At 39.5% G+C, this 288358-nt stretch overlaps 2 protein-coding genes and 5 long non-coding RNA genes across 7 annotated transcripts; 3 read left to right on the top strand and 4 right to left on the bottom strand.

The window, feature by feature from the left end:
- Positions 1-79357: 79357 nt before the first annotated feature.
- LOC138893526 (uncharacterized) lies at positions 79358-80642 on the bottom strand. Its single transcript, XM_070178140.1, has 2 exons — positions 80364-80642; positions 79358-79471 (listed from the first exon to the last, which is right to left on the bottom strand). The coding sequence occupies exons 1-2, from the start codon at positions 80640-80642 to the stop codon at positions 79358-79360; spliced, it is 393 nt and encodes a 130-aa protein (XP_070034241.1).
- A 9713-nt stretch (positions 80643-90355) lies between these two features.
- LOC138893499 (uncharacterized) lies at positions 90356-220485 on the top strand. The gene is made up of 2 exons (XR_011409025.1): positions 90356-90454; positions 220248-220485. It is a non-coding gene; the product is annotated as an uncharacterized lncRNA (long non-coding RNA).
- Positions 95582-99983, top strand: LOC104104445 (uncharacterized). Its single transcript, XR_688145.4, has 2 exons — positions 95582-96039; positions 99669-99983. It is a non-coding gene; the product is annotated as an uncharacterized lncRNA (long non-coding RNA).
- Positions 104790-106792, top strand: LOC138893498 (uncharacterized). The gene is made up of 2 exons (XR_011409024.1): positions 104790-104918; positions 106037-106792. It is a non-coding gene; the product is annotated as an uncharacterized lncRNA (long non-coding RNA).
- Positions 129573-131746, bottom strand: LOC104104443 (uncharacterized). Its single transcript, XR_011408319.1, has 2 exons — positions 130052-131746; positions 129573-129974 (listed from the first exon to the last, which is right to left on the bottom strand). It is a non-coding gene; the product is annotated as an uncharacterized lncRNA (long non-coding RNA).
- LOC138893265 (uncharacterized) lies at positions 210710-213099 on the bottom strand. Its single transcript, XR_011408318.1, has 2 exons — positions 212613-213099; positions 210710-211001 (listed from the first exon to the last, which is right to left on the bottom strand). It is a non-coding gene; the product is annotated as an uncharacterized lncRNA (long non-coding RNA).
- An 18679-nt stretch (positions 220486-239164) lies between the features above and the next one.
- On the bottom strand, positions 239165-239613 carry LOC108943840 (secreted RxLR effector protein 161-like). Its single transcript, XM_018768322.1, has 2 exons — positions 239357-239613; positions 239165-239285 (listed from the first exon to the last, which is right to left on the bottom strand). The coding sequence occupies exons 1-2, from the start codon at positions 239611-239613 to the stop codon at positions 239165-239167; spliced, it is 378 nt and encodes a 125-aa protein (XP_018623838.1).
- Positions 239614-288358: the final 48745 nt, after the last annotated feature.

Genomic DNA, 288358 nt, shown 5'->3' with positions numbered 1-288358 from the left:
ATGAAGTTTGTTTAAGAGGTGGAGAATGTGATGAACCGATATGTCATTTATAGTTTTGCCATTCATTTCAATGGTTCGAGACCTCGAATAGATCCGTTTATCCTTCCTCAATTTACGTGCTTAGTTTATGTCCTTTTTTCGGAAGGTTTTTATGAGAAAATTGATGAAAATATGAAATCGTGCCTTAAAACTTATTTGAGTTGACTACGGTCAACGTTTTGGGTAAACAGACCCAGATTAGTATTTCGACGGTCCCGGTGGATCCGTATTGTGATTTAGGATTTGGGCGTATGCCCGGAATCGAATTTGGAAGTTCCTAGCTTGATCTAACGTAGTTTGTTAAAAACTAGAAGTTTAAAAGTTTAAAGAATTCCTTAGTTTGACCGTGAGTTGACTTTTTTTGCTACCAGGTTCAGATTTGGATTCCTAAACTTGGTATAGGTTCGTTGCAGTATTTATAATTTGTATGCAAAATTTGGTGCAAAACGGAGTTGATTTGACGTGATTCGAACGTCCGGTTGAAGAATTGCATTTTCTTAAGTTTCATTGAAAATTTCATTCGTTTTGGTGTCCGATTCGTAGTTCTAGGTGTTATTTTGGTGTTTTGATCACGCGAGCGAGTTTGTATGCTGTTTTTGAACTTGTGTGCTTGTTTGGTTTGGAGCCCCGAGGGCTCTGGTGAGTTTCGGGCGCATGGCAGAGTGTTTGATAGAGTTAGGAGTTGCTGGTTTTTTAACCCAGGCCTCAGACCTCGCAATTGCGAGGTCAGGATCACATTTGCGATAGTAGAGGGGCCTTGTCAGGTTCCTATTTACGAACAGATTCTTCGCATTTGTGAAAGGGTGCTGGGGTGGGCTAGTTCGCATTTGCGATCAAATGGTCGCATTTTCGGTTGTCTAGTATTCGCAAATGCGAACAATTCATCGCAATTGAGATGAAAGCAGAGATGAAGTGTCTTCACATTTTCGAAGGGTTTCTCGCATTTGCGAACCCCAGGTCGCATTTGCGACATCTGCGCCTTGACAAAAAGAAGGAAAAACCGGGATTTAGCTCATTTCTTTCAAACTCTCACCCCTAAACACCCTAGAGGCAATTTTTCCAATATATTTTCTTCCTAAATTCATTGGTAAGTGACTTTAATCAACTTCTTTTTAATTACCCATTACATTTCATAAGTTTTCAACATCAAATCTAGGATTTTCATGATAGAAAATTAGGGATTTGGGAAGAATTGAGGTTTTTTTTATTTATAAATTTGGGATTTAGACCTCAAATTGAGGTTGGATTTCAAAACTAATTACATACTCGGGCTCGGGGGTGAATGAATAATCGGGTTTTGATCCGAATCTTGGGCTTTGACCAAGCGGGCATATGGTTGACTTTTGTTGACTTTTTGAAAAAAAATGTAAAGATCTTAACTTTATGTATTGTAATTTATTTTCCTAGCATTATTTGATGTTATTGAGTCGATTTTGGTTAGATTCGATTGGTTTGGATATGCATTTTAGAGGAAAGGTCCCGGTAGAGCTTTAATTTGCTTGCAGATCGAGGTAAGTGTTGGGTCTAACCTTGATTTGAGGGAATAGGAACCCTTGAGCTATGTGTTATGTGAATTACATGTGTAGCAGTGTATATGCAAGGTGACGAGTGTATATACGCCGCCAAAGTAATTATTTCCATATTTTTCCGTATTTCATTAATTTTTTCCATGTCTTAATTGTTACATGCTTTAATTGCCTCTTATGCCTTAACTTGCTACTTGTCATATATTATTCTCGTATTAAAATGTTAGTTTCTTCCATACTTCCATGATTAATTGCTACTTGCCTTAATTGTCTTACTTGTACACTTTAACTGTGATATTTGGCTTGTCTTGTTGCTTAGTATTGATTGTAGCATTTCTTGATTTGGTACAAGATTCCTTTATGGTTTTGCTTTCATATTCGTTAATTGTATAGATTCTTGTGATTTGAGTTCCCGAGTTGATTACATTTATTGAATTTTTGTTTATGAATCGGGTTGCACTCCGCAACGAATTTTATATGTGATTTGATATGGTGAAATAAAGGAGGAATATAATATTGATTCTGATTATATGGTGGGATCGGGTTGTACGCCGCAATAGATTTTACATGTTATTATTGATATGTTGAAATATAGGAGGATTGCATTTGTATGGCGTGATCGGGTTGCACGTTGTAATGGGTGAAATAAAGGAGGATTGTTTTTGCATAGTGGGATCGGGTTGCGCGCCGCAACGGATTGTGTGGTTTGTATTCGTTGTTGTATTGTGTTACCTTTTGGTGCTTTCACACAAGATTCTGAGTACTGGTGTTTCACACTCTATTTAAGTTATATTTCAGTTATTACAGTTTAATTGGTATCAGTTAAATTGATTTGTTAAAAATGGCTAAGAAGCTATTCTAACGTTGGCTTGCCTAGCAAGTGAAATGTTAGGCCCCATCACGGTCCCGAGAGTGGGAATTCCGGGTCGTGACTTGGAGAAATGATGACTATTGTTCCTTAAGTTGTTTTTGGTGAGCTGGCATAATATTAGGCTATTCGAGTCCGGTCGCCCGGATGCATGCAGATGGTGTGGGCTATAGCACAGGAAAATCTGAGAATCAGGCAAAATTCTTATTTTGTGTTCCTAAAAGGCTAAAAGACAATGAACTGTCGTGGCAAAGCGATGACTGTTGTACCTTAGGTCATTTTTTTATGGGCCGGTTAAAATTTAGGCAATTCGGGTCTGGTCTTGCGGATGCATGCAGATGGCGTGGGCTGTAGCACACGAAAATATGGGAATCAGGTACAATTTCCTGTTTTATGGCCCTAAAATGCTAAAAAACGAGGAAAGATCATGGAGAAGCGATGACTATTGTTACTTAGGTCATTTTTGATGGGTTGAATAAATTTTAAGCTATTCAAGTCCAGTATTCCTGATGCATGCAGATGGCATGAGCTATAGTACACGAAAATTTGGGAATTGGGTGGAATTTCTGTTTTATGACCCTAAAACGCCAAAACGCGAGGAACGGTCATGATGAAGCGATGAATATTGTTCCATAGGTCGTTTTGTATGGGCCAAAAAAGTTTTAGGTGATTCGTGTCTTGTCACCCAAATTCATGCAGATGGCGTGGGGTTTAACACATGAAAATCTGGGAATCAGACTGAATTCTTGTTTATGGCCCTAAAATTCCAAATAAATGAGTAACGGTCATGGCGAAGCGATGACTCTTGTTCCTTAGATCATTATTTATGGGCCGGCAAAATTATAGGCGATTCGGGTTTGGTAGCCCGGATGTATATAGATGGCGTGGGCTATAATATACGAAATCTGCGAATCAGGCAGAATTCCAATTTTATGGCGCTACAACACCAAAAAACGAGGAGCGGTCATGGCGAAGGGATGACTCTTGTTCCTTAGGTCATTTTTTATAGGCCGACAAAATATTAGGTGATTCGGTTCGGTCGCCCGTATGCATGCAGATGGCGTGGCTATGGCACACGAAAATCTAAAAATCAGTCGAAATTCCTGTTTTATTGCCCTAAATAGAGGAACAAACATGGCGTAGCGTTGGTTATTTTTCCTTAGGCCATTGTGGATGGGCCGGAAAAATATTAGGTGATTCGTCGGTCGCCCAGATGCATGCAGATGGCGTGGGCTTATAGCACAAGAATATCTTAAAATCGGGGCGAAATTCCTGTTATATGGCCTTATTATGCCAAAAATGACGAACGGCCATGGCGAAGCGATGACTATTGTTTCTTAGGTCGTTTTAGATAGGCTGACTTAATTTTAGGCGATTCGGGTCTGGTTTCCCAGATGCATGCAGGGCACACCAAAATCTGAGAATTAGGAGGAATTCCTATTTTATGGCCCTAAAATACCAAAAGACGAGGAATAGTCATGGAGAAGCGATGGATATAGTTCCTTAGGCCGTTGTGGATGGGCCAACAAAATTTTAGGCGATTTAGGTCCAGTCGCCCAGATGCTTGCAGATGGCGTGGACTGCACATGAAAATCTGGGAATCGGGAGAAATTCCTGTTTTATGGCTCTAAAGCGCAAAAAATGACGAACGGTCATGGAGAAGTGATGACTATTTTTCCTTAGGTTGTTTTAGATGGACAGACAAAATTTAATGCGATTCGGGTCCGGTCCCCCGATTGCATGCAGATGGCATGGGTTATTACAAACGAAAATCTAGGGATCGAGCGAAATTCCTTTTGTATGGCCCTAAAACGCCAAAAGTCGGGGAATGGTCATGGCGAAGCGATTGCTATTGTTCCTTAGGTCGTTGTTTATGGGTGGAAAACTGTTAGGCAGTTCGGGTCCGGACGCCCAGAGTTTTACGAAAATCAGGGAATCGTGCGAAATTTCTGTTTTATGATCCTAAAATGCCAAAAATGAGGAACGATTATGGAAAAGCGATGACTATTGTTACTTAGGAAGTTTTTTTATGGGCTAGCAACACTTTAGGAGATTCGGGTCCAGTTGCCCGTATGCTTGCAGATGGCGTGGGCTATATAGCACATGAAAAATTGGGAATCAGGTGGAATTACTATTTTATGGCCCCAAAACGACAAAAAATGAGGAACGGTCATGGCGAAGTGATGACTATTGTTCCTTAAGTTGTTTTTGATGGGCCAGCAAAATTTTAGGCGATTCAGATCTGGTCGCCCGTATGCATGCAGATGTCGCGGGCTATAGCACACGGAAATCTGGGAATCGGGTAGAATTCCTATTTTATGGCCCTAAAACGCCAAAAAATGAGGAACATTCATGGAAAATAGATGGCTATTGTTCCTTAGTTCGTTATGGATGGGCTGATACAATTTTAGGCAGTTCAGGTTAGGTCGCCAGGATGTACTCATATGGCGTGGGCTATAGTACACGAAAATCTAGAATTAGGCGGAATTCCTGTATTATGGCCCTAAAATGTCAAAAAACGACGAATGGCCATGGTGAAGTGATGACTATTATTTCTTAGGTCATTTTAGATGAGCCAATATAATTTAGGCGATTTGGGTTCGGTCGCTCAGATGCATGTAGGTGGCGTGGGCTATAGAGCACCAAAATCTGGGAATCGGGCAGAATTCCTGTTTTATGGCCATAAAACGCCAAAAGATGAGGAACGGTCATGGAAAAGTGATGGCTATTGTTTCTTAGGTCGCTGTGGATGGGCCGGCTAAATTTTAGGCTATTCAGGTCCGGCCGCCCGGATGCATGCAGATGGCGTGGACCATAGCATAAAAAATCAGGGAATAGAATGAAATTCCTATTTTATGGTTCTAAAAAACCAAAAAATGACGAACAGTCATGGCGAAGCGATGACTATTTTCCCTTAGGATGTTTTTAACATACCGAAAAAATTTAATGTGATTCATGTCCGGTCGCCCAGATGCTTGCAGTAAGCGTGGGCTATACAAAAATCTAGGAAACGAGTGGAATTCCTATTTTATGGCCATAAATGCCAAAAAATGAGTAACGATCATGGAGAAACAATGACTATTGTTCCTTAGGTCATTTTTGATGGGCTGGCAAGACTTTAGGCGATTTGGGTCCGGTCGCCCGGAAGCATACAGATGGCGTGTGCTATAACATAAGAAAATTTGGAATCGAGTGAAAATTTAGTTTTATGGCCTTAAAACGCCAAAACACTAGGAACGGTCATGGAGAAGCTATGACTATTGTTCCATAGGTCATTTTTATTAGCCGACAAAATTTTAGGCTATTTAGGATCGGACGCCTAGAAGCATGTAGCTAGCATGGGCTATAGCACTCGAAAATCTAGAGCGGAAATCCTGTATTATTGCCCTAAAATGCCTAAAGTTAAGGAACGGTCATGGAAAAGCTATTGCTATTGTTACTTAGGTCAGTTTTGATGGGCCGACAAAATTTTAGGTGGTTCAGGTCCGGACGCCTAGATGTATGCAGATGGTGCGGGCATAGCATACGAAAATTTGGAAATCGTGCGGCATCCCTCTTTTATGGCGCTAAAATGCCAAAAAATGAGGAACATTCATGGAGAAGCGATGACTATTGATACTTAGGTCATTTTTTATAGGCTGGAGAAATTTAAGGAGATTCGGATCCGGTCGCTTGGATATTTGCAGCTGGCGTAGCCTATAGCACACGAAAATTTGGGAATCAGACAGAATTCCTATTTTATGGTCCTAAAACGTCAAAAAATGAGGAACGGTAATGGCGAAATGATTATTATTGTTCCCTAGGTCATTTTTGATAGGCCGAAAATTTTAAGAGATTCAGGCCCGATAACCTAGAAGCATACAAATGGCGTGGGGTATAACATACAAAAATTTACAATTAGGTGGAATTCCTGTTTCATGGCCCAATAAAGCCAAAATATGAGGAACGGTCATGGCGAATCGATAACTATTGTTCCTTAGATGGGATGACAAAATTTTAGGCGGTTCGGGTCCGGTCGCCCGGATGTATACAAATGGCGTGGGCTATAGCTAGACAAAAATCAGAGAATCGGACGAAATTCCTATTTTATGACCTTAAAATGCCAAAAAATAATGAATTGTCATGGCGAAGCGATGACTATTGCTCCTTAGAGCGTTTTTATGGGCATGGAAAAATTTAAGGCGATTCGGGTCCGTTCGCCTGGATGCATGCATATGGCGTGGGCTATATCACACTAAAAGTTGGAAATAGGGCGAAATTCTTAATTTAAGGCCCTATAATGCCAAAAGATGAGGAGTGATGATGAATATTGTTCCTTAGGTTATTTTTGATGGGCCAAAAAAATTTAAGACGATTTAGGTCCAGTTGCCCGGACGCAAGTAGATGACATGGGCTATGGCATATGAAAATCTAGAAATCGAGCGAAATTCCTTTTTTATGGCCCTAAAACACCAAAAACGAGGAAATATCATGGTGAAACTATGACTATTGTTTCTTAAGTTATTTTTGATGGGTTAACGAAATTTTAGGCGATTCAGGTCTGGTCGCCCGGATGCATGCAAATGGCATGGGCAGTACACAAAAATCTGGGAATCGGGCGGAATTCCCGTTTTATGGCCCTAAAATATCAAAAATGAGGAACGATCATGGCGAAGAGATGGCTAATATTCCTTAGATCGTATTAGATTGATCAGAAATATTTTAGGCGATTCGGGTGCAGTCGCCCGGACGCATGCAAATAGCGTGAGCTATAGCACACGAAAATCAAGGAATCAGGTGAAATTCCTATTTTATGTCCCTAAAACGCCAAAAAATGAGAAACAATCATAGAGAGGCGATGGCTATTGTTCCTTAGGTTGTTTTGGATGGATCGACATATTTTTAGGCGATTCGGGACCGATCGAGACATGGCCTATATCACACGAAAATATGGGAATCTGGTGAAATTCCTATTTTATGTCCCTAAAATACCAAAAAATAAGGAATGGTCATGGTGAAGCGATGATAATCATTTCTTAGGTTAGTTTTGATGGGCCGAAAATTTTTTAGGTGATTAGGGTCCGATCTAGCAATCGGGTGGAATTCTAGTTGTATGGCTCTAAAACACCAAAACACGAGGAACGCTCATGGCGAGCTAGTGACTATTATTTCTTAGGTCATTGTTTATGGTATGGAAAATTTTTAGGCGGTCCGTGTCCAGTGGCCCGGGCCCATACATAAAGCGTGGGCTATAGCACATGAAAAACGGGGAATCGGGCGGAATTTCAGTTTAATGATCCAAAAATGCCAAAAAATGAGGACAATATTTTTCTTTAAGCCGTTTTGATGGGCCGACAATATTTTAGGTGATCCAAGTCCGATCGCACGGATGCATGCAGATGGCGTGGACTACACCACAAGCAAATTTAGAAATCGAGCGGAATTCCTATTTTATGGCCCTAAAACGCCAAAAACCGAGGAACGATCATGGCAAAATGATGAATATTGTTTCTTAGATCATTTTTGATGGGCCGATAAAATTTTAGGAGATTCGAGTCCAGTAGCCTGGCGTGGGCTATAATACACGAAAACTTGGGAATCAGGCGGAATTCCTGTTTTGCGGCCCTAAAATGCCCAACAATGAGGAACAGTCATAGTGAAGCGATGACTATTGTTCCTTAGGTTATTTTTTATTGGCCGACAAAATTTTAGGCGATTCAGGTCTGGTCGCCCGGATGCATGTAGATAGCGTGGGCTATAGCACATAAAAATCTAGGAATCGGGTGTAATTCCTGTTTTAAAGTCCTAAAACGCTAAAAAATGAGAAATGATCTTGGCGAAGCGATGAAATTTATTCCTTAGGTCCTTATTGATGGGCTGACGAAATTTTAGGCGATTCAGGTCCGATCGCCCGGATGCATGCAGATGGGCACACGAAAATGTGGATTAGGGCAAAATTCAATGGAGAAGTGATGACTATTGTTCCTTAGTTCATTTTTGATTGGCAAGCAAAATTTTAAGCGATTCGGGTCCGGTCGCCCGGATGCATGCAGATGGCGTGGGCACAAAGAATATGTATGTAGATGGCATTGGCTTAGCGTATGAAAATCTAGGAATCAGGCGGAATTCCTTTTTTAGACCCTATAATGCCAAAAACGAGGAACGGTCATGGTGAAGCGGTAATTATTTTTCTTAGGTCATTTTTATGGGCCGGAAAATTTTTAGACGATTCGCATCAGGTCGCCCGAATGCATGCAGATGGAATGGACTATAACACACAACAATCTGCGAATCGGGCAAACTTTTTGTTTTATGGTCCTAAAATGCCAAAAAACGAATAACAGTCATGGCATAATGATGTCTATTTTTTCATAGGTCGTTTTTGCGGGGCTGAAAATATTTTAAGTGGTTCCGGTCTGGTTGCCCGGATGCATGCAGATGGCGTGGGCTATAACACACGAAAATTTGGATTCAGGCGGAATTCTTATTTCATGGCTCTAAAATGCCAAAAAATGAGGAACAATTATGGCGAAGCGATGACAATTGTTCCTTAGATCGTTTTTGATAGGCTATCAAAATTTTAGGCGATTCAGGTCCGGTTGCCCGTAAGCATACAGATGGCATGGGCTATAACACACGAAAATTTAGATTCGGGCAAAATTCCTATTTCACGGCCCAAAAATGCCAAAAATGAGAAACGGTCATGGTGAAGCAGTGACTATTCTTCCGTAGATCGTTTTTGATGGTCCGACAAAATTTTAGGCAATCCGAGTCCGATTGCCTAGGCCCGTGCAGAAAGCGTGGGCTATAACACACGAAGATCTGGGAATCGAGTAGAATTTTAATTTTATGGCCCTAAAACACCAAACAATGAGTAACGATCATGGCGAGTCAATAATTATTGTTCCTTAGGTCGTTGTTGACGGTCCGGCAAAATGTTAGACGATCCGAGGGATGGTCTATAGCACCCAAAGATTTAGGAATCAGGCAGAATTCTAGTTTTATGGTCCTCTGACGCCAACAAATGAGTAATGGTCATGGCGAGGTAATGACTATTGTTCCTTAGGTTGTTTTAGATGGCCAGGCAATATTTTAGGCAATCCGGGTCCGACATCCCGAGCCCATGCAGAAGGTGTGGGCAATAGCACATGAAAATATGGGAATCGGCAGAATTCCAGTTTTATGGCCCTAAAATACCAATAAACGATGAACGGTCAAGGTGAGACAGTGAAAATTGTTCCTTAGATCATTTTTGATGGCCTGCCAAAAGTTTAGGCAATTCGGGTACGGCCGCCCGGATGCATGCAGCTAGGGGTGACAATGGTTCGTTTCGGCCTGCTATTTTATAAATTTAGTACCATACCAATTTTTCGGTTATTCTATTTTGTATAACCAAAATTAGACTTTTCAAAATCATCCTAATCATGTCGGTTTGTCCTTGGCATCGGTACAAGTTGATTAATATTTGATATTTCTTTAAATGTCACGTAAAAGTCACTAGTAGAAGTAGAATACAATAACATACATACTTTTGTAAGATTTGGAAAAACTCTCTATACATTTTTACTATTTAAAGGCTGATGAATTAAGAACAGGAAAGATGGTCAGAGTACAGATCCATTAACCATTCTAGAACAACGTAAAAGAAACTAAGCAAAGACAAAGAAAATATAAATCACAGGAGTGAAAACATATTAACCAAGATGGGACTCAAGAATAAAATCTATAGAAGATTACATATTCAAAAAGAAAAATCAAAATCAATCAATACATTATAGTTTGCTACTCATAATCGCTAGAAAACCATGTGTCTTGCTAGTTAATATACTGGAAATAATTTAGTTTTAAAATGAGTAGCATAATAGGTTCGGAACTAGGATTTTGAGTTTAATTACTTGTTAACTTGTAACCATGTTCATAATTGCAAGGCCCACGAAAAAAATTTAATGCTTTATTATTTTTAAACTTAATATATAAATATATTTTTAAAATGTAAAGTTATTCGGTGCGGTTCAGTATTTTTTCGGTTTATTTTGATAAAATAAAGAATCTACCCTAATTATCGGTACGTTTATAGATTTATATAAAACCTACGTACGATATGATTAGGTCGGTTTAGTCGGTTTTTAAATATCCATTGCCACCCCTAAATGTAGTTGGCATGGGTTATAACATATGAAAATCTAGGAATCAGACGAAATTCCAGTTTTATGGCCCTAAACCGCCATAAAACAAGTAACAGTCATGGTGAGGCGGTGACTATTGTTCGTTAGGTCATTTTTTATGGTCCTGCAAAATTTTAGACGATCATGGTCCGGTGGCCCAGGCCCATGCAGAAGGCGTGGGCTATATAGTACACGAAAACCTAGCAATCAGGTGGAATTCCAGTTATATGGCTCTAAAACACCAAAACACGAGGAATGCTCATGGCGAGCTAGTGACTATTGTTTCTTAGGTCATTATTTATAGTATGGAAAAATTTTAGGCGGTCTGTGTCCAGTAGCCCAGGCCCATACAGAAAGCGTGGGCTATAACACACAAAAATCTGGGAATCGGGCGAAAATCCTGTTTAATGGCCCTAAAACGCCAAAAATGAGGAACAATCATGGAGAAGCGATGGCTAATATTCCTTAGGTCGTATTAGATAGATCAGAAAATTTTTAGGCGATTCGGGTGCGGTCGCCCGGATGCATGCAAATGGCGTGGGCTATAGCACACGGAAATCAAGGAATTGGGTCAAATTCCTATTTTATGGCCCTAAAACGCCAAAAAATGAGAAACAATCATGGAGAGGCGATGGCTATTGTTCCTTAAGTTGTTTTGGATGGATCGGAAAATTTTTAGGTAATTCGGGACCGATCGCGGTATGGGCTATATCATACGAAAATGTGGAAATCGGGAGAAATTCCTATTTTATGTCCCTGAAACGCCAATAAATAAGGAACGGTCATGGTGAAGCGATGATTATCGTTTCGTAGGTTAGTTTTGATGGGCCGGACAAATTTTAGGCGATTAGGGTCCGGTCGCCCGGATGCATGCAGATGGTATAGGATATAACATACGAAAATTTGGAATCCGGTGAAATTCCTATTTTTTGGCCCTAAAATTCCAAAAAAGGAGGAACGGTCATGGCGAAACAATGACTATTGTTCATTCGGTCATTTTTTATTGTCTTGCAAAATTTTAGGCTATTCGGGTCCGGTCGCCCCGATGCATGCAGATGGCGTGGGCTATAACACACGAAAATCTAGAAATCGGGCATAATCCCTATTTTATTGCCCTAAAATACGAAAATGAGGAATGGTCATGGCAAAGCAATGACTATTGTCCCTTAGGTCATTTTTGATGGGCCAACAAAATTTTAAGAGAATCGGGTCCGGTCCCCTGGATGCATATAGATGGCATGGGCTTAGTACATGAAATTGGGAATTGGGCGGAATTATCTTTTGAAGACCCTAAAATGCCCAAAATGAGGAACAGCCATGGAGAAGTCTTAGGTGTTTTTTGATGGCCAACAAAATTTTATGCGATTCAGGTCTTGTCGCCCGGATGCATGCATATGATATAGGCTATAGCACACGAAAATCTCGGAATCGGGAAAAATTCCTGCTTTATGGCCCTAAAATGCGAATAAATGAGGAACGGTCAGGGGGAAGCGATAACTATTATTCTTTGTTTGTTTTTATGGGCCGGCAAAATTTTAGGCGATTCGGATCCGGTTACCCAGATGCATGCAGATGGCGTGGGCTACAACACACGAAAAACTAAGAGTTGGACAGAATCCTGTTTTATGGCCCTAAAACGTAAAAACAATGAGGAACGACCATGGAGAAGATATTAGTATTGTTTCTTAGTTCATTTTTTTATGGTCCAGCAAAATTTTAGACGGTTCGGGTCCAGTCTCCCGGAATCATGTAGATGTCATTGGCTATAGCACATGAAAATCTGGGAATCGGGCGTAATTCCTATTTTATGGCCCTAAAGTTCCAAAAAATGAGAAACGGTCATGGAGAAGCGATTGCTATTGTTCCTTAGGTCGTTTTTGATAAACCCAAAATTTTTTATGTGGTTCAGGTTCGGTCGCACGGATGCATGCATATGGCTAAGCTGTAGCTTATGAAAATTTGGGAATTGGGCGAAATTCCTGTTTTATGGCCCTAAAGGCAAAAAAAAAAAAAAAGAAACGAACATGGAGAAGCGATCACTATTTTTCTTTAAGCTGTTTTGATGGGCCGACAATATTTTAGGTGATCCAAGTCCGGTCGCACGGATGCATGCAGATGGCGTGGACTACACCACAAGCAAATTTAAGAATCGAGCGGAATTCCTATTTTATGGCCCTAAAATGCCAAAAACCGAGGAAAGATCATGGCAAACTGATGAATATTGTTTCTTAGGTCATTTTTGATGGGCCAATAAAATTTTAGGCAATTCGAGTCCGGTAGCCTAGCGTGGGCTATAATACACGAAAACTTGGGAATCAGGCAGAATTCCTGTTTTGCGGCCCTAAAATGCCCAACAATGAGGAACGGTCATAGTGAAGCAATGACTATTATTCCTTAGGTAATTTTTTATTGGGCGGCAAAATTTTAGGCGATTCGGGTCTAGTCGCCGGGATGCATGTAGATAGCGTGGGCTATAGCACATGAAAAATCTAGGAATCGGGTGTAATTCCTGTTTTAAAGTGCTAAAATGCTAAAAAATGAGGAACGATCTTGGCGAAGCGATGAACTTTATTCCTTAGGTCCTTATTGATGGGCTGACAAAATTTTAGGCGATTCAAGTCCGATCACCCGGATGCATGCAGATGGGCACACGAAAATGTGGATTCGGGCAAAATTCATGTTTTATGGCCCTACAACGCCAAAAAACGAGGCGGTCGATGGAGAAGTGATGACTATTGTTCCTTAGGTCATTTTTGATTGGCAAGCAAAATTTTAAGCGATTCGGGCCCGGTCGCCCGAATGCATGCAGATGGCATGGGCACATACGAATATGTACGTAGATGGCGTGGGCTTAGCACATGAAAATCTAGGAATCAGGCAGAATTCCTTTTTTAGACCCTAGAACGCCAAAAACGAGGAACGGTCATGGTGAAGCGATGATTATTTTTCTTAGGTCCTTTTTTATGGGCCGGAAAATTTTTAGACGATTCGCATCAGGTCGCTCGAATGCATGCAGATGGAATGGATTATAACACACGACAATCTGGGAATCAGGCAAACTTTTTGTTTTATGGTCCTAAAATGCCAAAAAACGAATAACGGTCATGGCATAATGATGACTATTTTTCCATAGGTCATTTTTGCTGGGCTGGAAATATTTTAAGCGGTTCCGGTATGGTCACCCGGATGCATGCAGATGGCATGGGCTATAACACACGAAAATTTGGATTCAGGCGGAATTCCTATTTCATGGCTCTAAAATGCTAAAAAACGAGGAACAATCATGGCGAAGCGATGACAATTGTTCCTTAGATCATTTTTTATAGGCTATCAAAATTTTAGGCGATTCAGGTCCGTTTGCCCGTAAGCATACAGATGGCATGGGCTATAACACACGAAAATTTGGATTCGGGCAAAATTCCTATTTCACGGCCCTAAAATGCCAAAAATGAGAAACGGTCATGGTGAGGCGGTGACAATTATTCCGTAGATCGTTTTTGATGGTCCGGCAAAATTTTAGGCATTCCGGGTCCGATTGCCCAGGCCCGTGCAGAAGGCGTGGGCTATAACACACGAAAATCTGGGAATCGAGCGGAATTTTAGTTTTATAGCCCTAAAACGCCAAACAATGAGTAACGATCATGGCGAGTCGATAATTATTGTTCCTTAGGTCATTGTTGATGGTCCGGCAAAATGATAGACGATCCGAGGCGTGGTCTATAGCACACAAAGATTTAGGAATCAGTCAGAATTCTAGTTTTATGGCCCTCTGACGCCAACAAATGAGTAATGGTCATGGCGAGGCGATGACTATTGTTCCTTAGGTTGTTTTAGATGGCCAGGCAATATTTTAGGCGATCCGGGTCCGACATCCCGAGCCCATGCAGAAGGTGTGGGCAATAGCACATGAAAATTTGAGAATCGGCAAAATTCCAGTTTTATGGCCCTAAAATGCCAATAAACGATGAACAGTCATGGTGAGGCGGTGACAATTATTCCGTAGATCGTTTTTGATGGCCTGCCAAAAGTTTAGGCAATTCGGGTACGACCGCCTGGATGCATGCAGCTAGGGGTGTCAATGGTTCGTTTCGGCCTGCTATTTTATAAAATTAGTACCATACCAATTTTTCGGTTATTCTATTTTGTATAACCAAAATTAGACTTTTCAAAACCATCCTAATCATGTCGGTTTGTCCTTGGCATCGATACAATTCGATTAATATTTGATATTTCTTTAAATGTCACGTAAAAGTCACTAGTAGAAGTAGAATGCAATAACATACGTACTTTTGTAAGATTTGGAAAAACTCTCTATACATTTTTACTATTTAAAGGCTGATGAATTAAGAACAGGAAAGATGGTCAGAGTATAGATCCATTAACAATTATAGAACAACGTAAAAGAAACTAAGCAAAGACAAAGAAATTATAAATCACAGAAGTGAAAACATATTAACCAAGCTGGGACTCAAGAATAAAGTCTATAGAAGATTACATATTCAAAAAGAAAAATCAAAATCAATCAATTCATTGTAGTTTACTACTCATAATCGCTAGAAAACCTTGTGTCTTGCTAGTTAATATACTAAAAATAATTTAGTTTTAATATGAGTAGCATAATAGGTTTGGAACTAGGATTTTGAGTTTAATTACTTGTTGACTTGTAACCATGTTCATAATTCCAAGGCCCACAAAAAAAATTTAATACTTTATTATTTTTAAACTTAATATATAAATATATTTTTAAAATGTAAAGTTATTCGGTGCGGTTCAGTATTTTTTCGGTTTATTTTGATAAAATAAAGAATCTACTCTAATTATCGGTACGTTTATAGATTTATATAAAACCTACATACGGTATGATTAGGTCGGTTTAGTCAGTTTTTAAATATCCATTGACACCCCTAAATGTAGTTGGCGTGAGTTATAACATATGAAAATCTAGTAATCAGATGGAATTCTTGTTTTATAACCCTAAAACGCCATAAAACAAGTAACGGTCATGGTGAGGCGGTGACTATTGTTCGTTAGGTCATTTTTTATGGTCCTGAAAATTTTTAGACGATCATGGTTCGGTGGCCCAGGCCCATGCAAAAGGCGTTGGCTATATAGTACACGAAAATCTAGCAATCGTTTTAGGGCCATAAAATAGGAATTTCACCCAATTCCTTGATTTCCGTGTGCTATAGCCCACGCCATTTGCATGCGTCCGGGCGACCGCACCCGAATCGCCTAAAATATTTCTGATCTATCTAATACGACCTAAGGAATATTAGCCATCGCTTCGCCATGATCGTTCCTCATTTTTGGCGTTTTAGGGCCATAAAACGGGAATTTCGCCCGATTCCCAGATTTTTGTATGTTATAGCCCCACGCTTTCTGTATGGGCCCGGGCCACTGGTCACGGACCGCCTAAAATTTTTCCATACCATAAACAATGACCTAAGAAACAATAGTCACTAGCTCGCCATGAGCGTTCCTCGTGTTTTGGTATTTTAGAGCCATACAACTGGAATTCCACCCGCAAAAAATGAGGAACAATCATGGAGAGGCGATGGATATTGTTCCTTAGGTTGTTATGGATGGATCGGAAAAGTTTTAGGCGATTCGGGACCGATCGCGGCATGGGCTATATCACACGAAAATATGGGAATCGGGAGAAATTTCTATTTTATGTCCCTGAAACGCCAAAAAATAAGGAACGGTCATGGTGAAGCGATGATTATCGTTTCTTAGGTTAGTTTTGATGGGCCGGCAAAATTTTAGGCGATTAGGATCCGGTCGCCCGGATGCATGCAGATGGTATAGGATATAACATACGAAAATTTGGAATCCGGTGAAATTCCTATTTTTTGGCCCTAAAATTCCAAAAAAGGAGGAACGGTCATGGGAAACAATGACTATTGTTCATTCGGTCATTTTTTATTGTCTTGCAAAATTTTAGGCTATTCGGGTCCGGTCGCCCCGATGCATGCAGATGGCGTGGGCTATAACACACAAAAATCTAGAAATCGGGCATAATCCCTATTTTATTGCCCTAAAATACAAAAATGAGGAATGGTCATGGCGAAGCAATGACTATTGTCCCTTAGGTCATTTTTGATGGGCCAACAAAATTTTAAGAGAATCGGGTCCGGTCCCCTGGATGCATATAGATGGCATGAGCTTAGTACATGAAATTGGGAATTGGGCGGAATTATCTTTTGAAGACCCTAAAACGCCCAAAATGAGGAACAACCATGGCGAAGTTATGACTAATGTTCCTTAGGTGTTTTTTGATGGCCAATAAAATTTTAGGCGATTTGGGTCTTGTCACCCGGATGCATGTATATGATGTGGGCTATAACACACGAAAATCTCGGAATCGGGCGAAATTCCTGCTTTATGGCCCTAAAATGCCAATAAATGAGGAACGGTCATGGAGAAGCGATAATTATTATTCTTTGTTTGTTTTTATGGGTCGGCAAAATTATAGGCGATTCGGATCCGGTTACCCGGATGCATGCAGATGGCGTGGGCTACAATACACGAAAAACTAAGAGTTGGGCAGAATCCTGTTTTATGGCCCTAAAACGTAAAAACAATGAGCAACGACCATGGCGAAGATATTAGTATTGTTTCTTATTTTGTTTTTTTATGGTCCAGCAAAAGTTTAGACGGTTCGGGTCCGGTCTCTCGGAATCATGTAGATGTCGTTGGACTATAGCACACGAAAATCTGGGAATCAGGCATAATTCCTATTTTATGGCCCTAAAGTTCCAAAAAATGAGGAACGGTCATGGAGAAGCGATTGCTGTTGTTCCTTAGGTCGTTTTTGATAAACCCAAAATTTTTTATGTGGTTCAGGTTCGGTCGCACGGATGCATGCATATGGCTAAGCTGTAGCTTATGAAAATTTGAGAATTGGGCAGAATTCCTGTTTTATGGCCCTAAAGGCAAAGAAAGGAACGAACATGGAGAAGCGATCACTATTTTTCTTTAAGCCGTTTTGATGGGCCGACAATATTTTAGGTGATCCAAGTCCGGTCGCACGGATGCATGCAGATGACGTGGACCCACAAGCAAATTTAGGAATCGAGCGGAATTCCTATTTTATGGCCCTAAAACACCAAAAACCGAGGAACGGTCATGGCAAAGTGATGAATATTGTTTCTTAGGTCATTTTTGATGGGCCGATAAAAAGTTTGGCGATTCGAGTCCGGTAGCCTGCCGTAGGCTATAGTACACGAAAACATGGGAATGAGGTGGAATTCTTGTTTTGCGGCCCTAAAATGCCCAACAATGAGGAACGGTCATAGTGAAGCGATGACTATTGTTCCTTAGGTCATTTTTTATTGGCCGGCAAAATTTTAGGCGATTCGGGTCTGGTCGCCCGGATGCATGTAGATAGCATGGGCTATAGCACATGAAAATCTAGGAATCAGGTGTAATTCCTGTTTTAAAGTCCTAAAACGCTAAAAAATGAGGAACGATCTTGGCGAAGCGATAAACTTTATTGCTTAGGTCCTTATTGATGGGCTGAAAATATTTTAGACGATTCAGGTCCGATCACCCGGATGCATGCAGATGGGCACACGAAAATGTGAATTCGGGCAAAATTTATGTTTTATGGCCCTAAGACGCCCAAAACGAGGCGGTCAATGGAGAAGTGATGAATATTGTTCCTTAGGTTATTTTTGATTGGCAAGCAAAATTTTAAGTGATTCGGGTCTGGTTGCCCGGATGCATGCAGATGGCGTGGGCACACACGAATATGTACGTAGATGGCATGGGCTTAGCACATGAAAATCTAGGAATCAGGCAGAATTCCTTTTTTAGACCCTAAAACGCCAAAAACGAGGAACGATTATGGTAAAGCGATGATTATTTTTCTTAGGTAATTTTTTATGGGCCGGAAAACTTTTAGACGATTTGCATCAGGTTGCCCGAATGCATACAGATGGAATGGACTATAACACATGACAATTTGGGAATCGGGAAAACCTTTTGTTTTATGGTCCTAAAATGCCAAAAAATGAATAATGGTCATGGCATAATGATGACTATTTTTTCATAGGTCATTTTTGATGGGCTGAAAATATTTTAAGCAGTTCCGGTCTGGTCGCCCGGATGCATGCAGATGGCGTGGGCTATAACACACAAAAATTTGGATTCAGGTGGAATTCCTATTTCATGGCTCTAAAATGCCAAAAAACGAGGAACAATCATGGCGAAGCAGGTCTGGTTGCCCGTAAGCATACAGATGGCATGGGCTATAACATACAGATGGCAGGTCGGTTATTCTATTATGTATAACCAAAATTAGACTTTTCAAAACTATCCTAATCATGTCGGTTTGTCCTTTGCATCAGTACAATTCGATTAATATTTGATATTTCTTTAAATGTCACGTAAAAGTCACTAGTAGAAGTAGAATGCAATAACATACATACTTTTATAAGATTTGGCAAAACTCTCTATACATTTTTACTATTTAAAGGCTGATGAATTAAGAACAGGAAAGATGGTTAGAGTATAGATCCATAACCATTCTAGAACAACGTAAAAGAAACTAAGCAAATACAAAGAAAATATAAATCACATGAGTGAAAACATATTAACCAAGTTGGGACTCAAGAATAAAGTCTATAGAAGATTACATATTCAAAAAGAAAAATCTAAATCAATCAATACATTGTAGTTTTCTACTCATAATCGCTAGAAAACCTTGTGTCTTTCTAGTTAATAAACTAGAAATAATTTAGTTTTAATATGAGTAGCATAATAGGTTCGGAACTAGGATTTTGAGTTTAATTACTTGTTGACTTGTAACCATGTTCATAATTCCAAGGCCCACGAAAATTTTTTAATGCTTTATTATTTTTAAACTTAATATATAAATATATTTTTAAAATGTAAAGTTATTCGGTGCGGTTCAGTATTTTTTCGGTTTATTTTGATAAAATAAAGAATCTACCCTAATTATTGGTACGTTTATAGATTTATATAAAACCTACGTACGGTATGATTAGGTCGGTTTTTAAATATCCATTGACACACCTAAATGTAGTTGGCGTGGGTTATAACATATGAAAATCTAGGAATCAGACGGAATTCCAGTTTTATGGCCTTAAAACGCCATAAAACGAGTAACGGTCATGGTGAGGTGGTGTCTATTGTTAGTTAGGTCATTTTTTATGGTCTTGCAAAATTTTAGACGATCAGGGTCCGGTGGCCCAGGCCCAGGCCCATGCAGAAGGCGTGGGCTATATAGTACATGAAAATCTAGCAATCGGGTGGAATTCCAGTTGTATGGTTCTAAAACACCAAAACACGAGGAACGCTCATGGAGAGCTAGTGAATATTGTTTCTTAGGTCATTGTTTATGGTATGGAAAAATTTTAGGCGGTCCGTGTCCAGTGGCCCGTGCCCATACAGAAAGCGTGGGCACATGAAAAATGGGGAATCAGGCGAAATTTCAGTTTAATGATCCAAAAATGCCAAAACACGAGGAACGGTCATGGAAAAGCGGTGACTATTATTTCTTAGGTTGTTTTAAATAAAGTCGCAAAATTTTAGGCGGTCCGGGTCCGATGGCCCGGGCCCATGCAGAAGACGTGGGCTATCACACATGAAAATTTGGGAATCGAGCGAAATTCCCGTTTTATGGCCCTAAAACGCTGAAAATGAGGAATAGTCATGGCGATGCGGTAACTATTATTCCTTAGGTCATTTTTTATTGTGCGACAAAAAATTTAGGTGGTCCAGGTCCAGTGGCCCGGGCCCATGCAGATAACACACGAAAATCTGGATATAGGACGAAATTCTAGTTTTATGGCCCTAAAATACTAAACAATGATAACGATCATGGCGAAGCAGTGACTATTGTTCCTTAGGTCTTTTTTTATGGTCCGCAGAAATTTTAGTGGTCAGGGTCCTGGTCCGGATTTGATGGCCTGAATCTATACAGAAGGAGTGGGCTATAACACACGAAAATCTAAGAATCGGGCGAAACCCGATTTTATGGCCCTAAAATGCCAAAATACGAGGAACGGTCCTGGTGAGGTGGTGACTATTGTTCCTTAGGGAGTTTATTATGGCCCGACAAACTTTTAGGCAGTTCAGGTCCGGTGGCCTGGGACCATGCAGAATGCGTGGGCTATAACACACGAAAATTTGAGAATCTGGCGGAATTCCAGTTTTATGGCCCCAAAATGCCAAAACATGAGTAAATGTCATGGAAAGGCGGTGATTATTGTTACTTAGGTCATTTTTGATAGTCCGACAAAATTTTAGGCGGTCCAGGTCCGAAGGCCCCGGCCATAACACACGAAAATCTGGAAATCAGATGGAATTCTTGTTCTATTTCCCTAAAACACCAAAAAATGATTAATGGTCATGGTGAGGCGGTGATTATTGTTCCTTAGGTCATTTCTTATGGTCCGAAAAAATTTTAGGCGGCCCGAGTCTGATGGCCCTGGCCCTTGTAGAAGGCCTGGGTTATAGTACACTAAAATCTGGGAATTTGGCGGAATTCAAGTTTTATGGCCGTAAAATACCATAAAACAAGGAAGGGTGATGGATAGGTAGTGACTATTGTTAGATCATTTTTTATGGTCCTAAAAATTTTTAGGTGATCCGGGTTCGGTGGCCTAGGCCCATGCAGAAGGCTTGGGCTATAACATACTAAAATCTATGAATCGGGTGGAATTCTAGTTTTATGTTCTTAAAATGACCAAAAACGGGTAACGGGCATGGCGAGACAGTGACTATTGTTTCATAGGTCGTTTTCATGGTCTGGGAAAATTTTAGGCGGTCTGGGTCCGGTGTCCCGGTGGCCCAGGCTCATGCAGAAGACATGGGCTATAGCATACGAAAATCTGGGAATCGAGCAGAATTTCAATTTTATGGCCTTAAAAGGCCAAACAATGAGGAGCGGTCATGGTGAGGCAGTGAATATTGTTACTTAGGTCATTTTTGTGGTTCGACAAAAATTTAGACGATTCGGGTCTGGTGCCCTGGGCCCATGCAGAAGACGAGGGTGATAGGACACAAAAATCTGGAAATCGGGTGGAATTCCACTTTTATGACCGTAAAATGTTGACTATTGTTCCTTAGGTCATTTTTTATATTCCGACACAATTTTAGGCGGTCCGGGTCCGGTGATCCGGCCCTATCCAGAAGGTGTGGGCTATAAAGTATACGAAAATCTGGGAATTAGAAAATTCTAATTTTATGGCCCTAAACGCCAAAAATGAGGAAAGGCCATGGCGAGGTGATGACTATTGTTCCTTAGGTCATTTTTGATGATCCAAAAAAATTTTGGGCTGTCCGGGTCCGGTGGCCCTAGCCCATGCTGAAGGGGTAGGTATAGCACACGAAAATTTGGGAAACGGGTAGAATTCTAATTTTATGGCCCTAAAACGCCATAAAATGAGTAACGTTCATGGCGACACGGTGACTATTATTTTTAGGTCATTTTTGAGTGGTCTGGAAAACTTTTAGGCGGACCGGGTCCAATTGTCCGGGCTCATGTAGAAGGCGTGGGCTATAAGCACACGAAAATCTGCGAATCAGACGGAATCCAAGTGTTAGGGCCCTAAGGCGGCAAAAAGGAGGAACAGTCATAGAAAGGAGGTGACTATTATTTGTTAGGTCATTTTTGATGGTCCGACACAATTTTAGTTGGTCCAGGTTCGGTGGACCGAGCCCATATAGAAGGCGTGGGCTATAGAGACGTAAATCTAAGAATTGTGCGAAATTTTAGTTTTATGGCCCTAAAATGCCAAAAAATGAGTAATAGTCATGGAGAGGCAGTGACTATTGTTCCTTAGGTCGTATTATATGGTTATGCAAAATGTTAAGCGGTCTGGGTCCGATGGCACGTGCCCATGCAGAAGGCGTGGGCTATAGCATACGAAAATCGGGGAATCGGGAGGAATTTCAGGTTAATAATCCAAAAATGCCAAAAACGAGGATTGGTCAAAGCTAAGCGGTGACTATTATTCCTTAGGTTGTTTCAAATGGTGTCGCAAAATTTTAGGTGGTCCGGGTCTGATGGCCCCGGTCCATGCAGAAGGCGTGGGCTATAGAACATAAAAATCTGAGAATCGGGCAACATTCCCGTTTTATAGCCCTAAAATGCCAAAAACGAGGAGTAGTCATGGCGAGGGGGTAACTATTGTTCCTTAGGTCATTTTTGATTATGCGGCAAAACCTTTAGGTGGTCCTGGTCTGGTGACCCGGGCCCATGCAAATAATACATGAAAATCCGGATATAGGACAGAATTCTAGTTTTATGGCCCTAAAATTCTAAAAATGAGGAACAATCATGGCGAGGCAGTGACTATTGTTCCTTAGGTCGTTCTTATGGTACGACAAAATTTTAGTGGTCAGGGTCCTAGTACGGTGGCCCTAGTCCAAATCCGATCGCCCTGACCCATGTAGAAGGCGTGGGCTATTACACACGAATATTTGGGAACACAAATATTTGGGAATCGTACGGAATTCTAGTTTTATGGCCCTAAAATGCCAAAAAATGAGTAGCGGTCATGGAGAGGCGGTGACTATTGTTCCTTAGGTTATTTATTATGGCCCGGAAAAAGTTTAGACGGTCCGGGCCCATGCAGAAGGCGTGGGCTATAACACACAAAAATCTTGAAATAGGACGGAATTCTAGTTTTTATGGCCCTTTAACGCCAAAAAATGAGTAACAATGAGGTGGTGACTATTGTTCCTTAGGTCGTTTCTGATGGTCCATCAAAATTTTAGGCGGTCTGGGTCCGGTGGTCTGGGCCCATGCAAAAGGCATGGGCTATAGCACACGAAAATATGGGAATCCGGCTGAATTCCAGTTATGTGGCCCTAAAATGCCAAAAACAGAGGAACGATCATGGCGAGGCAGTGACTGTTGTTCCTTAGATCATTTTTGATAGTCCAGCAAAATTTTAGGCTGTCCGGATCCGGTGGCCTGGGCCCATGTAGAAGGCATGGGCTATAACACAAAAAAATTTGGAAATCGGGCGGAATTCCAGTTTTATGGCCCTAAAATGCCAAAAAATGAGGAATGGTCATAGCGAAGCGGTGACTATTGTTCTTTAGGTCTATTTTGATGGTCCGGCTAGATATATTTGGTGGTCGGGGTCCGGTGGTCCAGGCCCATGTAGAAGGCGTGGTTCACACGAAAATCTAGGAATGGGGTGCATTTCCTGTTTTATGGCCCTAAAACGGCAAAAAGCGAAATAGTCAGGATGAAGCGATGACTATTGTTCCTTAGCGCATTTTCGATGGGCCATCAAAATTTTAGTCGATTCAGGTCTGGTTTCCCGGATACATGCAGATGGCGTGGGCTAACACACGTAAATCTGATAATCAGGCTGAATTCCTCTTTTATTGCCCTAACATGCAAAAACGATGAACGGTCATGGAGAAGCGATGACTATTGTTCCTTAGGTCATTTTTGATGGGCTGCCAAAGTTTTTGGCAATTGGGGTCCGATCTCCTGGATGCATGCAAATGGCGTGGGTTGTAGAATTCAAAAATTTGGGAATCGTGTGGAATTCATGTTTTATGGCCCTAAAATAAGAGAATACGCGTAACGGTCAAGGCGAAGCACTTACTATTGTTCCTTAGGTCTTTTTGATGGGCCGACAAAAGTTTAGGTGATTCGGGTCCAGTTGTCTGGATGCATGCAAATGGTGTGGGCTATAGCACACAAAAATCTGGAAGTCGGGCGAAATTCTTGTTTTATGGCCCTAAAACGCCAAAAAATAAGGAATAAGGAATTCGGATTCTGCCCGATTCGTAGATTTTCGCGTGCTATTATAGCCACTATTGTAGAAGGCATTTTCGAGGTGAGCCCTAGGGTGAAGCGCACCAAAAATGCCCCGAGGCGATGGCGTGGGGCAAAAGTTTCAAGAGGCATACGCCCAGTAATTTGTGGCATACGCCAGGGCGTTTGACGCGCGTTATTGCAGTTAGTCGTAAGCCTTAGAGACTATTTCAAATTAAAATAAAATTTTCTGAATAAGTCCTTCATATAATACCCAAATTCTCAAAAGTCAGCTTGTAATTACTCAAAAGTTGTAAAAAAGAACTGAAATATTAAATTTAAAAGTCCCTACTTTTTTTATTGATAGAAGTCCTAATTTATGGTCTTTCCCAATTCTTTATCTTGTCAGCTAGTCTGCTACTATCTCCCAAAAGAAACGACTAGCCAATTGTTTTTTATTTTTTTTGCAAATAGAAAGAAAACTCCATTCTCCTTCGTAGTAGCAAGTTCAAAGTTCAAATTGCGGCCTAGTCAACCTTTTCGTTCCTCCATTTAGAAAACATTATTCTTTTCAACTTAAGTTGTTTGTGCTTTTAAGTAGCATATAATGAATTATTTTGATTTATTTTTTGTGGGAATGGAGCGCATATATATATTTCACATATTTATAGTTTTCTTAAACTTTTATGCAATATTACCTATTTATAAGTATTTACCATAATTAAATTATTTTATAAAATATTAAAAATTAAATACCCATGGGGCTTACGCCCCATGCCTACGGGCTTACGCCTCACTGAGGCATATATGAAATACCTCGCCTTATGCCCACGCCATTTAAAATACTGGTTATAGCCCACGCTATCTGCATGCATCCGGGAGACTTGACCTAAATCGCCTAAAATTTTGACGGCCCATAAAAAACAACCTAAGGAACAAAATTCATCACTTCTCTATAAGCGTTCCTCGATTTTAGCATTTTAGGGCCATAAAGCAGGAATTCCACCCGATTCCAAATTTTCGTGTGCTATAGCCCATGTCGTCTGCATGCATCTGGGCGACCGAACCCGAATCGCCTAAAATTTTGCCGGCGCATCAAAAACAACCTAAGGAACAATAATCAGCACTTCTCCATGACCATTCCTCATTTTTGACATTTTAGGACCATAAAAAAAGAATTCCACCTGATTCTCAGATTTTCGTGTGCTATAGCCTACGTCATCTGCATGCATTCGGGCAACCGAACCCAAATCGCCTAAAATATTGTCGGCCCGTCAAAAATGACCTAAGGAACAATAGTCACCGCTTCTTCATAACCGTTCCTGGTTATTTGGCATTTTAGGACCATAAAAGAAGAATTTCACCCGTTTCCTAGATTTTCGTGTGCTATAGCCCATGACATCTGCATGTATCCGGGTGAATGGACCCGTATCACCTAAAAGTTTACCGTCCCACAAAAAATACCTAAGAAACAATAGTCATTGCTTCGCCATAATTTTTTTCTCGTTTTTTGGCGTGTTAGGGCCATAAAACAGGAATTTTGCCTGACTCCCAGATTTTTGTATGCTAGCCCACGGCATCTGCATGTATCGGCTATATGAATCCGAATCACCTAAAACTTTTCCGGCCCTTAAAAATGACTTAAGGAATAATAGTCATCGCTCAGCCATGAACGTTTCTCATTTTTGACGTCTTAGGCCCAAAAAACAAGAATTTTGCCCGATTCCCTGATTTTCATGTGCCCACTCCATCTAGCCATCTACATGCATACGGGCGATCGAACCCGAATGACTTAAAATTCTGTCGGCCCACCAAAAAATACCTAAGGAACAATTATCATCGTTTCGGCATAACCGTTCCTCATTTTTGGCGTTTTAGGGCCTTAAAATAGGAATTATCCCCGACTCCCAAATTTTCACGTGCTATAACCCACGTCATCTGTGTGAATCTAGGAAACCAGACCTGAATCTCTTAAAATATTTCCATCCCATCAAAAAAGACCCAAGGAACAATATTCATCGCTTCGCCATGATTGTTCCTCCTTTTTTAGCATTTAGGCCATAAAACAAGAACTCTGCCCGATTTCTAAATTTTCGAGTGCTATAGCCCACACCATCTGCTTTCATCAGGGTGACCGGCCACGAACCGACTAAAATTTTGCCAACCCATAAAAAATGACCTAAGGAAAAATAATCATCGCTTCGCCATGACTGTTCCTCATTTTTTGGCATTTTATGGCTATAGCCTACGCCATGACCGTTCCTCATTTTCGTGTGCTAGCCTATGCCATCTGCATGTATTCGGTCGACCGGACCCGAATCATATAAACTTTAGCCCGCCCATAAACAAATGACCTATGGAACAATGGTCAACGTTTCTCCATGACCGTTCCTCGTTTTTTGATATTTTAGGGCCATAAAACAGGAATTCCGCTCGATTCCCTAATTTTCGTGTATTATATAACACATGCCATCTGTATGTATTCGGGAGACCGAACCTGAATTGCCTAAAATTTGGCTGGACCATAAAAACTGACCTAAGGAATAATGGTCTATAATGGTCAATGATTCCTAGTTTTTCGTGTTAGAACTCACGCCATCTGCATGTATCCGGGCGACACAACCTGAATCGCCTAAAACTTTTCCGGCCCATTAAAAATGACCTAAGGAACAATAGTCATCACTTCGCCGTCACTTTTCCTCGTTGTTTGGCATTTTTGTGTTTTAGGGCCATAAAACTAGAATTTTGTCCGATTCCCAGATTTTCGTGTGCTATCGCCCCCGCCTCCTGTATGGGTCTGGGCGCAGTACCCGGACAACCTAAAATTTTTCCAACCCATCAAACATTACCGAATGAACAATAGTCATCTCTTCGCCATGACCGTTCCTCGATTTTTGGCATTTTAGGGCCAAGAATTTCGGTTGATTCTCAAATTTTCGTATATAGCCCACGCCATCTGCATGCATCTGGATGACCGGACCCGAATCGCATAAAATTTTACCGGCCCATTAAATACGACCTATGAAATAATAGTCATCGCTTCACCATGATCGTTCCTCGTTTAATGTCCATCAAATACGATTTTCGCCGGATTCCCATATTTTCGTGCCATTTGTATGCATCCGTACGACCGGACCTGAATTACCTAAAGTTTTACTGGTCGATCAAAAACGACCTAAAGAAAAGTAGTCATTACTTCATTATGACCGTTCCTCGATTTTTGACGTTTTAGGGCCATAAAATCATAATTTCGAGCGACTCCCAGATTTTCTTGTGCTATAGCCTACTCCATCTGAATGCATTCGGTCGATCGGACCCGAATCACATAAACATTTTCTCACCCATAAAAAATGACCTAAGGAACAATGGTCAACGTTTCTCCATGATCGTTCCTCATTTTTTGATGTTTTAGGGCCATAAAACAGAAATTCCGCCCGATTCCCTAATTGTCGTGTGTTATAACCCATGCCATTTGTATGTATCCGGGAGATCGAACCTGAATCGCCTAACATTTTTCCGCCCTATAAAAAATGACCTAAGGAATAATGGTCAACGCTTCTCCATAACCATTCCTCGTGTTTTGGTATTTTGGGGCCATGAAATAGGAATTCTGCCCGATTCCCTAATTTTTGTGTTATAACTCATGCCATCTGCATGTATCCGGGCGACCGAACCTGAATCGCTTAAAATTTTTCCGGCCCATTAAAAATGACCTAGGAACAATAGTCATCGCTTCTCCATGACCTTTCCTTGTTTTTGGGCATTTTAGGGTCATAAAATAGGAGTTTAACCCGATTCCCTGATTTTCATGTGTTATAGCCCACGCCATCTACATGCATTCGGGCGACCAGACCTGAGTTGCCTAAAATTTTGTCGGCCCATCAAAAACAACCTAAGGAACAGTAGCCACTGCCTTTCCATGACCGTTACTCATTTTTTGGTATTTTAGGGCCATAAGACTGAAATTTCGCTTTATTCCCAGACTTTTGTATGCTAGCGCCCACGCCTCCTGCATGGGCCCGGGCGCCCGTACCCAGACAGCCTAAAAGTTTTCCGGCCCATCAAAAATGACCTAAGGAACAATAGTCATCTCTTCTCCATGACCGTTCCTCGTCTTTTAACATTTTAGGGCCATAAGTTAGGAATTCCGCCTGATTCTCAGATTTTCGTATGTTATAAAGCCTACGCCATCTACATGCATCCGGGCAACCGGAACCGAATCGCCTAAAACTTTTCTGGCCCATCAAATACGACCTATGAAATAATAGTCATCGCTTCACCATGATCGTTCCTCGTTTAATGGTCATAAAACAGGAATTTCGCCCGATTCCCATATTTTCGTGTGTTATAGCCATCTGCATGCATCCAAACGACCGGACCTTAATCGCCTAAAATTTTACCGGCGCATCAAAAACGACCTAAGGAAAAGTAGTTATCGTTTTACCATGACTGTTCCTTGTTTTTTGGCGTTTTAAGGCAATAAAATAGGAATTTTGCCTTATTCCCATATTTTTGTGTGTTATAGCCTACGCCATCTTCACCATCCGAGCGACCGGACCCGAATCACATAAAAAAATTTTGGCCCATCAAAAATGATCTAAGTAATAATAGTCGTCGCTTCGCCATGATCGTTCCTCAATTTTTGGCATTTTAGGGCCATAAAAAGGAATTTCGCTCGACTCCCAAATGTTCGTGTGCTATAGCGCACTCCATCTACATGCATTCAGGCGACTGAACCTGAATCACCTAAAATTTTACCCATCCATCAAAAACGACCCAAGAAATAATAGTCATCACTTCGCCATGATCGTTCCTCGTTATGTGGCGTTTTATGTCAAGTTTTGACATCAGCAACTACCGTAGACGTTTCCTTTTACTCTTTTTAGTAGTTTTTGCCATTTTGAGCTTTTTGAACATTGATTTCATCATTTTAATTATTAATATGGGTTTAATTATCACTTTTTCTTTGTCTTCCAATTTAAGCATGAGTAGCTAGATTCTCACTAGGGTTGTGACCCAACCTTAGTGTGTGAACTTAATGAGTGTCTGATTTATTGCTTGTTTATGGTTGGGTGTTGATTATCTAGCCTAGTTCTTGCTTTAATTTGAAGAATTAATGGTTGCAAACATTATTTTATGCCTATTTGACTTGGTATCTACTTGAGAAAGAGAGATTTAGTCTAGGAAAACTTGGCTAGCAAGAAATTGGGTCAATCGAGAGATTGATAAGGCCAATTAAAGGGTTGAACCTAGATATAGTAAAACCCGACTTGAGCTTATTATCAACTGCTTTGTTCAATACCCATTTGGACTTAAGAAAGACAAATTGTGCAAAATCACTCTTTGACCGAGAGGTATCGTGTGAGTACTTGAGTGTTGATAGCTATAATATACCCCGACCAATAAAACAAGCTTTAAGGCTTACAACCCATTAAGCGAACACCTAGGTGAAGATCATAGCCCTAGGCCTTTTATATCATTTGAAAAATAACCAAAAACAATTTCCTAGTTTAAATTCTTAGTTTGTAATCTTAGTTTAAATTAGACCTAGAAACAACCCAAGTTTGTGGAAGTGCAATTTGAGATAGTTAATACTCATACACTACAATTTATACTCCTAAATCCCACGTATAGCTCCCTGTGGAATTCGACCCCAACTCCTTGTTGGGTATTATTATTGCAATCAACCGTTTCATAACCTTGAATTGACATGTGAACTTGGAGGAGATCATTTTTTGGCGCTGTTGCCGGGGAGCATAAAAACGGATTTAGCTATATATTTGGTTTTGTGTGTGAAGTGTATTCATTTCCTTCCTTGTTACTTGTTTGTGTGAATAAATTTTAGGTACCATAATGGCAAACAACAACTATCAACTCGGAAACATTCCTTTGAGGGATGTGGACGTTGAAGATGACCAAGTTGAAGAGGTTCCTCTTGAACCTCAAGAAAATAGAAGAGGTCGGGCACCTCAAGACAACGTCCCAGTTCCACCTCCACCTCCACCTCCAGCAAGAGCGGCGGTGTTTCCGAATGAAGGGTATGCAAGTGCCATTGTCCCGTGCCGCATTAGGGTGGGCAACTTTCAAATCACGAATGTAATGCTCACATTGTTAGATCAACGGGGATTCTTCATTGGGGCTTCGAGTCAAAATGCATACAAACACTTGAAGGGTTTTGTGGACACTTGTTGGGGGAGTAAACAGACAAACGTCTCCGAGGATGCTTTAAGGTTGAGGCTATTTCCTTTCTCTCTATGGGGGCAAGCCTTGGATTGGTTAGAAAGATTATTAAATCACTCCATCCATACATAGGATGAACTAGCGGAGAAATTTTATTTCAAAGTACTTCTCTCTCGGGCACATGGCCATTCTTCGGGATGAAATTCTAGTATTCAAGTAAGAGCCTAATGAACCACTACACGAGATATGGGAAATATATAGGACAATGGTGAAAGAGTGCCCCAAAAATGATATGACGATGAACATGGTTCAACAAACTTTCTATCGGGGGATCAATACTACCAACCAATGTGTAGTTAATTAATTTGCCGGTGGGAACTTCATGACTACGCTGTATGCAGAGGCGTGTGATATTTTGGATGAAATGGCGGATACTTCATCGTCATGGAAATATTTAGCCAATGTCCCTCAAGGTGATCCAAATATGATTCTTCTTCATAAAGAGTTACATGACCATGTGCAAGTAATAGCCGAGTTGACAACCACTATGAACCAATTGGCAAAGGCTCAAATTCAACAAGCACAAAACCTAGGCAAGTCAATGCTATGGAGGGAGTCAATATGATGGTAAACAAGAGAAGAACTAGAAGTCCACAAGTGCAACAAAGAGTGGACAATTTTGAGCAAGATGATAGTGGGTTTGATCAAGGAGATTCTTACAATGATCAAGATGAATAGGTCCAATATGTGAACAACTTTCAAGGGCAAAGAAGTAACTACCAAGGCCCTAGTCAACAACAATGGAGACCTTCGAATAATCAAGACAATTGGAATTCTAGCAACCAAGGTAATTGGAATAATGGAAACAATTAAGGCAATTGGAGTGGAAGGAATAACCAAGGGAATTGGCAAAACAATAATAATCAAGGCAACTGGGGAGGCAACAACCAAGGCGGGTGGAACAACAACCAAGGAAATTGGGGGACGGGTTTTTAAAGGCCCCCGATGTATGAACAACCGAGCAACCTACCTCCTTATACTTCTCAAGGTCCTAGTTCCTACAACAATGAAATGATTTGTATTGAGAACCTGTTCAAGCAAATGATGGATAAGAATGTTGATTCCGATGCCAAACTTGCTTCACACAACACATCAATCCGTAACTTAGAAGTGCAAATGGGTCAAATCTCTCAAGGTTTAAATTCTCATCCTAAAAAGGCACTACCAAGTGATACGGTAGTGAACCCGAAGGGTGGGAATACTACGGGACATGCCATGGCCATCACTTCAAGAAGTGGAAAAGGTGAGAATGCACCTACCTTAAGCCAAAGGCAACTTGTGGATGATGAGCAAGTGGTAGAAGAATAGGAGATCCCGAACAATATGGTGCAAGCAAATGATGAAGTGTGTATTGATATTGATGACACGATGGAAGAGACTCAAGAGGCTGTGAACCTGTCTAGGGATCATGTGATTGACATACCGGGAACGGTAGTGCAAAAAGCTAAGGCACCATCACCTAAGCCACCTCCTCCCTATCCTCAAAGGCTTGCCAAGAAAAATGGCGAGAATCAATTCAAGAAGTTCATTGATATGATGAAGAGTCTTTCTATAAATGTGCCATTAGTTGAAGCTTTGGAGAAAATGCCCGGATATGCTAAGTTTATGAAAGATTTTGTGACAAAGAAGAGATGGATGAATTTTTAAACTATTAAAGTCACTCACCAAGTGAGTGTAATTGTGCATTTGATGGCTCCAAAGTTGGAAGATCCCGGTGCTTTCACAATTCCTTGTACCATTTGAAGTATCGAATTTGCAAAAGCTCTCCGTAACCTTAGGGCGAGTATCGACTTGATGCCCTATTCGGTTTTCAAAATATTGGGAATTGGGCAACCAAGACCCACATCTATGATATTACAAATGGCCGACCGTACAATGAAGATGCCGTTGGGGGTGATTTAGGATGTATTGGTTCGGGTTGACAAGTTTATTCTCCCGGCAAATTTTTTGATTCTTGATTGTGAAGTGGACTATAAGGTGCCGATTATTATTGATAGACCTTTCCTTGCTATAGTAAAGGCTCTTGTTGATGTGGAAGTCGGTGAACTCACTTTCCGGGTGGGTGATGAAAAGGTAGTGTTCCACGTATGCAAATCTATGAGGAAACCGAATAGCAATGAAGTGTGTTCGTTTGTGGACTTGGTGACCGATGTGATTATTGATGATACAAGTGCCATGATTAATGTGGGTGACATATTGGAGGCCGTTTTGCAAAACTTTGATGATGATGAAATGGATGGCTTCATGGAAAGTGTCAATTCTTTGCAAGGGATGGGGTCATACAATTATGCACCTCGAAAAATTTCCTTGGATCTCGAAAATAGGAAAGCTCCTCCAACAAAGCCTTCAATTGAAGCGCCTCCTATCTTGGAGTTGAAGCCATTGCCTCCACATCTCAGGTATGCATTCCTTGTCCTTTGCTCTACTTTACCGATTATTCTTTCCTCTTGTTTGACTACCGTGCATGTTGACTCTACATTGGCGATGCTTCACAAGAGGAAGAAAGCTATTGGGTGGACTTTGACGGATATTCGGGGAATAAGCCCCACATTTTGCATGCACAAGATTAACTTGGAGGAGGATGACAAACCCTCCATTAAACATAAAAGGATACTCAATAAAGCCATGCAAGACGTGGTCAAAAAGGATATCATAAAGTGGTTAGATGCCGGGGTTGTCTACCCCATTTCTGACAGTTCATGGACTTCTCCGGTTCAATGTGTTTCAAAGAAGGGGGCATAACTGTGGTCACCAATGATAAGAACGAGTTGATTCCAACAAGAACGGTGACCGGGTGGAGAGTGTGTATGGACTATCGGAAGCTAAACAAAGTCACAAGGAAAGATCATTTCCCACTACCCATTCTGACCAAATGCTTGATAGGTTGGCCGGCCGGGCATTTTATTGCTTTCTAGATGGATATTCAGGCTACAATCAAATCCTTATTGCCCTAGAAGATCAAGAGAAAACAACTTCACTTGTCCCTATGGCACTTTCTCTTTCAAGCGGATGCCATCTGGCTTATGCAATACACCGACAACTTTTCAACGGTGTATGATGGCGATCTTTATGGATATGGTACAGGACTGCCTTGAAGTCTTGATGGATGACTTTTTGGTAGGCGGGGATTCCTTTTATGATTGCTTGGCAAATTTGGATAAGGTTTTTGCAAGGTGTGAAGAAATGAACTTGGTGTTGAATTGGGAGAAATGCCATTTCATGGTAGGGTATTGTCCTTGGCAAACAAATTTCAAAGAAGGGAATAGATGTCAACAAGGCGAGAATAGAGGTGATTTCTAAACTTCCACCTCCAACATCCGTGAAGGGCGTGAGAAGTTTCTTGGGTCACGTGGGGGTTCTACCAGCATTTCATAAAGGATTCTTCCAAGGTGGTGAACCCCTTGTGCAAGCTTTTGGAGAAAGATGCTAAATGTCACTTCAATGATGATTTCATGAGAGCATTTGAATTGCTCAAGTTCATGTTGACAACTACTCCCATTATCATCGCCCCAAATTGGAGCATTCCTTTTGAGCTCATGTGTGATGCTAGTGATGTGGCGGTTGGAGCAGTTTTGGGGCAACGTATCAATAAGATCTTTCATCCGGTCTACTATGCTAGTAAAACCATGAATGATGCCCAAGGCAATTACACTGTGACCGAAAAAGAGCTCTTTGCCATTATATTTGCTATTGAGAAGTTCCGCCTGTATTTGATGGGTACAAAAGTGATTGTCCACACGGATCATGCAGAACTTCGTTACCTTATGAGCAAGAAAGATTCCAAAGTCCGGTTGATGAGATGGGTGCTTTTGTTGCGAGAGTTTGACATAGACATCCAAGACCGAAAAGGAAGTGAAAACCAAGTGGCGGACCACTTGTCTCATTTGGAGGAGGAGGGGAGGACGCATGATGGCCTTGAAATCAATGACTCCTTCCCCGATGAGCAACTCTTAGCCATTTCAAGGAAAGAGGTGCATGGTTCGTGGATCTAGCAAATCTTCTTGTAAGTGGGATCACCCCGGATGAGTTCTATTCAAACCAAAGGAAGAAGCTCAAACGGGTTTGTCAGGACTATTATTGGGATGAATTGTATCTTTTCCGGATTTGTACGGATGAAGTGATTAGAAGATGTGTACCGGATGAGGAACAAGTTGAAATTCTTGGGGCTTGTCATTCTTCACCGTATGGTGGTTACCATGGTGGAGCAAGAACGGCGGCCAAAGTGCTAAGTTGTGGTTTCTATTGGCCCACTCTTTACAAGGATGCAAGTAATCTAGTCAAGCGTTGTGATGAATGTTAAAGGGCTAGTGGAAGCTAAAAGAAAAATGAAATGCCCCTCACCACCATTTTGTAGATTGATATTTTCGATGTGTGGGGTATTAACTTCATGGGACCTTTTGTGAGTTCCTGTGAAAACACCTACATCTTGGTCGTGGTTGATTATATGTCTAAATGGGATGAGGCCGTTGCTCTACCCAACAATGAAGCAAGAAGTGTGGTGGCATTTTTGAAGAAGAACATCTTCATAAGATTTGATACTCCGCAAACTATCATAAGCGATGGGGGGGGGGGTCGCATTTTTGCAACAAATATTTTGACACCTTGCTTAGCAAGTATGGTGTCACTCATAAAGTTATGACTCCCTATCATCCTCAAGCTAGCGGTCAAGTGGAAGTCTCCAACTGGAAGATAAAGAGTATTTTATCCAAAACTGTAAATGCTAATCGGATGGATTGATCCAAGAAACATGATGATGCTTTATGGGCTTATAGGACGGCTTACAAAATACCTATCGGAATGTCTCCATACCTGCCGGTGTTCGGAAATGCATGTCATCTTCCGGTGGAACTTGAGCACAAAGCCATGTGGACTTTAAAGAAGTTGAATCTTGGGTGGGATGTCGCCACCAACTTAAGGGTGGCACATTTGAACGAGTTGGATGAGTTCTGGTATCATGCATACACAAGTTCGTCCTTATACAAATAGAAGATGAAATATCTTCATGACAAGTGCATTTGGAAAAAAGAGTTTAAAGAGGGTGATCTTGTGTTGTTGTTCAACTCGCGGTTACGGATGTTTCCCGGAAAGTTAAAGTCTTTGGTTCTTTGGACTTGAAGAATAAAAATGATGAGGTGTTTAGAGTCAATGGTCACCGGGTAAAGCATTATCTGGGAAAAGTTGGTGATGGCCACGTCATGGCGGTAGTTCATTTCAAATGATGGTAATCTGCGTTGTGTCGCGACGTTAAATCAGGCACTTCTTAGGAGGCAACCAATGTTTCTTTTTCTTTAGATAGGTCTTATTTTGTGTTAACTGGTTTTGAAGTGTGTTGTAGGAATGAGTGTGCTATGTAGGACTATGCTAAAAAAATTGGCTAAGTATAGAAAAAGTGCGGACCTCACATGTATTATGCGGACTGCACAATTTGAGATGGGAAAATGCAAACTCTCTGAAGTTTGTTTGTTAGAGAAATGGCCAAAGTGCGGTCGTACAAGGAAATCTGTGGACCGCACCAACATCTGTGGTCGCACAGCTAATTATGCGGACTGCAGATCAATGAAGGGAACTTGAACAACAGGTAACAGACTCCGGACCGCAGAAGGAATTTTGCGGCCGCACTCTTCTCTTGAACCCTTAGCCAAAATCGGTTGGTATAAATAGTAGCCCTAATGCTACTGTCACGGCCCAATTTTCCCTCCGTTTGGGTATCATGATAGCACCTAGTCTTAGGGACTAGGTAAGCCTAACAATAATTGAAACAACAACATTATTTAAATAGAATCTCTTACAATTCCCAAAACCGGTAGTACAAGTCATAAGCTCTACAGAGTTTGCTACTAATTTTTAAATACAACTGTTCAGAAATAAGAATAAACAGTGCAAAACGAAAACTTGAAGGTGACTCTGAAGCCTGCGAATGCAGCAGCAGGTTTACCTTGAGTCTCCACAGCAACGACCTGCACAACTGCTAATGAACAAATACCTGGATCTGTACAAAAATGTGTATAAGTGTAGAATGAGCACACCACAGCGGTGCCCAGTACATATCAAGACTAACCTTGGTAGAGTAGTGACGAGGAACAGTGAAGACACCCACTGGTCTAATAAACTGAACAAGTATAAGTATATGAACAATAGAAATATGATATCTACATAAAGACTATGCAATATGGCTGACAATATAATAATGGCAATAAGAAAGGAAAACAACAAGTATCAGCGGAATACCATAAAAATGTCACAGAAAAGTGAATGGACACAACCTAAATCCGGAATCACAAATACAGCAAGGACAAGTAATAACTCAACAACTACAACCGCTTTTTCATTAGGTTTTGTTCAACAACTCCACGAGGTACCGAACCTCAGACAAATCACAACTCATGGGTCTCAATACATGAACCCTAACATTTGGCATCTTGTGCCCTCATGACACCTCATATCCGCACTGACGACTCACATGTCAATAAAGTTATTCGCATATAGAAGGCAAGTAAACAAGGGTGATCATCTATGCTCAACAATATCAAGAACACCTCTTATCCGATAAGAGTGCTTAACTATGTGTATGCTTGTGCAAGTGTACTACTATAGTCCATATCAGCAATTAAGCTTTCACAAGATAAAGCTCATACATGTACATATACCACTACACAAATATCAACAACAAGAATGCCCCCATGCCACAAATCATCACAAATCAATCCCTGACACATCCTACCTTATCTCACCACGTGTGCAATGGTAACATAAATGCCCGCCTTGTCTCGCCACATGTGCATAATAATGCTCCCACCTTGTCTCGCCACATGCGCAACCCACATATATATACATATCCTGCCTTGTCACGCCGCATGTGCAAATATCAATAGTAACAATAGCACGGCAGAAACCTCGTGCATCACAATAACCCCAACCTCACAACAGAAACCTCGTGCATCACAATAATAACAACCGCACGGCAGAAACCTCGTGCATCACCACAACAAGTACAACAGCAACAATGGCAATAATACAAAGTACAATAAGTAAATAAACTCAAGAATTTTAAATCACAAGAAAAGGTAGAATCCAATTCACAAGGAATAACCACAGTAAAGAATGTTAGGCGTAAAGAGAACAACTCACCAAGGGAAAACTAGTATGTAGCAATGATCCCACAATATACGTTTCAACAACAGGAAATATAACACGAGTCAAATAATTCCAAATAGAACAAGTCGACTAAGATACATGATATCTAAACTCCTTTTAAGGTTGAGAAATTACAAAGGATATTCAACAATTCAATTAAGGATAAACAACGAAAAGATAATCATAGCCTCAATTAAGACTGGACAATTATAGGATGAGATAATAATAATTCCAAATAAAGATAAACAGTTATGAAAAGATAGCATGACAATAGAGGAGGTAAAATCTTCAGTTAAGTCAAATAGGCCATAAGAGTGAATCTTGAAGCAATTAATTCTAATTAAAGCATGTAGAGGTGAAACTAGTAAATAAGAACTTAAATCATATCCAGAACAACTTCATACTCGATGAATATAAGGACCTAAGAATCCTAAAAGGCCAATTTTCAAAAATAAGTCTGAGCACGCACTCGTCACCTCGCGTACATGGACTACAATCAACATAGAAGACTCAAATCCTAAGAGGGAAATCCCCCACACAAGGTTAGGCAAGATACTTACCTCATACCAAGCTCAATCAGTCCGTAAGAATGCCCTTTTCTCAATTATCCGACTCTGAATGGTCCAAATCTAGCCAAACACAATTGCATATCATAAATATAACCATAATAGACTCATCTAATTAATGAAATTAATATTTTAACAAAAATTCCGAAATTCGCCTTAAAATGTCGACCCGGGTCCACATCTCGGAATCGGGTAAAAATCATAAAATATGAACACACATTCACTCACGAGTCCAACCATATAAGAATTACTCAAATCCGACCACAAATCCTCTTTCAAAACTCGAAATCTTTATTGAAGAAGTTCTTCCAATGTTTCTCAATTTCAACCCCAAAAATCCAAAATTAAATGGAGAAAACAACTATAGATTAATGGAATACAACCAAAAAAAAGTTAGGAATCATTACCCCAAAGCTTCATATGAAAATCCCTCGAAATATCGCCAAATTCCGAGCTCTAAAGTCCAAAAACGAAGAATGAAATCAAACCCTCGAATTTCTCTTTTCTTCCCAGGCGTGACCACACCTAAGACATAATTAGCCGCATCTGCGCAACCGCGGGTGCGCATGTCCAACCGCACCTGTGCTTCCTCTCACTTCTGCGTCCCAGAATCTGCTTTTGCGGAGCCGCTGCTGCGCACAAATTCTCCGCACTTGCGGAGACTGCCAAGTCCAGCTCTTCTCGCACCTACGGCTCCATCTTCGCACCTGCGACCATCGCACTTGCGCCCAAGGTTCGCAGGTGTGATTACACCAGAGCGCAGACCTCTTCACAACCACGAAAAACCATCTGATGCCTGTTCGAAACACACCTCGGGACCCCCGGGCCCCTCGAGGTCTCAAATCACATCAAATAACACTAAAATCACGAATCATCCTCCAATTCAAACTTAATGAACTTGAAACTTCAAATTTTCACAACCGATGCCGAAATCTATAAAACCACGTCCGATTGACCCCAAATTTTTCACACAAGTCAATTTCAACATTTTGGACCTCCTCCAACTTACGGAATCAGATTCGGACTCCGATATCAAAAGTTCCACTACCGGTCCAAAAATTCGACTTTCGCCAATTCAAGCCTAAATAAGCTACGGACCTCCAAAACACAATCCAGATACGATCCTAAGTCTAAAATCACCCAAAAGGGCTAACAGAACTGACGGGACTCCATTCTGGAGTCGTCTTCACTTAGTTCCGACTACGGTCAAAATTATAAGACTTAAGCTTTAATTTTAGGGACTAAGTGTCCCAAATCACTCAGAAATATCTGGTAACTGAATTCAACCATGAACGCAAATCAATACACATAACACGAAGCTCCTCAGGGCCTTATGCCACCGATCGGGACTTAAACTTTCAAAACGACCGCCCGGGTCATTATAGCTACTGTTGAAACTTTCCAATCTCTAAGAAATTAAAACAAAGGTTAAAATCTTGCACACAGCTGATTCAATCATCTGCCACTTAATTAAGCATCCGTGATCACTCCTTAACACCACTTCATCACTGGTATGTTCAAATTATTTCTAGGATTCTTCAATTTTGTTATTTTAGTTCACAATTTGTTAGTTATTTTAGACCATTTGTCAATTTCATATCTATGTGGGGTGTGAATTGTGTTGGGTAAACTCATAGTTACTATTTTGGGAATGGGTATTTGGTTTTTCATGTTTAAGTGCTACTACAATATCCAATTTGTGCATAAAAGTGAAATCCTAAGAACTCTGCTCTATTATGTTTTGAAATGTGCGGTCGCACAAAAGAATTGTGCGGTTCGCAAAAGTATAGATTAGGGCTTTGGTGAAGCAATATTTTGCAGACCGCACTTGAAATTGTACGGTTCGCAGAAATTCAATCGCGGCCGCAGAAAAGTGTGTTCGGCCGCGGATCAGGACATTCTCTGTCTTCAGAGAGCTGCCATTTTCAGGTTCCCATTATACGGCCTCACTCAGAAAAGTGCGGACTGTACTTCAACTCTGTGGCCGCACTTTAAAATTGGGCAGTCCACACAACCAGACCTGCGGCCGCAATTGCAATTATGCGGACCGCACTTTCATACCCTACAACCTATTTTGTTCTGTGGACTTCTGATTATCTTCACTTGAATTAGAACTGACCCCTGCTACTGTTTGTTAAAAATGGTTAGATCCCGTGGTCGTGGTGATACATCAAAGGGGAGGGATGAACCTTTCAGAGGCAGAGGCAAAAGCAATTTAGCCCTCGCCCTCCAAAGAATAATCAGTAAGAAATCCACAGCAGACCGACGAAGACAACCCGAGCCCTCCGAATCAAGTTCATATGCCCCGACTAGGTAAGCATCGGAGGGCAACTCAGTGCAAGAGCGGCTTGTTGTGCAATCACAACCACAACCGCTTCAGGAAAGATACCAACTGAGAAACGAGCCTTCCTCTTCTGAGAGCACTTTTGAGGGGTCGGAAGGTAAAAGTCAGGCTTCAGAGCCTTCATCTACATATGCCCCCGACGCACCAGCTACTACAATGGATGTGGCTGAGATCCCATATGATGGCCAAAGGGGTGATACAAGAGTTGCCGGCCTTGAGAGGTCGAAGAAGAAAGAAATTTGGGAAGATATGTTCGTCAGTCTAACTACATTCAATGGTTTTCGAGAGTGGTGGTCGTCGAGATCGCTCACTCTTGAGCGTTAGTTCTTGTTGAAAGAACTTGCTAAATTCAACCCAGCGATGTTGAGACAATTTTGGGAGCGGAAGGGGTGGACATGATTCACTCAAAGTGTGGTAGATGCCAAAAAGTACCTGGTCTGGGAATTTTACGCCAATGTGACGCACATAAAGAATGGGACCAAAGTGACGAAAGTGAGGAATTTGAAAGTGAGGTTTGACCAGAGCACCTTGAACACATATTTAAGGTTGGAGGATGTTGAACCGGTGCAATATTTGGAAAATCTAGCTATGGGTGATGCAGCTCGCCCATGGCTAGCTGAGATTCTGGCAGTTCCGGGACCACCACCACCATAGATCACAATAGGGGTTCCTATTCAGCAGAACACCCTAAATTTTGAGGCAAAGGGATGGAAGACATTTGTGGGTAGTAGAATAGACCCATGCCGAAATGAAATAATCTCCCAATCCCGCGGGCAGTGCTAGTCGCCTCTATCATGGTCGGGTACCCAATCAATATGGGTGCCGTGATGTTGGCCAATATGTATTCGGTTGCCAGGAAAGGTGACACCTCCTACCCGTATCCCAACACTATCACTGAATACCTTACGGATGCGGGGGTAGAGCCGATGGAATTTGTTACCAAGGAGTGGGGGAAGAAGCCCTTCTCATGGTATTATTTTACGGGTGGTGGAAACCCAAAGAAAAAGGGTCGGCCGACTACTACCGTAGGCCAGCCTGATAAGCCTTCCATGGTAGCTGCAGAGTCAGCCGACGTGCCTTCTACTTCAGCAGTGCCTTCTACCAGTGCAGCTGCCATGCCTTAACCTCCTTCTTTAGAGCCTTCAGCATCAGTTCACTCCACCTAGACTTTAAGGCCGGTGCCTATGCCCACTTGATAACTAGGGGTTTTAGCCTATTATTTACTCTTTTTTCCTTAGGTTTTGGGTTAAAAATGTGGAAAGGTATTCCCGAAAACTAACTTAATGTGCTTGCTTGCAGGGTTTGGTCAAAATGAGGAAAAGAAGACATAATCAACTTATGAAGGAGTCAAACCTGCACGAATCCAAGGCTGAGACTGGAGCGCTGAGAGCGGCAGAAAATTGCGGTCGCGGAAGGCCCACCGGTGAGGCGGCCACTATTACGTGATCCGCAAAATTAGATTTAGAGAAGCTTCTTTGAGTACTAAAATCACTGCTGACCGCGTTGAAAAAATGCGGCCGCGAAATCATTGGCGCGGCCGCGGAGGGATTTCCGCTGAGAGTGCATCATGAGGTTCAAAGACCCTGCAAGTCAGGTTTAACGAAAGAACGTGGTCCGCGTCCAAATTATGCGGTCGCAATGGAAGCACACGCGGACGCGGTTGAAATTATGCGGTCCACAAAATTAAGCCCAATCCAAGCCCAGTATTGAAGAAACACGGACCACGCTCATTATTACGCGGACGCGGTCAGAATTACGCATCCGCAAAACCTCCGCAGGGGCATTTTTGTCCAGAAATTTTAGCCTAGTATAAATAGATCCATTTATCAATTTTAGGTTAAGTTTTGTTGAGTAGAGCACGTGAACAACTGGTTTTTCCCTTTTTGGGCAATTTTAGAGTAGATTTACCTTCAAACTTTAGATTTTCATCTTGTACTTTAATATTATGGCTTATATTTCATCTTTATCTTTGATTTCTGCTGCTATTATGAGTAGCTAGACCTCATAGATAAGTTTGTGACCCAACCCTAGTGTGGGTATTTAATGGGTCTTGAATTTTAGGGCTTAATGGTTTATGGGTTAGTGATATTTAGGCTAATTTATGCTAAAATTGTAGAATTAGTGGTTGCAAACACTGATTCATGCCATTATGACTTAGGCTCTTCTTGAGAAAGAGGGACTAAGTCTAGAAACATTAGGCTAACAAGGAATTAGGGCAAACTCAAGAGATTGATATCCCTAATTAAAGGGTTAAACCTAGAGATAGTAATACCCAACTTGAGAAAATTTCACTTGTATTGTATGAACACCCATTTGGGCTTGAGAAAGCCAAATCGAGAAAAGTCACTCAAACTACCGAGAGGTATAGAGTGAGCATTTATGTATGATGGTTATATCACGACCCCAATCATAACAAGATTGTCCTAGATTCTTGATACCCATTAGATACTCACCTAGGCGGAAGTCACTTCCCTAGTGCCTTTTAACACTTGAAAACTTTCACCAAAAATATTGTACTTAGCTTACACTCAGCATACTATAGTATAAAATTAGAATAGAATCAATCGCAAAAATGTTTGGAAGTGCAATTAGGAATAACATGCACATCTAGATTAGTTAAATACCCAACTCCAAACCAAATTAACTTCCTGTGGAAATCGATCCCGACCACATTGGGTAAAACTGCATCGACCATCCTCGCTACTCTATAGTGGTGTAGGTTTGGACCCGATCACTTTTTGGCGCCGTTGCCGAGGAGTTAGACGGTGTTGGATATCTATCTAACTATTTGTGTGTCTTGTTTTTGTTTCCTTCTGTTTTTCTAACTTTTGTGTATCAATCACTTTAGGTACCAAATGGCTCATAATGATACTCTCGGACATGTTCTTACGGGGGAGGAGGTAGATGACAATGGTGAGGATGAGGTTAATCTAGAACCTCAAGTCCAAAGAAGAGGCCTCCAGGCTAATGATAACATTACAAACCCTCCCCCACCTCATCCACGGGCAGCACACCAGGTGCTACCCAATGAAGGTTACGCAAGTGCAATTGTCCCACCCTGGAATCGGGCGCACAATTTTCAAATTACAAATGTCATGCTGACCCTATTTGAGCAAAGTGGCTTCTTCACTAGAGCTCCTCATCAAAATGCATTCAAGCATCTAAAGAGTTTTGTAGATACATGTTGGGGGAGCAAGCAGACGAACGTGTCGGAAGACGCTCTAAGATTGAGACTTTTCCCATTTTCACTTAGAGGGAAAGCTTTGGACCGGCTCAAGAGGCTACCCAACCACTCCATACACACGTGGGAAGAGTTGGCAGAAAGGTTTATAGCCAAGTTTTTCTCACCGGGTCATATGGCAGCATTGAGGGATGAGATCTTAGCCTTTAAACAAGAACCTAATGAACCCCTACATGAAATCCGGGATCGATACCGGACAATGGTCAAGGAATGCCCAAACAATGATATGGCTGAAGCAATGATTCAGCAGACATTCTATAGGGGCATCAACACGACCAGCCAGTGTGTGGTATTTCAGCTAGCTGGGGGAAATTTTATGAAAATGCCTTATGTCGTTGCTTGTGACATACTTGATGTGATGGCTCGCACATCCTCAGCTTGGCAGAGTCGGGCAAATGTTCCTCAGGGTGACCCTAATGTCATCCATCTTCACAAGGAACTTCATGTTCACGGACAAGCCATAGCCGAGTTGACAACTACTATGAATCAGTTAGCGAAGGCCCAACTTCAGCAAGTTCAAGGGACAAAGAAAGTAAATGCCATGGAAGGGGTAAATGTCATGGTCAACAAGAGGAGACAGCGTGGTCAACAAGTGTAAAACAATCCAGATCAATATGAGCAAAGTGGTAGTGGTTACAATCAAGATTATACTTATGATGATCAAAGTGAGAAAGTGTTATATGCCAATAACTACTAAGGTCAACGGAGTAATGCTCCAACTCAACAATGGAGACCGCAAGGGAACAATCAAAATTGAGGCAACCTAGGCTAAGGGAATTGGAACAATGGCAACAACAACAACTCAAACAATTGGGGGAACAACAAGGAAAATTGGGGGAACAACAATAACAATTGGGGCGGCAATGGAAACCAAGGGGGTTGGAATAATAATAATCAAGGCAACCGGGGGACGGGCTTTCAAAGGCCCCCAATGTATCAACAACCCAACAATTCGCCTTCATATTCGTCTCAAGGGCAAAGTTCCTCAAATAATGAGATGGGGAGGATAAAGAGTATGTTTAAACAAATGATGGAAAGGAATGCTGACTCTGATGCCCAAATAGCCTCCCATACTACCTCTATTCGCAACTTGGAAGTACAAATGGGTCAAATTTCTCAAGCATTGAATACTCACCCTAAAGGGGCACTACCAAGTGATACGGTAGTAAACCCGAAGGGTGGGAACAATACAGGCCATGCTATGGCGGTGACCACAAGAAGCGGTAGAGGTGGAGATGCAAGCACCTCTAATCCAAAGAATATTGTGAGTGATGATGTTGTGTTGCAAGAATATGATGAGATTCAAGCCAATGATGAGAATGTGAATAATGAAGTGAGGATCGATATTGATGACAACATAGAGGAGACTCAAAATGATGTGATCCCGTCTAGGGAACACGTGATAGACATACCGGAAACAGTAGTGCCTAAAGCCAAGGCCCATTTGACAAGGCCTCCTCCACCGTATCCTCAAAGGCTTGCAAAGAAAAATCATGAAAACCAATTCAAGAAATTTATTGATATGATGAAAAGTTTGTTAATCAATGTGCCCTTGGTGGAAGCTCTCGAACAAATGCCGGGATATGCCAAGTTCATGAAGGACTTGGTAACTAAGAAGAGGTCTATGAATTGTGAGACCATCAAAATGATTCATCAAGTGAGTGCCATTGTGTACTCGATGGCTCCAAAGCTTGAAGATCCCAGTGCCTTCACAATTCCATGCACCATTGGTAGCGCCGATTTTGCAAAACCCTTGTGTGATTTGGGAGCAAGTATTAATTTGATGTCATATTCAGTGTTCAAGACACTTGGTATTGGGACACCAAGAGCTACTTCCATGAGATTACAAATGGCGGATCGGACAATGAAAAGGCCGCTTGGTATTATTGATGATGTTCTAGTCAAGGTCGACAAGTTTATTTTGCCTGCTGATTTTGTGATTTTTGACTGCGAAGTCGACTATGAGGTGCTTATAATATTGGGGAGACCTTTCCTAGCAACAGGGAAGGAATTAGTTTATGTGGAAGAAGGGGAGCTTACCTTCTGAGTAGGCGATGAAAAATTTGTATTCCACATGTGCAAATCAATGAGGCAACCAAATAGTTGATGACACGAGTGCCATGATCAATGTGGAAGGAAGTTGTGTTGTTAAACCATGAGGATGATGACAAGGAAGGCTTGGTTGAATGTGCAAATGTATTGCAAGGAATGGGGTCCTACTCATATGGGCCCCGTAAACTTTCCTTGGACTTGGAAAAACAGAAGACTCCACCAACAAAGCCCTCAATCGAGGAGCCACCAACATTAGAGTTGAAGCCTTTGCCTTCATACCTCAGGTATGAATTCTTAGGCCCTTCTTCCACATTACATGTTATTCTTTCTGCTTGCCTAACTAACGTGCAGATAGACTCCACCCTTGAGGTGCTTCAAAGAAGGAAAAGGGCAATTGGATGGACTTTGGCTGACATTCAGGGTATAAGCCCCGCCTTTTACATACATACAATTATACTAGAGGATGATGCCAAACCCTCCGTGGAACATCAAAGGACGTTGAACGAGTCGATGCAAGAGGTTTTCAAGAAGGAAATTATCAAGTGTCTTGATGCAGGAGTTATGTACCCTATCTCAGATAGTTTATGGACTTCACCGATACAATATGTGATGAAGAAGGGGGTATGATTGTGGTCACAAATGAGAAAAATAAGTTGATCCCCACTCGTACTGTCATCGGATGGAGGGTATGTATGGACTACATAAAGCTGAACAAAGTGACCCGCAAAGACCACTTTCCATTGCCCTTTCTTGATCAAATGTTGGACAGACTTGCCGAGCGTGCCTACTATTATTTTTTGGATGGGTATTCAGGGTACAACCAGATTCTCATTGCACCGGAAGACCAAGAGAAAACTGCCTTAACATGTCCGTATGGCACATTTGCATTCTCATGGATGCCGTTTGGTTTGTGTAATGCACCGGCTACCTTTCAGTGGTGTATGATGGAAATATTTACGGATATGGTGGAGGACTTCCTCGAAGTGTTCATGGATGACTTTAGTGTTGTGGGGGACTCATTTGAAGAATTCTTGGATAATCTTGACAAAGTGTTGGCCCGATGTGAAGAGACCAACCTAGTGCTTAATTGGGGAAAATTCTATTTTATGGTTGATGAGGGTATTGACCTCGGCTATAAGATCTCAAAGAACGGTATTGAAGTGGACAAAGTGAAATTGAAGTTATTTCAAATCTCCCTCCTCCTACTACTGTCAAGGGAGTTAGGAGCTTTCCTAGGCACGCGGGGTTCTAACGAAGGTTCATCATGCATTTCTCAAAAGTGGTGAACACCTTGTGCACGCTGCTAGAAAAGGATGCAAAGTTTGTGTTCAATGAAGATTGGATGAAAGCTTTTCAGCTTCTCAAGAATAAATTAACAACCACTCCGATCATTACCGCACCCAATTGGAGCTTACCATTTGAGCTTATATGCGATGCTAGTGACGTTGCGGTAGGAGCGGTTTTGGGGAAAAAGATCAACAAGATATTTCATCCGGTCTATTATGTAAACAAGACGATGAATGACGCCCAAGTCAATTATACGGTGATCGAGAAAGAGTTACTAGCCATTGTCTTCGCCATGGAAAAGTTCAGGCCATATCTCATGGTCTCCAATGTGATTGTCCACACCGATCACGCGGCACTCCGTTACTTGATGACAAAAAGGGACTCGAAGGCTAGGTTGATGAGATGGGTACTTCTGCTTCAAGAGTTTGACCTTGAAATCACTGATAGAAAAGGAAGTGATAATCAAGTGGCAGACCACTTGTCCCGTTAGAAGAGGAGGGGAGGCCCCACGATGGCCTCGAAATTAATGATTCATTCCCGGATGAACAACTCCTCTCTGTGTCTTTGAATGGTATGCCTTGGTTCGCCGATATGGCTAACTTTATTGTGACCGGCATTGTCCCGAGTGAGCTCTCTTCAAACCAATGGAAGAAACTCAAACGGGACAGCTTAGATTATTATTGGGATGAGCCCTATATTTTCAAGATTTGCAATGATGGTGTGATCCGGAGATGTGTTCCGGAAAGGGAGCAAATGAATATTCTTGATGCTTGCCATTCCTCGCCCTACGATGGTCATCATGGTGGGGCGAGAACTACTTCAAAGTTTCTTAGCTGTGGATTTTATTGGCCTATCTTGTATAAAGATGCAAGTGAGCTTGTTAAGAGGTGTGGCGAATGCCAAAGAGCTGGTCGAATTTCCAAGAAGGATGAAATGCCTCTCACCACTATTCTGGAGATCGATATTTTTGACGTGTGGGGCATAGACTTCATGGGGCCTTTTGTTAGTTCGTGTGGTAACACTTACATTCTGGTTGCTGTTGATTATGTTTCCAAGTGGGTTGAAGGTGTAGCTTTGCCCAACAATGAGGCACGGAGTGTGGTGACTTTCTTAAAGAAAAATATCTTCACAAGGTTTGGCACTCCTAGGGCGATCATCAGTGATAGGGGTTCTCATTTCTGCAACAAGGCCTTTGACAATTTACTTTCCAAGTATGGAGTCAATCATAAGGTGTAAACTCCTTATCATCCCCAGACTAGTGGACAAATTGAGGTCTCCAATAGGGAGATAAAGAGCATATTATCAAAAACTGTCAACGCAAACAAGACTAATTGGTCAAGGAAACTTGACGATGCGTTGTGGGCTTATAGAACTGCGTACAAGATTCCAATTGGTATGTCTCCGTACTGGTTAGTATTTGGGAAAAAATGTCATCTTCCGGTTGAGTTAGAACACAAGGCCATGTGGGCGCTCAAGAAGTTAAACCTTGAATAGGATGTAGCAGCCAATCTCGGGGTAGAGCAACTCAATGAACTTGATGAATTTCGGTTTCATGTCTATTCCAGCTCGTCCTTGTATAAGAAAAATATGAAGTACTTATATGACAAATATGCCCGGAACACAGAATTCAAGGAGGGTGACTTGGTTCTTCTATTCAACTCTCGGTTACGACTGTTTCCGGGAAAGATCAAGTCAAAATGGAGTGGCCCTTTTGAGGTAGTGCACGTGACTTCGTTTGGTGCTCTTGACCTGAAAAGCAAAAATGGTGAAATCTTCAGAGTTAATGGGCACCGAGTGAAGCATTATCTCAGCAAGTTTGATGACAGCCATATGGTGGCATTGATCAAATTACAATGATATTGGTAACATGCGTCATGCCGCGACGTTAAATCGGGCGCTTCTTGGGAGGCAACCCATGTGTTTTTCTTTCTCTTTTGATTTTCTTTTTCTTCTTAGATAAAGCTTTATTTTGAACTAACTGGTTGTGAGCTTTGTGTAGGAATTACTTGTGCAGTACAAGATTGTTGCTGAAACAATTTGCCTAAGTGTGGGGAATTACGCGGACCGCACTCAAAATTTCGCCGTCAGCGAGAGTTTTTCGCGAGGGCACAATTTGTCAGCGGATGTGGACTTGAAAAGTCCAGAATATCAACTCTCTGAAGTTGTATTCGCACTCGCATTCGTAATTTCGCAGTCCGCATTGATCTTATGCGGCCGCGCCCGTTAATCCGCTCTCAGCGGGACTATTTTTGAAAAGGCTCTTCAAAAAGTAAAAAGCGCGGACCGCGGTGGAATTTCGCGGACCGCGCTCAGGTAAGTCCGAAATAGACCATTGTTCATCTTCCCCTTCTTACACTTTCAATTTCATATCTCATTAATCAAGAAGCAATTTCCTACTACAAATCCACATCTAGTATGCTCAAATCTTTATATTAATTTCATCTTTTGATTTTCTTTTCTTCTAGTTTTAATTTTTCTTTTTAGTTAAGGTTTAATACATGCCACAATCTCAAAATCATGCTTAATTGATGCTTAAATTCATGTGGGTAATCGCTTTACTTGCCTAATGGGGGATAGGGTTATTAACTATGCATGTTAATTGCATTAATTTTTGCACTTAGTGAAAACCCTATCTTTCAAATGTACCAGTGCCAGCTTTTGTTTGAATTCTGCGGACCGTGGTCAATTTTACGCGGTCCGTATTCTTTAATTTGCGAGAGCTGAGTATGGTTGCATGTTTGCGAATGCGATGATTCTTCCTCGGTCTGCTTTTGAACTTACGCGGCCGCGTCCAAAATACACGGTCCGCGCTCATGAGTTTCAGAGAGTTTGACAAACTAATTTCGCGGCCGCGTTCATTTTTACGCGGTCCGTGCTTTATCTTTCGCGGCCGCGTCGCAAATTACGCGGTCCGTGGAAGACCATGATCATAGAGTTGGTAATCTGAGTCCAACCTCTTTCACGGCCGCGCTCCTTTTTACGTGGACCGCGCTAACCATTCCGCGGACGCGCTCCATTTTATGCTGTCAGCGGATCCCTGCTTTGAGAAATAATGTGATCATATCATCTACTTTCCTTTGCTGATTCATTGAACCACAATACTAATAAGCTTTCACTGATTATGTATGCAGATAATGGTGTGATCTCGTGGCGGTACTGAGAAATCACAAGGGATGGGAGAATCCTCCCGAGGCCTGGGCAGAGGGAAACATACTGCATCCTTAGAACCTAAAAAGGTCATTGTCAAGAAACAAACTATCCAAAGACCCACTCCCGACTCTTCTGAAACTAGTGAGTATGTTCCTTCCCGGGAGATTTCTGAATGGGAAGCTGCACAACCCCCAACAAGAGGATCAATCACATCCCTAACGCCTTGTCGATGAATCTATCTCCCTGTCTTAGTCGTCTGATGGTTCAGGAGGAGGTAGTGTGACTTCCACACCACCTCGCCCACTTGCTGCAACTCTAGCCTCAACAGCGGCTCCAATGAATATTGATGATGAAGAGGATGTCCCGGATGATGGGAGAGGTAGGGATACCCGGGTTGGAGGTTTGATTAGATCAAGGAAGCCGGAAGTGTGGCAAGATAGGTTCGTGAGTGAGAAAGCCTACCACAAATTCTGGGAATGGTGGCCACAAAGGTCGCTCACCCTTGAGCGGCATGTCATAGAAAGATATCTTCTACCCTAGAATCCCAATTTGAAGAAGCAATTTGATGAAAGAGGGGTGGAAATTCTTCACTAACAAGCTGCCGGAGGCCAATGAGTACTTAGTCAAAGAATTCTACACAAATGTCGCCCACATCAAAAAGGGCACTTATGTGACTAAGGTACGGAACCAGAAGATCAGATTTGATGGCAAGACACTCAACACATATGTTGGGTTCGATGATGTGAACAAATCCCTGTACTTGGAGAAGTTGGCATTAGATGAGGCAGCCTGTCTATGGCTTGCAGAGGTGATATCCATCCCTGGGTCAACACCGGCTTGTATTACACCTGGGTTCCATATTGCTAGAAACACTTTGAGCTTTGAAGCAAAAGGGTGGTGCACCTTTGTCTGCAGCCGCCTTGATCCGTGCCTGCATGACAGTGACATTCCACTCTCTCAGTCGATCCTCATAGCATCCATCATGGTGGGGTACCCAATAAATGTGGGGAACCTCATGGCCCAGAACATATCTAAGGCAACCGGGAAGGAAGAAATGTCCTACCCTTACCCCAATTTCATCACTATGTACCTAGAGGACCAAGGGGTTGAGGGGAGACACTTTGACACGAAGGTAAAGCCGAAAAGGCCCTTCTCTTGGTACAGCCTTTGGTCTAGACAATCCCAAGACCAAAGGCAAAGACACTACCTCCACTGGTCAGTATGAAGAGCCAAGGGTAGTGGCTACTGGGTCCGAGCCTTCCACAACCGAAGGTTCATCTGCTGATATGCCACCTCCGTCCTCAGGGCCATTAGTTTCTGCCCCACTATTTATGCCTTCCTCCTCATCTTACCTTCAGACTGCACTGCGGCTTAATCGAACTTTATCCAGCATCAACAACTGGATATAGGTAGCTACATCAAAGCTATCTGCCTTATCCAGTGCAGTCGCAGCACATGTAGCTCTAGCACAGCTTCAGATGCCTCCGTCAGTGGAGGATTCATTGAAGAAGATCCTTGACAACCAAAGCAAATTCTGGAGACTCTGGGTACTCATGCGAAGGTAATCAAGGAGATGGGAAAACAGGTTAAGAAGGTGAAGAAGAATCAAGAGCTGTTAAAGAAAGAGGTGGAGAAGCTTACTTCCACCGGCGATATTCCTCTGGACCTCCTTATGGAGGAGACTGCACCGGCATCACAAATAGCACATGCATCAGAGCAGGAGGCTGACAGAGAGCCGGTGAAAAGATTTGTGATACCCCAAACCGAGGACCTGGAGATCCTGTTAGAGGATCCTGATTGTGTTGAGACAAATACCACATAGGGAGTTTTCTTTACTTTCTATCCCTCCCCTCCCCTGATCTTATTTTTACTTTTAGCATTGAAGACAACGCTAACTTTATTTGGGGGGGGGGGGTCTTATTTTGATTTGATGACTGGCATGTAATAATTATGATACTATTTTTCTTTACTTTTACTTATCGTTATTTTCATTTTCTTTATTTTTCACTTTTGGTATGTATATAACTTTACCATTCCATATATATATATTCATCCCCATTTTGTGTATATTCGTTTCACTTCCCTATTGTACCTATTCATTTTACTTTCCGTATTTTACTTTATAACTTCTTTTGTATTTTTTCTTAATATCTTAGCTTCTTATTTCCTTTAGTAATTTCTTTTTGAGTTTGTAGCCTCTTTTTACATTTCTGCGTGATCAATAAGCCTTTGGTTTTCTTAATTCCACGGTTCTTTCCAAAGGTGTATGTTGTGTGAACCGGGAGGCTCTTCCCAACGATGGATGGCATGACAACCTTCTTAAGGGATTGAGTCTATTTTCTTTTCTATTTTGATATATAGTAGTAATGAATAAAAGTGTCTCAAGCAGGCTTCACTTGGCACTAACACACTTACCTTCGATCTCATGGTTATAGACAAGTTTGTTGACGAGATTAGCTCTAGTTGTGACCTTTAGACTCTTGAGTTGACTAAAACTACCATCAAGTGGTTTCCTTGGGCCATCTGTGATATTCAATCTTAACTAGGGTTGTTGTGGGCCCTCGACTCTATTCTCTTTAACAATCCATTAGCTTGAGAGGGAGGTGGGGTATTGAATTGCAAGTCCAAGTCTCGTGCCAATAAGTCTAGAACTTGCCATGAATGTTTGTCTAGGCAAAATTCTAAGTGTAGCTCGACTTGAGAAGTGATTATAGGCTCTCCTTAGTCCCATTTGAACATTTGAAAACTTCCGTAACCTACCATTATGATATCCTTAGTCAACCCCTTTGAGCCTAAGCCATTTTCATTCAATAACCTCATTAGAATCCCTCATCCATTTTATAATGACCCTCTCTTGGCACCCCATCTTTCCTTAGTATTCATGTTGAACATTTGAAAAAAAATAAGTTTGGGGGAGAGACGAGGAATTACAAAGTGATGAAAGGTTCAAAGAACAAAAAGAATTGATGGAAAGGAAAGGCAAAGAAAGGATGAAAAAAACAAAAAGAAGCATGTCAAAAATAAAGTAAAGGTTGAAAGGATTCAAGAAAACAATGTTTAAAGGCAAGGAATGATGAGAAAGGGAGAAAAATGATTGTCATGAACAAGAAAGAGTAACAATGTGTCTCTCTAGTTCCCCCGAGGAAGAAGAAAATGACTCAAAGAGTCAAGCAAGTATGAACCGAAATGAGAAAATAGAGTGCTTAAGGAAAGATGAAACTATCATAGTTCAATATATCCTAACTTGATCCAAAAAGCCTTCATTACATCCTGCTAAATCCCTATATGATTTCAAGTTGAGTGAGCTTGCATTAGTGGTGATTTACATAAGGGGCAAGCTTATGGTACTTAGAGCCGAACTTGTGGCATTCTTTTGAGAGTGATGAGTGCACTTCTTTACAATCCTTCTTTTGAGTGTCACATTCTATAAAGTGAGATTTGCTCATGGGGAGTAGAGGAGGAGGAGTTCGGGATCCACAATGACCTACGTGAGAGAGCAAACTTCCTTGATGAATTGAGTCAACTCTTGATGCTTTTGTGTCACATTAGAACTATGGAAGTCATAGCATGATGTTGTTGATAATGCATTTGTGTTGAGGGTAATTGTTTGTCCCAATTGATGTTTGATGAAGTCACCTTATGACAGCTGAAATTTTTATTTCTTTTTCTTGTGGAGGTGGGAATTACCTTGTTTGCTTGAGGACAAGCAAAAGCTTAAGTTTGAGGGAGTTTATAACTAGGGGTTTTAGCCTATTATTTACTCTCTTTTGCTTAGGTTTTGAGTCAAAAATGTGTAAAGGTATTCCCGAAAACTAAATTAATGTGCTTGCTTGCAGGGTTTGGTCAAAATGAGGCAAAGAAACCATAATCAACTCATGAAAGAGTCAAACCTACACGAAGCCAAGGCTGAGACTGGATCGCTGAGAGCGGCAGAAAAGCGCGGCCGCGTAAGAACCACCGCTGAGGCGACAACTTTTATGCGGTCCGCGAAAGTAGATTCAAAGAAGCTGCTTTGAATACTAAAATCACCACTGACCGCGTTGGAAAAACGTGGCCTCAAAATCTTTGGCGCGACCACGAAGGGATTTGCGCTAAGAGCGCATCTTGAGGTTTAGAGACCCTACAAGTCAGGCTTAACTGAAGAACACGGTCCGCGTCCAAATTACGCGGCCGCGATGGAACCACACGCGGACGCAGTTGAAACTATGCGGTCCGCGAAATTAAGCCCAATCCAAGCCCAATATTGAAGAAACGTGGACCGCGCTCATTATTACGCGGCCGCGAAAGCTCAAGCGCGGACGCGGTCAGAATTAAGCGTCCGCGAATCCTCCACAGGGGCATTTTTGTCCGAAAATTTTAGCCTAGTATAAATAGATCCTTTTATCAATTTTAGGTTAAGTTTTGTTGAGTAGAGCATGTGAACAACTGGTTTTTCCCTTTTTGGACAATTTTAGAGTAGATTTACCTTCAAACTTAAGATTTTCATCTTGTACTTTAATATTATGGCTTATATTTCATCTTTATCTTTGATTTATGCTGCTATTATGAGTAGATAAACCCCATAGCTAGGGTTGTGACCCAACCCTAGTGTGGGTATTTAATGGATCTTGAATTTTAGGGCTTAATTATTTATGAGTTAGTAATATTTAGTCTAATTTATGCTAAAATTGTAGAATTAGTGGTTGCAAATACTGATTCATGCCTTTATGACTTAGTCTCTTCTTGAGAAAGAGGGACTAAGTCTAGAAAAATTAGGCTAATAAGGAATTGGGGTGAACTCAAGAGATTGATAGCCCCAATTAAAGGGTTAAACCTAGAGATAGTAATACCCGACTTGAGCAAATTTCACTTGTATTGTATGAACACCCATTTGGGCTTGAGAAAGCCAAATCGGGCAAAGTCACTCAAACTACCGAGAGGTATAGAGTGAGCATTTATGTGTGATGTTTATATCACGACCCCAATCATAACAAGCTTGTCCTAGATTCTTGATACCCATTAGATACTCACCTAGGCAGAAGTCACTTCCCTAGTGCCTTTTAACACTTGAAAACTTTCACCAAAAATATTGTACTTAGATTACACGCAGCATACTATAGTATAAAATTAGAATAGACTCAATCGCAACAATGTTTGAAAGTGCAATTAGGAACAACACGCACATCTAGATTAGTTAGATACCCAAATTCAAACCAAAATAACTCCATGTGGAAATCGATCCCGACCTCGTTGGGTAAAACTGCATCGACCATCTTCGCTACTCTATAGTGGTGTAGGTTTGGACCCAATCACCACTCATCCACTATCTGCACTGCGAGTCTCCCAGACACTAGTGAGCTTCAACAACTGGATGCAGACAGCTACTACAAAGCTGTCTGACTTATCCAGTGCAGTTGCAACACAGTCATCCACCCCGGCACCCCTGATTCCTTCAACAATGGAGGACACATTGAAGAAGATCTTGGAAAACCAAACCACCATCATGAACACCTTAGTAGCACATGGATCAGTGATTGGGGAGCTAGGGAAGCAGGTAAAGATAATGAGGAAATCCCAGGCATCCAAAAAATCAGTTGACATGTTGAGGAGAGAGGTGACCAAGATAGCATCAGCTGGTGAGCTTCCATTCGATTTGCTCATAGGGTCAGACCCACCAGCATCATCAGCTCCAGTAGCATCATCTGCTCCAGTGGCACCAGCTGGCCAGTCTGACACTGTTGAGGTGGTGCGACAGATGTTCACCCACCAGTTACTCCCAAAGTCGAGGATGATGAGATCCAGTTAGAGGAGACTGAGGGCGGTTACGCTGCTATGGACACAGTCACATAGGTAGTCCTCTTCACTTTTACCCCTCTTTATTCTTATTTTGTTAAGCATTGGAGACAATGCTTACTTTTATTAAGGGGGAGTGGGAGTTTATTGGATATTTTGGATGATTTGACATTTGGTTTGTAATAACTGTTTAATTCAGTAGCTTCTTTTTAATCTAATAGCTTCTTTTTAATCTAGTAGCTTCTTTTTATGTTTGGATATTTGGATGACTTGACATTTGATTTGTAATAACTGTTTAATCCAGTAGCTTCTTTTTAATCTAATAGCTTCTTTTTAATCTAGTAGCTTCTTTTTATGTTTGAGTGGACAATAAGCCTTTGATTTTATTAATGCCACAGTTCTTTCCAAAGGTAGTTTTTGTGTGAATCGGGTGACTCTTCCCAACAATGGATGGTGTGACAACCTTCTTAAGGGATTGAGTGTGTTTTTGGTGTTTAGGTAAGAATAGTAGTAATAAGGAATAAAAAGACCTAATTGAGTCAAGCTCGAAGAGTCAAATATGCTTCACTTGGTACCAACACACTTAACTACGTGCTTATGGTTAGAAATAAGTTTTTTTGGGGGAAAGAAATAGCTCTAGTTAGTGACCCTGCAACTCTTGTGTTGACTTAGGCAGTCATCGAGTAGTTTAGTCGAGCCATAGTGATTTTCAAATCTTGATTATAGTCGTTGTGGGCCCTCGACTATATCTTTTTTAACAATCCAGTTGTGTGAGAGGTGAGATATTTTTGTTGCAAGTCAAAGTACAGGTACAAATGGTCTAGAACTTGCCTCGAATATATTTCAAGGTGAAATTTTAAGTTTCGCTTGGCTTGAGAAGTGATTGTAGGTTCTCCTTGACCCACTTGAAATTTTTCATGGCCTACCAATGTTGTTATCCCTAGTCAACCCATTTAAGCCTAAAGCCCTTCTCATTTGATCACCATGTTACAAGCCTTTACCAGTTCTGGCATGACCCTCTCTTGGCACCCAAGCTTTCCTTAACACTCTTGTGAAAATATTGGCTGAAAATGTAAGATTGGGGGAGAGACGAGGAGTTTGAAAAAGGTATCAAGGCACAAAAACAGAAAAGAAATGAAGAAAAGAAAATGCAAGAAAAAGAAAGAAGAACAAAAAGAAAAATGCAAAAAGAAAGTGAATAAGTTGAAGAGTTGAAGGGATTTCAAAGAATAGTAATGATGCAAGGCATGGAGAAAACAAATAAGGAATAAAACGAATATCATAACCAAGAAGGAGTGAAGCTAAGTCTCTCCAATCCCCCTATGGAAAAGAAAATGCCTCAAAAAGTTGGCAAAACATGAGCCGATAAGAGAAAATGGAGTGCTTAAAGAAAGAGAAATCGTTCGATCATAGCATATCCAACCTTAGTCCAAAAGTCTTCATTACATTCCGAAAAATCTCTACATGATTTCAAGCCGTGCGACCTTACATTAGTGGTGATTTACATTAGAGACAAGCATATGGTACAGAGAGTCGTACTTGTGACATTCTTTTGAGAGAGATAAGCAAACCTTTCAAAAAATTTTGAATTGAGTGCCACATTCTTTAGTGAGTTAAGCTAACGGAGAGTAGAGGAGAAGGAGTTTGGGATCCACAATGACCTACATGAAAGAGCGAGTTTCCTTGATGAATAAAGTCAACTCTTGATGCTCAAGTGTCACATTAGAACTATTTGCGCTTAAAAGCTCAACTCATCGCCTTGTTGATAATTCATAAGTGTTGTGAGTAATTGTTGGTCCCAATTGATGCATCTTTGATTAGCTGGAATAGCTCTTAACTTGTGGAGGTGAGATTACTTTATTTGCTTAAGGAAAAGCAAAATCTTAAGTTTGGGGGAGTTGATAAGTGAGAATTTTGACTACTTATTAGCGCATTTTAGCTTTTATTTTAGTCTAAAAGCGTTTAATTGTGTCCCCAAAAACTGATAAAATATGCTTAATTACAGGAATATTGGAAAATGAGCCTCTAAGATGAAATCCTACTAAAGAAGGAGTGATCTGAATTCAAAAACAAAAATAGACACAGAAGCTTAAAGTGCGGACTGCAGAATATCATCTACAGCCGCAGATTGTGCAGAAGAACTTATCAGAGATAAGTGAGAAGTGCGGCCGCAGAAGCTAGGCAAGAGCAAAAGTTCAGAGAACCTGTTAACGAAAGTGCGGATCGCACAATTATTGTGCAGCCGCAGAAGATCAGCCACGCGGCCGCAGTTGCATTTGTGCGGTCCGCAAAAAAGCCATGTGTGGCCGCACTCAGAAATGTGAGGACCACAGAAAGAGAGAGATGCGTCTACGATTCAGAATTGTGCAGCCGCAAGATTCTAATCCTATTAGGTTGAAGCAAAAGTGCGTACCGCACATGGAATTGTGCGGCCGCAGAACCTCCGAAAGGGCATTTTTGTCCGAAAATTCCAAATCTGTATAAATAGAAGAGTTTCACTTTTTTAGGTCATGTTTTGACATCAGCAGCTACAGTAGACGTTTCTTTTTACTCTTTTTAGTAGTTTTTGCCATTTTGAGTTTTTTAAACATTGATTTCATCATTTTAATTATCAATATGGGTTTAATTATCACTTCTTCGTTCTCTTCCAATTTAAGCATGAGTAGCTAGATTCTCACGAGGGTTGTCACCCAACCCTAGTGTGTGAACTTAATGGGTGTTTGATTTATTGCTTCTTTATGGTTGGGTGTTGATTATCTAGCCTAGTTCTTGCTTTAATTTGAAGAATTAATGGTTGCAAGCATTATTTCTTGCCTATTTGACTTGGTCTCTACTTGAGAAAGAGATATTTAGTTTAGGAAAACTTGGCTAGCAAGAAATTGGGTCAATCGAGAGATTGATAAGCCCAATTAAAGGATTAAACCTAGAGATAGTAAAACCCGACTTGAGCTTATTATCAACTGCTTTGTTCAATACCCATTTGGACTTGAAAAAGCCAAATTGGGCAAAATCACTCTTTGACCGAGAGGTATCGAGTGAGTACTTGAGTGTTGATAGCTATAATACACCCTGGCCAATAAAATAAGATTTAAGGCTTACAACCCATTAAGCGAACACCTAAGTGAAGGTCATAGCCCTAGGCCTTTTATATCATTTGAAAAACAACCAAAAACAATTTCCTAGTTTGTAATCTTAGTTTAAATTAGACCTAGAAACAACTCAAGTTTGTGGAAGTGCAATTTGAGATAGTTCATACACTGCAATTTATACTCCTAAATCTCATGTATAGCTCCCTGTGGAATTCGACCCCGACTCCTTGTTGGGTATTACTATTACAATTGACTGTTTCATAACCTTGAATTGAAGTGTGAACTTAGACGAGATCATACATAACTAAACAACTAAGGATTTAGGCAAATTCTAGGAAGCACTCACTTTAACGATTGTTCCAGCCCAAAAGGTGTAAAAACTATTACCTAACCATAGAATTTAACTCAACATTATATATGAGATGTGCAGACTCAACCAACATTATAAGAATAAACAGTTTGCATTACCCAAAAGCTCTGCATCTGAAATAAATCTTATGCATATTCCGTTCTAGATCCAATTTCAAAAGAATGTAAAGATGTCTTGACTGATTGAGATGCACCTAAATGTTATCATATATATGCTTGAGAATTCTTGCAAAGGAATAATGTCGACATGTCCACAATATTTCTCGTTAAGGATATGTCTCAACATATTCCTTCTGAAATTGCACCTTAAAACCATAATATATACTACCCTTTCAAGACATGATATCACAAGAGTAGCAACATAGATTGATTTTGATGAAGAGACAGATTTTTAAGACTTATGTAACAGATTTTCATGTGGCCAAGAGACAGGCTACTTATGAAAGCGAAGGCAGCAACAATATGCTGCTGCTTATGATCTTTTCTTTTAATTGATTTTGATGTTTTACTGAAATTCCATGGCATATCACCCCACAAACAAAGTGAGAGAGTGTGCGAGAGAGAGAAAAAGTTATACATTAATTCTCAACTACTAATTAAATTTACAAGACAGAGAATTACGCATCTTACAATGGTATGTGCGAAGTATTACGGCTTAAATTTTCACCGAGAAAAGTCTAAATATAAAGACGTAAACCGTTTAAAAAGTTAAAAATGCATGTGTGTGTATCATCTTGTACTTCCTTCGTCTCATTTGATGTGAAGGACTTCGGAGTTTGCGGGTCAAATTAAAAGGTTAATTTCTGGTGTGAATTCGGCACAAAATTCTCCAAGTTGTTTTTAAATAAAGTTCACAATTTTAAAAAGTTCATGAATACCACTATAAGTTAATATAATTAATAATTTAAATATAATAACGTCACATAAAATAAAACATACTGTTGAATTTCTCTTTGTTGCATGACCTTCTGAGCTCAATGATTTACTTAGAGGTTGAGTTAGAATTTAAATTTGAATTCTGAACTTATAATTTTATTCACAGCTTGTTTTATTAATTGGGTTCACAACTAAGCATGTATACATATATATATAGAGAATTTCCTAATACAAATATAAAATTTAAGCAAAAGTTACTGAGTTCGTCAAAACTCCTACCGAATATTATAGCTCCGCCCTGTGACAATAATGAAGAGAAAGACAACATAGTTTGAGGTCTACTACTAAATATATTATTCGCTTAATTGTGATCCTATTTGCACCAGAATGGAGAATAATCTTTACCACTCGTATATATGATTACATGTAAAGTGAATTTTTGATGTGTGGCCTAATGTAGACAAGCATATGGTTTTGTCACATTCTCATGTATATTACACACTTCCTAACGTGACAACCTCCGTCAAAATGAGTCCTGAGTTGGCTCTTAACCTTATATAGGCAAATGGTTTCCTCACCTATTTAGTCCACAAACACAGTTCTTAGTATCTTATCAAAGAGATATACACAACATCTAATTTCTCATATTTCAATATTTTCATAGTCCAATAATTAAAGATGTATACAATGTCTAACATTTTCGAGAATATTGGGTTCCAAAAGAGAAGGTTGTGTTCAGATGGAGATGATGATAGAGACAATGGGTATGATCATGCCCGAGTAGCATGCTTAGAAGGAGGTGGTGACGATGATGATGCAGACTATGACTATGCTCCTGCAGTATCCCTGGAAGGCGATGATGACGATGATGGAGACTATGATTATGCTCCAGCTGCATGATATTCAATGAAAATTCTTGGCAATGGCAGACTTCTCTTTAGAAATATATAGGTTTATATAATATATTAGTTGAAACATTTTGCGGATTCAGGTCTACACCAAGGTGTTAGGGACTCTGACATCACTTGCTTATTAGATGTATCTTTTTCTTGACAATATTATTTTGAATAATTTATTCAGAAAAGTGACATGGGTTATATAGTTAAATGTAGTCTCACTTGATGATGTGATCGTATTATAATTGGTCACAAGATAATTACGATCAGCAAACGATAGAATAGCTTTACCTATTCCATATGCATTACATGCGCTATTAGTCTATTGTTAAAAACTTGTTTATTGTGATTAATTAAATCAAGTTTGCAGCATTACCAAGTTAATCTTGGACACCCTGTAAGATTTCACACTTCGGGCCTAAATTATCTCACAGATGATTTAATTCTGATTGCTAGAGCAAACAACAAAAATTGCAATACCATCATAAATACACTTGCAATGACTTTAACAATCACGTCATTTAATAAATAATTATAGGTAAATCTTTATACAAACATTAATTGGTTATCTGATAATAATGATAACTTGTACATACTTCACTAACAAACATTGTTTGTGTCAGAAGAATGCTATGCTCTCATAAAGAATAAGACCTAGAAAATTTATCTATTGATCTCGTTGAAATATTTAAAAAAGAAAGTGAAAAGATCCAAATATATCCTTAATTTTTGAGATTTTTCTAATATTTTTCCTTTGTTTGTCTTTCCGTCTATGAAAGTTCCGACCGATATCTTGTGTCAAATATATCCCATTAGTTGTTTTCACCGTGAAAAAAAAATTGGTCTAATTTAGGTGATATGGTGAAAGCCATATTTAAACTAGTTAAATTGTTTAGTTATATAGTTGGACATTTTCAATTGCTTAGAGATATATTTCCAAATTGAAGAATTAACTCAAATAGCCGCCCACTCAATCGTTTAAATCAAAAATAGCCAGTGGATATATAATATATACATCATAATTTGTGTATTATATATGTATATTTGTGTATAATTAATGTATAATCTATGTATATAACTAGAAAAAATAAATAATGATTTTGGCCGGCTACTTTGGTAAAGATCCCTTTCAAATTATTATAGAGGATACAAACCAACTTGATAGTTTAGGGGTACAAGATCATAAGATGTTGTAGAAGAATAGTTTGCTTTCTCTTTTACCTAAAAGTTCTGCATCTGGAATAACTTTTATGAGTATTTTGTTTTATATACAACTTGAGAACTCATGCACAAAAAAGAATGTCGACATTTCACAATATTTCTGGTCAAAAGACCTGTACTCGACATTGTAGTCACATATTCGTTTTTGCAGTGTAACCCTGTCTAGGTGGCATGCCAACTATGCATCCACGTGGATTATACACACGTTTCCACGGGCTAAGATTTGTACATTTGGGTCTTAATTTTGGCCTACACCAGCAAGCTACAACTTTATCTAGAACATGTTCTTAATTCCCTTTCAAGACTTTATTCTATCGTTTTAATTTTTATGTTAAACTTTAAAGGAAATTGTAGCATATGTGGCGAAAAGACTGCGATTTGAAAGTAAAGGCATATTTTTTATTTATTAATAATGTAGGAGTATATATGTTCCTTTTAATGGATTTTACTTAAATCCAATCCATGATCTGCCACCCACAAAAGTTAGAGAGAGGGATCTCTATCTCCACCTCAAAAGTAGCTTATGGATCTGCACATTCTTAAGCTAACTCAACACACTTCCTGACGTGCCGACTGCGTTCAAACGAGCCCTTAGAGTTGGCTCCTCCATTTATATAATCAAATGGTTTCTTCACCAATCATACACACCGCAAAAAACCATTATTCATATCTATTCCAAGATTTCTATAGTCCAATACCTAAGAGATATATACAATGTCTAGCATTTTCAAGATAATTGGGTTCGAGAAGAGAAAATCGTGTTTGGACGGAGACGACGACGGGGATGACGGGTACGATTATTGTTGGCCCAAATGAATGTTTGTTTTGAAGATTGACAAAGGAAGTTCAGCATGAATCAGGTTCATCCCTTGTGTGTATAGACACGGGCAGATTCGAGCATGTGGGATGTACTTGAAGGAGATAAGCTTAACTTGGTATAATTGATATCTCCTGATCGAAAAGGTTGCATAATTGATAAGGAGAAGGACTCCTTAATCAAAGAGAACACTATCCAAGATAATGGAGGAGTTAGAAGTTGAGATCAACTAGAACTCTTCCACCAAGGAAGAGTAGCATTAGAACTCTAGTTATTTCTTCATCTACTAACTCTATATATTGCATGATGTTCTCATTCTACGGGTATGCACAAAAACAAAAGTTAAACGTGAATTGAGAGCAAAATAGCAAGGCATTTTGCAAGCAATTCGTGTGTGAGTCAAGTGTGTAAACCTGAAGCTACATGAACCAGATAGAAGAACCAATTCCAAGTGTCTGTCTTTTATTCTAGTTCAATTGTAGTAGGTGTTTTCATATTGTACCTTTCAGTTTTATCTAAAGGCAATTATAATAGGTACTCAGAGTATTCAAGTTAGAGTTAACTTGAAGTTGTCACAGCAGTTAGAGGTTGGTTGCCACAACGGGATTAGAGTTAATCCTAGGTTTACAAAAGTATTTTGTAAATGCAGTTTTTAGCTCAGTGATTTAGTGAAGAGTTTGGGAAAGTCCTACTGAGAAGTAGGTCGTGGTTTTTTCACCTTTTGAGCCAGGTGTTTTTCACGTAAAATACTTGTGTTCTTTACTTTTCGCATTTACTATTTCAGCAATAGTAGGTTAAGGAACACATAGAAGAACTCGGTCCTTCCATAATGAGTTTAAGCGAAAAATTGGACACCACACAAATAACCCCCCCCCCCCCCCCTATGGTATTGAAGTTAAAACATCAATTAGTAACAGAGCAGGTTATGCTTGAAAAAGCTAACACCTTAGAAGAAGATCAAGATGAGTGCACCACCTGGAAACTAGGAAGGGCAATCCACTACTAGGCCACCACTCTTTAACGACCAGTATTACTCTTGGTGGAAAAACAGGATGAGAGATCACATTATAGGAGAAGACTATGATCTATGGGATATTGTCACAGATGACCCACTGGCTACCATAAAGATAAATACCGAAGGAGAAGAGGTGGCAAAGATAAGAGCCTACTGCATTGCTAACGACTTGAGGAAATAGGAGAAGAATGCTAAAGCCAAGAAATGGCTTGTTTGTGTACTCGTTCCATATGAGTACAATATAATTCAAAGTTGTACCTCTGCTAAGGAAATCTGGGACACTTTGCAAGTGGCCCATGAAGGAACACCTCAATTGAAGAGGTCCATAGGAACACTATTATATTCTCAATATGAGAATTTCACTATGAAGGAAAGGGAAACCATCCAAGATATGTATACAAGATTCACCACACTGACAAATGAACTTAAGTCTCTTGGAAAGATTATTCCTGAAGAAGACAGAGTTGAGAAGATTTTGACAAGGGTTCTACCAGTTACTTGGGAGAGCAAAATCACTACCATTCAGGAATCAAAGAACATTGCCACTCTTAAGTTGGATGAGCTAATTGGAAATCTCACTGCTTATGAACTTAGAAGGCAAACCATGAAGATGGATGTACCCAAGAAAGAAAGGAGTCTGGCACTCAGAAACACTGAAGCTTCTGATCTAGAAGATGATGAAATGGATATGATCACAAAGGACTTCAAGAAGTACCTAAAGAGAGGAAAGGGTCCTTCAAGAAGTGGAAGCTACAGCAAACCAAAGATTCCTAAAAGGCAAACCAATGAGGGATGCTACAAGTGTGGTAAGACTGATCACCACATCAAGAACTGTCCTCAATGAAAAATTGAATGGAAGAAGGAAAGAGCTGAACGAAGAAACAGGAAGAAGGAACATGTTCAACCCAAGAAGAACAAAGGATCAACAAAGGCTATGGTTGCTGCTTGGGGAGAAAGCTCAGATGATGAAGATGGAGATGAACAAGCACTTATAGCCATTGGAGAATTTGATGAGGAATCTGAGGTAAGTGTAATTCATCGCAAAGACAAGATTAAATTTTTATCTAAAAAAGACTATCTGAATTACTTCTAGATTTCATTGATGAATTTGAGGATGTAAACAATGAAAAGGAACAGCTGTCTAAGGAATGTGTGATTTTGAAAGCAAAGTGTAAGAACCTGGAACTTAGGGTTAGTGTGACTATAAGTGAAAATAGTGCATTAAAGAACCAGGTTTATGCATTTGAATCAAATGTTCTAGAACTTAGATCTGAAAACCTAAAACTAAAATTAGGAACAAGTAAGAAGATAGTTGATTGTACACAACTCACTCTAAAAGAAAATGTAGGTAAACTAAAACATGAGTTGTATTAGAAGGATGAACATGTTAGAATTTTGAAGGAGGATCTAGGCAAGGTCAAGCATGAACTAGATAGAAGTTGTAAATGGAACAGGTCCTCCGATGCACTTTCATGGCTACAGGAACATCATAGTAGCAACAGAAGAGGACTTGGTTTTGGGAACCTAGCACCTAAATGGGATCCTAAAAGCAACTACCTCACACTTTATGAGAACAAGATTTGCACACAATGTGGTAAAACAGGTCACTATAAAAGTGAATGTACTGCAAAAGAAAAGGCAAGTCAAAAGAACAAAGAATTTGTTCAAGGGAAAAATAGGCTACCAAGTTGGGCTAAAAAGAATTTAATTCATCCTTTTGCCTATAGAAAGGGACCAAAACTAGTTTGGGTTCCTAAGACTAACCCTTGATTTCCTTTTACAGGTCCAAGTGAAGGGGAGCAGCCAAATATGGTACATGGATAGTGGTTGCTCAAAGCATATGACAGGAAGCAAGAACCAGTTCCTTTCACTTGAGGACCTCAAAGGAGGAAATGTCTCCTTTGGAAATGGGAAGAAAGGTGAGATCATTGGGATTGGAAAGGTAGGTAAGACCGATTCTCACTCTATTGAGAATATCTACTTGATAGATGGCTTAAAATACAGTCTAACAAGTGTATGACAATTGTGTGATAGAGGTAACTTGGTAGCATTCACCTCTACCAAATATTTTGTGATTAATCTTACCACTAATAAGATTGTTTTGCAGGAAAAAAGAGTAAACGATATATATATATATTGTAGATTTGTCCACACTTTGTAACCACCTCTCCAAGAGTCAAGCTTTTCATTGCGAGTAATTCTCCTTCAAAAATGGTGCACAAGAAGTCATACAGAAAAATATTATAACTATATAATAAAAGGAATTCTCTCCTCTTCAATTATAACAAATTGGGATACCAAAAACAACAAATTGGGATTCTAAAAAACAAACATATTGTATAATGAGTATAATAGCAGCAACTGAAAAGAGGGAAAAAAGAAAATAAGGCAAAGAAAAGAGAGGAAAAAGTATCACGGCCGAATTGAGAAATCCTTGCATCTTAGGGTCATGAGGTGCTGCCAACAAAGGAGCCCTAGGAGTATCACGGCTAATCTTTGGGCCTTTAGTTGGCAATTGTGGTCAATTATAAATATAGGTGCCTCGGTCCTACGTATAATTTAATTTTGTATTTTTATCTTTAAATTCAACATCTAGTAAGTAATAGCAATAATATTATTTTATGGAACATTGAAATTTTAGTCAAAAGTTTTTAAAAAGGATTAACGTTTTACTTAATACGGGAATCTTTAAACTTTTTTTAAAAATTATAAAAAATAACATAATAAAATAATATAGAAAGTACATTAAAAATTTAATAAAATTAAAAAAGATTAAAGAAACTCATAGAAAAATAAAATATCTGAAATTCTTTTATTAGTATAAATAACACAATAGTGTTAAGTTTATTATTTTAAATCAACTATAACGTTTGAACTTTCAAATAATTAAAATATTAAATTTTAAAAAACATATTAACAAACTACAAATTTAATTACCTCTAAAATGGCAAATAATCAATAAAGTTTATAAGTACTACAATTTAAAATATTACTCCTTCATAAATAAGTACAACTGTAGTAAAATAATAAGTCTCATAATTTTGGAAGACATAAAGCTAGGAAATAAAAAGCAATAGCAAGTGAAGATATAAATTTCGGCTATTCATTTTCAAAAGAAATATTCAAATGATATTCACCTTCACGATGTTCTCACTCAAATAGTAAATATGCAATATTATGACTCAATATCTTAGTTAATCTCAATCTTCATATATATATATATATATATATATATATATATATATATATATATATAAATTGAACATTTATCATTCATTTGTTAAATTATTTTGAGGGTCAATGTTACTAATTAGAAAATTTAACATATGATTTATATAGTAACTCCCGAACACTGAGGATAGGCGTATTCAGGATGCACAATTAGACATTTGGGGCGTAAGCCTCACACATGAGCCATCGCAACATGTGCCTCGCCCAGGAGTGAGTCATGGACGAGTTCCAGAAAGACTTTTAAGACATTAATCGACATCTTATATCAAATGTTATTTTTTGCAACATTTAGTATCAATCGTTGTAGTTTTCACGACATTTCTTCATAAAGTTACTGTTTTTACGATATTTTTTCATAAATATTGTTGTTTTTACGATATTTAGTATTAAATATATTTTTTTACAACATTTAGTATCAAATATCATTATTTTTATGACATTTTGTATCAAATGTCGTAATGTTGACGACATTTCTTCATTAATGTCGTTGTTATTACGATATTTTGTATCAAATGTCATATTTTGATGACACTTAGTATCAAATGTCGTTGTTTTTGCGATATTTTGTATTAAATATTGTAGTTTTTATAACATTTATTCATAAATGACATGTATTTTACGTTTTTCCGACATTTATTTAGTGACACTACTTGAGAATTCATGCACAAAAAAGTATGTCCACATTTCACAATATTTTTGGTCAAAAGACATGTACTCGACACTGTAGTCACATATTCGTTTTTGCAGTGAACCCTGTCTAGGTGACATGCCAACTGAGCATCCACGTGGATTATACACACGTTTCCACGGGCTAAGATTAGTACATTTGGGTCTTAATTTTGGCCTACACCAGCAAGTTGCAACTTTTTTAGAACATGTACTTAATTCCCTTTCAAGACTTTATTCTATCGTTTTAATTTTTATGGTAAACTTTAAAGGTTGGAACACTTGTACGGAGGAAATTGATCATATGTGGCGAAAAGACTCCGTTTTGAAAGTGAAGGCATATTTTTAAGCTAACATAACACACTTCCTAACGTGCCAACTGCGTTCAAACGAGCCCTTAGAGTTGGCTCTCCCCTTTATATAATCAAATGGTTTCTTCACCAATCATACACGCCACAAAAAAGCATTATTCATATCTATCCCAAGATTTCTATAGTCCAATAACTAAGAGATATATAAAATATCTGGTATTTTCAAAATTATTGGATTCGAGAAGAGAAGGTCATCGTGCTCAGATGGAGACGGCGACGGCGACGGAGATGATGCATATGGGCATGACTATGCTCCAACAGCATGCTTAGAGAGAGGTGGCGATGACGATGATGGAGACTATGACTATGCTCCTGCAGCATTCTTGGAAGGTGATGCCGATGATGATGATGGAGATTATGATTATACTCCAGCTGCATAAATTCAACGGACGCTCATGGCAGTGGCAAATCTAGAGTAAATACAGCGTATTTGGTCAAAATTTCACAACTGCTAGTTCATACATGAGGAAGAAATTGGAACCTTGGTTTTTAGTTAATCCTAATATATTTCTTAGAAATATATAGGTTTATATATATACTAGTTAAAACTTTTTGCGGCTCAGGTCTGCACTACTCTGAGATCACTAGCTTAGTAGATGTACCTTCTTTTTGTTTACCCATAAAACGGTACAGTTAAATTTGATACGTGGTTTATAGACAAGCGAGCTAATTTGATCCAAAATTAATAGAAAAATAAGATTTAAAATGAGACTTAGCAATTAAAATTTAAAAAGATGACAAACCTGGCTCCGAGCGCAATGTCTCCGAGGACAAAAAAGGAAGCACTGATAAAAAGCAAATAAAGTTGTTTAATTGATAGAGAAAGTAAAATATAGCGTATGCTTGCCAAGAATTATCTGTGTTACAATGACCGTTGAACCGACTATTTATAGCTATACCTACGGAAACAAGATCCCTAGGTGTGGCTTAATGTAGCCAAGCATATGGCTTTGGCACATTCTCAGGTATAGTACACACTTCCTAGTCTAGAGTTGGCTCTTCCCCTTATATAAGCAAATGGTTTCCTCACATATTGAGACTACTACAACAATTCTTCATATTCTATATTCAAATAAACATATACAACATCCAATATCATATTTCAATATTTACATAGTCCAACAACCAAGAGTTATATAAAATGGCTAGCATTTTCAAGATTATTGGGCTCGGGAAGATAAGGTCGTCGTGTTCAGATGGAGATGATAATGGAGGCGATGGATACGATTATGCTCCAGTAGCATGCTTAGAAGGAGGTGGTGACGACGACGATAAAGACTATGATTATGCTCCTGCAGCATTCTTGGAAGGCAATGACGACGATGATGGAGTGTTAGCATGAGTAAGTTTTATTTTGATGATTGACAAAGGAACACATGCATGAACCAGGTCCATATACAGTGTACATAGGGCATGGGCAGATTTAAGAAAAAGACATGCACGTAAAGGGGATAAGCATAAGTGGGTATATCTGATATTCCCTGAATGAAAATGTTGCATAATTGAGAAAGAGCATGACTCCTTACTTGAAGAGAACTCAATCCTAGATAAGAAAAGAGTTATAAGTTGAACATAACTAGAATTCTTCCACTATGAAAGAGTAAAGCATTAGAACTCTAGTTAATCCTTATTCTACTAACTCTATATATATCAATTGTGTTCTCTTTTACAGGTACGCACAAATACTAATAAGAAAATAGTTAGAAGTTGAAGATAACTAGAATTCTTCCACCATGAAAGAGTAAAGCATTAGCACTCTAGTTAATCCTTATTCTACTAACTCTATATATATCAGTTGTGTTCTCTTTTACAGGTACGCACAAACGCTGAAGTTAAGAAAGAATTGAGAGCAAGATAGCAAGGCATTTTGCAAACAATTCTTGTGTCTTTCAAGTGTGCAACCCTGAAGCTACATACATGAACCAAATAGAAGAATCAATTGCATGTGTTTCTCTTTTATTCTATTTCAATTGTAGTAGGTTTATGCATTGTACATTTCACCTTTCTTTATAAGCATTTGTACTAGATACTTTGAGTTGCATTGTTCAAGTTAGAGTTAACTTGAAGCGGTCGCAACACTCTGAGGTTGGTTGCCACAAAGGTTAGAGGTAATCCTTAGGTTTACAAGATTTTTGTAAATATTGTTGTTTGGCTCAGAGTTATAGTAAAGTTTTGGGAAAAATCTTACTGGGAAGTAGGTCGTGATTTTTTCACATTTTGAACCGGGTGTTTTTCACGTAAAAATACTTGTGTTTCTTACTTTCTGCATTTATTTTTTCGCAACAGTAGTGTAAAGAACTCGTAGAAGAACCAAGTCCTTCTATAATATATGCACACGAAAAATTGAACACCATATAAATCACCCCCTCTCTTGTCTGATATTGAAGTACAAAACATCATGGAGACTATGAATATGCTCCCGCAGCATTCTGAGAAGGCGATGACGATGATGATCGTATGACTGATATTCCATAATTTGTCAGAAGATAATTAATAACGATCAGAAAACTTTAGAATAGCTTTACCTATTCCATATGCGTTGCATGCGTTATTAGTCTACCGTTAAAGTAAAAAGGTTCAAATACATCCTTAACGTTTGCGATTTGCCTAATATGTTTTCCTCTGTCTTTCGGTCTATGAAAGTTTCAACCGTTAATTTTGCCTCACATATGTCCCTCCCATTGTTCAATCATATAATTGGATATTTTCAATTTCTTAGAGGTATATTTCAAATTATTGTAGAAGATACACATAAACCAACTTGATAGTTTAGGGTACAACATAATTAAGATGCTGTAGAAAGAATAGTTTGCTTTCTCTTTTACCCAAAAGCTATGCATCCGGAAAGTATTCTGTTTTATATACTACTTGAGAACTCATGCACAAAAAGGAATGTCTAAAGACATTTCACAATATTTCTGGTCACTCGACATTGTTGTCAACATATTCGTTTCTGTATTTTAACCCTGTATAGATGGCATGTTAACTAAGCATCCACGTAGATTATATATTCACACTTCCACGTGCCATGCACACGTTTCCAGGGACTAAGATTAGTCCATATTTGGGTAATTTGCCCTACACCAACAAGCTGCAATATTTTAGAACATGTACTTCCCTTTCAATACTTTATTCTATCGTTTTAATTTTTACGTTAAACTTTAAAGGTTGAAACACTTGCAAGGAGGAAATTGTATCATATGTGGGGGAGAGACAGCGTTTTCAAAGTGAAGTCAGCAATGATGATGATCTTTTATATATTTATATGTATTTTTTAATAGATTTTAATAAAGATTATTCGTTTCACGAAGTATACTGCGTGTGAACGCAAGGTCCAGGGATGTACCAAAGCTCAATAAGAATATGATGTAGTCAGTCTCCCTGATACAAGTATAGTTATTGATTTCAGAGTTTGTGAAAATAATTTTACTGTAGTTCAAAGCTACTTTTTTTAATGGATTTTGATTGTTTACTAAAATCCACACCACGAAGCTAGAGAGAGAGATTCTATTTCCACCACTAGATGGAGAATGTGTAACCTTTAACAATGCTAGTCATATTTGATAGATGACATGTAAAGTGAAATTTCCCCAAAAGTAGCTTAAATGCAGATAAGTTTGTGGCTTTAACATTCTTCAGGCAACATGACACACTTGCTAACTGTCCAACCTGCGTTCAAACGAGTCCAGAGGTTGCTTTTCCCTTTATATAAGCAAATGGTTTCTTCACTTAATCATACACACCATAAAAACTATTCTTCATATCTATCCTTAGACATACAACATCCAATATCTCATATTCCAATATTTCTGTAGTGCAATAACTAAGAGATATATACAATGTCTAGCATTTTCAAGATAATTGGATTCGAGAAGAGAAAATCGTGTTTAGATGGAGACGACGACGGGATGACGGGTATGATTATGCTCCAGCAGCATGCATAGAAGGGGGTGGTGACGATGATGATGGAGACTATGACTATGCTCCTGTTGCATCGTTGGAAGGCGATGCTGATGATGATGATGTAGATTATGATTATGCTCTAGCCGCATAAATTCAACGGAGTTTCTTGGCAGTGGCGAATCTAAAGTACATACAGCGTATTTGGTCACATTCACAACAGCTAATCTATACATGGTGAAGAAGCAGGAGCCTTGATTTTAGTTAATCCTAATCTTTTTCTTAGAAATACATATACTAATTGAAACTTTTTGCGGCTGAGGTCTGCACTACTCAGAGATCACTAGTTTATTAGATGTGCCTTCTTTTTTGACAATATTAATTTGGACTTTTACGTTCATTAATTGTAATCGGGAAAAGAATGCTTCCTTCTCATAAAGGGTAAAATAAAGAGTTTAAAGTTGAATTATTTCCAATTATAAAAATATGTCAATCTTTTTGGAACGGAGTAGAAAGAAAAATGTGTCATCTAAATTGAAACAAAGAGAATACTTAATTATTATTTTAATTATGTGTATTCATAAGTCATGAAATATAATTACCTATTGGCTGTCGAATTTTAATTTGTTTCACCATAACTCAAGATTATGTTTGTGTAGTGTCTTAATCTTTCCTAATAGATTATGTGTATTCATGTTTATCATTGATTAGCAGCTGAATAGTTTAGCTAAATAATTAAATCCCTCATCCACTACTAAAAATTCGGTCAAAACCGACCGCGATTGACCGACCGAAAAACCGACTGAAGTCGGTCGGTGTTTCAAAATATTTAAATTTTTATTTTTTTTACGAAACCGACCAACTTTGGTCAAACAAAATGAGTAACGGTCATGGCGAGGCGGTATCTATTATTCCTTAGGTCATTTTTTATGGTCTAATAAAATTTAAAGTGGTTCAGGTCCACTGGATCGGGCCGCCCATACAGAAGGCGTGGGCTATAGTACACGAAAATCAGAAAATAAGGAGGAATTCTAGTTTTATGGCCCTATAACGCCAAAAAAGTGGAACAATCACGACGAGGCAGTGACTATTGTTCCTTATCTCTTTTTAATGATCTGGCAAAGTTTTAGGCGGTCCAGGTCCGGTGGCCAGGGCTCATGTAGAAACGTGGGCTATAGCACACAAAAATCTGAGAATCGGGCGGAATTCTAATTTTATGGCACTAAAGTGCCAAAAAACGAGGAACGGCCATGGCGAGGCAGTGACTATTATTCCTTAGGTCGTTTATTATAGTCTGAAAAAATATAAGGGGTCAGATGACCAGGGCTCATGCAGAAGGCGTGGGATATAACATACGAAAATTTGAGAATCGGGTGGAATTCTAGTTTTATGGCCCTAAAATGCCAAAAATGAGTAACGGTCATGGCGAGACGGTGACTATTGTTCCTTAGGTCATTTTTATGGTCCAGTAAAATTTTAGATGGTCCGGGTCAAGTGGCTCGGGACCATGTAGAAGGCGTGGGCAATAGCATACGAAAATCTGAGAATCAGATGGAATTTCAGTTTTATAGCCCTTAAACGCCAAAAAATGAGGAAAAGTCATGGCAAGGCGGTGACTATTGGTCATTAAGTCATTTTAGATTGTTCGACAAAACTTTAGGCAGTCTGGGTCCAGTGGAATTGGCCCATGCAGATAGCACACGAAAATCTGGGAATCAAGCGGAATTCCAATTTATAGCCCTAAACCACTAATAAATAAGGAACGATCATGGCGAGGGGGTGATTATTATTCCTTAGGTCGTTAGTTATGGTCCGACAAAATGTTAGGCGGTCTAGTGGAAATCGGGCGGAACATGGTTCCTTAGGTCGTTAGTTATAGAACATGAAAATCTAGAAATCGGGCTGAATTCCAGTTTTATGTCCCCAAAACGCCAAAATATGAGGAACGATCATGGCGATGTGGTGACTATTATTCCTTAGGTCATTTTTATGGTCAGGGAAAATTTTAAGTGGTCGGGTTCGCTTGACCGGGCTCATATAGAAGGCGTGGGTTATAACTGTAATGACCCGACCGGTCATTTTGAGTATTACAACCTTGCTTTCCCCTTTACTGCTCAAATTGTACTTTACAGTTATTGTGTGAATTACCGGGGTAAATAGTTCGGGTCCGGTGAAGTTTTGGAATGAATTGGAACACTTAGTTCTAAGGTTTAAAGCTTAAGTTAAAATAGTAACCGGATGTCGACTTATATGTAAACGACCCCGGAATGAAGTTTTGATGATTCCAATAGCTCTGTATGGTGATTTTGGACTTAGGAGTGTGTTCGAAAAATTATTTGGAAGTACGTAGTGGAATTTGGCTTGAAATGCTGAAAGTTAAATTTTTGGAAAGTTTGACTCGGGGGTTGACTTTTTGATGTCGGGGTCAGAATCCGATTCTGAAAATTTGAATAGGTTCATAATGTAAAATATGACTTGTGTGCAAAATTTGAAGTCAATCGGACGTAATTTGATAGGTTTCGGCGTCGTTTATAAAATTTGGAAATTTATTAGGCTTGAATCCGTGTGTAGTTCGTATTTTTGAGTTAGGTATGATTTGAGGCCTCGAGTAGGTCAGTGTTATGTTATGGGACTTGTTGGTATGTTCGGATGGGATCCCGAGGTCCTCGGGTGAGTTTCAGACGGTTAACGGATCAAATTTTGGACTTAAGGAAATGTTGGAACTGCTACCTACTGGTGTGATCTCACCTGCGAAGATTTTGATCGCAGGTGCGAAGCCGCATGTGCGTGAAATAAGCCGAAGAATTGGCCAAGAGTGGGACTGGGCAGTGCTCGCAGGTGCGAGGAATTTGCCGCATCTGTGAAGGTGTTGGCGCAGATGCGGACTGGGGCTGGCCTGGGGCGAACGCAGGTGCGAAGGATTTGCGCATCTGCGAGCCCGCAGATGCGAGCTTTTGAAAGGTTGGCATTGTTCACAGGCGAGCAATTTGTTCCGCAAATGCGGATGCGCAGGTGCGAGCCCAGACACCGCAGGTGCGGAAATGCCTGGGCAGTGGTTAAAACGAGGGTTCCGAGATTTTTTTCTCATTTTGGACACTTTGGAGCTCGGTTTGGGCGATTTTGGAGAGGAAAGTTTTCACACAACTTGTGGTAAGTGTTCTTAACTGCCTTGTGATTATATTTCATGAATTAATCTTCATTTTTGGTGTAAGATTATTGAATCTTGAAGAGAAATAGAAGGAAATTTCTATAATGTCACAAATAGAATTTTTCAAGTTTGAATATCAATTTGGTGTCGGATATGAGTGAAATTAGTATGGTTGAACTTGTAATTGTATGGGTTGTTGTATTTTGTGAGTTTCATCGCATTTCGAGATGTGAGCCCCACGGGTATTTTTGGGGCGTAATTTCGGATTTTTGGTAAATATTTGCATTTTGATATGGAATTAATTCCTATAAATTATGTGGACTGAATCAAAATAATTGTTACTAGATTCGAGTCGTTCGGGAGTTGATACGCGCATAATGGGATTTCTGGAGCATTTTTTAGCTTGCTCGACATTGGATTCGGCTTGTTCGATGTAAGTAACTCTTCTAATCTTGGAGTTGAGGGTATGAACCCTGAATATATGTATTTTGTGAATTGTTAGGAGGTGACGCACATGCTAGGTGACGGGCGTGTGGGCGTGCACTGTAGAAATTGTGACATAATTGTTTTTGTGGAAATTTTATAGTTAAATAATCTTGGCATTTTCAATGCGGTTTTATGTGTTAAAGAAATTGAGCTGAAAAACATATTAAAAATCATGTTGAGGCTATGTGTCAGTATTATTGGGACCCACAGAGGTCATATTATTGTGAGTTATTGTGTTAAATTAAAAATTCATACTCAGTCATATTCATTTCTTTGCATATCATATCTCAGTCTCTGTTGTTATTTATTGATACATCATATCATCATTTTGGGCTATTTTTCATGGTATTGTGAGCCCGAGAGACTGGAGAAATTGATGACTGAGTGAGTCCGAGGGCCTGATTTGTGAGGATATTTATGGGATCGGGCTGCACGTCGCAGCATGTTGCATATTTATGGGATCAGGCTGCACACCGCAGCATGTTTGATATCGGCCGAGGGCCTGATTGTGAGGATGAGTGTGGATCGGAGCTGCCAGCCTAAAGAATACTTTATTATTATAGCACGTGAGTTGTCCGTGTAGCACGTGAGTTGTCCGTGCATATTATAGCGCGTGGGCTGAAGGAGCCCCTCCGGAGTCTGTACACACCCCCAGTGAGCGCAGGTACCTACTGAGTGCGAGTGCCGAGTGATTGGGAGGCAAGAGTGATTGTGAGGTATGCCCGAGTGGCAAGAGTGATTGTGAGGTATGTCCGGGTGGCAAGAGTGATTGTGAGGTATGCCCGAATGGCACGAGTGACTGTGAGCTTTGCCCAAGGGGCTGTATATGAGTGATGTTTTGCCCGGGGGATTGTTTATGATTTTATCACTGAGTTGCATCACATTGGCATGCACACATGACATACAAGTATAGAGAGGTATTTCCTCATGCTGTACTACATCACATCATTCATGATTTCTCACACATTTATTTTACAGATGGGCATAGTGATGCATTTATTTTACACGGGTTATCCGGAAGGAAATTGAAACATCTTATTTATTATTGAAAAGATTTTTGGGAGAAATTATTGTTTTCAAACTATTAATATTTTTGGCAACTTCGGCAAACGATTTGGGTTTTCACTGATGTATTTGAAAGGAAGAACTGTTAGTTTTGAAATCATGATTTGGCTGAGCATTTTATCTTTGAGTTACTTCTGGTATTATTTGCTTTATGTTATTATGGACTGTTGTAGACTATTGATTATCCACCCAACCTTGGTAGAAGCTCGTCGCTACCTTCAACCTATGGCTAGGTTTGTTACTTACTCAGTACATGGGGTCGGTTGTACTAATACTATACTTCTGCACATTGCGTGCATATGTTGGCTGTTGTTGTTGCTGTTCTCGATGGTTGCGGGACTTGAAGACGTACCTGCGTTCCTGTTGTTGCTGCCTCTTGTTCAGGTTAGCCTTAGATTTATAAAAGCTCTGTTTATGTATTATTCAAACAGACTAAGTATTTATTTCATTTTCGCTTTGTATACTATATTCTTAGAAGCTCATGATTTGTATTACCAGTTCTTGAGGATTGTACAAGATTTAGACCTTTATTCACTTAAATTGCTTTAATAATTATTATTAAAATTGGATAGTTGGTAATTTTCTTACCTAAAGGGATGGGTTAGGTGCCATCACGACTAGTTGGATTTTGGATCGTGACAATAACATAAGAAAATTAGAAAATTGGAGGAATTCCAGTTTTATGGCCCTAAAACACCAAAATAATGAGGAACAATCATGACGAGGCGGTGACTATTGTTCCTTAAGTATTTTTGATGGTCCGACAAAATTTTAGGCGGTCTAGGTCCAGTGGCCCGGGCCAATGTAGAAACGTGGGCTATAGTACATGAAAATCTGAGAATCGGGCGGAATTCTAATTTTATGGGCATGAAGTGCAAAACAATGAGGAACGATCTTGGAGAGACGATGATTATTGTTACTTAGGTCATTTATTATGGTCCAAATAAATATTAGTGGTCCGATGGCCCGGGCCCATGCAGAAGGCGTGGGATATAGCATAAGAAAATTTAAGAATCGAGTGGAATTCCAGTTTTATGGCCCTAAAATGCCAAAAAAATGAGTAACAGTCATGGGGAGGCGGTGATTATTGTTCCTTAGGTCGTTAGTGATAACAACAACAACAACCCAGTAAAATTCCACTAATAGGGTCTAGGGAGGGTAGTGTGTACGCAGACCTTACCCCTACCCCAAAGGAGTAGAGATGTTGTTTCCCAAAGAACCTCAACTCAAGAAAACAAAAAGACAAAAGGACAAAAGGAGAAAATATTAGTATCACCACAACAATCATAGGAAAAATAGGAACACCATAAAATGCAGAAGAAAGATGCAAAGCAAAAGCGATAGCTAGTAAATAGGACATGCACTTAAAAGCGAAGTAGTAAAACACAACATTGTCACTAGTTACCTTAGACAAAAACCCTACCTGACTAGTCCCACAATGGTACGAAGTAAGTCAAGACTCAACTACATCCTAACCTACAACTCTAATACTCGACATCCACATCTTCCTATCAAGTGTCATGTGCTCGAAAATCTGGAGCCTCGCCATATCCTGTCTGATCACCTCTCCCCAATACTTCTTAGGTTGCCCTCTACCTCTTCTCGTGCCCTCCATAACCAGCCGCTTACACCTCCGTACCTGAGCATATGGGCTTCTCCTTTGAACATGTCCGAACCATCTAAGCCTCACTTCCCGCATCTTGTCATCAATGGGAGCCACGTGCACTTTCTCTCGAATAACATCATTCCTAATCTTATCTATCCTAGTGTGCCCTCACATCCACCTCAACATCCTCATTTCTACTACTTTCATCTTCTGGATATGTGAGTTCTTAACGGGCTAACACTCAGCCCTATACAATATGGCCGGTCTAACCACCTCTTTATAGAAATTACCTTTGAGTATTGGTGGCACTCTCTTGTCACAAAGGACTCCAGATACTAACCTGCACTTCATCCATCCTACCCCAATACGGTGTGTGACATCCTCGTCGATCTCCCCTCCCCCTGGATAACCGAACCAAGGTACTTGAAGCTACCTCTACTCGGGATGACCTATGATTCAAGCCTTGCATCCACGCCCACTTCCCCTGGCTAAACGCTGAATTTACACTCTAGGTATTCCGTCTTCGTCCTGCTCAGCTTGAAACCCTTAGACTCAAGAGCCTGTCTCCAAACCTCTAGCCTCTCGTTAACACCAGCTTGCGACTAATCAATCAGAACTATGTCATCGGTGAATAGCATACACCATGACACATCCCCTTGAATATGGTGTGTTAACGTGTCGATCACCAGGGCGAATAAGAAAGGGCTGAGCGCAGAACCTTGGTGTAACCCCATTACAACCGGAAAATGCTTAGAGTCGCCTCCTACTGTCCTAACCCGATTCTTAGCCCTATCATACATGTACTTAATCGCCGTAGGAACCGACACACCTTTTGCCTCCAGGAATCTTCAGAGAACTTCTCTAGGAACCTTGTTATACGCTTTCTCTAGGTCAATAAAGACCATGTGCAGATCCTTCTTCCTCTATATGTACAGTTCCACCAACCTCCTGACAAAGTGTATAGCTTCTATAGTTGAACGACCCGGCATGAACCAGAACTGGTTGTCGGATACAAACACTGTCATCCTCACCCTCACTTCAACCACCCCTCCTACACTTTCATGGTATGACTCAGTAATTTGATACCCTTATAATTGTTACAACTCTGGATATCACCTTTGTTATTATACAATGGGACCACCGTACTCCACCTTCACTCATCTGGCATCATCTTCGCCTTAAAAATAACATTAAACAACCTAGTCAACTACTCCAAACCTACTCTCCCCACACACTTCCAAAATTCCACTAGAATCTCGTCTGGACCGGTCGTTTTGGCCCTACTCATCTTACGCATAGCTCCCACGACCTCATCAACCTCGATACGCCTGCAGTACCAAAAGTCACGGTGACTCTTGGAATGCTCCAATTTGCCTAGAATAATATCCTGATCCCTTCTTCATTCAGAAGTTTATGAAAGTAAGTCTGCCATCTTCTCTTAATCTGGGCATCTTCAATTAATACTCTACCATCTTCGTCCTTAATGCATCTCACTTGGTCCAAATCCCTAGCCTTCCTCTCTCTCAACTTGGCCAGCCGGAATAACTTCTTCTCCCCGCCCTTTTTACCCAGTTCCTCGTACATACGACCATAAGCCACAGTCTTAGCCTCTGTGACCGCCAGCTTAGCCTCTTTCCTAGTTGTCTTATACCTCTCCATGCATGCTCGCCTTTCCTCCTCATCTATGCTCCCCACTAACTTCAGGTACGTCGCGTTCTTAGCTTTCACTTTACCTTGAACCACTTCATTCCACCACCAGTCCTTTGTGCCCATCACAGATGCCCGTCGAAACTCCTAACACCTCTCTCGCAGCCTCTTTAATATAGTCTGATGTTGCTTACCACATAGTGCTCACATCACCACAGCTCCTCCAAGCTCCCAGAGCCGACAACCGCCCCTCCAACTCTTGGGCTTTATCCTTAGTTAAGGTTCCTTACCTGATTCTCGGACTTCCTCGAGTAGACCTTTTCCTCCTCTTTAACATAATACTAACGTCCATCACCAAGAGCCTATGTTGCGTCGCGAGTATCGTACCCGGAATCACCTTGCAATCCTTGCACAATCCTCTGTCACCTCTCTCGAGGAGGAGATAGTCAATCTGAGTCTTTACCGCCGCATTTTGAAAAGTAACCAAATGCCTCTCCCTCTTTGGAAAGCTAGAGTTCGCAATCACCAACCCAAAAACCTTAGCAAAGTCTAACAGCGATGTACCTCCTCTGTTCCTCTCCCCAAAACTGAAGCCTCCATGCACCTCGCCATAACTACTTACAGTCGACCCAATATGCCCATTGAAATCCCCTCATATGAATAGCTTCTCAGTAGGCGGAACCTGACACACAACCTCATCTAACCCCTCCCAGAAGCGTCGTTTAATCTCCTCATCTAGGCCCACATGCGGCGCATAGGCGCTAACGACGTTTAGGGTGCTCTCTCCAACCACCAACTTAATAATCATCAATCTATCATTCACTCGTCTAACCTCGACCACAAACTCTCTAAGTTTCCTATCCACCAAGATGCCCACTCCATTCTTACCTTTAGGGACTCCTAAGTACCAAAGTTTATACCCGTCCGCGTCCTTCACCCTCGACCCTACCCATCTAGTCTCCTGGACACACGCTATATTAACCCCCCTCTTCTTGAGAATCTTTGCCAACTCTATGGACTTACCCATCAATGTACCTACGTTCCATGACCCAATTCTCAACCTACAGACACCTTTGTTCCCTTTACCTCCCTTGCCTCCCGCCCCACCCCCCGTTCCTCCCGAGGACATGACCTCACTCGACCATCGCAGAACACAACCACTATACCTACGGCAGAGTAAGGGGAATCACTATTACACACAATATAACAGACCAAACCATAAGAAGACAAGTTGCAACTACATGCACACTAATACGGTGAATAAACTAATACGAACTAAGCTGACAACAATTCAACTAACACAACAAAGGGAAACTAGAAAATGGGAGGTACCAACTCACACGAGTCTAATATTAAAAAATAAAAAATTCTAAGCAAGAACAATAGAACCTGAAGTCACAGCGAGTTCTGAGAAAGGTGTTGTCCACAACAGTTATGTTTTGGAAGTTCCCGCCCGCTTCGCCCGAGGCTCGCTGGAAAATTATCTCAGCCGCCGCCGCCGCTAGGCTAGGTCAGTGCGCCAGAAATAGGGGGACGAGGTGGAAGAGATGAGGTATAGGGGAGAGAAATAAGGGAGAAGAAGAAAAGGGAAATATAAAGGGGGGGGGGGGGCAGATCTAGAAAGCAAAAGGGGGAGGGGGGAGGGGGGGACAAGAAAATAAGAAAGAAAGGGAGGGGGGAAAGGGAAGTAACGGGGAAGAAGGAGAAAGCAGGAGAGTGAAAGGAGAGAGAAAGAGAGGAAAATAAGACAAGGGGTAGGGTAGGGTGGGGGCCGGGGGTCTTACCTGGTCCGGTGTTCGCCGGAGGTCCAGTGATAGGGATGATAGAGCGAAAGGAGAAAGACGTTAGAGAGAGAGAGAGACAATTTGCTGAGAATAATACAAGGCTGAATCTAGGTATTTAGTGATTGTCCGACAAAATTTTAGGCGGTACAGTGGCCCGCGCTCATGTAGAAGACGTGGGTTATAGCATATGAAAATCTGAAAATCGGGCGAAATTCTAGTTTTATGACCCTAAAATTCTAAAATATGAGGAACGACTATGGCGAGACAGTGACTATTATTCCTTAGGTTATTTTTTATGGTCGGAGAAAATTTTAAGTGGTTCGGGTCCGCTGGACCGGGCTCATGTAGAAGGCGTGAGTTATAACACATGAAAATCAGAAAATCAGAGAAATTCTAGTTTTATGACCCTAAAATACCAAAAAATAAGGAACAATTATGACGTGGCGGTGACTATTGTTCCTTAGGTATTTTTTATGGTCCGAAAAAATTTTAGGCGGTCCAGGTCCGGTGGCCCAGTCCAATATAGAAGTGTGGGATATAGCACATGAAAATTTGAGAATCGGGCGGAATTCAAATTTTATGGCCCTAAAGTACAAAACAATGAGGAACGATCATGGAGAGGCGGTGACTATTATTCCTTAGTTCATTTATTATGGTTCAAAAAAATATTAGGGGTGTGATGGCCCGGTCCCATGTAGAAGGCGTGGGATATAGCACACAAAAGGTAAAATATATAAGTTACCCCCTAAACTATGGATCAAATCCCTGTTACACATTTTTTACGGATAAAAATTACCTTATACACTAAGACTCATCCTTTCTAAAGTGTCACCAAGACACGCTATTTTTGTCGGATGGTGCGCACGTATTTAACAAAAACAAGTGAGCGCGTCAGACCTCTATATTTTTTGTCCACATGCCCATCTGCAGCTTTATTCGAACGACTCAGATTTAATAAAATTTATTTGATGGCCTACATAATTCTTTTCTTTTTATCCGTTTTCTTTTTACCAAAAAATATCTCTCTTGCCTCCATTTCACCATCATTCTCCATTACCGCCAGCACACCACCCAACATTACCTCTCTTCACATATTTTTCATCACAATTCTTTTCATTTATAAAAGCAATTAACCATAAAGGAAAATTGCCACTGCTTCACTACGAGCTCTCTTTCCACCGGCGACAATCACTCCACCTCATCTTCCTCACTTGTCATGGCCAACACTTAAAGCCTCATCATCTTTTACTTTTACTTTTTCTTTTCCTCCAGCAAAGCGCTAGGCCGATAAAAAAATTATTTCTTGAACTCATTAAAGAGTGTTCATTTTTGTGCATTTTCAACTTGAAATAGAATCTAAAGTTGCAGATTTTGATTTTGATTTTGGTAAAGAGAAATTTTAAAATTTGATAAGTTTGGGTGCTTCAATAGTATGGTTATGAAGGTGCTTGATTCATGTGAATATTTTGTTCTGGCGGGTATTTTCCATGGCTGTTGGAGTTTAGAGGAGGAAGTCGACGAGTATGGGGGGTCTGAAGAAGATGAGAAACGTGGCGGAGGGGGGTTTGTTTCTTTTTTAGTTTTTTTCTTTTAAATATTATCAATTGGTGTAAATTTAGTATTTTCTTTTTTTTCTTGTGTTAGGACACATATCACGACCTTATTGGTGCGTGACCTTACACATATTTTGAAAAGTTGGTCAAGAAAAAAGTGGTGTGCACTAACTATACTTTAGAAAGGTTAAGTGTGCAAGGTAATTTCTTTCCGTAAAAAGTATCGTTCTTCATCAGGTCATTTATAATGGGCCTGCAAAATTATAGGTCATTCGGATCCGGTCGTCTGTGTTCATGCAGATGGCATGGAAGCACATGAAAAATTAAAAATCGTGCTGAATTCTTGTTTTATTGCCCTAAAATACCAAATACGAGGAACGGTCATAGTGAAGCAATGATTATTCTTCATTAGGTCATTTGTTTTTCCCTGCAAAATTATAGGCGATTCGGAATCGGTCGCCCGGGTTCATGCAAATAATGTGGACATTAGCACATAAAAAATTGGTCGTGATTTTTACACCTTTTGAGCCGGATAAATTTTCACGTTCAATAGTATTTTCTTTATTTATCGGTCTATGCACTACTACGTACATAACTAAACAACTATGGACTTAGGTAAATTCTATGAAGCACTCACTTTAACAATTGTTCCAGCTCAAATGCAAAAACCATTACCTAACCGTAGAATTTAACTCAACATTTTATATGCATTAGATGTGCAGACTCAGCCAACATTATAAGAATAAACAGTTTGCACGCCTACGGGCCACATTATCTCGAGTTGAAACATTCACTGGACTGTTAAGCCTACGGACTACTATTATTCCGAGTTCGAGCAAGCACTCACTCGACCATTAAGCCTACGGGCTATTTTTATTTCGAGTTCGAGCAAACACTCAATCGACCATTAAGCCTACGGGCCACATTATCTTAAGTTCGAAACATTCACTCAATCATTACGCCTACACTACTTCGAGTTCGAATCATTCGACTATTAAGCCTACGGGCTACCTTTATCTCGAGTTCGAAACACTCACTTGACTATTGCGCCTACGGGCCACATTATCTCGAGTTCGAAATATTCACTCGACTATTAAGCGTACGGGCTACTGTTATTCCGAGTTTGAGCAAGCACTCACTCAACCGCTACGCCTACGGGGTACAATATTTCAAGTTCAAAACATTCACTCAACAGCTAATAAGCTATTTTTACTCTGAGTTTATATTAACTCAACCATTACATTACACCTACGGATTATGTTCCTTCAAAGTTTGAATCATCGACTCAACAAGCAAACCCAGGGGCTACAAATCTGATCGATCAGAGAGACTACAAGGTCAACATTCGATTAAAAGTCTTCACAAAACAAAATCAAGTCGACCTCATCAAACATATATATACAAAAATTTCCTATGTGATTAATTTACAGACATGAAGAATTTGAAACTAAGCTTCCTGGTCGAGCTCTTCCCCGTCCTCGGCTCCGCTTTTACTACCATCATCGTCATCATCATCAGAAGCCAAGGCTTCAGTTTCCGCTTCAAGCTCTTTTGCCTTTTTTACCTCTTCGGTAAGGTCGAAACCTCGAGCGTGTATCTCTTCGAGGGTCTCCCTCTGAGACCTACACTTGGCAAGTTCGGCAACCCAATGAGCTCGAGTATCGGCGGTATTCGCCGCTTCCCGGGCCTCCATCTAAGCAGCCTCAGCATCAGCCCGATATACAACAATGGACTTATCCGCCAAGACTTTCGACGACTCAACCTCCGCCTTAGCCTCAGCAAGTCGTGTTTCAAGCTCCTCGATCCTCTTAGCTTGAACCAACCCCTTTTGCTTGACACTTCGAAGTTGAACATCGGCCGAAAATAATTTTGTTAAGATGGTTTCTTTTTTCGCTGCCAGGCGATCGAGGGTCTCCTTCCACAGATTGCATTCAGCTCAGATTTGGTCGACTTCTTCTCGAAGTAACCCGATCTTTTCGATCTTTTGTTGCAACTGAGACAACGAAGGGTTAACTTCCACGGTTGAATCAGACCCATACTTTAACAGAACGAGGCTCACCTGCTTATCGAGCTCGACCCCTTCTTCACGGACCTTAGCCAAATCTGCTTAGAGGTCCTTTATAGCCTCGTCCTTTTGGCTGCAAAGAAGCCGCAGGGCATCTCTCTCACCTGAGACCTTCCGGAGCTCGGCCTCACACTGGCTAAGATCGACTCGAAACCTACTAATAGCCTGCATAGTAAGAAACACGAGTCAAGTATAGAAAAGAACAAAGAAACCAAGTATGGAAGAATCATTACCCGAGTAATGAAAAGCTGAGCCTCCTCTAATAAAAGGGAAGTGTCACCAATATCGGAACCATCGCCGACTCCAGTAAAACAATCCCTAAAAGGATCCCCCGCACCAGAGCCTACGCCGATATCGGGAGTCTTCAACTCTCGAGCTTCCTTCAACGCCGCCTCAGAAAAAGATGGAAGAGAAGGCGAATGACCCATTGTCATAGCCCCGAGCAAATCACTCGGAGTACTCCGGTCGAGACTCAGGTCTTCGGAAACAACCCCGACAGGAACAGCCGCCATCGGCTCGGGAGCTCTAGCAACCTCGATGGCCTCCGTAGATCGGACTACCAAAGCCGAGGAGCTATTTCCTTCTTCTTCTTCTTCTGCCCTCAGTCGTTGGACCGAGTCAATCGAAAGGGCAATTGTTTTTCTCCTCACCCTTCGAGTTTTGGACTTGGGGTCCTCTGACCGAGAGGAAGCTCTTCGCTTCTTATCTTCCCATTGTTTAGGGACTAGGGACTCGTTTCCTTCTTCACCGCTCGAAGGCCTAAAAGCGGCATCCCTGGTTATGCCCGCACAAAAGAAAATCGATAACGAATAGAACGCAAAGAATACTTCGAAGGAAACAAGAAGCAAACCTCACCATGGTTCTTGGCCTCCCATCTGCCTTTTGCCAAATCACGCCAAGCGTGCTCGGCGTAAGAGGAGGTCGAGGCTAACTTCCGAACCCAGTCCTCGAGGTCAGGCACCGCTTGTGGCATCCAAGGGGCAGTTGAACATCAGGGAAGGACATCAGAAAAAAATCAGAAAATGACATGAAAAGTGAACACAAATCACTTACGGTCAAAATTCCATTCTTCAGGGAACGACATCTTCTCCTCCGGAATGAGATCACGGGTCCTCACTCGAATATAACGACCCATCCAACCCCGATCCTTGTCTTTATCGATGCTCGACATCAAAGCCTTCGATGCCTGACGATAAAGTCTGATTAGTCAGCGAAAGATCTGAGGTCGATACAGTCATATGAGGTGGTTTAGAGAAAAATACAACCCCCCGGCTTTGATAGAGAAGAAGCGCAATAAGATCACTATACGATATAAAGAAGGATGAATTTGGCCAAGGGTGACTTGATACCTTTTGCAGAAATCAATAATCACCGGGTCGACGGGTCCCAGTGTGAAGGGTTAAGTATAAACACTTAAAAATCCCTCCACGTGAGTGGTAACACTCTCATCGGAAGATGGAATTTGCAACATGACCTCGGAACCCCAGTTGCAGTCTTTTCTGACGGGCTCGAGATGACCCTCTGTTATACAGCACGTATACATCGATACGTGTTCACATCGACCCGGAACGGAGGAAGGATTCTCCACCTTAAAATCGGTCTTCAAAGTGCACGGGCCAGGAACATAGTCATGAACTGACGGCTCCACCGGTGCCTTATCATCAGACGACCGCGAAGAAGAAGCTTTCTCCTTCTGAGGTACAGTTTTGGAAGTTTTCTCCATTAATATGAAAGAGAATAGTGCAAAGAAAGGTGAAGAAATAGACAACACCAAAATTATGGTACGGACGGCCCCGTAGCAGCGAAATAGAGAGGATAAATAAGAAAGTTTGGAAGAAGAGAAGGCGCAAAAGTGGTAAAATATTGTATGGAAAGACTATTTATAGACTAAGGCATGACGGTTAGGTATCAGCGGTGGCCGACCGGTGGCCGACCACCGTCTGACACACATTAAATGCTTCGGTAAAATCGAGCCGATGTGACAGCTATCACATACGTCAAGATCGGGTTCGATAGGAACGTCAGCATAAATTTGATAGAGCCGCAAGGAAATCATATCGTTCCTCGCCATATCCTTTTCGAGAAACGAGGGGACTATCTGTGTACGGTCAAAATCGATTCTCAGTCATAAAGACCGGTCGAGACAATGATGTTTCGATCGAAGGGTATCCATATGACAAGCTTGGACGAATCCCGAAGTAGGGACGTCGAGCTTCGAGTTATAAGACCAATCAACGGCAAAACCCGATATCATTATCGGGCCCGTGTCCGAATCGGACTATGGGGCAACACTGATCGACACAGGCCCCGAATATCGATGACCCGAGGCAGAACCGAGCTCGAACCAAGACTGGGGGTTCGATCTAACATCGAGCTCGAGCCAGTGCTAAGCTCACAGACAAGAGCCGTTATAACCGCACCCAGAGAGAGAATCTTGGCGAGAATCAAGGAGGAGACAAATCATCATTGGTCTCCCGCTATATGTATTATTTTATTATGTTGTTATAGATAAAGCAGTCACCCTTTACTATAAAAAGGGGGATAGACTGCAATAGAGACAGACTCTCCAAGAGATATTAAGATTTCATTGTGTTTGTTTTTCCAATTCATTTCAGTCTTCCCGTCCATCATTCCCATTTTATAGCAAAAATACCTATATTATCATTTTGTATCAAAAGAATTTGCATACCCTTAGAACCATATCTAAAATTAACGTTATCCGATTTTTCGGGTAAACAATATGCTTGATAATTCTTGCAAAGGAATAATGTCGACATGTCCACAATATTTCTCGTTAAGGATATGTCTCAACATATTCCTTCTGAAATTGCACCTTAAAACCATAATATATACTACCCTTTCAAGACTTGATATCACAAGAGTAGCAACATAGATTGATTTTGATGAAGAGACAGATTTTTAACACTTATGTGTACAGATTTTCATTTGGCCAAGAGACAGGCTACTTATGAAAGCGAAGGCAGCAACAATATGCTGCTGCTTATGATCTTTTCTTTTAATTGATTTTGATGTTTTACTGAAATTCCATGGCATATCACCCCACAAACAAAATGAGAGAGTGTGCGAGAGAGAGAAAAATTTATACATTAATTCTCAGCTACTAATTAAATTTACAAGACAAAGAGAATTACGCATCTTACAATGGTATGTGCGAAGTATTACGGCTTGAATTTTCACCGAGAGAAGTCTAAATATAAAGACGTAAACCGTTAAAAAAGTTAAGAATGTATGTGTGTGTATCATCTTGTACTTCCTTCGTCTCATTTGATGTGAAGGACTTCGGAGTTTGCGGGTCAAATTAAAATATTAATTTTTGGTGTAAATTCGGCACAAAATTCTCCAAGTTATTTTTAAATAAAGTTCACAATTTTAAAAAGTTCATGAATACCACTACTATAAGTTAACATAATTAATAATTCAAATATAATAACGTCACATAAAATAAAACGTATGAAATATGTTGACCAGTTCTCTATGTTGCATGACCTTCTGAGCTCAATGATTTAGTTAAAGGTTGAATTTAAATTTGGATTCTGAACTTGTCATTTTATTCACAATTTGTTTTATTAATTGGGTTCACAATTAAGCATGTATACATATATAGTAAATTTTCTAATATAAATATAAAATTTAAACAAAAGTTATTGAGTTCGTCTACTACTAAATATATTATTCGCTTAATTATGATACTCATTGCACCAGAATGGAGAATAATCTTTACTGCTCCTCGTATATATGATTACATGTAAAGTCAGTTTTTGATGTGTGGCTTAATGTAGACAAGCATATGGTTTTGTCACATTCTCAGGATGGGGTGGGCGCTCGGTCGGTTCGGATTTAAGAAATTCGATTCGGTTATTTGGTTTTTGGTTTTGTAAAAGTAGTAACCGAAATCGAACTGAAATAAGTTCGGTTCAGTTCGGTTTTCTAATTTCGGTTCGGTTTATTTCGGTTCGGTTTTCGGTTTGAACATTATCATATTGGGCTCTCTCTATGTAATAATTGGACTGACAAATTTGTTGGTTTTGTTTCAAAATTTCGGTAAATTAGACTGAAACCAACCAAAAATTTGTTGGTTTGCTAATAATTCGGTTTTTCGGTTAACCGAACCAAATAAATTAATAACTGAAAACCGAACCGAAAAACTGAAAATTTAAAATTTTAAACCGAAACCGACCGAAAAAATCGAATAACCGAAATCGAAAAACCGAAACCGAAATAAATAAAAATTCGGTTCGGTCGATTTTTTCGGTTCGAACCGAAATATGCCCACCCCTATTCTCAGGTATATTACACAGTTCCTAACTCAAAATGAGTCGTGAGTTGGCTCTTCCCCTTATATAAGCAAATGGTTTCCTCACCTATTTAGTCCACAAACACAATTCTTAATATCCTATCAAAGAGATATACACAACATCCAATTTTCATATTTCAATATTTTCATAGTCCAATAATTAAAGATGTATATCATGTCTAGCATTTTCAAGATTATTGGGTTCCAAAAGAGAATGTCGTGTTCGGATGGAGATGATGATAGAGACAATGGGTATGATCATTCCCGTGTAGGTGGTGACGACGATGATGCAAACTATGACTATGCTCCTGCAGCATCCTTGGAAGGCGATAACGACGATGATGGACACTATAATTATGCTCCAGCGGCATGATATTCAATGGAAATTCTTGACAACGGCAGACTTCTCTTTAGAAATATATAGGTTTATATAATATATTAGTTAGAAACATTTTGCCGGTTCAGGTGTACACCAAGGTGTTAGGGACTCTGAGATCACTTGCTTATTAGATGTATCTTTTTTCTTGACAATATTATTTTGAATAATTTATTCAGAAAAGTGACATGGGTTATATAGTTAAATGTAGTCTCACTTGATGATGTGATCGTATTATTGGTCACAGGATAATTACGATCAGCAAACGATAGAAAACTACTTTACCTATTCCATATGCATTACACGCGCTATTAGTCTATTGTTAAAAACTTGTTTGCTGTGATTAATTAAATCAAGTTTGCACCATTACCAAGTTAATCTTGGACACCCTGTAAGATTTATACAAACATTAATTGGTTATCAACAACAACAAATCAGTATAATTTTATTAGTGGGGTATGAGGAGGGTAGTTTGTACGCAGACTTTATCCACCTTCTGGGTAGAGATGCTATTTCCGATAGACCCTCGGCTCTCTCCATTCAAGAACTCTCCACCTTGTTCTTGGGTGACTCTACTTCACAACCTCTTGGTTGGAAGTGGAGGGTGCTCACCACTAGAACAGCACACTCATGTCATAAACTTGTACATACTTCACTAATAATCATTGTTTGTGTCAGAAGAAGGCTATTCTCTCATAAAGAATAAGACCTAAAAATTTTATATATTGATCTCGTTGAAACATTTAAAAAAGAAAATAAAAAGATCCAAATATATCCTTAATTTTTGCGATTTGTCTAATATTTTTCCTTTGTTTGTCTTTCGATCTATGAAAGTTCCGACCGTTATCTTTTGTGTCAAATATATCCATCCCATTATTTGTTTTCGCCGTGAAAAAAAAAAATCGGTCTAATTTAGGTGATATGGTGAAAGCCATATTTAAACTAGTTAAATTGTTTAGTGATATAGTTGGACATTTTCAATTGGACATTTTAGAGGTATATAGTTGGACATTTTAGAGGTATATTTCCAAATTGAAGAATTAATCCAAATAGCCGCTCAGTCAATCGTTTAAACTAAAAATAATTAGTAGAGGTATAATTTATGCATCATAATTTATGTATTATATATGTATATATATATGTATAATCAATGTATAATCTATGTATATGACTAGAAAAAGTAAACAATGACTATGGCCGGCTACTTATGTAAAAATCCCTTTCAAATTATTATAGAAGATACAAACCAACTTGATAGTGTAGGGGTACAAGATCATAACATGCCGTAGAAGAATAGTTTGCCTTCTCTTTTACCTAAAAGTTCTGCATCTGGAATAACTTTTATGAGTATTTTGTTTTATATACTACTTGAGAACTCATGCACAAAAAAGTATGTCGACATTTCACAATATTTCTGGTCAAAAGACATGTAGTCAACACTTCCATCATCATCATCATACCCACTAAAATTTCACTAGTGGAATCTAGGGAGAGCAAAATATACGCAGACCTTACCCCTACCCCAAAAAGGATAGAGAAATTGTTTCCGGGATACTCTCAGCTCAACAGAAGAGACAATAATATCAGGAAAAAAATAAAAGAAAAGGCATGTAATAACAAAAGATGCCTGAAAGATAATAACAGCAACAAATAACTGAAAGTACAATAATACCAAAACTATGCAAAACAACAATATGGACACAGCATAGACCACTAACAAACCTAAACAAAACTCTATCAGACTAGCCGGTACAAAGAGGAAAGAACTCTCGATTACCCCTAGCTTACCACCCTAATGCTCGACCTCCACATGTTTCTATCAAGAGCCATGTCCTCGAAAATCTAAAGTCGCGCTATGTCTTGCCTGATCACCTCGCCCCAATACTTCTTAGGTCGCCCTCTGCCTCTTCTCGTACCTGCCAAAGCCAACCGCTCACACCTCCTAACCGGGCCATCTATGATTCTCATCCGCACGTGCCCGAACTACCTAAGACTCGCTTCCCGCATCTTGTCGTCCACAGGGAAAAGCCCACCCTCTCTCGAATATCTTCATTCATTATCTTATCCAGCTTAGTATGCCCACATATTCATCTCAACATCCTCATTTCGGCTACTTTCATCTTCTGGATATGTGAATTCTTCACTGGCCAATACTCAACCCCATGCAACATAGCCGGTCTAATCACTGCTCTATAAAACTTACCTTTGAGTTTCAGTGACACCTTCTTGTCACACAAGACTCCAGACGCTAACCGTTATTTCATCCACCCCATTCCAATACGATTCGTGACACCCTCGTCGATCTCCCCATCTCCCTGCATGATTGACCCTAGGTACTTGAAACTTTCTCTCTTGGGGATGACTTGTGAGTCGAGCCTCACTACCATGTCCGCTTCCCCCGTCACGCTGCTGAACTTATAATCCAGATATTCCGTCTTTGTCCTACTCAACTTGAAACATTTGGACTCCTGGGTCTGCCTCCAAACCTCCAGTCTCTCATTAACGCCTCCTCGCGTCTCATCAATCAGAACTATATCATCAGCGAATAACATACACCATGGCACCTACTCTTGAATATGGTGACATGTACTCGACACTGTAGTCACATATTCGTTTTTGCAGTATAACCCTGTCTAGGTGGCATGCCAACTGAGCATCCACGTGGATTATACACATGTTTCCACGGGCATTTGTACATTTGGGTCTTAATTTTGGCCTACACCAGCAAGCTGCAATTTTTTTAGAACATGTACTTAATTCCCTTTCAAGACTTTATTCTATCGTTTTAATTTTTATGGTAAACTTTAAAGGTTGGAACACTTGTACGGAGGAAATTGTATCATATGTGGCGAAAAGACTCCGATTTGAAAGTGAAGGCATATTTGTTTTTATTAATGTAGGAGTATATATGTTCCTTTTAATGGATTTTACTTAAATCCAACCCATGATCTGCCACCCACAAAAGTTAGAGAGAGGGATCTCTATCTCCACCTCAAAAGTAGCTTATGGCTGTGCACATTCTTAAGTTAACACAACACACTTCCTAACGTGCCAACTGCGTTCAAACGAGCCCTTAGAGTTGGCTCTCCCCTTTATATAATGAAATGGTTTCTTCACCAATCATACATACCAAAAAAAACCATTATTCATATCTATTCCAAGATTTTTATAGTCCAATAACTAAGAGATATATACAATGTCGGGCATTTTCAAGATTATTGGATTCGAGAAGAGAAGGTCATCATGCTCAGTTGGAGACGGCGACGGAGATGGTGCATATGGGTATGACTATGCTCCAACAGCATGCTTAGAGAGAGGTGGTGATGACGATGATGGAGACTATGACTATGCTCCTGCAGCATCCTTGGAAGGTGATGCCGATGACGATGATGGAGATTATGATTATGCTCCAGCTGCATAAATTCAACGGACGCTCTTGGCAGTGGCAAATCTAGAGTAGATACAGCGTATTTGGTCAAAATTTCACAACTACTAGTTCATACACGAGGAAGAAATATGAACCTTGGTTTTAGTTAATCTTAATCTATTTCATAGAAATATATATATATATATATATATATACTAGTTGAAACTTTTTGCGATTGAGGTCTGCACTACTCTGAGATCACTAGCTTAGTAGATGTACCTTCTTTTTGTTTATCCGTAAAATGGTACAGTTAAATTTGATACGTGGTTTATAGACAAGAGAGTTGATTTGATCCAAAAATGATAGAGAAATAAGATTTAAATTGAGATTTAGCAATTGAAATTAAAGAAGATGACAAACCTGGCTCCGAGCGCAATATCTCCGAGGACAAAAAAGGAAGCAACGATAAAAAGCAAATAAAGTTATTTAATTGATAGCGAAAGTAAAATATAGCGTATGCTTGCCAAGAATTATCTGTGTTACAATGACTGTTAAATATAGGTACGCACAAACGCTGAAGTTAAGCAAGAAGTGAGAGCAAGATAGCAAGGCATTTTGCAAACAATTCATGTGTCTTTCAAGTGTGCGACCCTTGTCTTTCAAGTGTGCGACCCTGAAACTACATACATAAACTAGATAGAAGAACCAAGTGCATGTGTTTCTCTTTTATTCTATTTCATTTGTAGTAGATTTTTGAGTTGTACCTTTCAGCTTTCTTTAGAAGCATTTGTACTAGATACTTTGAGTTGTATTGTTTAAGTTAGAGTTAACTTGAAGCGGTCGCAACAACCTGAGGCTGATTGCCACAAATGTTAGAGGTAATCTTTAGGTTTACAAGAGTTTTGTAAATATTGTTGTTTGGTTCAGAGTTGTAGTGAAATTTTAGGGAAAATCTTAATGGGAAGTAGGTCGTGATTTTTTCACCAAAATCAGGGTGTTTTCCTTACTTTCTGCATTTATTATTTCGCAAATGTAGTTGTAAACACGTAATTTTTAACCCGCACATTAGAATTATCTTTAGTAGTCTTAGTATTTTTAGAATATTTATTTGAGTTTATTTGTATAGGATTTCACTCTATTATTAATTTTAATTCTAGTTTTTAAAGCATAAAAAATTGAAAACTACAAAAATAGTTTCATCTTTATAATATTTCTCATTTTATACATATATTTATTTAATGTCATTAGTTTCTTTTTGTAGTGAATTTTGCTATTGCTTTAACCTATCTTTTATATTGTTACCTTAATATAATCTTTGGAAAAATACGAAAAAATAAAATAAAAAAGGGATTGGCTTCACTTTTAATTTTAGTTTGGTTAAAGTCAATTAGTATTTTATTATTTTCAAAAAGAGAATAGATTTTGGGTTGATTCTTGTCTTAAAAGGTTCAATTTTTGCCTAACTCCATTTAACATAGGCCCAAATTAAACCATCATAATTTCATTAGCCCACTTTTCACTTAAATACAAGATTAAATCTTGACCATTCATTATGTTTAATCCAATGACCAATAGTTACTCCTCACCACCATATAAAACCAAATTAACACCCAAAACCCTAGGGGGACTTTGGGGCAGCAGTAGGGCAGAGAACGGACTACCCTAGGACAACAGCCGCCGCCTCCTGAATTTTTCGATCTTCTTTCTTTCATTCTCTAAGGGACCAGCAGAGAATTCACCTGAACATAGGGAAAAGAGTGACGAGAGGGAGAGAAAAGAGGGAACGATATAGTGAGAACGAGGGTGAAAAGGGAACGGCCAAAATTTCAATAAAAGAAAAGGAAAAACGCTACAGAGAGGCTACGTGAGTTTGATGACGCGCTAAAAGAGACGAACAAAAGTACTGTCCTTCAAATTTTGGTTTTAAAAATGGAGGTCACCCGAGGTTGTGTTTGATTCGAGGTTACCGGTCCGGGTTCGTGAACTTGAAGCAACCGTTGAATGTGCACTTGATTTGGAGCTCTATTGTTTAATATTTAATATAAAAGGAAGATTCGTCAAAGGTTTATTCCTTCCCTTTCCTCTGTTTTTTGATTTATCTCCCGTGAGTTATTTGTGTTTGTTTGCAATCCATGCTTTAATTGTCATTTTGTGAATGACTTGCAAATTTACGTGTCAATTGAATCTTGTGAATACATGTTGACATGTTAGTAGAATGGAGACAGTAGGTGCCCGTAGAGGACATTTCGGATTAAATGAACTTGGGCTATGGGAGTTCGAACAGAATGTTAGACTTTGGATATTTTTTTCTTGTTGTCATTTTATTTTATTTAATTGGATCGCTAGGAGTATGTTATGCCGATAACACCTGGGTAGGTAAGTTTTAGGACTTTCTATTTTATTTGAGGTTAGAGATTGTCCCGCAGTTTATTAATTTATCCGGGGTATACCCCGTAATGAATGTAATTGGAGGCTGTGACGGACATCGTGGAGTGAACATATCATAGACTTTAGTATTTTCCTCTTATTTTACTTTCTTTTATTTAGGTTGGGACAACCTCGAGCCTATTGTGTGTTTAGTTTTCTTTCGTGTATTTTTTTGCCTCATTTCGAATATCTTTTAAAGCCAATTTGATCATGTATGCAACCGTACTAGTTACGAGACTCGGGGAGTGCCTAACACCTTCTCCCCGAGTCAAACGAACCCTCTTACTTGGTTCTGGTACAGTCAGATTTAGAGTCAAATGTGTTTTGAAGAAAAAATATTATTTTAAAAATGGTGACTTGGCACACCGAAACCAAATGTCAGGTGGCAACTCTGAAAAATCCTTTGAAACACAATCTTTTGTCACTTTTCAAATTGAAAAATCCTTTTGAGCTTTAAAATCACCTTTATCTATTTCTAAAGAGGGTTAATGAGGTAAAAAAGGGGTGTGACAGCTTTGGCGACTCTGCTGGGGATTTGCAGGTTCGAGCTGGTACTTGATCTTATTGGCTTTTTAGAATATTCTGCTGAGATTTTTATGTTTTTTTTTCTTTATTTAATTTTTATTTTGTTTATGTCGCTTTATTTGCTAGTTGTTTTATGTGTTACTGTTTTATAACTGTCATCATATGCATCACCCAGTCAATTCTTTCTGTAACAAGTCTCGTAGTACACATCGCGTACACGAACTCTTCGTTGAGTCACCCTTATTTTAGGAGGGGGGAGGGGCTGTCGGACGTATGGAGTGGGTGAAAAATTTGAGTAGCCACTAGGGGTGGGCATAATACCGGCCGAATCGTGAATTTTGATTTTTCGATTTCGATTTAATCGGTTATTCGGTCGATGCACGGTTTTTAGATTATTAAATTTTAATTTTTCGGTGCGGTTTACGGTTTTGGTGTTTCGATTTTTGGTTAAACCGAAAAACCAAAATTTTGGGTATTAGTTGAGAAAAATAGGTTTGAACATATGGGTTCTTTTGAGAGTCCAAAATTTATTACCCATCTGAAGGCTGAAGCCCAATAGTCCAATACCCATTTGAAGCCCACCCAATTTACCCAAACCTAAGACTTAGTCTTACTGATAGTCTGATACGTTCCCAAACCTAAATCAAAAATTAGATTTAGGGTTCCTCTCACCTCTGTGCGACTGCTGCCTTCTTCCTCAGCTCGACTGTGACGCCTTCTTCCTCAGCTCGTCGCCCATCATTCTTCCTCAGGTTAGTGCGACTTCTTCTGAGTTCTGAGTTCCTTTTCAGTTTTCTTCCTCTGTTCCTCAACTCATTCGATTTTGGTGGAAATTTCTTGTGTTGATTATTCTGCTAAGTTAAAGTCAGCATGTCTCTTTCTTCTATTGATCCCTTTCTATGCTACATTATTTTGTTAAATAGGAACATGGACTTGACAGGTTTCATTAATCTCTAAGCAATTTTCTGGAGTGTTAATGGAATGAGTCCATCAATAGAAACATGTTGCTTTGTTTAATTTTCTCTTCAGTTTCTACTAATATTTTTCTTTTACTTTATATCAATGCTTCTGTTGTAAGCCAACCTGGTACCCACCTATTTAAGTTTCTCCACCTTTAATTCTTTGATTCCATAGGTTAATACCTGATTGATGAAGCAACATCTGCAACAACTCTAAGTATTTCCCAATAATTTCAATGTGTTAATTGATAAGATAGGAGCTAAATTGCAGATTTCGGAGTAAGAGAAAATGGGAGAATTGAGAAGAAATCCAGAACTGATACAAAAGTTCTCCACGCTCTCACTGTTTCATGTTTTAATGCTTTCCGTAGGGTTTAAGGTTTAACTTTAACAATTGTTATTTTGTTCATGTTTGGATGCTACAACGTTATGCCCACTGCCCACTGTCCAGTTTTTATATTATGCAAAAATCACTGGAAGTTTATGACCACTGAAAGTAAATTCAAGATATAAAAATCTTGAACCGTTAATAACCGAACCAAACTTTAAAAAAATCGCACCGAACCGTAAATACTTTGGTTTGATTTGGTTATTAATATTACAAAATCGAAAACCGATAAACTGAACCGTACTTTCGTAATAACCGACCGAACTGACTGACGCCCACCCCTAACAGCCTCTATCGACCATACGTTCCCCCGAATTGCCTTGTTAGTGAACCTCAAACGTAGGTCAGCCTTTAGGTCATTTTTATTTGCATCATATCATTATGACCTAGCAGGGCGTGGTCCTAGGTGCCGTGTCCTTTGTAGGAAACCTATCCAAATTGTGTCAAATGGGCCCGCTGGCCCAAAATGATATTCAATCATCCTATGTGCTAAATGTTGCATCTTTGAGAATAGAAATGTCATTTGGCGGACTGATGTTTGGGAAAGAAGGGTGAAAATGAAGCAAGTAGGGCCTATTTTTTTTTCTTTCATAGTTTTTTCAAAAAAAGAAGGAAAAAAAAAAAACCTAAAAATATTTTACACCTTCATACCATTTTACAAAAAATCAAAAAGAAGCAACTTATTTTTCAAGTCTATTGACCCTTTTGTAAGTGTTTTCAATTTTGGCCAATCTTCCCGAACTACGTATACCTAATTCTCGTCTTTCGGGGCGGGATACGTAGGCAACTCCCATAGGGTCCGGTCATCCTATTGAGTCTTAAGTTCTTGGCTTCGGGGGTCGTAGCCAAATCTTGCATGTCTAGTCACTTTTGGCCACATCGTTCTTTTTTGCAAAATAGGGCTATTTTTGAAAAGTGGCTTGTTGAACCGTGTTCGGAGAGCCTTGAATCCACAATTAGCTGTCTCCTTACTTTAAGGCCCATCCTTGTTGAATTTGCATATTTAGCCACATTTGGCCACATCGGCCGTTTTTGCGAAATAGGGATATTTTTACAAAAGTGGCTTGTTAACCCATGTCTCAGAGTCATGAGTTCACAACAAGGAGTCCACATAGTTTAAGGTCCATTCCTGTTGAGTTTGCATGCTTAGCCATTTTTTGACCACATAGGCCATTTATGCAAAATGGGTTATTTTTATAAAGTAATTTTAGAGACCGTGATTCCTAGGAGATCGGGGGTCGTATAGGCCTTCGTGAGGTATTTTCCATGTCTTACAGGTCGTCCTAGTTGAGTTTGCATTTCTAGCCGCATGTTCGTGTGTCCAATAGGAAGGTTATGGTCTCACATAGTGTCTTGAGTCACTAACTCTATTTGGTCTTATCTTCTCATTCAGGTATGAATCCGTTTACCGTAGCTTGAGCATGATAGACGCCCCAGGACCATTCCAGTCAGGACCGTTGCATACAGGAGCTTCTTGGGGAGACTTTTTATGTTTTGAGTTTGTCATTCATATTGTTTTTTGCTTTCTAGTCTTGTTTAGTAGTATTCAGTCTTTTAGTTGGTGTCAGAATTTGTCGTAGTATAGTTGAGTTTGTCAAGTCTCTCATTATCATACTTCCTTTTTTGTATTTGAAAAACCAAAAAAAAAATTCTGACACCAACTAGATTATTGTTTTTTTAGTTTATTTTGTCCATCAGTTTTCCTGAACTACGCTTGGTCTGATTCATATGGAACATGATACGTAGGCAACCTACATCGGGTTCGATCGAATCATTTATAGAATTAAAAAAAAGATGAGGTTGTGGGATGTGAGAAGTCAGAGGAAAGAAAAGAGAGATAATCAGAAAGAAAACGAGAGGAAAGAAAATGAGCAAATCAAGAAGTGTTAAAGAGAAAAAATGAAGAGGGAAAGGGGCAAGAAGAGTAAACTTGGGATGATGCCAATATGACCTTCGTACCCTCGAAGTCATTTAAGAATTGATAACTGTGACTAGGTGCATTGCACATAATATGAGATTATCTTTTGTTAAATGCCTTAACGCTAACGTGATGACTTCATTTTGTTCCTCTTTGTTATCTTCATTATAGCAGAAGCGTGGTTGGTTTGTGGTTCTTAAACTGGTAACTCTTCCCTATAACATAAAGTCGAAAGGCAATGGCAGGCGACAACAGAATTGAGTTGGTTGATACTGGTGCCCAAAAATAATTGTCTGAATGAGACACTGGGTTGGTTGAAGAGGTAAGGATGTTAAGACAACATATGACAGACATGTATCAGGCTTGGATGACTGGTAAGGCACCACCCCCGCCACCCCTAGCTTCCTAGATGCCACCCTCACCCAAGCTCCAGTCATAGTGTCAGATGATCCACCATACTCTCTAGATTTTCCCGCTTATCATAGCCTTCCCAACCTCCCTAGTAGCTCCATCATTCGTCCTCCAACTACATTTCTCGAAAATATCCCTCCAGTCATATCCACTACCTCCACCATCACAACCTCTCAACAACCTCTCCTTAGGTCCAACAGTGAACACCAGTTCAAACCTCATGATGTCCAATACTACTCCCCAAAGTTGGCCCACCAGGTCTCGGATTCGTATAATCGTAACCCTCGGAATGAGCCTTTTGTTGAAAATGAAAAATCTTCAGGAAAAGAAGGGCGGGATGAGATATCCAGAAAGCTGAAAGGTATAGAACAATCCTTAAAGAACATGCAAGGGATGGGAAATCAGATTAACATGTCTTAGAATGACTTGTGTATGTTTCCTGATATTCATCTGCCCACGGGGTTTAAAATGCCAAAGTTTAACTTGTATGACGGGCGTGGAGATCCAGTGGCCTATCTCAGGGGTTATTATAGTGAAATGAGAAGTGTTAACGGGAAAGATGAGCTGTTGATGGCGTATTTCAGTGAGAGCTTGAGTGGGGTAGCCTTGGAATGGTATACTCGTCAAGATGTCAGTAAGTGGTATGCATGGGATGACATGGCTCAAGATTTTGTTCGACACTTTCAGTACAATATAGATATTATCCCGGACCGCTCCTCCCTATCTAAGATGGAAAAGAAACCCGAGAAAAGTTTTAGGGAGTTTGGGCTCTGATGGAGGGAACAAGCTGCTCGGGTCAGTCCCCCGATTGATGAAGAAAAAATAGTTAAGCTTTTCCTACAAGCTTAAGGACCCACCTACTTCAGTCATTTAATCCCAGCTTTAGGTAAGCCTTTCAATGACATGGTAAAAATGGGGGAGATGGTAGAAGAAGGAATCAAGTCATGCAAAATCATGAGCTATTCTGCATTGAAAGATACTACAGAAGCATTCAGAACATCTCGGTAGGTTTGGGTGGAAGAAAGAGAAATAGAAAAGATGTTGAGCCCCGCCAACGATAAGATCCAGTGGGCATTCTTGCTCAACACTTACGATAGAATAAAGTGTTGAAAGGGAAGTTGTCACGATCCAAAATCTAACCATGGTCGTGATGGTGCCTATCGTGTTACAAGGCAAGCCTATTTCCCAAAATATTACTACTAAATCGATTATAAGAATTTAATAAAATATTTCCAACATTTGAATTTTTTATAAACTAAATCAACTCTAAATATATAATTATAGAAAAAACGGAAACGAGCCCCAAACATCGGGGTGTCACTAAGTCATGAGCATCTAAATCTATGAACTAAGAAATAAAACTGTCTAACTGTAAATGCAGTCCAAAAGAAGAAATGATAAAAGAAGAAACAAGGTCCTGCGGAGGCTAGCAGCTACCTTGCAGTATCCAACGATAACCGGCCTAAACTTAACGATCGACATGCTCTAACTCATCTGGATCTGCATATAAAGTGTAGGGGGTAGTGTGAGTACAACTGACTCAGTAGTAATAGAAATAACTAAAGAACTGAGTAGTAGTGACGAGCTAAGTAGAACAATTCAATTATTTCTTTATCACAATTTAAAATAAACAGGAATAATCAGGTAAATTCCATCAATTCAATAAATGCTACAAAGAAATAAACGGGTAAAAATGCAGCAACAACAAAAGCAATGAATCCTCATAGCAATGCCACTCCATCACTCAGCACTCGGCTCTCGGCACTCGCACTCAACACTCAACACTCAATAGGTACCTGCGCTCACTAGGGGTATGTACAGACTCCGGAGGGGCTCCCAAAGCCTAAGCGCTAGGCACAGATAACTCACGTGCTGCACGGACAACTCACGTGCCATAATATCAAATCCCTGGATCCACACGGTCAACTCACGTGCTATGGTATCAATACCTGGATCCGTACGAATAACTCACGTGCTGCACAGACAACTCACATGCTGCACGGACAACTCACGTGCCTCAATCAAATACCTCACAACATGCCCTCGACCTCACTCAGTCATGTACCTCTCTAACCTTACCATCATCAACAAATAAGAGAAATACAGCCCACATCAAGTATCACAGCATATCAGCAAAATAATAGAGACTAAGGTAAACATGTACAATAATATCTATGACTGAATACAAATAATGTGAGTATGAGTAAAGCTTAAGCATGATCTCTAAAACGAAGACAAACAAGTTCAACAACAAATAAACACATAACCACAGATAATAGCCATTAGGCCTCACAGCCTCTCGGGACGGACCAAGTCTCAATCCTCGTGGTGCACACCCACACGTCTATTACCTAGCATGGGTATCACTTCCAAACAATCACGTGATGTCAAATCTCCGGGTTTATACCCTCAAAGCCAGAGTTAAAACTGTTACTTACCTTAACAACGTAAAATCCTACTCCAGGATGCCCTCGTCTCTGGACTCGGTCTTCAAAAGCTCTGAATCTCACTGATGTCTCGTGATTCTCCCTAATTTCAAGATATGCACTTGCATATTTTAGCAAAAAATATTGTAAGATTTTATCTACTGAAGTTAAATAAACTGTAGATTAATTCTTATTGGATTTCATTAGGAGATCAAATATAAAATAAAATAGATATAAATTAAAAAATAGAGATAAAAGAAAATAAAAACAAACTAAAGGAATAAACTAGTGCACTTAAGGATGCACACAGGAACAAAACTAAAAGAGTGCCATCCCGTTTCGAACTCGGGAACGTTAAGTTAACCTTGAACCCGCTAGACCGTTTCCTCCACCGGATGAACTTGTATGAAGTGGGTTCAAATAACTCATATATTCTCATTTTACAGAATTTAACTTACGCAAAATATCAAAATTTTCAACGAAGCGGATTCATTTGAACCCGCTTGACCCTATGTGGCTCCGCCCCTGCAAATGACCCAAATATGGACTAATTTTAGTCCGTGGAAACGTGTGCATGACACGTGGAAGCGTTGACATTCTATGTTGACTAAAATGCAGAAACGAATATGTGACTACAATGTCGAGTGACCAGAAATATTGTGAAATGTCGACATTACTTTTTGTGCATGAGTTCTCAAGTAGTGTATAAAACAGAATACTTTTCATATGCAGAGCTTTTGGGTAAAAGAGAAAGCAAACTATTCCTTCTACATCATCTTATGAAGTTGTACCCGTAAACTATCAAGTTGGTTTATGTGTATCTTCTACAATAATTTGAAATATACCTCTGAGCAATTGAAAATATCCAATTATATCACTAGACAATTTAACAAGTCCAAATATACTCCTACGGGCTTTCACCATATCAACTAAATCAGACCAATTCTTTTCAAGGTGAAAATAACTAATGAGAGGGACATATATTTGAAACTGTTGGGCTAAACTAGCCCAAATATGCTTTTAACATGGTGTAATATTATCCGCTTTGGGCCAAACTTGCACGATTTTCCTCAAAATGTCTCACACCATTAAGAGATCTCTACACCTTATATGTAGGCTCTCAATCGTTTTAACTACCAATGTGGGACTTTGTTCGCACTACCAACTATCTCTCCCTCGAGCTAAGTTCCACGAGGCTCACTACAACAATTCACGAGTCTCTCCCTCGAACTAAGTTCCATGTGACCATTGCCATGATCCACGGGTCAATTTTCGAGATTCACTGTATGCCACCCACATTTTTAGAGTATTATGGCAACCGCAGCCCGCAAGAAGCTTCTTCTTGTGTGCGCATCGCCCCGCACTATCACTTTGCCATCTCCATACTCGTCCAGCCGAACCTGGGCTCTGATACCATTTGTTGGGCTAAACTAGCCCAAGTATACTTTTAACATGGTGTGATATTGTCCGATTCGGGCCAAGCCCGCAAGGCTTTCCTCAAAATAACTCACACCATTAAGAGATCCCTACTCCTAATAGAAAAAATGTGTTAAAAAAATATTTCAAGTGTTGTGTAAGTATTTGGGATACTCTTTTTGATTAACAAAAGGCTGACTAATTAAGAATGATTAGGAGTGGTCTGGGTCAAATTAAAAAGAAAAAAGTTTGGGGTAAAAGTTAAAATGCTAAAAAATAAAAAAAACATCTTCTAATCTAACCTTTTCAACTTTTTCTCTTTCTTCCCTTTTCAAAACCAGACAGGATTTCCCCCCAAACTTTTCCATCTTTTCTCTCAAATTCAATCTCCAAAATCAAGAGTACTATAAGGCTCCAAAACTCGGCTTCATTCCGTTCAAATTTGCTTTGAAATCGAGATACCATGATCAGGGTAAGTTTTTATTTTCTTTTTTCTACCATATTGATAAACCCTAAACTTGTTATTTCAACCCTAAATTGATTTTTTTTTGGGTATTTTTATAATTTCTTGTTGTTGTATAGTTTATGTGCCTAAATTCTAGAGTTATTGTATAGTCGATATTTTGACCTAAAATTTAGTATTTTTATGTTGTTTAATTGTAGACGCTGATGTGTTTGTTTCATATGCCTATAAAATTAGTTGTTGTGATGTTGAAACGGCTATATTGCTCTATTTTGGGTTTGTGGAATACTTTTTTGCCCAAATATTTCAAACATGTCAGTTGAGTGTTTGAAACATCTTAAGATATTGTTAAATATTCGTGTTGTTATTGTTGTTGTTGTTGTTGTATGTTGTGAAGTTATTGCAATGTTTATCTCGGTTTGGTTACTGATATTTTGAGCTCAGTATTTGAAACATCTCATTAAAATGTTTGAAGCTTCATATAAGATGTTTGAAAAAACTGTTAAGATGTTTAACAATCCATGAGATGATTCACCAAAAGATACCTGATTATCACAATGAGATGGTTGATTATTTTAGCGATTAAGAAAATCATTAATAGAGACGTATATATAAAGAAGTTTGGAGAACTATACTATGAACATTGCTAGCTTGCTTTCAAACTCCATCTAACTAGCTAGAAACTTAAATTATTATATTTTGCTTAGCATTTGTAGATGGCAGAAAATTGATTTTGCCTCTTAAGCTCAATCTTGTATGACCAGCTTCCAAGTAATTCAATGCAGTACCTTTAGAGATGTTTGAAATATCTCAGTAAGATGTTTCAAACATCTCATTAAGATGTTTCAAACATCTCATTAAGATGTTTCAAACATCTCAGCAATATGTTTCAAACATCAATTAAGATATTTCAAATCAATTAAGATGTTTCAAACAGATGTTTGAAACATCTTAATGAGATATTTGAAACATCTTGTTGAGATGTTTCAAACATCTTATATGAGGCTTCAAACGTCTCACTGAGATGTTTCACCAAAGAATACTTGAACATTTATCGTTTTTTTTATGTGTTATGAATACATTATTTGTTTATTTTATTGATGGTCGTTACTTGTTTGTGCGTGTAGCTAAAATGGCAAAGGGACGTGTGTCAAAGACAGGTGGACGAAGAAAAGATAAATCTCTTTCAAAAAATCTAGCAAAAGAATTAAGACATCTCAGGAGGATGAGCTATAAAAATTAATTGTAGCTGAAGTGAAAGCCAAACTTCTTCAAGTAGTAGGAGGAGGGAATGCTGGAGAAGAAGAAAAAGAGAAAGAAAATGAAGAGAAAATTGAGAAAGAGAATAAAAAGGAAAGAAGGAATGTACTAGGAGGGAATGCTAGAGAAGAGGAAACAGAGAAAGAAAAAGAAGAGAAAGAAAGAGAAGAGGAAACGAAAAGGAAGAGGGAGAGTTGAAACAAGGAAAGTAAGAGAAGAAAAGATAAATGCTGATGAATAAAAATCAAAAGAGGAGACAACAAGAAGAAAAGATAAATGTTGATGAAGAAGAATCAAAAGAGGAGACAACAATTGATGAAGGAGAAGAGGAGATATATATTGATGATAAAGCTTCAGTAGCAAATACTGAAGAAGAAGAAGAAGAAGAAGAAGAAAAAGAGGCAGCAACAGAAAGAAGAAAAAAGAGAAAGAATGATAATGCACCTTCCCAATTTGTTGAGGTAAGCTTAATATGTTTGAAACATCTCTCTGGAAGTTTAAAACATCTATCTGGATATTTAAAGTATCTGTCTGGATGTTTGAAATATTCCTAGTATGTTTCACTAAACATGATTGTAAAGAGATCTTTTTAATTATTAAATTAATTATTTTTGTGCCTTTAATTAATCAATACCTTTAAATCATGTGTAGGATGAGATGCCTGAGGATGAGCTTGACAATGCGAGGTTGAAATCTTAAAACTTCGATCGGAACTTCCACCCTTAAAGTACAAGACATTTTTAGATGATAATGAAACCTTCAACAAGAAGATCACTGTGAGATCCTCATTAGGATAAGCAGGTATGGGTGAGTTCCGAAAGTTGTTGTAGGATGAGGGCCTCGAAAACAAGTTTAGGAGTAGTCCTTTTGGGCACTTTTTGGATTTGCCTGAGAGGCTACTATTTCAAGCATCTATAGTACATGACCTTCTACTCCGTAGAGTATTGTGAGAAGACCCATGAGTTATGGTTTGATTACAAATGATTATCAGTTCGATTCGGCCTTCGTGCTTTCACCATAATGACTGAACTCAACTGTGGACATTCTTATACGAATTCGAAGCTTCAAAAGTACTTTCTTGATGATAAAGAGTTGGGAAAACTTATTGCAAAGGAGGAGCTATATAGTGTTACTATGGTTCACGTGAAACTAGTAGTTTCTATCTGAAACTCCATAAATGAATCAAGAAATTCACTGCCTATGAATATTTGCTTATAAATTCGATTATTATTGTATATTAACTTAATTAATATTACTATAGGAACCATAACCTTCAAATCTTGAATCCACCTTTGCTGACATGCCACCTAGATAGGGTTACACTGCAGAATGTTGTGGACATGTCGACATTGTTCCTTTCCATGAATTTTCAAGCATATGATTGCGAGCATGATAATATTTGAGTGCAGCTTTATGAAAAGATCAGAATTCAGAAGTCTCACTAATTACATTTAGTGGCGACCTTGGATTGCTGCAGGTACTTTTGATAGTGAATGTTTTTTTGGGATGACTGCTCGGGGTCGAGCACCAAAAATATATATTTTGTGGCGAATAAACTCTCCACAAAAAATAAACAAATATGCCGCAAATATGCTAATGATCTTTTCTCGCTTAACGTAAAGTCCAAATTAATATGTCAAAAAAGAAGGTACATCTACTAAGCTAGTGATCTCAGAGTAGTGCAGACCACAGCCACAAAAAATTTTAACAAGTATATATATAAACCTATATATTTCTAAGGAAAAAAAATTAGGATTAACTAAAATCAAGTTTCCTACTTCTTCACCATGTATGAACTAGCTGTAAGTTTGGCCAAATATGCTGCGTCTGCTCAAACCCGATAATCTTAAAAATGCAAGACATTGTATCTTTGTCATAGCTAATTAGAACCTCCGTTGAACTGATCTCATGCAGCTGGAGCAAAATCATAATCTCGATCATCGTCATCTCCTTCCAACGATGCTGCAGGAGCATAGTCGTAATCTCCATCATCGTCGTCACCATCTCCTTCTAAGCATGCTGCTGGAGCATAATCATAACCGTCATCCCCATCATCATCTTCATCTGAACACGGTCTTCTCTTCTCGAACCCAGTAATCTTGAAAATGCTAGACATTCTATCTCTTCTTAATTGAGATATTGGATGTTGTTTTTATCTCTTTGATAAGATGTGAAGAATGGTGCTTGTAGTGTGTATGATTGGTGATTGGTGAAGAAACCATTTGCTTATATAAAGGTAAAGAGCCAACTCTGGACTCATTTTGACTGAGCACGTTAGGAAGTGTGTAATGTTAGCTGCAGAATGTGCGGAGCCATAAGCTTTGCTGCTTATACGCTATGGGCTGCCACATTCAAAGTACACTTTACATGTCATTATGTACGATGAGTGTTCAGATATGGAGCCAGAATTTGAAGTTTACGATTTTTAAATTTGCCATGAAACCTATAACTCGTCTTAGTTACTGGATATGCGATTAAATATTTATACATATTTAATGGACTTTCTATACAAATACGGAATTTAAGCAAAAGTTACTAAATTCGTCTGAACCCGTACTTAACACTCTAGCTCCATCCCATGAGTGTTACATATTATTCTCCATCCTAGTGGTTAGGGGTGGGCGTACGGTCGATTCGGTTCGGTTTGAAGAAATTCGGTTCGGTTATTTGATTTTCGGTTTTGTAAAAGTAATAACCGAATCCGAACTAAAATAAGTTCGGTTCAGTTCAGTTTTCTAATTTCGGTTTGGTTTATTTCTAATCGATTTTCGGTTTGAACATTATCATATTGGGCTCTTTCTATGTAATAATTGGACTGACGAATTTGTTGGTTTTCTTTCAAAATTTCGGTAAGTTAGAATAAAATGGTAAGTTTCGTTAGAGTTAAAAGTCTTAAGGAATGTGAAATTAGGAATAGCCGATTGGGTTACTTATTTGGATTGGGTCTTTGATAGACTTCAAAATTGGGCATATATTATTACCTATGGGCTTAGCCTATATATAACTTAAAGAATCTATATGCTAATATTTCGATTTTTTGGTTAACCGAACCAAATAAATTAATAACCGACAACTGAACCGAAAAAATGAAATTTTAAAATTTTAAACTGAAAACGACCGAAAAAACAGAATAACCGAAACCGAAATAAAAATATTTTCGGTTCGATCGATTTCTTTGGTTCGGACCGAAATATGCCCACCCCTACTAGTGGTGGACATAAAATCTCTATCTCTCTATAACTTTTTGGTGGGATTTCAGTATAAAATCCATTAAAAAGAACGTAAAGCAAAAAAAATCATTATCAGCATAATTGGTTGCTGCCTTCACTTTTCATAAACTAATCTGTTCGCCCCATGCAATTGACTATATATGGTGTCTTTCAACCTTTTACCAAAAAAAAAATTAGAACGTGTGCATAAATGAGCCAAAACAAATCTTAGTCTGTGGAAACGTGCGCATGGCACGTGGAAGCATGTATTATCTACGTGGATGCTGACTTGCTTATTTGGCATGCCACCTAGGCGGATATGTTGACTACAATGTCGATCGAGTACATGTCCTTTGACGAGAAATGTTGTAAAAATGTCGACATTTATTCCTACATAAGAGCGGTTGACTACACTGGTGAACCCAATAATTTCGTAAGAATATATATATATATATATATATATATATATAATTCATCGTGTTGAAGATTGTTCAGTTTGCCCTATGTGGCTGACTACGTACCCTTCATGCACTATAGCATTTACTTTCTTATTTTCAGTTCATTTAACTTTATTTTCTTTTTAGTAAATTTTTTAAAAGATGATTTTTTTTTTCAAAACGAGAGATAATCTCTTTTGAAACGAAAACGATTTAACTTAGACTTTTTATTATATTCTACAAGTTTTTATGGTCTCATAACTATTATAATATACTTAAAATCTCAAATTTTAAACTTTGCGTCCAGCTAGTGAGGGGTGGAGGTAGTGTATTATTTACGGTTTTGAACGAACCTAATAGTTTTTGCTTAGACTTTGTTTTATATTAAAAATTTTATTAAATATGTACAAATATTTAATTGCGAACACAATAACTAAACGAGTTATGAAGTTCGATGACAGATTCAGAACTCAAAAATTTCAAATGCTGGCTCGCCTCTGTGTCTAGTCAAACAGGATCACGTAAAATAAGATGGAAAGAGTATTTGATATACGAGCCAGCACCTCTTTTGACTGCTACATACAGTGGTGAACCACCCACCTTCTCTAGAATATAGGATTTATCTCTATCATCTTGAGTGTTTGTTGTGAGGAAAACTCTATACATTTAGCCGTATAAAAGAGGAAGACCTCTTTAATCTGTAATGTAATACACTATTCCTTTGCTGATCGAATATACAAAAGCTTTCAATTAACCATGTTTCGTACTTCGTCAGCATTTCTGTAGTGTTAAAAACTTGAATTTGGTAAACTCAGTGATATGTAAGTGAATCGCTCAGAGACTTTTTTTTTTCTTTTTTTTTTTTAAATAAACGGAAGCTATCACCTTAGGCTATGCTGGCCCTTGGTGTGGGGGGTTTGGGAAGTCCCCTACCTATAAATTAGAATCCAAAATATAAATACATGGAGAAGGGGGACATGAAGCCTAACCTCCTCAAATCCTGTCTTAGAATTGGACACTCCCAATTCTGTACCATGATAGTTTTCCAACAATAGGGGTGTAATGCTATTAACTGGTCCTAGTTTTCTTCCAGTAACTAGTAGTCAAAAATATGCAAAAAAGTACTATGAGGATAGACCCTCCATATTATCTATATTATGAAGCATAACGAATTACTCATTGCTTCTTTTTTTTTCTAATCCTGAATGTGGGGAGCTGCAATTTATCCATTCTAAATGGACCCCTCGCTTCTCTTGGCAAGTCTTTCACGGTTCCGTATAGCATAGCATTTTTATGTTGAGATTCTGCTCCAATTTTAGATAATGCATCCGCGACTGCATTTTCCTCTCTATAGCAATGAACTACTTGTGCTTGAAGTTGTTGTAACATGTCTTTCAACGTCTCCATCTTATCCATAAGTTCCCAGGGAACTTTGTACTCTCCTTTAATCATATTAACTACAATTAAAGAGTCCATTTCAAGAATAATATTGCCAAAGTTGAGATCTTTACAGAGTTTCATTCCACACAAAGCGGCATGCACCTCAGCACTATTGTTAGTGCAGAATTGTACATTTTGAGCATAGGCTACAATAAATTGTCGGTTTCTATTTCTAACAATACCTCCAATACAAGCTCTTCTCTTGAGAATGTTACTACTGTCATCGGAGTTAATTTTAAAGCAGTTGTCTGGGGGTTTGTCCTATATGACAGTCCTGCAACTTAAAACAGGCGTAATGCTCTCCATTTCTTTCCAGAGTTTTTCCCAAGTCCAATCTTTTAAGATCATTCTTCAATAGGTACAAAACTTGTTGACATATTCTGTTTCTATTGGTTCTTCTATTACTATACACGTAGCTGCATCCAGCTTTCCAGAGCTCCCAACAAATAAGGTTAGGAAGGATCATAGTGGTTCTTCTTTGTAATTTTTCTGTGTCTTTATAGCTCCACCAGTTGTTAAGCACTAACCTGATAGAAAAAACAGAAGTGTTAATACCAAAAGGAATAGCAAAAACTTTTCATACCTGAGTTGCAATTTCTCCACGGATGAAAACATGCTCTATGGATTCATCTTTTGGTTGGGCACAACAATGACATCTGGACACCACATTCTGTCCAAATCTTTGTACAACTTTATCCGGAGGTAATTTCCTCTTAATGATTCTCCATATCAAAAAAATGATCTTGAAAGGAGTATTCCTACTCGACATATTTAATCATAATTCATGCTTGCGTCTTCTTTGTCTAAGCAGATCAAATGCAGATGAGCAAGTGAAAATTCCACTAATGGTGGCTTTCTAAATAGGTTGATCCTTACTATTTCTATCTCCAATTCTTGTATTTGCAATGTCTCTGGAAATATTAGCATTGACTAAGTTAGCAATCATATGAGTGTTCCATTGTCTTTCCAAAAGACAGACCTTCACCTTCATAGCCCTTGGCTTGTTATTTAAGTGTGTGGCATTAGCAATAGGACCTGATCCTATCCAGTTGTCCCACCAAAAATCAATTGAAGCTTCATTAATCTTCCAAAGTATATGAGGTTCAACCTCATTCCTAATCTTCTTTATATCACACCACGCACTAGATTGAGACTTATCCCATGTCTTAACCACTGGATGACTTCTCTGATAGTATTTAGATTTCATGAAATTAGACCAAAGACTGTTAGTGGTCCGTAGTCTCAACCATCTTTTGGAGCTAAAGGTCTTACTAATATCCTCCATCTATTTGAGGCCTACACCTCCCTGCTCATATGGATAACATAAGTTTGCCCAAGAGCTCCAATGATATTTCTTCTTGGTATCAAATTTTCCCCAGAAAAAATCAGCAAACACTTTCTCTAACTGTTTCAAGACAGTTTTAGGAGGTGATATTGCTGCAAGAGTGCGCAAATCTTGAGATTTGAGGACATGCTTTATCAATATAACTTTGCCTCCTATAGATAATAAATTACCTTGCCAGCTATTCAGCTTGTTAATAACAGATTTTCCTATCTCAGAGAAGTATGAATCTTCTTTCTCCCTTCATTATAAATAGGACAACCAAGGTATTTGAACGGGAAGTGTTGATGGTTAAACCCTGTCACTATTTTAATCATATCCCTTCTAATAACAGAGAAATGTGTAGTAGTGAGAAAACAACTTTTCTCTATGTTCACTTTTTGGCCAGAAGCCTCTTCATACTGATTTACTTTTTTCATAATCATCTGAATAGATTTCTTATTACCGGAGGAGAATATCACGATGTCATCTGCATAGCATAAGTGGTTGATCTTTGATCTTCTAGAATTCATAGAGAAACTTATGAATTGATCTTTCTAATATAAATAATTGAGTACTCTTGATAGAGAATCTGCAGCAATAATGAACAAACTAGGTGATAGAGGATCACCTTGTTTAATACCCTTTGTTGAATGAAAGAAACCATGTCTCTCCCCGTTGATAATGATGGAGTACCATACATCAGCAAGAAGCCTATATACCATATCCACAAAGTTATCAGAGAAGCCGATCTTTCTTAAAACGGAGATAAGAAAAGCCCAAGATAACCTGTCATAAGCTTTAGCCATATCTAACTTAATGACAATGTTATCTCTCATATTTTTATTCCTAATCCCTTGCACAATTTCTTGCGTCAACAAAATATTTTCAATGAAAGTCTGCCTTTAACAAACCCAGACTGGTTTTCAGAGATCAAATTAGGAAGCAAAGATTGTTGAGTATTGAGATTTTGACGATTAACAAAGTTTATTTAGATGCAATGTTTGAAGAACCAAGTCCTCAACGAAATTGCTTAACTGTTCTAAGAACTAGCTCCTTAGGGTAAAGGACCAGCTCCTCCGATTGATGATTGTACATATGTGCAAGACAGTAACTTTAACTCAAAGTTACCCAAGTCCGAGTTTGGTGGAAGAAGGCTGCTACATGTGATAAGGGTTGTTGCCCATGAAGATACGAATAAATCAGGGTTGTTGCCCATGAAGATACGAATAAATCAGTAAGATATAAGAGTCCCAAAACTTGTGGAGTTCTTGGAATAGTAGGAGTCCTATAAAACGAGAAGCTAACTATGCATAGGATTCCTAGAAGATCTTGAAGTCCAGGCATTTAAATACTATCTATTTTGGACTTCTAAGATTATCCTTTTACACATCAACTGAAGAACTTCATTTTGTTCACTTTAGTCGAGTACCAGTGGTGTTCTTCTCGAGTCAGTCTAGTAAATGTGTTTTAAGAAATCGAGTTGTAATCAGGTGTTACAAGCAATTAGTGAGTTGGAGTAAGTGTTTGTGTGAGCACCTAATTTTTTACTATATTTGAATTTTTACCACCTTCTACTATGTAAATATTTTTAGAAATTTAATATAAATTTTTTAATTTTGTTAATTTTTTTTTATATAGTGTAAAAATTAAAAATAATTTAAAAGGTCAATTATTACTATTAGTATTATTTTTATTTTTTATCTTTATTTTCAAAATAAAATAAATTGAAAAAATTAAATATATTTTATAAAATTTTCGGATGGGAATAAAAAATAGGAAAAGTAGAAGTATGGAATTAAAAAGTAAAAGTAAAAGTAGGTGAAAATTATTTAATAAAAAGTAAAAGAAAGTGGAAAATTAAAAAATTAAAAGTAAAAGAATGTGGAAATTTAAAAAATAAAAAGTAAAAGAAAGTTGAAATTAAAAAAAAAAAGTAAAGGTAGCTGAAAGTTTTTAAAAAAAAGTAAAATTAAGTGAAAAATAAAAAAGAAAAGAAAAGAAAAGTGAAATAAGTGAAAATTAAAAAATAAAATAAAATAAGTGAAAAATAAAAAAAGAAAAGTAAAGGAAAGTGGGGAATTATGTTTTTTAAAAAATAGAAGAGAAATGTGAGGAGAAAAAAGGGGGAGAAGGAGAGAAAAAAGAGAGGAGAGAATTGAGAGAAATGTTTTTTTCTTCTTCTACGCTAAGGGATTTCTACTCGTGTCATTCTTTCATCCTCATCCTTTCGAAAAATCCAGCTAAAAAGGAGCAGCAAAACTAGCTACGAAATAGCTCGAAAACAGCTTCAAAATCAGTCCAAAATCATTTACGAAACCTTCATTAAAGTGAGGTGATGTTCGAGTTCGCCAGTTAGAGGTTCTGACGGTCGCCTTTAGAAGCCTCCGATCTTGGTTCAGATCTCTAGAAGAAGTATTAAGTTGAATCTCTTCATTGTACTTGGATTTGAGAGCTCCCATTTTAAATAAAAATTGCGGCTGATTGAGGTCCGTTCTTGCCTCTTTCGATTTATATTTTTTGGTCGATCTTTTCATTATGTTTGTTCATGAATCTCTGTTTATGTGTTTGCTTGTGGTATTTGTTGAAGAATTTTTATTGGTTCATATCCTGATTTGCCAAGAGTTTTGATTGTTTTGCTGATTAAATTTTATAGTTTATATTTGGTTAATTAGTTAATAAATTAGGCCATGTGATTTGTTTGTAAATGTGTCTTGGGCCGTGAAGATTTGGCAATTAGTTGGGATTGGTTGACATATGATAGTTTAGTTTTGGACTATAATGAAAGAAAAGAATTTGGGCCTCAATAAGTTGAACTTCATCCGACCCAATATAACAATTCTAGCCTTTTTTTCTTAAATAATTGAATAAGTTAGCTCGCCTTTCCATATCTAATTTACTACATTTTTCATCAATAATTCATAATTCTTGGACTTTCCCAATAATCTAAAATCTTAGGAAAATAATCAACTCATGAAACATTTGTAGAATACTTAGACGGGCTTTTAATTTACTATCGTGATTGTATACACATTCGCGTGACATAATTATGATTCCGAAAATAAATTAAGGTACACGTTCGCGCGATTTTGGCCAAACAATCCTTAAGAATAATAAAGCGTGATTAATCGTGTACACATACCCGTGACATGATTTTAGCACCCTAAATAAAATGGATTCACGCACACGTGATCCGTTTCAAAGCTAAATCCATAACACCATAATTTAAAAGCGGTAAAAGACAAAACATGCATAGGTTCTTAAACACGTAATTTATAATTAAGCCAGATATGATTGAAGCGACCGTGCTAAAACCACAAAATTCTGACAGCTGAAGACTATGAACTATGGACCATAGTGAACCAAGGTCCTCTGATTCCTACTAAACAAAATGCACAAAATGAAACAGTTCCTAAGGACCCCTTCGAATTTATGGCAGCAGATTTCAGAATGATGGAGAAAAATGCAAAGGCTAAGAAAATCCTTATCTGTGGACTTGGTCCTATGTGTAAAGAGATCAAGGATAGAGCTACTCATGAGAAAATATGAGCTCTTCTCCATGAAGGAGTCTGAGCTCATCTAGGATATGATGATTAGTTTTACTATAATAACCAATAATTTGAAATCACTTGGAAAGGTGTTTACCTCAGAAGAGTTGGTTAGCAAAGTTCTAAGAATTCTTCCAGCTTCATGGGAATCAAAAGTCATTGCAATCCAGGAAGCCAAGAAATTGGACAAAATCTCACTTGATGAGTTGGTTGAAAACTTAAAAACTCATGAAATGAGAAAGATAGAACCGCACAAGGAAGAACCAAAGAAGGATAAGGCCTTGGTTCTTAAAGCATCTGAGGATGATGAATCTGATAATGATGATCCTGATCTTGCAATGTTTGCCAAGTTCAAGAGGTTCATGAAGAATTCCAAAAGTGCATCCAAGAGAGAGACCAATAGTAAGCCCAAGCAGATCGACAAAGCTAACTATGATGGGTGCTACAAGTGCGGCAAGCTAGATCACATGGTCAAGTACTGACCAATGTGGGAATTGAGTGGAGGAAAGAACGAGCTGAAAAAGAAAAACGGGAGAAGATGAGAGAAAAGGGTTCCAACAAAGGAAAAATTCTAGGCAAAGAATTTACTGGAGCAATGAAGCAGGCCTCCTTGGTAGCATATGGGGACAGTGGAAGTGATCAAGAGGAAGAAAATGAGGATGAGGCTATAAGTCTCTATTCTGTGATTGATGACCACCAGGATGTGGAGACAGAACCCCCGGTACAACTTGAAATGCACATTGGAAGACCTTTTATGTTAGATAAACACCATTATGATAAATGGAAGCTGGTATGATAACATTTCTTCAGGCTACTGACTTTGACCTATGGGTAATTGTCATTCATGTACCAATACTCCCAATCAAAATGGATAGTGAGTGTAAGAAGTGCAACAAAAGAGAAAAGGAATACGCTGATGGAGATCGTCAGCTAGTTCAGAAAAATATTAAAGCAAATGACCTGCTCTACAAAAGCTTGTCCAGAAACACTCTCCTCAGAGTGTCCTCTTGCATCTCTGCTCATGATATATGGAGGACCTTGGAAACTGACTTTGGAAATGCAAACATCATAGTCTTGATGCAAATTGAAGAATCCAAAACAAAGGAAGAAGTGATAGGGATGATGGCCGTGAGTGATTCAGAAACTGAAGATGAAGCAAACAAGGTAAGTATATCTGACTTGAAAGAGAACATTCATGCTATGTCAAAAAGACAACTGATGGTCATAATTGTTACCTTAATGAATAAAATGGATAAAATCAGTACTGGAAATGATCAGTTAATAAGCAGCCTTTCATGTGTCAAACTTGATATCAACGAGCTTGAATCCGACAAAGCTAATTTAGAGAAATAGGTCAAGTACCTTAAGAACCATGTTCTTGAGCTTACTTATAAGAATGAGAAGTCTCCTGATATACATGGCAAAGAAAAACTAAGTGATCTGCAGGATAAGCTTGAAAAAGAATTAAAAATTGCTAAAGATAATCTTTATGATGCGGAAAGGAGAACCTAGAAAGCTAATTAGGAACTCTCTAGACTAAGCAAATGGCATAGATCTTCTGATGCCTTGAATTGGCTGAATGAAAATTGTAGCTCTAACAAATTTGGAATTGGCTACAGAAAACTTGTCCCTAAGTTTGACCCAAAGTAAGTAGGAATTTCTGATAATAACATATACACTCATTGTGAAAAAGTAGGACACTTTAGAGACACTTGTCCTGCCTTAATTCATGCTCAATTTAGAAGCACATTTGGTATTGCTAAAAATGTGAAGAATGAAGAGGAGTCAAAGGTCAATTCTCCTGTCTATACTAAGTGGATTAAGGTCAATAAGAAAATAGCTTCTAATCCTCTCCCCTTCTGGGCAAGAAGGGATCTGATTCATCATTTTCCAACAAAAAGGGACTCAAACTTGTGTGGGTTCCCAAAACTAACTTATGAATTTTGGTGCAGGCTAAGATGAGAGGAAACAATCAGGACTGGTATCTAGACATCGGATGCTCAAGACATATGACTGGAGAAAAGAAAAACTTCCTCTCACGAACAGCCTTCCAAGGGGGAGTGTGTCATTTGGAAATGAGAAAAGGGGCGAGATAACATGTATTGGCAAGGTTGGTAAGTCACTCTCTCATGCTATAGAAGATGTGTATTATATGGTATGTACTAAACGCAATCTTCTTAGCATATCTCAAATGTGTAACAAAGGAAATGAAATAAAATTCAATTCCAAAATTTGCACTGTCACTAAGCTTGATACTGATGAAATTGTATTAAAGGGAAACAGACATAACAATGTCTACAAGGTATCGATTATGTCACTTCCTCAAAGTGAGCACACATGCTTGAGTGTAGTGAAGATGATCCACTTCTATGGTATAAAAGACTAGGACACACTAGTCTCTCTCAACTCAACAAGTTGGCAGGAAAGGACTTGGTCCTTGGGCTACCTAAAGTTGAGCTCACCTCTGAAAAGGTGTGTGATGCCTGTGTTAGAGGGAAACATGTAATGTCATCCTTTAAATCTAAAAGGTTGTCAGTACTTCTAAACCTCTGGAACTCCTTCACATGGACCTATGTGGACCAATGTGGACCAATGAGAATAAGGAGCAGAGGAGGTAAGAGGTATGCGTTTGTTATTGTTGATGACTTCTCCAAGTATACCCGGACTTTGTTTTTGGGATCCAAAGATGAAACCTTTGATGTTTTTTGTGTATTTGTTAGAATGATTCAACAAAAACTAGGGTGCAATGTATTAAGTATAAGAGCTGACCATGGAACTGAATTTGAAAATTGAAAATTCCTTGAGTTCTGTGGCTTACATGGTATTGACCATAATTTCTTTGCACCTAGAACTCCACAACAAAATGGGGTTGTAGAATGAAAGAATAGATCATTAGAAGACATGGGGAGTACCATGTTGATTGCTAGTAGACTGCCTAAGAGTTTCTATGCTGAGGCAATCAATACTGCCTGCTACCTGCTAAATAGATGCATGGTAAGACCCATTCTTGAGAAAACTCCCTATGAGTTACTTCGAGGAAGAAAACCTAACATCACTCACCTGAGAACTATTGGGTGCAAATGTTTTGTGCATAATAATGGAAAATAAGCTCTAGGTAAGTTTGATGACAGAAGTGATGAGGGAATTTTCTTGGGTTACTCTCCACATAGTAAGGCCTATAAAGTTTTTAATAAAATAATTATGTGTGTGGAAGAAAATATTCATGTTATCTTTGATGAATCTAACAATTTGGTGGAGAAAGGTCTGCATGATGAATATTATAACATAGGATTAACTGGTGATGGAGTTACAAATCAATATAAACCTCAGTATGAAGATGGATCTGAAGACCATAAGAAAATTAACAGTGATCATGAGGAACAAGAAGAAGAAAGAACTACTCTAACTGCTGACCAGACTAATGAAGCCACACCCACTGAACTTGTTCCTTTAGGTCACTCCTCGGGTGAATCTTCTCTGGGTATACAGATCAGACCATGAAAGCATCAAAGTCACATCCTCTTGGGAATATCATCTTTGATCCAAATGCAGGGGTGCAGACCAGGTCTTCTCTAAGAAATCTATGTTCACTCACAACATTTCTCTGACAGGTTGAACCTAAGACCATCAAAGAAGCTCTAAAGGATCCAGACTGGATCATAGCCATGCAAGATGAGCTAAATCAGTTTCAAAGAAGCAAGGTCTGGCACTTGGTACAGAAACCGAAGAACAGAACTGTCATAGGTACCGGATGGGTTTTCAGAAACAAGCTGGATGAACAAGAAAATATCCCAAGGAACAAGGCTAGACTGGTGGTTCAAAGATACAATCAATAGGAGGGCACTAACTATGATGAGATGTTTGTACCTGTAGCTAGAATGGAGGCTATAAGAATGCTGATAGCCTTTGCTACCTAAATGGAGTTCACCTTATATCAGATGGATTTAAAGAGTGCCTTTTTAAATGGTTATCTGAAGGAGGAAGTGTTTGTCAAACAACCTCCTAGATTTGAAAGTGAAGAATTTCCTGACTATGTGTTCAAACTGGATAAATCTTTTTATGGACTAAAATAGGCTCCAATAGCTTGGTATGAAAGAATCTCAAAGGTCCTCTTAACCAACAACTTTGTAAGAGGAAAGGTGGACAACACTTTATTTCTAAGGAGCAGAGGAAAAAATATTCGAATTGTGCAAGTGTATGTGGATGACATTATTTTTGGGGCTATCAATAAAGCAATGTGCAAGAAATTTGTTGAGATAATGGGAAATGAGTTTGAAATGAGCATGATGGATAAATTAAACTTTTTTTCTGGGGTTACAAATCAAGTAAGCACCTACTGGACCCATGATACACCAACATAAATATATCAAACAACTACTGAAGAAGTTCAACATGGACTCCTCTAAGTCCATTAATACTCCCATTGCATAAATATATCAAACATCAGCATAAATATATCAAACAACTACTGAAGAAGTTCAACATGGACTCCTCTAAGTCCATTAACACTCCCATTGCAACTGTAACAAAGCTGGACCTTGATGAAGTAGGGAAAAGTGTGGAACAGAAACTATATAGAGGAATGATTGGGTCATAGTTGTACCTCACAGCAAACAGACCTGATATAGTGTTCAATGTGGGGTTATGTGCAAGATTTTAGATAAATCCCAGAGAATCTCACCTAAAGGTTGTCAAAAGGATACTAAGATATCTCAAGGGGACCCCTGACCTCTGTCTATGGTATCATAAAGGGTATAGCTTTGATTTAGTTAGTTATGCTAATGCAAGTTTTCATGTTGACATGAGAAGCACTTCAGGAACAACCCATTTTCTAGGTTCTTGTCTGGTGTCTTGGGGAACCAAGAAGCAAAACTCAGTGACCTTATCTACAACTGAGGCTGAATATGTGGCAGCAATATTCTGATGTGCTCAGTTGCTATGGATAAGACAACAACTAAGAGACTATGGTATATTTGTTGATTGTGTTCCATTCTTTTTTGATAACACCAATGCTAAAAATATTGCTAAAAATTCATATCAGCACAAAAGAACCAAGCACATTGACATTAGATATCACTTTCTTAGAGACAATGTTGAAAAAGGGAATATCTCAATTAACTTTTGTAAAACTGAAGATCAAATTGCTGATATTTTTACTAAAGCTCTGAGTAGGGATCATATTGAAAGGAATATACTAGAATTATGTCTAATGAACTCTTCCCTCTAAGTTGAATCCCAGTGATTGGCTAGAAAAGGCATAATTAGATGTAGATAATTACATAAAATGTGTTTGATTTAGCTTCATGCTTGTATTAAGCTCACACACTTGCTTGGAAAATCTGGCTGATAACTGTGTTATATGATACTAATATGAATTGCGGAAGCTTTATTGCTGAAACAAATAATGAGTTGGTTCTTTGACTCAGGTATGTGCCATACTGTCTTAAGTCACTATGACTTAATATCCTAAAATTATTGCTATGCTCAGACTTCTAATTATGTTGTCATCATTTCCAGTCGTCTTCTAGTCAAAGAGTAAGGGGGAATCCTAGTACAATTAGAGTTCAATTACTCCTGAAATCCTAACAGTCAAAGTAACTGTTATAAAAGTCCCTTTAGAACTCAAATTCGGTCACCTTCTCTCTTACAGTCAAATCAGGAGTAACATCTTTAAAAGGCTCTTATGAGCAACTTCTCAGACCTCACTGTTTCTCTCAAACCCTAAGCAATAATCAAGAGTAAATATCAAGAACTAATTCTCCCTTTCTCTCTTCTTTGAGTATCTTATCTAATCACCATGCCTAAAGCTAGTCAAACCCCCTCTAAAGCCAAATCATCAACCAAGGCTGAAGAAAAACCCAAAATCATGAAGTCCAAATTGAAGAAAAGTGCCAAAACATCAAGGGACCCCCCCCCCCCCACACCTGCTCCTTCTCCTTCAATATCCTCCACTATACCTACATCTTCATCCCTTATTCCTACTACTCCTACCACCCCCACCTCCACTGTACACCCTCCTCAAAATCACCCACCCATGCACCCGAGCTTATTGCAAAATTTACCTCTAAGTCAACAAAGGTCAAGGCTACTCCAAGAAAATCTGTCAAGAAAGTGCTTGATACTGCTACGCAGGTAAACAGAGTAGCCAATGAATCCGTGGTTCATGGGGAATCAGTGCCAGTCATTACTGATCAGGTACAACATCCCCCTTCTAAATTAGATTTTTTGGTGTTTGCTATAGATGTTGCACCCCTAGATACTCTCCCACCTACGGGTGAGAAGCCACAAGTAGATAAATTCACTGTAGAAAAGGGTGTAGGTGATCTAGGGAAGGAGGTAGATACTACTGCTGTGGAGCCTATGGTTGAGGGGGAAGGAAGTAAAGAACCTGTGCAAAAGGAGGTTTCTAATGGCCTTTCTTTTAGTTGGACTGAGGATAAGGATGATGATGGGGGTAAAGAAGAAGAAGAAGAAGTGAACAGTCATGCAGAGCATGATTCTCAAAACATAGCCAATGACGAAGAAAAGAGTGAGAATGAGGGAGCGTTTGGATATTAGAAGGAGAGTGATACAGGTGAACAACTTAATGATTCTACATAAGAAGAAAATCATAGTGAAGAAGAGGACGACTCTGAAAGTGAGGGTGAGGATCAAGAAAAGGTAAGTGAGAGTGAAGGAGGTAATGAAGAGAGTGAGGAGGAAGATGTGAATGTGAGTAAGGAATCTGAAGGTTCTATGACCATTGGGAACATTGTCATAGCCCCTTCTGAAGAAATTGGTGAAGAGACAGGGACTCAAGAACCTGAGTCTCTGTTATCTCCTTTCACTAGAGATGAGCAGTTAGCAGTGATGAAGATGATGTGTCACTATCTGAGGTAGGGAAGAAACCTAGGAAGACTCATGTGAAAGCTACAAATTCAGAAGTCCCAAGAAGGAAAGGAGTGGCTCCTCTTGCCAGAAACCTCTTAGAAGGAGTAAAATAAAGGTTGTTGATGCACAAGTCATTAAGGAGTCTAGAAGTGCAAAGAAGCCAAAGATGAAGGTCTCAATTGTGGAACTTGTTGTTGAGCTGGATGGAAAATATGAGTCTGACTCTGCCTTGCCAGCTAAGTCCTCTACACCAAAGAGAAAGGTTGCCAAAGATACAAAAACTGCTACCCCTTCTGCAAGGGTCAGCAGGGTAAGATAAGAAAGAATGTGCCAGCTACAGTTGATCGACTCACAAAGTTCAGGAACAGAAAAGTGCTAAATGGGAAGATTTTTGCGAACACTGATGAGAAGGAGATGTCTCAACTGGTTGAAAAACTTGAGCTATAGGGGTGGAAGCACATGTTTATCAAAGCTTTCCCCTCGTATGTGTTCCTGCTGTGGTGGAGTTCTATGCAAATTTCAACTTTGATGGAAAAGTAGTCAAGAGTAAGGTAGGGGGATTTCAAATGGAGTTTGATGTTGAGGAGTTGGGGATGATTCTGAATATCTCCTCCTTAGGATTTGACAGTTACTTGAAGAAAACGTAGCTAGCTATAGAAAATGATGTTGGCACTGGCATTGTGGTCACACGGAAGGTTCCCCAAAAGTTTGAGCTAGATGCTCCCCAGAATGTATACAAGTCTGATATGACTCCTTTCCATAAGTTATTATTTTATTTTGTCAATTCCTGCATTCTTTAGAGGTCCGAGAGAAGGCATGAATTTACTATGTTGGACATGGCTGTGATAGAACTGCTTGACACTGGTAGACCTATCAATCTTCCTAGCCTGATGATTCAGCATATGATAAGAGCCGGAGACATCTCCAAACCCAAGCATGCTATGCCCTATGGTTTCATGTTTACTGAGTTGTTTGATAAGCTCAACATTGCCTTACCTGAGCTTAAGTTTGGAAACCACAATGACATTTTGGATGTTGTCACCCTCAAGTAATGTGGGTATGAAGAGATGGAGGTTAGAGGATCCACATGGTATGTTATTCTACTTAGGAGCAGTAGGCTGCAAAGCTCAGTAAGAGGTTGGAGTTGGTTGTTGAAAGGAATGTCATGCTTCGTGAAGACAATGATGAGCTGAGAAAGGAAACAAGACAACTTAGGGAAGAGCGCAGAAGAGATAGGGAGGCTCATGCCCAACAGATTGCCACCCTTGTGAAAGCTTTGACCTCCTCTACTTCTCACTCATGATTTTGTTCCTAGTTTCTTTTGCTATTCTAGTGATGCCTTATCTTTCTTTATTTCTTTGCTCTTAGTCTGAGTAGTTTGCAGTATGCTTAGTTTATTTTGTTCTAATGGTTAAGACGAGGCCCTGGGCTTCTTTTGGCACTACTTAATGTCTCATTTTTCTCTGCTTTACTGCTTTGTACTATATTGGATTTTCAGTCTAGTCTGTTTGCCTTGATATTTCTTAAGCTTATGCTATAGCTTGTTTGGCCTCGAATCTTGCATGATCTATGCTTAATGTCTAACAATTATTTTTGTGTGTTTTCGATGATGCCAAAAGGGGGAAGATAAGATTGGGAATGTTGTGGGTTGTGAACATATATGTCTGTCAATAAGTACTTATCATTTGTTATGATTATCTGGTTTTTTAACAAAGTATGACTAAATACTCAAAGAACCAGATCCTCAACATAGCTGCTTAATTGTTCTGAAGAACCAGCTCCTCATGATAAAGGACCAGCTCCTCGTGTTGATAATTGTACGTCTGTACAAGACAGTAACTTTATCTCAAAGTTGTTCAGGTCCGAGTTTAGTGGGAGAAGGTTGTTATATGGGATAAGGGTCGTATCTCAAGAAGATACGAATAATTCAGTCAAAGACAAAAGTCCCAAAGCTTATGGAATCCTTGGAACAATAGGAGTCCTATCAAAGATGAAGCCAACTATGAATATGACTCCTAGAAAATCTCAAGTTGAAGCGTTTAATTATGATCAACTTTGGACTTCTGAACTATCCTTTTACACATTAACTGCAGAGTCATAAGCTGTTTACCCTAATCGAGTACTTGCATTGTATTCTTCTTGAGTCAGTGTAGTGAATGTATTTTAGGAAATTAAGTTGTAATCAAGTTTTATTTTACAATTAAAGAGTTGGAGTGAGTGTTTGCTTTACAAGTTAGAGTAACCTATGAATCAAATAGGAGTAGTAGGAGTATTGGAGAGTATTTAATTACAGTCCTGTAATTGATACATTTAATCCATACGGGCACTCAAACTAACACACATGAATCGAGTAATTTTTATCTCAAACTCTGTAACTCAATTATTATTATAAATATATTAAATTAATATTATGGTAAGCCAATAAATTCTAAATCTTAGATCCGTCATTTGTGACATGCTGCCTAGACATGGTTGCTCTGCAGTATGTTCATGTGGACAACCTGACGAGAAATATCATGGACATATCGACATTATTTCGTTGCAAGAATTCTCAAGCATTTATATGATAACATTTAAGTGCATCTTAGTCAGTCAAGAGACATCTTTACATCCTTCTGAAATTGGATATAAAACAGAATATTCATAAGATTTACTTTTCAGATGCATAGCTTTTGTGTAAATGAAAGGCAAACTGTTTATTCGTATAATGTTGGTTTGCGCATCCCGGACGACCCATATATAAAGGTAGCCCGGTGCACTAAATTCTCGCTATATACGGGGTCCGGAGAAGGATCGGACCACAAGGGTCTATTGTATGCAGCTTTACCCTGTATTTTTGCAAGAGACTATTTCCACATACGGTTCGAACCCGTGACCTTCTGGTTACATGGAAACAATTTTACCAGTTACGCGCCAATACTCCCTTCAAAGGACAACCCATATATAGCATCTTATATTGTTGGTTTACTTATACTGTCACATGTTCACCACAAGAAAAGGGACTTGTTGCTTAGTGGTGACCTTAGGATTGCTGCAGGTACTTCGGATAGTGAATGTTTTTTGGGACAACTCCTCGAGGCCGAAACACAAAAAATGCACATTTTCTGGCGACTAAACTCGCCAGAAATAATAACCAAATTTGCCGCAAAAAAAGGTTTCATAAAACCCTTACTTTTGTTGAGACCAAATTAGTCACAACAAAAGGTCGTCACAACCATATTAGTGTAGTGAACGTTATTGAGAAGATGAGGGAGTGAATTATTTAGCTAAACTATTCTGCTGCTAATAAATGATAAACAAGAATACACATAATCTACTAGAAAAAATTAGGGGTGGGCATAATACCGGCCGAACCGTGAATTTCAGATTTTCGGTTTCGGTTTAATCGGTTATTCGGTTGGTGCACGGTTTTTAAATTATTAAATTTCGATTTTTCGATACGGTTTATGGTTTTGGTGTTACGATTTTCGATTAAATCGAAAAACCGAAATTTTGGATATTAGTTTGAGAAAAATAAGTTTGAACATATGAGTTCTTTTGAGAGTCCAAAACTTATTACCCATCTGAAGCCCAATAGTACAATACCCATCTGAAGCCCACCCAAATTGCCCAAACCCATCTGAAGCCTAACCTAAGACTTAGTCACTTAGTGACTTACGTTATTGCCTTCCTTAGAAATAAAAATTTAGAGTTCCTCCTCTGGTCCTCTCACCTCTGTACGACTGCTGTTGCCGACGCCCGACTGCTGACTGCTGTGACGCCCGACTGCTAACTGCTGTGACGCCTTCTTTCTCAGCTCGTCGCTCATCCTTCTTCCTTTGGTTAGTGGTTACCTCCTTCTTCTGAGTTCCTTTTCCGTTTTCTACCTCAGCTCATTCGATTTTGGTGTAGATCTTGTACCTTTTGGTGTACCACTTTTATACAGGAGTTTGCTCATCAATTAAATTACTTTTGCTATTTGATGTAAAATTTGGTTATGCCTTCAACTAGAAAATGAATTCTAGAATTTTTTGGTATCAAAAGGGGCAGATGTTTTCTTTGTCTTCCAACTTTTATACTTTCTTATCTTATTTAACAGATATATAAAGCCATCATGTATAATATTTGGACTCTTTCTCGTGTTTTTGTGTTGGAACCTTTCTCCATTGTATATATAGCAGAACTCAATCTTATGAGTCGGACCCTTTTTGTACTTATCTAGTTATTATCACTTGCAATTGAAAAGAGAACTTGTAGTTGTTTTGGCACCAAAACTGGAAGTTTACACGGAAGAACTGGAAGTTTATGACCAAAACAGTGAAAAAATAACCACGGGACTCAGCGGAGCCAAGATTTGAACGTTATGGGTTCGGGATTGTAATCATTTCAAGTCACTGGGTTCTAAATTAACAAGTTTTATATATCCAATGGATTTCTTAAGACAAATACATGATTTGAATAAAAGTTACTGGGTTCGGCCGAACCCGCATCTGGTACTGTGCCTCCGCCCTGGACTGGAAGTTTATGACCACCGAAAGTAAATCCAAAATATAAAAATCGCACCGAACTGTAAATACTTTGGACTGATTTGGTTATTAATATTACAAAACTGATAAACCGAATCGTACTTTCATGATAATCGACCGAACCCACCCTAAAAAAGATTAAGACACAACACACAAACATAATCTTGAGTTACGGTGAAACAAAGGTATCATTGAACCATATAATTCAATTCTATATATAATTCGACAGCCAACTCTAAAATTTTTGCGCGTCACAAGCCAATAGTTAATTAATTATATTTGACTTATGGATACACATAACTAAAATAACAATTAACTATTCTTTTCCCGCTTACAATCAATTAGTGAACGTAAAGTCCAAATTAATATTTTCAAAAAAGAAACATCTAATTAATAAGGTAGTGATCTCAAAGTAGTGCAGACCTTAGCCGCAAAAAGTTTCAACTAGTATGTAAACCTAGAGTATATATTTCCGAGAAAAAGATTAGGATTAACTAAAATCAAGGCTCCTACTTCTTCACCATGTATAAATTAGTTGTTGCGAGTTTGACCAAATACGTTGTATCTACTCTAGAGTCGCCACTGTCAAGAACCTCCGTTGAATTTATGCAGCTGAAGCATAATCATAATTTCCATCATCGTCGTCACCATCTCCTTCTATGCATGCTGCTGGAGCATAATCATACCCATCTTCCCTGTCGTCCTCTCCATCTAAACACTTTCAAAACGCAGTCTCTCCGCCACATATGATACAATTTCCTCCTTGCAAGGGAAGTACATGTTCTAAAATATTGCAGCTTGTTGGCGTAGGGCAAATGACCCAAATATGGACTAATCTTAGTCCGTGGAAACGTGTGCATGGCACGTGGAAGTGTGTATAATCTACGTGGATGCTTAGTTAACATGCCACCTAGACAAGGTTAAAATACAAAAACGAATATGTGACTACAATGTCGAGTGACCAGAAATATTGTGAAAGGTCGACATTCCATTTTGTGCATGAGTTCTCAAGTAATATATAAAACAGAATACTTTCCAGATGGAGAGCTTTTGGGTAAAAGAGAAAGCAAACTATTCTTTCTACAGCATCTTAATTATGAAGTTGTACCCTAAACTATCAAGTTGGTTTATGTGTATCTTCTACAATAATTTGAAATATACCTCTAAGCAATTGAAAATATCCAATTATATGATTGAACAATTTAACAAGTTCAAATATACTCCTACGAGCTTTCACCATATCAGCTAAATAAGACCAATTGTTTTCACGGTGAAGAACTACTAATGGGAGGGACATATTTGAGGCAAAATTAAAGGTCAAAACCTTCATTATTTCATAGACCGAAAGACAGAGGAAAACGTATTAGGCAAATCGCAAACGTTAAGGATATATTTGAACCTTTTTACTTTAACAGTAGACTAATAGCGCATGCAACGCATATGGAATAGGTAAAGCTATTCTATAGTTTTCTGATCGTTATTAATTATCTTCTGACAAATTATGGGATATGAATCATACGATCACATCATCAAGAGAAAATACATTTAACTATATAATCCATGTCACTTTTCTGAATAAGTTATTCAAAATAATATTTTCAAGAAAAAGATACATCTAATAAGCATGTGATCTCAGAGTCCTTTACATTTTGGTGTAGACCTGATCAGCCGCAAAATATTTCAACTAATATATTATATAAACCTATATAATTCTAAAAAGAGGACTAGGATTAGAGGCAGTGGGTTTGATCAAACACGCTACCTCTACTCTAAATCTGTCATTGCTGAGAATTTCCAATGAATATCATGCAGCTGGAGCATAATCATAGTCTTCATCATCATCGTCATTGCCTTCTCAGAATGCTGTGGGTGCATATTTATAGTCTCCATGATATTTTATACTTCAATACCACACAAAAGAGGGGTGATTTGTATGGTGTCCAATTTTTCGCATGCACAGATTATAGAAGGACTTGGTTCTTCTACGAGTTCCTTACACTACAATTCCAGAATAATAAATGCAGAAAGTAAGGAACACAAGTATTTTTACGTGGAGAACACCCGGCTCAAAATGTGAAAAAATCACGACCTACTTCCCACTAAGATTTTTTTCAAAACTTTAATATAACTCTGAGCCAAACAAAAATATTTACATAACTCTTATAAACCTAAGGATTACCTCTAACTCTTGCGGCAACCAGCCTCATGTTGTTGTGACCGCTTCAAGTTAACTGTAACTTGAACAATACAACTCAAAGTATCTAGTACAAATGCTTCTAGAGAAAGCTGAAAGGTACAACTCAAAAATCCTACTACAATTGAACTATAATAAAAGACAGACACATGCAATTGGTTCTTCTATCTAGTTCATATATGTAGTTTCAGGGTCGCACACTCGAAACACACAAGAATAGTTTGCAAAATTCCTTGTTATCTTGCTTCCAATTCTTGCTTAACTTCAGCATTTGTGCGTACCTGTAAAAGAGAACACAATTAATATATATAGAGTTAGTAGAATAAGCTAAGGATTAACTAGAGTTCTAACGCTTTACTCTTTCATGGTGGAAGAGTTCTAGTTATCTTCAATTTCTAACTCTTTCCTTATCTAGGATAGAGTTCTCTTCAAATAAGGAGTCATGCTCCTTATCAATTATGCAACCTTTTCGTTCAAGGAATATCAGATATAACCACTTATGCTTATCCCCTTCACGTGCATGCCTTGTGCTTGAATCTGCCCGTACCCTGTGTACACTGTGTATGGACATGGTTCATGCATGTGTTCCTTTGTCAATCATCAAAACAAAACTAAATCAGGCCAACACTCCATCATCGTCGTCATCGCCTTCCAAGAATGATGCAGGAGCATAATCATAGTCTCCATCATCGTCGTCACCACCTCCTTCTAAGCATGCTACTGGAGCATAATCATATCTATCGTCTCCATTATCATCTCCATCCGAAAACGACGACCTTCTCTTCTCGAGCCCAATAATCTTGAAAATACTAGCCATTTTATATAACTCTTGGTTATTGGACTATGTCAATATTGAAATATGATATTAGATGTTGTACATGTTTATTTGAATATAAGATATGAAGAATTGTTGTTGTTGTCTGAATAGGTGAGGAAACCATTTGCTTATATCAGGAGAAGAGCCAACTCCGGACTAGGAAATGTGTATTATACCTGAGAATGTGCCAAAGCCATATGCTTGGCTACATTAAGCCACACCTAGGAATCTTATTTCCCTGGGTATAACTATAAATAGCCGTGTAACACAAATAATTCTTGGCAAGCATACGCTATATTTTACTTTCGCTATCAATTAAATAACTTTATTTGCTTTTTATCATTGCTTACATTTTTGTCCTCGGAGACATTGTGCTCGGAGCCAGATTTGTCATCTTCTTTAATTTCAATTGCTAAGTGTCATTTTAAATCTTATTTCTCTATCATTTTTGGATCAAATAAGCTCGCTTGTCTATAACCACGTATCAAATTTAACTGTACCGTTTTACGGATTAACAACAAAAAGGTACATCTACTAAGCTAGTGATCTCAGAGTAGTGCAGACCTCAGTCGCAAAAACTTTCAAATAGTATATAATCCTATATATTTCTAAGAAATAGATTAGGATTAATTAAAACCAAGGTTCCTATTTCTTCCTCATGTATGAACTAGCAGTTGTGAGTTTTGACCAAATACGCTATATCTACTCTAACTTTGCCACTGCCAAGAGCGTCCGTTGAATTTATGCAGCTGGAGCATAATCATAATCTCCATCATCGTCATCGTCATCACCACCTCCCTCTAAGCATACTGCTGGAGTATAGTCATACCCATATGCATCTTCTCTGTTACCGTCTCCATCTGGACGCGATGACCTTCTCTTCTCGAATCCAATAATCTTGAAAATATCCGACATTGTATATATCTCTTAGTTATTGGACTATAGAAATCTTGGAATAGATATGAATAATGGTTTTTTGCGGCGTGTATGATTGGTGAAGAAACCATTTGGTTATATAAAGGGAGGAGCCAACTCTAAGGGCTCGTTTGAACGCATTTGGCACGTTAGGAAGTGTGTTGTGTTAGCTTAAGAATGTGCAGAGCCATAAGCTACTTTTGAGGTGGAGATAGAGATCCTTATCTCTAACTTTTGTGGGTGGCAGATCATGGGTTGGATTTAAGTAAAATCCATTAAAAGGAACATATATACTCCTACATTAATAAGAAAAAAATATGTCTTCACTTTCAAATCGCAGTCTTTTCGCCACATATGCTACAATTTCCTCCTTACAAGTGTTCCAACCTTTAAAGTTTAACATTAAAACTAAAGTGATAGAATAAAGTGTTGAAAGGGAAGTACATGGTCTAAAGTATTGCAGCTTGCTAGCTGGTGTAGGGTAAATGACTCAAATATGGGCTAATCTTAGCCCGTGGAAACGTGTGCATAATCTACGTGGATGCATAGTTGGCATGCCACCTAGACAGAATTACACTGCAGAAACGAATATGTGACTACAATGTTGAGTACATGTCTTTAGAATACTGTTAAATATTGTGAAATGTCGACATTTCTTTTTGTGCATGAGTTCTCATATAGTACATTAAACAAAATACTCATAAGAGTTATTCAGATGCAGCGCTTTTGGATAAAAGAGAAACCAAACTATTCTTCTGCAGCATCTTATGATAAGAGTTATTCAACTATAATAATTTGAAATATACCTCTACGCAGTTGAAAATGTCCAACTATATCATTAAACAATTTAACAAGTTCAAATATATACTACTACATGGTGGCTTTCACCATATCAACTAAATTAAACCAATACATATTTTTCACGGTGAAAAACAGCTAATGGGAGGTACTGTAACGACCCGATCGGTCGTTTTGAGCATTTACGCTCCTTCCAACTATTTAAAGTCTTGAATAACTTCCTACGAGGTATTATGACTTGTGTGAATTGTTGGTTTTGGTTTTAAGGTATTTCAGAGTTAGCTTGGAAGAATGAATTTTCATGTTGGAAGCTTAAGTTGAAATAGTTGACCGAATATTGATTTATGTATTAACGACCTCAAAATTTAATTCTGATAATTGCAATAACTCTGTATGGTAATTTTGGACTTAGGAGCGTGTACGAAAAATTATTTGGAGGTCCGTAGTGAAATTAGGCTTGAAATACCGAAAGTTGAATTTTGGAAAATTTGACCGGGGGCTTGACTTTTTGATATCAAGGTCGGAATCCGATTCTGGAAATTTGAATAGCTTTGTTATATCATTTATGACTTGTGTGCCAAATTTGAAGTCATTCCGGATTGATTTGATGTGTTTCGGCACAAGAGATAGAATTTGAAAGTTCAAAGTTCATTAGGCTTGAATTGAGGTGTGATTCGTGGTTTTAGCGTTATTTGATGTGATTTGAGGCCTCGAGTAGGTCCGTGTTATGTTATGGAACGTGTTGGTATATTTGGTTGAGGTCCCGAGGGGCTTGAGTGTATTTTTGGATCATTGGTTGAGAGATTTATAAAGTTAAGAAATTTGGGAGTTTGGCCATAGTCAATATCGGGTTAAGACGACCTCTTACCAGTGTTTTGAGTGCGCGAGCAGGTCCGTAGCGTGTTTCATGATTGAAATTCATATATGTTTTGTGTCCGAAAAGTTCCGAATGAGTTTCGAGGTGAGTTTTGAGCGAGTCCGGGCATTTCAGCACTATAATATTGTTCTGGCACTTTTGGGGGTACGGACCGCACATTTTTGGGTCCTGAGGCGAAGGAGGGGGGTGGACATCACATAAGAGTGCGGACCGCAGCAGAATTTCGCGGACCGCACAATTTGGTCCGCGGCAGCGCTCCAGGGAGTTCTGCAGATTCGCCGGTCCGACTTCGGAAGCCTATATCTTTTGATCTACAAGGAATTGTGAGATGATTTAGAAACGAAAGTTGTAGCCCTTCATGTCTAGTTCCAGAAAGGTAAAGAAGGCATTATTTGGACATCTGTAGAAAATGTTATGGCCAAAATACTAAAATCTAGCAGTGCATCCACCAAGAATTTTGCGGACCGCAGTAGAATTTCGCGGCCGCGCTTAGAATTTCGCGGACCGCAAATTGGGAGTTCAGAGGGTGCACTATATAAACGTGGTTCAGGGTATTATTTCACATTTTGGACCTAGGGAGAGGAGTTAGTGGGGATGTTTGGTGAGTTTTTCAAGAAACTCATCGGAGTAAGTGATTCTAACTCGAATTTGGTTAATATACATGAATATATCAATGATTTCATCATCTGATTAGTAGTTTGAGATGGAAATTTGGAAAAAATTATAGAAACTTCATAAAATGAATTTGGAGATTTGAGGGTCAAGTTGATGTCGGATTTGAGTAAAATTTATATGGTTGGACTCGTGGTTGAATGGGTTGTCGGATTTTGTAACTTTTGTTGGGTTCCGAGACGTGGTCCCCACGGCCGATATTTGAGCTAAATTTTGGATTTTTATGGAAAATTAGCATTTTCTTATGGAATTAATTCCAATGAATTTTATTGACTGAAACGAATTAATTGTGACTAGATTCGAGGCATTCAGAGGCTCATTTGTGAGGCAAGGGCATAGCAAAGTAAAGAATTTCACACTCTGAGGTAATTAACAGTTTTAAATCTGGTCCTGAGGGTATGAAACCCCGAATTTTGGTGTCATGTGATTATTTTGGAGGTGACGCACATGCTAGGTGACGGGCGTGTGGGCGTGCATCGAGGGTATTGTGACTTGGTCTGTCCCGTGGAAACTGTAAAGCTGAAAAACTTATAGATAGTTATGTGCTCTGTATGTGATGTGGAAACTTGACTATAAGTCATGCTAGAAACCATGCTTAGGCTATGTGTTGGTATTTTTAGGACCCACAAAAATCGTGTACATGTTGAATTATCTGCTTAAATTATTGTTTTGTACTCAGTCACAACTTACTTGATTATTTTATCTCAGTCTCTATTTGTTCATTATTGATGTATCATATCATTGTTGTTTGGGCTGATTTTATGATTGTTGAGAGCCCGAGTGACTGGAGAGCTTTATGATTGAGTGAGGCCGATGGCCTGATTGTGATATATTATACTATTGCACGTGAATTGGTCTTGCAGCACGTGAGTTGGTCGTGCAGCACGTGAGTTGGCCGTGCGGATCCTTATATTATACTATTGCACGTGAGTTGGCCGTACAACACGTGAGTTGGCCGTGTGGATCCTTATATTATACTATAGCACGTGAGTTGTCCGTGCAACACGTGAGTTGGCCATGCAGATCCAGATATTTATATTATAGCACGTGAGTTGTTCGTGCAGCACGTGAGTTAACCGTGCAGATTATAGCGCTTGGGCTGTAGGAGCCCCTCCGGATTACATGAACTTGAACTGTATAAAATTAATTTGACTTAAACTGTCAAATTTGAAAGCATGTCTATTCTTTGCTGGAATTACTGAAAGTGAACAATAACTGTGCAGCTCGTCATTATCTTCAGTTCCTTAGTTATTATTGTTACTTGTTGAGTTGGTTGTACTCATGCTACACCCTACACTCCGTGAGCAGATTCAAGTATTTTCGGACATAGCGGGTGCTAATTCTCTCGCACAGTTAATTTTTCAGAGATTCAGAGGTAGCTGCCATATTTCGCAGACCTTGCCTCTCCTTCCTTATCTCCTTATTTACTGCATTTGGTCTCGCACTATTATGGACCATATTTTCCAGACTTATATTCATATTAGATGCTCATGTACTCAGTGACTTTATATATGTATTTGTGAGTTTCTCTTCCGCTAAATTTAGATATTATGTTTTCAATCTTAAAAGATATGGTGATTTATTGGAATTATTGTCTTGCCTAGTATTGAGATAGGAGACATCACAACGGGTGAGATTTTGGGTCGCGTCAAGTTGGTATCAAAGTCTAGGTTACATAGGTCTCACGAGCCTTGGACATGTTTAGTAGAGTCTTGCGGATCGATATGGAGACCTCTGTACTTATCTTCGAGAGGCTGCAGAACCCTTAGGAAACTTTTACTTTATTGTATTCTATCGTGCGGAATTGATTCAACTTGAAACATAACTCTTTGAATTCCTTCCACACATTTGTATGCGCACATGATCGCTCGGTATCAACTGTGCATTGCCGGCTTGTGATTCTATGAACGAGGTTCAAGCTGTGTATTTTGTGTTTTGGTGATGGGCCGGTCTGGAGGACTTGAGGCCAGGTTTAGACCGCAGTTTAGAATCGGTAGCTTCAGTTGTAACCTGTACATTTGGACTCATATGTCCGGTAATGTCCCTGCGAGTGGAATTTATGGCTCTATGAGCGGTAGAATGGCTTTGTGATGAGTATGATGTAACTGCGGGATGTGTTAAGACGATTTGAATGTGACGAGAAGTGTTTCCTTGAAATCTAAAGGAAGTCCATCGGGTGCTTTATTTTCGTTTTGATGTGACGTACAATCTCGAGTGTGAATGTTTTGAAAGATCTTTCACGTTGTTAAATTTTGGGGCAAATTAAATTATTGTGTCTGGTTAATGAGTTTGGACTCGGAAAGATTAATTGATTTCATAGTAATTGTAGATGCAAAAGGGTATAACAAGATGCCAATTTGAGACTAAGCAAGTGGGTTATCTCCTGCAGAGTAATTTATGTAGGTGTGTTCCTTATGATGTGAATAGAGAATTTCTTTTCTGCTAGCGAGATGTATGTGTTGAGACTTGAATTTGAATCTGGTTGAGAAAGTTGACTTGAGTGTTATGAGAATGAATGCGAGATTAGCGGATGATTGAGGTATTTTATGGTTAGTGTGTCTTGATCTTGAGAAGAATTTTCGTTGAACTGACTACGGTATTAAGGCAGTAATAAAGTATGGGTATTGTGAGTTATCAAGTATTTTAATCTATAGTTTTGAGCCAAGTGGGGGAGCCTACTATTGACAATTCAATTCATGGTTATGTGTCCAATTTGTTTTGTTTTGGTCGGAAGTATACTTAGGAATCAGTGATGACTTACAAAGGTGGAGTTCGAGAATGACTCGAGTAAGGAAATTTTCTGAATACGGGATATAATGCACTTACGAAAATATGAAAAATATGGAATGATTAAGTTGTTATTTTGAAGGATATAGTGCACACAAAGTATGAATTCGATTGGTCGTGTTAAGACAGGGTTACTTATTTGAGTGTTGGTTGTGCTAAATGAGCACATGTTTTTTGGCCCGTTTGGGGCGGAGTAAATTAGATTTGAGAAGAGTGGATGACTCTCGAGAGGATTCTAATGGATTCAAAATGTATACGTGAAAATTGAAAATTTTTCGAATTTGTATATCACTAGAATCAGTTACTTACATTGGATGGTATCGGGACGTACAATAATTCTGTTTGACTATGGATTCTATATTTTCACTATAAGAAAAGAAAGAGGAACAACTTTAAATTCGCATAAGGTATTTTCAGAGTGAGTGTTACGGTTGGGGTATTTATGAAGGTGCTTAAGAAGAATACAATGGCCTATGGGACTTAGGGCGATGTGGTTTTATGTTAGGATGTCTTGTAGTTAGCTTGGGTAAGGATAGTAGTGTTTTGACAATGAGAAATGTCAACCTGAGGGTGATTTAGAAGAAACTTGAAGAAAATAGGACAAATGGGTGAGATGCTGGATCAGTATGGTAATGGTATGCTCGGTTCTTTTGGTTCATATGATGATGTGGGGCTTTACGGGTGTTTTGTGGCAATACTCTCGGATCTGGCAACTTGTGTGGCTTGATGGAGTTATAGGGATTCAGTTCTGATAGCTTGGTTATGTGAAAATAGATTTCAAAGTGTTCTTAATGGTTTCTACCATGGGTTGAACCAGATATATTCTACCGGTGTAGGGAACGTGTTGTGTATTATGAATTCCTCCTGGAAGGAAGCAAGATGAAGGTTACTGAATGACCGGGTATGTAATTTGCTGGTTACCCAAAGTTGATAATGAGATTCTCGTGCTTGTCATATGATGGCACAATAGATGTGGTGTGTGGCGTGGGATTAAGATTTACATGTACAAGGTGGCAGTTCATTCTTAAAAGGAAGATCACGAATTTTGGACAGAATAGTTGTTTTCAGATAATTAGATGAATGTTATAACTACTCGATAATCCCTGAGAAGGGTGCGCATTTCAAAAGGCGCATTGTGTTTTGACTTACGGATGTTCATTGGTATTGCAGTACTCACCTGGTTGATAGACTGCTGATATTCAAATTATTGCTATGTGGCACGGAAGAATTATGAAAGTATTCCTTATGGGAAGACCGTGAATGGAAGATGTGTTAGTCATTCTAGTGCTGGAGTTGGGATCAGTTACGGTGATTCATGTGTTTGATGAATTTGGAAACTGAGAGTTTTTAGAAGTATATTGTTTCTGGTTGTGGCCTGTTTGAGGTGAGTATTTTATTTTAACTCAGTGGAGGCACTAGTTGCGTTAATTGTTTGTGATAGCTACGCGCTATAAGTGTGCATATATGTGAGGCTTGGCCCCATGAGCGGGCATTGGAGCAAGTATTCATATTCGGAAGAATGTTTAGGCTATTATATGCCTAGAATTGGCTGTTAAGCGTAAAGTTATAACGTTTCCCGTATTCGTACCTTTGTTGAGAACTATCTGGGCTATACTTGAGGTTACAAAGAAGACGATTCCCTAAATAAACGAGGTAATTACTAATTCTGCGTAAAATTACCGATTTGAAGTGTGATAGCAGACTTTGCACATGCTTGCACTATGGCGTGTTATTTATACCAGTCCAGGAGCATGAGAATCTTATTTCATTATCATATAAAAATGTACTTGTTTAATTGCTCCTGTATGATATGCTGGGACTGGAGGCCTGTGACCATGCCAGGCGATTCATATTATTAGCACGTGAGTTGTCCGTACCGTGTGAGGGAGTTCTATTTCTATGATAATTTATCTGATTCATTAATTTCCTACCTCTACAATTATGTGCATGTGCCTACGGTTATCCTCTTCACGAAATTTGAGGAGTTGGTTGTAACATTGTGGTTGTGGTGGTGCTTGTTGAACTTGCAATACAGTTCTCTTCTTTGGGACATCTCCATTATTTGGGTACACAGATTGCGCAGTTGTGACTTGAGTTATATTGATGTGGCATGTATGGGGGATAGTTGTGTTTAACAATATAAGGTCATTGGACCTAGAATGGGTACTATCAGGCTTGATTATGGTATATTCGAGATGATTATGGTTCTGGTTGGGGCGAGAGAGCTCCACGGGTAGTTGATATGATGAGTGGTTATGAGTTTTTTATTGTTTCTTTCATCATTGGCAGTGTACAAAGGTTTTGGAATGAGGTTCTATTGAATGCGGGGTTTTATACTAGTACTTGGTTAGTTTTGAGTAGTTACTGTAATCAGAAATGGTGTTACGAGTAGCGAGTTATGTAGTATATTATATGATTGTATCTGGGATTATGGTTATGGCTAGGTATAGCTTGTTCAAGCTTATACAATGTGTAGATGTGAGGTTTGGGTCTTGAAAAGAATTCTGGATGTTAGAAATTTGGCTCTAAGATTTTTGGGCTAAGGTTAAATTAATGATTTTTAGTTATGTTGTGTGGTCAGGATTATATAGAATAGGGTGATGTGGGATCACCCCAGGTATGTGCATGGTAAGGAGGAACAATGATTTAAAGGCTTAGGAATAACTCTTGGCACGCTCGAGGATGAACGTATGTTTAAGCGGGGGAGATTGTAACGACCCGACTAGTCGTTTTGAGCATTTATGCTCCTTCCAACTACTTGAAGACTTGAATCATCAGAATTTTCATGTTGGAATCTTAAGTTGAAATAGTTGACCGAATATTGACTTATGTGTTAACGACCTCGGAATTTAATTCTGATGATTGCAATAACTCCGTATGGTGATTTTGGACTTAGGAGCGTGTACGAAAAATTATTTGGAGGTCCGTAGTGGAATTAGGTTTGAAATGCCGAAAGTTAAATTTTGGGAAGTTTGACCGGGGGGTTGACTTTTTGATATCGAGGTCGGAATCCGATTCTGAAAATTTGAATAGCTTTGTTATGTCATTTATGACTTGTGTACAAAATTTAAAGTCATTCCGGATTGATTTGATGTATTTCGGTACGAGAGATAGAATTTGAAAGTTCAAAGTTCATTAGGCTTGAATTGAGTTGTGATTCGTGGTTTTAGCGTTATTTGATGTGATTTGAGGTCTCGCGTAGGTCCGTGTTATATTATGAAATGTGTTGGTATATTTGGTTGAGGTCCCGAGGGATTTGGGTGTATTTTTGGATCATTGGTTGAGATATTTATAAAGTTAAAAAATTTGGGAGTTTGACCATGGTCAATATCGGGTCAAGACGACCTCTTATTAGTGTTTTGAGTGTGCGAGCAGGTCTGTAGCGTGTTTTATGATTGAAATTCATATAGGGTTTGTGTCCGGGAGGTTCCGGATGAGTTTCGAGGTGAGTTTTGAGCGAGTCCACGCATTTCGCCGGTCCGACTTCGGAAGCCTATATCTTTTGATCTACAAGAAATTGTGAGACGATTGTTGCGACCAAACACACTCACGCAAGTATACGCGGTCGTCAAGTAATAAAGTGACTAAAAGTCGGATGTCGAACCCACGAGGACTTATGATTAGCTATTAACTAAATTAGCCTATCTTAATTATCTAAACAAGAATTAAATCTAAAAATATTTTATTCTAACTAATTAAATAAGAAAAATATAAATAATAAACTTTGAACAGAGAAAGAGCAGATTTTAATGATATCAATGTAATGAAAACGATCTAGGGTTATGGGCTATCTAACAATCCTATTGTATTCTTCAATTGAATTGACCGACTAATTTATCTAGCTTATTGGTTGACAGGGTTAATATTGCTCATAAGAATCTGTCGAGTTCTTACTCGCCTATTCAAGCTAACCTAACGCCTATATGTCTATGGAGTTAGAATCAACAAGAACGCATTTATAATTCCTGTAAATCAACCAAGCAAGGCAATTAGGTATATGTCTATCCTAACCACGAATCCGTTCCCCGATGCCCGAGTTCAAGAACTTGCCCTACTCAATCCTATATACAATATAGAATTCCCACTTTCGAGTTCAATTCTAGATTCGTAGATAATATTCAATTGGTGATCAAGCAATTAAATAATTAAGCGCAAGATTGAATAAATAAACTAATATGATAACTCAAGAAGTCAAAATCAATATCCGAATAACAATAGTCATGAAAGAACCACAACCCTAGAACGTGAAGTTTAGCTCCACATAGACATGGTAGCCAAACAACAAATCATACAAAGAAACATAAAAATTACTAAGTTTGGTGGGAGAAAGATGAAACTTGATGAATTCCGGCCTTCACAGCTTTTTCCTGGTTTTTTTTCCCTTCCCAATATGTTAGATGACCTAAAAGAGGCGTTTTTGGCTTATATATTGCGTACAAAAGTCGTGGGCCAAAGCTCTCCTATTCCTAGTCCAATTCGGCTTCAGGGATTGATGCTAAGGTGGATGCGACGCATCCACCTTGTCCTCCAATTCAATTTTTGCCTGCGAAGGCGGATGCGACGCATCCACCTTGTCCTCTATTTCTCAGCTTCGCATGCGATGGTGGACGCGACGCATCCAGCTTCACTTCTACTTCCCAGTTTCGCACGCGATGGCGGACGCGATGGCACAACTTCACTGCTAAGGTTGCATGCAGGATGATGTTTTCCTAGGTTGGATGCGACGCATCCAACCCTTCTTCCTCTAGCTAAACCACCTTTTCTTCATATTTTGCACTCCGAACACCTTAAATCGTCACACATAACTTAATTAGTCATCAAACCAATAATTACACCATGTTGGGTGTTTTAAAGATTAAATAACATCAAAAAGTGGTTAAAGCATGGGTAAAGTAACATTAACACATATCGAAATATGCCAAACATCACTACCCCACACTTAAACCTTTGTTCGTCCTCGAACAAACCATCATATAGTAGACGAAACAAAATTAAACTCTTATCGTTCAAAGCACACTGCACCTATGACCGTGGTTATTTGCTACAATTAGGCTCTAGACTATGCATCAACACACTTCCCTTTTCTTATGCCCTTCTTTAAACATATTCGAACAAAGACAACATGCTCACAACAATCCTAACCTCAAAAACCGACTCAATGTCACAATGCACTCATGGCTTGAACAACCAACATCATAGAGAAGTCTAATAACGTTACCTATCCCTCGTGAAACCATGTGCCCTCACAACAAAAGCAAAGAGAGTAGAATCAATCCACACATTCGAATCTCATGCTCACAAAGAAAATCGCTCACTCTCACAAAAGAAGTCACATGCATGTAGTTGGTACCATAGGCTTGCCCTTAATGTAAATCTCTACTAATGTAAGCTCGCTCGATCTAAAATCAATTAGGACTTTTTTCATGGTTGTAATGTGGGCTAAGGGACGGGTAGGATATGTTTAAGGAATAGTGACTCAATTTCCTAAGCACTTTAACACATCATCAAATAACTTAAGCGCAAATTCTTCAACACCACTTCAATTTCACAAATAATATCACCCCAACAATATTTCCTCTTTCTTTAAGCACTACTTTAATTCATACCCACTAGCAAGAATAAGACAACAATTTATTCCTCTATATTTTTCTTTCTTTTTTCTTTCTTTTTTTTTTTCCGCTAGTGGTGTATTATTTTACAAAATAAGTGCACCCTTCTTTCTTTCATTGGTTCCACTCAAAAGTCACCCCACACTTAGTCCCTTCTTACTTCTTTTAGCGCTCATCTAACAATTAAAGTGCTTTAAGAGGTAAAAGGATCAAAATAATGTCAATTAAGAATAAAAAGGGTATAGGCTTGTAATGTGGGTACCAAATAAAAGGTCTACAGGCTCAAAAGGTTTAACTAGGGATAGATTTTATTTGTGATAAGCAATAAGCTCAAAAAGATCAAAGAAAGCCTAAAATCATTTTTCAAACCGAGCATCACCTAAAATTTCGCTTCAACTCACATACCGGGCAAGTTCTAGACACAAGTACATTACATGGACTACACAAAAACCTCACCACACATGGCACATGACTCGCTAAGGACGGTCACATTCCGACTCTCAAACAATGCAAGTATTCACGGAGCAACGAGATATTAAGCATTAAGCGCAAAGTGAACACAAGTCAAGAAAAATGAGAAATAGGCTGCAACAAAACATGCTATCCGTTTTAACAAGGCATCATCAATAATTTCAGAGTGAGAAGGGAAGATATTACATATGTAAAAGCTTAAATATGCCAGTATCAACCAAGTCAAGGTCACCTAGGTTCATCATTCTTCCTCCTTTTATTCCCTACATTCCTACTCTACTCTAAAAAGAAAACAAAATTACCCAGTTCAAACTACATCCCATGGAAAAGAACCGAGGCACAAAGAAAAACCACAGGGGATTATTACTATCTACAAAGATACTATATATATATATATATATATATATATATATATATATATATATATATATATATATATATATATATATATATATATATATATATATTTTTTTTTATAAATAATGATAAACTGATAGTTACTCCATATAGATGAATTTACTGCTATTTTATGTCATTAATCCAGTGAATATATTAGTACATTCATCCATACATCAAACATAAATCACCCCCACCCCACGCTTAGGATTGTGCGTTGTCCCCAACGCACACAAACAAGGTAAAGTAGGGTGAGAAGGACTCCCTGAAGTCAAGGTGGAGGAGCATCTGCATCCATAGCATTCCTATCATCAACAACTGGTGCTGATTCTGTATCAGGTGTTACAGCGACCTCAATAGGCCTGTTGAGTGGAGCCTCGGTGACTATGGGAGGAACAGGAGTGGATGGTCCGGCAGTGGATGATGCAATCAGCTGGGAGATGTCTGTACCTGCACATTGAACCAGAGCTCTGAGGAGTAATGATATCTCCTTCATCATCGTGGCCTGCTCGGTCTGAACTCGGCTTAGATCCGCACGAGTCTGTCTCAACTCATCCCTGGTGGCACTCAACTCGACACGAGTCGCTATCAGCTCAGCCCTGTTCTCTTGCATATCTGCTTGCATATGCTCAAATAATTGTTGGACGGTGAGCTTAGAAGACCTTCCCTTGTTCGGCTCTAGAACATGAGTGACATCATATGGTCCTGGAGCTTTAGCCTCAATGTCATCATTCTCCTTGTCCCATAGTACTCCCCTCTCTGTTAAAAAAACCGTTAGGGTATTAGCAAAGAACAGCCTCCACTTGTAATTCATCCTGGTTCGCTGCATTTGATCATGCATGATGGCTCCGAAGTTGAGTGGTATCCCCTCTAATAAAGCATATAATACGAGTGCGCGGTAACGAGGGACATCAGTTTTATGTTGGCATGGCAGCAGTCGGTTACAAATGAAATTTAGAGCCACACGTGCTAACGCACTCATGAATTCCTTTGCTATAGAGTGGTACTCCATACTCCCATGCTTCCATTCTGCATCCTTCCTGGTAGGGCATAGGACAGACTTAATGTGTGCATAATCTGGTGTTTTGCATATGTCGTCAAACCTGTCAGTGAGTGTGTGTGGCACCCTTAAGAAGTTATTCAGAGCTTCAGCTGACACATTAATATCTATCCCTCTTACTCGCACAATGTTTCCCCGTGCGTGACGCCAATTGGCGTAGAGCTCTCTAACAATGGTGAGGTTGGCTTTGCCATGACCTTTCAGAATGGGTCCCCATTTTTGCACCTCTCGAATTGACTGGAGAAACTCTGAGTACTTTGTCTTAAGTGGTCCGATGTTTATCGGCTTTTCCGGAATGTACTTCTTTGAAACCAATATCTTCTTATAGGCTCGGAATGCCTTCTCATTAACAAAGTATTTCTCCCAATCAACTCGGTCTATGGGTTCACCTTCGTCTTCATCACTCATGTTGATCTGTAGGTGGTCATTGTCCGAATCGGAATCGGATTCAGATTCTGTAGTAATCTTCTCCTTCCCTTTATCAGTTGGAGCACTCATTCTCGAAGCTTTTCTTTGGTATGTCACAGGCTCTCGTATCTCTATTCCTTTGCTTGGTGTAATACCCTTCTTCACTGTCCTCCGGACCAATGTTTCCTCCTCCTCTTGCTCTGAATCATCACTTAACTGCCTAGGCAGCAGTTCCATTTCCTTCTCCGTCCGCTTCCTCTTTTTCTGTGGATTTGGACCGCCCGCTGCCCTTCCGGTAGGCTTTTTGGGCGGTTGTTTGTTACCATCTTTGTCTTGTTGCTTGGATGGTTTACTCGCTGCTGTCATTTTACGAATCTAAGTACCTGCAATGCAAAGAATTCAACAATTAGCAGATGAAACAGCGAAGTTCAGCCTGAAAGCAATTGCGACAGCTTGCAGACTTCAATTTATTTGTAAAGTCATGCCATTCACTCTTCATGGAATTGTAGCTCATGACTTTCAGCAAGTATGTGATAACTTTCTTCAAAAACTCAATTTCACATAGCCCCTCACTCGACCCCACACTTATTCTCAAGCATACACCAATGTTGCTCGGTTACTCAGACTTCACCGACGCCTAAATTTTTCTCAGGGACAATTCGTCGAACATGTGGTATGCAACAAGTGTGCCTAGTTCATTCTATCAGTTGAGCAGTGCAACTACCCTCCCAAAGTTGGACGAGATGAAGGGAATTATAGTTTATCATCTCTCAACCATTACAACTACCAAGAACGACAGCCCTAAAAATCTTGAAATTGCAAAACCTACTTGTTGCTACCATTGAAGGAGGGAGGAGAGACGAATTTGGAGAGAAGCCAACGGAAGAACGAAGAGGATGATGCGTACTTGTCGCGTTTGATCTTATTGCGATACAATTTCGATGAGAGAATTCTGTTCTGCGTTCGTAGGCGTCGCCAAAACGAGACGAGTGGATGCGTCGCAAGAAACGTTTTTGTTCGAATAGGTTATCTTAAGATGTGTTAAAATATATATTACTTACCTGTGCGTGCGAGCTTTGACGCGACGCATCCCCTTGTCTTCCTTCAAAAATTTTCGGACGCGATACGGGCGCGATAGGCAGACTTCACTGCCTTGAGCAATTGGCCCGTCAATTTTTTTGCTGAGGGGGACGCGACGCATCCGCCTCGTTTTCCTTCAAAAAATTTTCGGACGCGATACGGGCGCGATAGGCAGACTTCACTGCCTTGAGCAATTGGCCCGTCAAATTTTTTTTTTTTTTTTTTTTTTTTTTTGCTGAGGGGGACGCGACGCATCCGCCTCGTTTTCTTGAATAAAATCTATGTCCTACGAAAAGAAGGGAGAAAAAAACTAACTAACTTGGGTGGCCTCCCAAGAAGCGCCTGATTTAACGTCGCGGCACGACGCAACATGTTCTTCATGCCTCCACTAAGTCCATTGTGGTCTTGTGACGTGCAATGTCACCACCCCAATAGTGTTTTACTCTTTGGCCATTTACCAAGAATGTCGTATTGGACCCCTTTTCACACAATTCTATCGCACCATGAGGTTTCACACTAACCACTTCAAACGGACCCGACCATCGAGATTTAAGCTTTCCTGGAAAAAGCTTTAGCCTTGAATTAAACAGTAGAATTTGTTGACCTGGTTCAAACTCACGATGTTGGATATGCTTATCATGCCATCTTTTTGTCTTCTCTTTATACAATTTGGCATTTTCATACGCATGCAATCGAAACTCATCAAGCTCGTCGAGTTGTAGCAATCTCTTTTCACCGGCCAAGTCCATCTCCATATTTAGCTTTTTAATCGCCCAATAAGCTTTGTGTTCAAGCTCGACGGGCAGATGGCAGGCCTTCCCATAAACCAACCTGTACGGAGAAGTGCCTATTGGGGTCTTGTACGCAGTGCGATATGCCCATAATGCGTCATCCAGCTTCCCGGCCCAGTCCTTTCTATTCATACTTACTGTCTTTTCCAAAATCTGCTTGACCTCTCTGTTGGAAACTTCTACTTGACCACTCGTTTGGGGATGATAGGCAGTAGAAACTTTGTGCTTGACTCCGTATTTTGCAAGAATATTATTCAGCAGTTTGTTACAAAAGTGAGTTCCCCCGTCGCTTATCAACACTCTTGGGGTCCCAAAACGTGTGAAGATGTGCTTCTTTACAAAGCCTACCACAACTTTTGCGTCGTTAGTAGGAAGAGCTATGGCCTCTACCCACTTAGAAACATAGTCGACCGCCACCAAGATGTATCTGTGTCCGTTAGAATATGGGAATGGTCCCATAAAATCAATCCCCCAAACATCAAAAAGTTCTACCGCCAGTATATTTTGCAAGGGCATCTCGTGCTTCCTCGTGATAGTTCCAGTTCTTTGGCATCTATCATAATTTTTAACGAAGGCATGTGCATCCTTAAACAATTTTGGCCAATAAAAACCTGATTGTAGCACTTTTTGGGCGGTTCTATCCCCGCCGTGATGACCTCCATATGGTGACGCATGGCAGTCATGTAGTATAGCCTTCATCTCTTCCTCAGGAACACACCTTCTCACCAACTGATCTGCACACTGCCTATATAGGAATGGCTCATCCCACACGTAGAACCTTACATCATGTAAGAATCTTCTTCTATTGTCAGCTGTCCACTCTAGTGGCGTTACCCCACTTGCGATAAAATTCACATAATCTGCATACCATGGGGCTTCACCTGAGGTGATTGCCAATATTTGCTCATCCGGAAATGTTTCTTTAATTGACCCTCCTTCAGCTACATGGTTCCGGCTCTCTAATCTGGATAAATGATCGGCCACTTGATTTTCTGTCCCTTTTCGATCTCGGATCTCTAAGTCAAATTCTTGCAAGAGGAGGACCCAACGAATCAGCCTCGGCTTGGCGTCTTTCTTTTCAAATAGGTATCTGATAGCTGAATGATCTGTGTAGACGATGACTTTGGTTCCCACTAGATAGGATCTGAACTTGTCAAACGCCCACACCACTGCAAGCAACTCCTTTTCAGTCACTGTATAATTCATCTGAGCTGGATTCATAGTTTTGCTTGCATAATAAATGGAGTGAAAGATTTTATCCCTCCTTTGCCCCAACACCGCTCCAATTGCTATGTCACTTGCATCGCACATCAACTCAAATGGTTGTGCCCAATCGGGGCCAATGATAATTGGTGCAGTCACCAATCTTCCCTTCAGCTCCTCAAATGCTTTCAGACATGCATTATCAAACTTGAAGGTAACGTCTTTCTCTAGAAGCCTGCACAAAGGGGAAGAAATTTTCGAAAAATCTTTAATGAAACGACGATAAAAACCTGCATGACCCAAGAAACTGCGAATGCCTTTTATGGATGTCGGCGGGGGCAATTTTTCGATCGTCTCCACCTTTGCTTTATCCACCTGTAGACCATCTTTTGAAACCTTGTGCCCCAAAACTATACCTTCACGTACCATGAAATGGCACTTTTCCCAGTTTAGCACCAAGTTCGTCTCTTCACACCTAGCTAGCACTTTATCAAGGTTCATCAAACAACTATCAAAAGAACATCCAAACACAGAAAAATCGTCCATGAATACTTCTACATATCTTTCAACCATGTCAGTGAAAATAGCCATCATACACCTTTGAAAAGTCGCAGGTGCATTACAAAGACCGAAGGGCATTCTCTTGAACGCATACGTGCCATAAGGACATGTAAATGTAGTTTTCTCTTGGTCTTCTGGGGCTATAGCAATCTGATTATACCCCGAATAACCGTCCAGGAAACAGTAGTATTCCTGGCCAGCTAATCTATCAAGCATTTGGTCAATAAAAGGCAGGGGAAAGTGGTCTTTCCGGGTGGCATTGTTTAGTTTTCTGTAATCTATGCAAATTCTCCATCCAGTTACAGTTCTTGTCGGAATTAAGTCATTATTTTCATTAACTACTACGGTTATCCCCCCTTTCTTCGGCACACATTGAACGGGGCTTACCCATTTACTATCAGAGATTGGAAATACAATACCTGCATCAAGCCACTTAATCACTTCTTTCCTTACCACTTCTTTCATGATTGGATTTAGTCGGCGTTGGTGTTCTACACTCGGCTTGTGTCCGTCCTCCATGAGGATTTTGTGCATGCAGAAAGCTGGACTAATGCCTTTAATGTCAGACATTGTCCACCCAATTGCTCGCTTGTGCTCACGTAGCACCCTTAATAGCTTTTCTTCCTGTAATTTAGACAAGTGAGCAGAAATAATAACAGGTAAAGTGTCAGAACTTCCCAAATAAGCATATTGAAGGTGAGGGGGTAGGGGTTTAAGTTCCAAATTTGGAGCTTTTTCAATTGACGGCTTTGGTGGGGGGCCACTTGGCCTATTCAGGGGCTCAAACGGGATTATTCCTTGCATGTAACCACATGATGTATCTAGGATTCCCTTTATCTCCTCAACCTCATCATCCATCTCCAAGCTATCAAATAGCATGATTGCTTTTTCTAAACAGTCGCCTAGATATACACTCGTGTTAAGAAGTTTCTCATCCACCTCCACCACAGATATCATAGAGAGCTCCTCATAGTGGCGGGGGAGTTGGATTGCTTTGTAGACATTGAAGACTGCCTCCTCGTTGTCCACTCTCATAATCATTTTCCCTTCTCTCACTTTAATTATTGCATCGCCAGTAGCCAAGAGAGGTCGTCCCAATATGATTGGAACTTGTTCATCAGCCTCGAAGTCTAGAATAATGAAGTCAGCTGGGAAGATGAATTTTCCAATTTGCAGCAGCACATCTTCAATCACTCCTTCAGGGTAGGCTATGGACCTATCAGCTAATTGCAACATCACGGTGGTTGGTCTCGGAGCTCCCAGACCTAATTGCTTAAACAAGGATAACGGCATCAGATTTATGCTTGCACCCAAATCACACAGAGCACGTCCCACGTTAATATTACCGATTTGTACTGGAATAGTGAAGCTGCCAGGGTCCTTAAGCTTTTGGGGAAGCTTGTTTTGGACCCTTGATGTGCACTCCTCAGTAAGTGCAACCGTCTCGAACTCAGTCAATTTCCTCTTATGAGCCACTATGTCTTTTATGTACTTAGCGTACTTTGGAATTTCACGAAGTACATCCACTAATGGAATATTTAATTGAACCTGACTCAACATGGAGAGAAATTTGTTGAACATGCGATCGTCATTCCTTTTCTGCAATCTTTGGGGGAAAGGTGGTGGTGGTCTTGTAACCTCCATTCGCTCTGAACTTGCATCATCTTCCTTTGACTCTTGTGTTGCCTTAGGTGTCAACTCCCCCCCAGGTATAGGTTTTTCTTTTATCTTCCTTGGCGCTTCCTCTAGTTCCCTCCCGTTTCTAAGTGTAACTGCATTAATTTGAGGGTTCTTCTCTGTATCACTGGGAAGTGAGCCTGTAGGTCTAGTATTTTGGTTTGCTGCTAACTGCCCCATTTGCCTCTCAAGATTTCTGAAATCGGTCCTGAGCTGTTGATTGTCTAGTAACAACTTTTTCAGCAAGTCATTCGTACTTTCTTCCATTTGTTGGGGTGGCTTCTGAGGTTGAGTAAAATTCCCTTGAGGCCTATACTGATTCTGTTGACTCCCGCCCCATGAGAAGTTAGGATGATTCCTCCAGTTTGGGTTGTAAGTGTTCCCATATTGCGCATGTTGATTCATAGGACCTCTGTTTTGTTGTCCCACATAGTATATAGATTCAGGATTCGTGGGGCACATGTCAATCATATGACTGTCTCCGCATAGTTCGCAACAAATAGACATCTGCTGTACATGTTGCATTTGTTGTGTTGTCATTCTATTCATCTGATTTGCCAATTTTGCTATATCGGCTCTCATGGCGGAAAAGTCATCAAGCTCAATCAAACCGGCGGCCTTCTGTTTAATTACCCTTCGTGAATCCCCCTCTCCTTGCCAATTATGGTCATTAGCAGTGAAATTATTTAGCAGGAGTTGTATTTCACTATACGGTCTTGCCATGCAACTACCCCCACAAGCTGAGTCAAGATTCATCTTTGATGCTTCATCTAACCCATCAACAAAAGTGTGACCCAATACCTCGTCAGTTTGACAATGATGCGGGCAGTCTCTGAGTAGTTTCTTGTATCTTTCCCAAGCTTGACGAAGTGTCTCGCCATCCCGTTGTTGGAACCCAAGAATTTGGCTCCTCAACGACTTTGTCTTCTTAGTTGGGAAAAACTTGATCAGGAATTTCCTTGCTAGATCATCCCAAGTGTGGATAGAGTTCGCGGGCTCCTTTTGCAACCATTCTTTAGCTTCCCCCAACAGTGAAAAAGGGAATAGTGTCAGCCTGACATAGTCCTTGGAGACGTTCGGATAATTGTAAGTGTCCGTGATTTCCAAGAAGTTCTGAATATGCCTCTGCGGGTCCTCATGAGATAGACCCACATATTGTCCTGTGGACTGAATCAGCTGTACCATGTACTGTTTGAGTTCAAAATGCCCAGTGATATCAGGCTTCACAATAGCCTGAGTCATATTCGCAAGATTGGGCCTTGCGGCTTCGATTACCGGACGCTCTTCATTGCCTGCCATATCTATTGGCTGTGGTTGGATTGCGATGTCCAAATCTCTTTCTATTCTCGTTCTAGCTTCGTGTTCCCTTCTCACTCTATGTAATGTTTGTTCGATTTCTGGATCAAGAGGAATGAGGTTGTTTGCACTTCTACTCCTCTGCATTCGAGAGTAAACCCTGCGTTGACACAAACCAGGCAAACTGAAAATTAAAACTTGAAAACAAATATCTAATAAAAGCTTAACTTAGTCACGTAGCTAATTTCTAAGTCCCCGGCAACGGCGCCAAAAACTTGTTGCGACCAAACACACTCACGCAAGTATACGCGGTCGTCAAGTAATAAAGTGACTAAAAGTCGGATGTCGAACCCACGAGGACTTATGATTAGCTATTAACTAAATTAGCCTATCTTAATTATCTAAACAAGAATTAAATCTAAAAATATTTTATTCTAACTAATTAAATAAGAAAAATATAAATAATAAACTTTGAACAGAGAAAGAGCAGATTTTAATGATATCAATGTAATGAAAACGATCTAGGGTTATGGGCTATCTAACAATCCTATTGTATTCTTCAATTGAATTGACCGACTAATTTATCTAGCTTATTGGTTGACAGGGTTAATATTGCTCATAAGAATCTGTCGAGTTCTTACTCGCCTATTCAAGCTAACCTAACGCCTATATGTCTATGGAGTTAGAATCAACAAGAACGCATTTATAATTCCTGTAAATCAACCAAGCAAGGCAATTAGGTATATGTCTATCCTAACCACGAATCCGTTCCCCGATGCCCGAGTTCAAGAACTTGCCCTACTCAATCCTATATACAATATAGAATTCCCACTTTCGAGTTCAATTCTAGATTTGTAGATAATATTCAATTGGTGATCAAGCAATTAAATAATTAAGCGCAAGATTGAATAAATAAACTAATATGATAAATCAAGAAGTCAAAATCAATATCCGAATAACAATAGTCATGAAAGAACCACAACCCTAGAACGTGAAGTTTAGCTCCACATAGACATGGTAGCCAAACAACAAATCATACAAAGAAACATAAAAATTACTAAGTTTGGTGGGAGAAAGATGAAACTTGATGAATTCCGGCCTTCACAGCTTTTTCCTGGTTTTTTTTCCCTTCCCAATATGTTAGATGACCTAAAAGAGGCGTTTTTGGCTTATATATTGCGTACAAAAGTCGTGGGCCAAAGCTCTCCTATTCCTAGTCCAATTCGGCTTCAGGGATTGATGCTAAGGTGGATGCGACGCATCCACCTTGTCCTCCAATTCAATTTTTGCCTGCGAAGGCGGATGCGACGCATCCACCTTGTCCTCTATTTCTCAGCTTCGCATGCGATGGTGGACGCGACGCATCCAGCTTCACTTCTACTTCCCAGTTTCGCACGCGATGGCGGACGCGATGGCACAACTTCACTGCTAAGGTTGCATGCAGGATGATGTTTTCCTAGGTTGGATGCGACGCATCCAACCCTTCTTCCTCTAGCTAAACCACCTTTTCTTCATATTTTGCACTCCGAACACCTTAAATCGTCACACATAACTTAATTAGTCATCAAACCAATAATTACACCATGTTGGGTGTTTTAAAGATTAAATAACATCAAAAAGTGGTTAAAGCATGGGTAAAGTAACATTAACTCATATCGAAATATGCCAAACATCAACGATTCAAAAACGAAAGTTGTAGCCCTTCGTATATATCTTCCATAAAGATAAAGAAATCATAATTTGGACATCTGTAGAAAAAGTTATGGCCAAAATACTAAATCCTGGAAGTGCAGGCTGCCAAGAATTTCGCGGACCGCACCAGAATTTCGCGGCCGCGCTTGGAATTGCGCGGACCGCGAAGTGGGAGTTCAGAGGGTGCAATATATAAACGGGGTATAGGGTATTATTTCACATTTTGGACCTAGGGAGAGGAATTAGTGGGAATGTTTGGTGGGTTTTTCAAGAAACTCATCGGGGTAAGTGATTCTAACTCGAATTTGGTTAATATACATGAATATATCAATGATTTCATCATCTGATTAGTACTTTTAGGTAGAAATTTGAGGAAAATTGTAGAAAATTCATAAAATAAATTTGGAGATTTGAGGGTCGAGTTGATGTCGGATTTGAGTAAAATTTGTATGGTTGGACTCGTGGTTGAATGGGTTGTCGGATTTTATAATTTTTGTCGAGTTTCGAAATGTGGACCCCACACTGATATTTGAGCTAAATTTTGGATTTTAATGAAAAATTAGCATTTTCTTATGAAATTAATTCCAATAAATTTTATTAACTGAAACGAATTAATTGTGACTAGATTCGAGGCATTCAGAGGCCGATTTGCGAGGCAAGGGCATAGTAGAGTAAAGAATTTCACACTCTGAGGTAACTAACAGTTTTAAATATGGTCCTGAGGGTATGAAACCCCGGATTTTGGTGTCATGTGATTATTTTGGAGGTGACGCACATGCTAGGTGACAGGCGTGTGGGCGTGCACCGAGGAGATTGTGACTTGGTCCGTCCCGTGGAAACTGTAAAGCTAAATAACTTGTAGATAGTTATGTGCTCTCTATGTGTTGTGAAAAATTGACTATAAGTTATGCTAGAAGCCATGCTTAGACTATATGTTGGTATTGTTGGGACCCACAGAGGTCGTGTACATATTGAATTATCTGCTTAAATTACTTGTACTCAGTCATAGCTTACTTAATTATTTTATCTCAGTCTCTATTTGTTCATTATTGATGTATCATATCATTGTTGTTTGGGCTGATTTTATGATTGTTGAGAGCTCGAGAGACTGGAGAGCTTTATGATTGAGTGAGGCCGATGGCCTGATTGTGATATATTATACTATTGCACATGAGTTGGTCGTGCATCACGTGAGTTGGTCGTGTAGCACGTGAGTTGGCCGTGAAGCACGTGAGTTGGCCGTGCAGCACGTGAGTTGGCCGTGCGGATCCAGATATTTATATTATAGCACATGAGTTTTCCGTGCAGCACGTGAGTTGTCCGTGCAGATTATAGTGTTTGGGCCTTAGGAGCCCCTCCGGAGTCTGTACACCCCCCTAGTGAGCGCGGGTACCCATTGAGTGTGAGTGTTGAGGGCTGCGAGCCCAGTGAGTGATGAGGCTATACTTGTTTTTCATTTGTTGATGTACTTAGTTGCTATCTGTTATTATTGTGAAATCTTTGAAAGATTTTATATATGGATTACATGAACTTGAACTGTATAAAATTAATTTGACTTAAACTGCCGGATTTGAAAGTATGTCTATTCTTTGCTGGAATTACTGAAAGTGAACAATAATTGTGCAGCTCGTCATTATCTTCAGTTCCTTAGTTATTATTATTACTTGTTGAGTTGGTTGTACTCATACTACATCCTGCACTTTGTGTGCAGATCCAAGTATTTTCGGACATAGCGGGTGCTAATTCTCTCGCACAGTTGATTTTTCAGAGATTCAGAGGTAGTTGTCGTGTTTCGCAGACCTTGCCTCTCCTTCCCTATCTCCTTATTTACTGCATTTGGTCTCGGACTATTACGGACCATATTTTCCAGACTTGTATTTATATTAGATGCGTATGTACTCAGTGACACCGGGTTTTGGAAGTGTTTATATATGTATTTGTGAGTTTCTCTTCCGCTAAATTTAGATATTATGTTTTCAAACTTTAAAGATATGGTGATTTATTGAGATTATCAGCTTGCCTATATTGAGATAGGCGTCATCACGACGAGTGAGATTTTGGGTCTTGACAGGTACATATATATATATATATTTGACACAAAAGACAACACTTGGAACTTTCATAGACCAAAAGACGAAAAGAGGGAAATATTAGACAAATCGTAAACGTTAAGGATATAGGTGGACTTGTTTTTTTTTTTTGAAAAACAATTTCAACGAGATCAATAGATGAATTTTCTGGTTCCATTTAGAGTTATGAATAATGTGACATACCTTAGAGTTCTTCTGTACCATAATTTGGGGGCCGTATAATGTTTCTTCTTTACAATTATCATGACAGAGTTTAATATTTTTGCCTCGTCCTATGGCGCATTTTGTCCCTTGAATACAAATTTTCCATCCTACCTGCATATGCTTTTCCAAATATATGAGTTGTGACCTTCTTGTATTTGAGAGATGTTAGTAGTCCCAACTTTTTGTAATGGAATCAGAAAATTCTTGGGAAACTACCCTATTTACCTACCTAATCAAAAGTAATTACCTGTAATTACCCATTTTAAAAGTAATTACATATACCTATTCTATTACAACTAATTACCTGCCTAGCCTAATACATAATTAGCTTTCCTTTTTTATCTCCTCATCAATTCTCGTTGCCGCTACCCTTTTGTATGTTGTTTGTATTGTACCTTTTTCTTGCTATCATTACCCATTTTTTTTATTTGTGTTCCATAATTCATTTTATCTCCTAAAAGTAAAATAAAAAATAATATGTACTATCTAACTAAGATTTGAATTTTCATGTGTTTTTGAATTTTCATGTGTGTTTGAAGTGTTTGTTGTTGGAATTTATTGAGTATTATTCTTTGATGTGTAGATTATGATGTTAATGCTAATTTTCGAAGATTTTATTGTGAGAAAATAAAATCCATCATTGAAGGATCTTAAAACTTGAAACACATTAATTGGGTTTGTTGAATTTGTAGTTATTTCGATCCAATTGTGATTGGAGTGTGCTTGAATATTTATTGGAGGTTGTGGTTATATTTTGAATCAATTTGATGGAGATTTTGGAGTAGATTTTAGAATTTTGGGTTGAACTAGCGAAAAAGACGAATTTATACCGTATAACAAAATGGTATATATCATTTTGGTATATAATTAATTACAACAATATAATGTTATAGTATATAGTATAATGTTGAATGAAGAACACAAGATATTATTTGGATATATTGTATAGTATTTTAGTATATAATATATAATTTAACAGTATATAATTTACTGATATTATTTCAGTTTAATAATTGAATTTAAAAAATATTTTTTAAACTCTTTACGTACAATTGTATACCATATTCGTATAGTTATATATTATACTGGTATCATATGTTAGTTGGAACATATTTTGGTTGTATTAGCTACATTTAATTGGTATACTATTTGATTTTTCTTTAGTAATAGTAGAATCGTACAATATCTTGAATTTTTTTAATTTTCTTTTATGCATGTGTATTATGTAATCATTTTAATTTTTTCTTTATGCGTTTGTTTTATATAATAGTATTATAGTACAATATCTTAAAATATATTATTATATTAATATGTGGTACACTATTTTTTGATATTTCTCTTTATGCATGTGTATTATGTAATAGTAGTATAGTCATATATAGTTGCATCGAATTAATTAGTAGAAATGTATACCCTATTGGTATAATTATATGCCATATTGGTATCATATTGTAGTTGGAATAATTTTTGGTTATTTTAGCTGTATTTTTAAGCGAATTCTACTGTGAAATATTTTATATGTTCATGTTTTGTTGTGTTGGATTTTCTTGTACCTATGGACATAGATTTTGTGTATTATGTAATAGTTTTTATAGTTATATGCAGTTGTTGGAACGACCCCGTACAACTATATACTCTATTAGTATAGCTATATACTATATTGGTATCATATGCTAGTTGAATCATTTTTTTGGTTGTATTAACTACATTTAATTGGTACACTAATTGATTTTCTTTTAATAATAGTAATATAGTACAATATCTTGAAATACTTTATTATATTAATATGTGGTACACTATTTTTTTAATTTCTCTTTATGCATGTATATTATGTAATAGTAGTATAGTCATATAGTTACAGGGAACTAACAAGTAAAACTGTATACCATGTTGGTATAGTTATATGCCATATTGGTATCATATGGTAGTTTGAACATTGTTTTGGTTGTTTTAGCTGCATTTTTAAGTGAATACTATTCTAAAATTATTTATATGAACACGATTTGCAGTGCTAGAGTTTTTTTGTGCCAATGGACATAGATTATGTGTATTATGTAATTGCTTTTATAGTTATAGGAAATTTTTGGAACGGCTCCATACAACTATATACCCTGTTAGTATACAGAATGAGCAAGTTGTTTTGCGAATATTTAGCTTGCAACGTGAACATGTAATTTTCTCATACTTTTATTGCACCCTTTAATGTTTTGGTACAGTAGTACAGTCGCAGATAGTTGTAGCACTATTCTAGAGCAATCATATACTCTGTTGGTACACATATATACCATATTGATATCATATGGTACTATAAGTCTTTTTTACTACTTATACTTTTATTGCATTTTCCAATATTTTATTATTATTTTTATTCTAAAAAAAGGGCAGCCCGGTGCACTAAACTCCCGCTATGCGTGGGGTCCGAAAAAGGGCCGGACCACAAGGGTCTATTGTACACAGCCTTACCCTGCATTTTTGCAAGAGGCTGTTTCCTAGGCTTGAACCCGTGACCTCCTGGTCACACGTCAATAATTTTACTAGTTACGCCAAGGCTCCCCTTCATTATCATTTCTATTCTAACTAGTATATATAAAAGTTTGGTGGCCGTAGATTATGTTTTCTTGCTCCATAACTGGTTGTGTTACTGCTAATAGTAGAGTGTGTATTGATATTTGTAGGGAAGGAGATCAAGGTTTTCATGGTAATCACATGTTGATTCTTAGAATCTGATTATATAATTTATGGTGCTCAGCAGCAGTCGGTGTGATATTCAGTGAATTAGATCAAGTGACAACTGATATTATTTCAGTTTAATAATTGAATTTAAAAAATGAGAAAAAGGTATATTATACTAGTTATATTTAAAAAAAGTGAACAAATATTTACTATATAAGTTATTTTTCTTATTGTATAAAACAAGAATAATAAAAAATAGTGAAAACAGTAAATAAAATTAAATTATGAAGCGAAAAAGAGTAAAAAAATAAGTTAACTAAAATTAGAAGAGGAACAAGAAATAAAGAAAATAAAAGAAAAAAGGAATTAAATGGAATTAGAAAAGGAACAATAAATAAAAAAAAATAAAAAGAAAGAAAATAAAGAAGGAGTCAAAATTGAGTGTGAAATAAGTTATGGTAAAAATAACAATAATACGATTTGGGCAAAAATAAATGAATAGAAAAAGAGAAAAAAAGGAAAAAATAAGAAGAAAACGAGAAAAAAGAAAAGGAGAAAAGAAAGAAATAAAGGAAAAAAGAAAAGAAGGATAGAAATAAAAAAGAATTAGAGAAAAAAGAGAAAATTCCCCACAAAAACTATTATGGGAAGGAAATGTAATTAGTTTGATGTGTAGAAAAATAAATGGGTAGGTAAGGGTAAATAGTTTTATTTTTGTGGGTAATTGTGTCATTCACCAAACACTACTAAACATTCGGGCGAAACCGTCCAAAAAAAGGGACCAAAGTGGGTCGGTAATGGCCAATAACTGTCCAAAACACGACCATTTACGTATGGACGGTATTTTGAAGGTCGGAAGGGCATACCGACTAAAGTTGGTCGGAAATTACCGATTAACATTGGCCGGTCAATTAAATTCAAAAAACAAATTGCGTTGGTCGGTTTTTTCCGACCAAAGTTGATCAGTATTTTAATTATGTAATTAAAAAATGCACCATCTGGAAATCGAACCGGGGTCTGTACTGTGGCAGGATACTATTCTACCACTAGACCATTGGTGCATTTTATTTTAAGACTGTCTTTTATTTCATTTATACTATTTAATTGTATTTTCACACGAAAATAACCGACCAAAATTGGTCGGTTTTATTAAAAAATAAAATTACCGACCGAATTTGGTCGGTTTTTTAAAATGACGACTGAATTAACCGACCGATTTCGGTCATTTTGTTTAATATTAATTTTAATTTATTTTAAATGAAAAACCGACCAAAGTTGGTCGGTTTCTTGAAAAATAAATTTTGCGGGGACTCAAAAATAGTTTCCCGTACTTTTGCGCCAAAGAAAACCGACCAAAGTTGGTCGGTTTCGTAAAAAAAAATTAAAACATAAAATATTTTAAAAAACCGACCAACTTTGGTCGGTTTTTTGGCCGATTATTTTACCGATCAAAATTGATCGATCGACCGTGGTCGATTTTTGATGAATTTCTAGTAGTGAAAGATAGGTCTTATTCTTTATGAGTCTTTGGGAAAGAAACAATAATTTTTAGTATGTGATAATTTATCATTTTTACCTATTTACCAATATAATAATGGTTACGTAGAGATTTATCTATAAATATCTATTACGGATCCAGAATTTTAAAGTCGTGGGTGCTCACCGATAAAACCTTTTAAAAAAAGAGGATAAAGGAGTTTAGTTATGGGCGGTCACTTAATATTTATCAAAATAATTTTATAATGGCCCATTTAAATTTACTAATCTTGTCAAAGACAAATAACCGCTTGGATCCGCCACTGACGCCAATGCATATAACTTCAACTCCTATTTTTCAAAGCTAAAGTCACTATAAATGTATGTATTTATATGATGGTATTGCAGTTTTTGTTGTTTGCTCTAGCAATCAGAATCAAATCATCTGTGAGATAATTTGGGCTCGAAGTGTGAAATCTTGCAGGGTGTCCAAGCTTTACATGATTAACTAATTGGTAATAGTGCAAACTTGGTTTAATTAATCACAACAAACAAGTTTTTAACAATAGACTAACAGCGCATGCAATGCATACGAAGTCTGTGGTTGAGGGGGAAGGAAGTAAAGAACCTGCGCAAAAGGAGGCTTTTGATGGCCTTTTTTTTAGTTGGACTGAGGATGAGGATAAGGATAGGGTGAAAAAGAAAAAGAAGACGTGAACAGCCATGAGGAGCATGATGCTCAAAACATAGTCAATGACGAAGAAAAGAGTGAGAATGAGGGAGCGTCTGGATATGAGAAAGAGAGTGATACAAGTGAACAAATTAATGATTCTACAGAAGAAGAAAATCATAGTGAAGAAGAGGAAGACTCTGAAAGTGAGGGTGAGGATCAAAAAAAGGTATGTGAGAGTGATGGAGGTAATGAAGAGAGTGAGGAAGAAGATGAGAATGTGAGTGAGGAATCTGAAGGCTCTATGACCATTGGGAACATTGTCAGAGGCTCATCAGAAGAAACTGGTGAAGAGACAAGGACTCAAGAACCTGGGTCTGTGTTAACTCCTTTCACCGGAGATGAAGAAGTTAGCAGTGATGAAGATGATGTGCCACTATCTAATATTGGGAAGAAACCTAGGAAGACTCCTTTGAAATCTACAAAGTTAGCAGTCCCAACAAGGAAAGGAGTGGCTCCTCCTATCAGAACTTCTCTCACAATTTTTGAATTTTCGTGTGCTATAGTCCACGCTATTTGCATGAACTTGGGTGACCGGTTTCGAACCGCCTAAAATTTTGCGGGCCTATCAGAAATAACCTAATGAACGATAGTCATTACTTTGTCATAACCATTTCTTATTTTTGGCGTTTTAGGGCCATAAAATAGAAATTCAACACGATTTCTAAATTTTCTCGTGCTATAGTCTACGCCATTTGCATGAACTGGGACGACCGGCTCCGAATCGCCTAAAGTTTTGTGGGCCCATCAAAAACGACCTAATGAAGAACGGTTATGGCGAAAAGATGACTATTGTTCCTTAGGTCGTTTTTGATGAGCAAATAAATTCTAGGCGATTCGAGTCCGAGCATCCGGAAACATGCAGATGGCGTGGACTATAGTACACGCAAATCTAGAATCTAGCGAAATTCCTATTTTATAGCCATAAATTGCCAAAAAATGAGGACTGGTCATAGCAAAGCGATGACTATTGTTTCTTAGGTTTTTTTTTATGGGTTGGCAAAATTTTAAGCGATTCGAATCCGATCGCCCGTACGCATGTAGATGGTAGCACAAGAAAATCTGGGAATCAGACGAAATTCCTATTTTATGGCCATAAAATGTCAAAAAATGAGGAATGGTCATGGTGAAGCAATGACCATTATTTCTTAGGTCGTTTTTGATGGGCTGGTGATAAGTAGGGATTTTAGCCTATTAATTGCTCTCTTTTACTTGTGTTTTGGGCCTAAAATACGTGAAGGTATTCCCGGAAACTAACTTAATATGCTTGCTTGCAGGGATTGTTCATAATGAGCCAAATGAGCCATAATCAACTCATAAAGGAGTCAAAACTTGAACAAAAACCAAAATTGGGCCAAGAGGTGTGGAAAGCGGACCGCAACAAAAAAGTGCGATCGCGAAAGTATCAACGCGGACGCGGCCATTATTTCGCGGTCCGTGATATGAAGAATCAGAGAGATGATTTTTTAGGCACAAACATGAACGCCGACCGCGACAAGAAGATGCGGCCGCGAGAGTACCAGCGCGACCGCGATGGGAATTTTGCGGACCGCGGTTACTAAGGTTCAAAGAGTGCATAATTCAAGCAAAAATAAGAAGGACAGTCCGCATCAAAGTTACGTGGCCGCAGAAGTCTCTCCCGCGGACGCGGTAGAATTTACGCGGTCCACGAAACAAGGTTTAATCGAGGTCCAGATGTGAAGCAACGCGGACCACGATGAGAATTACGCGGCCGCGAAAGCAAGTGTGCGGCCGCGGTTAGAATTACGCGACCGCGAAACTCCGCAGGGGTATTTTTGTCCGAAAATTTTAGCTTAGTATAAATAGATCTTTTTGTCAATTCTAGGTTATGTTATATTTTTGCTGAGTGCGTGAGACGGCTAGATTTTCCTTTTTGGGAAATTTTGTTCAAGATTTACTTTATAACATTAGATTTTCTTCTTTTAATTTAGTATTATGGACTATATCTTCGCTTTCTGCTATTATTATGAGTAGCTAGACTCATAGTTAGGGTTGTGACTCAACCCTAGAGTAGGTATTTAATAGGTCTTGAATTTTAGGCCTTGAATATTTATGGGTTAGTGATATTTAGCCTAGTTCTTGCTAGAATTATAGAATTAGTGGTTGCAAACACTGATTCATGCCTTTATGATTTGGTCTCTTCTTGAGAAAGAAGGATTAAGTCTAGAAAAATTAGATTAACAAGGAATTGGGGTGAACTCAAGAAATTGATAGCCCCAATTAAAGGGTTAAACCTAGAGATAGTAATACCCGACTTGAGCTAATATCACATGACTTGCATGAATACCCAGTTGGACTTGAGAAAGCCAAATTTGGCAAAATCACTCAAACTATCGAGAGATATAAAGTGAGTACTTGAGTGTGATGGCTATATTACGATCCCAAATTAATCAACCTTGCCCTAGCTTCTTACTACCCGTTAGATGTCCACCTAGGCGAAAGTCACTACCCTAGTCCTCTTAAACACTTGAAAACTAACATCAAAAATATTGTACTTAGCTTTAATCTTAACATACAATTGAAATAGAAATAGAAGTAGAATCAACACCATCATGTTTGGAAGTGCAATTAGGAACAACACACGCATCTAGATTTAGATAAATACCTAATTCCAAATCAATTAACTCCATGTGGAAATCGATCCCGACCTTGTTGGGTAAAACTGCATCGACCATCCTCACTACTCAATAGTGGTGTAGGTTTGGACCCGATCAATTTTTGGCGTCGTTTCTAGGGAGTTAGATGGTCTTAGCTATATATCTAACTATTTGTGTGATTTGTTTTTCTTTCCTTCCGTTTTTCTAATTTTTGTGTGTCAATTGCTTTAAGTACCAAATGGATCTTAATGAGGTCCTCGAACATATTCCTCAGGGGGAGGAGGTAGATAAAAATGAAGTGGATGAGGTTAATCTTGAACCTCAAGTACAAAGAAGAGGCCGCCCGCCTCATGACAATGTTCCAAACCCTCCCCCACCTCCTCCAAGGGCAGCACTCCGGGTGTTACCCAATGAAGGCTACGGAAGTGCAATTGTCCTGCCCCTGATTCGGGTGGGCAATTTTCAAATAACCAATGTCATGCTTACTCTATTGGAACAAAGGGGTTTCTTCACCGGAGCTCCATATCAAAACGCATATAAGCATCTAAAAGGTTTTGTAGACACATGCTGGGGGAGCAAGCAGACGAATGTATCTGAGAACGCTTTGAGGTTAAGGCTTTTCCCATTCTCACTTGGAGGGAAGGCTTTAGATTGGCTTGAGAGGCTACCCAACCATTCCATCACCACTTGGGATTAGTTGGCTGAAAGGTTCATAGCAAAGTTTTTTTCTTCGAGACATATGGAAACATTGAGAGATGCAATCCTTGCTTTTAAACAAATACCAAATGAACTGTTACATGAGATTTGGGAACGGTACCAGACAATGATCAAAGAGTGCCACAACAACGATATGACTGAAGCAATGATCCAGCAAACCTTTTATAGGGGTATCAACACAACTAACCAGTGTGTGATGAATCAGCTCGCAGGGGATAACTTCATGAACACGCCAGATTTAGAAGCATGTGAAATATTAGATAAGATGGCGGACACCTCTTCGGCTTGGCAAAGTCGGGCCAACGTTCCTCAAGGTGACCATAATGTTATCCACCTTCACAAGGAAATCCATGATCACGGACAAGCCATAGCAGAGTTGACAACTACCACGAATCAGTTAGCCAAGGTACAACTTCAGCAGGTTCAGGGGCAAAGGCAAGTAAATGCCATGGAAGGAGTGAATGTAATGGTTAACAAGAGGAGACAAAGAGGTCAACAAGTTGAACAAAATCAGGATCAATTTGAGCAAAGTGGTAGTGGTTACGACCAAGAGGACATTTATGACGATCAAAGTGAAGAGGTTCAATATGTGAACAATTACCAAGGTCAACGGAGAAATGCTCCAAATCAACAACAGTGGAGATCACAGGGAAACAATTAAAATTGGGATAACCAAGGCCAAGGGAATTGGAATAGTGGTAACAACAACAATCCGAACAATTGGGGGAACAACAATCAACATTGGGGGAATCAAGGAAATCACCAAGGCAATTGGGGTGGCAACAATAATAGTAATTGGGGAGGCAATGGAAACTAAAGGGGTTGGAATAACAATAATCAACGGAACCGGGGGTCGGGCCCTCAAAGGCCCCCGATGTATTAACAACCCAACAACCCGCCTCTATATCCGTCACAAGGGCAAAGTTCTTCCAACAATGAGATGGGATGGATAGAAAGTATGTTCAAGAAAATAATGGAAAGAAATGCCGACTTCGATGCCCAAATAGCCTCCCACAACACTTCTATCCGCAACTTGGAAGTACAAATGGGTAAAATTTCTCAAGAATTGAATACTCTCCCTAAGGGGGCACTACCAAGTGATACGGTATTAAACCCGAAGGGTGGGAACAATACAGGCCATGCTATGGCGGTGACCACAAGAAGCGGTAAAGGTGGAGATGCAAGTACCTCCAATCCAAGAAAGATTGTGAATGATGATTTGGTTGTGCAAGAAGATGATGAGATCCAATCCAATGATGCGAATGTGAATGATGAAGTGAGGATAGACATTTATGACAACGTGGAGGAGGCACAAAATGATGTGAACCCGTCTAGAGAACACATGGTAGACATACCAGAAACGGTAGTGCCCTTTGCCAAGGCCTCCTCCACCATATCCTCAAAGGCTTGCAAAGCAAAACAACGAGAACCAATTCAAGAAATTCATTGATATGATGAAAAGTTTGTCCATAAATATAACTTTGGTTGAAGTTCTAGAACAAATGTCGGGATATGCCAAGTTCATGAAGGACCTGGTAACAAAGAAAAGGTCAATGAACTGTGAGACGATCAAAATGACACATCAAGGGAGTGCCATTGTTCTTTCCATGGCTTCAAAGCTAGAAAATACCGGTGCCTTTACAATTCCATGCACTATCGGTAGTGCCAATTTCGCCAAAGCCTTGTGCGATTTGGGAGCAAGCATTAATTTGATGCCATATTCTGTGTTCAAGACATTAGGGATTGGGCAACCAAGACCTACTTCCATGAGGTTGCAAATGGCGGACCGAACAATGAAGAGGCCATTGGGGATAATTTATGATGTGCTAGTTCGGGTCAACAAGTTCATACTTCCCGCAGATTTTGTGATAATCGACGGTGAGGTTGACTATGGGGTGCCAATCATATTAGGGAGACCTTTCCTAGCAACAAGGAAGGAATTGATTGATGTGGAGGCTGGGGAGCTCACCTTTCGGGTGGGCGATGAAAAATTTGTGTTCTACGTGTGCAAGTCAATGAGGCAGCCTAATAGCAACGAAGTATGCTCTTTTGTGGATCTTGTGACGGAGGTGATAATTGATGACACGAGTGCTATGATCAATGTGGAAGACCCTATGGAAGCTGTGTTGTTGAATCATGAGGATGATGAGAAGGCAGGCTTGATAGAATGTGCAAATGCTTTGCAAGGAATGGGATCCTACACATATGGACCCCATAAACTTTTCTTGGACCTTGAGAACCGGAAGACTCCGCCAACAAAGACCTCAATCGAGGAGCCACCAACATTAGAGTTAAAACCCTTGCCTTCACACCTCAGGTATGAGTTCTTAGGCCCTTGTTCCACATTACATGTTATTATTTCTTTGTGCTTAACTAACGTGCAGGTAGATTCCACCCTTGCGATGCTTCAAAGAAGGAAGAAGGCAATAGGTTGGACATTGGCGGATATTCGGGGTATAAGCCCCGCCTTCTACATGCACAAAATCATATTGGAAGAAGATGCCAAACCCTCCGTGGAACATCAAAGGAGGTTGAACGAGGCCATGCAAGAGGTAGTCAAGAAAGAGATCATCAAGTGGCTAGATGCAGGGGTTGTGTGCCCCATTTCTGATAGTTCATGGACTTCGCCGGTATAATGTGTCCCAAAGAAGGGGGAATAATTGTGATCACAAATGATAGAAATGAATTGATCCCCACAAGAACTGTCACCAGTTGGAGGGTATGCATGGATTATAGAAAGCTGAACAAAGTGACCCGCAAAGACCATTTTCCATTGCCATTGCTCAACCAAATGTTGGATAGACTTGCCAGGCGTGCTTATTATTGCTTTTTGGATGGGTACTCTGGGTACAACCAGATTCTCATTGCACCTGAAGACCAAGAGAAAACCACCTTCACCTGTCCGTATGGCACATTTGCATTTTCACGGATGCCGTTTGGTTTGTGTAATGCACCGGCTACCTTTCAGCGGTGCATGATGGAAATATTTACGGATATGATGGAGGACTCCCTCGAGGTGTTCATGGATGATTTCAGTGTTATGGGGGATTCCTTTGAAGAATGTTTGGATAATCTTGACAAAGTGTTGGCCCGATGTGAAGAGACCAACTTAGTGCTTAATTGGGAAAAATGCCACTTTATGGTCGAGGAGGGCATTGTCCTCGGCCATAAATCTCCAAGAACAGTATTGAAGTGGACAAAGCAAAAATTGAAGTGATATCAAAACTCCCTCCTCCGACTTCCGTCAAGGATGTGAAGAGCTTTCTTGGTCACGCAGGGTTTCACCGTAGGTTCATCAAGGATTTCTCAAAAGTGGTGAACCCCTTGTGCAAGTTGTTGGAAAAAGATGACAAGTTTGTGTTCAATGATGATTGCATTAAAGCTTTTGAACTCCTCAAGTATAGGTTGACTACCACTCCCATCATTACCGCACCCAATTAGAGCTTACCATTTGAGCTCATGTGCGATGCTATCGACGTTGCGGTAGGAGCGGTATTGGGGCAAAGAATCAACAAGATATTTCATCTGGTCTATTATGCAAGCAAAACAATGAACGATGCCCAAGTCAACTATACGGTGACCGAGAAAGAGCTATTAGCCATTGTCTTCGCCATGGAAAAGTTCCGCCTGTACCTCATGGGTACCAAAGTGATTGTGCACACCAATCACGCTGCACTTCATTATTTGATGAGTAAAAAGGACTCTAAGGCTAGGTTGATAAGATGTGTTCTTCTTCTACAAGAGTTTGACCTTGAAATCATAAACCGAAAAGGGAGTGAAAATCAAGTAGCGGACCATTTGTCCCGCTTGGAAGAGGAGGGGCGGCCCCATGATGGCCTCGAGATTAATGATTCTTTTTCGGATTAACAACTCCTCTCTATGTCTGTGACTGGGATACCTTGGTTCGCTGATGTGGCTAACTTTCATTTGACCGGCATTGTCCCGAATGAGCTCTCTTCAAACCAAAGGAAGAAGCTCAAACGGGACTACTTGGATTATTATTGGGACGAGCCATATCTTTTCAAAATTTGCAATGATGGTGTTATTCGGAGATGTGTTCCGGAAGAAGAGCAATTGAGTATTCTTGAAGCTTGCCATTTCTCGCCCCATGGTGGTCACCATGGTGGGGCGAGAACTGCTACAAAGGTCCTAAGCTGTGGATTCTATTGGCCCACCTTGTACAAAGATGCTAGCGAGCTTCTTAGGCGTTGTGATGAGTGTCAAAGAGCTGGTGGAATTTCCAAGAAGAATGAAATACCCCTCACCATTATTCTTGAGATTGATATTTTCGATGTGTGGGGCATCGACTTTATGGAGCCATTTGTGAGTTCATGTGGGAACACTTATATTCTGGTTGCTGTTGATTATGTTTCTAAATGGGTTGAAGCTGTGGCTCTGCCCAACAATGAGGCACGAAGTATGGTGGATTTCTTAAAGAAAAATATCTTCACAAGGTTCGGCACCCCAAGGGCTATCATTAGTGATGAGGGTTCTCATTTTTGCAACAAAGCCTTCAACACTTTACTTTCTAAGTATGGTGTCAATCATAAGGTGTCAACCCCTTATCACCCATAGGCTAGTGGACAAGTTGAGGTCTTCAATAGTGAGATCAAGAGCATATTATCCAAGACTGTCAATGCAAACCGGACTGATTGGTCAAGGAAACTTGACGATACTTTATGGGCCTATCATACAGCTTACAAGACAACAATTGGTATGTCACCGTACCTATTGGTATTTGGGAAAGCATGCCATCTTCCGGTTGAATTAGAGCACAAGGCCATGTGGGCGCTGAAGAAGTTGAACCTTGAATGGGATATAGCTGCCAATTTCCGGGTAGAGCAACTAAATGAACCTGATGAGTTCTGGTTCCATGCTTATTCCAGCTCGTCCTTATATAAGGACAAGATGAAGTACTTACATGACAAATATATCCGAAACAAAGAATTCAAGGAGGGTGACTTGGTTCTTCTATTCAACTCTCGGTTACGGATGTTTCTGGGAAAGCTCAAGTCAAAGTGGAGTGACCCTTTTGAAGTGGTGCATGTAACTCCATTTGGTGCTCTCGATTTGAAAAACAAAAATGGTGCAAACTTTTGAGTCAATGGGCACCGAGTGAAGCATTACCTTGGCAAGATTGATGATAGCCACGTAGTGGCCTTGATCCATTTCAAATGATGATGGTAACATGCATCGTGCCGCGACGTTAAATCAGGCGCTTCTTGGGAGGCAACCCATGTGTTTTTATTTCTTTTGATTTTCTTCTTAAATTAGGCATTGTTTTGGATTAACTGGTTGTGAAGTGTATGTAGGAACTAGTTGTGCAGTGTAGGATTTGGACAGGAAAAATTTGGCTAAGTGTTGGAAGTTCGCGGACCGCGCCCAAAATTTCCCGGTCCGCGTGAGCATTTCGCGGCAACACATTTTTGTCCACGGACGCGTACTTGAAAAGAGCAAAATGCCAACTCTCTGAAGTTGGACTTTCGAAAATCCTTCAGAGATCGCGGCCGCGCTCCAATTTTCGTGGACCGTATTGAATTTCGCGGCCGCGACCAATATTTCGCGGATCGCGCTCATGTGCTTGAAGCTGGTCTACATAAGGTAACATAGCACGGACCGCGATAGAATTTCACGCCCGTGCTCAGGTAAGGCGGTAGGTTCCACAGTTGATTAGTATAAATAAAGGTTCCTTAAACATGTTACACTTTTTGAACCCTAACATTTCACCGCACAAAAAGCACTGTTCATCTCACCCTGTGCTCAATTTTCATCTCTTTCACTTTAAGAGTTCATCTCCTACTACAATTTTACAACTGGTATGTTCAATTCCATGATGTGATTTTGTCTTTTTCTTTTCTTCTCTATTTGTTTTAATTTTTCTTTATTAGTTAGTGTTCGATGCATGCCATGATCTCAAATTAATATTTAATTGATACTTACATACATGTGGTTAGTGTTTATATGCCTAATGGGGGCTGGGGTTATTAACTTTGCATGGTTATTTGAAATAATATTTGCACACTTAGTGAAAACCCCAGTTATCAGTGTTCTATCTTATTGGAATTTCGCGGCCGCGGTCCATTTTTCGCGGTCCGCGATAGGGTAGGCGGTCGCGTTCATTTTTTCGCGGTCCGCGCTACCCCAGCTTTTAGTTACTGAGTGATTGATAAGAGTTCGCGACCGCGGTTACTTTTACGCGGTCCGCGACTGGTCCTTTGCGGTTGCGTTCAAGTTTTCGCGGTCCGCGCTTGTGAACTTCAAAGAGTCTGTTAATTGCTTTCGCGGTCGCGTTCATTTTTTTGCGGTCTACGGTTGGTCATTCGCGGCCGCGTCTAATATTTTGCGGTCCGCATGTGTCCAAGATCAGAGAGTCAGTAGTCTGAACCTGACCTCTTCGCGGCCGCGTTCACTTTTTAGCGGTCCGCGATCGCATTCCGCGGCCGGCTCTACTTTTTTGTGGTCCGCGATGCCCTATTTTGAGAAGCCCTATTGTTCATTTCATCTGTACTGCTTTAAGGAATGATTGAACCCCAATTCTAATTATCTTTCACTAATTGTGTATTGTAGAAAATAGTGTGATCTCGTGGAGGAGCAGACAAATCAAAAGGGAGGGTAGAATCCTTCCGAGGCCAGGGCCAAGGAAAGCAGGATTTGCCCTTAGCAGCTCAAAGAATCATAACCAAAAAGAAAACCCTTACTAGACCTCCTACCGATTCATCAGACACAAGTGAATATCTCTCATCCCGAGAGATTTCTCAGGGGGAATCTACACAACCTCGACAAGAGGCCCAATCACAAACCTTTCGCCTAATCTATGAAGCTACCTCCTCTTCTTGGTCGTCTGATGGCTCAGAGGGAGGTAGTGAGGCATCGGAGCAATCTCCCCCACCTGCTGCAACCCCGGCCTCAACAACTGCTCTTATCAATGTAGATGAGGATGACGAGGTCCCGGATAACGGGAGAGGGGGTGATACCAATGTGAGTGGTCTTGCTAGATCAAGGAAACCCGAGGTGTGGGCGGATAGATTCGTGAGCGAGAAAGCATACCTCAAATTTAGGGAATTGTGGCCCCAAAGGTCGCTCATCCTTGAGCGACAGTTTATAGACATAGATCTCCTTCCTCACAATCCAAATGTCAAGAGACAGTTTGAGGAGAGAAAATGGTGAAAGTACTTCACCAGCAAGATACCGGATGCCAATGAGTACCTTGTCAAGAAGTTCTATGCAAATGTTTCCCATATTAAAAAGGGCACCACTGTGACAAAGGTACAAAACTTGAAGATACAGTTTGATGGCGACACCTTGAAAAAATATGTCGGTTTTGAGGATGTGGAAGTTGTACAGTATTTAGAGAAGATGATCCTAGATGAAGCAGCCCGGCCTTGGCTAGCGGAAGTAATATCCATCCCAGGGACAACACCGGCCTGGCTCGCAGCTGGAGTCCCAATCGCCAGAAATACCCTTAGCTTTGAAGCCAAAGGGTGGATGGACATTTGTATGCAACCGGCTTGATCCTAGCCATCATGATAGTGATATCCCACTCTCCCGGGCGATCCTTATAGATTCCATCATGGAGGGGTATCCAATCAATGTGGGGAACCTCATGTCCTACCACATCTCCAAAGGAACCAGAAAAGAAGAAAGGTCCTACCCCAACCCCAACGTCATCACTATGTATCTCGAGGACCAAGGGGTAGAGGGGAGGCACTATGACACGAAGGTGAAGCCGAAGAAACCTTTCTCCTGGTATAGCCTTCAAGGATCGGACAACCCTAAAGCAAAGGGTAAAGCCACTACCTCCACTGGCCAGTCTGAAGAGCCAAGGGTAGTGGCCACCGGGTCAGAGCCTTCCGCAGCAGAGGGACCTTCAGCTGCCATGCCTCCTCCTTCATCCGGGCCATCCATCACTGTGCCATTATCTGTGCCCTCATCTTCTACTTACCCCCAGACTGCACTACGGGTTTCTCAGACCTTATCCAGTATCAATAACTAGATACAGGCAGCTACATCAAAGCTGTCTGTCTTATCCAATGCATTAGCAGCACAGTCAGCCCCAGCACAGCTTCAGGTACCTCCATCAGTGGAGGATTCATTGATGGAGCTTCTGGCCAACCAGAAGAAGCTCCTGGACAACCAAACGAAGATCCTGGAGACTTTGGATACTCATGTCAAGGTGATCAAGGATCTGAGCAAGCAGGTAAAGAAGATGACAAAGACTCAGGCCTCAAAGGAGTCAGTGGAGAAGCTGAAGAGGGAGATAGAGAAGTTCACTTCTGCTGGAGACATCCCACTTGAATTGCTTATAGACGAGACTGCCTCACCAGCACAAGCAACAGAGTATGAGGCAGACAAAGCTCCAGTTAGAAGATTTGTGGTCCCCCCGTCAGAGGATTTGGAGATCCAGTTAGAGGACCCGGAGGGAGCTGATGATCCTATGCAGTCCAAGGACCCCACTCATGTGCCTGACCCCATGCAGACAGAGACCACATAGGGAGTTTTCTTTACTCTCTAACCCTTCCCTGATCTTATTTTGATATTAGCATAGAGGACAATGCTATCTTTTTTTTTTGGGGGGGAGGGTGGGGGTCCATTTTGATTTGGTGATAATTTGATAACATTGGTATGTAATAATTATGATACTATTTTTATTTACCTTTATTTATCGTTAGTTTCACTTTCATTATTTTTCACTTTTGGTATGTATATAACTTTACCATTCGATGTAGATATTCATTTCCATTTTGTATATATTCGTGTCACTCCATTATTGTACATATTCATTTTAGTTTCCGTAGTTTATTTCATAACTTCTTTCGTATTTTTCCTTAATAGCTTAGCTTCTTATTTCCTTTAGTAGCTTATTTTTGAGTTTTTAGCTTCTTTTTACATTCTGCGTGATCAATAAGCCTTTGGTTTTCTTAATGCCACAGTTCTTTCCAAAGGTGGATGTTGTGTGAACTGGGTGGCTCTTCCCAACGATGGATGGCGTGACAACCTTCTTAAGGGATTGGGTCCGTTTTCTTTTTGTTTTGGTGTATATAATAGTAGTAATGAATAAAAGTGTCTCAAACAGTCTTCACTTGGTACTAACATATTTACCTTCGACCTCATGGTTAGAGACAAGTTGATTGGAAAAGATTAGCTCTAGTTGTGACCTTTAGACTCTTGCGTTGGCTAAAACAATCATCGAGTGGTTTCCTTGAGCCATTTGTGATTTTCAATCTTAGCTAGGGTTGTTGTGGGCCCTCGACTCTGTTCTCTTTAACAATCCAGCGGCTTGAGAGGTGAGGTATTGAATTGCAAGTCAAAGTCCCGTGCCAATAAGTCTAGAATTTGCCCTAAATGTTTGTCTACGCAAAATTCTGAGGGTAGCACGACTTGAGAAAGTATTGCAGGCTCTCCTTGGTCCAAGTTGAACTTTGAAAGCTTCCATAGCCTACCAATATGATATCCCTAGTCAACTCCTTTGAGCCTAAGCCCTTTTTATTCAATAGCCACATTACAAGCCTTTATCTGTTTTATAATGACCCTCTCTTGGCACCCAATCTTTCCTTAGCATTCATGATGAACAATTGGCAAAAGCAAAAGTTTGGGGGAGAGACGAGTAATTTGAAAGTGATAAAAGGTTCAAAGAAGAAAAATAATTGTTGAAAAGGAAGGGCAAAGAAAAGGAAGAAAAGCCAAAAATAAATACGTCAAAAAGAAAGAGAAGGTTGAAGGGATTTAAAGAACATAATGATGAAAGGCAAGGAATGATGAGAAAAGGAGAAAAATGATTGTCATGAGTAAGAAAGAGTGACGGTTTGTCTCTCTAGTTCCCCTAAGGAAGAGGAAAAATGACTCAAAGAGTCGAGAAAGTATGAGCCGAAATGAGAAAATAAAGTGCTTAAGGAAAGATGAAACCATCATAGTTCGTTATGTCCTACCTTGATCCAAAATCCTTCATTACATCCCTGCTAAAGCCCTATATGATTTCAAGTTGAGTGACCCTAAATTAGTGGTGATTTACATAAGGGGCAAGCTTATGGTACTTAGAACCAGACTTGTGGCATTCTTTTGAGAGTGATGAGCGCACTTCTTCACAATCCTTGTTTTGAGTGTTACATTCTAAAAAGCGAGATTTGCTCATGGAGAGTAGAGGAGGAGGAGTTTGGGATCCACAATGACCTACGTGAGAGAACGGGCTTCCTTGATGAATTGAGCCAACTCTTGATGCTCTAATGTCACATTAGAACTATGGAACTCAAAAGGTTATAACATGACATTGTTGATAATTTATTTGTGTTGAGGGTAATTGTTAGTCCCAGTTGATGCTTGATGAAGTCACCTTAGGCCAGTTGAAATATCTTTTTCTTTTTCTTGCGGAGGTGGGAATTACCTTATTTGCTTGAGGACAAGAAAAAGCTTAAGTTTGGGGGAGTCGATAAGTAGGGATTTTATCCTATTAATTGCTCTCTTTTACTTGTATTTTGGACCTAAAATACGTGAAGGTATACCCAGAAACTAACTTAATATGCTTGCTTGCAGGGATTGTTCAAAATGAGCCATAATCAACTCATAAAGGAGTCAAAACTTGAACAAAAATCAAAACTGGGCTTAGAGGTGTAGAACGCGGACCGCGACAAAAAAAGTGTGGCCGCGAAAGTATCAACGCAGACACGGCCATTATTTCGCGGTCTGCAATATGAGGAATCAGAGAGATGGTTTTTAGGCACAAACATAAACGCGGACCGCGACAAGATGATGCGGCCGCGAGAGTACCAACGCGACCGTGATGAGAATTTTGCGGACCACGGTTGCTAGGGTTCAGAGAGTGCATAATTCAAGCAAAAATAAGAAGGGCGGTCCATGTCAAAGTTACGCGGTCGTGAAAGTCTCTCACGCAGATGCGGTAGAAATTATGCGGTCCACGAAACATGGTTTAACCCAGGTCCAAATGTGAAGAAACGCAGACCGCGATTAGAATTACGCGGTCGTGAGAGCAAGTGTGCGGCCGCAGTTAGAATTACGTAGCCGCGAAACTTTCACAGGGGTATTTCTTTCCGGAAATTTCAGCTTAATATAAATAGATCTTTTTGTCAATTCTAGGTTATGTTATATTTTTGTTGAGTACGTGAGACGGCTAGGTTTTCCTTTTTGGGCAATTTTGTACAAGATTTACTTTATAACATTAGATTTTCATCTTTTACTTTAGTATTATGGACTATATCTTCTCTTTATCTTCCCTTTCTGCTATTATTATGAGTAGCTAGACTCATGGCTAGGGTTGTGACCCAACCTTAGTGTGTGTATTTAATGAGTCTTGAATTTTAGGGCTTGAATGTTTATGAGTTAGTGATATTTAGCCCAGTTCTTACTAGAATTATAAAATTAGTGGTTACAAATACTGATTCATGCCTTTATGATTTGGTCTCTTCTTGAGAAAGAGGGATTAAGTTTGAAAAAACTAGGCTAATAAGGAATTGGGGTGAACTCAAGAAATTGATAGACTCAATTAAAGGGTTAAACCTACAGATAGTAATACCCGACTTGAGCTAATATCACATGACTTGCATGAATACCTAGTTGGACTTGAGAAAGCCAAATTTGGAAAAATCACTCAAACTATCGAGAGATATAGAGTGAGTACTTGGGTGTGATGGCTATATTACGATCCCAAATTAATCAAGCTTGCCCTAGATTCTTACTACCCGTTAGATGTCTACCTAGGCGAAAGTCACTACCCTAGTTCTCTTAAACACTTGAAAACCAACATAAAAAATATAGTACTTAGCTTTAATCTTAGCATACAATAGAAATAGAAATAGAAGTACAATCAACACCATCATATTTGGAAGTGCAATTAGGAACAACACACACATCTAGATTTAGATAAATACCTAATTTCAAATCAATTAACTCCCTGTGAAAATCGATCCCGACCTTGTTGGGTAAAACTACATCGACCATCCTCGCTACTCAATAGTAGTGTAGGTTTGGACCAGATCAGCTAGCAAATATTTAGGCTTTTTGGGTCCGGTCGCCCTGATGCATGTAAATGGCATGGGCTATGCACATAAAAATCTGGAAATCGAGCAGAATTCCTATTTTATGGCCCTAAAATGCCAAATTAAAAGAACGGTCATGGCGAAGCCATGACTATTGTTTCTTAGGTCGTTCTTAATGGGCTAGCAAAATTTTAGGCGATTCGTTTCCAATCACTCATATGCATGCAGATAGCGTGAGCTATACACAAAATTTTGGAATCAGACGGAATTCCTGTTTTTGATGATCATTGTTCCCAGGTCATTTTTGATGGATCGAAATATTTTTAGGCTATTCCCGTTCGGTCGCCCGGATACATGCATATGACGTGGGTTATAACATACGAAAATAAGGGAATCTGGCAAAATTCCTATTTTATGCCATAAAATATCAAAACACGAGGAACGATCATGGAGAAGCGTTGATCATTGTTCCTTAGGTCATTTTTTGGGCCGATAAAATTTTAGGCTATTCAGGTCCGGACGTATGCTGATGGTGTGGGTTATAGCACACGAAAATATAGAAATCGGGCGGAATTCATATTTTTTGGCCCTAAAATACAAAACACGAGGAACAGTCATGACAAAGCGATGATCATTGTTCTTAGGTCGTTTTTGATGGGCTGATAAAATTTTAGGCGGTTCGTGTCTGGTCGCCAAGATACATGTAGATGGCGTGGGTTATAACGGACACAAATTTGGAAATCAGGCGGAATTCCTATTTTATGGCCCTAAAACGCCAAATAACGAGGAACGTTCATGTCGAAGCGATGACAATTATCATTGGGTCGTTTATTATGGCGAGCAACATTTTAGGCGATTCGGGTTCGATCGCCCGAATGCATGTAGATGGCGTGGGATATAACACACGAAAATCTGGCAGTCGGGCGGAATTCCTTTTTATAGCCCTAAAATGTCAAAAAATGAGGAACAGTCGTGGAGAAGCGACAACTATTATTCCTTAGGTCATTTGATGGGACGATAAAATTTTGTGTGATTCGGGTCCGGTCGTCCGGATGCATGAAGATGGCGTAGGCTATAGCACACAAAAATCTGGGAATATGGCAAAATTCCTATTTTATGGCCCTAAAACGCCAAAAACAAAAAGAGGAATGGTCATGGTGAAGAGATGACTACTGTTTCGTAGGTCATTTTTGATGGGCCGGTAAAACTTTAAGTGATTCAGGTCCGGTCGCACGGATTCATGCAGATGGCGTGGATTATAGCATACAAAAATATGAGAATCGGGCGAAATTCCTGTTTTATGGCCACTAAACGAGGAACAGTCATGGTGAAGTGGTGACTATTATTTCATAGGTCATATTTAATGGGCCGGAAAATTTTTAGGCGATTCGGGTCCGGTCGGCCAGATGCATGCATACAAAAACTTGGGAATAAAGCGAAATTCTTTTTTTATTGCCCTAAAATGCCAAAACATGAGGAACGATCATGGCAAAGAGATGACTATTATTCCTTAGGTCATTTTTGATGGGCCGAATTTTTTTTAGGTTGTCCAGGTACAGGCACATGGGGCCCATGTGGGAGGCATGTGCGATAACACACAAAAATCTGGGAATCGGGCAAAATTTTAGTTTTAATTGCATAAAATACCACAAAACGAGTAACGGTAATGGCGAGGTGGTGCCTATTGTTCATTAGGTCATTTTTTATGGGCCTACAAAATTTTAGGCGACTCAAGTTCGGTCGCTTGGATGCATTCATATGGTGTGGCTATAGCACACGAACATCTAGGAATATGGCGAAACTCCTGTTTTATGGCCCTAAAATGCCAAAATATTAGGAACGGTCATGGCGAAGCGATGACTATTGTTACTTAGGTCATTTTTAATGGACCAAAAGTTTTTTATGCGATTCAGGTTCAGTCGCCCGGATAGATGCAGATGGCGGGAGTTATAACACGAAAATTAGGAAATCAGGTAGAATTCCTGTTTTATTGCCCCAAAATACAAAAGAAAGAGGAACCGTCATTGAGATGCGTTGATCATTATTCCTTAGGTCATTTTTTATGTGCCGGCAAAATTTTAGACGATCCAGGTTCGGTATCCCAAATACATACAGATATCATGGATTATAACACATGAAAATTAGGAAATGGGCGGAATTCCTGTTTTATTGCCCTAAAACGTCAAAAAAGCGAGGAACGGTCATGGAGAAACGTTGAACATTGTTCCTTAGGTCGTTTCTTATGGGCATGCAAATTTTTATGCGATTCGGGACCGGTCGACCGAATGCATGCAGATGACGTTGGCTAGCACACCAAAATCTGGAAGTTGGGTGAAATTCCTATTTTATGGCTCTAAAAAGCCAAAAAATGAGGAACAGTCAAGGTGAAGCGATGATTATTGTTCCTTAGGTCATTTTTTATGGATCGGCAAAATTTTGCCGGACTCAGACTACCTAAAATTTTGCCAGACCATCAAAATCAACCTAAGGAACAATAGTCACCGCCTCTCCACGACGGTTCCTCATTTTTTGGTATTTTAGGGCCATAAAACTGGAATTCCAGTAGATTCCCAATTTTTTATGTACTATAGCCCACACCTTCTACATGGGCCAGAGCCACCGGACCCGGATCACCTAAAATTTTATTGGACTATAAAAATGACCTAAGGAACAATAGTCACCGTCTCGCCATGACCGTTACTCATTTTTGGCATTTTAAGGCCATAAAACTGGAATTCCACCCGATTCTTAAATTTTCGTGTGCTATATCCCACGCTTCTGCATGGGTCCGGGCCATCGGACTCCTAATATTTTTTTGGACCATAATAAATGACCTAAGGAACAATAGTCACTATCTCTCCATGACCGTTCCTCATTTGTTTGCACTTTAGGGCCATAAAATTAGAATTCCGCCCAATTTTCAGATTTTCATGTACTATATCCCGCACTTCTACATTGGCCTGGGCAACCGGACCTGGACATCCTAAAATTTTGTCGGACCATCAAAAATACCTAAGGAACAATAGTCACTGCCTCATCATTATTGTTCCTCATTTTTTGGTATTTTAGGGATATAAAACTGAAATTCCTCCCGATTTTCTAATTTTCGTGTGCTATAGCTCACACCTTCTATATGAGCCTGGTCCAGCGGACCCGAACCACCTAAAAATTTTACCGACCATAAAAAATGACCTAAGGAATAGTAGTCACCGCCTCGCCATGGTCTTTTCTCATTTTTCGACTTTTTAGGGAAATAAAACTGGAATTTTGCCCAATTTTTAGATTTTTATGTGCTATAACCCACGTCTTCTGCATGGGCCCAGGCTATCGGACTGCCTAAATTTTTTTCAGACCATCACTAACGACCCAAGGAATAATAATCACTACTTCGCCATGAACATTCCTCATTTATTAGCGTTTTAGGGCTATAAATTAAAATTCCGCTCGATTCCCAGATTTTCGTGCTATCTGCATGGTCCAGGACCACCGGAACCAGACTGCCTAAAATTTTGTTGGACCATCTAAAATAACCTAATGAACAATAGTTATCGCCGTGCCATGATTGTTCCTCATTTTTTGCGTTTTAGGGCCATAAAACTGGAATTCATCCTGATTCCCAGATGGATCATAAAAACGACCTAAGGAACAATAGTCACCATCTCGCCATGACTGTTACGCATTTTTGGCATTTTAGGGCCATAAAATTAGAATTCCACCCGATTCTCAAATTTTCGTGTGCTATATCACACGCCTTCTGTATGAGCCCGGGCCATCGGACCCTTAATATTTTTTCAGACCGTAATAAACTACCTAAGGAACAATAGTCACCGCCTTGCCATGGTTGTTCCTCATTTTTTGGCACTTTAGTGCCATAAATTTAGAATTCTGTCCGATTCTCAAATTTTCGTGTGCTATAGCCCACGCTTCTACATGGGCCCTGGCCACCGGACCTGGACCATATAAAATTTTGTCGTACCATCAAAAAGTGCTAAGGAACAATAGTCACCGCCTCGTCGCGATTGTTCCCTTTTTTTTGGAGTTTTAGGGCCATAAAACTGGAATTCCTCCTGATTTTCTAATTGTCGTGTGCTTTAGCCCACGCCTTCTGTATGGGCGGCCCGATCCAGCGGACCCGAACCACCTTAAATTTTATCTGACCATAAAAAATGACCTAAGGAATAATAGACATCGCCTCGCCATGACTGTTACTCATTTTTTGACCAAAGGGGTCGGTTTCGTAAAAAAATTGAAAAATAAAATATTTTGAAACACTGACTGACTTCAGTCGATTTTTCGGTCGGTCAACCTTACGGTTTTGACCGAATTTCTAGTAGTGAATGAGGAATTGGGTTATTTAGCTAAACTATCCTGCTGCTAATAAATGATAAACATGAATATACATAATCTATTAGGAAAGATTAAGACACTACACACAAACATAATCTTGAGTTAGGGTGAAACAAATAAAAATTCGACAGCCAACAAGTAATTATATTTCATGACTTATGAATACACATAATTAAAATAATAATTAAGTATTCCCTCTGTTTCAATTTAGATAACATATTTTTTTTATTACTCTGTTCCAAAACGAATGACACATTTCTATAATCGTAAATAATTCAACTTTAAACTCTTCGTTTTACACATTTTACCCTTAATGAGAAGCTTTTATAATCAAACAAATGTTATGGCCCCACAAAGTTTTTACCCCTTAAGCTTTTAAGACCACAAATTTCAAAAGTCTTTTTTTTTTCTTAAACTACGTGCCGAGTCAAATTACCCAACTAAATTGAAACGAATGGAGTATTCTTTTCCTGCTTACAATTAATGAACGTAAAAGTCCAAATTAATATTGTCAAAAAAAGAAGGTACATCTAATAAGCTAGTGGTCTCAGAGTAGAGCAGACCTCAGCCGCAAAAAGTTTCAACTAGTATATAAACATATATATAGATTTCTAAGTAAAAGATTAGGATTAACTAAAATCAAGGCTCCTACTTCTTCACCGTATATAGATTAGCTGTTGTGAGTGTGACCAAATACGCTGTATCTACTCTAGATTCGTCACTGCCAAGAACCTCCATTGAATTTATGCAGCTGGAGCATAATCATAATCTCCATCATCATCGTCACCATCTTTTTCTATGCATGCTGTTAGAGTATAATCATACCCGTCATCCCTGTTGTTGTCTCTATCTAAACACAATTTTCTCTTCTCGAACCCAATTATCTTGAAAATGCTAGACATTGTATATATCTCTTAGTTATTGGACTATAGAAATCTTGGAATATGAGATATTGGATGTTTTATGTCTAAGAATAGATACGAAGGATAGTTTTTGTGGTGTGTATGGTTAAGTGAAGAAACCATTTGCTTATATAAAGGGAAGATCAAACTATGGACTCGTTTGAACGCAGGTTGGCACGTTAGCAAGTGTGCCATGTTGTCGGAAGAATGTTAAAGCCATAAGCTTGGCTGCATTTAAGCTACTTTTGGGGAAATTTCACTTAACATGTCAACTATCAAATATGACTAGCATTGTAAAAGGTTACAAATTCTCCATCTTAGTGGTGGAAATAGAATCTCTCTCTCTAGCTTAGTGGTGTGGATTTTAGTAAACAATCAAAATCCATTAAAAGAAGGTAGTCTTTGAACTACAGTAAAATTATTTTCACTATATAAAAGATCATCATCATTGCTGACTTCACTTTCAAAACGCAGTCTCTCCGCCACATATGATACAATTTCCTCCTTGCAAGTGTTTCAACCTTTAAAGTTTAACGTAAAAATTAAAACGATAGAATAAAGTGTTGAAAGGGAAGTACATGTTCTAAAATATTGCAGCTTGCTGGTGTAGGGAAAATGACCCAAATGTACATATCTTAGCCCGTGGAAACGTGTGCATGGCACGTGGAAGTGTGTATAATCTACGTAGATGCTTAGTTGGCATGCCACCTAGACAGGGTTACACTGCAAAAACGAATATGTTGACTACAATGTCGAGTACATGTCTTTTGACCAGAAATATTGTGAAATGTCGACATTCCTTTTTATGCATGAGTTCTCAAGTAGTATATAAAACAGAATACTTTCCAGATACAGAGCTTTTGGGTAAAAGAGAAAGCAAACTATTCTTTCTACAGCATCTTATGAAGTTGTACCCTGGTAGGATCGGGAATCCGGATAGTGCGAAATTTAGCCAAACAACGATATAATGACAATAACAAAGACAATGGAAGGTGATAATAACGGCAATTAAAGAATATAAAGAAGACACAAATTTAACGTGGTTCGGTCAAGGTGAGCTACGTCCACAAGCGGAGATGAGCAATTTCACTATATCAACAAGAGTACAAAAGAGAGTACAAAATTAGAGTAAATACTCTAATTAATCCCAAATATCCCAAGAGAATAACCTCACAAGATCACTCCATAGAAAGGGTTCACACAAGTGTTTTCCAACACTCACTCTCTTACAAAATACTCTATAATGAAATAAAGGAGGAGAAAGAAAGACAAGAGTGAAAAGCTCTTGAATTGGTGTGTTTGCAAATGAGGAGAAACTCATCTATTTATAGCAAGAAATCATTGGCCTAATAATCGATATTATGTCATGGCAAATATCATGATCCACAAATTTGTTATAATGGATATTATGTCATGGCAAATGTCATGAACCACAAATTTGTTATAATGGATATTATGTCATGGCAAATGTCATGAAAATTTGGCCATATTACAAATTTTCACCTTGGCCTAATTTTGGCTTATAGTAAATTTGCTCCACCTTCTCCGCAAAAACCCCAATGGGCAAAATCATCTTTCATAAATGCCAATCAAGTTCAGGCAAAGCTTGAACTTGGATACTGGAAGAGGTTTTGTGAACATGTCAACAGGATTGTCTCTAGTGTTGATCTTCTGAATAGAGACTTTTCTTTCAGCAATGGTTTCTCGGATGAAATGATACTTTATATCAATGTGCTTCGTCCTCTCATGATACATTTGATCTTTGGTCAAGTGAATGGCACTTTGACTATCACAGAAAATGATAATACCACCTTGGTGTAAACTGAGTTCCGCAAATAGACCCTTCAACCATAAAGCTTCTTTGATTGCCTCGGTCACAGCCATATATTCTGCTTCGGTAGTAGATAAAGCTACTACATATTGTAATGTAGCTTTCCAACTAATAGCGCAACCCCCGATGCAAAATACATAGCCTGTCAGTGATCTTCTTTTGTCAAGATCACCTGCATAATCTGAGTCTACAAAACCAACTAAAGTGTTAGTATTTCTCCCAAACTCCAAATATGTGTTTAAAGTACCTCACAAGTATTTGAGAATCCATTTCACAGCATGCCAATGTGCTTTACCAGGGCAAGCCATATACCGGCTTACCACGCTCACTGCTTGTGAAATATCTGGACGTGTACAAACCATTGCATACATAATACTGCCGACTGCACTGGAATAAGGAACCTGTTCCATGTACCTCTCTTCTTCCTCTGACTGCGGGAACTGAGCAGCTGATAACTTAAAATGAGCAGCAAGAGAGGTACTAACGGGTTTAGCATCTTTCATGCCAAACCTCTCCAAGACTTTCTCCAAGTACTTCTTCTAGGTCAGAAATAGCCTGTTGGCTTTTCGATCACTTTTGATCTCCATGCCAAGGATTTTCTTAGCTGCTCCCAAATCTTTCATCTCAAATTTACTTTTCAACTGACTTTTCAAATTGTGAATTTCTGTTAAATCCTTAGCAGCAATGAGCATGTCATTAACATATAATAATAGGTACACAAATGAACCATCATTTAACTTCCGGAAGTAAACACAACTATCATACATGCTCCTCGAATAACCATGACCCAACATAAAGGAATCAAACCTTTTATACCATTGCCTTGGAGACTGCCTTAATCCGTACAAGGATTTCTTCAACAAGCAAGCATGATCTTCTTTTCCTTCAATTTCAAATCCTTCGGGTTGATGCATGTATATTTGTTCCTCAAGTTCGCCATGTAAGAAAGCTGTCTTAACATCAAGTTGTTCTAATCCCAAATCATACATGGCAACGAAGGCAAGCAAGACACGAATAGAGCTATGTTTAACAACATGTGAGAAAATATCATTAAAATCAACTCCTTGTACCTGACTATAATCCTTTGCAACTAATCGTGCCTTATACCTCGCATCTTCAACCCATGGAATGCCATCCTTTTTCTTGAAGACCCATTTGCAACCAACAATTCTTTTTCCTGATGGTAGCTTCACAAGAGACTAAGTACTATTCTTGTGGAGAGACTCAATTTCTTCATTCATTGCAATTAGCCACTTGGCTGAGTCAGCACCAGAAACTGCTTCTGAATATTTTGATGGTTCTCCAATTTCTTCAGTCACCTGTGCAACTGAAAAAGCAAATGCAACATAATCTCCAAACCTTAATGGATTTTTACCTTCTCTTCTTGGTCTATGTTTGGCTATAGAATACTCCTCTTCTTCTGGTTCAACTTCAGGAGTCTCAACTTCAGGAATTTCAGCTTATGTCTCAACTTCAGGAGTTTCAACTGTATTTTGCTTCAAAGTTGATGAGCTTGGCTCAGAAGGAATGCCAATCTCAATCTCCACCTGGTTCTGTGTACTCTTTCTTTTATCTGTATTACAAGAACAAGAAGACTCTTTTCTAGAATGTAACATAGAGGATTCATCAAAGGTTACATTTCTGCTAATTATAAATTTTGGTGCGGTGGGATCAGGATACCATAATCGGTATCCTTTCACCCCAGATGCATACCCAAGGAAAATGTGCTTTTTAGCCCTTGGCTCTAATTTTCCATCATTTGCATGCATGTATGCAGGGCAACCAAATATCTTTAAATCAGAATAATTAGCAGGAGTACCTGGCCACATTTTCTCTGGAGTCTTAAAGTTCAAAGGTGCAGAAGGAGCTCGGTTGACTATATAACAAGTTGTAGAGATAACTTCTGCCCAAAAGGCGTTTGTCAACCCAACATTTGAAATCATGCAATGAGCCCTTTCCAAAAGAGTTCTATTCATCCTTTCTGCCACACTATTTTGCTGAGGTGTCATTCTCACAGTACGATATCGAGCAATTCCTTCATTCTTGCAAAATTCGTTGAATTCATCATTACAAAATTCTAAGCCATTATCTGTTCTAAGCCGCTTAGCCTGTTTTCCTGTTTGCTTCTCAATCAAAACTTTCGATTGTTTGAAATTTAAGAAAATATCACTTTTATTTTTCAGGAAATAAACCCAAACTTTCCTTGAATAATCATCAATGAAAGTTAACATATACCTGGCACCACCTTTTGATGGGGTACGTGAAGGATCCCAAAGATCTGAATGAATGTAATCCAAAGTACCTTTTGTTCTATGAATCGCTGGAGATTTGAAGCTGACTCTTTTGTGCTTTCCGAACACACAATGTTCATAGAACTCCATATTTCCGGTACTTTGGCCACATAAGAGACCTCTTTTACTGAGGATGGAAAGACCTTTTTTCACTCATATGCCCCAATCTCATATGCCACAATTTGGTGATGTCAAAATCTTATTTATCTAATATTGAAACTACAGCAGCACCTGTAACAGTAGATCCCAAAAGAGTATACAACGTACCAGATCTGCGTGCTTTCATGATCACAAGAGCACCATGAGAAATTTTCAGAACTCCACCTTCACCTGTGTACTTGCACCCAAGAGATTCTAGAGTGCCCAAAGAGATGAGATTTTTCTTCAAGTCAGGAACATGTCTAACATCGGTGAGAGTTCTCACCACACCATCGTGCATTTTGATTCGGACTGTACCTTTTCCAATAACTTTGCAGGCAGCATTGTTGCCCATCAAGACAACTCCACCTCCAATAGATTCATATGTGGTAAATAAATCCCGACTGGGACACATATGATATGAACAACCCGAATCTAAAATCCACTCATTGTTAGATTTGAAACTATTATTAGTTGCTAAAAAACTAGTTCCCTCAGTCTCATCAGCAACTACACTTGTTTCGGCAGTGTCAATATTTTTGTGCTCATTTTTCTTTTCTGTATGTTTTTCTTTGTTTTTCAATTTAAAGCATTCAGAAATAATGTGACCTTTCTTATGGCAATATTTGCACATGACATTTATGTATCTGGATTTTGACCTTGATTTAGGTTTCTCACTACTTGAATCTTTCTCATTAGATCTACCTCTTATGAATAAGCCTTCCCCTTGGTTCCCACTAGTTTCACCAGCAATATCTCTATCTATTTGTTCTTTTGATTTCAAAATAGATTTGATATCTTTATAAGAGATACTATCCTTTCCATAAAGCATAGTATCTCTTATATGTTTAAACGACTGGGGTAAGGAAACAAGCAATAACACAGCTTGATCCTCATCTTTGATTTCAGCATCTATGTTACTTAAATCCATAAGAAGAGAATCAAAAATATCAAGATGAGTAAGTATAGAGGTACCTTCAGCCATACGAAAAGTATAGAGTTTTTGCTTTAGGTAAAGTCTATTTTCTTCTATTCTTTTCATATATAGGGTTTTAAGCTTTTCCCATATGCCTTTGGCTGAGCTTTCTGTTGAAACTTCACGCAAAACCTCATTTGAAAGATTTAAAATAATACTTGCTTTTGCCTTTTTGTCTATGACGGCAAACTCCTCGTCCGTCATTTTATCCGGCATCTTCTCCTTTTCTTGCAGTGCCAAATCTAAGCCATCCTGAATTAGGATAGCTTCCATCTTTAATTGTCACATTCCAAAGTTTGCACTTCGGTCAAATTTCTCAACATAAGACTTTGTTAGAGTCATTTTGGCCGGTTAGATCTGGCTCTGATACCAATTTGCTAGGATCGGAAACCCGAGTAGTGCGGAATTTAGCCAAACAACGGTATAATGACAATAATAAAGACAATGGAAGGTGATAATAATGACAATTAAAGAATATAAAGAAGACACAAATTTAACGTGGTTCGGTCAAGGTGACCTATGTCCACAAGCGTAGATGAGCAATTTTACTATACCAACAAGAGTACAAAAGAGAGTACAAAATTAGAGTAAATACTCTAATTAATTCCAAATACCCCAAAAGAATAACCTCACAAGATCACTCCAAAGAAAGGGTTCATACAAGTATTTTCCAACACTCACTCTCTTACAAAATACTCTATAATAAAATAAAGGAGGAGAAAGAAAGACAAGAGTGAAAAGCTCTTGAATTGGTGTGTTTGCAAATGAGGAGAAACTCCTCTATTTATAGCAAGAAATCCTTGGCCTAATAATGGATATTATGTCATGGCAAATGTCATGATCCACAAATTTGTTATAATGGATATTATGTCATGGAAAATATCATGAACCACAAATTTGTTATAATGGATATTATGTCATGGCAAATGTCATAAAAATTTGGCCATATTACATACCCTAAACTATCAAGTTGGTTTATGTGTATCTTCTACAATAATTTGAAATATACCTCTAAGCAATTGAAAATATCCAATTATATGATTGAACAATTTAACAATTAATCATAGTCTCCATCATCGTCGTCACCACCTATTTCTAAGAATGCTACTCGAGCATAATCGTCTCCATTATCATCTCCATCTGAACACGACAACCTTCTCTTCTCGAGCCTAATAATCTTGAAAATGCTAGCCATTCTATATAACTCTAGGTTATTGGACTATGTAAATATTGAAATATGATATTGGATGTTGTATATGTTTATATGAATGTAGGATATGAAGAAATGTTGTTGTAGTCTGAATAGGTGAGAAAACCATTTGCTTATATAAGGGGAAAAGCCCACTCTAGACTAGGAAGTGTGTACTATACTTGAGAATGTGCCAAAGCCATATGCTTGGCTACATTAAGCCACGTCTAGGGATCTTGTTTCCCTAGGTATAGCTATAAATAGCCGACTCAACAGTCATTGTAACACAGATAATTCTTGGCAACCATACGCTATATTTTACTTTCGCTATCAATTAAACAACTTTATTTGCTTTTTATCATTGCTTCCTTTTTTGTCCTCGGAGACATTGCGCTCGGAGCCAGGTTTGTCATCTTCTTTAATTTCAATTGCTAAGTCTCATTTTAAATCTTATTTCTCTATCATTTTTGGATCAAATCATCTCGCTTGTTTATAAATCACGTATCAAATTTAACTGTACTATTTTACGGATAAACAAAAAGAAGGTACATCTACTAAGCTAGTGATCTCAGAGTCGTGCAGACCTCAACTGCAAAACGTTTCAACTAGTATATAAACCGATATAATTCTAAGAAATAGATTAGTATTAACTAAAACCAAGGTTCATATTTCTTCCTCATGTATGAACTAGCAATTGTGAGTTTTGACCAAATACGTTGTATCTACTCTAGATTTTCCACTGCCAAGAGCGTCCATTGAATTTATGCAGCTGGAGCATAATCATAATCTCTATCATCGTCATCACCTTCCAAGGATGTTGTAGGAGCATAGTCATAGTCTTCATCATCGTCGTCACCACCTCCTTCTATGCATGCTGCTGGAGCATAATTGATGTTTTAACTTCAATACCACACAAGAGGAGGGGTGATTTGTGTGGCGTCCGATTTTTCGCTTAAACTGATTATGGAAGGATCAGGTTCTTTTATGTGTTCCTTAACCTACTATTTCTGAAATAGTAAATGCAGAAAGTAAAGAACACAAGTATTTTACGTGAAAAATACCTGGCTCAAAAGGTGAAAAAATCACGACCTACTTCTCAGTAGAATTTTGCCAAACTCTCCACTAAATCACTGATCCAAAAACTGTATTTACAAAATACTTTTGTAAATCTAGGATTAAATATAATCCCGTTGTGGCAACCATCCTCTAACTGCTGCGACAACTTCAAGTTAACTCCAACTTGAATACTCTGAGTACCTATTACAATTGCCTCTAGATAAGCTGAAAGGTACAATATGAAAACACCTACTACAATTGAACTAGAATAAAAGACAGACACTTGGAACTGGTTCTTCTATCTAGTTCATGTAGCTTCAGGTTTGCACACTTGAATCACACACGAATTGCTTGCAAAATGCCTTGCTATTTTGCTCTCAATTCATGTTTAACTTCTGCTTTTGTGCATACCTGTAGAATGAGAATATCCTGCAATATATAGAGTTAGTAGATGAAGAAATAACTAGAGTTCTAATACTACTCTTCCTTGGTGGAAGTGTTATAGTTGATCTCAACTTCTAACTCCTCCCTTATCTTGGATAGTATTCTCTTTGATTAAGGAGCCTTTCTCCTTATCAATTATGCAATCTTTTCGATCAGGAGATATCAATTATACCAAGTTAAGTTTATCTCCTTCACGTGCATCTCACATGCTCGAATCTGCCCATGTCTATGAACACAAGGGATGGACCTGATTCATGCTGAGATTTCTTTGTCAATCTTCAAAACAAACCTTCACTTGGGCCAACAAATTCTCCATTTTTGATGATGACAAAATCTGTTCTTTTACATAAGCTTAGGCCCTGTTTCAACTTAGCTCAACATCAACACAATGTTAGAAACATTTTTCCTCTTTATCACTTATCATCAAGGATCAGGTTCATCAGGTTATAAACATCATTGTTCAAAGTGTAAAGCACAACCTCCCCCCCCTTTTGGCATCATCGAAAAGTTGCATAAATATGTAAGATAACCAGATTTTAAACTTACTCATGGCCACTGGGCTACTTCAAATGCAATCATGGATTAATCATCATATATCAAGCTAAGGATATTAACCATCAAAGAAATATAAACAAACAGTTAGAGTAAAAGACAGTGCATTTCTTTGATGATTGATAAAATCCTACCACAAAGCATAAGAAGAAATAAAAATACTGGAAACATGAGCAAAAGAAATAAAAAAAAATCCCGAACTGGGTCACTGGTTGATCTACACTAGGCTAAGAGATTTAAGGCTGGGAAGAACTAGGTGCTTGGTTTTTGGCTTGGAGGAGTTTTAGCATATCCTGAAGAATGCCATCATTCTTTTCCTTTTCTCTTGCCAGCTTAGTTCTGAGAGCATCTCTATCAGTCTCCACCTCTGCCAACCTTTTCTTCAGCCTCTCAATCTCAGCATCTTTAGCCCCACTTTCTTGCACCAAGGCTCGCACCTTGCTATTCACTGGTACCTTCTTGGATGAACCAGGTTCTTTAGGAGTGGCATGGACTTCATAGTCATAAGCAAGCAGCGTATTTTCCCCAAAATGATCCTTGCTTGTACCAACCTCCCACTTCTTCATAGGCACCTTGAAATGTGCAAGCACAACTGTGAGAATGAAGCCATAGATAATGGCATGAGTCTTGGTGCCATTTAGAACCCTATTAATAAGCTGGATTATAAATCCAGGCCAATTAATCTGCCTCCCACTGTCTAAACACTCTATGAGGACCAAGTCCATGAAGTTTGCAATCTGCATCCTTTCCTGCCTTGGCAGAACACATTTGTTGACAAATTCAAATAGCACTTTGTGGGGTGGATTCATCTCACTCTTGTACACAACCTTGGGCTCAACTTCCTCCTCATTGTCACTGAATTTTCTAGTAATGGCAAGGGAAGTAGGAATATTTTCTAGGCTTTGCCACTTAAGCTTTGTATAGTCATTGTACCCCTCAGCAGCTACACCCAGAATTTCTCCCAACTCCTTCACATCGAAGGAGACTTGCACTCCTTTTACTATACCGGTAACCCTTCTATATTTCACCTCACCATTTTCCATAAAGTTAACAATTTCATTCATGGCCAACTTGCCATCCATCTGAAGGACCATGTCATTCCAGCCTTGCAATTCCAACTTCTCCAAAGCAATACTATTCCTTGCTCCTCCAACTCCATGAGGAGTCTGCCCTTCAAAATTGTCCTCTTGCCAAACTTGGCCATCTTGTCTTTCTCAGTGTCAGAATCATCTTCTTCCTCTCCACTCCATTCTTCTTCCTCAACAATTTTCACTTGTTTTGACTTTACAGCAGACCGTGTTCTTTTTGCCAAGGTGGATGGTTCAGCATACTTTAACTCTGAAATAGACTTCTTAGTAAAAGTCTTGGCTTTCTTGGCTTTGGGAGTTAGAACCTCCACTTCTTCAGTCTCATCTTCAACTCGAAGGACCGGGTTCATCTCATCAATGTCAACAGCCTCAATAGACTCATCCATCTTATTCTTCCCCTTAGCAACTCCTTTTCTTCTACTTTCTTATAAGGCTTCTGCAATTCTGCCTCATTCTGCTTTAGCTCACTTCTTGTGGCTCTTCCTCTTGTGGGAGGAATTTCAACAGTAACAGAAGGGGCAACCTTCCTTTTCTTGTTTGCCCTAGTAGTGCCAGGGGTTTTAACCTTTGAACTTTCTTTCTTCTTTGGATTATAACTCTCAGTCACTCTTTTCAGTAGGTCTGTGAGTGTTTCATGTCCAGATGAAACAAGTTCATCTCTATTTTTCCCAAGTTGAACCATCCCTTCAGCAGCTTCGCCAGACCCACCTCCTCCTATTTTCTTTACACTCTCCTCTACTCCAACAGATATTTCTCCCCAAGCAACCATTGCACATGTGTCTTTGGTTAAACTAACAAGAGTAGGTGAAGAATCAACCACTCTTTTAGCCTTTCCCCTCACAGCACTCCTAAATCCCTTGCTCTCTTTTTCTTTTCCCTTTTCATTTTTACCACCAACGTCTCCAGATTTTGTAGTTTCAACACCTGCTATAGACCCTACCAGCACAAACTTATTCTCCAAATTTGTAGCAACTTCAGAAATTGTCTCAGGAGTGACTCTAGGGCTAGAAGATACCTGTTCAGTTTCGGAAGAAACAGTTTCTTCCCCCTCAGTAGCAGATTTGAATGATTCATCATATTTCTGAGGTTCTTCCTCCCTACTCGCTTTCAGTTGTTCATTAATTTTCTGAATCTGTTCACCACCAACAACAACCTTGCGAGCCATCATTTTTACTCTTTTCTTAGAAGTTGGATTGTTGGAAGGAGTGACAGTAGGTGTGGACATGGTTTCTTGTGGTGGTGATGAAGGGCTTTCAGGAGTGTTAGCCATTTCCGTGCTTGGGTATGGAAGAGAAGAGAATTGGATTGTATTTGGAAGACGAAAGAAGATTGAGAGTATTTTGACGGCTTGAGAGAGATGAAGTGAGGAATACACTAAAGTTGATCAATTTAAAGGGGAGTAATTAATGGGGTAACGATAGCTTTTCATACTTTTAGAATTCTAATCAAACTGAATTTCAGTTTTGAAATGACGTTGGAGTGTATCCCTAGAATCTAGGTACTTCAATTCGGTTGGGACTCTTTTGAACAGAACTGGTTCACTTGTAACGGATAAGTCCAAAAGGAGTTTGGAATTAGGTAGGACTCTGCACATGATCCAAATATTATTATTTCAAGTTATGCAGAGTATAGAAAACATACCGAGAAATCTTGATGAACTAGGTTCTTCACTGAGAATTCTCTTGTGTAAGTCTAAATTTGCCAAAATAGAGAAAAACTTATTAGAGATTAATGAGTCATTTTAGCACATGGAACAAGAGTATACTATTGAAAGTATGAGACTGAGCAAAATTTAATCTAATTATATACACAATTTACAGATTTTCTAACCAATTTTTTTTATTTTCTTTTCATTTTTTATTTTTCATTGTGAATTTTGAACCGGTCCTTTTAGGTTATCTTAATCATCCCAAATTCTAACATGTTCCTTTCAAAGTAATCTCTACTTAGGGCTTTTGTGAAGATGTCAGCTATTTGCTTGTCAGTGGCATAAAATTCCACAGTTATCAAACCCTTTTCATAATTATCCCTCAAAGAGTGATGCCTAACATCTATGTGCTTAGTTCTCTTGTGATGAACCAGGTTCTTGGTCATACTAATTGCACTAGTGTTATCACAAAATATGGGGATACAACCAACATCAATTCCAAAGTCCATTAATTGATGTTTGATCCACAACAATTGAGCACAACATGAAGCAGCTGCAACATACTCAGCTTCAGCAGTAGATAAGGCCACTGAATTTTGCTTTTTGGTAGCCCAAGACACAAGACATGAGCCAAGAAAGTGTGCCATACCTGAGGTGCTCTTTCTATCTATAAGAAAACCTGCATAATTAGTATCAACATATCCCACTAGATTGAAATTACTACCTTTTGGATACCATAGATAGAGATCAGTGGTGCCTTTTAGATATCTCAAAATTCTCTTGACAGCAGTCAAGTGAGACTCCTTTGGATTTTCCTAAAATCTTGCACAAAGGACTACACTGAAAATAATGTCTGGTCTACTAGCAGTGAGATACAACAATGAGCCAATCATTCTCCTATACAACTTTTGATCAACAGATGAACCAGGTTCATCTATATCCAACTTTGTAGCTGTTGCAATAGGAGTGTCAATTTCTTTGGAATCTTCCATTTTAAACCTTTTAAGCAACTCTTTTACATACTTCTACTGATGGATCATAATTCTATTTGAATTTTGTTTAATTTGTAAGCCTAAAAAGAAATTAAGCTCACCCATCATGCTCATTTCAAATTCACTCCTCATTAGTTTAGCAAATTCTTTAATTAACTGATCAGTAATTGCTCCAAAGATTATATCATCAACATATATCTGAACTACCAAGAGATCTTTACCTTATTATTTCAAGAACAAATCATTTTCAATTTTACCTCTCTTGTAGTCTTGCTCAAGCAAAAACTTTGATAATATTTCATACCATGCTCTTGGAGCCTGCTTGAGCCCATAAAGTGCTTTGTCAAGTTTGTACACATGATCAGGACTCTCTTTTCTTTCAAACCCCAGAGGTTGCTTGACAAACACCTCTTCCTTTAGATAGCCATTGAGGAAAGCACTCTTGACATCCATCTGGTGAAGGGTGAATTTCATATAAGTAGCAAAGGCTATGAGGAGTCTTATTGCTTCCAACCTTGCAACTGGAGCAATGGTTTCATCATAGTCTATGCCCTCCTCTTGGCTATATCCTTGAACCACCAATCTTGGTTTGTTCCTTGTAACTGTTCCATCTTCATCAAGTTTGTTTCTGAAGACCCATTTTGTGCTAATTACTGATATGTCCTTGGGTCTTGGTACCAGATGCCAAACTTGACTCCTTTAAAATTGGTTGAGTTCATCTTGCATTGCATTTACCCAGTCTGCATCCTGCAAAGCCTCAGCAACATTTTTAGGTTTAATAAGAGATAAGAAGGCATTAAAAGCACAAAGATTTTTTAATAAAGATCTAGTTTTGATTCCAGAGGTTGGATCAGTGATTATGTTCTCAATGGGATGAGAAATTTGATACTTGCAAGATTTTACAACCAACTGGTTTCCCCTTAATGTTCCTTCAATGCTTTGTTGCTGTGGAACAGGTTCATGGACAGGTTCCCTTGAGGTTTGAGAATCATTTCCTCTTTGTTCTATTCTCTCTGTTATGTTGCCCTGGGTGGAAGAACCTGTTCCATCACTTGTTCCTTCCTCTAATGCAGCTTCAGTCTGGGCTGTGGTTTCATTTGAGTTTCTTACCACGCCAATTGCTTCATCATCGTGTTCCTGCCTAACAGAAAAAATGTTAGTTTCATCAAAAACACATGAACACTTTTTTCTACACATATAATTTATTTGTTATAGACCTTATAAGCTTTGCTATGTGAAGAATATCCCAAGAATACTCCCTCATCACTTCTGGGATCAAACTTACCTAGGGAGTATTTACCATTATTGTGCACAAAGCACTTGCATCCAAATGCTCTAAGATGGGATATGTTTGATATTCTCCCTTTAAGTAACTCATAGGGAGTCTTCTATACAAGAGGTCTAGTCATGCACATGTTTATGATGTAGCATGCAGTATTTACAGCTTTTGCCCAGAAGCTATGGGGTAGTTTACTAGAAAGAAGCATAGTCCTAGCCATATCTTCAAGTGTCCTATTCTTTCTTTCAATTACTTCATTTTATTGTGGAGCCCTAGGAGCAGAAAAATTATGATCTATGTCATGCTCATCACAAAATTCAGCAAATTTAGTATTTTTAAATTCAGTGCTATGATCAGACCTAGTTGATGAAAGTTGATTACCTAGTTATTTCTGAGTTTTTCTAACAATAGAAGTGAACATGTCAAATGCTTCATCTTTAGATGTTAAAAATAATGTCCAAGTAAACCTATAGCAATCATCAACAAGCACAATCACATATCTTTTACCACCTCTGCTTAATGTTCTCATTGGACCACAGAGATTCATATGGACCAGTTCCATCGTCCTGGTGGTGCTTACCATTTTCTTGAATTTAAAAGAGGATATTAGCTGCTTCCCCCTTGCACAAGCCTCACGGACTTTGTCTTCCTTGAACTTGATGTTAGGCAACCCTATCACCAGGTCCTTGGAGACTAATTTGTTGAGTTGACTCAGACTGGCATGTCTAAGTATCTTATGCCAAATGAGGGGATCATTATCCAACACACTTAAGCAAGTGAGTTTATTTTCTGAAAGTGTAGACAGATCTAAAATATATATATATATATATATATATATATATATATATATATATATATTGTTTACTCTTTTTCCCTGCAAAACAATCTTATTAGTGGTAAGATTAATCACAAAACATTTGGTAGAGGTGAATGCTACCAAGTTACCTCTATCACACAATTGTCATACACTTATTAGACTGTATTTTAAGCCATCTATCAAGTAGATATTTTCAATAGAGTGAGAATCGTTCTTACCTACCTTTCCAACCCCAATGATCTCACCTTTCTTCCCATTTCCAAAGGAGACATTTTCTCCTTTGAGGTCCTCAAGTGAAAGGAACTAGTTCTTGCTTCCTGTCATATGCTTTGAGCAGCCACTATCCATGTACCATCTTTGGTTGCTCCCCTTCACTTGGACCTGTAAAGGGAAATCAAGGGTTAGTCTTAGGAACCCAAACTAGTTTGGGTCCCTTTCTATAGGCAAAAGGATGAATTAAATTCTTTTTAGCCGAACTTGGTAGCCTATTTTTCCCTTGAACAAATTCTTTGTTCTTTTGACTTGCCTTTTCTTTTGCAGTACATTCACTTTTATAGTGACCTGTTTTACCACATTGTGTGCAAATCTTGTTCTCATAAAGTGTGAGGTAGTTGCTTTTAGGATCCCATTTAGGTGCTATGTTCCCAAAGCCAAGTCCTCTTATGTTGCTACTATGATGTTCCTGTAGCCATGAAAGTGCATCGGAGGACCTGTTTCATTTACAAGTTCTGTCTAGTTCATGCTTGACCTTGCCTAGATCCTCCTTCAAAATTTTAACCTGCTCATCCTTCTAATACAACTCATGTTTTAGTTTACCTACATTTTCTTTTAGAGTGAGTTGTGTACAATCAACTATCTTCTTACTTGTTCCTAATTTTAGTTTTAGGTTTTTAGATCTAAGTTCTAGAACATTTGATTCAAATGCATGAACCTGGTTCTTTAATGCACTATTTTCACTTATAGTCTCACTAACCCTAAGTTTCAGGTTCTTACACTTTCCTTTCAAAATCACACATTCCTTAGACAGCTATTCCTTTTCATTATTTATATCCTCAAATTCATCAATGAAATCTAGGAGTAATTCAGATAGTCTTTTTTAGACAAAAATTTAATCTTGTCTTTGAGATGAATTACACTTATCTCAGATTCCTCATCAGATTCTCCAATGGCCATAAGTGCTTGTTCATCTCCATCTTCATCATCTGAGCTTTCTCCCCAAGCAGCAACCATAGCCTTTGTTGATCCTTTGTTCTTCTTGGGTTGAACCTGTTCCTTCTTCCTGTTTCTTCGTTCAGCTCTTTCCTTTTTCCATTCAATTTCCCATTGAGGACAGTTCTTGATGTGGGGATCAGTCTTACCACACTTGTAGCATCCCTCATTGGTTTGCCTTTCAGGAATCTTTGGTTTGCTGTAGCTTCCACTTCTTGAAGGACCCTTTCCTCTCTTTAGGTACTTCTTGAAGTCCTTTGTGATCATATTCATTTCATCATCTTCTAGATCAGAAGCTTCAGTGATTCTGAGTGCCAGGCTCCTTTCTTTCTTGGGTACATCCATCTTCATGGTTTGCCTTCTAAGTTCATAAGCAGTGAGATTTCCAATTGGCTCATCCAACTTAAGAGTGGCAATGTTCTTTGATTCATGAATGGCAGTGATTTTGCTCTCCTAAGTAACTGGCAGAACCCTTGTCAAAATCTTTTCAACTCTGTCTTCTTTAGGAATAATCCTTCCAAGAGACTTAAGTTCATTTGTCAGTGTGGTGAACCTTGTATACATATCTTGGATGGTTTCCCTTTCCTTCATGGTGAAATTCTCATATTGAGAATATAATAGTGTTCATATGGACCTCTTCAATTGAGGTGTTCCTTCATGGGCGACTTGCAAAGTGTCCTAGATTTCCTTAGCAGAGGTACTACTTTGAATTCTATTGTACTCATCTGGACCGAGTACACAAACAAGCCATTTCTTGGCTTTAGCATTCTTCTCCTATTTCCTCAAGTCGTTAGCAATGCAGTAGGATCTTGTCTTTGCCACCTCTTCTCCTTCGGTATTTATCTTCATGGTAGCTAGTGGGTCTTCTGTGACAATGTCCCATAGCTCATAGTCTTCTCCTATGATGTGATCTCTCATCCTGTTTTTCCACCATGAGTAATACTGGTCGTTGAAGAGTGGTGGCTTAGCAGTGGATTGCCCTTCCGAGTTTTCAGGTGGTGCACTCATCTTGATCTTCTTCTAAGGTGTTAGCCTCTTCAAGGATAACCTGCTCTGATACCAATTGATATTTTAACTTCAATACCATACAGGGAGGGAGGGGAATGATTTGTGTGATGTCCAATTTTTTGCTTAAACTGATTATGGAAGGACCAGATTCTTCTATGTGTTCCTTAACCTACTATTGCTGAAATAGTAAATGCAAAAAGTAAAGAACACAAGTATTTTACGTAAAAAATACCTGGCTCAAAAGGTGAAAAAATCACGACCTACTTCTCAGTAGGATTTTCCCAAACTCTCCATTAAATCACTGAGCCAAAAACTGCATTTACAAAACACTTTTGTAAACCTAGGATTAACTCTAATCCCGTTGTGGCAACCAACCTCTAACTGCTGCGACAACTTCAAGTTAACTCTAACTTGAATACTCTGAGTACCTATTACAATTGCCTCTAGATAAAGCTGAAAGGTACAATATGAAAATACCTACTACAATTGAACTAGAATAAAAGACAGACACTTGGAATTGGTTCTTCTATCTGGTTCATGTAGCTTCAGGTTTGCACACTTGAATCACACTCAAATTGCTTGCAAAATGCCTTGCTATTTTGCTCTCAATTCACGTTTAACTTCTGTTTTTGTGCATACTTGTAGAATGAGAACATCATGCAATATATAGAGTTAGTAAATGAAGAAATAACTAGCGTTCTAATGCTACTCTTCCTTGGTGGAAGAGTTCTAGTTGATCTCAACTTCTAACTCCTCCATTATCTTGGATAGTGTTCTCTTTGATTAAGGAGTCATTCTCCTTATTAATTATGCAACATTTTCGATCAGGAGATATCAATTATACCAAGTTAAGCTTATCTCCTTCAAGTACATCCCACATGCTCGAATCTGCCCGTGTCTATACACACAAGGGATGAACGTGATTCATGCTGAGCTTCCTTTGTCAATATTCAAAACAAACCTTCACTTGGGCCAACAATAATCGTACCCGTCGTGGTCTCCGTCTAAACACGATTTTCTCTTCTCGAACCCAATTATCTTGAAAATGCTAGACATTGTATATATCTCTTAGTAATTGGACTATAGAAATCTTGGAATAGATATGAATAATGGTTTTTTGCGGTGTGTATGATTGGTGAAGAAACCATTTGATTATATAAATGGAGGAGCCAACTCTAAGGGCTCGTTTGAACGCAGTCGGCACGTCAGGAAGTGTGTTGTGTTAGCTTAAGAATGTGCAGATCCATAAGCTACTTTTGAGGTGGAGATAGAGATCCCTCTCTCTAACTTTTGTGGGTGGCAGATCATGGATTGGATTTAAGTAAAATCCATTAAAAGGAACATATATACTCCTACATTATTAATAAATAAAAAATATGCCTTCACTTTCAAATCGCAGTCTTTTCGCCACATATGCTACAATTTCCTTTAAAGTTTAACATAAAAATTAAAACGATAGAATAAAGTCTTGAAAGGGAATTAAGTGCATGTTCTAGATAAAGTTGCAGCTTGCTGGTGTAGGCCAAAATTAAGACCCAAATGTACCAATCTTAGCCCGTGGAAACGTGTGTATAATCCACGTCACCACGTGGATGCATAGTTGGCATGCCACCTAGACAGGGTTACACTGCAAAAACGAATATGTGACTACAATGTCGAGTACAGGTCTTTTGACCAGAAATATTGTGAAATGTCGACATTCTTTTTTGTGCATGAGTTCTCAAGTTGTATATAAAACAAAATACTCATAAAAGTTATTCCAGATGCAGAACTTTTAGGTAAAAGAGAAAGCAAACTATTCTTCTACAACATCTTATGATCTTGTACCCCTAAACTATCAAGTTGGTTTGTATCCTCTATAATAATTTGGAAGGGATCTTTACCAAAGTAGCCGGCCAAAGTCATTGTTTATTTTTTCTAGTTATATACATAGATTATACATTGATTATATATAAATATACATCATCAAGTGAGACTACATTTAACTATATAACCCATGTCACTTTTCTGAATAAATTATTCAAAATAATATTGTCAAGAAAAAGATACATCCAATGAGCAAGTGATCTCAAAGTCCCTAACACATTGGTGTAGACCTGAACCCGCAAAATGTTTCAACTAATATATTATATAAACCTATATATTTCTAAAGAGAAATATGCCATTGCCAAGAATTTCCATTGAATATCATGCAGCTGGAGCATAATCATAGTCTGCATCATCGTCGTCATCGCCTTCCAAGGATGCTGCAGGAGCATAGTCATAGTCTGCATCATCATCGTCACCACCTCCTTCTAAGCATGCTACTCGACCATGATCATACCCATTGTCTCTATCATTATCTCCATCTGAACACGGCCTTCTCTTTTTGAACCCAATAATCTCGAAAATGCTAGACATTGTATATATCTTTAATTATTGGACTATGAAAATATTGAAATATGAGAAATTGGATGTTGTGTATATCTCTTTGATAAGATACTAAGAACTGTGTTTGTGGACTAAATAGGTGAGGAAACCATTTGCCTATATAAGGTTAAGAGCCAACTCAGGACTCATTTTGACGGAGGTTGTCACGTTAGGAAGTGTGTAATATACATGAGAATGTGACAAAAACATATGCTTGTCTACATTAAGCCACACATCAAAAATTAACTTTACATGTAATCATATATACGAGTAGTAAAGATTATTCTCCATTCTGATGCAAATAGAATCACAATTAAGCGAATAATATATTTAGTAGTAGACCTCAAACTATGTTGTCTTTCTCTTCATTATTGTCACATGGCGGAGCTATAATATTCGGTAGGAGTTTTGACGAGCTTAACTTTTGCTTAAATCTTATATTTGTATTAGGAAATCCACTATATATGTATACATGCTTAATTGTGAACCCAATTAATAAAACAAGCTGTGAATAAAATGATAAGTTCAGAACAGAAGGTCATGCAGAAAAGAGAAATTGGTCAACAGTATGTTTTATTTTATGTGACGTTATTATATTTGAATTATTAATTATATTAACTTATAGTGGTATTCATGAACTTTTTAAAATTGTGAACTTTATTTAAAAACAACTTGGAGAATTTTGTGCCGAATTCACACCGGAAATTAACATTTTAATTTGACCCGCAAACTCCGAAGTCCTTCACATCAAATGAGACGAAGGAAGTACAAGATGATACACACACATACATTTTTAACTTTTTTAACGGTTTACGTCTTTATATTTAGACTTTTCTCGGTGAAAATTCAAGCCGTAATACTTAGCACGTACCATTGTAAGATGCGTAATTCTCTTTGTCTTGTAAATTTAATTAGTAGTTGAGAATTAATGTATAACTTTTTCTCTCTCTCGCACACTCTCTCACTTTGTTTGTGGGGTGATATGCCATGGAATTTCAGTAAAACATCAAAATCAATTAAAAGGAAAGATCGTAAGCAGCAGCGCTGCCTTCGCTTTCATAAGTAGCCTGTCTCTTGGCCACATGAAAATCTGTACACATAAGTCTTAAAAATCTGTCTCTTCATCAAAATCAATCTATGTTGCTACTCTTGTGATATCAAGTCTTGAAAGGGTAGTATATATTATGGTTTTAAGGTGCAATTTCAGAAGGAATATGTTGAGACATATCCTTAACGAGAAATATTGTGGACGTGTCGATATTATTCCTTTTGCAAGAATTCTCAAGCATATATATGATAACATTTAGGTGCATCTAAATCAGTCGAGACATCTTTACATTCTTTTGAAATTGGATCTAGAACAGAATATGCACAAGATTTATCTTAGATGCAGAGCTTTTGGGTAATGCGTGCAAACTGTTTATTCTTATAATGTTGGTTGAGTCTGCACATCTCATGCATATATAATGTTGAGTTAAATTCTAATATTAGCTAATGTTTTTGCACCTTTTGAGCTGGAACAATTGTTAAAGTGAGTGCTTCTTAGAATTTGCCTAATTCCTTAGTTGTTTAGTTATGTACGTAGTAGTGCAAAGACTGATAAATAAAGAAAATACTATTGAACGTGAAACATTATCCGGCTCAAAAGGTGTAAAAATCACGACTAATTCTTTATGTGCTAATGTCCACGCTATTTGCATGAACCCCGGCGGCCGACTCCGAATCGCCAATAATTTTGCAGGGCCAAAACAAAATGACCTAGTGAAGAATAATCATTACTTCATCATGACCGTTTTTCGTTTTTGGTATTTTAGGGCGATAAAACAGGAATTCAACACGATTTTTAATTTTTCATGTGCTATATAATCCACGCCATCTGCATGAACTCGGGCGACCGGATCCGAATGACCTATAATTTTGCGGGCCCATCAGAAATGACCTAATGAATAACGTTCCTCATTTTTAGCATTTTAGGCCATAAAATAGGAATTCAACACAATTTTCGAATTTTCGTGTGCTATAGTCCACGCTATCTGCAAGAACTTGGACGATCGGCTTCGAACCACCTAATATTTTGCGGGGCCATCAGAAATAACCTAATGAACAATAGTCATCACTTCGCCATAATCGTTCCTCATTTTTTGGCGTTTTAGGGCCATAAAACTGAAATTCAACACGATTTCCGAATTTTTGTGTGCTATAATCTACGCCATCTGCATGAACTGGGGCGACCGGCTCCGAATCGCCTAAAATTTTGCGGGCACATAAAAAAATGACCTAATGATCAATACTCATCGCTTCGCCATAATTGTTCCTCGATTTTTGGCTTTTTAGGGTCATAAAAAAAGAATTCAGCACGATTTCTAAATTTTCGTGTGCTATAGTCCACGCCATCTGCGTGAACTCGGGAAACCATCTCCGAATCGCTTAAAATTTTGCGGGCCCATCATAAATGACCTAATGAAGAATTGTCATCGTTTCGCCTTGATTATTCTTCGTGGCCCAAAAATGCTAAAAACGAGAAACAGTCATGGAGAAGCGAAGACCATTGTTCCTTAGATCGTTTTGATGGTCCAGCAATATTTTAAGCGATACGGGTCCGGTCTTTCGGATGCATGCAGATGGCATGGGCAATGGCACATGAAAATCTAGGAATTGAGCGGAATTCCTATTTTATGGTCCTAAAGCCAAAAAATAAAGAACAATCATGATGAAGCGATGATCATTGTTCTTAGGTCGTTTTTGGTGGGTCGACATAATTTAGGCGATTCGTGTCTGGTCGCCCAGATGCATGCAGATGGCATAGGCTATAACACACAGAAATCCGAGAATTGAGCGAAATTCCTATTTTATGGCCCTAAAACGCCAAATAACGAGGAACGATCATGACGAAGCGATGACTATTTTTCCTTGGGTCATTTTTTATGGGCGGGCAAAATTTTAGGCGATTCAGGTTCAGTCACCCAAATTCATGTGGATGGCATATGCTACATGAAAATCAGAGAGTCGGGCGAAATTCTATTTTTATGACCCTAAAATGCCAAAAAATGATGAACGGTCATGGCGAAGTGACGACTTTTATTTCTTAGATCGTTTTTTATGGGCAGACAAAATTTTATGTGATTACGGTCCGGTCGCCGGATGCATGCAAACCGCGTAGGCTATAGCACACAAAAATCTAGAAATCAGGTGAAATTCCTATTTATGGCCTTTAAATGCCAAAAAACGAGGAACGGTTATGGCGAAGCGATGACTATTGTTCCTTAGGTCATTTTTTATGGACCGGAAAAATTCTAGGCGATTCGAGTCCCGTCATCCGGACGCATGCAGATAGCGTGGACTATTAGCATATGCAAATCTGGAAATCAGGAAAAAATCCTCTTTTATGGACATAAAACGCCATAAAATGAGGACTAGTCATAGCGAAGCGATGACTATTGTTTCTTAGATTATTTTTGATGGGTTGACAAAATTTTAAGCGATTCGGGTCTGGTTGTCCAGATACATGCAGATTGCGTTGACTATAGCACACGAAAATCTCGGAATTAGGCGAAATTCCTGTTTTATGGCCATAAATGCCAAAAAAACAAGAAATGGTCATGGTGAAGCGATGATTATTATTTCTTAGGTCATTTTTTATGGCCTGGCAAAATTTTAGGCTTTTCGGATCCGGTCGCCCGGATGCATATAAATGGTGTAGGCTATAGCACACAAATCTAGAAATCGGGCACAATTCCTGTTTTATGGCCCTAAAACGCCAAAAAAAAACGGTCATGGCAAAGCAATGTTTCTTAGGTCGTTTTTAATGGGTCGGCAAAATTTTAGGCGATTCGTGTCCGATCACTCAGATGCGTGCAGATAGTGTTGTCTATATAATACACAAATATTTGGAATCAGGCGGAACTCCTATTTTTGATGATCATTGTTCCCAGGTCATTTTTTATGGACCGAAATGTTTTTACGCTATTCCGGTTCGGTCACCCGGATACATGCAGGTGGCGTGGGTTATTAACATACGAAAATTATGAAATCGGGCGAAATTCCTATTTTTTGCCATAAAATGCCAAAAAATGAGGAACGGTCGTGGAGAAGCATTGATCATTGTTCCTTAGGTCATTTTTTATGGGCCGACAAAATTTTAGGCTAGTCGAGTCCGGTTGCCCGGATGTATGCTGGTGGTAAGGGCTATAGCACACGAAAATCTAAAAATCGGGCGAAATTCCTATTTTTTGCCCCTAAAACACCAAAAAATGAGGAACACTCATGACGAAGCGATGATCATTGTTCCTAGGTCATTTTTGATGGGCCGATAAAATTTTAGGCGATTCGTGTCTGGTCGCCTGGATGCATATAGATGGCGTGAGTTATAGCACACGAAAATCTGGGGATCGGGCGAAATTTCTATTTTATTGCCCTAAAATGACAAATAACAAGGAACGATCATGGCGAAGCGATGACAATTGTCCTTGGGTTGTTTTTGATGGAGAGCAAAATTTTAGGCGATTCGGTTCGATCGCCCGAATACATGTAGATGGAGTGGGCTATAACACACAAAAATCTGGGAGTCGGACGAAATTCCTTTTTTATAGCCCTAAAATGCCAAAAAATGAGGAACGGTCATGGAGAAGCGACAACTATTATTCCTTAGGTCATTTGATGGGACGATAAAATTTTATGTGATTCATGTCCGGTCGCCCCGATGCATGAAGATGGCATAGGCTATAACACACAAAAATTTGGGAATAAGGCGAAATTCCTATTTTATGGCCCTAAAATGCCAAAAACGAGGAATGGTCATGGTGAAGTGATGACTACTGTTCCTTACGTCATTTTTGATGGGCCGGTAAAATTTTAGGCGATTCAGGTATGGTCGCTCGGATGCATGAAGATGGTGTGGACTATATCACATGAAAATATGAGAATTAGGCGAAATTCTTGTTTTATGGCCATTAAACGAGGAACGGTCAGGTGAAATGATGACTATTATTTCATAGGTCATATTTGATAGGCCGGCAAAATTTTAGGCGATTCGGGTCCGGTCGCCCGGATGCATGCATGGCGTGGGCTACAACATATGAAAACTTGGGAAACATGCAAAATTCCTGTTTTATGGCCCTAAAATGCCAATAAACGAGGAACGACCATGGCGAAGATATGACTATTATTCCTTAGGTCGTTTTTGATGGGCTGAAAAAAATTTAGGTTGTCCAGGTACGGGCGCCTAATCCCATGCAGGAAGCATGGGCGATAGCACACGAAAATCTGGAAATCGGGCAAAATTTCAGTTTTGTGGCACTAAAACACCAAAAAAAGAGTAATGGCGAGGTGGTGACTATTGTTCCTTAGGTCATTTTTTATGGGCCGACAAAATTTTAGGCGACTCAGGTTCGGTCGCCCGGATGCATGCAGATGGTGTGGGCTATAGCACACGAACATTTGGGACGGGGCGAAACTCTTTTTTTATGGCCCTAAAATATCAAAAAATTAGAAACGATCACGGCGAAGCAATGACTATTATTCCTTAGGTCATTTTTAATGGACCGAATTTTTTTTAGGCGATTCAGGTTCGGTCGCCCGGATAGATGCAGATGGTGTGAGTTATAACACAAAAATTAGGGAATCAGACGGAATTCCTGTTTAATGCCCCCAAAATACAAAAAAAGAGGAACCGTCTTGGAGAAGCGTTGATTATTGTTCCTTAGGTCATTTTTTATGTGCCGACAAAATTTTAGACGATTCAGGTTCGGTCTCCCGAATACATACATATAGCATGGGTTATAACACATAAAAATTAGGGAATCGGGCGGAATTCTTGTTTTATGGCCCTAAAACATCAAAAAATGAGAAACGGTCATGGATAAATGTTTAACATTGTTCCTTAGGTCGTTTTTTATGGGAATGCAAAATTTTATACGATTTGGGGCCGGTCGACCGAATGCATGCAGATGGCGTAGGCTAGTACACGAAAATCTGGGAGTCAGGCAAAATTCCTATTTTATGGCCCTAAAAAGCCAAAAAATGAGAAACGGTCATGGCGACCCATCAAAAATGACCTAAGGAACAATAGTCACCGCTTCGCCAGGACCGTTCCTCATTTTTTGACATTTTAAAGCCATAAAACTGGAATTCCGGCCGATTCCCAGATTTTTTTATCCTATAGCCCACGCCTTCTACATGGGCTCGGGCCACCGGATTCGGACCGCCTAAAATTTTACCGGACCATCAGAAACGATATAAGTAACAATAGTCACAGCCTCGCCATGACCGGTCCTCGGTTTTTGGCGTTTAGGGACATATAACTGAAATTCTGCCCGATTTCTAGATTTTCGTGTTCTATAGCTCACGCCTTTTGCATGGGACTGGGCCACCTGACCCGGATCGCCTAAAATTTTGTTGGACTTTCAGAAACGACCTAAGAAATAATAATCACCACCTCGCCATGACCGTTACTCATTATTTTGGTGTTTTAAGGCCATAAAACTAGAATTCCGACCGATTCCAAGATTTTCGTGATTTGTAGTCCACGCCTCTTGCATGGGCCCGGGACAGCGGACCCGGACCGTCTAAAATTTTGCCGAACCACAAAAAATGACCCAAGGAACAATAGTCAAGGCCTCGCAATGCTATAGCCCACGCCTTCTTCATGGGCCCGGGAGATCGGACCTGAACCGCCTGACCATAATAAATGACTTAAGGAACAATCGTCACTGCATCGCCAGAACGGTTCCTCGTCTTTTGACATTTTAGGGCAATAAAACCAGATTTTGACCAATTCCAAGATTTTTGTGTGTTATAGCCCATGTCTTCTGCATGGGCCCGAGCCACCGGACCCGGACAAGGACCACCAGACAAAGATCTGGACCCTTAAAATTTTGGCGGACCATAAAAGAGAGCTATGGAACAATAGTCATCATCTCGCTATGATCGTTGCTCGTGTTTACCGTTTAAGGGTTATAAAACTGAAATTCCGTCCAATTTCTGAATTTTCGTGTGTTATCTGCATGGTCCCGGGTCGCCGTACCTGGACCACCTAAATATTTTGCCGGACAATAAAAAATGACCTAAGGAACAATAGTCACCGCCTCGCCATGACCTTTCCTCATTTTTGGCATTTTATGGCCATAAAATAGGAATTTCGGCGTTTCCCAAATTTTCATGTGTTATAGCCCACGCCTTCTTTATGGGCCCGGGGCATCGGACCCGGACCGTCTAAAATTTTGCGGTATCATTTAATACGACCTAAGGAACAATAGTCATTGCTTCGCCATGACTGTTCCTCATTTTTTGGCATTTTTGGACAATAAAACTGGAATTCCGCACGATTCTCAGATTTCGTGTGTTATCGCTCACGCCTTCTGCATAGGCCCGGGCTACCGGACCCGGGCAGCCTAAAATTTTGTCGGACCATCAAAAATGACCTAACGAAAGATAGTCACTGCCTTGCCATGATCGTTTCTCGGTTTTTAGCGTTTTAGAGCAATAAAACTAGAATTCCACCCAATTCTCATATTTTCATGTGTTATATCCAACGCCTTCTGCATGGGCCCGGACCACCTAAAAAATTTTCGTACCTTAAAAAATAACATAAGAAACAATAGTCACTACCTCGCCATGACAGTTACTCATTTTTTGGCGTTTTAGGGCTATAAAACTGGAATTTTGCCCGATTTCTATATTTTCATGTACTATAATCCACGCCTTCTGCATGGGCCCGGACCTCCGGACCCCTAAAATTTTGCCAGACCATAAAAATGACCTAAATAACAATAGTACCACCTTTCCATGAATGTTACTCGCATTTTGGTATTTTGGGAAATAAAACCTAAATATCGCCCGATTCCCAAATTTTTGTGTGTTACGCCTTCTGCATGGGCCTAAGCCATAGGATCCGGACCGCCTAAAATTTTACCGGACCATCAATAATGACCTAAGAAAGAATACTCACCTCCTTGCCATGACCGTTCTATATATTTTGGCGTTTTAGGGCCATAGAACTGGAATTCCACCCGATTTTCAAATTTTCTAGTGCTATAACCCACGCCTTCTACATGGGGCCGGGCCACCAGACTCAGACCGCTTTAAATTTTTTCGGACCATAAAAAATGACCTAAGGAATAATAGTCACCGCCGCGCCAAGACCGTTCCTCATTTTTTGGCGTTTTATGGCAATAAAGCTGGAATTTCGCCCGATTCCCAAATTTTCTTACGTTATAGGCCATGCCTTCTACATGGGCCTAGGCCACCAGACCCGGACCGCCTAAATTTTTTTTATACCATATAAAATGACCTAAGGAATAATATTCACCGCCTCGCCACCACCGTTCCTCATTTTTTGGCGTTTAAGGGTAATAAAACTGAAATTCCACCCGATTTCCGGATTTTCATGTGCTATCCCCACGCCTTCTGCATGGGCCCGGGACACTGGATACGGACCTCCTAAAATATTTTTGGGCCATCAATAACGACCTAAGAAACAATAGTCATTGCATTGCCATGGTCGTTCCTCATTTTGTGGCGTTTTAGGGTCGTAAAACAAGAATTCCGCCCGATTTTCAGATTTTCATGTGCTATATCCCACGCTTTCTGCATGGACCCGGGCCACCGGACCCCTAAATTTTTTTCAGACTGTATAAAATGACCTAAGGAACAATAGTCACCGTTGTTTTTCACTTTAGGGCCATAAAATTGAAATTCCGCCCTATTCTCAGATTTTTGTGTTCTATAGCCCACGCTTCTACATTGGCCCAGGCCACGGGACGTGGACCGCCTAAAATTTTGTCGCACCATCAAAATGACCTAAGAAACAATAGTCACCGCCTCGTCATGATTGTTCCCTATTTTTTGGTATTTTAGGGCCATAAAATTAGAATTTCTCCGATTTTCTGATTTTTGTGTGTTATAACCCACACCTTCTATATAAGCCCGATCCAGCGGACCCGAACCACCTAAAAAAATTTCCGACCATAAAAAATAACCTCGGAAATAATAGTCATCGTCTCGCCATGGTCGTTCCTCATTTCTTGGCATTTTAGGCCCATAAAATTGGAATTCCGCCCGATTTCCAATTTTCATGTGTTATAACCCATGACCGTTACTCAGTTTTGACATTTTAGGACCATAAAACTGGAATTTTACCCGATTCTTATATTTTGTATGCTATATCCCACGCCTTCTGCATAGGCCCAGGCCATCGGACCCCTAATATTTTTTTGGACCATAATAAATTACCTAAGGGACAATAGTCACCGCCTCACCATGACCGTTCCTCAATTGTTTGCACTTTAGCGTCATAAAATTGGAATTCCGCCTGATTCTCAAACTTTCGTGTGCTATAGCCCACGCTTCTACATTGACCCGGGCCATCAGACATTGACTGCCTAAAATTTTGTCGGACCATCAAAAATACCTAAGGAACAATATTTACCGCCTCGTCATGATTGTTCCTCATTGTTTTGGTGTTTTATGGCCATAAAACTGAAATTCCTTTGATTTTTTGATTTTCGTGTGTTATAACTCACGCCTTCTATATGATCCCGGTCTAGCAGACACAAACCACCTAAAATTTTCACCGACCATAAAAAATGACCTAAAGAATAATAATCACCGCCTCGTCATGGCCGTTCTTCATGTTTAGGCGTTTTAGGGCCATAAAACTGGTATTTCGCCCGATTTTTAGATTTTCATATGCTATAACTCACGCCTTCTGCATGGGCCCGGGCCACTGGACCGCCTAAAAAATTTTCGGACCATCACTAACGACCTAAATAACAATAATCACTGCCTCGCCATGACCTTTCCTCATTTATTAGCGTTTTAGGTCTATAAATTGGAATTCCGCTCGATTCTCAGATTTTCGTGTGCTATCTGCATGTGCCAGGACCACCGGACCCAGACTGCCTAAAATTTTGTTGGACCATCTAAAACGACCTAATGAACAATAGTCACTGCCTTTCCATGACTGTTCCTCATTTTTTGGCGTTTTAGGGCCATAAAACTGGATTTTCGTGTGCTATACCCCATGCCTTCTACTTGGGCCCGAGCCGCTTGACCCAAACTATCTAAAATTTTACTAGACCATAAAAATGACCTAAGGAACAATAGTCACCGTCTCGCCATGACCGTTACTCATTATTGGCATTTTAGGGTCATAAAACTAGAATTCCACCCGATTCTCAAATTTGCGTGTGTTGTATCCCACGCCTTCTGCATGAGCCCGGGCCATCGGACTCCTAATATTTTTTCAGACCATAATAAACGACCTAAGGAACAATAGTCACCGCCTCGCCATGGCCTTTCATCCTTTTTGGCACTTTAGTGCTATAAAATTGGAATTCCGCCCGATTCTCAGATTTTTGTTTGCTATAGCCCACGTTTCTACATGGGCCCGATACTCAGATTTTCGTGTGCTATAGCACACGTTTCTACATGGGCCCTGGCCACCAGACCTAGACCGCCTAAAATTTTGCCGGACCATCAAAAAGAGCTAAGGAACAATAGTCACCGTCTCGTCGTGATAGTTCCACTTTATTGGCGTTTTAGGACCATAAATCTGGAATTCCTTCTGATTTTCTGATTTTCGTGTAGTATAGCCCACGCCTTCTGTATGGGTGGCCCGATCCAGGGACCCGAACCACCTTAAATTTTATCAGACCATAAAAAATGACCTAATGATTAATAGACACCGCCTCGCCATGATTATTACTTATATTGTTTGACCAAAGTTGGTCGGTTTCATAAAACAATTAAAAATTAAAATATTTTAAAACACCGACCGATTTCAGTCAGTTTTTCGGTTGGTCAACTGCGATCGATTTTGGTCGAATTTCTAGTAGTGGACGAGGGATTAAATTATTTAGCTAAACTATTCTGCTGCTAATCAATGATAAACATGAATACGCATAATTTATTAGGAAAGTTTAAGACACTACACACGAACATAATCATGAGTTATGGTGAAAGAAATAAAAATTCGACATCCAACAGGTAATTATATTTCATGACTTATGAATACACATAATTAAAATAATAATTAGGTATTTTTTTTATTTCAATTTAGATGACACATTTTTCTTATTACTCAATTCCATAAAGATTGACACATTCATATAATTGGAAATAATTCAACTTTAAACTCTTCATTTTACTGTTAAAGGTTACACATTCTCCATCTTAGTGGTGGAAATAGAATCTCTCTCTAGCTTAGTGGTGTGTATTTTAGTAAACAATCAAAATCCATTAAAAAGAAGGTAGCTTTGAACTACAGTAAAATTATTTTCGCGAACTGTGTAATCAACAACGGATAATTGTATCAGGGTGGTTGACTACATCACATCCTTATTGAGGTGTGGTACATCCCTGGACCTTGCGTGTGAACGCAATATGCTTCTTTGAAACGGATAGCCTTTATTAAAATCTATTAAAAAGTACATATAAATATATAAAAAATCATCATCATTGCTGAATTCACTTTCAAAATGCAGTCTCTCCGCCACATATGATACAATTTCCTCCTTGCAAGTGTTTCAACCTTTAAAGTTTAACGTAAAAATTAAAACGATAGAATAAAGTGTTGAAAGGGAAGTACATGTTCTAAAATATTGCAGCTTGTTGGTGTAGGGCAAATTTCCCAAATATGGACTAATCTTAGTCCCTGGAAACGTGTGCATGGCACGTGGAAGTGTGTATATGTAATCTACGTGGATGCTTAGTTAACATGCCACCTATACAGGGTTAAAATGCAGAAACGAATATGTTGAGTTGTTGACAACAATGTCGAGTGACCAGAAATATTTTGAAATGTCGCCATTCCTTTTTGTGCATGAGTTCTCAAGTACTATCTCCGTTCCACTTTATTTGAATCTATTTTTTTTTTGATCCGTTTCATACAAATATTTTGGACCCTTTTTTGAATTGTTTAGAACCACAAATTCCAAAAATCTATATTTTTTCTTAAACTCCGTACCCATTCAAACAAGTTCACATAAATTGAAACGAAGAAAGTAGTACATAAAACAGTATACTTTCGAGATGGAGAGCTTTTGGGTAAAAGACAAAGCAAACTATTCTTTCTATAACATCTTAATTATGAAGTTGTATCCTAAACTATCAAGTTGGTTTATGTGTATCTTCTACAATAATTTGAAATATACCTCTAAGCAATTGAAAATATCTAATTATATGAAATGGTGAATTTTATGGTGTCCAATATTTTGCATGCACAGATTATAAAAGTACTTGGTTTTTCTACGAGTTTTTTACACTATCGTCACACCCCTTTTTAACCTCATTAACCCTCTTTAAAAATAAATAAAGGTGATTTTAAAGCTCAAAAGGGTTTTTTAATTTGAAAAGTGACAAAAGATTATGTTTCAAAGGATTTTTCAGAGTCGTCACCACATTTGATTTCGGTGTGCCAGGTCACTATTTTTAAAATAACAATTTTCCTTCAAAACACATTTGACTCTAAATTTGGCTGCACTAGAAATTCCAAGTAAGGGGGTTCATTTGACTCGGGGAGAAGGTGTTGGACACTCCCCGAGTCCCGTAACTAGTACGGTAGCATACATGATCAAATTGACTTTAAAGGATATTCGAATTGAGGCAAAAAACACACGAAAGAAAAATAAGCACACAAGAGGCTCGAGGTTGTCCCCACCTAAATAAAAGAAAGTAAAATAAGAGGAAAATACTAAAGTCTATGATATGCTCACTCCACGATGTCCGTCACAGCCTCCAATAACATTCATTACGGGGCATACCCCGATAAAATAATAAACTACGGGACAACCTCTAACCTCAAATAAAATAAAAAGTCCTAAAACTTGCCTACCCAAGTGTTATCGGCCTAACATACTCCTAGCGATTCAATAAAATAAAATAAAATGACAAAAGGAAAAAAAAATCCAAAGTCTAACATTCTGTTCGAACTCCCATGGCCCAAGTTCATTTAATCAGAAATGTCCTCTACAGGCACCTACTGTCTCCATTCTACTAACATATCAACATGTATTCACAAGATTCAATTCACACGTAAATGTGCAAGTCATTCACAAAATGACAATTTAAGCATGGATTGCAAACAAACACAATCAACTCACGGGAGATAAATCAAAAAACAGAGGAAAGGGAAGGAATAAACTTTTGACGAATCTTCCTTTTATATTAAACAAAATAGAGCTCCAAATCAAGTGCGCATCAACGGTTGCTTCAAGCTCACAAACCCGGACCGGAAACCTCGAATCAAACACAACCTCGGGTGACCTCCATTTTTAAAACCAAAATTTGAAGGACAGTACTTTTGTTCGTCTCTTTTAGTGCGTCATCAAACTCACGTAGCCTCTCTGTAGCGTTTTTCCTTTTCTTTTATTGAAATTCTGGCCGTTCCCTTCTCACCCTCGTTCTCACTATATCATTCCCTCTGGTCACTCTATTCCCTATGTTCAGGTGAATTCTCTGCTGGTCCCTGAGAGATTGAAAGAAAGAAGATCGAAAAATTCAGGAGGGTAGTCCGTTCCCTGCCCTTCTGCTGCCCCAAAGTCCCCTGGGCTTTTGGGTGTTAATTTGATTTTTATATGGTGGTGGGAAGTAAGTATTGACCATTGGATTAAACATGAGTGTCAATATTTAATCTTGCATTTAAGTGGTAAGTGAGCTAATGGAACTGGGCTGACCAAATTTGGGCCTATGTTAAAGGGAGTTGGGCAAATATTGAACCTTTTAAGACAAGAATCAACCCAAAATTCATTCTCTTTTTGAAAATAATAAAATACTAATTGACTTTAACCGAACTAAAATTAAAAGTGAAGCCAATCCCTTTTTTATTTTATTTTTTTAGCATTTTTTCAAAGATTATATTAAGGTAACAATAGAAAAGATAAGTTAAAATCATAGCAAAATTCACTACAAAAAGAAACTAATGACATTAAATAAATATATGTATAAAATGAGAAATATTATAAAGATGAAACTATTTTTGTAGTTTTCAATTTTTTATGCTTTAAAAACTAGAATTAAAATTAATAATAGAGTAAAATCCTATAGAAATAAACTCAAATAAATATTCTAAAAATACTAAGACTACTAAAGATAATTCTAATGTGCGAGTCAAAAATTACGTGCTTACAGCTACCCCTCTTTACTTGGAAACACGAAGTGTTTTTGAGCAAAGAAACAAGTAAGCGACGTAATTGATTACTAACCCGACACTAATTCAAAAGAAAAGAAAGATGGATAGAAGATTGTGACCGAACTCTGGTATCTGAGCTACCTACATATCCTTGGCTATAAAGGAATCAGGCCACGTGTAGTTCATAAATAAGAAAAGTGGAGTAGGATATTGAGGTGGTGAGTCGAATGAGGTACCGTCGAGGTTCCGATCGTGGTTCCTGTCATTACATCAAAAATAAAACAAAATTACAGGAAAATAAAAGAGAAAAATACAAGGTCCTATCTACTTCTTGTCTCAAATCTTCCTTGAATCTCTACTTGAATTTTCAACATGAAACTGAAAATCAACCCTATTCTTCAGGTGGGGATCCTACTAACTTGAACTTGGAGAAAACTGGAAGTTGACCCTGTTCTTCAGGCGGGGTCCTACTGCTTCGACTTGAAATAAACTTGAACTCGGAGTAGACTTGAGCTTGCAAACCTTGTTTTTCAAGCGGGCTCGTGCTACTTCTTATTTGAACTAAACAAATTGGAGGTTAACCCTATTCTTCAGGAGGGATCCTGCTGCCTCTGACTTGAACTTGAAAACTGAAAGTTGACCCTGTTCTTCAGGCGGACTCCTAATGCTTCTCTAACTTGAACTTGAAAACTGAAAGTTTACCCTGTTATTCAGGCGGGCTCCTGGAGCTTCTAATTTGAACTTGAAATAAGCTTGAATTCGAAGTAGGCTTGTGCTTGTAAACCTGCATTTTCAGGTGAGCTCCTGCTTCTTAAACTCGAAAATTGAAAGTTGACCCTGTTCTTCAGGCGGGATCCTCCTGCTTGATCTTGAAAGAAACTGAAAGTTGACCCTGTTCTTGAGGCGGGCTCCTGGTGCTTCTCTGATTTGAACTTAAAACCAATTTCTGAAATATTGACCTCGTTCTCCAGGTGGGTGCCTTCAATCAAAACGAACAAAATTTCCTGCCCCAGTTTGCACAAGGAAAATTTGTGAGTTGTTAGCAAAACTGTAAATCACCCATGCTATTGATGAAAGATGAGAGTAAAACTAAAGAATCAACTAGGATGTGCGTCTCTTATGAGATTGAGCTTCAGGAAAACTATAAACTGAGCTTGACTAAACTTGAAAATTGACCCTATTCTCCAGGCGGGACCCCTGAACTTAAGGAAAACTGAAGATTGACAACTTAAGGAAACTAAAACTGACCCTATTCTCCAGGCGGGACCCTTGAACTCAATGAAAACTAAAGATTAATAATATTAAGTAAACTAAAACTGACCCTATTCTCCAGGTTGGACCCCTGAACTCAAGGAATTGTAAAGATTAATAACTTAAGGAAACTACAAAGTGACCCTATTCTCTAGGCAGGACCTCTGAACTTAAGAAAAGCTAAAGTTTAATAACTTAAGGAAACTAAAATTGACCCTATTCTACAGGAGGGACCCCTGAACTAAAGGAAAACTAAGATTAACAACTTAACAAAACTAAAAGCTGACCCTATTCTCCAGGCGGGACCCCTGATCTTAAGGAAAACTAAAGACTAACAACTTAAGGAAACTAAACACTGACCCTATTCTCCAGGCGGGACCCCTGAACTAAAGGAATGCTAAAGATTAACAACTTAAGAAAACTAAAAACTAACCTTATTCTCCAGGCGGGACCCCTGAACTTTGAGAAAAACTAAGACTAACAACTTAACAAAACTAAAAGCTGACCCTATTCTCCAGGCGAGAACCCTGAACTCAAGAAAAGCTAAAGACTAACAACTTAAGAAAACTTAAAACTAACCATATTCTCCAAGCGGGACCCCTGGACTTAAGGAATGCTAAGATTAACAACTTAAGAAAACTAAAAGCTGACCTTATTCTCCAGGCGGGACCCCTGAGCTCAAGAAAAGATAAAGACTAACAACTTAAGGAAACTTAAAACTGACCCTATTCTCTTGGCGGGACCCCTGAACTTAAGGAAAACTAACGATTAACAACTCAAGAAAACTAAAAACTGACCCTATTCTCCAAGCGGGACACCTGAACTAAACAAAAGCTAAAGATTAACAACTTAAGGAAACTAAACACTGACCCTATTCTCCAGGCGGGACCCCTGAAATAAAGGAATGCTAAAGATTAAAAACTTAAGGAAATTAAAAACTAACCATATTCTCCAGGCAGGACCCCTGAACTTTGAGAAAAACTAAGATTAACAACTTAACAAAACTAAAAGCTGACCCTATTTTCCAGGCGGGACCCCTGAACTCAAGAAAAGCTAAAGACTAACAACTTCAGAAAACTTAAAACTAATCCTATTCTCCAAGAGGGACCCCTGAACTTAAGGAATGCTAAGATTAACAACTTAAAAAAACTAAAAGTTGACCTTATTCTCCAGGCGAGACCCCTGAGCTCAAGAAAAGCTAAAGACTAACAACTTAAGGAAACTTAAAACTGACCCTATTCTCTAGGCGGGACCCCTGAACTTAAAAGAAAAACTAAAAACTCTTTGGACTAGGGAGAATGCCTAGGAGGTATTATCTTCTCAACTAGGGGAATGTCTAGCAGGTAAAAACCTTCTCAAACAACCTTTGTGCTGACAAAATTTGGATACGACACCTGAAAAATTCAAGCTTCCAAGCTTTGATTTGTGCATGGTCTTCGTCCCTGTTTCAAACAAAGAAAACTTGTGAGTTTAAAATATGGTGGTTGGTTTGTAGCCTTGATCTTGAGGGCGATTGCTCCTACACTTGCCATGATAACTTTGATTTAAACTTGGAAGACCCTGCTTGTTATTGGCTAACCACTTTTCTGTCAAACCTTACCACAAACAAACCTCTAATCTATTCGAGCCCTATACCCTTTATCTGTTGCATTGTGCTCATGAATTGAATTTTACCGAACCTTTGCATTTCATATGAATCCCAAAGCACGTCAATTGTCATCAACTCAGTGTGCATACTACTCTTTCCTAACTTATGCCACTTTGATGTGCTAGCCAGACTCCACTTTGTGCAATTGGAAAGCTGGTAGCAAATTTTGAAGTCATTTCTCACTTGTTTTAACGAAACAGACTCAAAAAAGGACTTAAACAAAGCAAGAGGAACATAGTAAGGGAACAATGGAAAGAGATGATTTCTTACAAGAAAATTATCAAGTAGAAACTTATCTGATGTGACACCAACTCTAATGTCCATGACGTGCATCTTAGATTAAGTGGCATGATCTGTCAAGCAAGTCTAATCTTCCATTCTTGTCATACCTCTAAGCTGTGAAACTAGGCTTCAATGCTCCAATTTTCCTATCTAATTCACGATCCTCAGTCGACTTGTAGTGCCTTGAAGGGTTTTTAACTATCAAGCCTCTCTTATTTTGTTCTTTCTCTCAACTCACCATTGCCTTATGGTGCCGTGAGGGTTTTCACCGATAAGACTCTCTCATTTTGTTCTTTTCTTCTTATTTCCTCTGATTTTGTAGATGACAAAGCATTAACCATGGTAAAAATATCATATGCTCCTGGCATGTCTAACTCGGCACTATCAAAGATTATTTTGGGAGGTCTTTTTTGGACTGTAATGTGACTTTTGGACAAGGTTAGAAAGAAAGAAAGGCATGAAGGCTCAAATTCAAACGAAGACAAAATGGGGTATAACTTTATAACTTTTGGAACCGTCTTTTATAGAAAATAAAACATCTGCCCCAGTTTCTTTTGAAGTGAGGAATTTTTGGATTTTTTGACTTGGTGTGACCGAACCTTAAGGCTGACTACGTATCTTGTTCACACAAGAATCAGGCTAAACGTAGTTCAAAAGAATACTTTTTGTTGTTGCTATTTTTCTTTTTCTCTCTCTCTTTTTTTTTTTTTTTTTTGGGAATGAAATTTTTAAAACAAACCTTATGGGGGCATTTTGGTTTTTTTTTGTTTAATGACTCATACTCGATTCCAAAAGAGAGGAGGTCAAAGAAATCAACACTGGCTCAAAAGGGTACCGAAGGGTATAAAGTATTTGGGTAGCTAAAAGAGGGCCTCCCTATCTTTGAAAATGCCAAGTACAACACATGCAACTTGAGTGTGAAAAATGAAGATTATACACAATATTTCTTTTGCCGCTTCGGCATTGATATCACTGGTATGCCTTCCATCTCTCTTTAGTGCCTTGTCAAGTAGAGAACTCTCGATGGGTGATTTCTTCTTCACAATGGATACCCTCCATCAGTTTGGGATAAACTCCCTTGACTTTATCTTGTAACTTGAGATGCACTTGAACTCAAAGTTCCTTGTTTCAAATTATCCAGGACGCACCCTTTTGTAATAAATTCTTGTCGTCCTCTTAACTTCCCAAACTATGTGCCCCAATTTCACACAATTCAGGCTTTAAATGATCTCAAAATATCCAGATCTTTACTTGTTTCCCTCAAATGTCTTTGTCATCTTCAAAACTTATTTCATTGCTTCATGATTCGACTAACTTTCAAGACCAGGCTGAAAATTATGCGTGCATGTCATGTCACTAGAGTCACCATGAAAAGAACTATAAAAGGAAAAGAGAACTAAACAAAACTGACTAGAAATAACAGAAAATAAGCGATTACATTAGACAGACAGTGAAAGGGTTTGAAAAAAAAAAAACAAGCAAAATAAACATGGGTTACAACCCCGGAACAATCCTAAATAACACTAGACGAGTTACTACAACTAAACAAACTAGGCAAAATAAGAGAAAGAAGGGTTTGGGCCACAAGACAATATTCGGATTACAACCTTGAAATAACCCGAACAACAGAAATGACGACAAAATAAACTACCAAGACTCCTTTATGGCTAACCAAGAAAGGAGTGTCTTTCCAATTTCCAAGCTCGACATCTTAGCCACTAAGTCGCACATCAATATTTCTAGGACCTTCACAAATCTCCATCACATTGACCTCAACAATATTGTTTTGGATCCCTTTTTCCACCTCGTTCTTAAGATCAACTTCTGGAACCGAGACTAATAGCGCTGAAAACTTTGCGGTAAGTGGCCCTCCAACGGATTCTGAAGAGTTCTCGCATTCATTTTCAACACAAATCATGCCCACCATATGCGTCTCATTATGAATAGGCAATGGACTTTGGCTAGTATCCGCTATATCTAGATTTTGCACGGTAATGTCACCTGCATCAATAAGCTTCTGGATTGCTTTTTTTAGATGCCAACACTTTTTTATGTTGTGCCCTGGGGAATTAGAGTAATATGTGCACCTTTGAGAATAATCCAAATTCATTGGAAGGGGGTTCGATATTTTTATCTGAATCGGCTTCAACATGTCCAATTGCCTCAACTTTTGGAACAAATTGGCATACGATTCTCCAATAGGCGTGAAAGAATTTTCCTTCTGTTGCTGCCTTTTTATTTTGTACTCCGGCCTCGGTTGGAACCTCTTGTGGGTAGGTGGTTGATATACTTGTAGAGATGGGTAAGACATTTGTGGATGTGGTGCAGGCCATTGCGGGTCTGGTGGATGCAGAGCATATGGTAGTGCGTTATGGATAGAGTACTGGGAAAGTGAGGTATGACTTTGGGGATTTTGTGGACAGAAGTAGCATTGGGGAGGATTATTTGGAGTACGAGGATATTCATGGGGTGGATATTGAGGCATTTTAATTTTTACGTTAAACTTTAAAGGTTGAAACACTTGCAAGGAGGAAATTGTATCATATGTGGCGAAGAGACTGCGTTTCGAAATTAAAGTCAGCAATGATGATGATCTTTTATATATTTATATGTACTTTTCAATGGATTTAAATAAAGGCTATCTATTTCACGAAAGCATACTGCGTTCACACAAGGTTCAGGGATGGGCCACACCTCAATAAGGATGTGATTTAGCCAGCCAACCTCATACAAGTATCAGTCGTTGATTCCACCGTTGGTGAAAACACTACAAAAAACTGGAATTAGCTAAGAACGTCGTCACTAATCTGTCACTAAAATGCTCGTAGCTAGCAGAATTTCTTGATAATCTGTTGCTAATCCGTCGCTAAATGAGATTAGCGATGGATATTTCTCTTTAGCTACAGAATTTTTTCGTCGCTAAAACCTGATTTTTTAATAGTGAAATAATTTTACCTACCTTCTTTTAATGGATTTTGATTGTTTACTAAAATCCACACCACTAAGCTAGAGCGAGAGATTCTATTTCCACCACTAAGATGGAGAATGTGTAACCTTTAACAATGCTAGTCATATTTGATAGATGACATGTAAAGTGAAATTTCCCCAAAAGTAGCTTAAATGCAGCCAAGCTTATGGCTTTAACATTCTTCAGGCAACATGACACACTTGCTAACGCGCCAACCTACGTCCAAACGAGTCTAGAGTTTGCTCTTCCCTTTATATAAAGCAAATGGTTTCTTCACTTAATCATACACACCACAAAATTTATTCTTCCTTTCTATTCTTAGACACACAACATCCAATATCTCATATTTCAAGATTTCTATAGTCCAATAACTAAGAGATATATACAATGTGTAGCATTTTCAAGATAAATGGGTTCGAGAAGAGAAGATTTTGTTTAGATGGAGATGACGACATGGATGACATGTATGATTATGCTCCAACAGCATGCATAGAACGAGGTGGTGACGACGATGATGGAGACTATGACTATGCTCCTGCTGCATCGTTGGAAGGCGATGCTGATAACGATGATGGAGATTATGATTATGCTCCAGCTGCATAAATTCAACGGAGGTTCTTGGCAGTGACGAATCTAGAGTAGATACAGCGTATTTGGTTAAACTCACAACAACTAATTTATACATGGTGAATAAGTAGGAGCATTGGTTTTAGTTAATCCTAATCTTTTTCTCGGAATAATATACTCTAGGTTTATATACTAGTTAAAACTTTTTGCGGCTTAGGTCTGCACTACTCTGAGATTACTACCTTATTAAATGTTTCTTTTTTGAAAATATTAATTTGTACTTTACGTTCACTAATTGATTGTAAGCGGGAAAAGAATAGTTAATTGTTATTTTAATTATGTGTATTCATTAGTGAAATATAATTAATTAACTATTGGTTTGTGACGCGCAGATTCTTTTAGAGTTGGCTGTCGAATTATATATAGAGTTGAATTATATAGTTCAACGATACCTTTGTTTCACCATAAATCAAGATTATGTTTGTGCGTCTTAATCTTTCCTAGTAGATTATGTGTATTCATGTTTATCATTATTAGCAGCAGAATAGTTTAGCTAAATAATTTACTCCTTCATCTTCTTAATAACGTTCACTACACGAATATGGTTGTGACGACCTTTTGTTGTGACTAATTTAGTCTCGACAAAAGTAATTAAGGGTTTTATGAAACTTTGTTTCCGGCAAATTTGGTTATTATTTCTGGCAAGTTTACTCGCCAGAAAATGTGCATTTTTTGTGTTTCGGCCTCGAGGAGTCGTCCCAAAAAACATTACTATCCGAAGTACTTGCAGCAATCCTAAGGTCACCACTAAGCCAACAAGTCCAATTTCTTGTGATAGGGTAAAACTGGTACGATAGACCCTTGTGGTCCGGCCCTTCCCCAGACCCCGTGCATAGCAGGAGCTTAGTGAACCGTACTTCAAATATGGGTCGTCCGTGATGCGCAGACCAACATTATAAGAATAAACAGTTTGCCTTTCATCTACCCAAAAGCTATGCATCTGAAAAGTAAATCTTATGAATATTCTGTTTTATATCCAATTTCAAAAGAATGTAAAGATGTCTCTTGACTGACTAAGGTGCTCCTAAATGTTATCATATATATGCTTGAGAATTCTTGCAACGGAATAATGTCGATATGTCCATGATATTTCTCGTCAGGTTGTCCACATATTCATTCTGCAGAGCAACCATGTCTAGGCAGCATGTCACAAATGGCGGATCCAAGATTTAGAATTTATTGGCTTACCATAATATTAATTTAATATATTTATAATAATAATTGAGTTACAAAGTTTGAGATAAAAATTACTTGATTCATGTGTGTTAGTTTGAGTGCCCGTATGGATTACTAAAGAACTTGGTTGTTTACCGTGTTCCTTAAGCGTGAAGTAAATAAGCAATAAAATGAACACAAAAAGTTTTACGTGAAAAATCATCCGGCTCAAAAGGTGCAAAAATCACGACCTACCACGTAGTATTTCAACTCCAACTCCACTAGAACAATGAGCCAAAAATGTATCAATTACAGGACTGTAATTAAATACTCTCCAGTACTCCTACTATTCCTATTTGATTCACAAGCTACTCTAACTTGTAAATCAAATACTCACTCCAACTCTTTAATTGTAAAATGATACTTGATTACAACTCATTTTTCTAAAACACATTCACTAGACTGACTCAAGAAGAATACAATGCAAGTACTCGACTAGGGTAAACAGCTTATGACTCTTCAGTTAATGTTTATAATGATAGTTCAGAAGTCCAAAGTTGATCATATTTAAATGATTCGACTTGAGATCTTCTAGGAGTCTTATTCATAGTTGGCTTTCTCTTTGATAGGACTCCTACTGTTCCAAGGATTCCACAAGCTTTGGGACTTTTGTCTCTGACTGAATTATCCGTATCTTCTTGAGCAATGACCCTTATCCCATTTAACAAGCCTTCTCCCACCAAACTCGGACCTAGGTCACTTTGAGATAAAGTTATTGTCTTGTACAGACGTACAAGTATCAACATGAGGAGCTGGTTCTTCAGATCAATCAAGCAGCTATGTTGAGGATCTGGTTCTTTGAGCATTTAGTCATACTTTGTTAAAGAACCAGATAATCACAACAAGTGATAAGTACTTATTGACAGACATATATGTTCAACACCCACAACCTTCCCAACTTTATCTTCCCCATTTTGGCATCATCTAAAACATACAAAAGAATGTTAGACATTAAGCATAGATCATGTAAGATTCAAGGCCAAACAGGCTATCGCACAAGCTTAATAAATATCAAGGAAAACAGTCTAGGCTGAAGATCCAATATAGTACAAAGCAGTAAAACGGAGAAAATAAGACATTAAGTAGTGCCAAAAGAAGCCCTAGGGCCTAATCTTAACCATTAATTAGAATAAAATAAACTAAGTATACTGCAAACTACTCAGACATAGACCAAAGAAATAAAAAAAGACAAGGCATCACTGGAATAGAAAAAGAAACTAAGGACACTAAGAAGAAACATGTTCATGGGTGAGAAGTAGAGGAGGTCAAAGCTTTAACAAGGGTTGCAATCTGTTGGGCATGAGCCTCCCTATCTCTTCTGAGCTCTTCCCTAAGTTGCCTTGTTTCCTTTCTCAGCTCATCATTGTCTTCACCAAGCTTGGCATTCTCTTCAACAACTAACTCCAATCTCTTACTGAGCTCTGCAGCCCTACTGCTCCCAGGTAGAATAGCAGACCCTGTGGATCCTCTAGCCTTGATCTCCTTATACCCACACAGCTTGAGGATGACAGCATCCAAAACGTCATTGTGATTTCCAAACTTAAGTTCAGGTAAGACAATGTTGATCTTGTCAAACAACTCAGTCAATATGAAACCATAAGGCATAACATGCTTGGGTTTGGAGGTGTCTGCAACTCTTGTCATATGCTGAATCATCAGGCTAGGAAGATTGATAGGTCTATCAGTGTCAAGCAGTTCCACCACAGCCATGTCCAGAAGAGTAGCTTCATGCCTTCTCTCAGACCTATAAAGAATACATGAATTGACAAAATGAAACAATAACTTGTGGAAGGGAGTCATATCAGTCTTGTACACTTTCTGGGGAGCATCTAGCTCAAATTTTGGGAAAACTTCCATGTGACCGCAATGCTAGTGTCAACATCATTATCTATGGTTGGCCACTTTTTCTTCAAGTAATTGTCAAATACCAAGGAGGAGATATTCAAAAGCATCCCCAACCCCTCAGCATCAAACTCTATTTGAAAGCCCCCTACCTTACTCTTGACTACTTTCCCATCAAAGTTGAAATTTGCATAGAACTCCACCATAGCAGGAACACATACTAGGGGAAAGCTTTGACAAACATGTGATTCCACCCCTGTAACTCAAGTTTTTCAACCAGTTGAGCCATTCCCTTCTCATCAGTGTTCGCAAGAATCTTCCTATTTAGCATTTTTTTGTTCCTAAATTCTGTGAGTCGATCAACTGTATCTGGAACATTCTTTCTTGTCTTACCCTGCTGGCCCTTGCAGAATGGGTAGCAGTTTTTGTAACTTTGGCAACCTTTCTATTTGGTATAGAGGACTTAGCTGGCAAGGAAGAGTCAGACTCATCTTCTCCATCCAGCTCAACAACAAGTTCCACAATTGAGACCTTCTTCTTTGGCTTCTTTGCACTTCTAGACTCCTTAATGACTTGTGCATAAACAACCTTTCTTTTACTCTTTCTAAGAGGTGTTCTGGCAAGAGGAGCCACTCCTTTCCTTGTTCGGACTCCTGACTTTGTAGCTTTCACAGGAGTCTTCCTGGGTTTCTTCCGTACCTCAGATAGTGGCACATCATCTTCATCACTGCTAACTTGTTCATCTCCAGTGAAAGGAGTGAACAGAGACCCAGGTGCTTGAGTCCATGTCTCTTCACCAGTTTCTTCTGAAGGGGCTATGACAATGTTCCCAATGATCATAGAACCTTCAGATTCCTCACTAACATTCTCATCTTCTTCCTCACTCTCTTCATTACCTCATTCACTCACACTTACCTTTTCTTGATCCTCACCCTCACTTTCAGAGTCGTCCTCTTCTTCACTATGAATTTCTTCTTCTGCAGAATCATTAACTTATTCACCTGTATCACTCTCCTTCTCATATCTAGACACTCACTCATTCTCACTCTTTTCTTCGTCATTGGCTATGTTTTAAGCATTATGCTCCTTATGATTGTTCACAACTTCTTCTTTTTCACCCCCATCATCATCTGCATCCTTAGTCCAACTAAAAGAAAGGCCATCAAAAGCCTCTTTTTGCACAGGTTCTTTACTTCCTTCCCCCTCAACCATAGGCTCCACAACAATTATATCTACCTCCTCCCCCAAATCACCTACACCCTTTTTTATAGTGAATTTCTTCACTTGTAGCTTCTCACCCGTGGGTGGGAGAGTATCTAGGGGTGCAACATCTATAGCCGGCACCAAAAATGTAATTTAAAAGGAGGATGTTGTACCTGATTAGTAATCACTAGCACTGATTCCCCCAGAACCACAGATTCCTTGGCTACTGTGTCTACCTGCTGATAAGTGGAGATTTTGACTACTTATTAGCACCTTTTAGCTTTTGTTTTAGTACAAGAGCATTTAATTATGTTACCGAAAACTGATAAAATATGCTAAATTGCAGGAATATTGGAAGATGGACTCCCGAGATGAAATCCAACTAAAAAAGGAGTAATCTGAACTCAAGGACATAAAAGGCACAGAATCTCAAAAGTGCGGGCCGCAGAATATCATCTGCGACCGCAGTTGATGAAGGAAAAGCCAACAGAGTTTGGTATAAAGAGTGGCCCGCACATGAAACATGCGGCAGTAAAATCTGGGCCAGAGCAAAGTTCAGAGAATGTGCATTCTAAGTCCATCAAAAGTGCGGACCGCACATGAATTGTGCGGCCGTAGAAGAAGTGCTATGCGGCCATAGATGTAAAAGTGCGGACCGCAGAAGAGCAAGATGCGTCCGCAGTTACAAAAGTGCGAACTACAGAAAGAGTGCCTTGCGACCGCAGATCAGAATGCCGCAGACTCCCAGACCTGACAAGTTGAAGAAATTTGCAGACCGCAAATGGAATTGTGCGGCCGCAGAACCTCTCGAAGGGCATTTTTGTCCGAAATTTTCAGGCCTGTATAAATAGACGAGTTTCACAATTGTAGGTTAACTTTTGACATCAGCAGCTACAGTAGTCATTTCTCTTTACTTCTTTTAGTAGTGTTTCATATTTTGAGATATTTTAACATAGATTTTATCATTTTAATCTTGCAATATGAATTTAATTATCATTTCTTCTTCTTTTTCTTCAATTTCAAACATAAGTAGATAGATGTTCACTAGGGTTGTGACCCAACCCTAATGTGTAAACCTTATAAGTGTTTAATTTAATGCTTGTTTATGGTTGGGTATTTATTATTTAGCCTTGTTCATGTTTTAATTTGTGGAATTAATGGCTGCAAATATTGGTTCATGCTTATTTGACTTGGTCTCTACTTGAGAAAGAGAGACTTATTCTAGGAAAACTTGGCTAACAAGAAATTGGGTCAATCGAGAGATTGATAATCCCAATTAAAGGTTTCAACCTAGAGATAGTAATAATCTGACTTGAGATTTTATCAACCGTTTTGTGCATTACCCATTTGGACTTGAGAAAGCCAAATTGGGCAAAATCACTCTCTTGCCGAGAGGTATTGAGTGGTAACTGAGTGTTGATAGCTATAATATACCCCGATCAATAAAACAAGTATTAAGGTTTATATCCCATTAGGCAAACACCTAGGCGATAGTCATAGCCCTAGGCTTTTACAAAACATGAAAAACAACAAAAATAATTTCTTAGTTTTATTTCTCAAATTGCACTCTTAGTTTTAACTTAGACTTAAAAATAACTCCAATTTGTAGAAGTGTAAATTGAGATAATCAAATTCACATACTACAATATATATACTCCTAACTCCCATATATAGCTCCCTATGAAAATCAACCACGACTCTTTTTGGGTACTATCATTGCATTCGATCATTTCATAACCTTGAATTGAGGTGTGAAATTGGACGAGATCAATTTTTGGCGCCGTTGTTGCGGAGCTAAAAATGGTGCTAGATATATATTTTGGTGTGTTTTTAGGAATATCTTCTTTTCCTTCCTTGTTACTAACATGTTGAGAAATTGTAGGTGCAATCATAGAAAACAATGAACTCGGAAACTTACCTTTGGGTGATGTGGATGTTGAGGATGATCAAATAGATGAGGTCCCTCATGAACCTCAAGCCAATAGACGAGGCCGACCGCCTTATGACAATGTGTCCGTTCCACCCCCACCTCCACCACGAGTGGCTCCACACCGGGTATTGTCGAATGAAGGGTATGCAAGTTCTATAGTCCCTCCCCCTCCCTGTATTAGGGCGGGCAACTTTCAAATAACCAACGTCATGCTCACTTGCTCGAGCAACGAGGGTTCTTCACCGGTGCACCGGGTCAAAATACATACAAACACTTGATAGGGTTCGTAGATACGTGTTGGGGGAGTAAACAAACAAATGTCTCCGAGGATGCTTTGAGGCTAAGGCTTTTCCCCTTCTCTCTATGGGGGAAAGATTTAGATTGGTTGGAACATTTTTCAAATCATTCCATTCATACTTGGGATGAATTAGTAGAGAAGTTTATTTCTAAGTACTTCTCTCCCGGGCACATGGCTATTCTTTGGGCTGAAATTCTAGCATTCAAGCAAGAGCCCAATGAACCACTACACGAGATATGGGAAAGGTATAAAACAATGGTGAAAGAATGCCCCAACAATGATATGACGGAGAACATGATTCAACAAACTTTCTATCGGGGGATCAATACAACCAACCAATGTGTAGTGAATCAACTTGCCGGTGGGAACTTCATGACTAAGCCTTATGCGGAGGCGTGTGAGATCTTGGATGAGATGGTGGATACTTCATCGGCGTGGCAATCTCGGGATAATGTTCCACAAGGTGACCCCAAAATAATTCACCTTCACAAAGAGTTACATGATCATGGACAAGCTATAGCTGAGTTGACTATCACCATGAACCAATTGGCAAAGGCTCAACTTCAACAAGTGAAAAACCCAAGGCAAGTCAATATAATGGAGGGAGTAGGTATGATGGTGAACAAGCAAAGAACAAGAAGTCCAAGAGTACAACAAAGAGTGGACAATTTTGTGCATTATGATAGTGTATTTGATCAAGATGAATCTTACAATGATCAAGAAGAGGAGGTCTAATATGTGAACAACTTTCAAGGGCAAAGAAACAACTACCAAGGCCCTAGCCAACAACAATGGATACCTTAACATAATCAAGGCAATTAGAATTCTCACACCCAAGGTAATTGGAGTGGTGGAAACAATCAAAGCAATTTGAATAACAACAACAGTCAAGGCAATTTGAGTGGAAGCAATAATCAAGGGAATTGGCATAACAAAAATAACCAAGGCAATGGGGGAGGCAATAATCAAGGTGGGTGGAATAACAATCAAGGAAATTGGGGGTCGGGTTTTCAAAGGCCCCTGATGTATCAACAACCGAGCAACCCACTTCCTTATCCTTCCCATGGTCCTAGTTCTTCCAATAATGAAATGGTCCGTATTGAGAACACGTTCAAGCAAATGATGGAGAAGAATGAGGATTTCGATTCTCAACTTGCTTCACACAACACCTCGATCTATAACTTAGAATTTTAAATGGGAAAGATATCTCAAGCTTTAAATTCTCATCCTAAGGGGACACTACCAAGTGACACGGTAGTGAACCCAAAGTGTGGGAACAATACAGGGCATGCCATGGATGTTACTACAAGAAGTGGAAGAGGTGGGAATGCACCCTCCTCAAGTCAAAGGCAACTTGTGGATGATGAGCAAGTGATAGAAGAAGGAGAAATCCCAAACAATGTGGTGCAAGCAAATGATGAAGCGCAGATTGCTATTGATGACACTATGGAAGAGACTCAAGAGGAAGTGAACCCGTCTAGGGATCATGTTATTGACATACCAAAATTGGTAGTGCAAAAGGCTAAGGCACCATTGCTTAAGCCACCTCCTCCATATACTCAAAGGCTCGCCAAGCAAAATGGAGAGAATCAATTCAAAAAGTTTATTGACATGACGAAGAGTCTCTGGATAAACGTGCCATTAGTTGAAGCCTTGGAGCAAATGCCCGATTATGCAAAGTTTATGAAGGACTTGGTGACAAAGAAGCGGTCGATGAATTTTGAAACTATCAAGGTCACTCATCAAGTGAGTGCGATTGTGCATTTGATGGCTCCTATATTGGAAGATCCTGGTGCTTTCACAATCCCTTGTACCATTGGAAGTGCCGAGTTTGCTAAAGCTCTTTGTGATCTTGGGACAAGTATCAATTTGATGCCGTATTCGGTTTTCAAGACCTTGGGAATTGCTCAACCAAGACCCACATCTATAAGATTACAAATGGTTGATCGTACAATGAAGATACCGTTGGTAGTGATTGAAGATGTATTGGTTCATGTTGATAAGTTCATATTATTCCGGCGGATTTTGTTATTCCTGGTTGTGAAGTGGACTATGAGGTACCGATTATTCTTGGAAGACCTTTCCTTGCCACAGGGAAGGCTCTTGTTGATGTGGAAGCCGGAGAACTCACTTTCCAGGTAAGTGATGAAAAGGTTATGTTCAACGTGTGAAAATCTATGCGGCAACCGAATTGCAATGAACTGTGTTCTTTCGTGGACTTGGTGACCGATGTGATTATTGATGATACAAGTGCAACGATTAATATGGGTGATATGTTGGAGGTCATCTTGCTCAACTTTGACGATGATGAGATGGATGGCTTCATGGAATGTGTGAATTCTTTACAAGGAATGAGGTCGTACAACTATGTACCCCGAAAACTTTTCTTGGATCTTGAGAATAGGAAAACTTCTCCTACAAAGCCTTCAATTGAAGAGCCTCCTACCTTAGAGTTGAAGCCATTGCCTACACATCTTAGGTATGAATTTCTTGGCCCTTGTTCTACTTTACTGGTTATTCTTTCCTCTTGTTTGACTAACGTACAAATTGACTCCATATTGGCGGTGCTCCAGAAGAGAAGGAAGGCTATTGGATGGACTTTGGCAGATATTCGGGGAATAAGCCCCGCATTTTGCATGCACAATATTAACTTGGAGGAATATACCAAGCCATCTATTGAACATCAAATGAGATTCAACAAAGCTATGCAAGACGTGGTCAAACAGGAGATTATCAAATGGTTGGATGCTGGGGTTGTCTACCCCATTTCCTATAATTCGTGGACTTCTCCGGTGCAATGTGTCCCAAAGAAGGGGGGCATGACAATGGTCACCAATGACAAGAACGAGTTGATTCCCACAAGAACGGTGACTGGTGGAGAGTGTGTATGGACTATCGCAAGCTTAACAAAGTCACAGGAAGGATCATTTTCCACTTCCCATCCTTGATCAAATGCTTGATAGGTTGGCCGGCCGTGCTTTCTATTGCTTTCTAGATGGATATTCAGGCTAGAACCAAATCCTTATTTCCCAGGAAGATCAAGAGAAAACAACTTTCACTTGTCCTTATGGCACTTTCGCTTTCAAGCGGATGCCATTTGGCTTATGCAATACACCGACGACTTTTTAAAGGTGCATGATGGCGATCTTTATGGATATGGTAGAGGACTACCTTGAATTATTCATGGATTACTTCTCGATAGTCGGGGATTCCTTTGATGATTGCTTGGCAAATTTGGATAGAGTATTGGCAAGGTGTGAAGAAACGAGCTTGGTGTTAAATTGGGAGAAATGCCATTTCATGGTCGAGAAAGGCATTGTCCTTGGCCACAGGATTTCAAAGAATGGCATAGAGTCTGACAAGGTGAATATAGAGGTGATTTCTAAACTTCCACCTCCAACTTCGGTGAAAGGCGTGCGAAGTTTCTTGGGTCACGCGGGGTTCTACCGGTTCTTCATAAAGGATTTGTCTAAAATGGTGAACCTATTGTGCAAGATCTTAGAGAAAGATGCTAAGTTTCACTTCAATGATTTCATGAGAGCCTTTGAATTGCTAAAGTTCAAGTTGACAACCACTCCCATTATCACCTCTCCTAATTGGAGTATTCCTTTTGAGCTCATATGCGATGCTAGTGATTTAAATGTTGGAGTAGTTTTGGGGCAACGCATCAACAAGGTTTTTCATCCGGTCTACTATACTAGTAAGACCATGAATTACGCCCAAGTCAATTACACTATTACAGAGAAAGAGCTCCTTGCCATTGTGTTTGCAATTGAGAAATTCCGCCCATACTCAATAGGTGCAAATGTTATTGTTCATACGGATCATGTGGCACTTCGCTATCTTATGAGCAAGAAAGGTTCAAAATCTCAGTTTATGAGATGAGTGCTATTCTTGCAAGAGTTTGATATTGACATCCAAGATCGAAAAGGGAGTGAAAATCAAGTGGCAGACCACTTGTCTCATTTGGAAGAGGAGGGGAAGCCGCATGATGGCCTTGAAATCAATGACTCCTTCCCCGACGGACAACTTATTTCAATGAAGGAGGTGCCATGGTTCACCGATCTAGCAAACTTCCTTGTATGTGGAATCATCAAGGATGAGTTCTCTTCAAATCAAAGGAAACATCTCAAACGGGATTGTCAGGATTATTATTGGGACGAACCTTACCTCTTCCGGATTTGCACAGATGGGGTAATTAGAAGATGTGTACCGGATGAAGAGCAATATGTTATTCTTGAGGCTTGCCATTCTTCGCCTTATGGTGGTCACCACGGCGGAGCAAGAACGGTGGCTAAAGTGCTAAGTTGTTATTTTTATTGGCCCACTCTCTATAAAGATGCAAGTAATATAGTGAAAAGATATGATGAATGCCAACGGGCCGGTGGAATCTCGAAGAAGAATGAAATGCCTCACACTATCATTTTGGAGATTGATATCTTTGATGTGTGGGGTATTGACTTCATGGGTCCTTTTATGAGTTCTTGTGGAAACACCTACATCTTTGTCGCGGTTGATTATGTGTCTAAATGGGTTGAGTACATTGCTCTACCCAACAATGAAGCGAAAAGTGTAGTGGCGTTCTTGAAGAAGAATATTTTCACAAGATTTGGTACTCTGCGGGCTATCATAAGCGATGTGGGGGTCGCATTTTTGCAACAAGGCTTTTGACACTTTTCTTGGCAAGTATGGTGTCACTCATAAAGTCACGACTCCCTATCATCCACAAGCTAGCAGTCAGGTGGAAGTTTCCAACCGGGAGATAAAGAATATTTTGTCTAAGATAGTGAATGATAACCGGAAGGATTGGTCAAAGAAGCTTGATGATGCACTATGGGCTTATTGGATCACTTTCAAAACTCCTATCGGGATGTCTCCATACCGGTTGGTGTTTGGCAACGTGAGCACAAAGCCATGTGGGCTTTAAAGAAGTTGAATCTTGATTGGGATGCAACCGCTAACTTGTGGGTTGCACATTTAAATGAATTGGATGAGTTCCGGTACCATACATATGCAAGTTCGTCCTTGTACAAAGAGAAGATGAAGTACCTTCATGACAAATACATTCATAACAAGGAGTTCAAGGTGGGCGGTCATTTTTTGTTGTTCAACTCACGGTTGAAGATGTTTCCCGAAAAGCTGAAATCTAAGTGGAGTGCCCCTTTGAAATTGTGGGTGTGACACCTTTTGATGCTTTGGACTTGAAGAACAAAAATGATGAGGTATTCCGAGTCAATGTTCACCGGGTGAAGCATTATTTGGGAAAGGTTGATTATGGCCACGTGGTGGCAGTTATTCATTTCAAATGATGGTAATCTGCGTCGTGCCGCGACGTTAAATCACGCGCGTTTTGGGAGGCAACCCGTGTTTCTTTTTCTTTTCTTTTCTTCTTTTGTAGATAGGTGTTATTTTCATGCTAACTGGATTTGAAGTGTGTTGCGGGGATGAATGTACTTTACAGGAATTGTGTCCCGAAAATTGGCTAAGTATGGAAAGAAGTGAGCACCGCATGTACATTGTGCGGACTGCACAATTGTGATTGCTACAGCAAAAGGGAACTACGGCCACACAATTACAGTGCGGACTGCACGAATTGAAAGGGAAAAATGCAAACTCTCTGAAGTTGGTTTGTTAGAGAATTGGCCAAAGTGCGGCCGCACATCAAAATCTGCGGTCCGCAACAAATATCTGGAGTCGCACTTTAAATTCTGCGGACCGCAACAAATATCTGTGGTCGCACTTTAAATTCTGCGGACCGCAAATAATCAAGGGTTTTTGAGCCCAGGTAAGAGAGTACGGACCGCAGTATGAATTCTGCGGCTGCACTCATCCATTTTTCCCTTAGTCATATCGCCCAGTATAAATAGTAGACTTAGGGATACTATTCATTTTTTCCCTCTCTAAGCACTCACAAATCTACAATATTGAAATCGTCTATTAAATCATCTGTCACACACAATCAACATCTGTGATCACTCATTTGCACCACTTCATATCTGGTATGCCTCAATCACTTGTAGAATTTTTCAATTTTTAGTTTAATTTGCAATTTGTTAGGTAGTTTTAGGCCATTTGTCAGTACAATTCAATTTTACAACCATGTGGGATTTAAACTGTAGTGGGTCAACTGATAATTGCTCTATATGGAATGGGTGAATTGATTTTCATGCTTAAATGTTAATACTATGTCAAATTTGTGCAAAAATTGTTAACCCTAGAAACTCTGCTCGTAAATGTTTTGAAACCTGCGGCCGCACAAGATATTGTGCGGTCCGCAAAAGTTGAGATTGGGGTCTTGGGTCAAGCATGATTTTGCGGCCGCACTGAAATCGCGGCCGCAGAAAAGTGAGTGCATTTGCAAAATAGCCTAATCTCTGTCTTTAGAGAGTTGGCATTTTTGTGAATTTGATGTGCGACCGTGATAGAAAATGTGCGGACAGCACTCTAGTTTTACGGTCACACGAATAATTGTGCGGACCGCAGACCCAGTTCTGTAGCCCCAAGATTAAATTGTGCAGCCCGCAATACCCTACCTGCAGCCGCACTCATAATTGTGCAGACCACGCTCTCCTACCCTGTAAACATGTTTTACACTGTGTGTTCACTATCTCTCTAGTGTGTTCTTATATGTTACACTTGAATTACAACTGACACTTGTTGTTGCTTGTTACAGAAAATGGTTAGATCTCGAGGCCGAGGAGATACTTCAAAGGGGAGGGGTGAACCTTCCAGAGGCCGAGGCAAAAGTACTTTACCCCTTGCCCTCACAAAGATAATTGCAAAGAAGGCTACAGTCAGCTAAGGAAGAAATGCGGAGCCCTCTGAATCCAGTTCTTATGTCCCATCTAGGGAAGCATCGGAGGACAACTCAGTTCAAGAGCATTCGGTTGTCCAATCAAAGTCACCGGAGAGGTATCAACTCCGGGACGAGCTTTCCACGTCACATAGCACCTCCGAGGGTTCGGAGAGTGCCAGTAAGGCTTTGGAGCCCTCCTCTACACCTGTCCCTGAGGCACCAGTGACTACAATTGATGATATTCTGGATGATGGCCGAGGGGGAGATACTACAGTTGCCGGCCTTGAGAGGTCGAATAAGAAAGAGGTCTGGGAGGACCGGTTCGTCAGTCTGACTGCTTTCACTAGCTTCCCTGGGTGGTGGCCGGTGAGATCGCTCACTCTTGAGCCACAGTTATAATTGAAAGATCTTGAAAAGTATAATCCAGAAGTCTTGAGACAGTTTCGAGAGCGGAAGAGGTGGATGTGGTTCACCCAGAGTGTAGTGGACGCAAAGGAGTATCTGATCCGGGAGTTCTACGCCAATGTGGCGCACATAAAGAAAGGGACGAAAGTGACCAAAGTGAGGAATCTAAAGGTGAGGTTTGACCAGCACACACTAAACTCCTACTTGGGGTTTGGGGATGTTGAGCCTGCGCAGTACTTGGAGAAGCTGGCGATGGGAGATGCAGCTCGCCCATGGCTAGCTGAGATTCTTGCAGCCCCGAGACCGCCATCACTATGGATCACAGCAGGAATTCCTATTCAGCGAAACACACTGAACTTCGAGGTGAAGGGATGGCAGATTTTTGTCTAAAATAGATTAGACCCGTACCCGAATGAAATAAACTTTCCTATTCCGTGGGCAGTTCTAGTCGCCTCCATCATGGCCGGGTACCCGATCAATGTAGGTTTCGTGATGCCGTCCAACATGTCTGTGGTGGCCAAGAAAGCTGATACCTCCTACCCATATCCCAACACCATCACTGAGTACCTTATGGATGCACGGGTGGAGCCGAGAGATTTTGATACGAAGGTTCGGGCAAAGAAGCCCTTCTTATGGTATTCTCTAATGGATGCACACAGCCCTAAGAGAAAGGGTCAGCCGACTACCACCATAGGCCAGTCTGATGAGCTATCGGTGGTAGCTGTAGAGACAGCCGACATGCCCTCCACTTTAGCAGAGCCTTCAGCCAGTGCAGTAGCCATGCCCCCACCGTCAGCTTCAGTGCCTTCCACCTCAGTTTTGAAGCTGGTGCCTATGCCCACTGCTCCACTTACTGCGCTGCGAGTCTCCCAAACACCGGCGAGCCTCAACAACTGGATGCAAATAGGTACTGCAAAGCTGTCTGACATATCCAGTCATGTTGCAGCTTAGTCATCTATTTTGGCACCCCACATGCCCAGATCCTACAGTACCTACCGCACCAGCTGGCCAGTCTGAGGAGCTAGACACTGTTGCTGACACTGCTGAGGCAGTACGTCAGATGTTCACTAACCCAGCCACTCCCGGAGTTAAGGATGATGAGATCCAATTGGATGAGGCCGAGATCGGTGCCACTGCTGGAGACACATAGATGGCCACAAAACCATATGGAGTTTTCTTCACTCTGACCCTTCCTTTACTCTTATTTTGTTAAGCATTGGGGACAATGCTTATTTTTATTCGGGGGGAGGGGAGGGGGGTGGAGTTTATTTGATATATTTTGATGATCCTGAGACATTTATCCTGTAATAATCTTAATACTATTTTCTTCTTCTTTCTCATTATGTATATATTCTCTCTACTCTCATTATGTATATTCGTTACGCTTTTAATAGTTTTTGTTTTGTAGCTTCTTTTCATGTTTTAATATATAATAAGACTTTAGTTTTCTTAATGCCACGGTTCTTTCCAAAGGTAATTTTTGTGTGAATCGGGTGACTCTTCCCAACGATGGATGTCGTGACAACATTCTTAAGGGATTGAGTCCGTTTTTGGTGTTTAGGTAACAATAGTAGTAGTAATGAATAAAAAGACCTAATTGAGTCATACTCGAAGAGTCAAACATGCTTCACTTGGTACCAACACACTTAACTACGTGCTTATGGTTAAAAATAAGGTTTTTGGAAAGAAATAGCTCTAGTTAGTGACCTTGTGACCCTTGTATTGACTTAGGCAATCATCGGGTGGTTTAATCAAACCATTGTAATTTTCAATCTTGAATATGGTTGTTGTGGGCCCTCGACTCTATCCTCTTTAACAATCCAGCTGTGTGAGAGGTGAGATGTTTTTGTTGAAAGTCCAAGTACCCATGTGAATGGTCTAGAACTTGCCCCGAATGTGTTTCAAGGAAAAATCTTAAGTTTTGCTTGGCTTGAGAAGTGATTGTAGGCTCTCTTTGACCCGTTTGGAGTTTTCCAATGCCCACCAATATTGTTATCCCTAGTCAACCCATTTGAGCCTCAAACCTTTCTTATTTGATAACCATGTTACAAGCCTTTACCCATTTTGTTGTGACCCTCTCTTGGCACCCGAGCTTTCCTTAACACTCTTGTGAAACAATTGGCTAAAAAATAAGTTTGGGGGAGAGATGAGGAACTTGAAAGAGGTATCAAGGCACAAAAAGATAAAATAAATGAAGAGAAGGAAAGGCAAGAAAAGGAAAGAACAAAAAGAAAAATGCAAAAAGAAAGTGAATAAATGGAAGAGTTAACAGGATTCAAAGAAAAGTAACGATGCAAAGCATGGAGAAATCAAAGAGGGAGAAGATGAATATCATGGTCAAGAAAAAGTGATGTTAAGTCTCTCTAGTCCCCCCAAGGAAAAGAAAATGCCTCAAAGAATTGGCAAAGCATTAGTCGAGAACAGAAAAGGGAGTGCTTAAGAAAAGATGAACCCGCTCTATCACAGCATATCCAACCTTTGTCCAAAATCCTTCATTGCATTTCGAAAAAGCCCTACACGATTTTGAGCCGAGTGAGCTTTCATTTGTGGCGATCTACACGATAGGCAAGCCTATAATACTTAAAGTCATACTTGCAACATTCTTTTGAGAGAGATGAGTGAACCTTTCACAAATCTATGGATTGAGTGCTAAAATTACTAAGCGAGATAGGAAAACAGAGAGTAGAGGAGGATGAGCTTAGGATCCACAATGACCTACATGAAAGAGCGAGCTTCCTCGATGAGTAAAGTAAACTCTTGATGCTCAAGTGTCACATTAGAACTATTTGTGTATAAAAGTTTAACTTGTTTCCTTGTTGATAATTCATAAGTGGTGTGGGTAATTGTTGGTCCCAATTGATGTGTGATTTACTCACTTTTGATTATCTGGAATGGCCCTTAACTTGTGGAGGTGGGAAATAATTTATTTGCATGAGGACAAGCAAAAACTTAAGTTTGGGAGAGTTGATAAGTGGGGATTTTGACTACTTATTAGCACCTTTTAGCTTTTGTTTTAGTCCAAGAGCATTTAATTGTGTTCCCAAAAACTAATAAAATGTGATAAATTGAAGGAATATTGGAAGATGGACTCTCGAGATGAAATCCAATAAAAAAAGGAGTAATCTGAACTCAAGGACATAAAAGGCATATAAGCTTAAAAGTGCAGTCCGTAGAATATCATCTACGGCCGCAGATGATGAAGGAAAAGCCAGCAGAGTTTGGTGCAAAGTGCGGTCCGCACATGAAAAGTGCAGCCGTAAAAGTTGGGCCAGAGTAAAGTTCAAAGAATGTGCATTCCAAGTCCATCAAAGTGCGGACCACACAGGAATTGTGCAGATGTAGAAAAAGTGTTATGCGGCCGCAGATGTAAAAGTGCGGACCACAGAAGAGCAAGATGCGGCTACAGTTACAAAAGTGCAGACCGCAGAAAGAATGCCTTATGCCCGCAGATCAGAATTATGCGGCCACAGACTCCCAGTTCTGACATGTTGAAGAAATCTGCGGACCGCATGCGGAATTGAGTGGTAATTGAGTGTTGATAGTTATGATACACCCCGATCAATAAAACAAGCATTATGTTTTGTAACCCATTAGGCAAACACCTAGGCGATGGTCATAGCCCTAGGCTTTTTACAAAACTTGAAAAACAACAAAAATAATTTCTTAGTTTTATTTCTTAACTTGCACTCTTAGTTTTAAATTAGACTTAAAAATAACTCCAATTTGTGGAAGTGTAAATTGAGATTGTCAAATTCACATACTACAATATATACTCCTAACTCCCATATATAGCTATGTGTGGAAATCGACCCCGACTCTTTTTGGTTACTATCAACACATTCGACCATTTCATAACCTTGAATTGAGGTGTGAAATTGGACGATATCACCTGCGTAGCAGCATCAGGCATTTTCTTGACAGATTTTCTTGGAGTGGCCTTGACCTTTGTTAACCAAGAGGTATTTTTTTCTGTAAGTTCGGGTGCATTGGTGGGTGGTTTTGGAGGAGGGGGTACAGTGGAGGTAGGGATGGTAGGAGCAGCAGGAATAGGGGATGATGATGTAGGTATAGTGGAGTATATTGAAGGATAAGGAGCAGGTGTGGGTGTAGGTGTGGGTTCCCTTGATGATTTAGCACTTTTCTTCAATTTGGGCTTCATGATTTTGGGTTTTTCTTCAGCCTTGGTTGATGATTTGGCTTTAGATGGGGTTTGACTGGCTTTAGGCATGGTGATCAGATAAGATACTCGGAGAAAAGAGAAAGGGAGAATTAGTTCTTGATTCTTGCTTAGGGTTTGAGAGAAACAGTGAGGTCTGAGAAGCTGCTCATAAGAGCCTTTTAAAGACGTTACTCCTGATTTGACTGTTGGAGAGACATTGACCAAATTTGAGTTCTAAAGGGACTCTTATAACGGTTACTTTGACTGTTAGGATTTTAGAAGTAATGGAACTCTAATTGCACTAGTATTCCCCCTTACTCGTTGACTAGAAGACGACTAGAAATGATGCCAACGGAATTAGAAGTCTGAGCATAGCAATAATTTTAGGATACTAAGTCCTAGTGACTTAAGACAGTATGGCACGTACCTGAGTAAAAGAACCAATTCCTTAGCAACTCCTTATTTGTTTCTGTAATAAAGCTTCAACACTTCATATTAGCATCATACATCACAATTATCAATCAACTTTTCCAAGCAAGTGTGGGAGTTGAATACAAGCATGAAGCTGAATCAAACACATTGTATCTAATTATCTACATCTAATTATGCCTTTTCTAGCCAATCACTGGGATTCAACTTAGTGGTAAGAGTTGATTAGACCTAGTTCTAGTCTATTCATTTCAATGTGATCCCTAATCATAGCTTTAGTAAAAATATCAGCAATTTGATCTTCAGCTTTACAAATGTTAATTGAGATATTCCCCTTTTCAACATTGTCTTTGAGAAAGTGATTTCTAATGTCAATGTGCTTGGTTCTTTTGTGCTGACATGGATTTTTAGCAATGTTTATGGAATTGGTGTTATAAAAAAAGAATGGAAACACAATCAACAAATATACCATAGTCCCTTAGTTGTTGTCTTATCCATAGCAACTGAGTACATCAGAATGCTACTGCCACATATTCAGCCTCAGTTGTAGATAAGGCCACTGAGTTTTGCTTCTTGATTCCCCAAGACACAAGACAAGAACCTAGAAAATGGGCTATTCCTGAAGTGCTTCTCCTGACAACATGAAAACCTGCATAGTCAGCATTAGCATAACCAACTAGATAAAGCTATACCCTCTTGGATACCATAGATAGAGGTCAGGGGTCCCCTTGAGATATCTTATTATCCTTTTGACAGCCTTCAGGTGAGATTCTCTTGGATTTGCCTGAAATCTCGTACATAACCCCACACTGAATGTTATATCAGGTCTGCTTGCTGTGAGGTACAACTGTGACCCAATCATTTCTCTATATAGTTTTTGTTCCACACTTTTCACTTCTTCATCAAGGTCCAGCTTTGTTGCAGTTGCAATGCGAGTGTTAATGGACTTAGAGGAGTCCATGTTGAACTTCTTCAGTAGTTTTTTGATATATTTCTACTGATGTATCATGGTTCCAATCTGGCTTTGTTCCTTGTGATATTTTTTTATTCATCCATCTTGTTTCTGAACACCCATCTGGTATCTATGACAGTTCTGTTCTTGGGTTTCTGTACCAAGTGCCAGACCTTGCTTATTTGAAACTGATTTAGCTCATCTTGTATGTCTATGATCCATTTTGGATCCTTTAGAGCTTCTTTGATGGTCTTAGGTTCAACCTGTGAGAGAAATGTTGTGAGTGCACATAGATTTCTTAGAGAAGACCTAGTTTGCACCCTAGCATTTGGATCAGAGATGATATTCTCAAGTGGTTGTGAACTTTGATGCTTTCATGGTCTGATCTGTATACCCAGAGAATATTCACTCGAGGAGTGATCCAAAGGACCAAGTTCAGTAGGTGTGGCTTCATTAGTCTGGTCAGCAATTAGAGTAGTTCTTTCTTCTTCTTGTTCCTCATGATCACTATCAATTTCCTTGTGGTCTTCGGATCCATCTTCATAATGAGGTTCAGATTCCTTTGTAACTCCATCACTAGTTAATCCTATGTCATAATCTTCATCCTGCAGACCTTTCTCAGGCAAATTGTTAGATTCATAAATGATAACATGAATATTTTCTTCCACACACATGATTTTTTAATTAAAAACTTTATTGGCCTTACTATGTGGAGAGTAACTCAAGAAAATGCCCTCATCACTTCTGTCATCAAACCTACCTAGAGCTTATTTCCTACTATTATGCATAAAACATTTGCACCCAAAGGCTCTCAGGTGAGTGATGTTGGATTTTCTTCCTCGAAGTAACTCATAGGGAGTTTTCTCAAGAATGGGTCTGACCATGCATCTATTTAGCAGGTAGCAGGTAGCAGGCAGTATTGATTGCCTCAGCCCAAAAACTCTTTGGCAGTCCACTAGCAATCAACATGGTCTTCCCCATGTCTTCTAAGGATCTATTCTTTTTTTTTCTACAACCATATTTTGTTATAGAGTTCTAGGTCCAAAGAAATTATGGTCAATACCATATGAGCCATAGAACTCAAGGAATTTTGAATTTTCAAATTTAGTTCCATGGTCAGTTCTTATACTTAATACATTGCACCTTAGTTTTTGTTGAATCATTCTAACAAATACACAAAAAACATCAGAGGTTTTATCTTTGGATCCCAAAAACAAAGTCCAGGTATACTTGGAGAAGTCATCAACAATCACAAACACATACCTCTTACCTCATCTGCTCCTTATTCTCATTGGTCCACATAGGTCCATATGAAGGAGTTCCAGACGTTTAGAAGTACTGACAACCTTTTTAGATTTAAAGGATGACCTTACATGTTTCCCTATAACACAGGCATCACACACCTTGTCAGAGGTGAACTCAACTTTAGGTAGCCCAAGGACCAAGTCTTTTGCTGCCAACTTGTTGAGTTGAGAGAGACTAGCATGTTCCAGTCTTCTATACCATAGCAGTGGATCATCTTCCACTAAACCCAAGCATTTGTTCTTGATAAGTGGAGATTTTGACTACTTATTTGCGCCCTTTAGCTTTCGTTTTACTCCAAAAGCGCTTAATTGTGTTCTCAAAAACTGATGAAATATGCTTAATTGCAGGAATATTGGAAGATGAACTCCCAAGATGAAATCCAACTCAAGAAGGAGTAATCTGAACGCAGGGACAAAAACAGGCACAAAAGCTTAAAAATGCGGACCACAGAATATCATCTGCGGCCGCAGGTTGTGAAGAAGTTGCCATCAGAGAAATGTGCAAAGTGTGGTCCGCACATAAAATATGCGGCTGCAGAAGCTGGGTTAGAGCAAAAGTTCAGAGAACCTACATCTCAAGTCCAACAAAAGTGTCACGATCCAAAATCCTAACCTGTCGTGATGGCGCCTATCTCGATACTAGGCAACCCGACAACCTCAATAAACCACAATTTCTTTTAAGTTTAAAAATATAATATTTAAACACAATCCACAAGTCTCGCAAATATCGATGCACAGACTCCCAAAACCATGGTGTCACTGGGTACATGAGCATCTATACATCACAAGTCTGAAAAACCTGGTCTATGATAATCTGAGACCAAATACAATAAACAAAAGGATAGGGAAGGAGAGACAAGGTTTGCGAAACATGGAAGCTACTTCTGAATCTCCATAAAATCGACTGTGTAAAAGAATCAACTTCGACTGAAAACAGAAGAGAATGTCTTTTAGAAAGTTTTCCAAATCAGTGATATATGATAGCTGAAATGCAGCAATAATGAAATCAATGCATCCTCTCAGAGAAACAGTCACTCAGTCCCCCCATTCACTCCAACCTCACAGTCACTCTTTCCTCACAGTCACTCATTCGTCACAGTCACTCATCACTCGACACTCGCACTCAGTAGGTACCTGCGTTCACTGAGGGTGTGTACAGACTCCGGATGGGCTCCTTCAGCCCAAGCGCTATATCAAGCCAATCATGGCATAAATCAATGAAACATGTTGTGGCGTGCAGCCCGATCCATGAATATCCTCACAATTAGGCCCTCGGCCTCACTTAATCATCAACCTCTCCAGTCTCTCGGGCTCTCAGAAATCATGATAAGCAGTCCAACAACAATGATATGATGCATCAATAATGAATAAGAGAGACTGAGGTAAAAATGTGCAAATAGAACTGTGACTGAGTGCCAAACAATAATTTAACAAATAATTTCACAAGTACACGACCTCTGTAGGTCCCAACAGCGTAAACATATGATTTAAACAAGATTCATAGATCAATTTCTCTAATACGGGGAAAAATGTACGGATATCAACAAATTTTTTAACTACACAATTCCATGGAAATGACCAAGTCATAATTCTTACGGTGTACACCCATATGCCCATCACCTAGCATGTACGTCACTTCAAAAGCAATCACATAATACGTATTTCGGGGTTTCATACCCCCAGGACCAAATTTCGAACTGTTACTTACCTCAAATCGTGTAATTCGTTATTCTGCAATGTCTTTGCTTCGTGAATTGACCTCCAAATGCCTCGAATCTAGCCACAAATAATTCGATTCAGTCAATAAAATTTATTGGAATTAATTCCATAAAAATATTAATTTTCCATCAAAATCCAAAATTTAGCTAAAAAATCGCTTGTGGGGGCCACATCTCGGAACCCAACAAAATTTACAAAATCCAGAAGCCCATTCAACCACGAGTCTAACCATACTAATTTTACCAAAATCCGACCTCAACTCGACCTCCAAATCTTCAAATCTTATTTTCAAATCCCTAAATTCAAATCCCCGATATACACCTCAAAAACATGTAATCTAGTTGGATTATTCGATGATAATTCAACACTATGAAGTAGAAATGATCACAATTGACTTACCTCAAGGTTTCCCGTGAAATCCTCGGTCAAATTCACCCAGTCCGAGCTTGAAATGCCCAAAAATGGCAAAAGCTTGGAACCTCTCTGTTTTTGTACTGCCCAGGGGTTTCCGATTCTCCGGAATTTTGTGCGCATCTGCGGACACGCTTCTGCGAGGAGCTGTCCGCTTTTATGAAGCTGCCTCACCAAGCGCCCTTGCGCTTCTGCGATCAAACACCTGCAGGTGCGGGGCTGCTTCTGCGATCGAAGCCCCAACCACGCTTGGGCGCATCTGCGATGGAAGGCTCACTTTTGCGAGCTCGCACCTGCAATGGAAATTCCGTAGGTGCGATTACATCAGATGGCAGAAACCTTCAGATTTTCTTCTAAGTCCGAATTCTATCCGTTAACCCTCCGAAACTCACCCGAGGCCCCCGAGACCTCAACCAAATATACCAACAAGTCCTAAAGCACTATACGAACTTAGTCGTGCCCTGAAATTACCTCAAACAACGCTAAAACCATGAATCATACCTCAATTCAAGCCTAATGAACTTTCAAATTTCAAGTTTCCGCAAACGACGCTGGAACATAACAAATCAAGTCCGATTGATCTTAAATTTTGCACACAAGTCATAAATGACATAACAGACCTATTAAAATTTTCAGAATTGGATTTCGACCTCGATATCAAAAAGTCAACCCCCGGTCAAACTTCCCAAAAATTTGACTTTCGTCATTTCAACCCTAATTCCACTACGGACCTCCCAAAAATTTCCGTACATGCTCCTAAGTCCCAAAATCACCATACGGAGCTATTGAAATTATCAAAATTCAAATCCAAGGTCGTTTACACATAAGTCAATATCCGGTCAATTTTTCCAGCTTAAGTTTTCAATTATGAGACTAAGTGTCTCATTTCACTCCGAAATCCTTACGGACTCGAACCAACTAACCCGGTAAGTCATAAAACAACTATAAAGAATAACTTGAGTAGTAAATGGGGGAATAGGGTTATAATACTCAAAACGACCGGCCGGGTCATTACATTCTCCCCATCTTAAACAAACGTTCATCCTCAAATGAGTTAAGAATCATACCTGGAGTCTCAAATAGGTGTGGATATTTGCTTCGCATCTCTTACTTAATCTCCCAAGTAGCTTCTCTGACTGGCTGGCTTCTCCACTGTACCTTCACTGATGCTATATTCTTTGACCTCAGCTTTCAAACCTACCCGTCTAAAATAACCACCGGCTCAACATCATAAGTCAAATTTCCGTCCAACTGCACTGTACTGAAATCCAAAATATGAGACGAATCTCCGACATACTTTTGGAGCATGGACACATGGAACACTGGATAAACACCTGATAGACTAGGTAGCAAAGCAAGTTCATAAGCCACATCTCCAATTTTCTTAAGTATCTCAAAAGGCCCAATATACCGAGGGCTCAACTTGCCCTTCTTCCCGAACATCAACACACCCTTCATTGGTGAAATCTTGAGCAGAACCTTCTCCCCAACCATGTAAGCAACATCACTGACCATCCTGTCGACATAACTCTTCTGTCTAGATTGCGCCATGCAAAGCCGCTCCTAAATCACTTTAACCTTCTCCAAGGCATCCTGAACCAAGCCAATACCCAATAGCCTAGCCTCACCCGACTCAAACCAACTAACCGGAGATCGACACCGTCTCCCATATAATGCCTCATACGGAGCCATCTGAATACTTGACAGGTAGCTGTTATTGTAAGCAAACTCCACGAGTGGCTGTTGGTTCCCCAAGTACACGCAAGTATACATTGCCGTCAAGTAATAAAGTGACTCGAAAGTTGGATGTCGAACCCACAAAGATTTAGATTGATCATTAACTAAGAAAACTAAAATCAATTAATTGTCCAAGCTATTTAAGAGTCACTTTTTTCTATTAATCTACTATTGCGGAAATTAAACAAGTAACAACTAATTTATCAAGAATGTAAATATGTATGATGAGATTTTACTTCAGAGGAGATGAAAATTTCAGGTTTGTGGTTGGTTTATCAATCCTATCAAGTTCAATAATTACACTCGTTAATCCAGATTATCTATGGTTGCTAATTAACCGGATCGTTTATGTGAATAGCATGTTCCCACAATACTACTTGCCTGCCCACAATATATCAATCCTATATTCCTATGGTATTGAGTCTATCATGAACGAATATAATACGGTATTTAATTAAGCAAGACTGTTAGGTATATTCCTATCCTAACCGCGAAATCTTCCCCCGAGCCACGGGTTCAGAAACAAGCTCTCTCTAATTTTACTCTAATCTATACACGGCTTTCCCAAGCATAGCATAGATAGTAGGGTGAATTGGTAGCTACAACAATTCACAAGTGAAAACTAGAATTAAAGAAACAACTACAAGAGATAATCTGAATTAACGAAGATGTAATTAATAAGTGTTAATAATCATGTCAACCACAACCCTAGAACGTAGAGTGCTTAGCCACTCATGTTCGTAGTAACAATTTCCCAAGTATTTTGCATAAACAAATTCCAAAGAAAAGATAAAAGGATGAAGAACTCTATGATTTTCTCCTCCAAAAGTGGTTCCACGTGATGTTCTTGCCTCCGGTCGCAAAAACTCTCTAAAAATGGTATTTTTTGACTATTTATATGTGTAGGGAAGAGACCTAAACGAAATAACAAAGTCCAAAACAAAATAGGAGACAAAATAGGCTTTAAAAATCCAGAACCCGCTCGCTACGGACTTCGCCTCGTGAGGCAAAATGCACAGTCCACCTCGCCTCAGACCTGGCCTCGCCATCCCTATAGCGCGCTTGGCATTTCACGTCGCCAGCTCTGTCGCGAGCAAGATGGCTCGCGTCGCTGACTTCTTCGCTGCTTCAATCAATTATGTTGTTTTTGCCTAACATTCTCTTTTCACATTTTTGTCTTTTTTTCTCAATTGTTACACTTTTGTCTTCTTTTATAATTAAATACCCACTAATTAAATAATCATACTTCATTCTTGTTGTGTATAAAATACACACAAAATCTCTACTTTGCTCCCAATTTCGTCTTCAACATACCTACACATAAAATAAACTCAATTAAGCATGAATATAGTATAGTTTAGCATTAAAGCACCTAAAATGCAAGGTAAGTAATGCACTAAAAATATGGAATTATAGCCAAACATCACTACCCCACACTTAAACGTTGCTCGTCCTCGAGCAATCAAACTATACTTTATATAGACACGACCTCTTTAAACAATTCTCCTAACTCATCACACCCAGAATCTTTAAAATAGACTAAGCAGAAGGGTGTAACATCTTCACCTCAAGATTTGACTTACAAGTACCACACATTATTCACAACTCACTCACTTACTCTAACATAAAGGTCAATGGCATTACCTTTCCTTCATGAATCAAGTACCCTCACACAACAAAAGAGAGTAGTTCCACACACAATAAAATTTTAAGAATAATTAGGATCTCAAGATAGTAAGAATTCACTCACTCTGAGAAATAACATTCATATGCTACAAAAGATGCACCATAGGCTTTCCTGTAGTGTACTACTCTACTAATCGAGCTCATTCAGTCTAGGATCAACCAGGACTTTAATTGGTTATAATGTAGGTTGCGGGTCGAGTAGGATACATTTGGATATACAAGTGACTACACCTCCCTAAGCACTTTAATACATATACTTTAACGTTCAAACCCACTACTTATGTCAAATCATACTCCACCTTCACATCAATGTATATTAACTCCATACTTCTTTAAGCACAATTACATAAAGAGTCATCACTTTCAAAAAATATTTTTCAAAGCAAATACAACTATTTTTTTTTCTTTCTTTTTCAATTCAGGTAGCTCTTACTTTTTTTTTCAAAACAGTGCACCTTTCTCCTTATTTCATTAGTTCCACTCAAAAGTCAAACGAACCACACCAAACTTTAACTTTTACAATGTTCATAACAATTCAAGTGCTCATGAGAGGTGAAAATGTTCAAATAGATAGTCAATTCAAACAAATGGGTAAGGCTTGTAGTGTGGTCAATGAAACACGATTACAGGCTCAAAAAGGTTAACTACGATACATAACAATTAGGCGGGTAAACTATATATATCTAGCTCAACAAAGAAACGCCTATATCACTTTCAAGACTGAACAAAACTACTATTTCGCTTTGCAAACTCACAGGGCAAGTTCTAGACATCCAATACAATGCACAGAATTGCAGACAAACCTCACACACACATGGCACATAACTCACTCAGGATTGGACTCATCAAGATACTCTAGTCAAAGCAGTGAAGCAAATTTAAGATCATACGATTTAAGGTACTTATACAAGAGTCAAAAACTGAGCCTAAGCATCACAACCAAAGTACTCACTATTCTCAAGGCATAACAAAGTTAAGAGATATTGCTTCAATTCAATTCACCTCACAATGGCTCCTACTCCTAAAAAACAAAATAAAAAAACTACCTATACCCGGTTCAAACAAAACTCTTGGAAAACAACCGCGGTACAAAGAAAAACCAATGGGAAATTGCTACACTACCTACAAAGAAAATCTTTTTTCCTTTTTCTTTAGACTTAAATCCCTCAAGAAAACTGTCTAGGAGATCCATCGTCGGAAAAAGTCTAATTTTTCTACTTTTATTTTTCGATTTTTCACAACTACTAAAATACTACACAACTATAAAATCAAAAATAAGAAGTTAATATTTTTCTACTACTAATTTTTTTTCTTTTTTTTTTAGAGAATTCTCCCACCCTACACTTAAAAGAGTGCAGTGATTCCAATTCACAAATAAAGCAAAACACTAATGAGGGTGGACAAAAAACTCCCTGAAAGGCTAAAGGCCGAAGCAATAGCGGCTCACGGGTACTCAGACTTCCCCCAGGCATGGTCCTCTGTGTGGCACCCCACACTTAGTTCTCACCATTTAACTCGCTTTTAAACTCTTCCAATGGCTTTGCTTCCTATGCCTATAATACTACAAAACAAAAACAAAAACTACAACAATAATAAGATAAAAATAAAAATAAAAGAAAGCAATAAAGATGGGTTGCCTCCCAACAAGAGCCTGATTTAACGTCGCGGCACGATACTGCTATTCTGTTCAGGCTGGTCGCTTTATCTTCTTCTTTCTCCCATTAAGTCTAGCCTTTTTACACTCTCTTAGAAGATCTCTTTTTTCATCTCTGGCTCTTTTCTTAATCATCCTTACACACTGAGCTTGCAACACCACCTCCTCTAACTCACTTGTCCCATCCGAATCACTACAATTCGCATAAGGACTTTGTTCTATCCCCTTCAGTTCTACCGCAGTAATCATGCACAAGTCCTCATAATGCTTAAGGAGCTTAAGTGTCTTGTACACATTAAAAGTAATTTCCTCATCACCAACTCTCATCTGCAACTTTCCTTCCCTAACATCAATAAGCGCTCCACCAGTAGCTAAGAATGATCGCCCCAAAATAATGGGTACTTCCTCATCTGCCTCGTAATCAAGAACAATAAAATCAGCAGGAAGAATAAACTTTCCCACTCGAACTAACACGTCCTCAATAATTCCCTATGGCATAACTAGTGACCTATCTACCAACTGTAAAGTGATTGTAGTAGGTCTAAGCACCCCAATCCGAGTTGCTTGAACAAAGAGGATGGCATCAAATTTATACTAGCCTATAAATCACACAGGGCTCTACCAACTTCTTGTTTTCCAAGAGACAGAGGAATTGTGAAACACCCAGGATCCTCTAACTTAGGAGGAAGTTTACTCTGAACTCTAGCACTGCACTCTTCAGTAAGTGCAACTGTTTCAAACTCTGTATGTCTTCGCTTGTTTGCCACAATATATCTGAGATACCTTGCATACTTAGGCACTTCCTATAAAATTTCAACCAAAGGCAAATTCACACGCACTTGCCTCAAAATATCTAAGAATTTCTTGTACATAACATCATCGTTTTACTTTTGCAGTCTTTGTGGAAACGGAGGTTGTGGCCTTGTCACAATTTCTGGATCTGATCCTTTGTTTTATTTCTTATTCTCCTCAACTGGCTTAGGAACTAATTCTCCTTCAGGACTAGCTGTATACTTCTTTTTCTGTGGAACTTCTGTCACGCCCCGAGCCTGGGGAGAGACCGGCACCCAGTGCCTCACCTATCCTTGCGTACCACTTGCGACTAAGAGACTCTGAACATGTAATGTCATACATTGGCCATGGGCCACATTACAAGATAATGTGCGATGCAAAATATAAAGCTGAATAGAGACTAACGCTGACTAAATGTCAACATAAAGCTGGGACAGCAAGGCCGTCATAATTACTACAACTGACAAACCAACAAAATATACGTACAGGGCCTACACGCCCAACATACTGCACTAACTGACAGGATATGTCTACAAGCCTCTACTGATAGATGATCAGTGATCGGAACAGGGCCCCGACCTACCCATAACATATCTACATATATACACAAAACTTCTAGACCCAGCAACTCTGAAGAATAGGGAGCTTACCGATAAAGCTGAACTCGGGAAACACCTATTGAGGAGGTCTACCCGTCTGTCTATCTGAACCTACATGCATGAAATGCAGCATTCCCAAAGAAAGGGACGTCATTACGAAATAATGTACCGAGTATGCAAGGCAATAATAAAACTAAAAGCTGAAACTGAACTGATAATAATAATAGCTGAAAGTAACTGGGAGTCAAAGATAATCTGAAGATATGCTTACCTGCTGATACTGACTCAACTCTCTCAATATAGTAAGTAAAATAGTTGTCCGGCCCTATAAGGCTCGGTATATATATACAACTGCTCTGCTGTAGTAGGCTCGCTCATAGGCGCTTGGCCATACTAGGCTTTGTATCTCGGCCAACTGGGCTCGCTCATAGGTGCTCGGCTACAGTAGGCTCGGTATATAACTTACCATCTGATTAGAGGTTGCCTAATAGGGGCCTGCCCATCGATTATAGCTCGATGGTAATGAAAATACTATAATACTGTATATATAGACTCTCTGCTCTCTTAACTGGAAAAAGGAAATAATCAAATGAATATGAAGTCCCGATAAAAATAATATTGTAACTTACAAAACTAGTAAAATATACGTAAATTCAGGGATATGAATTTTTCTTTATGCCTCGTTTTTCAAACTCGTGTAATTACGAGATCATGCAATAATGAAGAAAGGGCTTGGCCTTAACATAACTGGTGTAGGAAAAAATTCCGTATGATATTCTTGGAAAATGTAACACCGTACTCCCTTAGAATCGTAAAATCTTACGTTGCTAATATGTAAATAATTCTCGCTGGAATTGTTGAAACTTGTAGGAATCATGTTGCTTAATGTGACATTTAGAATCTGATTCCAGTATTTGAAAATGAAAAGTTGAAAACGTATAAAAATGGCCAACGTTCTCAACCTCTGATTATAGTGTTATTTTGTAGGAATTGTTAACGTCTGATGTTGAAAGCTTATAGGAATTGTTGCAAGAAATATTTGTTGAAAGCTTAGGAATTGCTAACGTTTGCTGTAGTGTTCTTGTATTCAAGACTTTAGAAATGAAATGTCTTTTAACTATCATACTAAGTTGCCACCTAATCAACAATGACTAAGAGTCATTTGTTTGATTTAGGGGCTTGCTGCCACGTAGGGGGTGGGGTGGGGATTTTGATCTTATGCAATAATTAATTAACTAATTAGGTAATATCCCGCTACCCGTTAATTAACCAATTACCCGTATAATTAAGAATTGTCTCAAATTACTTAAAATTCTACTTATTTTTAATACACTTTATACATCATATTATCACGGTCATATGGTACCTTGCATGGTACTAGTCCATAAATATCGGTTTTTATCGCTCGGCCCGTATTTTATTCCAAATCGACAAAGTTCAACGAAACTCATTTTCTTTAATTCGTGTACCCTTTCCTTCATGGCACTTACTTATTGCTTGTTATAAATAGCATAAATATGCTAACCTTAAGATAATCGCATCCCGGAGTTTATGTCAATTAACTGAAGACGAAACTTTAACGTACGAAAAATGTGAGATGTAACATCCTTCCCCCTTAGAAACATTCGTCCTCGAATATCTTCTTTTAGATACTTTGGGAAAATATTTGCCAGAGTCTCTTCCGTACACTAGACTAAAACCAACTTGTACGCAGCCAGAAAATATACTATACATGCCACACATGGCCACTGTCTAAAATAGCAACACTTGGCTTTACACAACTGTCCATTATAAATTTTGAGAGTAAAAAATGAGAGCTTACCTGATGACCTACTGGCCTGAATAGAGCTGTGCTGAGGTATCCCACCTCGACCCATATCTTCAGTTTGAAATAGGTGCGGGTATTTAGACTTTATTTCTTCCTCCGCTTCCCACATCATCTCTTCCACATTCTTGCTTATCCATAAAACCTTTACGGAGGCCACCTCCTTATTCCGAAGCTTGCGGATTTGTCGGTCTAGGATGGCAACCGAAATTTCCTCGTATGACAAGTCCTCCGTAATATGTACATCATTTGTGGGCACCACTTGGGTAGGATCGCCAATGCACTTTCGTAGCATGGATACGTGAAAAACCGAATGGAAAAACTCTAATTCTATGGGCAATTCTAACTCATAAGCTACTTGGCCCACTCTCCGAATGATCCTATAAGGCCCAATATACCGTGGGCTAAGTTTTCCTTTCTTGCCAAACCTCATCACACCCTTCATAGGTGACACCTTTAAGAATACCCAGTCATTAACCCCGAACTCTAAATCTCATCGCCGCACATCAGAATATAACTTCTGACGACTCTGAGCTGTCAACAATCACTCCCGGATGAGCTTTACTTTTTCTATGGCCTGTTGAACCAGGTTTGGCCCATGTAATCCAGATTCTCCAACATCAAACCACCCTATTTGAGATCTGCACTTACGCCCATACAAAGCCTCATACAGAGCCATTTGGATACTGGAGTGGTAACTGTTATTATATGCAAACTCGATAAGAGGTAGATGTTCATCCAAACTTCTTTTAAAATCCAACACACATGCTCGTAACATATCCTCGAGCGTCTGAATTGTGTGCTCGACTTGTCCATCAGTTTGTGGATGAAAAGTTGTCCTGAGATTCACCTGAGTTCCTAGACCTCTCTGAAATGACCTCCAAAAATGTGTTGTAAACTGGGCCCCACGGTCAGATATAATAGATACAGATACTCCGTGTAGTCGCACTATCTCCTTAATATGTATTTTTGCATAATCTTCTGCTGTATATGTAGATCTGACCGGTAGGAAATGAGCTGATTTTGTGAGCCTATCGACTATCACCCATATGTAATCGAACTTACGATGAGAACGAGGTAAACCCGTGATAAAGTCCATGTTTATCGCCTCTCATTTCCATGTCGGGATCTCTATAGTCTGCATTAGCCCTCCGGGCTTCTGGTGCTCTATCTTCACCTGCTGGGAACTAGGGCACTGAGCGACATACTCGGCAATGTTCTTCTTCATATCGTTCCACCAATACACATCCTTAATTTCATAATACATCTTCGTTGACCCAGGATGAATGGAGTCGCGAATAATGTGCCTCTGACATAATCCTGTCTCGTAGCCCTGCTACATCTAAAACACACAAATGACCCCTGTATCTGAGAACCCCATCTCCCTTGAGTTCTAACAACGGTTTCTTTTGCTACGGAACTCGCTCTCTCAACTCGACCAACTCTGGGTCCCCGTACTGCTTCTCCTTTACTTGAGCTATAAGAGGTGATTTTGTAGTATTTTGGAGTATAACTCCACCATTGACAGAGTCTACTAACTGAACCCCCAAACATGCCAATTGATGAATCTCTCTAGTTAATTGTCTTTTTCCGTCCTCTTCATGTGCTATGCTACCCATAGATCGGCGAATTAAGGCGTCTGCTACAATATTAGTTTTCCCTGGTTGGTAGAGAATGTTAACATCATAATCTTTCAATAACTCAAGCCATCGCCTCTGTCACAAATTCAACTCTTTTTGCTTGAAGATGTATTGCAGGCCTTTATGATCTGTGAATACATCAACGTGAACACCATATAAATAATGTTGCCATATCTTAAGTGCATGGACAAGCGCAGCTAATTCAAGGTCGTGGGTCAGATAATTCCGCTCATGCTTCCGTAACTGCCTTGAAGCATACGCAATTACTTTCCCATGTTGCATCAGGACACATCCTAACCCAACACCTGAGGCATCACAATACATGGCATAACCATCTGGACCCTCTGGAAGTGCTAGAATTGGTGCTGAAGTTAACCTGTTTTTAAGCTCCTAGAAACTCCGCTCACAAGCCTTCGTCCACTGAAAATTAGTTGCTTTCTGCGTCAACATCGATAATGGTGCTGAAAGAGAAGAAAAACCCTCTACGAACCTCCGGTAGTATCCTGCTAAGCCTAGAAAGCTACGAATCTCTATCAGAGTGGTAGGTCTAGGCCAGTATTTCACAACCTCAATCTTCTGAGTGTCTACCTTTATACCTCCATCGGATACAATGTGCCCCAAGAATGCTACAAACTTCAACCAGAACTCACATTTAGAAAACGTAGCATATAATTTACTATCACGGAGGGTTTGGACTATCGCTCGCAGGTGGTCCGCATGCTCATCCTCTGAACGTGAATAAATCAAATTATCATCAATAAAGACTATCACGAACATATCTAAATATGGCCGGAATAGGCTGTTCATCAAGTCCATAAATACGGCATGTGCATTCGTCAACCCGAAGGACATGACAAGAAACTCGAAGTGGCCATATCGGGTCCTGAAAGCTATCTTGGGAATATCTCTCTCTCGAACTCTAACCTGGTGGTACCCCAACCTCAAATCTATCTTTGAAAAGCATTTAGCTCCCTGCAACTGATCAAACAAGTCGCCTATCCTTGGAAGTGGATACTTATTCACAATAGTTACCTTCTTTAGTTGCCTATAATCGATACACATCCTCAGCGAGTGTGTCTTTCTTCCGTACAAATAGTACCGATGCACCCCAAGGTAAGGTACTGTGTCTGATGAAACCTTTCTCCAGTAAATCTTTTAACTGCTCCTTCAACTCCTTCAATTCGGCAGGTGCTATTCTATACGGAGGGATGGATATTGGTTGAATTCCCGGAAGTAAATTGATGCCAAATTCAATCTCTCACTCTGGAGGAATACCTGGAAGTTCATCTGGGAATACATCTGTGTACTCTTTTACTACTGGAATAGACTGAAGTATTGGTATCTCTGCATCCACATCTCTAACTCACACAATATGATAAATGCACCCTTTTACGATCATTTTCCTCGCCTTCAGATAGGAAATAAACCTACATCTGGGTGTCGCTATATTACCTACCCGTTCAAGGACTGGCTCACCCGGAAAATGAAATCTAGCTATCTTTGCTCGACAATCAACTATGGCATAGCAAGCTGCCAACCAGTCCATGCCCATGATAACATCAAAATCCAACATCTCTAGCTCAACTAGGTCGGCTGAGGTCTGACGACCATAAACTGATACTGTACAAGCTCGGTAAACCCGTCTAGGGATAATCGATTTTTCGACCGGTGTAGATACCGCAAAAAGGATCACTTAGTATTTCAGGCACTATACCAAATTTCCCCGCGACAAATGGGGTAATACACGATAAAGTAGATCCTCGATCTATCAAGGCATAAGCATTGTGAGAGCAAACGGTCAACATACCTGTCACAATGTCTGGTGAAGACTCCTGGTTCTGTCGACCGGTTAAAGCATAGCTACGATTCTGGTTACCACCTGAACTGGAACTTCTACCTCTACCTCGACCTCTACCAGCCGAGGACTGAGACTCGCGCCCTGAAGAATGCACAGACATAGATGATCCTATTATTGAATTCGCTGGTTGTGCCATACCCCCAGGATCTCTATTTAGGCAATCTCACATCATATGCCCCGAACATCCACATGTATAACAAGCATCGGAACCGGCTCGGCATTGGCCCAAGTGTCCTCTACCACAGATGTCACACCGCGGCAGAAATGGCCATGCCTGCCCTGAACCTCACTGTTGCTGCAAACCCGACGCCCGTGAGCTCTCACTTGGTCCTGACTAAGTATAACGGTCATACCTATAACTGAGGTGGCGGAGGCCTAGGTTGTCGTTTGAAGTACTGGGGCCTATAACGACCCTCAGACTGCTCCTGGGACCTGGCAAATCTCATCCTCTTACGCTATCCTAACTCAGTCCTATTTGTACCCTGTTGTCGATTCCTACCCCTTTCTATATTCTGGGCGAACGCCTGAATCCGGGAGATATCCATACTATCCTGCAATGCAGCGGTGGCACATGCCTCGATCAAGTCTGGGGCCAACCCTGCTCTAAACCTGTGAATCATGTCCCGCATAGTAGTAACTATGGATGGTGCATATCTTGCATATGAGTCAAAATGGAGACTATACTCTCAAACTCTCATATTGCCATGCTTGAGGGCTAAAAACTGATCGACTCGAGCCTATTGGATCTCCCGCGGTAAGTACTGGTCAAGGAAGGCATTCGAAAAATTCTCCCAAATAGCTGGAGGTGCATCACGTCCCCTGGACCTCTCCTATCCCTCGTACCAAAGGATGGCTATATCACGGAGTCAAAAAACTGCTAGCTCAACTGCCTCTTTCTCCGTGGCATGCATAACCCGAAAGATCATGTGAAGCTGATCTATGAAATCCTGCGGGTCCTCCCTCTGATATGTCTCCGTGAACTCTAGGGGACTCAAAGCAATAAACTCTCGAACCCTTGAACTCCCAGATCCCTCAGAAGGTCCTGCACTAGCGGATGTCCTAGCCTGTTGTTGGGTAGCTACCAATTGTGCAAACAAATGAACCGCACTCCTTAAGTCCTAATTTGATGGAAGCGGAGAAGGAACTAGATGTGCGGTCTCCCTAGGAATCTCCTCAGGTGGCGGAGGAGCCGATAATGGCTGAGTAGGGGTCTCTCCCTAGGCCTCCGATTGGGCCCTATCTACTGGGGGTACCCTGCTAGTCCCCTCCCCTAGTGTTGTTTTTCTCCTCTGGCTAGCCATAGTCTTCCTAGTTACCGTCATCTGTGCATGCAAACGCAAACACGTAAGTTTAACTCAAATTTCCTATAACTTAGTGCTACAGCACAATTTAGATTTGAAAGAAGGGTAACCAACTCCTAGATGCCCTGTAGTCCCCTGCTTATATAATATGGTTCACCACACATCTCTAAACAAGAATAGACACGACTTGTAGACTCCCTAGGACAGAACTGCTCTGATATAACTTTTTTCATGCCCCGAGCCTAGGGGGGAGACCGGCACCTAATGCCTCACCTATCCTTGCGTACCACTTGCGACTAAGAGACTTTGAACATGTAATGTCATACTTTCGCCATGGGCCACATTACAAGATAATGTGCGATGCAAAATATAAAACTGAATAGCGACTAACGCTAACTAAATGTCAACATAAAGCTGGGTCAGCAAGGCCGTCATAATTACTACAACTGACAAGCCAACAAAATATACGTACATGGGCTACACGCCCAACATACTGCACTAACTGACAGGATATGTCAACAAGACTCTACTGATAGATGTACTGTGATCGGAACAGGGCCCTGACCTACCCATAACCTATCTACATATATACATAAAACTTCTAGACCCAGCAACTCCGAAGGATGGGGAGCTTACCGATAAAGCTGAACTCGAGAAACACCTATTGAGGAGGTCTACCCGTCTGTCTATCTGAACCTGCATGCATGAAATGCAGCATCCCCAAAGAAAGGGACATCAGTACGAAATAATGTACCGAGTATGCAAGGCAATAATATAACTGAAAGCTGAAACTGAACTGATAATAATAATAGCTGAAATTTACTGGGAGTCAAAGATAATCTGAAGATATGCTCACCTGCTGATACTGACTCAACTCTCTCAATATAGTAAGTAAAATAGTTGTCCGGCCCTATAAGGCTCGGTATATATATACAACTGCTCTGCTGTAGTAGGCTCGCTCATAGGCACTTGGCCATACTAGGCTTTGTATCTCGGCCAACTGGGCTCGCTCATAGGTGCTCGGCTACAGTAGGCTCGGTATATAACTTACCATCTGATTAGAGGTTGCCTAATAGGGGCCTGCCCATCGATTATAGCTCGATGGTAATGAAAATACTATAATACTGTATATATAGACTCTCTGCTCTCTTAACTGGAAAAAGGAAATAATCAAATGAATATGAAGTCCCGATAAAAATAATATTGTAACTTACAAAACTAGTAAAATATACGTAAATTCCAGGATATGAATTTTTCTTTATGCCTCGTTATCAAACTCGTGTAATTACGAGATCATGCCAAAAATGAAGAAAGGGCTTAGCCTTAACATACATGGTGTAGGGAAACTTTTCGTATGATATTCTAGGAAAATGTAACACCGTACTCCCTTAGAATCGTAAAATCTTACGTTGCTAATATGTAAATAATTCTCGCTGGAATTGTTGAAACTTGTAGGAATCATGTTGCTTAATGTGACATTTAGAATCTGATTCCAGTATTTGAAAATGAAAAGTTGAAAACGTATAAGAATGGCCAATGTTCTCATCCTCTCATTGTAGTGTTATTTTGTAGGAATTGTTAACGTCTGATGTTGAAAGCTTATAGGAATTATTGCAAGAAATTTTTGTTGAAAGCCTAGGAATTGCTAATGTTTGCTGTAGTGTTCTTGTATTGAAGACTTTAGAAATGAAATGTCTTTTGACTATCATACTAAGTTTCCACCTAATCAACAATGACTAAGAGTCAATTGTTTGATTTAGGGGCTTGCTGCCACGTGGGGATGGGGTGGGGATTTTGATCTTATGCAATAATTAATTAACTAATTAGGTAAAACCCCGCTACCCGGCAATTAATCAATTATCCGCATAATTAAGAATTATCTCAAATTACTTAAAATTATACTTATTTTTAATACACTTTACATACTATCACGGTCATATGGTACCTTGCATGGTACTAGTCCATAAATATCGGTTATTATCGCTCGACCTGTATTTTATCCCAAATCGACAACCTTCAACGAAACTTATTTTCTTTAATTCGTGTACCCTTTCCTTCATGGAACTTACTTATTGATTGTTATAAATAGCATAAATATGCTAACCTCAAGATAATCTCATCCCCGAGTTTATGTCAATTAACTGAAGACGAAACTTTAACGTACGAAAAATGCGAGATGTAACAACTTCTTCTAATTCTCTTCCATTTCTCAAGGTAACCGCATTGACTTGAGCCTTAGGATTAGGCTCAGTATCACGCGGAAGAGCTCCAATAGGTCTAGTATTCTGATTATTAGCCATTTGCCCAAATTGCCTCACTAGATTTCTGAACTCTGTGCGCAATTGTTGATTCTCAGCCCTGACTTATTGATTCTCACCCCTGACTGGTTGATTATCAGCCATAACTTTCTAATTGTCTATAAAGATCTTTTTCATCATGTCAGTCAGACTCTCCTCTGCTTGCTGTGGAGGTTGAGGTGGATGATTGTGATTCGCTTGAAGCCTGATATTCTGATTTCCACCCCAAGAGAAGTTAGGATGATTCCTCCAGTTTGGATTGTATGTGTTACCATATTGAGAATTTTGATTCATCTACCCTCTAGCTTGTTGCCCCACGTAGTAGATGGATTCAGGATTCACGGGGCATATGTCACTTGTGTGACCTTCACCACATAACTCGCATCAAGTAGACATTTGTTGCACATGTTTCATCTGTTGTGCGTGGTGCATTGTCATTTTATTCATCTGATTCGCTAATCTCGCTATATTTGCCCTCATTGCTGAGAAATCATCAAGCATGACCACACCTGCTGACTTTTTTTTAAGTGCTCTTCGTGGTTCCCCATCTCCTTGCCAATTATTATCATTAGCAGTGAAATTGTTTAGATGGATCTGGATCTCACTATACGGTCTTGCCATGCAACTACCCCCACATGCTGAGTCAAGATTCATCTTTGATGCTTCGTCCAACCCATCAACGAAAGTGTGACCCAACACCTCATCAGTCTAAAAATGGTGTGGGCAGTCTCTGAGTACCCTTTTGCATCTTTCCCAAGCTTGTCGAAGAGTCTCACCATCTCGTTGTTGAAACCCAAGAATCTGGCTCCTCAGTGACTTTGTCTTCTTTGTGGGAAAAAACTTGATCAAGAATTTCCTTGCTAGATCATCCCAATTGTGGATTGAGTTCGCGGGCTCCTTTCATAACTATTTCTTAGCTTCCCCCATCAGTGAAAAAGGGAAACAGTGTCAGCCTGACATAGTGCTTGGAAACGTTCAGATAATTGTAAGTGTCAGTAATTTCAAAGAAGTTCTGAATGTGCCTCTGTGGGTCTTCATGAGATAGACCCACATATTGCCCTGTGGATTGAATCAATTGTACCGTGTACTGTTTGAGTTCAAAGTGACCCGTGATATCAGGCTTCACAATCACCTGAATCATAAGAGCTAGATTGGGCCTTGCAGCCTCTATCACCAGACACTCTTCATTACTCGCCATCTATATTGGATGTGGTTGAACTACGATGTCCAACTCTCTTTTAATTCTAGTTCTAGCTTCAACTTCCCTCCTCACTTGATGAAGTGTTCGTTCGATTTCAGGATCAAGAGGAAGGAGATTATTTGCTCTTCTACTCCTCCGCATTCAAGAGAAGAGCCTGCGTTATCACAAATAAAGCAAACTAAAAAAAATTAAAACCTGAACAAATAACGAATAAAAGCTTAACTTAACTAAACAATCAATAACTAAGTCCCCGACAACGGCGCCAAAAACTTGTTGGTTCCCCAAGTACACGCAATTATACGTGGCCGTCAAGTACTAAAGTGACTCAAAAGTCGGATGTCGAACCCACAGAGACTTAGATTGATCGTTAACTAAGCAAACTAAAATAAATTAATTGTCCAAGCTATTTAAGAGTCACGTTTTGCTATTAATCTACTATTGCGGAAATTAAACAAGTAACAACTAATTTATCAAGAATGCAAATGCATATGATGAGATTTTACTTCAGAGGAGATGAAAATTCCAGGGTTGTGGTTGGTTTATCAATCCTATCAAGTTCAATAATTACACTCGTTAATCCATATTATCTATGGTTGCTAATTAACTGGATCGTTTATGTGAATAGCATGTTCCCACAATACTACTCGCCTGCCCACAATATATCAATCCTATATTCCTATGGTATTGAGTCTATCATGAACGAATATAATACGGTATTTAATTAAGAAAGATTGTTAGGTATATTCTTATCCTAACCACGAAATCTTCCCCCGAGCCACGGGTTCAGTAACAAGCTCTCTCTAATTCTACTCTAATCTATACACGGCTTTCCCAAGCATAGCATAGATAGTAGGGTGAATTGGTAGCTACAACAATTCACAAGTGAAAACTAGAATTAAGGAAACAACCACAAGATGATAATCCGAATTAACGAAGATGTAATTAATAAACGTTAATAATCATGTCAACCACAACCCTAGAACGTAGAGTGCTTAGCCACTCATGTTCGTAGTAATAATTTTCCAAGTATTTTGAATAAACAAATTACAAAGAAAAGATAAAGGGATGAAGAACTCTATGATTTTCTCCTCCAAAAGTGGTTCCACGTGATGTTCTTGCCTCTGGTCGCAAAAACTCTCTAAAAATGGTGTTTGCTGACTATTTATATGTGTAGGGAAGAGACCTAAACGAAATAACAAAGTCCAAAACCAAATAGGAGACAAAATTGACTTTAAAATTCCGGAACCCGCTCGCTACGGATCTCGCCTCAGACCTGGCCTCGCCAGCCCTGTAGCGCGTTTGGCATCTCGCGTTGCCAGCTCTGTCGTGAGCAAGATGGCTCGCGTCCCTGACTTCTTCGCTGCTTCAATCAATTCTGTTGCTTTTGCCTAACATTCTCTTTTCACGTTTTTGTCTTCTTTCTCAATTGTTACACGTTTGTCTTCTTTTATAATTAAATACTCACTAATTAAATAATCATACTTCATTTTTGTTGTTTATAAAATACACACAAAATCTCTACTTTGCTCCCAATTTCGTCTTCAACGTACCAACACTTAAAATAAACTCAATTAAGCACGAATATAGTATAGTTTAGCATTAAAGTACCTAAAAATGCAAGGTAAGTAATGCACTAAAAATATGGAATTATAGCGAAAAATCAGTGGCAGATATTTACCACAAGAACCTCCAAAATCAATGACACAAGCGCGTAGCATATCCTACAATATCTGAATAGTACGCTCGGACTGCCTGTCTATCCGAGGGTGAAATGTTGTACTCAACTGAACCTGTGTGCCCAATTCTCGTTGTATTGCTCTCCAAAACTGTGATGTAAACTGCGTGCCTCGATCTGAAATGATGGACATTGGCATACCGTGTAGGTGAACAATCTCGCGGATATAAATTTCAGCCTACCGTTCTGAAGAATAAGTAGTGCCAACTGGAATAAAATGCGCGGACTTGGTCAACCGATCTACGATCACCCAAACAACATCAAACTTTCTCAAAGTCCGTGGGAGCCCAACTATGAAGTCCATGGTAATATGCTCCCACTTCCACTCCAGAATTTCAAGTCTCTGACGTAATCCGCCAGTCTCTAATGTTCGTACTTTACCTGTTGACAATTTAAACACCGAGCTACAAACCCAACTATATCTTTCTTCATTTTCCTCCACCAATAGTGTTGTCTCAAGTCCTAATACATCTTTATGGCACCTGGATGAATGGAGTACCGCGAACTGTGAGCTTCCTAGATAATCAACTCACGCAAACCATCTACATTAGGCACACATAGCCTGCCCCGCATCCGTAATACACCGTCATCCCCAATAGTGACTTCCTTAGCATCATCGTGCTGAACTGTATCCTTAAGGACAAGGAGATGGGATCGTCATATTGGTGCTCTCTAATACGATCATAAAGAGAAGACCAAGAAACCACATAAGCCAAAACTCGACTCGGCTCAGAAATATCCAATCTAACAAACTGGTTGGCCAAGGCCTGAACATCCAAGACTAAAGGCCTCTCTGCTACCGGTAAGTTTGCTAAGGTGCCCAAACTCTCCGCCTTACAGCTCAAGGCATCAGACACCACATTGCCTTTTCCAGGATGGTAGAGAATTATGATATCATAATCCTTAAGCAACTCCAACCACCTTCGCTGCCACAAATTAAGATCCTTCTATTTAAACAAATGCTGTAGACTCTGATGATCAGTGTAAATCTCACAATGGGCCCCGTACAAATAATGCAGCCAAATTTTCAAGATATGAACAATAGCTGCTAACTCAAGGTCGTGGACCGGATAATTGTTCTCATGTACCTTTAATTGTCTGGACGCATAGGCATTCACCCTACCGTCTTGCATAAGCATTGTGCCGAGACCAATACACGACGCGTCATAATACACAGTATAAGACCCTGAACCTGTAGGCAACACCAATACTGGAGCTGTAGTCAAAGCTATCTTGAGCTTCTGAAAGCTCTCTTCACATTCATCCGACCACCTGAACGAAGCACTTTTTTGGGTCAATTTAGTCATAGGCGATGCAATAGACAAGAAACCCTCCACGAAGCGGCGATAATAACCGGCCAAGCCGAGAAAACTCTAAATCTCAGTAATTGAGGATGGCATGGGCCAACTCTGAACTGCCTTTATTTTGGATCCACCTTAATCCCTTCACTAGACACTATGTGTCCAAAGAATGCCACCGAACTAAGCCATAATTCACACTTAGATAATTTGGCATACAATCTCTCCTCTCTCTCAGCCTCTATAATACAATACCCAAGTGTTGTGCATGCTCCTCCTGGCTACGTGAGTACACCAGGATATCATCAATAAATACCATGACAAATGAGTCAAGATACGGCTGGAATATGCTATTCATCAGGTGTATAAATGTTGTTGGGGCGTTGGTTAGCCCAAATGACATCACAAGAAATTCATAGTGACTATAACGAGTTATAAATGCTGTTTTTAGAATATCCGAATCCCGAATTTTCAACTGGTGATACCCTGATCTCAAATCAATTATGGAGAATACCCTCGCTCCCCGAAGTTGGTAAAATAAATCATCAATACGCGGCAAAAGATATTTATTCTTGATTGTAACTTTGTTCAACTGCCTGTAATCGATACACATTCGCATAGTACCATCTTTCTTTTTCACAAACAGAACTAGTGCACCCTAAGGCAACACACTAGGCCTAATGAACCCATTATCAAGAAGTTCATGAAGTTGCTCTTTCAATTCTTTTAACTCTGTTGGTGCCATACGGTATGGAGTAATAGAAATGGGTTGAGTGGCGGGCACCAAATCAGTACCGAAATTAATATCTCTATCAAGTGGCATACCTAGGAGGTCTGCAGGAAATACATTCGGAAAGACTTTCACTATCGGTACTGAATCAATAGTAGGAGTATCTGCATCAACATCTCTCACAAAAGCCAAATATGACAAACACCCATTCCCCACCACACGTTGGGCCTTCAAATAAGAATTTACCCTACTAGGAACAAAATCTTGAAAACCTCTCCATTCAACCTTTGGCAACCCCAGCATCGTCAACGTCACGGTTTCTACGTGACAGTCCAGAATAGCATGGCATGTAGACAATCAATCCATACCCAGAATTACATCGAAATCAACCATACCGAGTAATAAAAGATCAACTCTAGTCTACAGTTCCCTAATAGTTACCACACACGACCGATACACACGGTCCACAGTAATAATATCGCCCACCGGCGTAGATACACGAACAGGTGAAACTAAGGACTCACGGGGCATATCCAAATAACGAGGAAAATACGATGATACATATGAATAAGTCGAACCAGGGTCAAATAATATAGATGCCTCCCTGTGGCACACTGAAACAATACCTGTGATCACTGCGTCTGAAGCAACAACATCAGGCCTGGCAGGAAAAGCATAGAATTGGGCCTGACCGCCACCTGATCGGCCTCCCTCTCTTGGGCGACCCCTAGCTGACTGACCCCCACCCCGATCTGGCTGGGCGGGTGGTGAAGTAACTAGTGCTGAAGTCGTAGTCTGACTTCTCTACTGCACAGGACCTCCTAAGCGACGAGGACATTGTCTCCACATATGCCCAAAAGTATGTGTGGGCATCTTGGCTACGAACCATCTATATCCACTCTCTCCACGCTCTTGGCTACGGACCATATCTATCTGCCGAGAAATGTCAACTACCTCATCAAAAGTAGCACCAGATACTCTCTCCCAAGTCATAAGTAACCGTAGCTGATATGTGAGGCCGTTAATGAACCTCCTAATCCTCTCCCTATCACTGGGAACCAACCAAACTACGTGATGAGAAAACTCAGAAAATCTCATCTCGTACTGCGTCACAGACATCCCATCCTGACGTAACTGCTCAAACTGTCTGCGTAGCTCCTTTCTTCGAAACTGCGGCACAAACTTCTCCAAAAAGAGAACGGAGAATTCCTGCCATGTAAGTGGTACAACACCTATCGGCATGCGCCTCTCATAAGTCTCCCACCATCTGAAGGCAGCTCTAGAAAACTAAAAAGTAGTGAACGAGACCCCAATGGTCTCCAAAATACCCGTTGTCTGAAGCATTCACTGGTATTTATCCAGAAAACTCTGAGCATCCTCTGACTCAACAACGCAAAATGATGGAGGTCGAAGCCTCCCAAATCTCTCAAGTCTCCTCTGCTCATCATCTGCCATAACGGGGACTACCGGGGCCTGAACAGTTGTAGTCGGTTGGGCTGGTAGTGCCCCCGGTATATGAAGTCCTTGTACCACCTGATCTGGAGTACGGGTAATAGGGGTATGAGTAACTCCCCGGCCTAAGAAGTGGCAGGTGTGGCCTGAGCCGAAACCACCTGAGCAAGGCCAGTGCAAACTATCAATATCTGGGCTAAAGTCTCCTGAAGGCCTGAAATCTCAATGGGCACAGCCGGTGCTTGAGATGGTCCTGTCGGTTAAGCTATATCTGGAACCTGCTCCTGAGCTGGAGCAACTGGTGGTGCTATAGGTGCTGCTCCAACTGCTGTACGAACTACACCTCGACCTCAGCCTCGACCTCTACCAGGCCCCGGCCTCTCGCGGCCCTAACTGGTAGCACTGGTGGATGACCGTCCGATCCAGTAGTACGTGTCCTCACAATCTGTGAGAGAATAGAATAACATATTTTTTAGTTTTCCGGAATCAACAAGTACGCACGATAGGATACAAGAAAGTGAAATTCTCCTAAGGGTTCGACAACCTCCCGAAGATAAGTACAGACGTCTCTGTACCGATCCGCAAGACTCTACTAAACCTGCTCATGATTCGTGAGAGCTATGTAACCTAGACTCTAATACCAACTTGTCACGACCCAAAATCCTAACCTGTCGTGATGGCGCCTATATCGATACTAGGCAAGACTACAACCTTAATAAACCACAATTTCTTTTAAGTTTAAAAATATAATATTTAAACACAATCCACAAGTCTCGCAAATACCGATACACACACTCCCAAAACCATGGTGACACTAAGTACATGAGCATCTATTCATTACAAGTCTGGAAAACATGGTCTATGATAATCTGAGACCAAATACAATAAACAAAAGGATAGGGACGGAGAGACAAGGTCTGCGAAATATGGCAGCTACCTCTGAATCTCCAAAAAATCTACAGTGTAAAAGAATCAACAACCATTGTATCCGGGATAACCTGGATCTGCACACGAAGTGTAGGGTATAGTATGAGTACAACCAACTCAGTAAGTAACAATAATAAATAAAGAACTGAAAGTAGTTATGAGCTTCTCAGCTAAGTCCAATTACAATACTTTCCAACATAAAAGGGTAGGCATGCTTTGAAGTTCAACATTTAAAACTCCACAGTAATTTCATATCAACTTCGGCTGAAAATAGAAGAGAATGTCTTTTAGAAAATTTTTCAAATCAGTGATATATGACAGCTGAAATGCAGCAATAATGAAATCAATACATCCTCTCATAGCAAGAGTCACTCAGTCCTCCCATTCACTCTTTCCTCACAGTCACTCATTCCTCATAGTCACTCATCACTCGACACTCGGCACTCGCACTCAGTAGGTACCTGCGCTCACTAGGGGTGTGTACAGACTCCGGAGGGGCTCCTTCAGCCCAAGCGCTATATCAAGCCAATCATGGTATAAATCAATGAAACATGCTGCGGCGTGCAGCCCAATCCATGAATATCCTCACAATTAGGTCCTCGGCCTCACTCAGTCATCAAACACTCCAATCTCTCGGGCTCTCAGAAATCATGATAAGCAGTCCCACAACAACGATATGATGCATCAATAATGAATAAGAGAGACTGAGGTAAAAATGTGCAAATAGAACTGTGACTGAGTGCCAAACAACAATTTAGCAAATAATTTCACAAGTACACGACCTCTGTAGGTCCCAACAGTGTAAATATATGATTTAAACATGATTCATAGATCAATTTCTCTATTACAGGGAAAATTGTATGGATATCAACATGTTTTTCAACTACACAGTTCCATAGAAATGACCAAGTCATAATTCCTACGGTACACGCACACACGTCCGTCACCTAGCATGTGCGTCACCTCAAAATCAATCACATAATATGTATTTCGGGGTTTCATACCCTCATGTCTAAATGTAGAACTATTACTTACCTCAAATCGTGTAATTCTTTATTCTGCAATGTCTTTGCCTCGTGAATTGGTCTCTAAACGCCTCGAATCTAGTAATAAATAATTTGATTCAGTTAATAAAATTTATTGGAATTAATTCCATAAGAAAATATTGATTTTCCATCAAAATCTGAAATTTAGCTAAAAAAATCGCTCGTGGGGCCATGCCCCGGAACTCGACAATAGTTACAAAATCCGGAAGCCCATTCAACCACGAGTCTAACCATACCAATTTTACCAAAATTCTACCTCAACTCGACCTCCAAATCTTCAAATCTTATTTTCAAATCCCTAAGTTCAAATCCCCGATTTACACCTCAAAAACATGTAATCTAGTCGGATTATTCGATGATAATTCAATATACGAAGTATAAATGATCACAAGTGACTTACCTCAAGATTTCCCGTGAAAACCTCGGTCAAAATCGCCCAGCCCGAGCTTAAAATACCCAAAAATGGCAAAAGCTCAGAACCCCTCTGTTTTTGTACTGCCCAAGGGTTTCCGCTTCTGCGGAATTTTGTGCGCATCTGCGAACACGCTTTTGCGAGGAGCTATCTGCTTCTGCGAAGCTGCCTCACCAAGCGCCCTTGCGCTTCTGCAATCGAAGCCTTATCCATGCCTGGACGCATCTGCGATGGAAGGCTCGCTTCTGCGAGCTCGCACCTGCGATGGAAATTTCGCAGGTGCGATTACATCAGATGGAAGAAACCTTCAGATTTTTTTCTAAGTTCGAATTCGACCCGTTAACCCTCCGAAACTCACCCGAGACCCCCGAGACCTCAACCAAATATACTAACAAGTCCTAAAACACAATACGAACTAAGTCGAACCCTCAAATTACCTCAAACAACGCTAAAACCATGAATCATACCCCAATTCAAGCCTAATGAACTTTGAAATTTCAAGTTTACACAAACGACGCTGGAACCTATCAAATCAAGTCCAATTGACCTCAAATTTTGCACACAAGTTATAAATGACATAACAGACCTATTAAAATTTTCAGAATAGGATTTCGACCAGGATATCAAAAAGTCAACCCCCCCCCCGATCAAACTTCCCAAAAATTCAACTTTTGCCATTTCAAGCCTAATTCCACTATGGACCTCCCAAAACTTTTCATACACGCTCCTAAGTCCCAAAATTACCATACGGAGTTATTAAAATCATGCAAATTCAAATCCAAGGTCGTTTTCACATAAATCAATATCCGGTCAATTTTTCCAACATAAGTTTTCAATTATGAGACTAAGTGTCTCATTTCACTTCGAAATCCTTATGGACCCGAACCAACTAACCTGGTACGTTATAAAATAACTGTAAAGAATAACTTGAGTAGTAAATGGAGAAACGGGGTTATAATACTCAAAACGACTGGCCGGGTCATTACAAAAAGTGCGGACCGCACAATTATTGTGAGGCTGCAGAAGAAGAGCTACGCGGCCGACTTACAATTGTGCGGACCGTAGAAGAGCAAGGTGCGGCCACACTTACAATTGTGCGGACCACAGAAAGAGAGCAGTGCGGACCGCAGAAAGAGATCAGTGCGGCCGTAGAGTTCCAATCCTGTTTAGTTGAAGAAAAATGTGGACCGTAGATGGAATTGTGCGGCCGTAGAACCTTCAAAAGGGCATTTTTGTCCGAAACGTCTAGCCCTATATAAATAGAAGATTTTCACTTTTTTAGGTCAACTTTTGACATCAGCTGCTACAGTAGACAATTTCTTTTACTCTTTTTAGTAGTTTTAGCTATTTTGAGCTTTTTGAACATAGAGTTTATCAATTTCATTAGCAATATGGGTTTAATTATCATTTCTTCTCCTATTTCTTCTAGGTTAAGCATGAGTAGCTAGACTTTTACTAGGGTTGTGACCCAACCCTAGTGTTTAAACTTAATGAGTATTTGATTTATTACTTGTTTATGGTTGGGTGTTTATTATTTAGCCTTGTTCTTGCTTTTATTTGAAGAATTAATGGTTGCGAACATTAGTTCATGCCTATTTGACTTGGTCTCTACTTGAGAAAGAGAGACTTAGTCTAGGAAAACTTGGCTAATAAGAAATTGGTTCAATCGAGAGATTGATAAGCCCAATTAAAGGGTTGAACCAAGAGATAGTAAAACCCGACTTGAGCTTTTGGGTATGAGAAAGGCCAAATTGGGTAAAATTATTCTCTGATCGAGAGGTATTGAGTGCGTTACCGAGTGTTGATAGCTATAATACACCCCGACCAATAAAACAAGCTTTAAAGTTTACAACCCATTAGGCAAACACCTAAGTGAAGGTCATAGCCCTAGGCCTTTTATATCTTTTGAAAAACAACAAAAATAATTTCCCAGTTTTAATTTTTAAATTGCAATCGTAGTGTAATTTAGATTTTTAAACAAACCAAATATTGTGTAAGCGCAAATTGAGATATATAAACTCACGTGCTAAGATATATACTACTAACTCCCATTCATATAGCTCCTTGCGGAATTCGACCCCGACACTTATTGGGTATTACTATTGCATCGACCGTTTTCCTAACCTCAAATAGAGGAGTGAAATTGGATGCGATCAATTTTTGGCGTCATTGCTGGGGAGATAAAAATGGTGTTAGCTATATATTTAGGTGTGTTTTTGGGATATCTTATTTTTCTTCCTTGTTACTAACGTGTGAGTATTGTAGGTGCAATCATGGAAAACCACGAGCTCAGAAACATAGCCGTGGGGGATGTGGATGTTGAGGATGATCAAATGGATGAGGTCCCTCTTGAAACTTATTCCAATAGACGAGGCCGACTGCCTCAAGACTAGGTACCCGCTCCACCCCGGCCTCCACCACGAGCGGATCCACACCGGGTGTTGCCGAATAAAGGGTATTCAAGTGTAATAATCCCTCCCCATATTAGGGCGGGCAACTGATCTCGTCCAATTTCACTCCTCTATTTGAGGATATGAAAACGGTCGATGCAATAGTAATACCCAACAAGGAATCGGGGTCGATTTTCTAAAGGGAGCTATGAATGGGTTTTAGGGATATATATTATAGTGTATGAGCTTGAATTATCTTAAATTGTACTTCTACAAAGTTTGGTTGTTTCTAGGTCTAATTTTAAACTAAGATTACAAACTAAGAATTTAAACTAGGAAATTGTTTATGGTTGTTTTTCAAATGATATAAAAGTCCTAGGGCTATGACCTTCACCTAGGTGTTCGCTTAATGGGTTGTAAGCCTTAAAGCTTATTTTATTGGTCGGGGTATATTATAGACATCAACACTCAATACCTCTCAGTCAGAGAGTGATTTTGCCTAATTTGGCTTTCTCAAGTCCAAATGGGTATTGAACCAATCAGTTGATAATAAACTCAAGTCGGGTTTTACTATCTCTAGATTCAACCCTTTAATTGGGTTTATCAATCTCTCGATTTACCCAATTCCTTGCTAACCAAGTTTTCCTAGACTAAGTCTCTCTTTCTCAAGTAGAGGCCCAGTCAATTAGGCATGAAATAATATTTTCAACTATTAAATCTTTAATTAAAAGCAAGAACAAGGATAGATAATCAACACTCAACCATAAACATGCAATAAATCAAACACCCATCAAGTTCACACACTAGGATTGGGTCACAACCCTAGTGAAAATCTTGCTACTCATGCTTAAATTAGAAGATAAAGAAGAAGAAGTGATAATTGAAATCATATTAATGACTAAAATGATAAAACTAATATTCAAAATAGCTAAAACTATAAAAAGAAGCAAAGTAAACGGCTGCTGATGTCAAAAGTTACAAAAGTTGCCCTAAAAAGGTGAAACTATTCTATTTATAAGTGCTGGAATTTTCGGACAAAATTGTCCTTTCGGAGGTTTTGCGGTCGCACAATTCCATATGCGGTCCGCACTTTTCTTCAACTTGGCAAGATTGGACTTTTGCGGCCGCCCAATTCTGAACCGCGGCAGCATCTCTCTCTTTCTGCGTCTGCATATTTCTGAGTGCAGCCGCACATGGCTCTTCTGCAGACCGCACAAATGCAGTTGCGGTTCGCACTTCCTTTTAGCTTGAAATGAGAACTCTCTGAACTTTTGATCTTGCTTAGCTTCTGCGGCCGCACATTTCATGTGCAAACCGCACTTTGCCCTTGTCTCTGATAAGCTTGCCTTCACAATCTGCGGCCGCAGATGATATTCTGCGGTCCACACTTTGAGCTTATGTGCCTATTTTTGTTCTTGAGTTCAGATCACTCCTTTACCATATGCACTAAGTCAAGCATATGGTACATGAGGGCAAACAGGCACTTTGAGCTTCTGTGCCTGTTTCTTTTTGCATTTTTGTTCTTTCTTTATTTTTTCTTGCCTTTCCTTTTCTTCATTTCTTTTCTCTTTTTGTGCTTTGATACCTTTTTCAAACTCCTCGTCTCTCACCCAAACTTATGTTTTATCAAATGAGAAAGGTTTTAGGCTCAAATGGGTTGACTAGGGATAAAAATATTGGTGGGTCATGGAAAATTTCAAACGGGTCAAGGAGAGCCTACAATCACTTGTCAAGCCAAGCAAAACTTAAAATTTCACCTAGAAACACATTCGGGGCAAGTTCTAGACCATTTGCACGGGTACTTGGACTTGTAACAAAAATATCTCACCTCTCACGCAGCAGGATTGTAAAACAAAAAAATAGAGTCGAAGTCCCACAACGACCATATTCAAGATTGAAAATCACTATAGCTCGACTAAACCACTCGATGATTGCCTAAGTCAATACAAGAGTCACAAGGTCAATGACTAGAGCTATTTTGTTTTTCAAAAATCTTGTTTTTAACCATAAGCACATAGTTAAGTGTGTTGGTACCAAGTGAAGCATGTTTGACTCTTCGAGCTTAGCTCAATTTGGTCTTTTTATTCGTTATTACTACTATTCTTACCTAAACACCAAAAACGGACTCAATCCCTTAAGAAGTTGTCATGCCATCCATCGTTGGGAAGAGTCACCCGGTTCACATAAAAACTACCTTTGAAAAGAACTGTGGCATTAAGAAAACCAAAGGCTTATTGACCACTAAAAACATAAAAAGAAGCTACAAAATTAAAAAGAAGTTATTAGACTAAACAAGAAGCTACTGAATTAAAAATTGACTAATAAGAAAACAAAATAAAGAAGCTACAGAGCATAAATGAATATACATAATGAGAGAGGAAAAGAGAAAATGTATACATCAATAGAGAGAGAGAAGAATATAAACATAATGCAAAGAAAAAGAAAAGAAAATGTTATCAGTTATTACAAACCAAATATCAAATAGAGTCCCCCCACCCTATCAAATAGACTCCACCCCCGAATAAAAATAAGCATTGTCCTCAATGCTTAACAAAATAAGAATAAGGAAAGGTAAGAGTAAAGAGGACTCCCTGTGTGGCCTTGGGCATCTATGTGTCCATAGCAGCATCACCGCCCTCAGTCTCCTCTAACTGGATCTCATCATCCCCGGTTCTGGGAATAACTGGGTTGGTGAACATCTGGCACACCACCTCGACAGTGTCGGCAACCATGTATGGCTCCTCAGACTAGACAGATAGTGCCACTGGAACATGTGGTGCTGTTGGAGCTGCTGATGCTGGTGGGTCTGACCCTATGATCAAATCGAATGGAAGCTCCCCAGGTGCTGCTATCTTGGTCACCTCTATCCTCAACCTGTCAACTGATTTCTTGGACGCCTGGGATTTCCTCATTTTCTTTACCTTCTTCCCCAGCTCCTCAATCACTGATCCATGTGCTACCAAGGTGTTCATGATGGTGGTCTGGTTCTCCAAGATCTTCTTCAATGTGTCCTCCACTGTCGAAGGAATCTGGGGTGCTAGGATGGATGACTATGCTACAAAAGCATTGGATATGTCAGCCAACTTTGTTGTGCCTGTCTATATCCAGTTGTTGAGGCTCGCCAGTGTTTGGGAGACCGCAACGCAGATAATGGATGAGTGGGCATGGGCACCGGCTTCAAAACGGATGTGGAAGGCATTGATGCTGAAGGACCTGAAGAAAGAGGTGGAGGCATAGCTACTGCACTATCAGAAGGATCTGCTGAAGTTGATGGCACGTCAACTTTCCTAGCAGCTACCCCGGAAGGCTCATCAGACTGGCCTGTAGTAGTAGAGGTATGGCCCTTCTTCTTTGGGTTTCGACCATCCATCAAAGAATACCATGAGAAAGGCTTCTTCTCCCTCACTTTGGTGTCAAAATCCCTTGATTCCACCCCCGCATCTATAAGGTACTTAGTGATAGTGTTGGGATACGGGTAGGAGGTGTCACCTTGCCTAGGAACCAAGGACATGTTGATCGACATCATGGCACCCACATTGATTGGGTACCCGTCCATGATCGAGGCGACCAGCACTGCTCACGGGATTGGTAGATTTGTTTCATTCCGGCATGGGTCTATTCCGCTACACACAAATGTCTCACATCCCTTTGCCTCAAAATTCAGGGTGTTCCACTGAATTGGAATCCCTGATATGATCCATGGTGGTGGTGGTCCCGGAGCTGCCAGAAGCTCAGCTAACCATGGGCAAGCTGCATCGCCCATAGCTAGCTTTTCCAAGTATTGCACTAGCTCCACATCCTCCAACCCTAAGTATGTGTTCAGGTTAGTCTGGTCAAACCTCACTTTCAGATTTCTCACTTTCGTCACTTTGGTCCCCTTCTTTATGTGCGCCACATTGGTGTAAAATTCTCAGACCAAGTACTCTTTGGCATCTACCATATCTTGAGTGAACCATGTACACCCCTTCCTCTCCTTGAACTGCCTCAGCACTACTAGGTTGTATTTATCAAGGTCTTTCAACAAGAACTAATGCTCAAGAGTGAGAGATCTCGGCGGCCACCACTCTCGGAACCTATTGAATGCAGTTAGACTGACGAACCTATCTTCCCAAATTTCTTTCTTCTTCGACCTCTCAAGGCCAGCAACTCTGGTATCGCCCCCTCGGCCATCATCTGGGATATCATCCACATCTACTGTAGTAGCTGGTGCATTGGGGGCATGTGTAGATGAAGGCTCTGAAGCCTGATTGTTCCCTTCCGACCCCTCAGAAGTACTCTCAGAAGAGGTAGGCTTATTTCTTAGTTGTCTGTCCTGAGGTTGCTATGGCTGTGATTGCACAGCAAGCTGCTCTTGCACTGAATTGCCCTTCGATGCTTCCCTAAAAGAGGCATATGAACTTGATTCAGGGGGCTCCGGCTGTCTACCTTGGCTTGCTGTGGTTTTCTTACTGATTACTTTTTGGATGGTGAGGGGTAAAGTGCTTTTGACTCTGCCTTTGGAAGGTTCACCCCTCCTCTTTGATGTATCACCATGACCATGTGATATAACCATATTCTGCACAAAACATCAGTAAGAGTCAGTTATAGTTCAAGTGCAGGTAATTAGAAAATATTCAGAACAAAACATGTTGCAGGGTGGGAAATTGCGGTCCGCACAATTACAAGTGTGGCCGCAGGTCTGGTTCTGCGGATCGCACAATTTGAAAATGTGGCCGCAGAAATGAAACCACGGTCCACACAATTTTGAGTGCGGTCGTATATCTGAAGTGCGGACCGCATATTTTTTAGTGCGACCGCACATTAAAGTCCTTAAAACTGGCAATTCTATGAAGAGAGAGAATGCCCCGATCTGCGGCTGCACACACTTTTCTGCAGTCGCGATTGAATTTATGCAGACCGCACAATTTTAAGTGTGGTCCGCACTTTTGCCTAACCAAATGCCCTAAGTATGCAATTCTGCGGACCACACAATTCCTTGTGCGGCCGCACATTTCAAAATTAAAATCGGGCATAGTGCTTTAGGGTTTCAATTTTTATGCACAAATTTGACATGGTAGAAGCAACTAAACATGATAAATCAATTACCCATTCCCCAAATAGCAACTAAGAGTTTACCCAACACAATCGACATCCCACATGGATATGAATTTGGCAGATGGTCTAAAAATAACTAACAAATTATGAACTAAATTAAGAAAATTGAAAATATTCTATAGATGATTTGAACATACCAGTGATGAAGTGGTCTTAAGAAAGGATCAAAGGTGTTGAATTAAGAGTCAGATGAGTGAATCAGTCGAGTGCACTATTTTTGCCTTTGTTTTAATTTCTCAGAGTTTGTAAAGTTTCAACAGTAGAGTGAAGCCTACTATTTATACTTACAGGGTTGGCCAAAAGTTCAAGAGACGAGTGCGGCGCAGAATTCCTTCTGCGGTCCGCACTCTTTTACCTGATGTGCATTTACCCTTTGTTGATCTGTGGTCCGCAGAATTTCTTGTGCGACCGCAGATTCTGCTGTGGACCGCAAATTTCCTTGTGCGGCCGCACAATGGCCATTTCTCTGACAAATAAACTTCAGAGAGTGTGAGATATTTTCATCTCAAGTTGTGCGGTCAGCACAAGAATTGTGCGGCCGCAGATCCCTTTCTGTTGTGGCGTTCAAAATTGTGAGGTCCGCACAATACATGTGCGGTCCACACTTTTGCCATACTTAGCCAATTTTCCTGAGCATAATCCTTGTAAAGCACAATCATTCCTGCAACACACTTCAAAACCGGTTAGCACAAAATAAACCTATCCAAAGAAGAAGAAAAAGGAGAAAGAAACATGGGTTGCCTCCCAAGAAGCGCCTGATTTAACGTCGCGGCACGACGCAGATTACCATTATTTCAAATGAATCAATGTCGTCACGTGGCCATCATCAACTTGTCCCAAATAATGCTTCACCCTATGACCATTGACTTGGAATACCTCATCATTTTTGTTCTTCAATTCTAGTGCACCAAAAGGTGTCACACCCACAATTTCAAAGGGATCACTCCATTTGGATTTCAACTTTCCAGGAAACATCTTCAATCGTGAGTTGAACAACAAAACAAGATCACCCACCTTGAATTCCCTATTTCGGATGTATTTGTCATGAAGGTACTTCATTCTTTCTTTGTACAAGGACGAACTTGCATATGCATGGTACCGGAATTCATCTAATTCATTCAAATGTGCAACCCGCAAGGTGGCAGCTGCATCCCAATCAAGATTTAACTTCTTTAAAGCCCACATGGCCTTGTGCTCTAGTTCCATCGGAAAATGACAAGCTTTGCCAAACACCAACCGGAATGGAGACATCCTGATTGGAGTTTTGAAAGCAGTCCGATAAGCCGATAGTGCATCATCAAGATTCTTTGACCAATCCGTCCGATTAGCATTCACTATTTTGGACAAAATACTCTTTATCTCTCGGTTGGAGACTTCCACTTGACTAGTTTCTTGAGGGTGATAGGGAGTTGTAACTTTATGAGTGACACCATACTTGCTAAGCAAGGTGTCAAAAGCTTTGTTACAAAAATGCTACCCTCCATCGCTTATGATAGCCCGGAGTACCAAACCTTTTGAAAATGTTCTTCTTCAAAAATGCTACCACACTTCTTGCTTCATTGTTGGGTAGAGCAACGACCTCACACATTTTGACACATAATCAACAGTTACAAAGATGTAGGTGTTTCCACAAGAACTCACAAAGGGACCCATGAAGTCAATACCCCACACATCAAAAATATCAATCTCCAAAATGGTGGTGAGGGGCATTTCATTTTTCTTTGAGATTCCACCGGCCCTTTGACATTCATCACAATGCTTGACGAGATCACTTGAATCCTTGTAAAGAGTGGGCCAATAAAAACTGAAACTTAATATTTTGGCCGTCGTTCTTGCTCCACCACAGTGACCACCATATGACGAAGAATGACAAGCCCCAAGAATTTCACATTGTTCCTCCTCCGGTACATATCTTCTAATCACTCCATCCGTAAAAATCCAAAAAAGGTATGGTTCATCCCAATAATAGTCTTGACAATCCTGTTTGAGCTTCTTTATTTGGTTTGAAGTGAACCCATCCGGGATGATACCACTCATAAGATAATTTGCTAGATCCGCGAACCATGGCACCTATTTTATTGTAATGGCTAAGAGTTGCTGATCGGGGAAGGATTCATTGATTTTAAGGCCATCATGCGGCCTCCCCTCCTCCTCCAAACGAGACAAGTGGTTCGCCACTTGGTTTTCACTTCCTTTTCGGTCTTAGATGTCTATGTCAAACTCTTGCAACAAAAGAACCCATGTCATCAACCGGGCTTTGGAATCTTTCTTGATAATAAGGTAACGAAGTGCTGCATGATCCTTGTGGACAATCATTTTTGCACCCATCAAGTACAGGCGGAACTTTTCAATAGCAAACACAATAGTAAGGAGCTCTTTTCGGTCACAGTGTAATTGACTTGGGAATCATTAGCATCACACATGAGCTCAAAAGGAATGCTCCAATTCGGGGTGGTGATAATGGGAGTAGTTGTCAACTTGATCTTGAGCAATTCAAATGCTTTCATGCAATCATCGTTGAAGTGAAATTTAGCATCTTTCTCCAAAAGCTTGCATAAGGGGTTCACCACCTTGAAAAAATCCTTTATGAAACCCCGCTAGAACCCCGCGTGACCCAAGAAACTTCTCACACACTTCACGGATGTTAGAGGTGGAAGTTTAGAAATCACCTCTATTTTCACCTTGTCGGCCTCTATTCCCTTCTTTGAAATTTTGTGGCCCAGGACAATACCCTCCTTGACCATGAAATGGCACTTCTCTTAATTCAACACCAAGTTCGTTTCTTCACTCCTTGCCAAAACCTTGTCCAAATTTGCCAAGCAATCATCAAAGGAATCCCCGACTACCAAAAAATCATCCATGAAGACTTCAAGGTAGTCCTCTACCATATCCGTAAAGATCGCTATCATACACCGTTGAAAAGTTGTCGGTGCATTGCATAAGCCAAATGGCATCCGCTTGAAAGAGAAAGTGCCATAGGGACAAGTGAAAGTTGTTTTCTCTTGATCTTCCGAGGTAATAAGAATTTGATTGTAGCCTGAATATCCACCTAGAAAGCAATAGAACGCTCGTCCAGCCATACACACTATCCACCTGGTCACCGTTCTTCTTGGAATCAACTCGTTCTTATCATTGGTGACCAGAGTTATGCCCCCTTTCTTCGGAACTAATTGCACCGGAGAAGTCCACGAACTGTCAGAAATGGGATAGACAATCCCGGCATCTAACCACTTTATGATCTCCTTTTTGACCACCTCTTACATTGATTCATTGAGTCTCCTTTGATGCTCAATGGAGGGTTTGGCATCTTCCTCCAAATTAATCTTGTGCATACAAAATGCGGGGCTTATTCCCCGAATATCCGCCAAAGTCCACCCAATAGCTTTCTTCCTCTTGTGGAGTACCGCCAATGTAGAGTCAACCTGCACATTAGTCAAACAAGAGGAAAGAATAACCGGTAAAGTAGAACAAGGGCCAAGGAATTCATACCTGAGATGTGAAGGCAATGGCTTCAACTCCAAGATAGGAGGTTCTTCAATTGAAGGCTTTGTAGGAGGGGTTTTCCTATTTTCGAGATGCAAGGAAAGTTTCTGAGGTGCATAATTGTATGACCCCATCTCTTGCAAAGAATTGACACATTCCATAAAGCCATCCATTTGATCATCATCAAAATTTAGCAAAATGGCCTCCAACATGTCACCCACATTAATCGCGGCACTTGTATCATCAATAATCACATTGGTCACCAAGTCCACAAATGAACACACTTCATTGTTATTCGGTTGCCTCATAGATTTGCACATGTGGAACACCGCATTTTCATCGCCCACCCAGAAAGTGAGTTCACATGCTTCCACATCAACAAGAGCCTTTCCCGTAGCAAGGAAAAGTCCACCAAGAATAATTGGCACCTCATAATCCACTTCACAATCAAGAATCACAAAATCTGCAGGGTGAATGAACTTGTCAACCCGAAACAATACTTCCTCAATCACCCCCAACGGTCTATTCATTGTATGATCGGCCATTTGTAATCTCATAGATGAGGGTCTTGGTTGCCCAATTCCCAATATTTTGGAAAACCGAATAGGGCATCAAGTTGATACTCGCCCCAAGGTCACAGAGAGCTTTTGCAAATTCGGCACTTCCAATGGTACACGGAATTGTGAAAGCACGAGGATCTTCCAACTTTAGAACCATCGAATGCACAATTGCACTCACTTGGTGAGTGACATTGATAGTTTCAAAATTCATCGATATCTTCTTTGTCACCAAGTCTTTCATAAACTTAGCATATCCGGGCATTTGGTCAAAAGCTTCAACTAATGGAACATTTATAGAGAGACTCTTCATCATATCAATGAACTTCTTGAATTGATTCTCGCCATTTTTCTTGGCAAGCCTTTGAGGATAGGGAGGACGTTGCTTAGGCAATGGTGCCTTAGCTTTTGCACTACCGTTTCCGGTATGTCAATCACATGATCCTTAAATGGGTTCACATCCTCTTGAGTCTCTTCTACCGTGTCATCAATATCAATCCGCACTTCATCATTTGCTTGCACCACATTGTTCGGGATCTCCTCTTCTTTTACCACTTGCTCATCATCCACAAGTTGCCTTTGGCTTGAGGTAGGTGCATTCCCACCTTTTCCACCTCTTGTAGTAATGGCCATGGCATGCCCCGTAGTGTTCCCACACTTCGGATTCACTATTGTATATCTTGGTAGTGCCCGTTTAGAACGAGAATTTAAATCTTGAGAGATTTGACCCATTTGCACTTCTAAGTTATGGATTGATGTGTTGTGTGAAGCAAGTTGGGCATCAGAATCGATTTTCTTCTCCATCATTTGCCTGAACATGTTCTCAATACGACCGATTTCATTGTTGGAGGAACTAGGACTATGAGAAGGATAAGGAGGTGGGTTGCTCGGTTGTTGGTACATCTGGGGCTTTGAAAACCCGACCCCCGATTTCCTTGGTTGTTGTTCCACCTGCCTTGGTTGTTGCCTCCCCAATTGCTTTGATTATTATTATTTTGCCAATTCCCTTGGTTACTGCTTCCATTCCAATTGCCTTGATTGTTGCCATTATTCCAATTTTCTTGATTGCTAGAATTCCAATTGCCTTGATTATTCGAAGGTCTCCATTGTTGTTGACTAGGGCCTTGGTAGTTGTTTCTTTGCCCTTGAAAGTTGTTCACATATTGGACCTCTTCATCTTGATCATTATAAGAATCTCCTTGATCAAACCCACTATCATCTTGCACAAAATTGTCCATTCTTTCTTGCACTTTTGGACTTCTTAGTCTTCCCTTGTTTACCATCATATTGACTCCCTCCATAACATTGACTTGCCTCGAGTTTTGCACTTTTTGAAGTTGAGCCTTTGCCAATTGGTTCATGGTGGTTGTCAACTCGGCTATTGCTTGCCCATGGTCATGTAACTCTTTATGAAGAAGAATCACATTTGGATCACCTTGTGGAACATTGGCTCTAGATTGCCACGCCGATAAAATGTCCGCCATTTGGTCCAAAATCTCACACGCCTCCGCATAAGGTGTAGTCATGAAGTTTTCACCGGCAAGTTGATTCACTAAACATTGGTTGGTGGTATTGATCCCTCGATAGAAAGTTTGTTGAATCATGTTCTCCGTCATATCATTGTCGGCGAACTCTTTCACCATTGTCCTATATCTTTCCCATATCTCATGTAGTGATTCATTAGGCTCTTGCTTGAATGCTAGAATTTCATCCCGAAGAATAGCCATGTGCCCGAGAGAGAAGTACTTTGAAATAAATATCTCTAAAAATTCATCCCACGTACAAATGGAATGATTTGGTAAACGTTCCAACCAATCTAAAGCTTTCCCCCGCAGAGAGAAGGGAAAAAGCCTTAGCCTCAAATCGCCCTTGGAGACATTTGTTTGTTTGCTCCCCCAACACGTATCAACGAACCCCTTCAAATGTTTAAATGCATTTTGACCCGGTGCACCAGTGAAGAACCCTCGTTGCTCGAGCAAAGTGAGCATCACATTAGTTATTTGAAAGTTGTCCGCCCTAATACGGGGTGGGACTATAGCACTTGCATACCCTTCATTCGGCAACACCTGGTGTGGAGACGCTCGTGGTGGAGGTGGGGGTAGAACGGGCACATTGTCTTGAGGCGATCGGCCTCGTCTTTTAGCTTGCGATTCAAGAGGGACCTCATCCATTGCATCATCATCAACGTCCACATCCCCCACGGCTATTTTTCAGAACTCGTTGTTTGCCATGATTGCACCTACAATACTCACACGTTAGTAACAAGGAAGGAAAAGAAAATATTCTAAAAACACACCTAAATATATAGCTAACACCATGTTTTAGCTCCCCAGCAACGGCGCCAAAAATTAATCTCATAACAATTTCACTCCTTTATTTGAGGATATGAAAACGGTCGATGTAATAGTAATACCCCACAAGGAGTCGAGGTCGATTTTCCACAGGGAACTATGAATGGGTCTTAGGGATATATATTATAGTGTATGAGCTTGAATTATCACGAATTGCACTTCCACAAACTTTGGTTGTTTCTAGGTCTAATTTTAAACTAAGATTATAAACTAAGAATTTAAACTAGGAAATTGTTTTTGGTTGTTTTTCAAATGATATAAAAGTCCTAGGTCTATGGCCTTCACCTAGGTGTTCGCTTAATGGATTGTAAGCCTTAAAGCTGTTTTATTGGTCGGGGTATATTATAGCCATCAACACTCAAATACCCACTCAATACCTCTCGGTCATAGAGTGGTTTTTCCCTATTTTGCTTTCTCAAGTCCAAATGGGTATTGAACAAAACAATTGATAATAAACTCAAGTCGGGTTTTACTATCTCTAGATTTAACCCTTTAATTGGGTTTATCAATCTCTCGATTGACCCAATTCCTTGCTAGCCAAGTTTTTCTAGACTACGTCTCTCTTTCTAAAGTAGAGACCCAGTCAATTAGGCATGAAATAATATTTGCAACCATTAAATCTTGAATTAAAAGTAAGAACAATGCTAGATAATCAACACCCAACCATAAACAAGCAATAAATCAAATACCCGTTAAGTTCACACAGTAGGATTGGGTCACAACCCTACTGAAAATCTAGCTACTCATTCTTAAATTAAAAGATAAAGAAGAAGAAGTGATAATTAAAACCATATTAATGACCAAAAGGATAAAACTAATATTCAAAAAGCTCCAAATAGCTAAAACTACTAAAAGAAGCAAAGTGGACGGCTGCTGATGTCAAAAGTTAAAAAAAGTTGCCTTAAAAAGTGAAACTATTCTATTTATACAATGCTGGAATTTTCGAACAAAATTGCCCTTTCAGAGGTTCTGCGGACGCACAATTCTATGTGTGGTCCGCACTTTTCTTCAGCTTGGCAGGATTGGACTTTTGCGGCCGCACAATTCTGAACCACGGCCGCATATCTCTCTTTTTGCGATCCGCACATTTCTGAGTGCGGTCGCACATGGCTCTTCTGCGGACCGCATAAATGCAGTTGTGCTCACATAGCTGATCTTTTGCGGCCGCATAATAATTGTGCTGTCCGCACTTGCTTTTAGCTTAAAATGAGAACTCTCTAAACTTCTGATCTTGCTTAGCTTCTGCGGCTGCACATTTCATGTGCGGACCGCACTTTGCACTTGTCTCTAATAAGCTTGCCTTCACAATTTGCGGCCGCAGATGATATTCTGCGGTCCCCACTTTAAGCTTTTGTGTCGATTTTTGTTCTTGAGGTCAGATCACTCCTTCATGAGTTGGATTTCATCTTAGTGGATCATTTTCCAATACTCCTGCAATTAAGCATATTGTATCAGTTTTCGGGAACACAATTAAATATTTTTGGGCTAAAACAAAAGCTAAAAGGCGCTAATAGGAAGTCAAAATCCTCAGTTATCAACAACTTCCAGATAACCAACATGATGCTCACTTTGCTCGAGCAACGAGGGTTCTTCACCAGTGCACCGGGTCAAAATGCATATAAAAATTTCAAGGGGTTGCTTGATACGTGTTGGGGGAGCAAACAAACAAATGTCTCCAAGGGCGCTTTGAGGCTAAGGCTTTTTCCCTTCTCTCTATGGGGGAAAGCTTTAGATTGGTTGAAACGTTTTCCAAATCATTCCATTCGTACGTGGGATGAACTTGCAGAGATATTTATTTCAAAGTACTTCTCTCCCGGGCACATGGCTATTCTTCGGGGTGAAATTCTTGCATTCAAGCAAGAGCCTAATGAACCATTGCACGAGATATGGGAAAGGTATAGAACAATGGTGAAAGAGTTCCCCAACAATGATATGACGGAGAACATGATTCAACAAACTTTCTATCGGGTGATCAATACCACAAACCAATGTGTAGTGAACCAACTTGCCGGTGGGAACTTCATGACTACGCCCTATATCGAGGCGTGTGATATTTTGGATGAGATGGCGGATACTTCATCGGCATGGCAATCTAGAGCCAATGTTCCACAAGGTGATCCAAATGTGATTCTTCTTCACAAAGAGTTGCATGACCATGACAAGCCATAGCCGAATTAACTACCACCATGAACCAGTTGGAAAAGGCTCAAGTTCAACAAGTGCAAAACTCAAGGCAAGTGAATGCAACGGAGGGAGTAAATATGATGGTGAACAAGCGAAGAACAAGAAGTCTACAAGTGCAACAAAGAGTGGATAATTTTATGCAAGATGATAGTGGATTTGCTCAAGATGAATCTTACAATGACCAAGAAGAGGAGGTCCAATATGTAAACAATTTTCAAGGGAAAAGAAATAACTTCCAAGGCCCTAGTCAACAACAATGGAGACCTTCAAACAATCAAGGCAATTGGAATTCTCAAAATCAAGGTAATTGGAGTGGTGGAAACAATCAAGGTAATTGGAGTGGAATAAATAACCAAGGGAATTGGAATAACAATAATAACCAAGGCAATTGGGGAGGCAATAACCAAGGCGGGTGGAAATAAAATCAAGGAAATCGGGGGTCGGGTTTTCAAAGGCCCCCGATGTCTCACCAACCGATCAACCCACCCCCTTATCCTTCCCATGGTCCTAGTTCTTTCAACAATGAAATGGGCCGTATTGAGAACATGTTCAAACAAATGATGAAGAAGAAAGCCGATTTTGATGCCCAACTTGCTTCACACAACACATCGATCCGCAATCTAGAGGTGCAAATGGGTCAAATCTCTCAAGCTCTAAAATCACCAAGTGATACGGTGGTGAACTCGAAGGGTGGGAATAATACGGCGCATGCCATGGCCGTTACTGTGGTAGAACGAGTTGATTCCAAGAAGAAAAGGAGATCCTGAACAATATTGAGCAAGCTAATGATGAAGTGCGGATTGTTATTGATGACACGGTGGACGAGACTCAAGAGGAAGTGAACACGTCTAGGGATCATGTGATTGACATACCGGAACCGATAGTGCAAAAATCTAAGGCACCATTGCCTAAGCCACCCCTTCCCTATCCTCAAAGGCTTTCCAAGAAAAATGGAGAGAATCAATTCAAAAAGTTCATTGATATGATGAAGAGTCTCTCGATAAACGTGCCATTAGTTGAAGCTTTAGAGCAAATGCCCGGAGATGCAAAGTTTATGAAGGACTTAGTGACGAAGAAGCGGTCGATGAATTTTGAAACTATCAAAGTCACTCACCAAGTGAGTGCACTTATGCATTCGATGGCTCCTAAGTTAGAAGATCCCGGTGCTTTCACTATTCCTTGTACCATTGAAAGTACGGAGTTTGCAAAAGCTCTTTGTGATCTTGGGGCATGTATCAATTTGATGCCATATTCAGTTTTCAATACATTGGGTATTGGGCAACCAAGACCCACATCTATGAGATTACAAATGGTCGATCGTACAATGAAGAGACCATTGGAGGTGATTGAGGATGTATTGGTTAGATTTCTCCTGGCATATTTTGTTATTCTTGATTGTGAAGTGTACTATGAGGTCCCGATTATTCTTGGTAGACCTTTCCTTGCTACGGGGAAGGCTCTTGTTGATGTGGAAGCCGGAAAACTCACTTTCCGGGTGGATGATGAAAAGGTAGTGTTCCACGTATGCAAATCTATGAGGCAACCAAATAGCAATGAAGTGTGTTCGTTCGTGGACTTGGTGACCGATATGATTATTGATGATACAAGTGCCACAATTTATGTGGGTGACATGTTGGAGGCCGTCTTGATAAATTTTGATGATGACGAGATAGATGGCTTCATAGAATGTGTTAATTCTTTGCAAGGAAAGGGGTCGTACAACTATGCACCCCGGAAGCTTTCCTTGGACCTTGAGAGCAAGAAAACTCCTCCTACAAAGCCTTCAATTGAAGAGCCTCCTATCTTGGAGTTGAAGCTATTACCCCCACATCTCAGGTATGAATTCCTTGGCCCTTGTTCTTGTCACGACCCAAAATCTCACCTGTCGTGATAGAGCCTATCTCAATACTATGCAAGCCAATAATCTCAATAAATCACAAACTCTTTTATGTTTGAAAACATAATAATTAGATTTAATAGAAAATCCCACAATTTATGATACAAATTCACTCCCAAAACCCAGTGTCACTGAGTACATGAGCATCTAAATGATAAATAGTCTAACTGAATAAAACATTGTATGGAAATATAGAACAATACAATAACTGAAAGGAAAGAGAGTCAAGGTCTGCGGACGCCAAGCAGCTGCCTCGATAGTCTCCAATAGCTAAATCTTCAAAATCTAGCAACCGCCGTATCTGGAAGTACCTGGATCTGCACACGAAGTATAGAGTGTAGTATGAGTATAACCGACCCCATGTACTCAATAAATAACAAGACTAACCTCTGGACTGAAAGTAGTGACGAGCTCAATAGGTACAGTTCAATATGAAATATATATGTGTGTGTGTATAAACATCAACTGATAGTCAGTCACTTAGTACTGTATATGGCTAATCCAGCCCAGATATAAATAAGGACAACTCCATGCCCTTGGAAGTTCATCCCAAAAGTGAGTGTATATATATATATATATATATATATATATATATATATATATATATATATATATATATATATATGTGTGTGTGTGTGTGTGTGTGTGTGTGTATGTGTATATATATATATGTGTGTATGTGTATATATATATATGGGGCAACTCCATGCCTAGGGAACTTCATCCCAATATAATATCCAATGCGTTCACTGTGTGGGGTACAGACTCCGAAGGGGCTCCTTCAGCCCAAGCGCTATATAAGCCAGATCCATGAATAAATCAATAAAATATGCTGCGGCGTGCAGCCTGATCCCATAATTATATCTCACAAATCAGGCCCTCGGCCTCACTCAGTCATTAACCTCTCCAGTCTCTCGGGCTCACAATGATATGAAAATCAGCCCGATATGATGATATGATGTATTAATGAATGACAACAGAGACTGAGATGTGATATGCAAATAATAGATGTGACTGAGTACAAATTACATCTTAAACAGTTTAATTGAATAACATCACGAGCTCTGTGGGTCCCAAAATATCGGCACGTAGCCTAAACATGATCTCTAATATGAGTCTCACCTCAATTTCTATAACACGTGGAGGATATGTGGATAAGGATATGATTATTTTGATTATGAAATTCGACGGAATCAATTAGGCCACGATTTCTATGGTGCACGCACACGCCCGTCACCTCTAACAAATCATATAACACGTAATTCGGGAATTAATACCCTCAGAACCAAGTTTAGAAGTGTTACTTACCTCAAACCGTGTAATTCTTTACTTCGCTATGCCTTTGCCTCACGAATCGGCCTCCGAACGCCTCAAATCTAGCCACAGTTAATTTGATTCAGTCAATATAAATTATAGGAATTAATTCCATATGAAAATACTAATTTTCCAACAAAATCTGAAATTTAACTCAAATATTGCCCGTGAGGCCCACGTCTCGAAATCCAACAAAACTCACAAAATCCGACAACCAAATCAATTATGAGTCCAACCGTACTAGTTTCACTCAAAACCGACTTCGAATAGACATTCAAATCCCAAAGATTCATTTTATGAAATTTCTACAATTTTTCCAAAATTTCCATCTCCAAATACCGATTAAATGGTGAAAACAATGATATATTCATGTATGTTAACTAAACCCGAGTTAGAATCACTTACCCCGATGTATTTCTTGAAAATCCCACAAAACATCGCCACAAACTGAGCTCCAAAAGTCCAACTATGAAATAATACTCTAACCCTCGTTTATAAAGTACTAAAATCTGAGCCCTCATTGTGCTGGCCGCAAATATTTTGCGCGGTCCACACATTCCAGGTTCTGTGGACGTAATCCAAATTGCGCAGACGCACTTCAGCAACCTCTACACTACTAGGATTCAGTAAATTGATCATAACTTTATCTGCAAATGTCCAAATTATTAATGGTATACCTTTCTGGCAACTGGATTCAAAGGGCTACAACTTTCTTTTTGAATCATCTCCAAATTCATTGTAGATAATAAAAATATAAGCTTCCGAAGTCGGACTATCGAACCTGTAGAATCCCTTTTCTTCGGCCGCGAGAAGAATTCTGCAGTTCGCACTTTTCTTCTGCAGTCCGCACTTTTCTTCTGCAGTCCGTACACGAGGATTTGCTTCAGCATTCCAAAATGTACCCCCGCACTTCCAAAAGTTACAGAACAACATCAAAGTGCCAAAATGGCAAGACTCGCTCAAAACTCACCCTGAAAACACCCGAGCCACTCGGGGTTCCGTCTGAATGTACCAACAAGTCCTAAAACATGATACGAACTTAGTCGGTCCCTCAAATCACATCAAACAATATCAAAAACACGAATCACACTCCAATTCAAGCATATTAAAACTAAGGAAATTCCAACTTCTACGATTGATGCCGAAACCTATCAAATCAAGTCCGATTGACCTCAAATTTTGCACACAAGTCATAAATGACATAACAGAGCTATTCCAATTTCCAGAATCGGATTTTGATTATGATATAAAAAAGTCAACTCCCCGGTCAAACTTCCAAACTTAAATTTCTGTTTTAGCCATTTCAAGCCTAATTTAACTACGGACTTCCAAATAATTTTTCGAACAAGCTCCTAAGTCTAAAATCACCATACAGAGCTATTGGAATCATCAAAATTCTATTCCGGGGTCATTTACAAATAAGTCAACATCCGATCAACCATTCCAACTTAAGCTTTAAATCTTGAAACTAAGTGTTCCAATTCATTTTGAAACCTCCCCGATAAGTCTCATAATTATAATTGAATACATAATAAGTAGTAAATAGGGAAAACGGGGCTATAATACTCAAAACGATCGGCCAGATTGTTACATTCTCACCCTCTTAAACAAATGTTCATCCTTGAACGGGTTTAGAATTATACCTGGAGTCTCAAATAGGTGTGGATATTTGCTTCGCATCTCCCGCTCAGTCTCCCAAGTAGCTTCTCCAACTGGTTGGCCTCTCCACTGTACTTTCACTGAAGCTATGTCTTTTGACCTCAACTCTCGAACCTGCTGATCTAAAATAGCCACCGGCTCCATATCATAAGTCAAATTACCATCCAACCGAACTGTACTGAAATCAAAAACATGGGACGG

This window comes from Nicotiana tomentosiformis, chromosome 6 (genome assembly GCF_000390325.3).
Source record: "Nicotiana tomentosiformis chromosome 6, ASM39032v3, whole genome shotgun sequence".
In the NCBI taxonomy this organism is placed as follows: Eukaryota; Viridiplantae; Streptophyta; class Magnoliopsida; order Solanales; family Solanaceae; genus Nicotiana; species Nicotiana tomentosiformis.
Note: the sequence above shows the minus strand (reverse complement) of the source record. Positions and strands in the feature narration are given on the sequence as shown.

Bases quoted from the DNA above. Each gene is read 5' to 3' on its own strand.
- LOC138893526 (XM_070178140.1), bottom strand. From the start codon at position 80,642: ATGGGCACAAAGGACTGGTGGTGGAATGAAGTGGTTCAAGGTAAAGTG. The intron at 79,472-80,363 runs GTGAGATGCATT...CTGATTGATTAG, and splicing joins AGGCTAGGGATTTGGACCAA to TCGCAAGCTGGTGTTAACGA.
- LOC108943840 (XM_018768322.1), bottom strand. From the start codon at position 239,613: ATGGACTCCTCTAAGTCCATTAACACTCGCATTGCAACTGCAACAAAG. The intron at 239,286-239,356 runs GTATCCAAGAGG...TCATGTTGTCAG, and splicing joins ACCCCTGACCTCTATCTATG to GAGAAGCACTTCAGGAATAG.